Genomic DNA, 288,358 nt, shown 5'->3' on the forward strand with positions numbered 1-288,358 from the left:
TAATACAGTTCTCTGTAGCATATGTTATTAATGCATGTATTTGTATATTAGGGAACAATACTCATTATAAAGCAGTTGTGATAGTTTGAGAAAATACATTCACTTGGTCACTTGCCTTGACCTGAACCTAGGAAAGAGTGTGGTCTTGAAGCCTTCCAAACTGAGATAATTTGCCCAATAATTTTTCACCCTTGTTGGCTATCAGCTGAGAAAAGAGGCTCAGCAAAGGAGGCTGTCTGTGGAGAATCCTTTCAGACATCCCAAAACTAACAACTCAGATTGCTGCCTTGTTTAATTGTGCATTCTAGAAGCATCCAAGCATTTGAGTGTACTTGCAGTCAGGTGTCCTTGCTCTTACAGAAGTGGTTATTGTGGCCTGATGCACACCATAGCTTGGAGGAGACTTCTTTCAGTTCCTGTAACCCACTGGGCAAAGTGGCGACAGCAAACAGGAAGAGACAGCACTACAGAGTGTTGTAATGCTGTGCTGTGCTGTTCCTTTTCCATCCCCTGAAGGAGAATGTTGCTATGACTTAGCACTTTGCTATTTTAAGCATCTTAAAAGTGAAGTAAATTGTTTGGTCATTAAACATACACACACTGCCATGGTGGTGCTTGTGGGTCACAGACCAGATCTACTAGTATATAATTTTATTTCATGTAAAGCTCAGCTTCTTTTTAGGCCATCAGAACAGACTTGTACTTGCTCTGTATGGTTCTAAGATCTATATGAATATTATTTCCTGGTCGTTACCCTGGCTTGGGGTAGGGTGGCAGAGCCTGGCACTGCAGCCTGGAACAGAAGACAGAAGCTGTTCTTGCTGAGCAGTTCCAGGCCTTGGTCAGAAATGTACTTTGCACATTACACTGTCACTGCTTTGCTCAGTTCCAGCATAACAAGCTGCTTTATCATTCTTAAGAGCCTGCCCTGTAGAGAAGCCCCTCAAAGCTCCCATAGCCCCAGTGCTGGCTTCTGCCCTCTGGTGACAACTGCCACCTGTATCCGAGTGCACCCTGCACAAGGGAGGTGGGGACAAACAGCCTAACTCATTTCAGTCCAGTGTTTGGCTGTTGCCAGGTCAGGATGGATGGTATTCCTATAAGGCTTTCAAGAAGCCTTAAAATTCTGATTCTAGCAGCCTTTGATTAGAAGGAAGGTCTTTTTGCTATAGTTCTGCCACATTTTATTCTCCTAAACCAGGAAACATAACAAAACTAAGTAGTACAAAGTAATTTCCAGTGTAGAGCATAGAAAGTTTCTCCCCTACTAGAGTCTAAGCTCTGAAAATAAGAGTTCTCCTTCATCCTCACACAAGCTAGCAGGAGATTGTTACTTGCAAGTAAGTTCTGCACATGTGGCTAGACACTCACTCCAGAAGTGCATATGTTGGAACTTCAGAATGTACTTTTTCAAATATTTAGCTTGTTAAAATTGTTATGGTTGAATTTTAAAGTCCTGCAGTCCAGTCTTACAAGCTTGGTGTGTTGATAGGTTTCAATTCTGAAAAAAGCTTTAAAATGTCTTGAGAGAATTTATAAGTAAAAGTGGCTTAGTCCTTTTCCAACTAAACATGAGTTACTTGCTTTCTTACTTCACTGTCATGCCATGTATCATGGAAAGCTTATGCATATGATACATTATTAGAATTACAGTATTCCATGGCAGTTTGGATGCAGAACTGGATATAACAAAGGATACAATTTAAATGTTTACAGATATCTGCATCCTTGGTATGGGCTTGGTAGCATCACTAATGTAAACAGATGTAGATTTGTAAGGAAGGCTAAAAATCTGCTCTCAGTACTACTGTAACCACACATCCCTGAAATAACAACCAGTTTCATCCCAAACTTGTTTTTTTGAGGTTTGAAATTTTATTTATCATGTTTATTAGGGAAAAGTCTTCATGGTTTTGATATTGAAATAATTAATTTTAACCTTATAGCATTATTAGACTCTTTGGATAACTGTACCTTTGTATGAAGGTACACAGAGTATTAAAAGCAATCCTTTCACAGTGTAACAGCTGTAAAGCCCTTCTGTTCTTAGCAAAACACTGAACTTGGCAGCAGCTTTAAGGCTGGACTCTCAGGAACAAAACTTGGAAGCTACAGTAGTACAAAGCAGTGACCTTTGGGGAGCTTGGCATCCTTGATGCTGCACTGCAATAGATTTACATAACCCCTTCTTTTACAGGCAATATTGCCAAGTGAACAGCAGGCAGACTGATTTCCTTGAGGATGTTTTAAAAGCAACATTACTTTGCTTTATCCACTTATTGCACTAACAATAGCATTTGGGAGCAATTGCTTTTTCCTAAGAAAATCCAAGTGATCAGTCTCAGTGGGGATTGATGTAAGGGAAGTATACATCAGGAACAGCTTGCAGCATCAGGACACAGATCCACCCACAGCTATGACTGACTGCTCCTGTTCTTGCTTCATTTGGTCTCTCTGTCCCTCCTGCCATTCAAAATGTTGAAACAAACCTCTAACTAAGCTTCATTTTTTTTAAAGAAGAAATGAAAAGGAACTCCAGCATGCCCTCCACCTTGTTATCCTTTAAGTTCTTCTTATTGATTTGATCAAGAATACTTTTTAAAATACATTCTGATGTTGAACTTACACAGCTTTACTCACTTTCAGCATTATCTCAGGAGCTCCAGAGATGTGTAAATTACAGTATTATGTTGCAAATATTCCTGTTAGGCAAGGCTGGCATGGCCTATTTTGACCCACTAGGAAAACTGCATTTTCATTACAGTTTTACTGTTGAGAATGGTATGCTCCTGACCTGATGATCATTTTCTTTCTAGAGAGGAGGAGAATGAGGAAAGTCCCTATGCAACTTCTTCGTATCACCAGTAGAAGACAGATGTGATGGCCTGAAAACTTTCCATGAAATCAGTTCTTACAGAACTAAGCAGTCAATAATTCAAAACCCAAGTCTTTTGGACTCATCCTCTTGATGTACTTAAAAGAAGTCATGAATGGGTAATTGCACTGAAATTATGACCTCTTCTGCCTTCCATAGGTTCATGTCCTTATGTTATATCAATAAAAGGTTTAAGCCTTCCAAAACTAGCAATGGCCTTTTTACCCCTCTGTGCAAACTGTAGCATGGTAGCAACTATATATCCCTGAGGTCACCTTTATGCAGGATGTTGATCTTTAGTAAAGATTTTGTAAATACTTGTTAAAGTGAAATTTGTTTTAAGTATTTAAAAATATTAAATAAGTTTGCTTGTAAATGACAAATGATGGAAGTAATAGGAATTTACTTATTCTGCAAACATAGGCAAGTTTACTGTGAAAGTTTTGTCTATTTCAGGGCTGCAGAACTTGCCTGAAAATCTTGTATGTGTCTGTGTGTGGTTATGATGTATTCCTAGAAAGGGAAATTCAGCTTGTGTTGATGAATTAAAGCCTTTTTGATTAAAGAACTGTTTGCATATTGGATTTCTACTCATGAAAGGGATGAGTTACACAGAGTTTTTTTTTGGGAGATATGACATTGGAATATCAGATGTGTGTTCTTGTGTGCAATTAAATTTTGTGTGGTTTTAATTTAATAAAATACCAAAAATACTGGTGTGTGTCTTCATAATGAAGTCAGCTTGGTTCTAGCCTGTTTTTAGGGAAGAATGGTTTGTCTAGTTTCACAAAGGATTAGATTATAATTTCAGGGTAATATCTTTACCTTACCCATATCACTCACCCTGCTAAGTGAGACCTGCAAGAGCTGTCTGCCCTAGTTGTGCAGTTTGTTAAGATGAATAAGAGGCACTTCTTTCACAACCTTCCCTGTTGTGAGAAGATGTGCCAGTACTCTGATCTGCAAGTGGACCCCATCTGCAGCTCAGGGAGACAGAGTGCAACCTGCAATCAGGGTGTTAGCAACTTCTTATTAATATCCTATATTTTTTCACCACAGATTCCATAAAACGTAGAAAAGTTTTGTCATTAAAGGTATGATGGATGCCCACTGAAACAGATGCAGTTTCCCATCATTTAGCTAAACAGTATCACACTAAAATGAAATTTTTTCTTCTAGTATGTTAACATGAAAACAATACGGAAAGGTTCATTAATTTGTTAAAATGAGAAGTAAAAATTCAAAGCTCAGCAGCAATTGGGTTTTACTGCTCTACCTAGGGTTAGGGTTTTGAGAACCACAAAGTACAGAGCTCCAGGCACACTGCAGCTGCAAAAGGCATCCCAAGGGGAACACAAAACTGCCAGAACATGTCCTTTGCAGCTGCAGCGGGCCTGGAGCTGTGGGTTATGTCTGTTTTGGAACCTGGACCCCAGGCATAACCCTAACCCTTGGTGAGAGGTTTCCCTAGAGCTGGCAGGAGCCCAGAACATGGAGGATCATTGAAATCAATGCTTTCTTGTCCTAAATTGCACTTCTACATTGGCAGAGAAATTAACAAGGTCAGAAAAAAAAATCTTGAAGTTGGGAAGATGAAGTTGTGATTTTTCTTGAAGATACGGGTGGATTATTTTTTGGTCTTGTATCTTTCTTAAATTGGGACAGTATATATTCCTTACATGATTGTAACTTCTCGTGCTGTCATTTAATTTCAGTAGAACATTACAAAACCCAAATGAACTACTTTTCCACGGGCTACCCTAACTTCGTGCCCAGGTACATTTTATTATTCCTCAGAAAAATCCTTTTCTACTGAAGGCCTGCTGTATTGATGCCCCCAGTGCTCCAGCACAGCCAGGCTGGGGGTTCTTTTTGAGCAGGTCAGAACAGCTCCCTGACACAGGGGCACTGCAGCTCCTGCTCCCAGCCTGGGCTGCTCAGCCTCTGGGAAGCCACAGTTCAACTGGGCCTTTCCGAGAGCAGGGCTGCAGGACCTGCAGGACACACAGCATTTGCACCTGTTTTCCCCACCTAAAACTGCCATAGCCTCAGAAAGCTGGGCAGTGGACAGAAAAATGCATTCTCTTTGATACACAACAGCAACCTTGTACTGCTTGTGCTTTAACCCCAGCTGGCAGCTCAGCCCCTCAGAGCCACTCACTCCCCTCACAGAGGGACGAGGCAGAGCACCACATGGGTGAAAGGCAGAAAACTCACAAGCTGAGATAAAGCCAGTTTAACAGGGAATGCAAAAGCTGGGCATGAAGGCAAAGGATAGGAATTCATTGAGCACTTCCTAGGGGCAGGCAGGTGTTCAGCCATCCCCCAGAAGGTAGGGCCTCACCCCAAGTCACAGTTATTTGGGAAAACAAACCTTGCTACTCTGAACACCCCTTCCTCCTCCTTCCCCAGAGTTACACACTGAGCATGGCACTGTTGCTATCTTATTGCAAAGGTTTTGTACCTTCTTGGTGATTTCTCATGTACAGCTCCTCACAGCACTGACTCCTCAGCACAGCCCACAAACTCCATCTAACTTCTCAACCAGCCAACCTGCTCTTTCACCACACCCATCCTAATTGGATCCAGCTGTGGCCTATTAAGGGCAGGCCTGTTCCTAATGCTTGATAATTAGCACAGCTGTAACCCCTTAGGGGCAGATTACCTTCACCACTATCTTTATTTTCCTACATTCCACCCATCCACGTGGCACCACATGGTCTGGGACATCCCCTGCTTAGGGTTAGGGCTAGAGATAGGTTTGGGTTCATGTTTAGGGTTAGGGGATAGGGTTTGCCATAAGGGAGTTGTGATCAGCTGTCCTGCCTGGGTCCCCTCACAGCATCTTGTACAACTACAGCCTCCTCAGGGGTGTAGTGAGGAGAAGGAAAGGCCTTTGTGCTGTGCAAGCTCTGCTCAGCAGAAATGAAAACGTCTCTGTGTTATCAACACGTTTGTGTTCCCAGCACAGATCCAAAACATAGCCCTAAATTGGCAACTGTGGAGAAATAAACTCTACCCCAGCCAAAAGCAGCACAATAATGTAGCTTGTAGTAAAGTGTTTAATAAAGTACAGTATCAGAAACAATAGTCTATTAGAAAAGCTCAAAAGGTGAATACCATATATATTGTACTTATTACATTTTCAGTCATAATTTAGAAGTGAAGGATTTCTGAAGGATTCAGCAGAGATAGAAACAACACAGAAATCAATTTTTGTCAGTTTTAAAACAGAGATGTGCAGTTGTTGAAAATCCCTTTCTTTCCAGGAAGAAAGCAAGCACTATGATTTACTAATTATGGCTAAACACACAGCAGTGCATGTCAAGTCCTAATGTGCTCCAAATGTTCCCTGCAAAATAAGGACTGATCTATGATGCAAGTTGAAATTTGCATAACTCGGTTTGATTTTATTTTGAGTAATTCACAGCCCTTTAGGAATGCAGGGTGATTCATCAGGCTGGCTGTGTTTCACTGTCTGGTTCTGAAAGGTGTCATGTACAGATAGATGTTCATTCCATGTACCAGCAATGGAACCAGTATTTGAAGCATTCAAGTAAGAAGTTTAGTGGGCTTGAGCGGGATGGAAAGTGAATTTGGTTTGAGGCACCTTAGCTGTGATTTCTGGTCTATCTGTCAGAGGCTTGCTCTGCTCTCAGCTACTCATCAGGCTGCTCCAGTTATCTCCATGTGTGCCCCCAGGGATGCACAGCAGCAGGGTAAGTACAGAACAACTCCAACAATGTGCATACTCTGAAATACAATCAGGGCATACCCATTGTTGGGTTTTTGTTTTCCTAAGTTATGCCACTGATACTTTGTTCAAACTATAAAATTTGCCAGACTGAGAGGTTAACAAATATCACCACACACCGTTCATAATCACTGGGCACTAGCTGCTGACCTCTGCACATTTAGTACCAGATTTGGGAGAGGATGAACAAGAAACTAACTTCCAATGAAAAATGAAATTATTCTTACACTACTCATCATACTGACAGTAGAGGGAAATTTGAGGTCTTTTTAAAAGTAGTCATCGGACAAGGGCAATTTGTCCTTTTTTGGTTTTTCAAGTGCAGATCCTAGGTCACTGCCACCTCCCTATATGTAGAGGTCTATGGTCAGTTACCATCCTCCTGATTTCTGTCATAAATCCAAATTTGGGAAACAGTTTGCTTTTCCCACGTGATGGTCACATAAGAAAGGAAGTCAGAAGCTGTTGCAGAATGCAACTGAGATCTATAGAGCTATAAAGAAATTTGGATCTTTGGGAACAATAGCAAATAATAATAAACAAATAAGAGGGTTTAGATGAGAACAAATGCACCGATTTAAAATAACATTAATTCTTTTTTCATAATTTTTTTTCTATAGAGTTTCTAAGGGACTATTTGTCAGAGGAAGCTTACATTGATTACATTTTTGAATATGGTTTTTGCCATCAGTGACTGATACTGCAATTCAGAGATTCACGTCAGGATGTGTATGAGCAGGCAGTGATGATGTATTTTGTGGATGCTAGAAAACATTCACTGGCTTATGTTTCATCAGTTTGCAAGGAGTTATGCTGTTACACCTCAGTGCTATCACTTTCACCTAATGCTGATTATCAATAATGCTCAGTTGACAATTTACGTTTTGCAGGGATTCCAGAGTCTACTTCAATTGGCTGAGAAACATTGCTCAAATCTCCTCCTCTTTAATCTCCAGCTGGGAGGAAGGAAATGACCCCAGGAGTGACTTAACACTTACAGAACTTTGTGCTGTGCAGGCAGTGCTCTAAGTCAGTATCTCCATTCACTGGCAGGCAAATTCCAGCCTCTCCATCAGATAACATTTTTTATCATAAGTTACAAAAAAAATCAGAGAAGGGATAACCTCAATTATGAATGAAGAATCTGTAAGTAAAGAGTACAGGGCTTTCCTGGAGTTCCTCTACTCAACCAAGTCTTACATCTTCTGGAACTCTGTTTGAAATTTACCTTTCTAAATGCTTCTTCACCTTTGTCAGTTCTTCAGACATAAAGTTATCCACTCACTTTAAGATAAAAGACCTCATAAACCATTCTTCAAAATTTTGTTAGGTGAGGAAGAAGAATGAGGATGACATTTTTGTTTTTCTTTTTGTTTTTTTGGGAAGTACCAAAATCTTGGCTAATACTAGCATATATGGGCCAAAAAAAAAAAATTCTCCAAGATAATACTGCTCAGCACAGAACAGAGGTCAGTAATCAGACAACAGCCTTGATATTCAGAGACACTGAGATACAATAGATTCTTTAAGTTTTTCTGAAAAGCAGGGCTCCTTTTCCTAAAAAAACATCTCTAGTTGCAAACTTCCCTTTCCATACAAAATGACTTGAATTGCTTTCTTTTTTTTTTTCTTTAGAGAAAGCAATGGCTATTTACACTTGCTATCAGGATATTCATATCAGGAACTCAACTAATTATGCATGCACAATCATCAAATGGTGCAAAGAGAATGTTCACATGCTGAAGAAGAGAATATTCTTCTAATATGGAAGGCAATTGTGATGTCAAGATTTATCAATTAGCTAAGGACACTACAGTCCACATTACAGAATACTACATACAGAAATAAAAAAGGATAAAAAAAAGTGTTAGTATTTAAAACCAAAATAAATGAATATAAAATAATATTAAGAGTAATGAAAACTTTAATAGGTAAATTATTTTCAAATACTTTATTTAGAGAACTATGAACTATTTCCTAATAATGCCCTTTACATAGTTGCATCTATAGAAAGCTTGTTGAGTGAAAGCAAAAAATGTAGCATTAAAAGAAATTTCCATCGAAATGATTGGTTTAGCTACAAAAGTAAACCAAACACAAACAATAAATCAAAGTGAGCATTACAGAAATATTTACCTTATCAAATAGAAATTCAGTGTCAGAATTTGGTGTTTAGGGTTGATTTGTGAATGTAGGAAAATACAGTATGCAGAAAGTGAATGGAGCACTACAGCTCTTCATTTCTGTCTAGAGTTGTCAGTACAGTGTAAACAGAGCATTTCTAATGATATCCTCAAATTAACAGATCATAAGTCATTGAGCCAGGAGTGGGGGAATCTAGACTACATTTCTACAGGTTGGCAGTCACTAAGGGTTTACAGGCTGCCATAGATGCGTTTAATTACATCAGCCTCTTCCTTGTCCAGGATGCCCTTGTCCACATAAGCATCAGCTTGCTGATCAATGAAATCCCTCAGCTTTGAAAGATCATAGTCTGAAAAACAAGAATTCATTTGCACAATGAGTCATTGCCATTATACTGCTTCACCTAAGAAACAATGTCATTGTAAAGTTGATCCAACCAATGCACTTTATCAAACATGAAGAGAATTCTCTCTAAATGCAGCTTGTGAAAACATAAAAAAACCCTAAAATATCTGCACCAAGTCTTTTTACACACCACAGTGCTTTTATTGTCTAAGAGAAATAATCATCTCTCGCTCTTGATTGATTGCTCTCAAATGCTGCAGCAAGAATATTTTCCAGTCCAGGGATTTGATGTTCCAGTCTGCACAGCAAAAGCTGTTGTGCCCTATTATTTTCACAACTGTCATGGAATCAAAAGAAAGTATTAAATAGACTATTTCCAGTTGAAATCCCAGGAAAATTCCCACTTACTACCATTGTAGTGGAAATTCATGAAAGCAACTCCCTGAAAATATATAAAAATAATACAATTATTTACCTTGATACAGAACATAATATTCTGGTTTGAAAACTACTGCAGTGAGCAGCCTTTGTGACAGTGTTAGTGTCAGTTTTTGACAATTTTCCTCTGTCAATCTGCAACAGAGTGCTAAAAAATCCTTTCTCCTTTTCCAATAGATGTGTCCATCTATGCAGCCTGATTCACACCATCACTATTTTCCATGAAAAGAATTCTACTGCAGAGCAATTTTTCAAATAACATGGAAAGGAAGCCTATTGTGTAGTGTTGACTCTGGCAGCACATTCAGCATATTCACATATAAACACAATAAAGTTTCAGTTACATAATTAGCTCGATAAATGTAAAGCTTAATTTGTTAGAATCAGAAGAACATCAATGTTTTAAATGTTCATACTAAGTTAAATGAATTAGTATCTTTCAGAATGAATACATTCTGAATTTTTCAGTATAAATTACTTATTCCACAAAGGCAGCCTTCAGAATACATTAGAACTGATTTTGCAATGTCCAATGTATAACATCACACAGCAGTATGTGGAAGAACCTTTTGTTTCAAACTGTGCATTTTTAAAATAGACAATAATGAATTAGTGGTTTTTAAGGTTTCAAAAATTGACCAAAACAGCATAGAAATAGAAAGATATTAAGAAGTAAATTGATGCTTGGGATCATTTTTATAAAAGCATAAGGCAATTTCAAATGAGTAATACAGAAAATTTATATTCAACATTCCCCACTCCTGCAGAGGTGTCCTCTTCATATCTGAGTTAGCAGGAATTTTGCCATTTGCTGTACTGAGGCAAGGAGTTCTTCTCTGCTCTGTTACTGTCATTACTTATGAGAATGTAACCTGCTTGTGTCTCCATCCTGTATGAGTAATAGGGACAAATAGTACTGAGCAATTTTGTAACTGGGATGAGAGATTTCATTCATCTTGACAGAATGAGGGTCTCCATTGAAAGACACCAAGGAATGGAAATGAATGAAGAACAAATACTAAATTAATTTAATAGCCACATTTTTCAAATTAAAATATCTGTGCTTATTTTACTTCTAGAATACTTTTTCTAACTCTAAGATTATTATGTGGAGATGTGAAGGTTTAATTACTGAACATCCTGTATGGGATTACAACCATTATGATGTTATCCAATTTGGGCTAATTTGTACATCTCACAGCAGTTTAATTTTTTTTTTTCTAGAAATTGATAGCTGCTAATTTCTAATACTTATTTCAAATTTATTGTAATTAGAAAAATCAGCTTTGGATGCTGATTCACTGCAACAGCTGCAGCATTACATGGAGATGTGAAACAGCTCCAGTAAATGAAGTGAGCTCTTATTTGCATATTCAGATCAAGCCATTTGCCGTTGAAATTAATGATAGAATTTACTTCCATTTCTAAATGGCTGCTGTTAGTGTTGTGAAGCTCTGAAGTACCTATGTGTTTGTGGAACAACCCACTCATGCTCATTCCTCTATTGGTTAAATGCTCAGGCCTGCAGTGGTTTCAAGCACCAAGCCAGGTCTGGGAGATTTGAAGGACAGGCCCATGGAGTCTGTAGGTTGTAAACAGGCAAAACAAACTTTGGACACAAAAGGCAATGAGCCCAAAATCCAGGCTTTTGACATGTTTATATTTAAATCATCCCAGCCACTCAAGCTTACCAGCCTCCTTAATAGGCAACTGATACTTCCAAACTGCAGAAATGCAAATCAACATTTCCAGGGTTATTATTCATGGAATGAATAATAGTTACTGAAATTCATACAAAATGAAGAATCCACAAACACTTGCCTGAAGAAACCTAAACCTCTTCAAGGGTATTTGGTGAGTAACCCAATCCATGAGTAGGGCTGAGAAAGCCTGGCCATTTTAATACATGAATTACTTTAAGAATTGCTTTTCTGCCAGCCCCCAGGTGCCAGCTGGAAGTGGAGAAATGATTGATGAGCACAGCAACACCACCTAATCTTGCACTGAAGAAACACTGCAATGCATTCATGGTTAGATAAGCTTACCCTGACTGTACTTCTTTTAACATCATCCATGGGGAACTGAATTAGCATTTTTCAAAAATAAAGAGTATGAAAAGGCACAATAAAGACGATGTATCAAAAGAGTAAGAATACTATTCTAATTTTGTCATAACTTACACTCACTTTAAGGCTTATTTCCATTGCCAGAGGACAATAAAGATATTTTAGTGCAAATGAAAATCCATCTACACAGATATATATATCTTAATGCATTCACAGGCAGATAAAATGCTATTGATCTGCAGTCACAGCCATTTTCAGACAGCAGCAGTGCAGAAGAAAGATTACTACAAAGAGGAGCAAGGGGCTGCTCAGGCAGTATGTGTGATACACAGATATAATCACACATGATGGAGGTCTAATTATATCAATGAGTACATTGCTAAACAGAACCATTAATTAAAATTGGCAGGAAAACTCTTGAGCAAATATGTAGCCCTGCTGCTATTGCTGCCGTTGTGTGGAAGTGATTTAAGAGATGGGAATGGTTTTTTATAGTCTTTCCCATTACAGTTTCTGCACAGAAAAATGAATGTGTTGGGCTGTAGGCATGCACTCATCTCTGAAATGGAATTCATAACACTTCAACTCACAGAGAGGATGGATAGATTACCCAGGGCTAATCTCATCTCAGATCACCCTCTGCTTGGCTGGTGCAAGAAGGATCCTTCTCGCCAGGCGCCAGTCGTAGCCCAGGGATAGATCCCCTGGCTAGGAGCCTTCACTTCCAGAGCGGGCCATGGCAGAACACACAGCCATGGCAGAGAACAGGGATGGGAAGCTGCTTTTATGTAACAACTTGAGGGAAAAGACGGTATGGATAAATAAAGATCTGTAAAAAATAAAGGAGAAATTCTGCTGCTGTTCTGTCCCTGCCGGCAGCTCTCACACTGCCCTGCCTCTGAGGAAGAGGCAAATGGTGGGACAGCTGGTGAGCAAACCCTGTGCAGCTGCTTCAGTCACTGCTCCCTTCCACACAGCTTTGCATGTGAGAGCTACAAGTCATTCGAGTTGATTTGGGCAGTAACCCAATGTCTTACAGTGCTACTGACATAAGTTTGTATCTCAGCTGCTCCTGGTCGTGGAACAAGACTTGTTGTTATTGGTGCAGCATGCTAGCCAGATGCACCGAGCTTCTCCAGACATGTCCAGACATTTCAAATGCATCTATCCCACCTACAAAGTCCTAATTAAACAACATGATGAGCTAAGAAATGAAGCACTAGGCAAAGCTGACACAGCTACTGTGACAGGCAGAGCACCATGACTGTGTGGACAGCACATGACTGACTCCCTGCTGGTCAGTCCCTGTGGGTTTTGTGGCCACTGGCCGTTTGACCCAATTTACATTAATCTACCTTAGTTCACTATTTATGTTCATTGGCTTAACTTTTACATGGCCTGTATTATTTAACTCTAACACCACTAATGATCACTACAGTCTAGACAAGCACAGTTTCATGTTACTATTATTTAGGTACAACACAAGTTATACAACACAACATAAATTACTTGCTTTTTAATGCATATGGTGCCCACCCCAATGTCAAGACCTTTTACTTCATACCTTCTTTGTTACCTTGTTTATTGTGTTTTTTCAGCCATTCTATGTTCTTCCTGATTGCTTCCAAATATGCCTCAGATTTCCCTGGAGGAAAGGATGAGAGAGAAATCAAGCACTTACATCTGTGATTGATGCAGCTTGCTTAACTGGGTGAAGCTGGTCACAGCAAATGCAGATTAAAACTATTCTTAGTTTCTGTTTAAAACCTGAGTCCTGTCAAACTCAGTCAGGGAAAATTCCCAGAGATGGTTAGCAGGTGTTGCCTGTGCAAGATTAGTCATACACAAACCTAGGATCATGGGTTTTTTGATCTTTATACATAATTTTTGGTGGCATCCACACAAACTGCATATGCAGATTAAAAACAACCTGTAGCTTTTTGATCATCATAATTGTTCAGCAAAGAAAAAGCTGTTGAGATAGCAAGGAATGACTTAATTAGGGCTGAGAGCTTTCAGTATCAAAACTCCTCCATACACTAGTACTAGCAGCATACAGCAAGCCTAAAATTGTGATATTTTTGGAAAGACAACTTGAAATACAGTTACTGTATTTACTGAGAAAAAGGATGTATTAAAATTACCATGATAACTCCTGTTATAGCTGAAATTTAAAGTGATGGCTATTTTTGGACCAGAAAGCACACAGGACACAATTAGTACAAGGATTACCTAATAATGCCCCTAAGAAAATATTCCAGCTAATGGATTTTGAATTCTTAGCTTGGCTGGAGCTTTATTGATGTAATGTTCTTACATTAGTCAGGAATAAAAACCTAGTGTGATTAGTGTGTAGAAGGTTACAATTGCCAACTATGCATGTCTGCTCCTGTTAGTAAGTGGATACAGTATTAGATACACCCTCATTGTTGAGGTGGGAGTGCAGTAACTTTACAGTAAGTTAAGCAAGGGCATTGCATGATACGACAAAGAACAAATACTGATCCAGTTTGAATTTCTAAAAAGCTATTGGGCTGAAGATAAAGGAAAATAACCTCAACCAAACTGAAAAGACAAGTCTTCAAGAGACAAGCAAAATGTGTCACTTCCTACCAAAAAGTATTGAGACAACTTTACTGTGAAATCAGACAGCCATCTTCAGCTCTTTTCCTCTTCCGTGGTGAAATAAATAAGCTGCTGAAAAAATGTCACCTTCCCTGAGTGGCTGCACTGCCCACAGAGCTGAACCAGGTGACCGAGGGACTACAATCTACTGCAGTCCTGATTGCTGCAATTCATTACTGAGCAGCCTGAGTGAAAACACTGCATTCCAAAAGGATGAGCATCAGACAGCACTGGTGCAGAAGAAGCAATTTTGTTTAACCAACTGATTACAAAACATAGATACTTATGCTGGACCCTTTGCAATAAGAACTCACTGAAAGGTTTCTGCACCAACAAACATTCTCCTTCAAGAGTTCAGCACAATAAGGAGGCACGATGTCCCCTGCAGATTTGTTTGCAGATAGAGCAGCTGATTTGCACCCAAGAGACTTCAGCCAGTACAGTGTAATTCAGCACCTGTCATGCTGAGGCATGACAAAAATAACTGCACTACTGTGCTACGTTTGCTTAAGGAGACACTAATTTACTGTAACGTTTTCAATGTTACATAAAATAGGTTGATTACTGATAATCTTTAACCTCTGGCAGTGGGAAATGTAAATTGTATCACTGCAGAGCTCTTTGCTGCCTTTGAGTACCAGCTTGCTTTAACACAAACTATAGAAATCAATGGGCCTGCTCAGACATTGAATATTCTGGCCATCCTGAAAAGCCACAGATGCAAAGAACCAAAATTTCTTAGTGCTACTGCATCAAACTGTATTTCATATTGTTCTACAAGAGTCTACGAACTCTGTGAATGTCTACTCAGCTGTAGTGTGTCACACTCAGGATGTAGTGTGTCACACGTTTAAAACTTGGCAGGTAAGTACACTTCTGAATCAAGCTCTTGTGTGCTGACTCCCAGTGACTATAGACTGAAGATATTTATGCTAATACCATGGAAAATCAATACAGAGAGAGGAAAATGCTCCAATCACTTGGAGGAAAAGCAATATTCTGTACCTCTGGATTCTTCACTGTTTCCCGCTGCATTTTGTCCTTCATTTTTTGTAGAATCCTTTGAAACTTCATATTCCTTTTCCATTTTAGCTGCTTCTTCCTTTGTACTGTCTGCTTCTTCACTGCTCTTGTCTAAAGAAATAACAAAAGCAAAAAATTTTGTATCAAATGTCCAAGAGCATTTCTCAATGACATCAATACAATCTTGGCAAGTAAAACATTTTGACTGCTGGCTGAGGAAGAGCCTCATTGGAGCCTGTCTCAAAGTGGTTCCTAAAGGTCATCTCTACTCCAGACCTCTGGAAAGAGGAATGCTTATTTCTGCTCTCACAAACAATAGCTGAATACAGGTGACTGCAGTGCAAAGACACATTTTTTTGTGCAGAGAAAAAAATCTGTGAAATTTGCATTTTCAAAATTCGAAGTCGACACATAATGTTTTTCATTATTATTTTGGTATTAAAAAGCACTGATACAGCTTGCTTTTGTACATGTGTAACATCTAGACTCCAGTGAAGAAAAAGAGGCTGGGCAATTAAGTGAAAATTTCTCTCTTGTTGTGTGCTTACACAACCAAGCTCTGGCTTGAGAGACCATGGCTTTTACAAGCAGTCTGGCTGCCAAAGCAATTAGCATACTTTTAACTGAATAGGTTAAAAAAAAGTGTTATTCCAGAAAAAAAAATTGTAGACTAAGTACCTGCTGTTAGTTTTGTCCTGGTTTTAGTGGAAGGGTTCTCAAGCTTCTTCTTTGTCTGCTCAGCTATCATTGTATCTAAGTTTTCTAGAAATCAAGGCAAAACAAAACCAAAGCCCAGTTATTCTCCAATGGATAAGATGCAGAATCCATATTACATTCTCCCCAACACCAGTGTGAATGGTAAGTAGAAATCTAAAAGAACAGCCTTCATCCTTGCCCCTGAACAATTAATGCAGAGCCAATGCTAACAAACAAATGCACAAACAAATATGGAATATCAATCTTATTAAAAAGATTAACAACTGAATCATGACAATATGAGTACCAAATAGTGCCAACATGCATAAAGTCAGTAAAAGTGTGCATCATATTAAATATTTCAGTCACGTAAGTCACAATATACTGATGACTATCTGTAGCAATTTATTCTGATGAAAGCCATGAAAGGCTTTAATTAACTTCACAAAAAAGACAAGACTGTGAAACATGTGCTTCATCCTGGTGGGAAAACACTATCCCAAACTGCCTATGTGTCTCAATTTTATACAGTTTCATTAGAAAAAAAAGTCTAGTAAAAGGTTTTAAATTATATTTAGATGAAATAAACATGTAAATTGAAGAGATTGAAACAAACCCTTTCTAAAGTTGCTGAAGTCAAGCATTTACCTGAAAACCAACTAGACAGCCGTGGCCATGTATACAGCTCTAGAAGACTAGAAAATGTATTTCCATGCAAATTTCAGGGCTGAATTAATCTAATTTGAAAGTAAAAGCACTTCTTCATTAATATGGATGTTTCAGATATAAACATTGTATGGTTATGTGGGAAAAAAAGTCCTTTTGGTACCACACTTGGTAGATATTCAAAACACAGATCACCTACAACCCGCCATGTTTCCTCAGTCATATTATGGATACACTGTAGAATTTTCCTTCCTTTTATTATCTTTTAAAGGTTCAGTTAAACATGGATTCAAAATTTCATACAAACTATCTTGTTACTGGGTATTTTTGAGAGATTTAGTTTTGAAATTCATCAAAATTCAATTTATATAAACAGCTGAAGTATTCAGTGTGTGATGTGGGAACTGTGGCAGAATAGATCTAATAAAGCTAATAATATTTTAAATCATATTTTCTGTATAAGCCAGTATTTTATCCACGGGCTGGGAGCATTTTTCCCCTTAGAAAGATACTCAGCACTGAAACCTAAGGTGTAGTTTTTTAGTAAGCATATTTCTCTTTGTGGCAGATCACCATAAGCAATTGTGCCTCCCATCTGATGAGAAATCATATAATCCTGTCTGTCTGCATCCTCTATGTTTTGTTATTTACATAAAATTAAAATGTAAGCAGTATTTGTTGGCATCCTACCTGATTGCACCCTCTCAATTCTACATCACAGCATGGTTTTTTTGTGAATATTTTCATTTGGTACATACACCTTTAATGTGATTTCTGACCTTGCCCCATATGCCCTAACCAAAACAGGTCTGGGCTGTGTTACAAGCTGGATCAGACATCCTGGTGAAATAAAAAACAAGCTAGAATTATAGTGGTGATACTGATGCCTCACTAATCACTTGATCCAAAGCTTATTGAAAGGACTGCAAAGATCCCTCTCAGTTCATTTTAAGATTCTATTTTTCATCCTGAATCAGTACCATACTAGTATTTCAACAGGAATATAAGAATTTCTCTGTTGCAAGAGGCAGATTCCACAGTTAAGAGCTTAAAAACCCTTTGTAAATACAAACTAATAGATTATTCTCCTTCACTAATTCACGCAAATGCAAAAATGTCACTGATTTTGGAGCTTAATCCAGCATGTTCTATTAAATTAGGCTTAATTTAAAAAAATAAAAGTATTAAACATTTAAAATATTACACATATATAAGTGCATTGATTCATAAGTGCCTTTCATGTTCTTCCTTTAAAGTGTCTGCATTCAGGCAGTAAGTTCCTATTAGCAGGAAATAAAAAGACTCCACCACAAGATAGCTTAATAACCTGCCAAGACATCTTTAGATTTAAATGTCTGACACTGATATTTCCAGAAGTTTTTGTGCTGTTGACAGATTGCAGTGTTTACAAGTTGTATGTATATCCACATACAGCACATGCTACTGCAGACAATGGGGTTCATACTCCTCCATTATTTATTCACTTCTATAAATTCTGTGAGTCCTTTGATTTGGGTAACAATTTCATGTGAGGTCACTATCACTCCTTTGTGAGTACAGAATTGCTTTCCAGCCCCACAAAGGGCAATAAGGCAATGCTAATGACCTGAGCTTTGCCACTAAAGCCAGACTGAATACCATAATCACTGTGTTCCATTTTCAAAGCTTTGTTTTGTCAGAAAGGATGGAGACAAACTTACAAGACAGGCCTTTCAACACGCACTACATTTGACAAGAGAAGTGGTGAAGTTACCCTGCCAGCTGGGTGGCACATCAACATGGATCTGAGCATTTATAATCAGCTGTATTTCCTGAGTGACAGAGTCCATGTTTGAGGGGCTTGTTTGATGTGCCTAGAGAGAATATCGCCAGATAATCCCAGTTCTTCCTGAGCAGGATTTATTGCTCTTGCTCCGCATCAAACGTAATGCTTTAACAGCTGGTATTGTTTCAAAACATGTTTGTACTTGCCGTGTGTGGCTAGGCCAGGGCTGAGCAGTGTTTGCTCTGAGTTACACTGATGGGTGAATCACCCTCTGCAGCGAGCTGTGCCTGGCCAGCAGCTAAGCAACCGCTGTCCTAGCGCAGGTCTAACAAGGATCGATTACTTTTCCGGTCTCGTCTCCTTAGCAACCTCGTTTGCACGGAGGAAGAGCTTAGAAAGGTACTGACCTTTCCACACAGCTGGCCACTTATTCGAAATGGCACTAATTAAAACAACAGGACAATAACTACTGAGCTAATGGAAGCGACCTACGCTGGTAAATAGGTCAGTGCTCTGGCGGCAGCTTTCCGCGGAGCGGGATAATCCCAGCAGACACCCGGAGCCACAAGATCTGCTTTCTGCCTTGCCTCACTTTCTACCTTGCTCTTTGATCTGGGGTGACTCACTGAAGCATTCGTGCTGCAGGAGGGCTTCTGTTTTGAGTAGGCTTTCTGAGACACTCTAGGCCCAGCTCCTACACACTGATAGATGCTCTTAATTCCACCAGAAAATGCAAATTCCCTGCAGTTTTGAAACGCTGAAGTCTTTCAAGTTGGGCATCTAAAAATCTGAACTGCATAAACCCAGAATGTTTTATCTTTACTCTGGGAGAATGCACTGTGGTAACACCCTCCAAATCCATACGAAAAGATACTACATGGATAACTATTACAAATTAAATTAATATGTTCTTATTAGAGAGGCAGAAACTAACATATCCATCTGAGTATTTAATGGAATTGGTAATGGAAGCCTGGCATGGACCTTTCTCAATAGACAGATTCATGGTGTTTTCCAGACTTGCAAATTTTCCTGCAAAGGACTTTTTCTTCTGCATAATGGTCCTGTACCTGGGAGGCAGTTTCACAATCTATCCTCACCAAATTAACTGAAGCTGAGATTCTATGTCATTAAATTGCCACAGAAAGACCTGCTTTGCTGTTCTGTTTTCATACAGCATAAAAAGACTGTGTTTATTAAAGGAGAAAAGGGATCATCAAGGAACCTAAGATTACTTTTAACACTAGTTAAAAAGTTAGTTTACTTAATGAGTTCATACACTCCAACTGCTTCAGCTGGAAAGCTTTGTGCTGATGACTGCTTGTGTGACAGGCACGCATTTCAGGCATCAAGAAACCACAGTTCTCCTAGGGCTTTTCTGTCTCCTGCAGTAGATGATCCTTAAGAGTTTGCAAGGCCATTTTCCATCTGTGAAAAATCTCTAGATCTCAGCATTTGCTTGGGACTATTCAATGGGAAGAGTATATCTGATTAATTCTTTGGACAAGTGCATGTCCAAGGGCTGTCAGTATCCATTGGATTTTCCCCAACATAGCCAAAAGCAGAGTTTGACCTTTGGGCAGCTTTAGCTGTATCATGCATATGTCACATAAACTACTAAAACTGTGGCAAAAAAGAGAAATTCCTCCATTGTGGAATTACAGATGGGTCTCAGCCAGCAATCTCCTGCTGTTCTCTAACTCCCTGCCTCACATGTCAAGATAGGGAATTTTCTTTCTGAATCTCCCTGTTTGACTGATTTGATGTGATAGAGTGTCTGAAGCCTAATGCTGCCATGAGGAGTGACACGTCAGGTGACAAGGGCCAGGTCATGGCATCACTTGTAAAGAGATTACAGGTGAGGTGGTCAGAGTGATCTGACACTAGGACAGCCATAGTATCACTTGGCAATCAGGTTAAAAGCAACTCCAAAAGTAAAACACAATTAAACAGATGTGCTTTGAGGTAAACATAGCTCTGACCAAGGCTCCTTTATCATCCTTATTAAATTCCTTACCTCACAGGCTATTTCTCAGATTTATCTTTTTAATATTCTACAGGCATTTCTTTTGCATTACTGCAGGTCTCTTAGAGCTGTGTGGTGCAGTCCTGTGCACACATATCATGTGTTTTCACAGCATGCCCTTCACAAGCATGATGGTTTGGGACTGAAGCAGCACAGAGCTGCCTCTCCTGCAGGAGTGGGATGGAGTTTTAAATGTTCAATGACACCTTCTTTACCCCACACCCACATAATCATCTCAAACTTACAGTCTCAGTGCTCAACTGTCAACAGAGTGCCTCTGAATTCAGAAAGTAGGGAGGGGTTTATGGAGCTATTAAATAGCTCCATAAGTGAGAAAAAATAAAAGCTTTGCCCTCCTTGAGGAACACAACCCCCTTGGAGGGTGCAAAACCTAGATCTTCAGGAACCAAGCAATATATTTGTCAAATAAGACACTATGAGAAGATGGAGATTTCCACCAGTTCGGAAAGCACAGAAGAGGCAGTGAAGGGAAATGGAGGAAGAGGCAAAATATTTGAAAGAAATAACTGCAAATTTAAACAGTAGACAGTGATAAGCAAAGGAATGCACTGTAAAGTATTCATTTGGATTCTGGAACACATGATTTGATAGTCATGTAATGTGGTGGGAAAAGCAATTAGTGAGACTAAAACTCCTGGATCTCTCCCAAAACATATCTCAGAAGATTTAGAACCCGTGGATACTGAAAAATACTACGCCCTCACACACAGTGTCACCCTCAGGTGATGCTCAGTTTGTGTAGTGGTCCTGGTTCTTGAGAATTGTGAGGTCACAGACTTTCCACACCATAGCCCCTATTTGTTTTATTATGCAGTGAGTCTGAATAGGGGAAAATAGGAGATAAGATATAAGTAGTGGAGAAAAAAACACATTCATGTATTTATTTAAATGCAGCAAGAGCAGGGGACAGACATGGAGGAGGTTACAGAAAGAACAGCTATAAAGGTGCAGTGAGATCTGCAATCAATATACTTCCTAGATTCCAGTCTTGCCTGGGATCTTTGCACACTCTGTCCCCACATCATCTTATCTTATCTGCATGCAAATTCTTCTTGGGTTTAACTATTTGCATGTACTTTACAGAATCACTGCTGCTCCTCAGTATTCAGCTCACTCTCACCATCTGAGGTGTCTCTGATTTCTACTTTTCAGATATAGTACAGTATACTGACATCTGTGTGACCATCAGATAAAAAATAAATAGCAGAGAAAAGAGCTGTCTAAATTAAATAACTCCCATTGGCAGCTGTATGCATCATTCACATGATAAATACTGGATAAGGAAAATCACCAGAAGGAAAATTAAGGTAGGGGAAAATTTTGTTAAATAATTTGATTTTTATGAAGAAAATTTACAAAGAGACCTTTGAAAAAAAAGATTTTTAAAAAGAAAAAGATGGTATTATGCATGAATGGTTCCCTGCATTAAATATTGTCAGTGCCCTTCACGGCCCAGGTCAAAATGAACAAAAGGTCCACATGACACTGTCCATATTCCACTGGTAGCCTCTGGCTCTGCGTTAGCCACACCTTCCCTCACCCTCTGAAATCACAGTCTGCATCAGGGAGCATCAGCTTATGGTCACAGCGAGGAGAGGAAAGATGATGCCAGTGTGGGCTGTGATCTGCACTTTGCCTCACTCTCTTGGCTCTCGGCCTGTTCTTGGCTAGCTAAACAAATATCAGGATCAGATCTTTGGCCTGCAGCATCTGTGCTGATGAGAACTTCAGGCATTAGGCACATTATTCACACATGTTATGCTCTCCCAAGAAAAGGCCAGATTGTGGCTACTGTGCGCTGGCATACAATGGGGAAATCACAGAGCTTTGCCTTCATCAGAAGTGGAGCTGTGGGAAGTACCAAGAATGAATGTGAAAGGCTCAACAGCTATTTCATATTCCTTAGTGTGGAGAGGCAGGGACATATCAAAAATCAACACAGGAGACTTTCTGCCTCTTCTCCTTCCCCTTTCACACAGCCCCAGTCTGCCTAAAAGACAGGATTATAGTAAAACAACATCCCAACTGTTCACCAAAGGAGTGAGTGTTCGTACTCCTCGGCAATAGCTCCCCAAGAACAATCCATCTCCCACTGCTCCTGTGTCCTGCAGCTTGGTCTGCTCCCCTGCTGTCCATGAAGAACAAATGATGTGAGGGTGGAAAAGGTAAACAGAGACATCTGTTCATGCCCATATACAATCTCCTACTCAGTCACGGGGGACAGTGTGGATTCTGACAGTGAGTCAGAGCCAAAGGCAGAAGGTGGGAGAGTGGCTTTGGTTTGGTCTAGGGAAGAAAGCAGCTGTGACTCAAACACTGCACTCTGATCAGCTGGAATGATTTCTCCATTTCCCTCCTAAATAAAAGGGGGTTTGCTCCTCACCCAGTCTGCTGTGGGCTGTGTGCTCTACACTGTGCATCCAGCAGGCCAAATACTTTACCACAAGGAGGTAAAAAGAGGGATCCCCTTCAAATAGAGCAAAGCTACAGAGTTCTTAATTTTCTTCCCAGTTCTTTGCCCCTTTCTTTTCCCCAGTTGTGAAAGATACACTATGTCTCTATCTCACAGATGTATCTGTGTCACAGAGAAGTATTGATGGCAAATGTTTGTGCTACATGTGCTATTCAATTAATGAGAACTCCACACAAGGCTACAATGTGCACATAACTAATCTTCATTTTTAGGGTAATAGTTTATTGAGTAACACATTTTTCACTTGGTTGGGGTGACAATGAATATATTTGCTACAAATCTACTCTTTTAAGCAGCACACAGCAGGAGAATATAATTAATCTACTGTGTAAAAAGGATTCATATATACACACTGGTGTCTCTTAAGAATTTGTCTATCATCTCTGAAAGCTGTATTTTTTATGGACCCAAGCCTCTAATTGCAAATATTTCCTAGAATGGTTCTAAAAATCACTCATTATTTTGGTCTGATTAGTGGGAGATGATTTACAACAGTATCTGAACAAACTGAAACCATTTGTTCCTGTTTCCAAGCTGACAACAATATTATTAAAATAAATCTATTACAAAACTATAGTTTACATAATTACTATAAATGGAGCTTTTATCAAGATGGTAGTGGACTGATATGCTTTAATTTTAAAACTACTTAGATAGCCTGGCATATACAGGGAAAGTTACTTGTCATACCAAAAATTCTTTGTGTGATGTAGATGAAGTTTTTCTTTAATATTTACCTGGTCTGTGATAGATGGCTTTGGTGGAAAGGCTATCAGAGTGAATCTCCACCATCATGTTACTCAACAGACAGAAGGAAAATGAAGGAAAGTGTGATATAAGTCACAAACTAATGTTTAAACAGTACAAGTATCTGTGCAATGCATGCCTTGTGCTCTGCTGAAATCAAAGTGAGTTTTGCTATTGGCTCAAAGAGTTTTTTTTCTCTTGAAGCACTCAGCACTGGGAAGGATATTGCCCTTTCAGTTGTCTATGGAGTATCAGATATTTATGCATCAGTATCAGTTATTTATGAGATACAAATGGTGTGAATGCCGTGAATTATGAAATATTTCATGCTGAATCAGTCATAACTTATCTGAAAGCCTCTTGCTGCTTTCCACTGGTCACTACGTGGGAGTGTTCCAACACTTCCATTCCTCTCTGTCACTGCACCCTTGCCAACAGCAACATCATTTCAGTAACTGTCCCAAGCCCTTCCCAAAACTCAGCTTGTTCAGGGAGAGCAGCCTGTGCCTCTGGCAGGCTGGGGCAAACAAGAGGAGTTCAGCTGTTTGGGCAGCATTTGCTGGATGCTGCCAACAAACCCAAAGGTGGCTAAATCAATACCACAGTTGGATTTAATTCACAAGACATTGTGCTCCTGAGCTCCTGTGTCATAATTTACTACCTCATGCTTTCTGTACCAAACAATGTTTGTCCATTCTTTTAACTGCAAAAATTATTTTAAAGCGGCTTTAAATATTTAGAGGGCAGATGGTCTTTCTAGAAAGATTTCCAAAAGCCTTTGAACAGGCTAGAAACATATAAAAAATGAGGCTTTCACTCTACAGAAGAATTTGCCCTCTCTAACAGCATTCATAGCTAAGAAAGTGAAGAGTGATAGAAAATTGTGGCATTTTGCCACAGGAGGATAATTATCAAATAAGGTGCACCTCAGCTGAACACACATTTTCTATCAGTTTGTTACAGCTCTCTTTAATGCTTCCAGAGATATACTTTCTGAACACATACTGTAAAAGGTAGGCATTACTTTTTTTCCTGATTCTTATATATGAATATGCTGGTCTGGGCTTTCCGTATTCTGTTACAGATTACATTTAACCTATGGAAGGCTTTTAAATATATATTTCATAATATTGAATATATGTATTAAAAAAATAAACTTATTCTCCTTGTGTTTCCATGTATAGGCATCTGTGTTTTTCTTGCACCACATTGCAGCTAGACCCTTTGTAACTTAAAGCTAAACCAAATAACATCAGTCACTGCTGCAGCAAAATACTTTCCCCTAGAGTAATATACAATGATGATGACATAATGCTGTGGTTTCCAAATCCCAAGCCAGCTGTTACTGGTATATGCATTCAAATTCACTGTCTCTGCACCCCTGTGACAGGCAAAAAAACTGCACCTTGTGACTTGATTCAGTAAATGATTTATTATTTTCAATGTATAATTCAGAGGCTTAGCTTATGCATGGCTTCAGTCACAGAGTGCAGAAAATTAATTTAGGCAGTTTCCTACTGTAATAAAATGGAGAGAGGATGCAATCCATCTGCACAGACCCAGTAGGTATTTTCCACCAAGTAGCACAGAATCTGCTCACTGATTATAGACTGAGGAAACAACAAAAAGCTGCCAATTTTTTACACTGATTCTCCTCTTTGACAGATATTCATACTAATTCCTTTATCTGCTATAAATCATCACAGCTGTGCATCAATCCCCTAATCCAAACAGCACCAAGATACACAGTACCTATCCAGCTATTACAGACTACAGAACTTTTAGTTCAGTAAGAGTGGCAATAAAACTGCTGCCATGCTTAAGGATAGTGCAAGAAGCTCCTGTGGATGCTTTTCCTCATTATTTGAGAGTATTAGCTCAATAAATGAAGGTCAGTTTTAAAGCAGCTTCTCAACAGCAAGTCTAAAAAAAGAATACCACAGAAGCAATCTGAGAATCTATGAGAAAGCTTTTCCACTACAGTAAATTGCTTTGATGGAGCACAAAATCCACCTCTGCCTGAATCACTCATTTTGCAAGGCAGAGTCTGGGTATATCAGTTGGTAGTCTTACTTTAAATCCAGACTAAATCAGACCTCTCAAACTCTTAACCCAATCCTTGCCTTCTGTACTATGTCATCAAGGCAATTTGTTTCCAGGGTCACAGTATCTATTTGCTCAAACAAAAGCCAATGTGAACAACTGCCCTGAATTTCAGCAGGAAAAATGCATTCCTAGTGTAATTTCATTAATTGCATGGTCTCACATCAGGGATGAATTTAGCCAATTAAGGCAATTTTTGGCAAAGTTTGCCAAAAATTGCAATGTTTTGGCAATATCTGATTAAGCCATAGTATCTTCATTTCTAGAATGACACTGAAACCATTGTGCTTAAAATCAACCATTTCTTTATGTGTATCTTTCTTTAGATGTACTGGCAGATAGAGAAATAAAGAGCTGGACTGAAGCATAAGTTGTCAGAATATTCCAAAATTCAAGGAGATTTCTTGGTCACATATATAATGAATTCTTTAGAGAGGAGGTGCAATCATGCACTGAATGGGAGTCATGATTCACTGGATCTTTTGTAGACAAGTAACTGATAATCAATCCATATAGTTACAATTTCATCAATCAAGTTTCTGCAATGTAGAGAGACCATTGACAGTCCTCTCTTTGTGACAGGCTGATTTATGAAGCTGAGAAATTGCCCTGATGCAAACAAAAACTTTTTAATCCAGACCAGAAATACTTCAGAAAAATGAAATAGTTGTGCAGAGTTTGTACAGATGAGCCCTTCTTCTATAGGTCAGCTTGTTTAATTATACAGGCTGCCTACAGTGAATAGAAGAGAGTTTGTCAAAGCCAGGAAAGGTGTGTGAGACACAAACCAGCCCATTCCAAATTCTCTCTTCAGGAAACGGCAACAATTTTACAAAACCTACATAGCCACAGACTCTAAAATGGATCCAGGAAAGAGTGCTTTCCTGAAAAATCTGCTCCTGTGCCAAGATGTAACACTCTTCATAGATGGAAGGAGTTTTACTTGTGGACAAACTTAGCATTAGGCCCCATCTAGTCCAGCTACCCACACTGAGATTAAAGGACTTGAAGTGCTGGATTATTTCTGGGAAATGCAGGTACCTAATCCACTTTAATAGAACAGAGCAAACCCTAATATTCCCCTGACATAAAGTCATTGAAATGACTTGTGCTTCACAGATACGAAAGTGTAATAATACTCTAAATGCATATCTGATATATTAACTTTCCTTCATTAGATGGAAATATTAAAGCAGTATGGAATTGAACATTGCTGTAGGGAATGATCAGTCATTTAAAAGCTTTAGCATTTTCAATGAACAAATCTGAAACAGGTTTCATAAGAACAAGGAAGATGTTGGTAGAGAAAGAACACCATTAATAACAGTTGTACAAAGCATATCTCACCAAGATAGGAAACTCCTTCTTCTGGTGTGATTGTTCCATATTTAACCATCATCTTCACAAAATCAATCAGGGTTTTCATGATAGTTATCAAGGTCTCTTTCTCTTTTGTCTCTGTCTCTGTGTGAGGGGATGAAGCAAAACTAGTCAATCTTCAGACAGCTTGGAAAAACTGTTCTGCAAACTGTGCAAAATTCATACATCAAGAATGACCTACTCATTAAAAGAGAAAACGCTGTGCTGGATTAGAATCAGAATTTACATACATGTTTCTTTTTATACTGTTCCTGCAAAGTACAGCTGAATATACTTTAAAACATATGGGGTAAGTTCTTCTTTATGGCTTGTGGTCTTGAGGGGCTGTGTCATAATACCATTGGCTTGGAAGGCCAGTGGTATTAATTCCATTTACAGCAAAGAACACTAAGCACACAAAGATGGAGTGATCTGAGAGTTCAAACTGATAGTCGGAGGCAGATATAGACAGTTTTCTACAGTATGTAATTTTTCTTTTATTTGTTTGTGAAGTGTTTAGTAGATCAGTCTGGCTCTGTATGAAAGAGATCTTTTTTCCTACAAGATCCACAGGTTCAATGACAAAAACATAAAGTGTCCCAAATGAGACTGTTACTTGGACAAGCCCATGACTTGCATACTGGGACAATGAAGCATTGCGTGGCTGGGAGGATCATGACTTCAGAATAGGATACAAAAAATAATTTTTTTTATACAAATAATCAGGTTTTGCCCACACTCACCTGCTTCTTAGCTTTTCATTTCCCAATGTGTTTATGTGCTGAATGATATTACTGCTATTTTTGCAGTGTGAAACTACCCCATCACAGTCACACAAGCCTTCCCCATCGCCCAGGCTGCCACTGAAGGACCCAACAGAGCCAGGGGCACTGTCAGTCAGGGACAGTCAGAAACATACTCCCAGCCTTGGCAGAGAGCCAGCCACTCTGGAGAGCTGCTGAACAGGCTTTTTCTTGCTGCCTGCAATTTAACACACAGCTGTAGGATGCAACTGAATCTTCTCCTCCAGCTTGATACAACCTGACAGGTGAACACATAAAGCAGGAGATGTGCAGCCAGTGGACCTGGTTCTGTTTGCTTCAAAACCTGTTAAACCCAACATGCCTGCCTGCATTGTGAGTAGAAAAAGTAGAAGAACTAGCATGCAGAATTGCCAGGGGAAAATATTAAAAATAACAGGAAGAAGAATTTAAAGTTTGTTGATTGGACTTGAGCAAAATACGCCCTCAGGTTTTTCATTTTAGCTCTCCACTCAGGTGCCCATGGGAACAATTTGAAGCAATCATTAATGCTCTTGCAGGACAAGGGATCTACAAAATACCACTCCCCCATCCTCCGAAAGTTAGAGAGTGTGTGTGGCTGCAGAGAGTGGGTGTGTGTAGAGGGTGATGACACAGGGCAGTGGCAAGGAGCCACAATCTTGCCTGCAATAACTGGAAGGCAGTGATGTCCAGCACCGGAATAGGACGAGACGTGCAGGGCTTTCACTGCAATAAACAGCAAACCTGTGGTTTGTGGAAAGGCTGGGAGGCTCACACTCATTTACTGGTACCATCATTGTGAGGATTCTGCTGTGGCTTGCTTGTATATCTTGGCTTAGAAGACATGGATGTTACTGGAAAGATCTCTGGGGAAAACTATTTGCCAGCTTTTCATCATGTCCTTACAGGAATTAAAAGAATTCAGGACTCCTGAATCACACAACACCAGATGGGAAGGGCTGTCTAGGTCACACTCTTTGCAGTTCTGAGTGTTGTTCCTGCCAGTGTTTTGCCACCAAAATCACTAATCAAGTTAGTTTCTGCTGTATATCTTACAGAACATTTTCAAAGCACAGGGTCTCTTGCAACTAGGAAAGCTATGGGGAAGAGACAAGAGGAGGAGAAAACAGAATCTTAATTTTTCAAGCTTTTTCCTAATATTTCTGTAACCACATGACATGCTCACCTGAGTTAAGACTTTTTAATAATGCATAAAAATTTGGAAAATATTGGAGGTCTTCGAAATTATCTTCAGAAGGCAGCTCATTTCTTCTTTCCAACATATTAGATGATGACCACGTGTTATCCAGTGTATCATCAGCTTCTTCATTCATGGAACTATCCTGATCAGATTTGCTTGGTGTCTCCACATAAGACATAATTAAAAAAAATCTTTAAGCATATTACTTTTGATGATAGAGTTAAGAGAGCAAAAATTTCTATCACAACCTCATGCCAACATTGTCCTAATTGCAAGGTGAGGACTATAGTATTTTCTCACTTATGTCAATTGACATCTGGCTTAAATTTTAAAGTAACTCATGATTCTTTTTTCTAACAGACAGAATTTCTTTAAGAACACCTCTTGCTTCCAGATTAAACTAACTATTCTCTAAAGAGTGCAGTACTAGTACCATTTGGCAAGCAAGACAAAATTATTAGCTAAGAAATTACCATTCTTTCCTGTTGCTTTTCTTTTGTATCACTATCTGCTCTGCTGACAGGGTAATCAAAATCTTCAGACTCCTTCTCACGATCCTTTGCTTCATTTGCAATTAGCTGTTGTAAAACCTCTGCCACTTCATCTTCCAGGGTATAGGCCTGACTCTCTGTGATCTGTTAAAATATTTGTGCAGAGTACTTGTAAGATACTGTGCTTTTTCTAGATCAAACATCAATATGAAACCTGATATCAATATGAAAATAGGTTGCTGTATGCTTGCTTCAAAGCTGAGCACAGAAAAAGGAGGTGTAATACCTGTGTGTACATATAGGCATGTAAACGTGTACATTTATAACACTCCTATACATATATACATAGAAATATATATCTAATCTGTGTGTACACATTCCCATTCACACATACAGCCTTCAAACCAAACCTCTTTAGGACTTAACACAGTGGAGTGCAGCTTGAAAGATGGAGCTGCAAGTGTGGCACCTCCCTACATGTGTGTCCATGTATGTGTATATAGAAATACATATGCTCTGCAACACATGTATGGACAGTTGAATAATTATAACAGAATTCAGTAATACAGAATGGGAAAAAAAGCAAATGGCTTTCTATGATATTATAAAAATATTTTCTCTTTGCTTCATAACAGCTGTCACTTGAACAAGAACTCTCCCATGCAGCTCCCTCTGTAATCAGTGGGGTGCAATACTCAGCTGCAAAATCTAGTGCTTGAAAGATAAGGTGAGTATTCTAAAATACAAAGATCACAGATGGCAATGGCTAAAGCCACTGAGACATTCAGAGGTCAGACAAATCCACCCTTCCTGAAATTCAGTAATGTAAAATATCCTCAACTAGCCAGCATCATGTGTTTGCTGATGACACTAATCAGCATTAGGTGGATAGGAATGAGCTCAGACCTTTCCCCCTTAAGTATAGAAAAGAAATTAATAATAGAAAAGCACTCAGTGAAAATCAGAAGACAAATTAAAGGAAAAATGAGGGCAGAGATGGGAGGAGTACAATCAGCGAATGTTTTCAACATCAGAAACATTCTGCAGTTTGGCCTATTTTGTTACAAAGACATCACAGTGTTATTGCAAAGCTTAACCAGCAAGCCCAAATAGCTCTAGAAATGTGTTTAGACCCTGAGTCCCACTCACTTCAAACAAAGTATGCGTCTGAATTGTTTTTAGAAAGAGCATTAATCCAATAAAAAAAACAGTTAAATGATGATTACCAAGATACTTACTAGCCCTAGATTTAGAAGTTTTGAAACAATCTTGTCAAACACTCCTCTGTCATTTTCCTCATAAATTCTTGCAGCAATTTTTTGAACGATGTCTTCAGCAGTTAAAGGAGTGCCATCTAATTGATGGAGGCCATCTGGATCGTCTGAAAGGATTACAGTTTTACTGTGTGCTGACCGTCCCAACTCATGTAGCTTAAGCTCAGAAAAAAATATCTGCCCACATCTTTTTCTCTTCAGAACAAAACTGAATTTTTAGATACATTATATACTTTGATACACATCATATACTTTGATACACACTTTGTAAGCCATTAAATCAGTCACAGGGAAAAGTTCTTTGTGTCAGTTTTCCACATCTGAAAAATATCTTTTGGAGTGGCTCTTCTGAAAGAGCACAGATAAGCTTTAGGAGCTTACTTTCCTCTTTATAGAAAATATTGGTAGAATTTCCATATCCACTTATTTGTGTCTTCCTGGTAACTACTTTCATTGTATGGCCATTTAGATCAAAACAGTTCATGGCAATGGCACATAATCTTGTTTGAATTTAAGCAAATTAACTTTTAATTACATAATTGTTACCAATGGCAAATAATATCATCATGACAATGGGAGAGGGAATACAACGAGTGAGCTTTGGTCTGTGATCAGTATACTTTGATATAATTAAAAATATCCTGAGCTAAATGCTGCTTACAATTCTCAGAAGACTCACTTAAACTACAAGTCAATTAACTACTCCTGTAGCAAAAGCAAGTATTCTTTGGCCTTTGGTAATTTCTTTTAGGTTTGTGATTATGGGAATTATCTAAAACTGCACATAATATTTGGAATAAATATATGTGATTTAGCTGCATATAGAAGTGCTTCTTCCTCACAAACCAGAATAAATATATTTTCATCCAAAAATATGTCCCATTTTCCTTCCATCAAATCTAAATTCCTAAAAGGCATTACGAATTACACAATTAGACTTTCCTCCATGGAAGTCTGTTAAAATCAAGAGCAATTCTTTTGTACTGTGTTTCAATAACCTAACTGTAATAGAACAAGCTTCCACAACTGGAAATTAAAACTGCACTCCAGTAACAAATAGAGCTCATGTTTAGCGGTGAATGCAACATGCACTGTGCAAAAGTCACAGAAAGATTATGGAATACCTTGGAATTTATAATCCAGCCCACTTTTGGTGGAGTCATAGTCATCCACAAGCCTGCGGTTCTTGGTGGAGTCTGCATCATCAAGGGCCACTTGCTGTTCGTACAAAGAGCTTCTAATCGACTCCCTCTCCTTCTCGTTCCTTTCTCTTTCTGCTACTGATTTGAGCAGGTTCAGGTCATCAACAAAGGAATAATTCCTGAACTCTGGCTTGTTTTCTGGAAAATATGTCAATATCAACATAACATAAAATCTTATACCTCTTTGAATGCCATTATGGATATGGTTATAAAACCAGGAAAGATATTTTACCTGTGGGAGTTATTTTCCTATTCTTGTCTGCCTCAGCTTCAGCAATCTAATATACAAAAATAAAGCAGACAAAACAGCAAACAGGTAGAAGGAATAAAATGAGTGCTCTCTTAATTCATCACTGTTAGCAGAGGGTTTAATGCCTGATTTCCACTCTTAGTAAGAAGTTTGCCTGAATAAGTAGAACAGGAATAAGCACTGGACACTTTCATCAGTACCACCCATCCTCTGATCAGAACCAGACATTACAAGAAGCTGCATTTTAAGATAAATGCAAGTTACATTTCCCTTGTTCATTCCAAGCTCATGCCATATTCCCATAGGACGTCAATAGAAAGGCACGGCATATCTGTGAGCTGCTGGAGCTAACACCCTGCTTTTAGAATGCTGGACAGTGAGAGTCTATATGCCAGTTCTTAAAAATTATTGAAACCCTATTTTGTACCTAACCCCATCAATAATCACTTTACTGACAAGTCTATTTTTTACTCATTCATTCATGAATATAGCTATTCACGAGATTCATGGATCCAGTACCTGAAAGGCTAAAAATATTTATAGGAATTCCACAAAAAAAAAAAAAAAAAAGTAAATATATTTTATTTCACTCACCTGTTCTTCCAAAGGTCTTTCTACACTTAATTGTCTGTTGTGTATAGCTTTATCTAGAATAAACACACACACACACATATATACTCAGTTATATGCTACATGCAACTACAAAGAGACAGGACATTTTTCCTTAATTTGTAGTTTTCTCCAATACAATATGGTGACCTAAATAGGATGCCAACTGCTTCCTTTATTTTTTTTCTTAAAAAAAAAATAAAAAAAATAATTAAAAAAAAAATCAGTGTTCCTAGAAAAATGGGACCACATTAAAAAAAGTCAAACCTTAAAACAAAGAATGACTGGGGCAGAGGGAGAGGTTCTGCAGAAGACAGAAATACAGATATAGACTCAGCAACCTCCTTCTGATCAGAAAACTCACGAATTGGGGAAAAAAGTGCCGGAGGAGATTGACTAAAATAGCAATAATCGGATTGGCACAACCAAGAGATTAAATATCTCTTCCATCCAGAATACGGTGGGAGACTGGGAGAAGCAAAGACCTGTGCAGACACTGATGTAGAACGGACAAAAACATTGCTTGGAAAAGATGGAAAAAATTCAGAGCTTTCCCCTCTACCAGCACCTATCCCTTCACTTTAATATTAGACTGCAGCTTCAGCGGTCGCTGTCTTGCACCAGGAATATTGCCGCCTTAGGATCCCATTGCTTTTAGCCAAGTGGAAGGAAAGTTTTTACCACCCTCCACCCCGCAGAACTTTCCCCACCCGCGGCAGAGGGCGAGAAGGCTCCGGGGCGGGCTCTTACCTGTGCCCGCGGGTTTGGGGAAGCCGTGCCCGCGGCTCGCCAGCAGCGCCAGCACCTGCAGCGCGACCCAGAGCCCGAGGAACATGGTGCGGCCGCGCAGCACCGCGGCAGCCGCCGCCCGCCTCGCACCGCCGCCCGCGGAGCCGCCCGGCCCGGCGGGCGCTGTCCGGCCCGCGGTGCTGAAGCTCGGGGAAGCCGCTGCCCGGGGCTCGGCCCCTCGTCCCCGCGCCCGCTGAAATGGTCGAGCCCGGCCCCGCCGGCGGCCCCGGGCACGGGGAGGAGCGGGGGGCGGGCCGGGCCCCGGGCATGCGCGGGCCCCTCGCTCCGGGGCAGCGCCGGGGCCCGGCGGCGGCGGCTCCGGGACGGGCCTGGCGGCACACACGGGCCCTGACGGCACACACCGGCCCTAATGGCACACACCGGCCCTAATGGCACTCACCGGCCCCGGCGGCTCCGGAATGGGCCGCGGCGGCACCCACCGGCCCCGGCGGCACACACGGGCCCTGACGGCACCCACCGGCCCCGGGAGCCGCGCTCACACCCCGGCTGCGTGAGGGAAATGTCGGTCCCGCACAGGGCCTTGTGAATCACCGCCTGCCATCTGCTCAGACCCTCTCCACGGGGCTGAATTGCGCAGCAAAGACGCGGCCGGCAGTGACTCTTCTTACGACAAAGGGGAGGACGTGGAAAGTTTAATTATAGCTCATACCGCTCTTTAAAATTTGGGATTTAAAAAAGAAGTAGCACAAATGATAATAAGCATGTAAGCTATTTCTGAACGTTCTCAGTATTAAAATTCAGCCTTTGTAGACGCAGAACACCATCAAATCCCTAGGGATCGGAGGAAGACATTTTCACCAGTTCGCGGCAGAACAAAGGATTGCAGCGGTAGCTCTTTTCAGAGCTACAGAAGCTGCTTCCAAAATAAATCACTGTGTTCTTTCTTCAGAAAAGAGCTCATCATTCTGTAGTCACAAATGCACACACTCAGGGAGACGAGAATTCTTAAACATTAGAAATGTCAGTTATTGCTGACTGCTAGAAATGGCTAAAAACTCTTATTTGAAGAGATGAAAAGACCAGTGCTTTCACAAGTGAAAAGCAGGAACACAGCCAAACCGATCGTTCCTTTATCAGTGAATATATACACAGTACTATAGCATAAACTGTGAAGAGCACACAAAAAAAAGGTAAGAGAATGATAATTAACCACCAGCACTAAAAATAATTACATTTTTTTTCCCTTAGCAGCCATTGTATACTATAGTCAAGCCTTTGACTATAGTATTGACTATTGACTATTTTTTTTTCCTTAGCAGCCATTGTATACTATAGTCAAGCCTTTGCATGTAATTTAGATAAAATGATGCTCTAGTTTACATCAGATTCACTTCTATAAATCAGTCTTCCACATCCAGAGCGATGATAATAAATTCCAGAAATGTACTGATAGCCCCAAAATTCTCAGCCTTATTACCAGGCTTGGTAATTCTTGGAGCTGAGCTACAGTTAGGAATTATAGATATTTTGGATAAAAATCTTTTAAGCATAGTTGCATGTACTTATTTACACATTGCTTGGTGACCTACAAGGAAAACTATAACAATAAACAGATCCTTCCCTCGTTTTAGAGGCACAGAGGACAAGCAGCTTCCACAAGGAAGCACAGAGTAACCTCCTCCCCTGCCATCTTCAGCAGATGTGTATGTACAGCAGGAACCTCAAAAGTACAGAATAGTGCTGACAAAGAAAAATGAAAAGATCAATTCTTACTTCAATGTGGCTTTATATTCCATCCCAGTCTGGTATTAATTCAACAGTTCATTGCCTGTGTAATGTTCTCAGTGTAATAAAAATGTGGACTTTTCTCTCCAGATACCCTTCCTGATGTTTACTTCCATTCCACTTAAACATTTCTCACAACGCATTGTAAATGTGCATCCATTGCTAAGACTCTACACATTTCTCATTCAGTCAAAAGTACTGAACAATACAAAAGCAGTGAACATTTTAAACTTGCTGAAAGGAAGGTGTCTGTCAAGCAGTGAGACCAGAAAAGGAGTTCTAATTAGAGACAACAGCATGAAGAAGGTGCAGGTCAAAACCGTGCCTGTTGATGTGGTATATCTACATATGGCTTTTTGGGTATAAGATACATTTAATTGTGTTCAAGTGTGTTTATTTTACAGGATATCCTTCTGTTTATGTGATAAATGTGTCTATTTCTGTGAAATCTTTTCTATATTGTTTCCCAGATCCATACGGTTTATTTCCTTAGTGCTAAATGTCTCCTGTTTTGGCAACAGAGATGCCAACATTCTAACACGGAATGATGAGAAGGACAGGGCAGGCGCTGGGGCTGATGGTGGGGAGAGAAGAGCGTTCAAAACCTGCCATCACTAAAGCTTCAGACACAAATCCTTTCCCTGTTCACGGGACTGCCAGCCACGTGCTGCAGCTGTGAGCACAGAGCACACTGGCACTGCCCCCTCTGCTTTGGCACACCGGTCCCCCTGCTCCTTGGTGGTGCCCTGGTGAGCCTGTGTGACATGTGACAGACAATACATAATCTCTGCTAATTATGTAGGTTTAATCCTCACAGAAAAATGACTGGGTAAGGGTGCTGTATTTGTTTCTCATTGCACCTGTTTCATCTGGCATCATTTACCATCTACCACTACACGCTCCTCTGCCCAGTGCAGAGACAACATGCTGAGGAGCACAAGCTCTTCTATTTTGGGTTCTATTTTGGCTCATACACAATCAACCCATTTTCTATTCTGGAACTCTTTATTTCCAGCGATGTGAAATGAGCCAGAAAGAATACCACTTGCCTGTCAGATGCCAAGGAGAACTCAGAGGAATGACAATTAGAATGTTTCTTGATGTGGTGAGAGCAGCTGATATGAAGCGTAGAGAAGTAACTGAAATGCAGTGTTACTTCTGCAGTTGTTTTATAAACACACTTCAAAGTTTTTCCTCTAGCTGGTGAAAAAAGAAGGCAGATGAAAGCAGGAAAAAGGCACAACAAGCCACCTTGCCAAGTTTATGCCTAGATGGTAGACATTCCTTACTTCTGTAGATTTGCTTTCTTTATTTTATCTCATATAATGCAAATGATATACTAAATAACACAGTGCTTAAAGGGAAAAAAGTGTTGGAAGAGTTACTGGTGATCTTTATGCAAGGCATCAGGTGTATTGTTGTGGTGCAGGATTCATTTGGTTTCTTCCGTTTCCCCCTAAAGTTATAATGGTTCGGTCCTAGGGTTCCCCCCCCCACCTCCCCTGGCTACCCCTCCTTTTGAGAGTATCAGTTTTTTGTCTCCACCCCTGTTCCCCTGGTTACCCTCTGTCAATCCCTCCCTGAGTTCCTGTCCATCAGCCACTGTCCCCTTCCCTATTTCCAGAAAGTTCTCCCCTCCTCGGTGGGTGACTGGATCAGGAACAAGGGTCCCTCCCTGTCACATTCCCTATTGGCGAGCCGGCATGTTTGTCACGAGTTTGTTCCGTCCCAAGTTCTCTCTCATTGGTTGAAATGTTCTATGTTCCGTCCCTTTATAATCGGCTGTACCCCTGCCTCGTGGTCCCGACTCGGCTGGCGTTCCCTGGAGACATTAAAGCACTCTGGACTTTGCCCTGATTCGGGTCCCTCTTTTCTCCTTCGCCTTCTTGCTGATCACTGCTGCCTCCTGCTGAGGCGCTGCCCGGACGCCCCCGGCGCATCTGGGCAGTGCCCCCCGGCTGTCAGTTGCTGTGCCACAGCTCGGCCGGTGCAGCCTCCTCCCCCGCCCGGGGGAGTAGAGAAAAAACCTCGGACAGCAACTCGGCAGTTTTGGCGCCCAACGTGGGGCACTGGACAGCCCCGGACCCCGCGGCAGGAGGTTAGTGGCCAGCAGGCAGGTTTTGCCCTTCCTGCATGGTTCATCGGTTGCTCCGTGGACGTCAAGACTACCCTGTCTGTGAGCAGACCTCGTTGTAGAGGCGTGGCTCCGGACCGGGACGGGATCGACAGCTTCTGCACCCCGGAGTCGGTCCCCGGCGAAGTCCCTTCCCTTGGAGTTTTATCCCAGTCGGCGCTGGTCAGAGGGTGAGTACCCCCAGCTCCCCATCTTCGGGTGGTCCCCCTCGCCTAACCCCCCCCCGGTTTCGTCTGGTCGGGTCAGTGGTTTCGTCCCAGACCCGGTGGGGTTAGGGCTGGTGGCTGAGGGTTTTTTTTCTGTTCCTGTTATATTTATTTTTACTCCAAGGGGTGGGTTTTCTGTGTCGGCATGGGTGCTAAACTGTCGACACAGCAGAAAAGAGTTTATCTCCAAGTTATAACTATCCTTGCTGGGAGAAATATTAAGTTAATTAAGAGGGAGTTAAAGCAGTTGATAATGTGGTTGTTTACTCAGTTTCCTCAGATTACCCCTGAAATGGTTCATAGGATAGATTTTTGGAATTCAGTTGGAACAAAATTATCTCAATTGGATTCTGAGGGGGAATCAAAGAGTAAAAAATTAGTTTATTGGAGCTTCCAAATTATTACAGCTTTAAAAGAACAAGGGAAACTGAGGAAACAACTATCCCCTGGTTCATGTTCACCCTGTCCCCAAGTCCTAGATCCTTGTTCCACCTCCTCTGTACCTCAGAATAAGGGAATCCTGAGGGAAACAGCTCACACAGGCACAGTGCCGGGTTCTTGCCATCCCCCGGGTTTTCCTCAGGGTCCTCCAACCCCCCACCTCCGAAGTCCTGGCCAGACTTCGGGGGATTCTTCCCCGAACCCTGTTTCCCCCACCCCGAAGTCCCCGGTTGTCAAACCCAAAGCTGAGTTCTTAGTTCCAGAGGGTGACTACTCTCAGACTCTGTCTCAAAATGGCTCCCATGGAGCTCAAGATGGAGGTGGCCACATGGCTTTTCCCTCCAAAACCCTGTCTTCTTCCCACAATCCTTTTCTTTTTCCCTCCAAGCCTGTTGTCCCCTCCCCTCCCCTACAAAACCCTGCCCACCCCTGTTTCGCTCCACCCTTTGTTCCTCCACCCTCTTCCACGCCCTTTCCTCCTCCCCCTCTCCTAGCCCTGCCCCCAAGTTACCACCCACAGGCGGAGCATGTCCCAGCTCTCGACTCCGCCCAGGCTCCCAGCCCCACCCAGGTTCCCACGCAATGCCCCTCCCTCCCCTGTTCTGGTTCCCACGCCCCACCTCCTGGTTCCCACAACCCGGTTCCCGGGGGGGGGGCAGGGTTGGAGAACCGGAACACAGGGCTTGCACCAGTGATCACTGCAGCCCCTGTCACATACCAGCAGGAGGGACAGGGACCGGTCAAAGCGCAGTGGACCCCATTCCCCCACTCCACCATCAAAGAGCTGTGCAAGGCTCAAAAGGAGTTCTCCCGGGAGAGTGAATATTTCCGGGGACTCCTTCGAGCCTCTTTATTAGAAACTAATGTTGTTCCTGCTGATTTGCGGACACTTTTTTCATGTCTCCTCAACCCCACTGAATTCGGGGTATGGGAAGAGGCATGGAAAAAGGGAATAAGGGACATCCTCCCAGACTTATGGGCAGATACCCAAACAAGCACAATCCGTGGTGGTGAAGCGGTGTGTACCGAGCACCTTATCGGTACCGGAAATTGGGCCGACGGGGCGATCCAAGCAAGGGATATCCCCCGTGCTGTGCTCCGGGAAAGCGCCAAGGTAGCGGAGCGGGCTTTCCTATCATTGAAGACTGCAGTACCATCTCTTACATTTTCTAAAATAATCCAGGGCAGTGAGGAGCCTTTTATAATCTTTGTCGAGCGTCTCCGCAGGGCTATAGAACAGCAAGTCCACAGCGAGAGCGCTCGACCGAGCGTCCTGCTCGAGATGGCTGCCACCAATGCAAACACCGCCTGCAAGGCAGCCATCCTCAGCCTGCCCTTGGACCCGCCTCCCACCATCCAGGCAATGCTAGAGGTTTGCCAGACGAAGGTTCCGGTCATCACTCGGCAGGACACTGACACCAAGCCATCGCCCCGCCGGGTGTCCTTCGCCGAACCAAGGAACTTCTTTGAAGCAATGCCCGCACAGCCACAACGGACTCCTACCCTGCCAAGGCCGCCGCCGCGTGGACAGTGCCACCTCTGTGGCAACACTGAACACTGGATGCCGGACTGCCCACTCCGAACTGAGTTTTATGAGTTCAGGAGGAAGCAGACGGCATCCCAGGAGGGTTTTAAGAAAGATCAAAAAAACTAAGGCAGAAGCGCAGCCCCTCCCTGCGCGATGACAAAAATGGGGCGGGTGACTCAACATCTAAGAAAGGGAATTTGGGGAGGGGATCCCAATTTACCCACCCAACTCTTCAACACAATTTACCGGACTTGACTTCTTGCAAAACACCGATTCTTACATCTCTAACCACCTCCTCTTTGGTTTCGCCCTACAGGTTGCAGTTAGTCGAGTCAGTTAAGATCATGGACTCCCAGTGCCATCTTGCTATGGTCGCACCTCAGGCACCAGGTACCTGCAACCGGATCAAGAGTGAGTGCGTTGTCATTGGCGACACTAAGTGCACACCACCGGAAATCACCATCATTCCGGGTTTATTACCACATGCCATTGATTCATTTGCAGTGGGATTTTTTTGCATACGCCCACCGGTTACATTGCAAAAGGGTCAAATTATAGCCCAGGCCATCCCTGTGGAGTTATTTGAATCATTAAAAAACACAATACCACCTTCAACACATGCTACAACACCAACATTGCGCGTAAACTGGACTCATGCAATTGGAAAGGGGAAACCCCGACTAACGTGTAGTGTGAGCAGGGATGGTCAATTGACCAGAATCAGTGGCATGCTCGACACAGGGGCGGATGTGACGATCATTCCTAGTGAGGAATGGCCGCCACATTGGGAGTTGCAACGCGCGGCTGAACGCGTTCAAGGTGTAGGGGGCATACAATTGGCTAAGCAGTCTAAGAGTGTGGTACAAATTACGGGGCCAAATGGGCAATTGGCTTCTATTCGCCCATTTGTAATGGACTATGCAGAACCCCTGTGGGGGAGAGATGTTTTAGCCCAATGGGGAGCCACAATTGACCTGCCAACGGCTCCTCAGGTTTTTCAGTAGCGGCCACTGAAGAGCGCCCTACCCAAAAATTAACCTGGAAATCAAATTCTCCGATATGGGTAGAGCAGTGGCCGCTCAACAAACAAAAGTTAAAGGCGCTCACGGAGCTCGTACAGGAGCAGCTGGACAAAGGCAACATCGTGGAGTCCAATTCACCATGGAACTCCCCTGTCTTTGTTATTAAAAAACCAAACAAGGACAAATGGCGGCTCCTGCACGACCTTCGCCAAATTAATAATGTTATTGAAGATATGGGCGCTCTCCAACCAGGGATGCCGTCCCCAACCATGCTCCCTCAAAATTGGAAGTTGGCTGTATTGGATATAAAGGACTGTTTCTTTCAAATTCCTCTACACCCTGACGATGCCCCACGCTTTGCCTTCTCGGTTCCCACCATCAACCGAGAAGCCCCAAGGAAGAGGTATCATTGGAAAGTCCTACCACAAGGAATGAAGGCGAGTCCTGTGATCTGCCAGTGGTACGTCTCTTCCTTGCTGTCCCCTGTTCGAGAGGCAGCAAAAGATGCCATCATTCTACATTACATGGATGACATCCTGGTGTGTGCACCTGATGACAGCACACTTACCCACTCGCTTTTCCTGACAATCAATGCATTGACTTCTGCAGGGTTCGAGCTCCAGGAAGAAAAAATTCAAAGGATGCCACCCTGGAAGTATCTTGGCCTGGAGATCACCAAGCGGACCATTGTTCCGCAGAAATTGGCCTTTAACACCAAAATTGAAACCTTGGCTGATGTTCACCAGCTGTGTGGGTCTTTGAATTGGGTAAGACCTTGGCTGGGTATTCCTACGGAAGACCTAGCCCCCCTTTTCAATCTTTTGAAAGGGGGAGAGGAGCTTAGTTCTCCCAGGACCCTTACCCAGGAGGCCGCCACAGCCTTGGAAAAGGTACAAAACATCTTATCGCAGAGACAGGCACATCGGTACAACCCAGACTTGCCGTTCAATTTTATCATACTGGGAAAGCTGCCACACCCGCATGGGTTGATTTTTCAGTGGGAGTCATCCACCAAAACATCTAAGGACCAGGGTTCGAGGGACCCTCTCTTGATTATAGAGTGGGTTTTCCTCAGCCATCATAGGTCCAAGAGGATGACGAGGCCACAAGAGTTGGTAGCTGAGTTGATCCGGAAGGCTCGCCTCCGGATCCGCGAGTTAGCCGGTGTTGACTTTGCATGCATTCATGTTCCAATTAATTTGAACTCGGGCCAGTTAACCAAGGCCATGCTGGAACATCTACTCCTGGAAAATGAAGCTCTCCAATTTGCTCTAGACTCGTTCACTGGGCAAATTTCGATTCACAAACCGGCCCACAAATTGTTTAATTCAGGGATGAATTTCAAACTGTCGTTAAAGACAGTTCAGAGTCGGAAGCCTTTGAAAGCTCTGACAATTTTCACAGACGCGTCCGGAGCATCCCACAAGTCTGTGGTGACTTGGCGGGATCTTCAAACTCGGCGGTGGAAGACAGACATTGAAAAGGTTGAGGGTTCACCTCAAATTGCCGAGTTGGCCGCAGTGGTCAGAGTCTTTGAAAGGTTCTCTCAGCCTTTTAATCTAGTAACTGACTCTGCATATGTCGCCGGTGTCGTTTCCAGAGCGGAGAGTGCAATTCTTCAGGAGGTTTCCAACATGGACCTGTTCAGTTTGCTCTCGAGACTGATAGATCTGGTCTCCCACCGAGAGCAACCCTTCTATGTTATGCATGTGAGGTCACACACCGACCTACCGGGGTTCATCGCGGAGGGCAACCGGCGTGCCGATGCCCTAGCCGCCCCAGTTGAGATGGCCCCACTCCCAGACGCCTTTCAACAGGCGAAACTCAGCCACCAACGATTCCATCAAAATGCTCCTGGCCTGGTCCGTCAATTCCACCTGACGAGGGACCAGGCGAGAGCAATTGTGGCCACATGCCCACAGTGCCAGGCGTTCCAACTGCCCGTAGTGGCTACCGGGGCCAACCCGCGGGGACTCAAAAGTTGCGAGATCTGGCAGACGGATGTTACACACATCCCAGAATTCGGCAAGTTCCAGTGCGTACACGTCTCTGTGGACACCTTTTCTGGGGCCATCTATGCCTCTGCCCACACAGGGGAGAAGACAACAGATGTTAAAAAGCATCTGTTACATGCCTTCTCTGTGCTGGGCATCCCCAAGGAGATAAAAACTGATAACGGGCCAGGATATAAATCCAGGGAATTCCGGAGCTTCCTGCAGGAGTGGGGGGTAAGCCACAAAACCGGCATCCCTTACTCTCCCACAGGACAGGCGATGGTTGAGCGGGCCCACCAGAGCATCAAGCGTACATTAGAACATCAAAAAGGTGCTATGAAGGTGGAGTCCCCTCAGATCCGGCTGGCCAGGGCCTTATTCACCATTAACTTCCTTAACTGTAGTTTTGACTGCCTGAACCCGCCCATCGCAAGACACTTTAATACCTATCAGGACATGCACCTGAGGGCGAAACCCCCTGTGCTGGTGAAAGACCCTGAAACCTGGAAGGTGGAGGGCCCCTTTGACCTGGTTACGTGGGGTCGTGGATACGCCTGCGTGTCCACCCCCACAGGGTTGAGGTGGGTCCCTTCCAAGTGGGTGAAGCCCTACCTTCCAGGAAGAGCCCGTAACATCGGCTCTGCAGCACAGGTGGAGGAGGCAGCTTGGAGACGACGAAGAAAAGAAGTCTGTAGGTCCGGTACCCCCCAGGCTGAACCGCCACCAGCTGAACCCTCTGTATTAACCTATTTCCTTCGTTTGTTTCAGTTGGACCCTTCTTCATCATGATTTCGCTCCTGTTGATGATCCACCCAGCCGACCCCTGGATCGTTCCCCAACCAAAGGCGAATGTCTGGCGAACCTTGGCTCAAGCGATGGGGCAAGACCACCTTTGCCTATCAACAGCTTCTGCAGCAGACCCCCTCTCGACTTGTCTTGTGGGAATTCCATTTGGGTTGGATGATTTTCCCCCTCCCTTACTCCCCCACCTAAAGCACCTGTTTCCGGAGTTCGACCCTGTTGGTTCCATCAATCCCAGTTACTGGTGGGAAAAAATCATGAAACTTCTTAATTATACCACTGATGAGCCCACGGAATTCGAGCTGCTCGGCTCCGCACGCGCCTCCCTCTGCCTCCATTTCCTCCCTCACCAAGGCGCGATCCCAGACCGGGTGGTACACTTTAAGAATGAGAGATATCAAACAAAGAACTGGTGCAATTTCACCACCACCGTTTATGTTCCCAATACCTTTTATTTGAAACCTGCACTCCTCCCTAAAGGCGCGTTCCTAATCTGCGGTAACCGAGCGTGGGCTGTAATTCCCCCTCGCCTGTCCGGAGGGCCCTGCACTTTTGGGCGGTTGACGCTGCTTACCCCCAACTATACTCAAATTCTCAATTGGAAAAGGAAAAATGTCACACAGGATTTGGCCAGAGTTAAGAGAGACACCCACAAAATTGACCCAGAATGTGACACCGAAATTGTTCATTGGTCTAGACCCAGAAATATTGCGGTTTCGGTATTTTTGCCGTGGGTGGCCGCAGCTAAAGCACTAGGGGAATTGGGCAACCTCGAGTGCTGGGTGGTGAAGCAAGCGAATTTGACCTCAACTGCCCTAGCGGACCTCCTGGCTGACGAGGAAACAACGAGGAAAGCAACCCTCCAAAATAGGGCGGCAATCGATTTCCTTTTGTTACTCCACAACCATCACTGTGAGGAGTTCGAGGGGCTCTGCTGCATGAACCTGTCGTCACGAGCCGAGGACGCCAGACACACCATCCGCCAGATGTCCGAGGACGTCGACAACATCCGACAACAGACCTCGGACTGGTTGGGGAACTGGCTATCCAAAATGGGAGTGACAGGCTGGGTGGGCTCCATCATTCGTACCATTTTAGTTATTATCTTCGTTTTGCTCTGTTTAATTTTTGGTTTCTGCATAATCTATAAGTTACTGACCAGAATTTTGTTTACCTCAACCCCCCAAATCAACCATGTTGAGGCTCCTGCTGACCCTGCTCCCATCCCTGAAGAACCTTCCTGTGAAAAGACGCATTAGGAGCAAGCGCCTCAATCCTCCCTATGGTTTTCCGTTACTACGCCAGTTTAAGTAACTGGCGTAGTAGTAGTTTTTTTTTACTACTGGCGTAGTAAAATTTCAGTTTTATTTTTATTTTAAACAAAGAAGAGGGAGATGTTGTGGTGCAGGATTCATTTGGTTTCTTCCGTTTCCCCCTAAAGTTATAATGGTTCGGTCCTAGGGTTCCCCCCCCCACCTCCCCTGGCTACCCCTCCTTTTGAGAGTATCAGTTTTTTGTCTCCACCCCTGTTCCCCTGGTTACCCTCTGTCAATCCCTCCCTGAGTTCCTGTCCATCAGCCACTGTCCCCTTCCCTATTTCCAGAAAGTTCTCCCCTCCTCGGTGGGTGACTGGATCAGGAACAAGGGTCCCTCCCTGTCACATTCCCTATTGGCGAGCCGGCATGTTTGTCACGAGTTTGTTCCGTCCCAAGTTCTCTCTCATTGGTTGAAATGTTCTATGTTCCGTCCCTTTATAATCGGCTGTACCCCTGCCTCGTGGTCCCGACTCGGCTGGCGTTCCCTGGAGACATTAAAGCACTCTGGACTTTGCCCTGATTCGGGTCCCTCTTTTCTCCTTCGCCTTCTTGCTGATCACTGCTGCCTCCTGCTGAGGCGCTGCCCGGACGCCCCCGGCGCATCTGGGCAGTGCCCCCCGGCTGTCAGTTGCTGTGCCACAGCTCGGCTGGTGCAGCCTCCTCCCCCGCCCGGGGGAGTAGAGAAAAAACCTCGGACAGCAACTCGGCAGTGTATCTATAATAATCTGACTGTAAGTCATGTATTTTGCACATGTGTGTGCACTATGAATAGTCCTCTTGATTTCAATGCAATCATCAACAATTAACCCTGCACATGCCTGAGGGTTTGTGCCCTATGAATCATTTTAAACACAGCATTTATTTATACACCACCTAAGGCAAAGAGAAGGATTTAAACCCTAGAACCATGAAAAATAAAATAAAAAACCCTCAAAGCTAGTGCCTTTTGAGCATTTATCCAAGTTCCATCAACTTTACCAGCAGCTTTTCCTATGCTTATTAAATGTACATTTTTGGTCTGCAAAGCTTACGAGTTTTTCATGCTTCTACAATGTAATGTGATATTTTTACATGAGCAGTTCTTAACTGAAATATTCTTAATAAACTCATTTTGTAAAGTGAACTTTAAAAACTACCAGTCCATATCTTTCATCTTCGCTTCACCGAAATGCCCATTTCAATACTTTTAAAAATACTGATCTCAGTTTGTTCCTGTTGGGCTTTTCTCTTTTTTTTCTGATAATAAATCAATTTATAGCTTTGGAATTCAGCATGATTTTCTGTCCAGATGTATGTAGGAGACAGAGGGAATTCCTTTTCATTGGAAACACATAGCTTGGAAGGGATTATTTCAGTTTCTTCTCCACCTTTTCTAGAAAAAAAAAAAACCCAAAACTACCTTTGAACTGAATTACATGCTCCTTAGTGAAAATCTTCCCGAGAGGACAAAATGCTGCCAGGGTTGTGGGAGACACCTCAGATCAGCCCTCTGGAAGCCTCTCAGCCATGACTGACCTCCTGATGTTCCCACCCGCTCTTTAAGAATAATATTTTTCATAATTGGGAGGTTTAGATTGGACATTTGGAAAAAATTCTTCACAGAAAGGGTGATTACTGGATTACTGAATGTCCAGGGAGGTGGTGAAGTCACCGTTCATGGAAGGGTTTAAGGAAAATTAGATGTAGCATGTAGCATTAGATGCCACGGCCGAGTTGGCATGGTGGTGTTTGGCGGACTCAGTGGTCTCTGAGGTCTGAACTGGACCGATTCCGTGGTAAGCTGAGGTCTGAACCGGACCGATTCTGTGATAATTCCACTCTGCCCATTGGAACGCGGCTGCCATGCCTGCTCCGTGGCCCTGGCACCAGGAGCCCGCGGGCAGACCGGCGCTGGGGCCGCCCTCCTCCCGCGGCCGGGCCCGGGCCGCGCTCCCTCAGGGCAGCGCCGCTGCCGAGGCTCCGCGCCCGCCGCACCGCAGCGACCGCCGCGTTCCGAACGCGGGGCTCCAGCTCCACCTCCCGGCGGGGCCCGGGGAGCGGCTCCGCCTCGCCCGGCTCCACCGCCCCTCCCGGCCGGCACCGCCCGCCGCCCGCCCCGGAAGGGGCCGCCCGGGCCCGGCTCTTCCGGGGCGGTGGGTCCGGCATGAGCGACGTGGTGGAGCGGACGCTGAGCGCCCTGCCCGGGCTGCTGGGGCAGCACGACCCCGGCGCCGGCCCGGGCGGTGCCGGCGGCCCCGGCAGGGTATCGGCCTCCTCGCGGCTCGGCAGCCTCATCCGGAGCATCACGGCGCTCACCTCCAAGCACGTACGGGCTGCGGGGCCGGGCTCCTCTCCCTTCCCGCCGCGGGGCTGGGCTGGGGGCCCCGGGCGCGGCCTCTCCCCTCGGCCACCATAAAGCCCCGATAACCTCGCCGTGTTTGTGGGCGGCCGCGTTCTGCTGCTCCGGGGCACGGGCTGGGCGAGCACGGCCGCCGTGCTGGGGGCGAGCGGCCCCGGAGAGCGGTGCACGCTGCCCTGGGGAGAGTGGGGCAGCCTGAGCCACCGTGCCTCCAGCGGTTCTTGCACGTTCTGAAATCTGTGCGAGTTAAAACCAGTTTAATTTTTCTAGGAAGAAGAAAAGTTAATCCAGCAGGAACTCACCAGTTTGAAAGCAACAGTTTCAGCCCCCACCACAACACTTGTAAGTTCTGTTAGTGGCTGCAGGCTGTGGGACAGCAGCACTGAAGGTGAAGGACAGAGTGTTCTCACTCTTTATGGCAGGTGGATGTGCAGGTTATCTGCATTATAGGTATTTAATCATCAGCATTAAAAAGTACCAATACATATGGTTTTGCAGCATGGTTAAAACAGTGAGAACACTGTGATTCTGATGGATGTGAATAAACTGCAAGAATATGACCCTACTGTCATTCTGTAGTTTCTGAAGTAATGCAGACAGCAAAGCTGGGTGATGAGCTGCTTCCATCAAATAACGCTCTTTGCAGGCTGACATTGTTCTTACAATTAGTTTGTGCTTTTTAAGAAGCTGTGCTTTGTTGTGTGCACTACTGTCATATCTGAGTTTCAGGAGATGATGTATTCTGGTTTGAATTAATTAATACATATGTCAGTCCCATGAGTGAAGATTTTTGAAGGGAAAAATGAAATTTTATCTTGCATGTAGTGAGAAACCATCCTAAGTCAGGGTAGTAATTGGTAAAAAATAATTTGTGTTACAGTGTGATCATCGTAATGCTTCAGATAATTAATATATTTTAAGTTGTCATAGTTAATCTACTGTTGATCACATTCATACTAATCAAAATAAGAACTTTTTTTTAGGGGTAGAATAGGGGGAGTTCTGCCTTTTTAGCAGAAATTTAACACTGCAGAAGAAGTTCATGGCAAAGAAAAAATTATGAATACTAAGATTTTAGAGCATGCATGAATTCGCATATTTCTATGAGATAAAGTTCTCTGTTTCAGTACAGCAGGGAAGAAGAGCATAAAACATGTTGGACTTAAAATTTTCAATAAGTTGTTTCTGCTGTTTCAGAGACTGATGAAAGAATGCATGGTGAGACTCATCTATTGTGAAATGCTGGGCTACGAGTCTTCCTTTGGATACATCCACGCAATCAAACTAGCCCAGCAAGGGAATCTTCTGGAGAAGAGAGTTGGTATGTGCATGAAGCTGTAGCCTTTATTATGTTCTCAAATCCCAGTTTTAAAGTTTTTTTTAGGATTTATAATTCATGTCAAATACAAGTTACTTAAAATGTTCCTCTGTTTTCTTGGTCTTGTTTTGTGGTCTGTTACTTTTTGAAATTATCTAAATCCTCACCTTGTGAGGTGCTCTGTGTGAGCTTGCAGCACAGAAGGCAGGGAAATGAATTTATTTTGAATCATCAGTTCTTTCATTGTTTTGAATTGCGACACCAGTAAACAAATAATTTAAGAGAATGTTTGTTAAACACATCAAGCAGAAAATGAATTTCTGTCAGGATCTGGCTTCTTTTCCAAGTACTAGTGCAAGATGGTTCTATCAGACAAATATTTTCTGTTTTGGTGTTTGTAGGATTTTTTTTTTTAATTTTAGAAAGAATTGTAGGGAATGAGGCAAATAGGGAGGCCCTTTCAGCATTGAGCCAGAAGTTCCCAAAGAAATCTTGAAGGCTGGTTCAGGTTTCTTTGAAATTTCATGGGATTGATTTCCTTCCCTGCCAGCATGGCTATAAACATGTTTCCAATAGGTGTAGTTTGAAGTTTCTGTCAGCCTGTGTCATCCAGAGAATTTCCTTGCAGTTGTTGATTCAGCTGCCTAGTGAAGACATTTCTTCTTTGCAGAGAAAATGGTTTAACTCCAAGGAATACCATGTCTGCATGCACAGAAAGAAGGCAATGTCTTGTGGAATATGCTTGTTTGATAGCCTTTGTTTGAATTTCATCTGGATCATCCACTCAAGTATTGGTGTTTCTGAGAGAACCCATTAAAAGTGATGAATTAAGGTTGCCTTTCCTTGAGTAATGAAAGTCACAGTGTATGAAATGAAAGTGTACAGGTGCTCTGGTAGGGATTATGAAATTTTGTCTTCACCAATTTTGTGACTTGTGTAAGTGTTGAGAGCCGCTGTGTCTTGTTATTAATCAGATTGATTAGGGCTCTTTTTGAGAGAAAAGTTTGGTGAAGCAGCACTTTTTTGGTTTTGTTTTTCATGTAGATTGCTTAAAGTTTGCTGGACACAATGTGCCCTTAAGCTTTGATCTGATAAAAGGATGATATCACGAGAGTGTGTGTGTGTGTTTTGGTTTCTTTTTTTGTTGTTTTGCAATGATATGTGATACATGAGTGTAATCATGTCAGTTCTTGGTCAGTATATCAGGGTTTGTATTGAGGAATTGTCAGGTGAGCAGGTCAAGATGAGTGACTCCTTTACCCAGTGTGAACCTCGAGTCAGGAGAGTGAGCTCTCCCTTTGTGTATGTGCTGAGCTGATCGTGGCCATGATCATAAGCAGGTGGATCAATGTGACAGCCAGTACAGTTATTTATTTTCAAGGTGTTAATTTTGATCCCCAAGCCCTATATGAACCAAGAATTCTCTAAAATCTCTCTCTGAAGTACAGTTCTTGCTATAGTTGTAGCACAGTCTCCTACCCCCCACTTAGTCCCTTAGTTTAAAAGCAGAAATGGGCCTTGGAAAAAAAAAAAAAAAGTTGCTGGAAGGTTTATTTTTCTGCATTCTGGAATGGTTTCCTCGTTGTCAGAAAATAACATAGGAGTTCTTGGCACAGGATGGTGGATTTACTTTTGTATATTCCAAGTTGAATATATAATTCCTTTGAAGAGTAATTTTATTATTTAGGAAAAAAAAATAACACCTATAAGGAAGTGTACTCGTGTGGTGTAGTCAAAAAGTAATAAACTTTTCCCTGTGCAGAGAAGATGTTAGTTTTCCAGGAAGTGATTTATAATAGAATGGTGCTTTTGACTGTTCTTTAGCTGTAAAAGTATTGTAATGTCTCTTATTTCTCACAATTTTTGGATTCTTAGGTGTTATTTGTTGAACTTTGCTGCAACTTAAATGTAACTGATTTGCCTGAAAAAAGTGTCTTGATATTTGAAACAGGAGCAACTGTTATCCAGCAGTGTTTTTTTGTAACACAAAGTGTTAACTCAAACAGTTTTTTTGTAACTGTTTGAATTAACACTTTGTGTTACAGTCTTAAAGTTTCTGTCATAATGTTGCATATTGCTTGAAAATAGTAACAAAGTCTGCTTTCTTTCATAGGTTACTTGGCAGTTTCTCTATTTCTACATGAAAATCATGAACTGCTGCTTCTACTTGTGAACACAGTTGTGAAGGTATAGTTCTTTTGTGAAAAAAAAAAAAAAAAAAGAAGAAAGGAAATTTTACAGGCACAGGGGAAGCTGTTTCCATGTGCCAGGAGATGAGCCAGTGGGGAAGAACACCTGATTGAACAGAGAGCTTTGGCTGCAGCTTGGTGGGGGGCTGTGGGGTGAAAAACTTGGACCAATTCTTCCCATTTTGTCACACAACTAATTACATTGATTATCAAAGACAGTCTGAAATGGCTTTGCCTGCCTTTTTAATTTGATCTTGATGTTCTTGCTCTTGAAGCTATATTTTAAAATACTTTCAGAGGAGATATGCCATAAACTTTACTTCATAAATGTACCAGTTATATACATTCTCAACTCCAGGAGGAGCCATGCATGCATATTGCAATCTTAGCTCTGGCTTTTAGCTGTTGGCAAGTATCTGTTGCCTTCTCTGAGCTCATCTGATGACTTTGACAGAAAATAGAAATACATTTTGGAGTACCACTGAAAATCTATTACTGATGTCTCTTACATGCAGCAATTATGACTTTTTATAACTCTTTCTATGCAATGTTTACTTTTTTTACTGCAGTATGCATAAGTCCCAGAAATTACAGATTGAAAGTGATGGTTGTTTTGTTCCTGTGATTGAAAACTTTATCATAATATTTAAAAATATGGCTTGAAATTCACAAAGAATTAAACCAAAAAAAGGACTGAAACTTATCTGGGAGAGATGGACCAAGCAAATTATATCAGCTAGAAATCTCACACATTTAATTTGTTTTGAAAAGTAATTGTAGTCTTCATAAGTTCAACCATTTGTTTTTTTTTTTAGTTTAAGGTTACAGTGAGCCATACCTACTATATTTGTTTGTATGTAGGACAGACTGAGATTGTTAGTTTTGTAGAATGTTACTTGTAATTTCCATTTGCTTCTTAGGAAGTAGGTAATATTTTAGTATACAGATAGGTAATTGGCAGTATTACTGAGCTTGCTCATTTTTAAAAATTCTTTTGGCTAAATCAAAAGCAGTAGAGAGAGTACTATTGAATTCTGTGGGAAGTGACTAATCTCCCTGATCCAGATAGGGACTCGACATATTTTTGCAGTCATTTCAGTAAACAAAAATTGATTGTAGCTCTATGTGTTAATGTTGCACATGTTTAAAATAAGAACGTAGTTCTGTAAGACGAGTGTGAGGAGCTGTCTGTTCCCTCTTCCTGTGCAGAAGAGCCTGATGAGCTCAGTGAGAGCAGGATGCTGGCTGGGGGTGGGCTCTCTAGGGGGGTAGGTCCACCCTGCTTGTGAAAGATTTGGGGGATGTCTGTGCAGAATTTAAAAGTGTAAGGAAAACTTTACTGTGTTTTATGTAACAGGACTTGCAGAGCACTAATCTGGTAGAGGTGTGCATGGCATTAACTGTTGTCAGCCAGATCTTTCCACGGGAGATGATTCCAGCTGTTCTGCCCCTAATAGAGGACAAGCTTCAGCATTCTAAGTAGGTATTCATTACAGAATTTCAGATGGCCTTGTACAGCTGAATAACTTAATTTTGTAGGTAGTTTTTGTATAAACTGGTGTTCTCTCAGTTGTTCTTTTCTAGTCATCACCTTTAGAAATGAATCCTCTTCTTGTGTTATTTCTTGGATTCTTGTCTCACTTATTTACAGCTTGAGTACTGAATAGATAGCAAATTTTTTCATAGTCAATGTGGATAGGTAAATGTAATTGAATTTATTTGCTGGAGTCCTTTTAATCAATATGTGTTTGTTGAGTAAGTGGGGAAAAAGATCCACATCCTTGAACTTCACTGATACTTTTTTCACAAACCTCTAGAGAAATGATAAAGGTGTATCTGTGGATACCCTTGTTTTGTTTGAGTTGTAGTTTACTATATTCCGTAAAGAGGGGAAAATGCTGTAATTATTGATTCAAAAGGGAATTGCAGAATGAATTAATTCAGTAATTAACTTCTAGACATGTATTTTTTGCAGCTGTATATATGACCACAGCAGATGAGTCATGTCCTCATTGTTTATTTTGTAGACATTGTTTTAAATCATCAATCTGACATCTGTCCCTACTAGGCTTTAAAGCTGGCTTTGTCACTTCCTTGCTTAGGTGGTACTTGCAAAGTCATTTGTTACCAAAATGTAAAACACAGGTTCTCATCTCTACAAATCATGATCTGGGGTCTGGCAAGTTTTTTTGTAAAGTCAGGAACTTAGAGTACCCTTGCTTTAAGTGTAAATCTCATTTCAGGGAAATTATCCGAAGAAAAGCTGTTCAAGCTTTATACAAATTCTATCTCATTGCTCCTAATCAAGTTCAGCACATCCATGATAAGTTCCGGAAGGCTTTATGTGACAGGGATGCTGGAGTCATGGCTGCTTCTTTGCATATTTATCTGCAAATGATTAAGGTAGGCAAAGAATTGGAAGCACAACCAAACTTGGGAGATATTTTTATGTTGTTTTTTTTTTTTATTTTGAATACACAGTGTGCTCTACAAAGGTTTTGCAGAAAAAAACTCACTTTTAGTAGTTAGAAAAGTTAATTTATGTAGTCGTGTTGCGTTTGTTTCTGCCAGTCCTCCATTTAGCTGGGCAGATCCACTTCTTCAGGGTCTGAATGCTCAGCATTGCTGGGTCCTTAGCTAGTGGGTCCAAGTCCTACAGTGGGTTAAAGGGAAATTTCCTTGTAAATGTGTTACACCTGCTCCTTTGCAAATGTGTGAGAAAAGAGCATAGGCTTAAAGGGAAGAGCATATGGGTGCTGAGGGTTGAGAGCAGAAGTCTGCTTTAAAGAAATGATGCCATCAGTGTAGGTATTTTGATCTTACTCAAGTTGTGGATTATTTTTAATTTTGAGTTGTTGTATTGAAATATTTGAGTTGAATTTAATTTTCATTATGTAGGAAAACTCATCTGGATACAAGGACTTGACTGGGAGTTTTGTAACCATCCTGAAGCAGGTGGTGGGAGGAAAGCTCTCTGCTGACTTCAACTATCACAGTGTGCCAGCACCATGGTTACAAATTCAGCTTTTAAGAATTTTGGGGCTGTTGGGAAAAGATGATCCAAGGTAACCAGATTTTTCTCTGTAATTAATAATTTGAAGTACAGTAACAGCCTGCACCTCAGAGACTGTAAGAGGCTTTCAGTGTCAAAATTGTTGCGCATTTGTTTTTAACAAGACAGTGAACAGATTAATTTCTGCAAAAGTAATTTCTTAGCTTCTGGATTGTCTAAATAATTGATTGTTGTACAATGTGATTAAAATGTAATTTTACTGGGACTTCTATTACAATGTTACCACTAACACTGAAGATCTGGAGTAAAGCTATTTTAAGAGTGATAACATTTTGTGAGGACCTAATTGTCAGTGATTCTTTTTCTATTGACCTGTTTATTTATGCAAGCAGCAAGGGAAGTGTTTTTAATCTTATAATATGGTAGATGTTTCTTTTGAAACCTTCAAGCATCCTGTTAAATGCCATTTAGGATCACGTTATAGAGCTCTTCTGTGTTATAGTAAATTTGTGGATATGAATAATGTGTTACAGGTTTCAATAATAGCTCTGAACTGTTTGGGAAAAAATAAGACTACATGCTTATTAGTGGTGCAATTAATTGTAAATATTTTCTTAAATAGGACAAGTGAATTGATGTATGATGTTCTAGATGAATCTTTAAGAAGAGCAGAGATTAATCATAATATTACATATGGTGGGTAAGGTTATTTTATGTAATTATCAATATTTGAAAAGATAGAAAATGAGTAGTTGATTATGCTAAAATACTTACACAGTACTTTTGAAAATCTAATTATAGTCTTAACATTACTTGTATTCTCAAGTGTCCAACTAGTAAATAGTAGCACAAGTGATGCATTCCTGTACAGCATCAATTTTTCATCATTGAATTAAAACACATCTATATACAGGGAATTCCGTTTGGCTCAAAAGCCTTTATCCTGTGTTTGCATTGACCCTGCCCTTAAATACACAAAGTCAGCTGCTTCATGAAAGCTTTTATTGGACATTGCTTAAGTTGAAAAAAGCAATAAAAGAAAATCCTGCTGATACATCTCTGTGTGGTAGAAATACTTTGATTTCTCCTCACTGCCCTTAGAAAGGCAATGGTGTGGAAGGGCAGGGTCAGTTCTTTGCAGCTCCTCTGAGCGCAGTTAATAAACATCCCCAGGTCTGAATACCTCCCCAAAATCCCAGTTCTGATGCTCTAGAACCCTACTTTAAAAGCTGTTTCACTACTAAAAAACCTACCACCCCAATTTTTTTATTGTTAAATACAGCCCTGCAGATGTGCCAAAGTCCCTGTGCTAATGGAATGGAAAGAAAGTTGAGACTTTCTTAAAACAACGTGAGGGGTGAAACAAAAAAGGAACGTGGCTCAAAGCTGTAGATGTCTAAGCTACATCATACATATGTTGTAAAGCACTGTGTAAGCCTCACTTCCATAAAAAGGGGAGCTTTGGGGGAAGAATTCTCTTTTAGTAAATAGTAAACGAGGAAGCATCTGTCACATGTTTAGAGTATTCAGCTGATTGTTTCTGTTCTTTTAGGCAAGAACGTACAAGTTATTGGGAGGTGTGTTGACTTTTAGTACAGACTATTTGCACTTGCCAAGAGTTGGACATTAAATTTGTTTTGAGCACTTAAAGGGACAAAATGGGCAGTTCATTATGATTTGTACGAGGACACAATTTACATATGTAGTTTTTGTTACCTATGGCAAGCATTTTATAAAACTGTAGTTGATAATCCCAGACAAAAGAAAAATGTAATTCTGAGTGATTGCTCTTTCTTATAAAAAGTCATTGGTTATGGCATGTTTCTAACAGGCAGTTTTGTTGTGTGCTAGTCTTTCTGACATTTGTGCTAGTCTTTCTGTAATGGCTAAGGAAGAGAGGGGGTTGTCTATTGGACAGTTCAGTTAGTCACTGAATTACAAGAACAACATCATTATTTTAAGCCCTAATTAACTTGGGAGACTAACTTGGTCTGAATCTTTACCCAAATTGTTGCCATAAAAGAGTAATTACTTTTTGTGTACTGTTCAGTTTACTTCTAGATTTTTCTCAAACAACTGTACAAAGCTGCTGGGTTTTTTTCTGGTTTTGTTTCTGTTTTGATTTTTCATTGGTTGTTTTTTTTTTCAAGAATGTTCTTAGGTTGATTTTGGCTGTTAGTAGTAGCTAAGAAATGGTATGAGTTACCAAAAATAATTTGTCTCAAATCCTTTATAGTTGCTTGTTGGCTTTCTGAAGACTGTCCCAGTCCAGTGCCTTGAGCAGCTGTAGGAGACTTCAAGGTTGGAAGAACTTTAAGGACAGAAAGTTGTATGCAGGGGCTAATTAAAACATGTATGTACTAAAGGAGATAGACTTTTACCTGCTTTCCTTATGTCAGATGGTGCTGTCTGGTTAGATTCAGTGGGAGTGGGATAGCACTGCCAGTCCTTGAGGAGCACTGAGCTTGTTTGTTTGTTAAAAATTTTGGATTATAGAAATATTCAATACACATTAATTGTGTCTTCTCCTCCTGCAGCCATCTTGTTTGAATGTGTCCAAACAATTTATACCATTCATCCCAAATCAGAATTACTTGAAAAGGCTGCCAAGTGCATTGGAAAATTTGTTTTGTCACCCAAAATTAATTTGAAATACTTAGGTAAGGATATTTGATTTCATTATGCTGTCATTAATTTAGCCATAGTGGTAGCATTGCCTTACATCACTTGCAATCTCCTACATTCCAGGTTTAAAGGCTCTGACCTATGTTATCCAGCAGGATCCAAACCTGGCACTTCAGCACCAGATGACAATAATTGAATGTCTAGACCATCCAGATCCCATTATTAAAAGGGAGGTCAGTGAATTTCTAAATGTCAAGAATTAAAGTAATTGTTAAGGTGGAAGATAAGTTTTGTAAAATGAGTAGTGTACAAATGTTCTGTTTCCATAATTGTGGGAGAGTAGTTACAAACACCGTTAATGTGACGAGCTGTGTAGAGAAGCAGTGTATTTAATTTAAGAATAGTTGCTCAATTTGGTGTACTAAAGCTGCTGTTTGTCTGCTTCGTTTTTTGAGTGATCAGAACCAATTTTTTTTTTGTGCTTTCTCTTTCAGACTTTAGAGCTCCTCTACAGGATTACAAATGGGCAGAATGTAATTGTCATAGTCCAGAAGATGCTTGACTACTTAAAAGAAAGTCAAGAAGAATATGCTATCATCAGCTTAGCTGGCAAAATAGCAGAACTAGCTGAGAAATATCCTTTTATTTTTGTGAACTAGCTGAGAAATATCCTTTTATTTTTCTGAAACTTTGAAGTCAGAGCTCAGGCACCTGTAGCATTGATACCTATCAAAGCATCTTTCATGATCTTGTGAAGTAGAAAGTGTTAGAGCTGTGCTTCCCATCCTTTCAAATGCAAAGGAAATATGCAAAAGAAAGCACACACAAAACACATACAGTGTTTCTTGGGTTTCACTGAGAGAAACTAATTGCACACAAATTTTGGCTTTGGAGTTTAGCATTAAAACCTTGTTTTTTAAATTCAAACTTTGAAGCCTTATACCACTGCATAGAGAGAGATGTCTCAGTGCTACTTGAAGTGCTGTTCTGTAGTTGTGGGACTGATCTTCCCTGATAGAACTCTTCACTGGTGTATGGATTTTCAGAGCAGCACACTTTGATAAAAACAAAGAAAAGATTTTTTATAAATGCCATAAAAGATGAAAGTAATTATTAGGGATTTGGTTTATGATGGGCATTACTGTTAGACCTGCCACTGCCTGATTTCTGTGTGTGTTTTTGTCTGATATCTGAGTTGTAAACTTTTGATAACAGAGAGCTGCCTTATCATCCTGTTTGTGCAGTGCTGGGCATGGAGCACTGTACTAAAAAAGGTCTGTTTTCTTTCAGAATGCAAAAACAAATGCAATAACTCTGAAATTTCTGTGCTGTTGAAAATTTCCAATCATTAACTGTATTTTCCAGACTTGTCTGAGAGAAGGTAAAAGCCAACTTTCAAAGTTAGCAAAGGTTGATCAAAAGTTAAGTCTATTAAAAAAACAGTGAGGATTTACAAAAAAATGTTTTTGTAAAGTTGATAAATCAACAGCAAAGCACTGCTGAAAAGAACTGTTTTATCATTGATCAAGTGATGCTGGGTAAACAAAGATTATGTGGAAGCCTAACAGAGGACAAGTGTGAGCTTAAAATAGAGTAGGACAAATGTGAACATATTGTTCCTAATGTGTGAGTCCTGCATAAACTCAACTTTTTCAACAGAGTAACTTCAGACTTTACTAACTGATCACCAGTTTTCATGATGTTTACAGGAAACACTTCCTAAAAGATACAGGAATATTTCCTCGAGTTAGCTGGAGCTGGTATTTGCCCATCAGATGTCCAACTTCCTGGGGAGATCATGATGGGCATTCCTCTGGAAATATATTAAAAAAGAAAGAAACAGTTATGCCTTAGCATTTCATTCCTTAACACCTGGCCACATATGCCCCTAACAATGAGTGGTTCATCCAGACAATGAATGCTGTGTTCTCAGTTGGAGGTGATGTTGTGCATTCTGATATCCCAAACAACTTCCTGAGGCTGTTGGCTGAAGGTAACTCCCCACATGCTCTGAAGAATTAGGCATGTTCCTTAATAATCTGGGCTTGTTTTCTTTTCTTAAAATATACTTTGAAATATTTGGTAGGATGTTATTTGTGTTTCACAGAAACTGTGCTGTTTTCCATCTAGGATTTGATGATGAAAAAGAAGATCATCAGCTACGGATGTATGCAGTACAGTCTTATTTGGCATTACTTGAGGAGGAAGATAAATTGTATCCCCAGAAATTCCTACAAGTTATGAGTTGGGTAAGTTAGACACAAGGTCAGAGTTCCATACACAGATTTGAGGAAGCTGTCGCAGGTGATAATGTTTTTAATAAATATTTATTAAATGTTAATTTTCAGTCACTTCCTACTTAAAGTCAAGCTAACATGCTGAAATCTATTTTAGGGACCCCTTTGGTGACTAAGGACTATTAACTTGTGGTTTGTGGAAAAGCTGATTTGCTCCCTTTTAGGCAGGTGGCTGTTGGAATGGCTTAGCAGCCACCTGAATCTCACTGCGTACTGAGAGTCTTTCTGTCTTCATCCAAATTAGCCAGATGTTGTTGTGAAATGTTCTTGTTGGAGTCTGTTAAGGTGAACACAAAGGTCACTTCAACCCTTTGACATATAAAACACAACATGGTAAAGAAATAACTTGGAATATATTTAAATAATAGTTTCTTGAATGTGAGGTGGATTTATTGTGTGTTGTTATTTTAATGCCATATTCCAATTTCAAAACTGAGAGCACCGCTCTAAATGTATTTTGTCTGTTCTTTGTGAATAGGTGTTGGGAGAATATTTCAGTCTTGTTACAGATGTTGATCCAGAAGTTATTTTGACAAAGCTGCACAGCCTGCTGAAGAAGACTTTTGTTACTTCTGAAACTAAAGCATGGATAATGGCTGCAGTCACCAAGATAGCATCACACACTTCCTGCTCAAAAACAGTGGATGAAGTAATCCAAGAACTCAGCAGCTCTCTGGATACATGCCTGAGACAATATGCCTTTGAGTTGAAGCATCTGTGTGAAGACAAAGAACTGATGAAAAGTTTGCTTCCATTTGATGCTAGTTGCAGTGACCTGGTGGTAAGACACATTCCACATTCTTTTTCATGAACCTTTTTGTAGTCCAGGGAGAGGAATATTTTGGTGAAAAGGTGTTTCCAAAATGAAATGTATTTGCAGTTCTCACTGTGTGGAAGTCTGCTTCAAGGGGGTTTTCAGAATCACTTTTTCAGGCATATGGGATGAATCATAGTGTTCTGTACTGAAAGATAAAGAACCATGGTGTTTGGGTTAAGTAAGCTGGAGTAGCTTCTAGAAAAATTATCAATTTTAGTTGTCTTTTGTTTTTTCAAAGATAAGGTAGGCCTGCTTTAGTGATACAGTACTGCTTATGAATTCAAAGGGTTTACCTCCTATTTAAAAACTACTGATTTTGACCATGAAATTTCTACAGTAAATGATGGAAAAGATTCTATCTATATAGCATCTTAACTGGCAGATATGGGAGATGTGACATGAAGATCTTGGTTTGCTGATAAGACACCATATTCTTCTGGTAACATCTGGCTTACATAGAGCAAATATTTTCAGTGCCTTTTCATTCCTTTAAATTCTGTGTAGGTAGATGCTTCCTTATCTTTTCTGGATGGGTTTGTGGCTGAGGGACTTGGTCGTGGTGCAGCACCATATAAGCCTCATCACCAGAGACAAGAGGAGAAACTTTCTCAGGAAAAAGGTGACAGTTCACTGCATTTATTTAATACTGGTAAATTACCTGAGAAGTATTAACAATTAAAGTGACAGTTAATTTATCTTCTTAAAATAATAGTATCTCAACGCAGCTCTTGTCTGTAGACAAGAGCTAAGTTCAACTTAGATTTTAGTTCCCCCTTTGTCTAGCTGATGTATATAGATTGTTGTTCTGTAGGTCAGAAAGTCTTACTGTAATCCTTGCTGATCATGGGGATTTGAAATTTATGGGGGTTATTAAAGTGAAAGTCTGAGAAGTTCAGCAGTACAGGGATATATATTTTCAGAAAATAGATTTAATTCCTAATTTTTTATGCCTTCTTGTAATTTTAAAATTGTCTGTCTTGCAGCTCTGAATTTTGAACCTTATGGATTGTCCTTTGCTTCAAGTGTGTCCTCATCTGGTGTCACTGGCAGACAGTCCCCCACTGGTTTATCTTTTGGCTCTGATATATCTGGGAATAGTGCTGAGACGGGGCACAAAGAGTGAGTTAATTTGTGTTTGAAGTGAAGTACATATAAGCTTCTGTTCTTGTCATTATCATGGGTCTTTGTTACTTCATTGCATGGAACTAGAAAGAGTGCTGTTGAACTTGGAAGCCTCTATCAAATAAGAAAATCAGGTGGGGGCATCTGTGTAATAAGCAGGAAAACAGCTGATGTGGTCAGACTCTTCTGCCACTTCCTTCACCGACTGCATGTGAGGTCATAGTTAATGCAGTAAAATGGGGGCAGGATTGCCTGATGATTACATTGCTTACTATTTTTTCTTTTTCTAAAGATAAAAGTGAGGTTAAGGTTTTCAGTGTAAGATGCTCCTTTTATTTTTAGTGCACTACACATTAATTCCATATCCATACTTTCATACAAATTAATAATTTCTTTTATACTCTGCTAAACTGGTATGCAGGAAACCTTTCTAGAGTCTTTCTATTTTATTGCTCACTCTTGTCTATCAAAGCATCAAAGTAGTGAATGGTGTTTGAGTGTTGGCATGTTTTTATGAACCCATTCATGTGGCTGATCCTGCTTTGTTTTGTTTGCCTTGTTAGGACAAATACTCTGAAACTTGAGGGAGTACGCAAGCTGTGGGGAAAAGAAGGTTACCTTCCAAAGAAAGAAAACAAAATAGGGAAAGGAGACGAGCCACCAGCAGTGCCTTGTGGCAGCTTATTAGCAGGGCAGGTGGGGGAGCCTCCTGCCTTGCAGCCTGATCAAGGGGCCAGCCTGTCTGAGGAAGACAAGGAGAAGCAGCAGTTAGCATCAACTTTGTTCATTGGGCTGGGATCAAGTGCTGGTGTCAGCCTGGTAAGTGATTCTTTTGAGACTTACAGTTTATACTTTATATGTGGTCTTACTGAAAATTACAGATACTGTATGCAAATGGAGATCAAATTAGTGATAAGTCAACCTCACCCTGCCCAAGTCATTGAAAACTGTTGAGAATGGCTTTTGCAGTGTGATACTTTGTTGAAACCTGAAATAGCTTGATGAAGCAGCCTCTGAGGCAGATCTGATTTGGTAACTGGAACTTGCTTCTGTTTACATGTTGTGCTCCAAGTTTTAGTGTTAGTTTTCCTGAGCAGCTGTTCCTTGCCCCAACCTTGCAGAGCTGTCACCATTCATTTGGATCTAAGGCTAGAATTTGACACCCTGTGTCAAGACCATTTTTAATTGATGTATGGTAGTATGTGGAACATAAAAAAATTCACTATTATTAATATTTTAAGCCTGACATCATATTAGCCAGCTCAAATCTTGGCACTTAGCCCTGGTTAACCAGATACTACCTTTGCTTAGTCTCTAATAAGAGCTTTTAGTTAAGAGAATCTTGAGTCATTCTTGCATTATAGGCTAATTTAGTACTCTGTCAGAGATAGAGCAAACCCCTGGATCCATTAAAATGTTTGGAATCTGCTTCTATTTGTCATCTGTTTTGATTCCTTGGTCCTTCCTCACCTCCTCACTGCATGGTATTGACAGTAACACAGCAGGTTCCTAGGAACTTTTCCACCCATTTTTCTTTCCTCTCTCCTTTTCAGATGGGCAAAGCAGACACAGCTACTCAGAAGTTCAAAAGGAAATCAAAGATAAGTGAAACTCAACATTTGAATGAGGAGGCATCAGACTTCCAAAACAGTGCTGCTTCAGATTTTGGTCCCTTACTTGATACAGTACCTATTAATGTGGAAGACTCTGAGGGAAGTACGCACACAAGGTTAAGGAAAGTCTCCCCTTGTTCTTCAGACACTGTAGAAGACAATTTAGCATTTGAAACACCTCAGTCCCTCAGAAAATCTGTGCTGGATGACAGAATTTCAGCTAACAGGCTGTCACAGTCATCTTTGTTTGCTGATGGCAATATTGAAATTTTTCAGCCTTCTTCAAGTGCTCAAAGTAAAAGTGCCAGTGAAACACCATTGGTCCCTTCCTTACCAGAAGAACTTAAAGAGCTTCCTCACTCTGAAGTAGTGAGACTTTGTCAGAGTGATGCCTTAGCTCTGCATTTATGTAAGGTGTGGACAGATGACTCTCTGTTGCTCATTGTTTTTGTTTCAAATAAAACCACTTCTGCACTTCATGCTGTGAACTTAGTGTTTGAAGAAACAGAACACTTTGAGGTAAGAAACTTTGTTTCCATTGTGTTTTAAATTAACTTGGAACTTCTTGCATTTTGCTTGCATTTAACTGTGCAGTATTTGGTTTGATGTGCTAGCCATGCCTTTTTCCAAAGTATTTCCTTAAAACCTGTGGTGCACCTGTTACACATAACTTTAAAAGGAGGTGAAAGAAATCTTACTATAAACTTACTGTTACTGGCTATAAAATTTAGCCTCTCACTGCTTTAATTCACCTTGATTTTTGTTTGCCCCTGTGTAATGAATATGTGTGATTTTTCCATTCTGAATGCAAAGACTGAACCAAATTCAAACCTCACTGGTCCTGCTTGGAGTGGTATGACTTGAGTTCACCTCACTGTGTAGCTTTCTTTTGTCTGGGTATGGCTATTGTGCTTGTGCTTTCATTTGTATTTACCTGATAGGCAAACAGGTAAATTTCCTGTTTTCCTGCTTTCCTGACGCCAATTTTGTGTAAGCTTCTTTCCATTTTCTTTTCAAAGACATCAGTCATGGTTCACTCTCATGTATTTAGTTGAGAGTGCAGAAGAGTTGATCAGTTTATTTTCTTACATTGGCTACATTAGGGATTTAAAAATGATTGGTAAAGGCATGTTATAGTCATAAATAAAACTTCATTTAAATATTTGGAAAGATACTTAGGAATTGCCAATTGATTGTTCTATCCACAGATTTTGCTTAAAAGAAGCACAGAAATATTAAACAACTCAGCAAGTGATAACCGAATAAAAATAATCAAGTGGATTGTTTCTTTTAGAACTGACTTAATCAAGGAACTGCTAATTGGTTATGGAGTCCCTTTCCATTTCTGATGGGAATCAAACTTGTTTTGGCATTGATAGAGAGTGAGCATCTCCTGTCTAAATTTTTCTTGTAATTCACTTAAATTCTCACCCAGACCACCACCATGGATAGAATTTCTGTTACCAGGTTGTTTGGAGAGCCAGGGACTGCTGAGTAATCTAGAAACCCTCCTTTTTATTAGGGATGCTTTCTCAACTTCTTGCATTTAGTGTATAGCTTGATGTGATGCTACTTGCTTGTATATTAGTTTGTGTTAGGACTGAGCTGCAGAATTCGGGTTCTTGGTGCAGTTCTTTGGAGCTGGGAGAAGCCAATAGTCAGAGATCAGTTTCACTGGTGCTGTGTATCTCATGGAATGTTTGTAGGTGTTAGTGATTGATTTGTCCTTCATGAGGGCTGAGATACGGTAGCTCTGTTCACTTGTCAAATACTCCACAAAAAGTCAACAGAAATAAGAGGCACTTACAAGTTTTATAGCTGTATCTGGATCACTTGCACAACTTGACAGCAAAACTTACATTCTTTATTCTTTTTATGACATTATATAGATTTTGGAGAGTGCCACCTCCCAGTTTCCTGTAATTGAAGCTCAAAGTGTGGAACATTGCCAGAAATGTGTGAGGATGAACAAAGTCTGTACACAGGCAATTCTTCCTGGCTCTGTTAGTTACCAGTCAGAGATGGAAACTCACCTTGAATTTTCAGTAACTTTATCATTGATGGACTTCATCAGGTAAATAAAATAAGCTGCAGTTTTTAAAAACACTTTTATACAGCTCAGTGTTAGACAAGGGTAGGATAATTTGAGTATTGACTATGAAAATATAAGGCTTCACCTAGAGCAGCTAATTCAGATCTGAGATGGCTGGTAAAGATAATAATAAAGGGTTATTTTACACTTGCAAAAAAGGGTAAAGTTCCAGCAAGAAGTACAATTGCAGGGAGAATATTGACTGTAACTGTTTTTGAGGAGGCTAACAGAGCAGAGAACAGAAGGACATGGTGCTTTAAAATATGGCATAATGTAAACATGTCAAGAGGAAACAAGTGGTTTGAGTGCAGAAACCAGAACACTGTGAAAAGGTTGACAACTTTTGCAGAGGAAGAAGAAAGCTCATTCTTTTCATTTTTGAACACTGCATTTATTTTAGGAGTAGGAAAAAACAAGTGTTCTTTGTCCAACAGGATTTATTTTGAAATGAAAATTGAAAATTAATTTCTTTAAATTTAGAAATCTAAAGGAAGGCCTAGAAACATTTTTAAATGTTGAGCTGAAAAGAGGAGGGGTTTGATCAGGCTAATACATATTTACTTATTGTGTGCTCTATTGTCCAGCTGCTTCCATATGCAGGTTTTTTTTTGAGACCAAAGATATTCAGATTTATAAATATTGTTTGGCTAAGAAATGTGGTGAACTTCCTTTTAGGCCAATGGAAATGACTACAGAAGACTTTGGGAAGCTGTGGTTGTCTCTTTCCAATGATGTGAAACAGAATATAAAAATGTCATCTTGCCAGGATTCCCTTTCAGCAGCCCTGAACACACTGCAACAGAAGCTGAAACTGCACAGAGTTGATGTTATAGGTAAGTGAAAGTGTACTGTGGGGCTGCTCACAGGATAATTTGTGACAGGAAAACAAGTGCATGGAAGAGAATATTTTACAGGTTAAGGGAGGGGATGTTTGGGAGCATGGTAAACAAGGGACTGGTGTCCCATGGAAGTTGTTTGCCTCACTCAGGGGTCTGTGGGAAGGTGCTGTAAAGGTACAAGTGTTCAGCAAACAGTGGATTTTACAAAAGAGAAAACTTACACTGTGAAGAGTTTTGGGTAGGGCACAAAGGGAATGAAGCTGTATGACAAATAGGAAGCTGGGATTTGGGCATGACTTGTGGTGATGTATTCCATGAGTTAGAGGTAAGAGTAGGGGAAGACAGCAGACATGGAGTGTGATAGATGCACTTTCTCTCAAGTCTGCTATAGCAGTTGTTGTTTGCTGGTTGTTACTTCATTTTTGCTGTGGTCTCCCAGGTAATGAGGGAATCCTGGCCTGCCAGCTGCTTCCATCTGTGCCCTGCCTGCTGCACTGCCGTACTCACTCAGGGATGCTGGCCCTGTGGTTCAGATCCCCTTGTGCTGCTCTTCCAGATGGTTTGCTCTATCAGTGTCAGAAGGTGATGGAGGAATCCTGAGAACAATAGTGCCTGCCTTAATCTATTTGGCGTGTGAAAGCAAGTCTAAGATTTATGCAGTTGCACGGATAATTACCAAAGCTAAACTATGATACTGCTTCTTCAAGTATTAAAAGTTTTCTTCCAGCTGGCAATGTCCAAGTGGACTTGTGGGGGAAAAATGGTGACCTAAAACACCCCTGCAAAAACGTGCTCAGGACTGTACAGTACATTAAAGTATTGTTACCTGTGTAAGTGAAATGTATATTAATTTTGTTGTAAATGACTGAAAGTATTTATTTTTATTACACAGCTTTTATAGATGCCAACACTTATTCTTCATGGCAACTATTAAATATGATTTTGAAGAAAACATATTTCCATTATGAGGTCAGACTTGATCAGTTATTTAATTTTATTTTGATAATTTTTCTAAAGCTATTTTTAAGCACTGCTGGCAACAAGACCCATATTGGTGGTTATATAAAACAACTTATGTAGCAACAAATGCATGGTTTTAAAACAGTTAAAAGATTCTAGGGAGCAAAATACTTCCCATGATCTTTGGTATTTACTATGGAATGATAACATCTAAATAGGTTTTTGATAGGAGTCAGGCATGCAAAAATTGTTTCAAAGCACCTCCTGGGGATTAGCCAAAGCCCTTCAGGTTAGTTCCTGTCTGCAGTTCTTCCTGCCCCAGATTTCAGTCTCATTCCCTTTCTGTGGGGAATGTGACAGTCACTGAGTCTTTGTGCATGTCTAAGATGAAGTTCCATGTGGATCAGCTCTGAGATGCTGAGCTGGGAGCACTGGCTGTGGACATGTTGACTCCTGGATTGTTGGGTAGTGAACATGTTCATTGCTTTCCAGTCCACCCTGTAAATTTAATCTGGCCAAAATCCCTGTGCATGAAAATTCACAAGGGGAAAACTTCCATTTATTTTTACTTCTAATTATTTATAGCCTTGGTATGACTCATCAAAGGTCTGACTTGCAGAGATGTGGCTGTGTTGTGTGTGCATGCCTGGGAACTGCAGCAAGGCATGAGGGATTAAATCAGAGCAGCAAATGTGGAAAATGTGTCTGAGCACATTGTCTCCTCTTCCTGAAGTAACCTCACAATCTTGAAAATCCAGCAATCTTAATTTATTTAGATGCTACATGAAAAATAGTACTGGTTGGTATTATTTATAGCTGGTCATGCTTTCTATTGAAGCATTCAAGATTGTACCCACAGTTCAGACATGGTACAAAGGGATTCTGTGGAGGAGTTCTCTACTTTGTGTGTTTAATAGTAACAAGGAACCTCTGACATGTCAGCATTACTGATTCTCACCTGATAAGCACTGGTTGTAAAGGCAAATAAAGTATTCTTTTACTTTGATGTTTTGGTAAACGTTCATGAAATTGATGTAAGAATGTTAATGTGCTGATAGCAATTTTTCTTTTAAGTCAAGCCACTTGTGTTATCACAAGTATAATCATCCAAGCAAAGTTCCTTTTTTATTGTTGTTTCAGTACCCTCTTACTGAGGAATTTAAAGTGCACTGAACCTGTAAATATATTTAATGTTCGGCATACTTAAATGTTTACTTGGCACTTCAAGACAGTTTATATAAATGAAAACTGATTTATAGTGGAATAATTTCCAGCAGATTATTTCCCTGCTGGTAAATCAGACTTGTGTTATGCAATTGGACTTCTGTAATTATAGGAACTCTGATACAAATATCTGTTTGTGGCCTATGCATTTAAACCATTTCAGCAAGGAGATGTTCAATGTCCTGGTGTTTAAAGAACAACAATGCCTTCTGTTGTTAATGTAATGTTCTCTGTAACCTTTCTCACTGTATGAGTAGTGTATGTTAAGGTGTCAGTATTCTGATTCTGATTGCTTTTGGTATCATCACTTAAAGGAGTTTGCAGGGAATTGTACCTGTGTCAGTCATTACTTTTGGATTGCCCAGCAAATACTGTTCTGAATCTATCACCATATTTGCATTTCTTGCAGTTTAATAAAATTCAGTTTTATTAAAAAAAAAGTTTGCTTGTTAAATGTTCTTTTCCATCACATGTAGCAGTGTTTCTGTATATTAAGAACTAGTTTCTATTTTAATTGTTTCTTTTTGCATCTGAACAGTGAAACATCACAGAAGTCTTGAATCCATTAATAATTTAAATGTCGTGTTTCTTAGTTGGAGATATCAAAGCAGTGAAGGCCTACACTTTTTAAGCAGCATTGTGTGCCAGCTCACATTATCCAAGCCTGATTTTGTTTTTAGGCATCACAGGAGATTTCAGTGTCTCTTGTTGTTCACAGCTGACATGAATAGCAGATTTTTAAGTTCAGTGCAAGCATGAGGCATTGCTGTGGAGTTGGGAGCTTGGGCAGTGGCATTGGCTGAGTTGAAGGTGGTTGCAGCCCTGAGCTGAGCCACGAGGCTGTTTGGTGTAACAAAGCTGCTGCTGTGCACCAGGAGGCCTGGCTGAGCTGGGGAGCTGCCCTGGAGAACCTCCAGGATTAACATCTCAGCATTTCAGTGCTGGCAATCCTTCTGATCTTCTGTCTCAGAAACAGAGCTGCAGAGGTAACTCTACAAAGGAATGTTATTCCATCTAGCTCTGTATTGAAAAGTCTGTCCTGGGTATCCTCATCTTCCATAGTGTTAAAATTACTTTTCTTTGTGACTTGGTCAATCTTGAAGGATGAACCTGTTTCCCAGGGAGGGAGATAAGGTGCAGAGAAGCAGGCTGGAAGGAAGAGAGCACATAAGCAGTTTGCATGAAGGAGTTGGCTCCTTCAATCAATCAGAAGCCAGTCTGTACTGACCATGCTGAACTGGTTAACGGGGACTGGACCAAACCCACAGGTACCAGGAGGCCTCCCTGTTCTACTGCTGTGTGCCCTGAGAGTTCTGGACATCTGGGAGTCAGCAGGAAAGTGATTGTATTGGATCCATATTTCAACTGTTTTGTCAGCTTCTACCTCCTTACCCCAAGTGTTTTCATGTATTTTTACTGAAACAAACACTTTGGTAGGTAAACTAGGGAAAGTGCAACAGTTTGAGGCAGGATGTTTTCTTAGATACAGACTAAATCTGTTGGATTCTATTACTTTCTGCTAAGTATTCCCAAATCCTCCTCATTCTGTAAGGCCCCAAAAGAGTAAATTTGTGTATTGGATGTCAGGATCTTGAGGTTTTCCTGTACTTGCAAGTAGCTCATAAATGACACTTATGGTTTCTAAGTATTGGAAAAGTGTTTATGTCTTGTAGAGTCCCACCAGTAGCTTTCCAGCATAAAAAGCTGTATTATCTTTTTCTGTGTGGGTAAGACTGTGTGTGGTCTTTTCCTGGCATTGATTTATGTAAAAACAAAAATAGACCTGCTTAAGTCATCCAGTTAAAACTTGCTTTTTGCATTTCTGTTGCTGTGGTGAAACTTAATTGTGCTTTACTGCTTGGTTCTCTCCAGGGCCAGCTATTTATGTCCCTATATCTGAGAATATTTCTCTAGAACATATCAGATCACATGCTCAGTATGATGTGCACCTCTGTGGCACAGGCACCATTTCATTAACATGTCAGAAGTGGTCACTCCTGTGAGAGTTTCTTAAACAATAACATTCTTGTATTTATTATATAAAGCTGGCAGTGATGAAGCAAAGAATATTGTGTCCTGCCATGATATAATTCATAAAATTAACCTGACAGAAATGTTTTACCAGCAGGAAGGCTCAAAGCACCACTTAAAGAGATTGCTTTAAACTTTGATTTTAAGGTAGTTGTCAAGTTTTCTCTTTGTGCCAGTACTTCACTGCTCTCAGTATAATTGCCATGTGAGCTGTTTGCAAATCCTGAGCTCTTTCAGCCAAAACAGTTTGCCTTTTTTGGGAATAAGGACAGGAGAATAAACGTTTCTTGTTAAAACGTTCTGGTAAGTTCCAGCATCTCCATCTTTAGGACAGGGCTGTGAAATGTGTCAGGCACGTGTCTTCCATCTACCTGAAATCACATCAAGCTAAACTGGGCTGAATATGTAATGGGAAACTTGCAAGAAGGTCCTTGCAAGAGTGAGATTTTGGCTTGTGGTACCTGCTCTTTGCTGCTGACATGTGCTTGGGATACAATAGAGGTGGTAGGATAAATAAATCAAAAGGAAACAAAAAGGGCAGTAATCACACATTTTTAATCCACAAATGTGATAATACATAATATATTTAAGGTGACCTGAACATTGCCCGTATTTTAGCAATGTTTTTACATACCAAGCTACAAGTACAAAAGTAAACAATGAATATACAGGATATGCAAGTATGAGAAATACTTGAAAACATATCTTTCCTTAAGGCTACTCAGATTATTTTTAAATAAAACAACAGATGTTCAACTGGTGTGTTTAAAATACCAGAATCTGAATATTGATACTTGAAACACACAAAAAGTCACAAATACAGGATATCCCTTTCCTTTAGACATCTTGAATGTTGAATAATCTTTTTCTGGCCTTAAAAGAAGAACTTAAATTTGTTTGCCACAAATGAAACACACAAAATCTGACATGTGCACTGGGACAGGAGCATTGGATACAAGAAATACAGTTCAAAAGCATCAGTTGACAAGTACATGCCTGGAAGAAATGCAAGTAAGGATGCATGTAAATATGGCTCTGCAATGGCTGAACTTGCAACCCCAAATGTTGCTGTTTCATTTCTGTGTTGCAAAGGAGTTGTCCATCTTCATTGCCACTAAATCTACTTTTAATGGTCAAAGGAAATACGGGGGGGAAATTTACACCTTTAAAAACTGTTCTGCCAATGTCTTTCATTTTTACTGTGCTTCAAATGAGTTCTGCTGGGAGCAGGTAAAAATCCATCTAGGACAACCCAAGTATATGACCTGGGTGTGTGTATTCTCAACTGTATAAAGGTATGACAGTAAAAACTGTTGTTGCAAGAGATAAAATATAGTTATTCTGGGGTGAGGAAAGGCAGAAGGATAATAAGAATTTTGAACAGTTTTCTCTTAATACCACAGTATTCAAGAATTTATTTAAATGAGAGACTTTTTTTTTTTCTAAAGTAATGAGTGTTCAACCTGTAAGCTTCCCTTAGAGAGGAATGGCTTTCAAATATATTTTCTTGTCTTTGTGAACTTTCAGATATGTGCATCTCTCTATTATAGTATAGAAGATATATTGGAAGGTATTACCCCCAGATGATGGCACTGTCTGCTCTCTGTGTCTGCTGAAAGGAGAGGGCTCCTGATACTGCAGTGTCAGGAGATAGGGATGAGTCTGGAGGATCAGATGGAGAGGACAAGGAGAGGAGAGATTTCTGAACATGTGTTTTTCACTCTGGATCAGTCTCCACCTAGCCAGGTTCTGCAAGTGGCAGCCAGAGCATCCGCTCTGCTCCACACTCCCTGTGTCCAACCACGACTGCACAAAACCCACTCTTTCTTGGCAAAATGTTTTCAGTTTGAAGACATCGCTATATCTTGTTTCAAAAAACCACAGAAAATTCACTGAAAACATTCTGAAAACTCACTCGAGAAACTCACCAGAGTCACTAAGGCTGTTCTGTTTTGACAGCTGTGGATATGCTACACTTGGAGGCACTGCACGAATAGTGGATGGGGTTCCTTTGTACCCCACCTCTGATTTACTGTAGGCACAAATGTCATGGGTACATTAAACCAAGAGTATTATCTAGGCTGAATATTTTGAGGATCAGGGATGTAAATGTTGGTGTCTCAGGTGTGCTGCTCCTCCCAAGGGAAATTTCAAAATCTTCACAAAGAGTATTTTGTTCTGTCAGGCAGAACAGTAAGAGCAGCACAACCTTCAGTCTGAACTCACCTGCTGTTACCCAATAGACAAGCCCTGAGAGCAGGAGAGCTGCTGTACTACTTTATCTGCCTTTGAGTTTGAACCACTGAGCTGCCTGTCAAATTAAAATCTCCTCTCTGTTGTTAGCAGGTATAAAACTAAACTGATGAAACTGTTGCTTCACAGAATGGTTATTTCAATTTTCTCCTGCTTGTATGATTTGTTACTCTCTTATTAGGTTTATATACCATGTAAAATCAGAGATATTTTCTCACATTGATTCCTGATCCTTTTGAAAGGAGTGAACTTAATCCATTACAGCCCTACTTTCTGTCAAAGCCTTTTCAGTTAGCATGGAAATAATAAAAATATATGCACCAAGGGCCTTGGGGGTAAATTCCATGTATTGCTCTTGCCTTCATCTGTCTATTTTTACATAGCCATGCATCTGAGTTTACTTTCTGTTCACATGTTCAGCCTTGAACACAAAGCTAGCGAGATCATGGTGAATAGCAATCTGTGTCTGAACAATAGATACCAGCAGCCTTGTTCACTCTGCTCCTTGAGAAAGACTGAATTATCTGAACAGAGCATTAAAATCAATAGCTTTCTGATTTAAGGTTTCCACTTCATCACGAGCCTGGTGAGCACCTTCTGGGCCCTGCAGGGGGTTGTAGTAAGACTGATGGGAAGGAAGCTTGCTTGCCTACCATGGCTTAGGAAGGGTGGCCAGTTCTAGAGAGAAGTTTTTGGTTGTTTTCTTGCCTTCGAGCGCAGTTTCAGAGAACCTTCTCGTCGAGCAGTTTGTTGATGCCGTTGCAGATCTTTTTGAGGTAGGGCCGGCAGTCCCCGTCCAGGCTGTAGAGGGCAGACAGAAACTCCACGTCCGCAAAGTGGTTGAAGACGTGGTTGATGCGCCCGTGGGAGCGCGCCGTCAGGTGCCGCCCTACGAGTTCGTGCACGAGCTCTTTGCACTCGTTCAGCAGTTCTGCCAGCACGTTCCTGTCAAAGGTGTACTCCACCTCGTAGAAGCTGACGATTGTCATGGCAGTTTGGTTCAGCTTCTTCCTGAACTTGTCTACGATCTCCAGCTCTTCCTGGTTGAACTGGTTGTTTCGATAGAGGATGCCGATTTTTATGGCCACTTTGATCAGGTCTTTCATGATTTTATGGGCTTCCTTTTTGTTTCTGGTGTGCTCCTTTGTTACTTTGTACAGCTCGTCGAAGATTTCGCTGCTTGTGTCATCGATTAGCATGTTAGCCATGGTTTTGGTTGCCATTTTACTCAGGATCTTTTTCTGGGCTTGCAGTGCAAGATTCTTGGAGCTGAAATAATCGGGACCTGGTTTGGGAAAGAAAAAAAAGGGGAAATGTTAATTTTATTTGGTGAATTATTTTTGCAATCAGTTAAGAAAAGCAGTACCTCCATGCTTAACTGAGACCTTGCCACGTGTCACTGACCAGAACAGTCACCACTGCAGGAACACTCCCAGCACACTCTTGCCAGGTATCCTTGGGGTTCCACACACCCGTGTTTCAGGTCTTGCAGCCACTTTATTTTGCTTGCAAATAAAGAACAGAATATTCTGGCAGGGGATATATATGCTGATTCTGTGATAGTAATTTAATTTTGTAGTTCAGTATGAAAGCTTTCTTGGCAGAGAAATCTGCTGAGATGTTGTGGTTGAAATAATACATGAAGTATCAGAGACAAGAAAAAAGATATAGTGACAAGCAGTATATGAACCTTCAGAGTTACACTCTGGTCATTGGGAGGCACTGTTGTTCCGTGGTAAGGCTAAGCAGATTCACAAGAATGCATCTATTTTGCCTTAATCTGTAGTATCAATGCCTTACCCTTTTGTTATCAATTTGCAAAATTATAGAATACGACTTTTATAAAATGTTGGTGCCTCAGGGTATCCAGCTCCTGACAGATAAAAATATCTGAGCTATTTACTCTATATTTAGCAAACAAATTTTGTATTTTTTGTCTTTTACTCCTATCTGCACATTTCACTCAGCAGAGCACCCAAACACATGGCTACTGCTGGGCTTTATCTCATGAACTTCTGTGATTCTTCAAGATTAATTTGACCTTCCTCTGTTCTTCACATTAATGTTGGCTTCTAACTGATCCTCTGTGGACAAAACAAAGGAAATATGGATATGAAATAACTGTCCAGGTTGATACTGGGGCAGCAAAGCCTCTGCTGGATCAAAGGCACTTTGCCACTGCAGCCAGGTGGTGAAGAGGGTGTGTGTCTGGGGGGGACAGCCAGTGAGCTCTGAGGGATGGCACAGTGGCCTCTTTGTTCCCAGACACCTTCCTTGCCTTTCCCTGACATCTCCCTCAGCCTGTGCTCCTGCAGAGGAGGTGCCTCGTGTCCCTGCCAGCTGGGGACCTCGCTCTGCTCACCAGGACACCAGAGCCTTGGCTGCTCCCAGGGGATGGAGGTAACCACGTCCTTCACCAGCTGCTGGGAAATCAAACCACTAAGAGATGAAAAATGACAATACAAATCAAATCTTCAAGTACTTATTCAATTGTGGGGCCTGAGTGAGTCTTTAAGCTGATGAGGTGAGGTCCAAGGCCCTTTCCAGCCTTCAGCACACGAGTGTTGTCACTTCCCTGTGCTCCTTACACCCTCACGCCAGGAAAAAGGGGTGCTGGCTGCCAGTGCTCTCTTGGAGTAACACTGAATTTAAAGTCCTCTTTTTAATTCTGATTTTCAAGTTGGCTGGAATATTAAAGTTGTCATCTTTGTGTGCCACAGCTGTACCGCTGAGCAATGTTAAAGAGTAACATTTAATTTCAACTGAACCACCACCTGGAAAAAATAATTCAATGTGCTTAAAAGAATTGCCTGTCATTTGGAGAGAAAATTGTGGGGCTGAGCTGCTGTCTGGAGGAAATAGGAAAAACTGTGATTTAATCTAGAAATGATAAAACCAGGATGAAAGCATTCTTTCACTTAGCAGTACGTGGGCATATAAATAGTATCCGTGATGAGTAATTATGTGCATTTGACACACTGAAATGGGAGATTGTTAGTGTCTGTTTCTGTAGTGAGTGCTTGCTATTAATCAACTGGAGACTGTTGATCAGCACCTGGTTTGATCAAAAACTGCAAATAATTGCAGTGGATTTTTAGGATATTAATTTTACTGAAGTTCACGACACTTCAGCCTCATGTCGCTTTGCCCAGGTGAGAGCCCAGCTGAGTCCTTTGTGCCTGGCCCTGCTGCAGGGACAGCTCTGCAGAGCTGCTGCAGCTCTGTGCTGGAAGCAAAGCCAGCAGCTGGGTGAGTGAAACATCCCATCCCACACCAGCAGAGCCACCAGCACCTTAAATACAGACACATGCAGCTTCCCTCCCTCCTGTGTGATCTCTGAGACAAAGCTGGATTTTAAATTAGCACATAAAAGCTTGCAATGAACTTTTCAGAAGGGGAGTGTCTGGCACAGAAAATAAAGTGTGATGTATGTTTGTGCGCCCCAAGTTCTGTCTCTTATCCACAAAACTGGGCAGTGTGACCTTCAAGCATGGGTCTCTTTCCCGGGACACCCCTGGGTCTGGTAGCTCAGACAATGATACCAGAGCTCCCAGTGAAAGGTGCAGGCTGTGAAAAGCACAGCACAGCTGGAAACCATCAGGCCAAGTTTAACTCAAGGCTGGAATGCTTTTCCACAGTGAGTCCCAAGTGTGGGATCTACTACTTAATAGCACGAGACTGAGCTCCTCTTCATCTTTCTAAAAGTAAAATAAAGAAATGTATTATTGCACTGCTGCTGTGGCTCCCTCCCCACTTTGTGCTCCTGCCTCTCCATCCCATCCTCCCATGGCATCTGCAGCCCCCAGGCACGCCAGCCCTCAGAAACCAGGCAGACCCAAATCCCCTGGGCACGCTCCTTCCCCTGGCTCCCTCCATGGCCCGTGCTGCTCTCTGTGCTGCAGGAGCTGGCAGTGGCTTTCACCACCGGGGCTGCCATGGGCTTTATCCCACTCAGCCCTGCCAGGCAGAAGAGGTTCCAGAGGGCACAGGCAGAGCCTGCTGGGGCACAGATTGTTGTGCACGGTGGTGTCTGTTGAATACAGAAGCTGCCAGGGTCCCTGCAGCAGGTCAGGAGCTGCTGCCAAGCTCCGGAGGAGGTGAAGGGCAGCACCCACCTGCCGCAGAGCTGCGTGCCAGGGCCCTGGCATGGGCACTCTGCAGAGCCCTGGCATGGCCTGCAGTGCCCAGCTCCTGCTGCAGCCAGCCCGTGTGTTGTGTGTGGGATGAAGGGGAGAAGGCAGCCAGCAGCCCACTTGTGATCCAGACAGCGGCGTGGGGGCTGCTCACAGAGGGCTGGGCTCGGCTTTGCTTTGGTTCTGGGTGTGCGCAGCTTTGCAGCAGCATCTGCTGGAGAGGGAGAGAAGCTGTTTGGATTGATTGTTTGGATTCCTGCCTCCAGAATCACACTGTGCTCAGACACCCAGGTGACGCCTTGCCTTTCAAAGATCACAAGTGGTTAGCCACATGATTACATTCAGGCTTTCGTGGGGACAGCATGTTTACCGTGGCAGCCTTTTCTTACTGCAGCACATTGCTCACTACACAAAATACATCTTCACCTCCTACATACAGCAATTCTATTTTCTGCTTTCTTTCATACAGCAAAACAAATCAGCAACGACATTATAGATGCTATTAGCTTTCAGGAACATTTCACCAAGGCTAAAAATGAAAAACCACCCTCCAAGCATACTGCTTTGTTGGGTAGTGATTAGCTTCCATTATAGAAAATCTGACATCTTAGTTTTTACTAAAGAAAGGGCCAGTTCTGCTTCAGATCTGCTCTCACCTTCTCTCTGTCATCTAGAGAGCTGTGTATGATAAAAGCTGTTTAAAAAGCTCCTTGTGGTGGGATTGATCCTGCAGCAATCTCCCATCCTTCAGGAAGTGCAGCTCTCCAGCCCTGTTTCCCCTGCTGTGGTGCCCATGGAGGGGTGCCCAGCTGTGGGCAGGAGGATGGGGAGAGGGTTACCAGGACACCACTCCCCACCAGTGACCACCCAGCTCCTGGCATGCAGTGCTGAACACGACAAAGATGTCTCACATCCACCAAACTTAATAACATGATTGCTTAATAACAGAGTTGCTTAATAACAGAAGTGCAGAAAAAGTTTGGCAACTCCAGAGAGCGGATGTAAGAGTTTTATATTTTAGGAGATTTTGAGACTAACATGCAAGAACATCTGTAATATTCTCCAAACATTTTGATTGCAGATGGCTGTACCAAGTACAAAATGGTCAGAACTAAATGCTCAGCAATACTATTTTTATGTAAATCTGCATTCAGCTGCTCTGTACAAAACACATGGCAAATCCACTCAACCAGAAGATGCTCCCACTATGGTGAGGAGGGAGAATGGTCAACATTTGCTGGGAGCAATTATGAGGATATGGAAACCAGCCTCCTGAACAATGAATCCATTTCCCCCAGAGTCAGCCACTTAGTCAAAGCCATGACACCATTTTGCAGCCAGGATATTTTCTCCCCTGGCTAATGGCTGAAAGCTGAGTTGAAGGAACTCTGGAGGGAACGTGGCTTCACCACAGAAATGGAGAGAAGAGGGTTTCTGTGGAGCTTGTCCAGTGTATTTTTGATTGTATCAAAATTTCACCTGACACTGGGAGCTGTTACCCCAGTGCCTGCTGCAGCTCGTCCTGGTAATCACTGACCTCAGCCATTGGCTTCACCTGCTCCAAGTGAGACACATGTGGAGATTTGCCTGATTTTCCACTGCACTGGGTGTGACCCCAGCTCAAAGCAGTCAGGGTGGTTGTGCTTTCCAGCCAAGGAGTGCACGTGGTGGAGCTACTGAGCAGGCTTGAGAGCATCCTGGAGAGGTGAGTTGAGCTGTTTTAAATTAAAGGTCTGAGCTAAAAGAAGAGGCTGCAGGTCTGAAGAGGGTTCCTGCAGCTTGGCAGGAATGGGAGGTGATGGGAACCAGAAAGGTTCCCTGCATCTGTGCTCCAGCTGTACTGGAAGTGTGCAAAGGGCTGAATCTGAACTGAACAAGATAGAAATGTGTAAGAAAGTAAAGATGATGAAGAGGCTGAAATATTTTTAATACTCCTGAATCTTCACTTTTAAAATGCAACTTCTGCAGCAAAAGACAGGCTTCAAGGAGTCAGCAGTGCTGCTGGAAACGTGGGCATCCCTCCAGCTGCTAGCATTTGCTCAGGCTTGGGGGAGATGGACAAGCCAAGGGCCAGGCACACTGTCAGAGTCTGTACAGTGTGAGGTGGCTGGGTTGTGAAAGCTGCAGAAATGTGCTGTTTTGGTGACTTGTGTGACCCAGTTTGAATGCATCTGTGTACTTTAACTTAGTGATATACCTGCCCCTGAGCCTGGAGAGTCTGGGAATGGCAAGGAGGCAGCTGGATTGTAAAACTCTTGCAGTGGATATCTGAATGGTTAATCCAGTGCTGCTGCTGGTGTTGATAATTTACTGTTTCTTTATAACCAAAATATTTTCCTGTATGGGCTCCTTTTCTTGACATAAATACAAAAATATCTAGTTTCTTAATTTCCACCATTCAGGCAGAATGTTAAGAGGAAATGAGCTGCAAATGTGTGTGTTTTATTTATCCATCAAGTCTTACCTGCATGTTATAGGATTGATTAGAAATGTGAACAGCAGGACTTGGGATTTCAATGTAGCTCTAAAAGCAGGAAGGAAAAAAAGTCCACTGAAGCCACTTGTAGTGAAGTGTTTTAGTCCTGAGCAGCCCAGGCACGAGCTCTGAGTGTGTGTATTACTCTTGGACAGCCACAGCATCACTGCAGAAGAAACATTCAGTGTTTCCAGTAACTTTAAGCCAAGAAATCCAATAGAGCAGATGGAATACATCAGCTTTCAGGGAGGGCCAGTTTAAACACGTGTAAGCACCAGGGGCCCAGTGCTCAAACTTTAACACTTCTAAATTGTTACTGTGAGCATAAAAGGGTTGCTCATATCCGCAGTGGAACAGGAGATTACAGACTGATAATTATATGATCCTGGGAGAATGTACCAGTACCCAAACGTCTGAAAGCAGAACTTGGACATGATGGAAAGGGCAGCAGCAGCCCTGTACAGAGGAAATATGACTGAATGGAAAAAAAGACCATTTTTCCTTTCAGTGCTTTAGATGAGCAGTAACTACGCCACAAAAACAGCCCAGTCTGGGAACCTGGGCACTGGAGATTCCAGTGGACAGTCTTATTTCTGCTGCTGGTTTGTATCTGGCATTTACTTTTCTAGTACTCTCTTGCTACATATTGGAGCTGCCTTTCAATGCCTGGAGGAGGTGGTGGAAGGCTGGGGGGCCCCTTCTGTAAAGAGAAGAGAAGTGAGAGTGAGTGGACAGGCTGTTGTCCTGTGGGTAATGCCTCCAGGAGCCTGTCCAGGGGAGAAGAGCTCAGCTGCAGCTTCCACCAGCTCTGATGGAGTTGCCAAAAAAGGGTCTGGCTGAGTTTTGCTCCTGCTGCCCCTGGTAGCTGGCTGGGAACTGAGCTGCACTGCTTGCTGCTCTCCTGGGTCTGGAAGCAGTAGCTGGCAAGTGGTGTGTGGTGACAGCACTGTCCCAGACCTGAGCCAGGCTCACGGGATGGAAACCCTCCCAGGCACTCCCTGGAATATATGGCACAGCTGGCAGCAGGCTGGGATTGTGTATGGCTGCTGTTTGACATTACAAATGAGACATTGTGCTTGGTCATATCCTGCAAACTCACATCCAGCCTTGGGAGAGGAAACCACTCCCTGCCAGAGGGGCTGTGAGGATCATCTCTGCCCCTGTGTCCCACAAAGGGCTGGACCAGGCAGCAGCTGCTTTGGTCAGGGCCCAGCCCTGCTCCATCTGGGCACAGGAAAGCAGCAGACACCTCTCTGAAAGTGGCCATTACTAAAGCTTTTCATTTTATTAATCTGATAATGTAAATCAGAACCAAAGCCTAAACCAGGCTCAGGGAATGGTGTCTTTGTAGGGTGACTTTCAAGAGTACATTTTCACAGGAGGAAGCTCTGCCAAGGCAGCAAACACACCTGGTTAGGTCCTGGCAGCTGGCAGTGACTGATGCAGAGTTCACAGAGCAGCCTGAGGTACCCCCAAGGTGTGAGCAAGGCTTTGCTCTCAAGTGAACTGCTCAGGAGTTAAAGTCTGTCTGCCAGGAGTGATAGTAAAATACCAGGCTGTTTGGGTTTCTGAGCTTTGCTATACAACTAAAAGAGGTTTGGATAAACTGACCACTGTATTTTATAAACAGATTTAAAGTCTTTTGATGTCAGTTTATGTTCATGTCAAAATACAGTGCAAAGAGTGAGCAGCCCTGTCCCAGAAAAAGCTTGTTTAGCTCTGCCTGACACTGCCAGACAAAAAGGTTCCCCACTGACAGCAGAGTTTTGACAAGAGGAGATTGGTTACCACCCCTTGCAACAACCTATGGATCTTGCTCTTCTTTTGAGACAGGTGTTTATGACTATATTAATGTTGGTTTTTTAAAATTCTAGTTTTACTCTAAAAGACTTCTTTTGACCAAACACTACAGCCAGATCTTATTTAAGCATGGGTAGCTCACCAACCCTAGCAGTCCATGCCTTGGTGGCCCTCGGGGACATCTTTAATTGGTCAGGAGTTTTTGGCCTTCAAACTGTCTGTGAAGTGTTTTTTCCCCAATACAGGCTCTCCAGAAAATCTTGGGCAGGAACTATTGGAGAATTTAACTTCAGTCTCTGAAACATTTTGTGTTTCATGTCCTTTGCCTTTCCCACGATTACCACATTTATTACACTGTCCTTTCTAGAAGACACAGCAGGGAAAAAAAGAAGCTATCATGGGGGCTGTGTGGCAAAAATACCCAATTAGTTAAATAATTATTATCTCTATAGGAAAATTATGCTTGTTTTAATGTCTGGCCATGTAATTTTCACAACAGGATTGTAATGAGTTCTTTGATATGTGCTAAGGGGCTGTTTATTGCTTAGAAGGGACAGAGGCTCTTGGGGAATATCAGGCATATAGTGAATGATAAACAATTATCTTGTTAAGGAATGAAGGTTTGTAGGCTTCTTTGAAAGGATTCAGCCATCATGTTCTTCCACACTAAGGTAACAATTATCCAGGAAAGAAAGGATTTTCTTGTTTGTCACAGAGACTTAAAAGCCACGTGAAACCTTTGAAGATCTTGCAGCTGTCCTGTTTTATCCAGATGCAATTGTGGTAGCAGCTTCTCTCTGTCAACGATCTGTAGAACCTGCTTGCAGTGGTTCCAGACTGGCAGATTTGTTCTGAACAAGAACTTGAAAAGCTGTTTGAACATTGTGACACTTGCACAGGTCTTGGGGGCTTTCGGTCCAGTTTCATGAACGACTGGAATCCTTGATGAGGGTGTGTGTGGTTTTCATGTATTCCTTTATCCTCTCCTCTGGCAGGGTGAGGGAGAGAGGAAGGCTGTGGAGGCATCTGTGCTTTTGTGGGCTTGGTGCTTGGCAGTTAGCACAGGCACCACTCCTGGTTAAGGGGAGGGTCAGATTCCCCGGGCTGCTGCAGCTCAAATGCTTTCTATTCCTTCCAAAGGAGTCTCTTTAGCATGCAGGAGCTGGTTGTTCCCAGTAGGAACAAAATAATATGCTGTTAGTAAAGCAAGGCCCATCAATATCAGCCCTAAATATTAAACAAGGCCTCTGTGCAATCTGGGTGCTTTAAATAGTTAAAGTGCAGCTATGAAACAAGCCACTGGGTACTGCTTCACCAACTGCTATTTTTTTCCCCACCCATTTCTCATCCTCTCAGGAAGAAAATGTTGAGGGTTTATTTTTGTGCCTTCAAATTGCTTGCTGTTGCACTAAACTGCTCTTTCTCCGGAGATAAAACATCCTTGCCTTTTACACAGAATAATTCTATTTTTGACTCTAATATATTAAGAATGGCATGAAAAATAACCATGTCTATGCTCTAGGGATGTACAAAATTCCACGAGAAAGCAGGCAATTGGGACCCCCAGGGTAGCTGGTCTGAAGATGCTGTGAAACTGAGATGCCATTTCTCTGTACCTTAACTGAAAGAACGTGGGAAGTATTTCTGCTAAACCAGGTCAAGGTGAACCAACTCCAAAGAACCCAGGCCAGGATGCAGCTGCAGCAGGTGTCCAGCTGCTGCTGACCAAGAGGCTGTGTGAGCTGAGCCACGTCCAGAGGGGGAGGATGGGGCAGCAGCTCCATCCCTGCAGGGCCACCCCGGACACGGATGCTCCAGGCTGTGGGACAAGGCAGGCTGCACAACTGCAATCCACTCTGCTTGTGTGGCTCTTCTCTTGGGTTTTAAAAACAGGCAAAAGCCCTGACAGCAGCACTGTGTCTGCTCTGCTTGCAGTGCTTCAAGCAGTGGCCCAGTGGGAGCTGGCTGGGCTGGGTCACACCTGAGAGGGTCTGTGGAAATGGGAAGAGGCCAGGGGAGTGCAGGGGAAAGACAGGCTGCTGAAGCTTGATAGGAGTTAATGGCATCTGTGCATCTGGCAAAAGAGGGAGGTACTTTTTTATGGACACTGTGTGCTAATGTTTTCCTGATTTGGTATTTGGTTGCTTGACCACTTGGTTTTGAATTAAGAAGGTGATGGATGGAAGGGGAATAAACCAATGCCAGATATCAGGTGCAGCTGGAAAAACATACTGTTGGTCCCTAAAAAAAAAGGCCAGAGGAGCTGTTAATTTCCACATTTAATTCCAACCATGCTTCCAAACTCTGTTTATACCAGAGAACAAAGCCAAACAAGGGGAGGGTGAAGAGGACAATAATGGCAAGAAATGTCTGACAGCATTTCACTTTCCTAAGTCAGGAGCAGACACTGTAGACTGATCACAACATGTTTAAAACTATTAAGGAAAGAAGGTTTCCTTAACCTTTGCATAGGCTATTTATTGTCTAATTTTCATTCACTGCATATGTGTTTTGGGGGAGTTGATTAAAAAAAAATATTTTGAAGCTGCTGATTAGTGCTCACAGCTCTGGAAGATGAGGGCTCCCATTTGGAGCTGCTGTTTGACAGTGCACAGAGAGGCACAGCTGTGGCTGTCTTACAGCTGGGAGGGTAGCACTGTGATGTGAGTGTCACTAAGGAAAAAAAAGACATCAAACCTGCTCCAACATGAGAGCCTGGTATGGGCATAAGGTAGCTTCAAGTGAGGCTTATTCTATGATGGACTGATGTTCCTTAACTGATGAAACAAAAAAGAACCTAAAAAAACCCAAACCCCAACCCTCTCCTCAATATAAAAAACTCAACCCTTAACCAAACAGAAAATCCCACTCAAAACCCCAACCCAGAACTACTCCTAGAAGAGGCTCTGCAGATGTGTGTGTCTATTACAAAAGCAAGAGTTTTCTGAACCCTCCCCTCAGTGATATTGTCTGTGTCACAGAATCATTGCTTACAAGGTATGTGGGTGCACTTGTCTCTGTATTTATAACAGTTTTCACTCCCTCCATGAATGCAGAGGCCTGGAGTTGTAAAGGCATCTAATTTATCACTGACTGCAGTCCAAAATTTTAGCTCCTATTCTGAGAATGTGCAGGAGGTAAAAAAGGACTTAAACAGATTTGGAAGAGTTGATGCAACTTGTGAAGTCCTTTGGGGTAAAGAAGACGCTCTGGATTAATTCCTGGCTCCCACTGCAAGGACTGTCCTCAAGCCTTGCAGAGCATCCCCTGCTCCCTGTGCCCCAGTGTCCACTGCAGGGTGGGACAGCAGCATTTCTGAGCCAGGTGTTGAACTGTTGCACTTTCAGCAGGTTTCAGGTGCAGACCTGAGCTCCAACGTGGCAGTGAGGCTTTCTCTGCTGCCTGAAGCAGTTTTGCTCCATCCAGCCCCAATTAATTGTTGATTGTGCTGCAGCTTTATGAGCCCAGCACAATACCAGATGGGAATGTTGCTTATGCAAGTTCATGAAAGACCTAAGGGTACCCTTCCTTTCTGAGCAAGAGCTGCTGATAATATCAGTTTCTGAATGATGCCTGCTCTGGTTTCTTTTAACTCATTTGAAGTTTTTGGGCTTTCTTTAACAATTTCCTCACAGACTTCTAACAGACAATCTCACTGTGGCCCTGCTGAAACAAACCCTGCTTGCTGTTTGGTTACAACCACCAGGATTGATATTGCAGAATCCACCTACAGCGAGTTAGTTCAGTGGTATAGTTATAAATGAACTAGTGGTGTTAAAAGTTTAAGAGAAAATTTATTCTTAAATATCATCAGCTTCTCCTTGCTGACAAGCAAATGAGTAAATTCCTTTTCCTTGTAGTTTAGGCATTTCCCCCCTCCAACAGAGAGAAGATTAAGCCTTTGCTATACTGAAACAGCTGCCCACAAATGAGCACTGGAGCTCTGCACACCTTTACAAGAAAATCTGACCTCAACATGTCAATATCCTCAGTGCAGGGTGAAACCAATGCCTTGTTTTCTGTCTGAAGGTTCTAGAAAAGTACTTGTTAAGAGCAAAGCTGAAACTGAAAGGACAGAAGATGTGACTACTTAGAAGAAGAATTTGCTGTTTAGTGTTGTTCCCCAAAGAGGGCAACAAAACCAGAAGTCTCCATTTACATATTATTTTGAACAATGCTTTACTGTTTGCCTGGTTATTCAAAGGAAAAGGAAAGACATTTTTATGGTTGCAGAACTTTAGGCTGTGTAGAATTCTTGAGTAACTTTATTTTCCCTTTTTTGTTTCTTCTTCCCCCTGTCCCTAGAGGATTAGTTGCTGGGGAGATGGCCAACCCAGATTCTAAGTGGAAAACTCCTGAACAAAGGAAAAATTAATGCTGGTCAATGCAGCTGGGATTCATCACACTCTCCATCTCTTACAAGTTTTTGTGCATCTGATTGGGGATTTATTGGTAGGAACACGTTGCCTTATGCCTCAGATGTGATCTATAACCTTGTTTTCCTTAAAAATGAAGTCTGATTTGGACTTTAATATATCCTTTGTGTGATCTGCTCTGCACTGCTTGTCTACAGTGGCAGGTCAAGATGCACAAAACACTAGGAATGAATAAGTGATGAATTCCATCCCTGTGGAAAAAAGGACACAGGTTAATATATCTATCTATTCCACTTGAACCAGACCACCTGCTGGATTCTCCACACTTGTCCTTGGCAATCCTGCCACAAGGAATGACCACTGTGAAAAACTTAGTCTAGCCTAATGAAAGCTGAGCCTTACACTACAAGCAAAAGATAATTTCCTTTGGAAGGACAGAAAACCTGGAAAGGTAGAACTGCAGGTCAATTCTGTTCCTCCTTGGATCAAAATCTGAATATTATCTGCCAAAACTTATCATGTCTTATTGTCTTACACCAATGAAAGAAAAAATTCTGTGTTTATACCAGGAAAAAAAAAAAAAGAGGAGAAACCTGACAACTGGTGATGGTTTCCTTGTTATGGGTTTAAAGTAAACTGCTAAGCATGGTATCAGTATCTTCACAGTGAGGTAAGTGACCCACGCAGCATAAACAACACCTGACAGTCAGAGCTCCTGCAGAGGATAAACACTAATGAAGATAATCTGGTTTTGTGCTTTTACCTTGTTCATGCATGCCAGGAGGGAAATACTGGTAACAGGGATGCTTTTGCTGTCATCAGTCTCTAATAACACTGTAACAGCAGTGGCTGTAACCACCCATGGTGCTGAAGTTCACTCGGAGTACAATTCTTTATTTCAGGAAAGCAGAAATGGGGAAGATGCTGGAAAAGTGCTGAAATGGTCAAGACAGTTCTTAGAAGGTCTGTTTCATTATTGTGAGGCATGTGAGTGACAGCAATGTGTTGTGTGGGGGTTTATATATATATGTGTGTGTGTGTATATATATCTGTATGTATGCACATGTATTATCCTCATTACATAACACTGCAGCTCCAAGGAGTCAGGACTGAATTTGCATAGGAAAAAGCCAAAACCCACTGCCTTTGCATTACCTAGAGAAAAGCCCGACAGGACAAGCCTCAACAACAAACACAGACAATGTGCCATCCCTGATGGTTCCAGTTCTGTGAAATCTCTGAGCACACAGGCACTGGGCTGGTTTGTGGTGATGCCCACACGTGCACAGAGAGCACCCAGCAGCGATGCAGAGTGGAGCCTCTGAGCGCAGCAGTGACACTGGAGAGGCTCCACAAGAGCTGACCCTGGCCCAGGCTGGTGCTCAGAGAAAGCCCTGCAGCTCAGCCCACTCGCTGCTATCAGCTGGCTGCTCCAGCAGAGCTGCTGCTGAGGGAACAGCAGAGCCCCACGGCCCTGAGGAGCGCTGGGCTCACAAGCAGCAGCTCATGCCACCCCAACAACTGACCCTTCTGAAGGGACTCTGGTCAATGCAGCCCCTTCTTGATCTTGAGCATGGATTTTTAGTGTCTGTGGTACCTGCTGAAGAAGCAGAGGCACTGGCCTCTTACTTCTCCTTCTGGAGCCATTTTAAGCATAGGCAGCTTCTTGAGGCTGACCAAGAAAGCTTCCAAAGGTGAGTTTAGATCCACGTTATCTTTCCTGGGATTGACAAGGTATTCAAAGACTGAACACCAGCAGCAACCTGAGGGAAAATACTGCTTACTTTCCTCTTGCTCTTTGTAGGACTTGGTAAATCCTTCTTTCCTAGAGAATTAATCTTGCCTTTCTTAGTCCTGCTGAGGACACAGGGCTCAGTGCTCTTTCTGCCTGAAGAACTGTGACAAAATCCAAATTCTTGCTCTGCTCTCATCAGTCCTGTAGGAACAAATCAGATTTTGCCCGATCCTATGTTTCCCATTCAACTTCTTATACAACAAAGGAAAGTGTTAATTCCTTTCATGAAGGGGGGTTTGAGCAGTTCTGGCACGTCCTGCTGCAGATGGGCAATCCCCAGAGAGGACTTTGTCAGGCAGGGATGGGCCAGATTGCTTGGAGCCCAGTTCTCATAACTGGCCCAGCTCCCTTTAGTGAGGGGTCTAGCAACCCCCATCACACACTTGGCCAGAGAAATAAGATTCCCATGCTCCTGCTTTTGTAGGGTTTGGATTTTCCTGCAACAAGGTCTATCTGTAGTTCCTGCTGGTGCTTCAGCCGTTGCCATAGCATAACCCAGGGACATTCACATGGAAGTACACAAGAAATGAGCAGAAAGCAGAGCCTTTGATCAAATGAGACATTTCTATGCTTTTAAATGGAGATAGGAGCCTTATAAAGGAATGACTGGATATGTGTAATTCATTACTATTATTTCATAACCACAATAATCTTGAGATTCCTATGGGTTTGCACCAAAAAGCCTAGAGAGTGATAATCCAGTGTTTGAGCTCTGAATACAGGTATTGCTCACAGGGAATAAACTCCTGGCAGGAACACTTCAATAAACTCTATCATCAAGCTGAATGATACTTTAAAATAATTGTTTAACTTTTACTAACAGCCATTATTACTTTAATGAAGTTTCCCAGGATGCTTTAAACCAAGAGAGAATGTTTGCAGTCCTGTGCATAGAGACACCACACATTACATATTCAACAGGAAAGGTCTGGCAGAGGAGCCCTTTTGTTTATTCTTATTTCCTTTTAACCAATGCTAAACTGAGCTCCTAGTCTCATGCTGTTAAGCCCCACACTTCAGTATAGCTGAAGCTTCCCTTGGCAAATAACTGAGCAGCAATTTAACCCAGTGAGCCTCACCTTAGTGAGCTGGATTTGCTGCCAAAGAGAGCTGGCCTGCTTTTCTTTTTTAGGTTTTTTTTTCCCCCCCTTTCCCCCACCCAAGTCTATTCAAATAGTTTCTTTTGCAGCAATCTGTTCTCTTCCTCTGGGCCTGATGCTGTTGCTGAGGTCCCCTTGGCATGGAGCTCTTCAGCTTCTGCTCATCTGCATTTCTTCAGCCCCTGCCAGCCTTGGTCCCTCCCTCCCCACTGGTCTCTCAGGGCTTGTTCCAGGAGCAGCTGTCTGTCCTTCCTCCATGCCTAAAGCCAGAAGGTGCTTTGCCACGTGCCACTTTTCAGTATTTTCTCCCCAAATACTCCCATGCTTACAGAGAAAGCACACGCAGCAGCTTTAGCTTTTTGGCTGCGTAACAACCAATGCAAAACACGTCTGCGATAAAATTGCATTTTCTCATGGTAAATGGGCTCCCCAGTGAACCTCTCAGACTCCCCACTGTCTGAGCTCTCATTAAGTCCAGCCCAGTGGTGGTAGGGTAATGTTGCTTCAGTGGACATTTATTTGACTTTAATATACACCAAATTGCTTGTGGAAAGCTTTTGTCAAAAAGTAAAACTCCAGATCCCAGAACTCTGTCTCTTATCTAGTGAGAGATTGCCTATAAATCCAAGTAGCATGTTGGAGATTGCAAAATCTCTGACAAATGGAGAGTGGGGTAAAAATAAGAAAGTCAGCTGTCATTGTGTGTGTTCTGGTCCCATGTTCATGCTCGTGGCTGGCTGATGCAATTTCTTCTTGGAACTCACACAAAGGATCCATCCCAAGACAGCAGCTGAAGAAGGATTTGTATCCAGTGACTTTTGGTTCAGTGAGACCATTAATGCTCTGAACACAAGTCTATAAATGTGATGATATGCCACGGTTTATTCAGGGCAGCTCTGAGTTTCTTAATCAAGATGGTTATAATAATGATACTGCTTTGGAAACTGGTCAAATGGAACCTGATAAATCTCCTTAACAATCTGATGGGTATGGTTTGTAAAATTCTAGAGATGCTTGACAACTGCACAGCAGTCTGCATTGTCCCAGAATAAAACTTGGTCCAACACTATAAAAAGAATGTAGCATATTTCAATATTCTAAAAGTGTACACTTGGATGTCTTAGTTTGGCCATTCCTGTAATGGCCTCTTCTAATACAATTTAATTGCTTTCTTATTTTACATTTACCCATACAAGTTCTTTATTTTACAATCAATGAAACTATATGCATTTGGAGGCAGCTTTTTTCCTTCATTTTCTTTTCAAAGAGAAATTTACAAAAATTTAAATATATGGCCAAGATGTTGTAGTAAGAAAAAGTTATCTGCTCAGATAAGCTATAGAAAACCAAATGTTTAAAGAAAATACTTGCCTTTTTTATTCACAAAGGTGAAGAAAATACTGTCTTGTGGAGGAATATTTGCTGTATGGGGATTTGCCTCTGAAATAGCTGGGGATCTCAAAGGTTGCATATGAACAAGATTTAGGACTCCATTCTACTTCCCTTTGCATAGATAAGAATTATTTTGCTATATTGAGAGTTTCATGAAAGAAAGTCTTTGCTGATGTAAGTGATAATGGCCTAAAGTGGCCAAATAAAATGATGATGTCACATATGATGACACAGAGCTTTCTTTTTCCATGATGTACTTAGGTTTGACTCAACCACTTCTCATCCAAAACTGACTTAATCTCCAGCAGGTCCTCCTTCCTAATTCCTTTAGAGGGAACTCACTCTTTAAAGGGGACATATCCCAATCAACCATTATATATTTTTGGGTGCACTTCACCATCTTTCTCAGAATGCATTTTGGTACAAGGTATTTGGTGTTATTGTTCTGATTTCCCACAGCTACCAGAGCATAACCCTGCATTGCACAGTGGCTCCAGTCTGAATTAATGTCTTGAATTTAAAAAGTATGTGTCTCATACTAAGGCTGTCACCCTCCTCACTGGGGACTGAATCAGCAAATAAGACAAGGACTATTTTCTGGTTTCTTTTAGTCATGTTTATTTTTCACTCAGACAATTTCTCAGAGAACAAGCTGAAATCTTACTGTGTCTGCTCTTTCCTCATTTTTTTCCCTCACCACAAAATAATAGAAATCATCTGGAATATTGGGATATAAATTATTTATGTCAACGGCTACATTTAGGAGTGACTTTTAATGGTATTATCTTTGCTTCAGAAGTGAAGAGACCACAGGCACAGGTCAGTAAAGCAGTAAAGGAAAAAACAGCTTCAGAGACAGGAATGGAGAAATGTGTGCAGTGGATGCTTTAAAGCCCCTGGAGTTTTGGAGTGTAATAGGCTTATTCCACCAAACTGTAATGATTTGTAAGGTCTCTGAAACTCTTAATTCTGTGTCATTTCTTGGCTGTCATTTTTATCACATAGGCTAATTACTGTATTTTGGTTAAATATGGGCAACTATAATCACCCTCTTTTCTTCCAGTCCTGCTTGTGCAATCTTTCTTTGTCAAGCAAGGAAAATGGACTTTCATCTTCAAAGGTTTGCATGGGACCTTTAAAAGACTCCATGCAAAAAGTTTCCTCTGATTCCTTGCAGAGTTTGCAGGGTCACATTGCAGCACTCCCATGAATGAGCTCCAGAGAGTGAAGCTGCTGGGGCTGCTTTCCCTAATTGAGATGTGCAGAAATGAACTGAACACTGAGTGTAAGTGGAACAAAGGTCCTGTGTGGACTTTCTTGAGGCAAGTGTAGCGCGGACCTTTTTGTGTAAGTGGATCTTTTGAGGTCCTATGACAGGCTGTGAGGGCTTGGTCACACCAGCAAAGCCACCCCCACGCAAAAATATAAAACCCTTATCCCCTGAACAGCTGCCAGAAGGAGCCTTTTCTCCTCAGCCAGTCCTGAGTGAGGCACTGAAGTGGGAAGGAGTGAATGAAAAGACGTTTCGTCCCCCACTGCCAGAGAGCAGCCCTGAGAACAGAGCTTTTCAGCTGTACCCTGATTGGAATGGCTGCAGGCTCAGGGGACTCCCTGTTGCCAGCCTTGGCACCTTGCTGATTTTCAGCACTATTTGTTACTTTTTTTAAACCCAAAGCCAGTTGAAACTAATGAAAACACGCTTCCTTAACAGCCAGGGATTTCGCAGCCAAGCGCTGCTTAAACTTTGTAATGTAAATAGCTTTGTCATTTTATAGGGTATGTTCCGAGTTAAATGAGCAGACCTTACTGGGAAATTGAATTAAAAAATATTGATTTCCCCCCTTCCTCATATCTTTCCAAATATGTCCTTAATTTTTGCCTATTCTAAGGTGACCCTGTTCATGCAATCTAATGTTTAATAGCTATATTGAATAATATCCCAGAGATGAGTCACAGCATGGCTGAAATTTGCACTGAAGTCATAAAAAAACATAACCCCTGAATCAAAAATTATTTGTGGTCTTTCCTATATCCTCTGTCCCTAGGTACAGAATCAGCCTCTGAAAAGGTTTGCTTTTCTTCAAAATAAGCTAAATGCTCTGGTGTACACCAGCACAGTTCCACCTGTGCTGGCACACTGGTCCAGTTCTACACCCAGAGAGGGAGCACTCCCCTCATCAGGTTTATTTTTATTAGGTTGACTGAAGAACAATACTCACTCTGCACCTAATGAGACTTAAGACTGGACAAATATTACAGCTTTATCTACTTATGCAGTTGAGAACAGGGAAAATCACAAGTTCCAAACTGTCTCTGGCATTCATATAAGCTGGAATTCTTAAGCTATTTTGACAGAAAATGTTGGATGGCTGAAATGTTGTTGGAAGTGCATGTATTTTTTCTGAAATCCCTAGTGATTTTCTGTCAATCTCCCAGGTTTTCAGCTCTTTCTTCTTGAGTCTGCCATTTGTGTTAGCCTTGCTGCACCGATTTGGGCTGAAAAAGTGAATTGTTCCCCCATGCAGCTCAGCTCAGCCCTCCTCTTCAGACTAAGAGAGCTGACACTGACCTTGGTAATGTAGACTTGGTGTCTTTTTGTAAAAAAATCCCAAACAAAACCATAAAAAATACCCAGAAAAAAATTAAATGCATAGATATGTTACACAAATATATTTTTTTTTCAGGAAATTTTTCATTCTCAGTGACAATGCAGCACCATTAGATTTTGCAGTGCAAAGACTGCCTTTTAATCAAATCTGATCTTGCATACACTTATGTAGATCTCCCTAATGGTAATTTCATCTCTGTGACACCATAGGACTGGCAATACTAATTGTTTCAGCATGTTATTATTGTTTCAGTTGTTATTGTTACCTGCTGTCCAAAGCCTTTGTCATTTCATACAACAGCGAATGCATTTATTGTGATATCCTATTTCTAAAATATACAACAGAAAAATTATTGTTATCATAAAATGTTCTAAATGTATGAAGCATAAAGGGAACAACCCTATTTCTCATACACATTGAAGGGTTAAGTCACATACTTTGGGAGCACTGTCGCTTATTAAAAAATTATTTACGAGTTGAATTGTATCACTCCTAAATATATAAAGAGTTGGGATGGCTTCCAGCAATTACTGAAGAAGCCAGCCAAGTGATGCTTTCCAATTAAATCAGGCTGAATTGTTTGTTTTTTTCTTTTTTAACTTCTCAGTATCCTGTGTTCTTGCCTCTGTTTTTTCATGACTCAGACAATGCATTAACCTCGTGCAAGTGAAGTCTCACACGTCTCCTCTTTGCTCTCCTTTCATGTGCAGGAGGTGTCTCTGTAGGTACCCCCTACAGGAAAGGTGTCTTTCTTGTCCATGTAAGTGCTGCTGCTGGTGCTTCAGTCCTTGCTTTTATTTAGAAGCAGTTATTATACAAAGCTTCAAAGCTTTTAACTTCAGATAGCTTATTTATATTTGTAATGTTCAATCTTTGATAATGGCTGTGTTAAAAAACCTGAGTAAAGAGTGCAGCACTGACTTCCACAGCTGTGCCTGTGCAGTTCAGCTTATAGAAAGAGACAGATGAAAGTCCATGATGTCTAATTTATTGGAGAGGAAATAAAGAACAAATTAATTAAAAAGAAAAATGCTGGACCAAAAAAAAAATCACTAAGCCCTAAAGCATTCCCTTTCCTCCTTGTATTGGATGAAGCTCAGATGTTTACAGGGATGTCATGCACCACTACCCTTGTGTGGTATCACACTGGTACCAGGTCTTGATAGAGAAAAAATTCCACAATTCTCCACTGGTTTATTTCCTGGGTGAAGCACATTATAGATGTTACATCTTTATGTCTAGGCTGAGTCCTAGACTGTAGACCTGGAGGACATATCCAGACCACAGCAGCCTATGAACTCTCTCCAAGATGTCTGAGAAAAAGGTAATTATGAAAACCTAGTCAAGTCTTTATAAACCTAAATTTACTGTAAGCACTGTGAACTCAAAAAAGTTACGTAATCTGCAAAATTAAATAGAACACTGAAAACACTGCAGCAGACTATTGAGTGCTTATTCCTTGGGGTGCTTATTCCTTCCCAGAGCTGGCTACAGCCATCGTTGCTGCAGAGCTCACTTTGTTCTGTGCTGAAGAAATATGTCAGCTCCAGAGCACATAGGGCCTGCCTTTATTGCTGGGATTGGAAGTTTGCCACTCAAAGATTTAATCAGAATTTTTATTTTTCTCACCGCTCTGGAGCAGATAACAAACTCATTTGGGTATCAGGCGTATTTATTTAGCTCTGTTACAGGTTCACCTACTCACCCATGATGGTTTACAAGATTGAAGTAGAGGTTTCTCCTCGATTAGTGCTGGAAAATGAAACCAGCTTGTGCAACTTGGAAAAATGATTTAAAATGATGGAAATTATTCTTGTACGAGGAAGACAGAAATAGCCCAACACAAGTGCATTCTGCAGTTGCCAGTTGAAACAGCAGCCTATTTTGTGCTGTGCCTTTTACTGATTCATTTCTAGGGTTGTTCTCTAAAAAGAATCTACAGTTAGTGGGACTGAACTGCTGCTTTCTGTCAAGTGGAAACTGAGTGGCTGTTCCATAGCCTTTTTCCAAAAGCTTCCTTTGAAAGCTGAAACGCTGGAGCACAGAGATCTGCCAGAGCCTGCCACTGGGAATGCAGGAATGCGGTCCCTGCCCGGGGTCTGCAGGTCCTGCCAGCTCCTCCCTTTCTGCTGGGACAGCTCAGGTGCTGCAGCAGTGGCTATTGCTGCCCATGCCATGCTCAGGAGTTCCAGCCAGAGGATTTGGGAAGCCAAATCCGTTTGTCACATGTCTGCATCTCCACCAGCTTTTCCAAGAGCATCCCAGGAACAACATGCATCAGTCCTGCAGGCAGAGCAGGGCTTGACACACACTCTCCTTCCCACAGAGTGGAACTGCCCTGCCATGCAGCCCACTGTCCATCCCTTAAGGGACTGGCACTACAGACCTGTCTACTGTTTTCAATAAAGATTTCTTGGGGTTGGTTTCAGGACCCCAGGTTGGTTTCTGGGCACAGAAGTAGCGCCTATATTGATGCTGCAGCCATCTCTGTGTGGGAGACACTCAAAGGCAGCTCTTGCTGAGAATGTTTTCTGCTGACAGAATTCAGGTAGTGCGTGATGTGCCCTGGGCAGGGTTCCTGACCACGTGCAGAATATCCCTGCTTTTCTTTCACACTGCACAGCCAGAACACCAGGGGCTCCAGGGCAGTGCAGTGCTGAGGAGCAAGGCAGAAGAGAGGTGGTCTGTGAGGCATCAGCCAAAGAGCACTCACAGCACTGAGGATGAGTTTGTCTTACCAAAGCTGAGCTACTCCAACTCATGGTTAGCTTTACTCACAGACTAGTCCTATCAAAAAATGCAAACCCACTCTGCTAGGCCCAGGTAGAGCTGTCAGTCCCTCAAGTAACAACCCTTACAATCAAATGATGCATTACTTTTGGGAATTGGTAACAAAACTCCCCATCCCATTGAGTTATATGCCTCACCACATTTTTACAATTTAAAGAGTAACAAAATACTAAAATACTTATGTGCTTCAAACACCGTGGCTTCAACAGATTTCTGTGGAATGTCCACTGTGCTTCTGAAAACTGTATTCTCACAAGCCAGCAAGCTTCTGTGAATCTCTTACAAGCCATGATCCACCATGGATGGTATTTCCCTGCTAGAAATGAAGATTTTCTTAATACTGTGTTATCTGAGGGCAATAGGATACATAAAGGATCCCTGAAGAGTCCCCCAGATTGTTGAAGTCCCTAGCAATAGACATTCTTTAGGTCCTCATTGAAGTGCATCTTATGGGTATCTTTTTTATCCATGTGAATGTCACAGTCTGAGCTGGGATCAACAGGTGAAAGAGTGGGAGAAAGGGAAGTTTTATCCCACTTCCACCCCCAGTTCTGCTCAGTTCACTGATTTCATTGTGTGTTCCTGGCTGCACAGTGTATCCTCCTCTCCTGGGTCAGGCTGCATCCACCCCTGCTTTAACCTCCTTCTGCCCCTGTGACAACGGCTGGTTGTTCAGCTCATGTCCAAAATAGCACTGGGCTGCTCCAAAAATTGCCACAGCTTCTCCTCTGGGGCACAGCCAATGTGGGCTCACTCAAACTATTTATTTACAATACATCTTAAAAGCAATCTGACATCCCAATCAGTAGCAAAATGAAATAAACATTGATTTGTTACAAGATGTATGAATCTTTCTACCATCGGGGAGAGGAAGGAAAACAGAAGCTTTAAAAACAATCAGAGTAACAACTTTTGAATCCTACTCTGGAAATAGCAACACACACAAAAATAGACATATTTTTAACCTATAAAGATCTAAAACATATTTTCTATATTTTTGTAATTTGAAGGCTCTCAAAGCATAATGAACACAAATATCTTTTTGTTTGCAGTGTATATACTGCTTAATAAACCAGCATACAAAGCATTTTGGGTCTTAAAAATAACTACTAAAATGAAGGCTGTCTAACAGAGCATAGATTGAGATGGTTATTAATGCTAACACCTAGATAGTCTGTCAGAGTCTCTGCTCAGTAAGAACTGAGAAGTTCATTGCACTTGTCTTAGAAATGTCTCTCCATAACATCCATATTTGAAAAGAAATGGGAGAAGACACTGAAGCAAAATATTGTTTTCCTCTCCAAGCAGAACAAGAAAATTGCATATTATCTAAAATTGTACAAAAAAAAAGCTTTCACAGCAATCAGTTTCTGAGGTATTTAAAATTCTCTTACTTGACTTAGTTAAAAAACTATCTCACTGCTATCTCAAATTTGCTAGAAAGAGAATGACAGATCTGCCCTGAACTTCAAGTGTAAGGCACTTGTTCATTGTTCTTTCCTAATGAAATACCGAATTTTCACTCCTGTTTGGAAATCAAATGACAAGATTGTTTGACTACAACAAAGGCACTAATTAGAAAATTCCCTGGCAAATGACACAGCCAAGACTGATTTCTGTTGAAGACTATGATGTTTACCCTTGTTTGGGTAAATAAGATATACAGAAGGCAAGGATAATCAGTTATTTTGTGTATCCTAAACCTTTCCAGTCCCAAATAATTTCCACATAAAATTATACCTTCAAATCTCCTAAAAAAGCCCAGTAGCATCTTTTACTTCCCACCTTCTCCCAAGCTGTAACCTTTTCCTCCTGTATATGTTATCCATGTCAGAAAACAAATTCCTTTTGTTTTAATTTATCCAATCACATCATCTTTGTTTGTACCCATCAGATTTGACACTCAAGCTGAGAATTTTCATTAAGGCCTGCAAAAGGACAGATTTTGGGACACAGCTAATCATGATTCCTTTATCCTTCCCATGTGTTACAAACCACTCCAGGAAATGTAAACTTTCCAAAGCTTTTTAGCATTTGAACATTTTGATTGAGAACGAATCTTCAGCCTGTCAGTTGTGTTGGTTTGTGCTTTTAAACATGAACGGTGTCTCTTTCTGCTCATGGCAGGGATCCCACTTCACACATCAGCTAATTAACCACAATTTAGACTGAAGTACCAATGATTACTCTGCTGTTTCTTAGCAACCATGAAAGACATGGTAAAGGATGTGAGACAGAGACCCAAATAACATCATTTCCAGATTGAGAACTTCCACCTAGACTAACCTACGAGTGGGACAGTAAATGAAGTTTAAATTTCTATTCCCCTACTTCAGTGCTATGTCCCTTTTAGGCTCTTGACTGTGTGCTTTTCCCAGTCCATGATGACAGGTAAGCATTTAACTTCCCCAGAGCTGATGACACCTGCTAGCTACTCCAAAAAAAACACCAACCAAACAAAAAAAAACTTGTAAGGCTTAATTAGAAAAATATTTCCTGCATTATTCCCATGTGATGACTTATGTCTAGCACCAATTCCTCACTTGATGAGAGTTCTACCAAACTAAAGCTGCAAGGTCAGGCCTTGCTTCAGTGTTACACAACAAACAAAAATCTATTTTATTAGTAGCAAATTGGTAGCAGGTAATTATGTTTTTCCTCTTAATCCTAATAAGGTATTTTGAGCATTTAAATTGCCTTACTCTGATCTGAAGATACTTATTTTATGTATTAACCAACTTTATACTGCAAGACAATTCTGTCAATGCTTTTCAAAACTATTGACAGAATTAAAAAAAGTGACCACTGAAAGTCCAATTAAAAATCAAATCCCTTTAATATTTGATGAATCCTTTTATGACTCACCACGTAGTTCTATTCTGTGATTGCTACTTCCATATGATGATGTCAATAGTGCAGACTTAATTTTTATTCTGGAAGAAATGGAAGATTGGTTTCTGTGACCCTATTTATATTCTGCTTTTGAACACAGGAATGACTGAAGTAGAAAACCAAAAACGCAGACTTTGAAGTACCAAACTAGGACAAAAATGGATGGCTCATAATCAGCTGAGGCAGGTAGCCACATTTTGGGTGGTGTGTCCGAGGCACACGGGAGGTGCAGCCATGGGAGACACACGTGGTGACACTGCCTGGGAAGGCTGCACGGCAGGGATGAGCTCTGTGCCAGCACTGGGGGTCCCCTGGGTCACCTGAGGGCACAACCCCTGCAGGATGCAGGACTTCAGTGCCTGCACCACCCCTGTGCCAGGGCTGCAGCCTGGGATGGCAAACCCTCCTGGCACCCAGGGCAGAACAGGGGTGCAATGGGGACACCTGCCAGCCCCTGTGCAGGGGCACCCTCCTGGGAGAGAGCCCTGGCCCCAGCACGGTGCTGCTGTCCCCCCTGGCCCCAGGTGCTCCCCATCAGCAGAGCCAGGGCTGCACTGACCAGCGGCACCTGGGGAAACGTGGGAGGGCAGGGCAGGGGGGTTATCCCTGCAGGGAAGCCTGGGAAAGCCTGCAGAATCCTGCAGGTGGCTGTGGAAGGCTGGAACGTGGGACACAAGACTTGTAAGGTGAGTGTGCAGCTCCTGGTTTTCCTGCTTGGGGCTGTTTGTTGTGAGAAGTTGCTTTGCTGGTATCACAATGTGCTTGGTTGTTTGGGGTTTTGCTGCTGTGAGGCGTGGTGTGCTGGGCTGGAAGGAGCCCTGTCCCACCTGGGGCCTGCAGGCAAAACCTCTGTGAGAGATGGTGGCTTGGTCACAGTGCCCCAGGTCTGTGTAGGGTAGAGGTTTGTGGTCCTTTTGCTGCTCTGGCAGCAGGCACAGGTGAACCTGGGGCTGTCTGCATGGTTGCTGTAGTTCTGTTTCATTATGTCATGGAACTGAGAATGGATCCAGCTACTTGTATAAGGTTTTTATTGTTTTTGCTGAAAGAAGCTGAATGTACAAACCTGACATTACAGTTCTTTACTCATACATTCATAGTGGTGCCTGGCAGGGCATTTGGCAAAGTTTTGCAAGAATCAAGGAGTCAATTCCCCTGGCACTGTGTGGTGACACCTCCACCAGCCAGTCTGACTATGGGTTTAAAGGACACCTCTTCATTTCCTGACTTTTAAAATAAAGCTAGTTTGGCAATGATTTTTGCCTGTTTAGGTTGTGTGGTTTTCTTTTTTGTTGTGTTTGGTTTTGGCTTTTTAAATTTTTTTTTTGTTGGTTGGTTTGTTGTTTTTTTTTAAAGCAGAGATATTAATTAGTAGTCTGAAACAAAGAGAGGAAACTATTGGATTAATCAGTTTAAGTAAGTACATTCTCCATGCTCAAGAGGAGTTCACAGAAAGGGTATTTTCTTGTAGTGCAAGTTTACATGGTCCTTGGGAATATTGTTTATTATCATTTTAACTGCTTTCTATTGAGGTATTTTATTTCATCTAGAAGAGCAATGAATGTGTATCTCCTTTAATATTCAAATGAATATCATCAAGGCTTGATAAGTTTATTTCTGGCAGCAGCATAGCTGAACATGATGCCAATCACTTTGTTATAGTAGTCCTGTTTGTGCATTGCACTTCAGTACTTTTGCTCTGAGTGCTTTTCTTGTACAGCTCAGAGAGACTTTGCAGCTCTCTCCCTGAGAGGAAAAATGACTTTCCCCCTTGTCTTCCCTCTAGGCAATAAAACTAGAAAACCTTTTTTTTTCCTCCCCCTCTTTCAGTCTGTTTACATTTTTCCAGGGGAAAGTTAGAGCACTATGAAATAAGGACTAAGGCTAACTATAACTCATAGGTTCTAACATTCCTTTTTATTTCTGGTTAAAAATCAGATTCCCAAGACAGATGGTCTGTTTAGTCTATCTTAGGTCACTTCAGGAACAGGTCTACTATAGTAAGATTGTTTTTTCCTGCTATATATAGCTGTGTTATAACAAGATTAAAATAAAAACCCCAGATGTTTAATGTATAAAATTACATTGTCCAGTTTGACAGAACGTGTGTCTGCTCCTCAGCACCTACACTTGGTATTCATTTGTCTCCTGGCCCCACTGCACTGTTGAGCTGTAAATCAATGAATAATCAGTTTGCAGGCTGTGAGTAGATGGTGTATTTTTAAATAAAATCCCCCTTCCTTTATTTCCAGCTGTAACTTATACCCACAAATTGCTTCTAGTAGGCATTAGTCAAGTTGTATCTACAACTACCTATGGGTGATATATTTTGCTATTAATTAAGAGGGGGAAGTTTGCCATGAGGTGTCAATAGTGGCTGTGGGGTATGGAAGTACAAATATTATTGACAGACCACCAGGTACAATCTGCTGATGGTTTGGGCTGGCTCTTTTTCTGCTCTCAAAGCCAGCTGGCACAGGGGGTGGCTGCACCTGGCTCCTGCAGGAACATTGGCTTCCAGACAGTGAGGCCAGTCCAGGCTACAGGGCAGTGCCTGCTGTAGCAATTAGGGGTCAGCAGTACCCCAGGTGAGGCTGGGAGGAATCAATCTGAGATGAGAATGGATTGTGAAAGTGATCTGATAACAAGGGGTGCACTTGATCTCATGGCTCAATGCCATCGATGGTTTTTTGGCTTGCTGTGGATTGGAGGATAAGGATATTCGAGTATGTTTTTTAATTTATTTTTTTCAGCTGTCTTTATGAGCCTCTGCAACTGAACTGTCAGCATTTACACCTTGGAAAGCAATGTTTGTGTTAAAAATCACCTGCAATGTCATTAGGTAACTGATCACTGAATGAGGTGCAGGTGGCAGGGGCTGTTTGGCTGATGTTAGGATGGAGCAATCTACACAGCTATTAAGTGAAGGAATTACACCCTCCAGAACAATTGGAGGCTTTATCTAAAAGACTGTCAGTGTTAAAACGAGATAGAGTTAAGGACTGAGTTTTGGCAAAGGTTATTCTGTGTGCTCACATGGAAAGTGAGTCAGGTTTGGTGTAAAAAATGGTTGTTTACATCACTGAGCTACAGCTCTGAACTGCTGTGTATTGTTTCAGCGCCATAGAAACCTGGGGTTGAAGGGAAAAAATCTTATATATCAATCATCTAATCCATTTCTTTTTCTGATAAGGCTAACTGGCTAGAAGAGATAGTTGTCTGAGATGTTCCTTCTCAGTGGTTGTAACCCTGATTTTCCTAAAGTCAGGCTGGATCTCCCTGGCTGCAAGCTTGCTGAGTGCCTCTTGTCCCTCCAGCAGCCACTGATCCCTCTGTGCAATAACAGGGCTCAGCATTCTTCCCGTATGTGTGACTGTGGAAAATGTTGTCTTGCCATGACTTCATTTCTAGGTTAAATAAACTGATCTTGAGAAGTCAGAGAATGAAAATAACACTATCCACTACAGCTGCTTACTAGGAAGTCTTTAACCTGTGTTTCTACAAGCAAGGTGACTCTTGGAGCTCTGTTAATGAAAAGCTGTTTTTTGGCTGGAGCTGCCTTTGGAGTTTGTTGTATTTCATCTGGCTTTGTAGAATTTGGGGGTTGGAGCCAGGTGACCAGACCTTGTGACCTTTGAACAGGACTTAGTGTTTCTTGCACTCAGGCACTGCCTGAGATGAAGCAGCGTAGGGCAGATGGTTTTAAAGCACAAATTCACACCCTAGGAAGCCAGCTTCCTGCAGGGAAGGCTTAACAGACAGGACTGGAAAATGTCCATATTCCTTGGCCTGCACACAAGGGAGCTTGGCAGCAAGCACCTCTTGAGATGATTTTGTGGGTGGGTTATATATGTGAAGTCCACACAAACACCTTTGTGCAAGTAATAAAACTTGGGCTGCAGAGAAGGGAGTGGCTCTGTGTGAGGTGGGAACACTTTTCCCTGTGGCTTCCAGCAGGTTTCTCATGGATGATGGAGTGTTACACCATGGTGTGTGTACAGAGGCCATTCCTGTGTCCAACACTTGATCTTTTTTTTGTGCTTGATCCCACCTTGCAAAGACTTGGATCAAAGAATATACCAGCAGTCATCAGCAGGTTAATGCTGCCAAACCCTTTCTGGTAAATTCTCTCTGGGTGAATGGCTTTCCTCATTTCAGAAAGAACATATTAAAGGGAAAAGCAAAGTAACACAGGATAACTTCAAATTGAGAGGTCTGTTTTGATTCCAAACATATTTTCACTGCCAGAAAGCAAAACAGTTGGAATCAGAAACAAATGGAAAAATGGAGGAGAAAAATGTGTGCTCCCTTTAGCTCAACTGATAAAAATATGAATTTTCTACTTTTGCTTGTAACATTCCTTCGTCTTATGATATGCAGTAGCACTGTTTATTGAAAAATATAATTTCAGTCATCTGATTAATGTGACAAAAAGTCAAGTCTGGTTAAGATAAAGTAGTGTACAAACTGCAGTCTTTTTTATGAACAACTTCTGAAAGTCCCTATTGAATGCATATGTATCTTTCACATTTAAGATGATGTGTGAACTGCAGAAGTGCAGATTTTTTTCTCTGGTAGGGAAGGAAGCCCTCTGATAATGTACCTATAAAAGTACCATGGGGGACCATGCTCTGCATTAATATTAGTATTCACATGCTTTTCATAAAACATCTCAGGGTTCTCACTGCAAAAGTGTAATGACAGACATTCCTCATCTAAAAATAGTGAAGGTAAAAATAGAGAAAGAAGACCAGGAATGGGAGGAGAAATAGACACAACTGAAAAACTTGCTTAAGGCTGTCATTAGGATCCTGCTGACAGCCCAGTACTTTATCCACCAGATTTTGAAAAGTTATCATATGGGAGGTTGCACAGAGAAATTAGCCCAGTATCTTTGCAGTGTCCTTAAATTTCCAGTTTCATTTGCTTTGAAATTCAGGAAGGTGTTATTTAACAGAAACCTAAAGCTGCAAGGTGTATTTTGGAAGATATACCGATTACAGGTGCCTTTTACAATGTACTAAATTGGTTTAATGTGAATACAGTGTTACTGGTGCACAAACCTAACTGGGATGTCACGCAAAGAATTCCTGCCACTGCAGGTTTGTTTGGTTTTTTTGTGTATGTGTTTGGGGTTTTTTATGAAGGAAAAACTTATTTGGATATTTTCTTTCCATCTTTTTCCAAATGAGCATGTGAAAACATGGCAAAGCTTCTTAAATGCTGCCATTCTCTGTTACTCTGCATGTCTGTCTCTGAGTACTCTGTTAGAACAGCTCTGAATTACATAAACCCCAAATCAGCAACCCATCTGTTGAAATCTGACACATCCATGCACATCCTGCACTTCCTAAACCCTTTCAGTGCAGCCATCTAACATTTCTTCTGTGATGTCTGCTCTGTCTAAATAACTGCTACTGCAGAATCAGCCTTTCAATGGCTCAGGCAGCACTGTCCCAGGATTAATTATTTTGCTATAGACAAGCTTCTTGTTCCCCTCTATCATCATGAAAGCTGTGTGTCTGTGAGCCCAAGTGGAAGTGACTTTAAATACCAATTTTGTGTGTTTGTGATCTTATTAACTCCTTTGTGGTGTGTCTGCTAAAAAGACAGAAGGCAAAAAATCAAGTGAGAGCATCTGGACCAGCTCCTTCCACAATCCAGGTCTGGCACCCTCAAGGGCTGAGCAGGAGCTGCACAAGGTGTGCATGCAGGGTTTCTCCCTCAGCAGCAGCACTGTGACTCCCATGGGATGCAGTTTCCTGGCCATGGTGCTGCTTAGGGCAGAGACTCCTCTGTCCCCACTGGCTCTGCAGTTCTGGTGGCACAATCAAACCCTGTAGCATTCTTTCTTCCCCAGAGCTGTTATTCCACACTATACATCTCAAGAGTTGTGGAGGCTATGCCTTCTCTGGCTTATTCAGGTTGTGACATTTATTAAAAATATTTAAAACTCAGTGTTACCTACTGATGTGTGTGCAGCTCCCATTGGTGGTAACAGAGAATGATGATTAGTAGAGTGAAAAACGTGAACCAGCAGGATAAATGACTTCCACTCTGCACAACACTGTTCTCTTTACTAGGTGTTTCTGATGTTCTCTATGTTCCTGTGCAGGAAATTGCTTTTTTATTGTTTGTCTTTCTGCCTCCCTGGGGATGGTGTTAACAAACCTCCTGAAGGCTGTGACTTGAAAGTCTTCAGAGTTCCTTCTATATATAGCATTTCCTTACTTAGGGAAAATCTTTGTTGTCCACTTTACATATGTATAAAAAAGCTTAGTTATATTCAGTCACATGCTGTTTGTACAAAAAATGTTTTCAACTCAAAAGGTGCTAGACCAAGGCAAGTTTCAAGCCAAATGAATTCAAGTAGATAGCTGTAAAACTTCTTCAGCAACAAAATTACTGTGAGCTTTATGATCTCATGTGTATTTTTATCACTTTATCATAGTAAAGAAACCACATTGCGTTAAAAGCAAGCTAAGTACTTATTTAAAGATTTGTTTTCAATCCCTTTAATGGCATATGAGCAGAGTTTGTATTTTAGTCAACAATGAAGTGACTAAGCATAGGCCTTAACTGTCCCTAAAATAATGCCCATTAAGAAGTGTAACTGCTGCCTTAATGCCTGCAAAAGAGAGGAAAGAAGGGAAGTATTCCAGAACTGGTTGTTTAACATAAGGATGTGCATGCTATCTGAATGCCATCAGATGAGGCTACGAGGAAAAAGGAATTATAAATATAGAAAAGCTTCTTCAGTGACAAGTATATAATTATTTTTTAAACAACCTCTTGCAGTCTGCATGGGTTATTTGGTATGTCTAGTCATGCTTTATTTCGGTGCTCAGCCAGAGGTATCTCACGTGCCCACTTCTGCTTGTCATTGACTGCAGTAACTTCAAGGAAATTAAATTCTGTTCTACCAAAATATGGAAAACACTGAATAATCTCTCCCCCACCATCACCCTAAATTCTCTTCCTACCTGTCACTTGTCTCTTATTTAATACTACTGGGCTGTTGCTAAGGCAGCGCTTCCCTCGCCAGGCTCTGGAAGGTAAATACACAGAGCTCCAAAAGCAGGAACAACCGTGACCCGCCCTGCAGACACGGAAGGGCAAAGGCACACACAGCCCTGGGCAATCCAACAGAGATTCTGGCTGCAGAATGGTGTGGTGGGAGATGTCCTGCTGCCCTGTGCCAGGCCAAGGGAGAAGGGCAGAGCTGTGCCCTCCCTGTCTGCTGGGCAGGACTGTGTCCCCTCTCTGTCACTCACAGGGAGCTGCTGACCAAGGACATGTGAGGTGGCTTGGACAGAGCCAGCAATCCAGAGAGAGATGCTGTGGTGGAAAATGGGGACCCTGTTTCTGGGAATCTTGTTTCTCTTTCCTGTCATTGTTTTTGGAAAAATCCCTTCACCAGGATTTTTCTCCTGGGAACCTGAGAAGCCTCAGAGAAAAAGGAAAACAATATTCTCTCATTTGTTTCCCCTGTGTTTGGCTACTTTGGAATGTGGTTTGGAGATTGTTAACCAACAGGTGATTGTTTCATTGGGTTCTGCTGTGAATTGTTTTTACTTATTGGCCAATTATGGCCAAGCTGTGTGGGACTCTGGAGAGAGTCACAAGTTTTTCATTGGTATTTTTTAGTCTCCTGTCTGTATCCTTTCTGTATTCTTTAGTATAGCTTAGTATAGTATTCTTTAACATAATATAAATAATAATAAATTAACCTTCTAAGAACATGGAGTCAGATTCATAATTTCCTTCCTTTGTCTGGGAACCTCACAAATATGAGACTTCTCCAGGGATGGAAGATGAAACCTGAGTGTCAGGGTGGCTGCTGATCCTCCAAAGGGCAGAATGGGCCCAATTTTAGTTCAATTCAGCTCAGGCCAGGCAGTAGCAGAGTGGAAGGGTGGATGTGGGCACTGTTCTGGTGAGTCTGTACCTACTTGGCAATTCCTGAGCTTCAGCCCTTTCCCTGAAGCCTCCCTCGGTGCGTTTCTGTGCTCTCATCCTTGTCTTATTGGCAGAAGAAAATCAAAATAGACAGTTTTGTCCCAAGTGAAGACAAGTTTACTTTACAGAAGCGTATTTTGCCTTCACTGCCTTTTCACAGCTGTTTAAAGCTTCTGACTGCTTTCTAGAGGCAATTTCTATGAATTCTCTTCTAATATTTTTTTAATGAAAGCATATTGTCACTTTTTAATAAATACATATTTGTAACCTCATGTGAGGGAGATCTGCATGTGATCTGTGTGTGATTCAACACAACTCTGTGATTCAACACAACTCTGCAAAATGGCAAGGCTCTGGTTTCCTCTATTCCTTGTAGTTAAGCTCTATCACTAGAAAACAGTGTCCTCCTCTGACCTCGTTTGGTCAGTGACAGTCACAGACTGCTGTGTCTGCTGACAGATGCAATTCTGCCCTGGACCTGCTATTCAAGCCCAATGACTTGAGCTTATAGGGGTGAGGATATACTGTTTCTTCAAGGAGTTGTTTGTTCAGGAATGCATTCTGGAAGTAGCTGGGAAGCCCTTGTTATCTGTGAAGATGCTATCTCACTTTCTGGCAAATATTGCATCTACCTGTTTCTGTATTTCAAAATCAAATTAACTTTCCTGATCCCACTTGGAAGCCCACTGTCTGTATTTTTTGTTTGCCAGAAGAGGCATGTTAGCTCCTGTTTCTAGCACCTTTAATTACAATGCCAAGTCAATATCTTACTGCCATCAATTTCCCCTCTCTTGAAATATAACCTCACAGCATCTACTCCCTTTTTTTAGCAGTAGAAATCATAAACCCAAGAGCATTTGAGAAGGAAAATAAATCAGATCAGTACTGGAAGAATTGAGGCCTGAGGAGGACAGCATACTGGTTGAGGCACAGAGAAGAGAGCTCAGTTAAGTGCTAGGAGGATGTGGGTATCTGGAGAATGAACACAAATTGTTAGTGTAAGATATGAGGGTGGATAGGAAAAGGGAGAATTTAAAAGTATTCTAGAGGTTAGAAGATGGAGAATATAGCCAAAATCTGTGTGCTTGCCTTCCTGCAAGGGTCTCAGCCTCTTTGGTGGCAGGGGCAGCCAAAGCAAGGGTGCAAGGAGACTTCAGACCTTCCTTGCTCTCTCCATGTGCCTTTTCTCAAAGCAGGAGGAGCTTCTGCCTGTCCTCCCTCACTGCTCCTGATGGAGTGGAAACATCCATTATACCAGCACAACTATGGGGCAGCATGACACTGAAAGTGGCTGCTTTCAACTAGGCTTTCAGACACCTAGCACAGAGTAAAATCAACAAGTTCAAGAGAAAATCGTGCAGAAGTCAAGGACAGCAACTAGTTAAGAGCCCTAGCTCACAGTTTGGCTTCAGAACTACAGGAGGTATCCAGGTTTGGAGGATAAACAGATGCCAGCTGATTAACTACTAAGTATTGGGACTGCTTTAAGCCCTCCAGCATCTGATTTAATCCAAACTATGAAGTTAAATCATGGAATTGTGGAAAACATTGGTATTCATCTGTCCTTGAGACAATTTGTTCTTGGCTTTCCATCAGTTCTGTATGATTTCTGTAAGGGGAAGTGCTCTACAGAGAAATGCCAGTGGTGACTGTTTTGGATGAGTGTACAGGTCTGGGGGTTTTGGGTGGTTGTTTTCGTTTCTTGTTGTTGCATTTGCATTTGGCTGTGGGTTTTTGATTTGGGGGAGAGGAATGGACAGGACTGCAGGCAGGAGTAAACACTCTTGGGGCTATATCTGCCCCAAGGATGCAAAGTGTTATATCCTTCTTATGCAGGATAATCTGACCTTTAAGAACTGGTGTAGAAATAGACTCCTAAAAACCAATGCAGGTAAGAGAGAAGCCAGAGAAACCTCAGCTGAGGTCAGGCTAGATTCACACACCAGGAGCTACCTTCTGATACAGGTGAGGTTTTAATCACTGATCAGAAACTTACTCTTAGTGATATAGACTCTGGTGGATTTAAAGAGCACTGGTTAGTCCAAGGGGGTAAGAAGGGGACACACTGGCACTGTACAAAGTTTGTGCAATTGTTTTTTATGTATACTTAGGCTTGAACTTTTTGATCCCATTCTTAAACCTGTAATTCCAGGCAATGTTTTTCCTCACCAATTCTTTATCACTTTCTAATTAATCCAGTAGCTGTGCATCACAATGACTGTACTGATTACTTTTGTATCTACTAGTAAACATTCTTCCTAACAGTGGAGATGATTAATAATGTATAAAAATAGTGAGGCACCAACTATAACTGGCTTTGAAGTGAACATGAAGGTCATTCTTGATGCCTTTAGCTGACTTCCTTCTCACTTCTGGGAGTTAGAGGGAAATGCACAAAAACACAAAGCTAAAATTAAATGCAAGTAAACTAAAGCTACACATATGCACCTGGCATAACACTATATGGCACAGAGCTTTTGTTGAACAAATAATCTAAAAGATGGTTATCTTAGTAAAAAAAAAAAAAAATACCCCTGGCTTTGAAAAGTCTAAGAAACGTGTATTTGTTTTGATCTGCATCTGTCAGTGATTTGACCATGTAAACTATAGACTCTAAAAGTAAATGGAAAACTATTCCAAAAGGAAAAAGTAACACAATAATAGTATTAATACATTTCTTCAAAGAGAAAAAATTTAGTTTTTCCTGCAACACAAACTGCTTGGATAAACAAAGTCAATGCCAGGAATGAGATGGTGTTAAGTGAGGTATTAGGCTAACTTTTACTATTAGTGTTTCAGAAGATTGCCTTTCACGTTAAACTAGCACTAGTAAGATGACCTAGGAGACTATATCTCCATGGTGAAGTGTTTGTTTCATAGATGGCAATCTTCCTGCCCTATTTTGTGTTGTATCAACAGATGTCAGGCAAAATCTACACCTGCACAGAGGTTCTGGTCAGTCTGTTCCTCTGCAGAAAGGCTGAGCAGAGCCAACTGCTCCAACCTGACATAAACCAGCATCTGTACCAAGGAGGGATTAGTGACCACTGAAAAGACATCAAAGTGACTCTTGCTCTTTCTCAGCCTATTTTGTTAAAGATTTCTGCCTTAAAGAACAGAAAAACTCACTGGCTACCAGCCCATGTCTGAGCTCAGCTTGGCTTCTCAAGATGATGTCTGAGGCTTGGCTATGAAGCTGTAGCTATTGCAGCAAGTCCCAGCCTCCCATGAATCTCCTCCAGCTGCACTTGTCAGCCCATGAAATGACCTCCCATAATGTAACTGGCTAAGAGATTTCTGCAGGCAAACAGCAAATAACACACTTTTAATTGGGCAGGGCTCCAAACCCAGGTCTCAGCCCAGGGAAGCTGCCCTGAGCAGGGTCCCTGGACAGCCCTGAGCAGGCATTAGAGGCCAGAGCAAGAGTGAAGAACCTCTGCACCCTGCTCTGACCACAGGGTCTCAGTCTGTAAGTACACCAGCACAGAACCTTTTGTCCATGCATTGTGCTGCCATCTGGATACAGGCTGAATTCTTTCCCACACTCCAAATGTTGTTTAATTCATACTGGCCACTGTTATCCTCTGTCTCATGCCAGGACATTTAGTGGGAGGCTATCTAGCATGGGCTGAAACGGTGCCAGGAAGAGTATTAATAGATAAACAGTTTAGAGGATTGTGTACCACTGCTTGGGCTCACAGCCAGGTCCTGCTTAGTTTACCAGATAAAACAGCGAGGTCCCAGAAAGTTACAGGGTTCTCCTGCCTTCCTGGGAGGGCCTGTCACTCTAAGGCTGCTGTTGGGGATAGAATGAAAGTACCAAAGGTTTCTCACACAGGCCAGGTCTTCAGGAAAACTCTCTCATCTGTCTGGCACACTGTTGTCCTTTTCACCTGGGATTTATAGCTTGATTGCTCTGTTACCAGCTAAATAAGGTGACATACTCTTCCCACCATGACTTTTTAGTCTTTGCTGTAGAGGAGATGAAAGGCTAAGAGATTTATTTCTTCAAAGGGGAAGTGTGAGTTTTTTGAGGCAGTGTGCTCGTTGCTTTGTACAGGTCACTCCTTACTGCCAAAATATCACTTTAAATAGAACTCAGTCTCATCCCAGACCTTTGGCAAGGCAGACAGGAATGGCCAATAATTGCTGTGTGGCAGCAATTGCTTAATTTTCCTACTGATGAGTTTAATATGCCATCGTAAATTCCTTGTCCATATCCACATATTAGAAAGAGTGGAGGCCTCCTGCTCAGTGACTGCTAGCAGCATCACAGTTTCAGGTGGGGGAACAGCTTGGTCATGATCTTGCAGAGCAGGTGAGCTTGGGCTTCCATCCAGTGCTTCATGAAGCTCATATTTCCACTTGATTTTAAGAACGGAACCCTAAACAAACTGACTTGTTCAAGTGAATTATTGTTTGTCCAAGGTGTCTAGTCCAGTTGATAAAAGTGGAATTATTTATGGTCTTTACTATCCTTACAGTGTGGTTAGAATTTTTTCCCTTTAAAGTTTTTACTCTCTTTTTTTTCCTGCTGGACAAGACTCTCTAACTGGCAGCTGCTGTGCTAATGAGGGGTCTGTATGCAAATCAGCAGCCCAGGTGATTCCTGGAGGGAACACTAAAAGAAAAAATTCACCCAGCCAGGCTCTTGGCTCACATCCTGGCCCTGGCTGCTGCTGCCTGCTCATCCCAAAGCATCTCTTGCCCACTCTCTTGGCAGAGACCTGGGCTTGCCTCAGTTTGCAGTGTGATCCAGAAAGCCCTGAAACAGCCTGGTGCACGGGTCCCATGGCATGTTAGCTCATGTCTGTTGTCTGTCCATCTTTTTTAATTAGCTCTGTTTTCCTTTGTTGTCCAGCAGAAAGCAAAGGGAGAGCCTTTATTAGATAGTTGCTAGAAAGAGCTTCATAAAAATTCTTTGCTTTTTAAATATTTTTCTAGTTTTCATACCTAGAACATGTTATCTACTATTTCTTCTGGCTTGTCTGAAGTCTAATAAATATTATTGTTTATCTGATTTGGAACATTCTATGTAGAATCAAAACAAGGCTTTGGTAAACCAAACCCTTCCTCCTTCACACAAGTATTCCCTGGGGCAAAGGCTCTATTTTTCAAATGTGTGTGTGAAACTGCAAAAGGTTGAACAATGCCTACTTGCATTACACATAAGCATGTTACCGATGCCTCAAATAATAAATCTTAAATGTCTTCATTACCCTTTCTGATTAATTTTGTACTTACAAGAATATATTAACTCTTGAATGGCATTAACTCTGTAAAACAGTGATTAAGATATGTAACAGGCTTCAAAGATTAACATCACAGAACTACAGACAGTTCACATAACATGATAAATAATTTGCAGAAAAAATTACTTGCTAAGCATTGCAAATCAAATAACAGTACAGCTTTAGAAAAATTATTCATGACTGTAGAGGTCATTTTACCCCAGGAAATAATGTTTAAATTCATTGGGTTTTTTACCAAGTATATATTTATTGTCCAGGGAAAAGCTCAGATTATTTATCAAATAATTTTAAATGCATTACCATTTTTTGTGCTAAGATCTTGACTCTGTTGAAGATGTACTGAAGTCACAATCAGGCTCCCACTGCCCTTATGGATACAAGCCTGGTGATAAAGGTCACCTTCATTTCGTTATCCTTGCCATTATACAAAGCTGTATACAAGGCTTCACGCTGTCAACCCTTAAAAAAACCCCCAAAATCCCAAACCCCTGCCACCAATTTAGAGCTCTACTTGCAGCACAAGCTGCTCTTTCCTAGGCCAAATATCTTTTGACTTCCATGAAGGAAACCCAGAGAAGGGACCAGCAAGTTTGTCCTGCACAGTATGTTAAAACTTAATGAGGATTATCTGTATTGTTTTATACAGGCAATTTAGCCTCTCGTTATCTTATGTTACTACTGTAACATAACAACTCCATTAAAACAAATATGAAGAACCATGCTGTGCCATAGTGGCTTGCATAAAGGCTTAAATCAGTACACATAAAAGCTACTTGGCCAAATTCCTGCCTGTTTCAGCCAGGGAACCTAGGACAAGGCACACCAAATGAAGGTCTCACACCTTTGTTCTCCTAAATGCAGAATTTCCAAACCCACTGCAAAATCATTTCTGTTGGTGATGACCTGAATTTCTGTGAAATGTTACTCTGAAAGATGACATGGAGAATCATTCTTTCATGTGGCAGGATGACTGTGAAAGAACTGAGGGAAAGGAGACCATTACTCTATTGAAAAGGGCTTTTTTGAAACCCAACCTCTCAATAGGTGGACATTAAAAAGTGAGAACAATGTTCTATTTTAAGATTACCTGTTCAGTTCTTAAAAGCTCTTCTGTAGGACAAGAAAAAGAATGACTAGTCACCTCTGCAGTAAAACTAGAACTTTCATTAGCTAGCAAGCATGTAACTTTTCTTCTTTTGCACCACAATACATGACTTTTTCAGAATCATGAAGACCTTTTTAATGTTCTTAATAGGAGTCTGTCTCATGAGTAACCATTTTTGAAAACCAAAGCTTTTTGACCCTATAGACACCTTGAGTGCAGAGCAGTAATAGATGGGCGTGGGAGACTTGTGGGAGCCAAGGCTGTAGAGCTGAATGTTGTTAGAGGTGTGGTGGTTTTTGCTGTTTGTTTGCTTTAAAGTACAGCTGACATCTTGCACTGCTCATATACAAGGAGCTTTTTGTTTGCACCAAAGGAATATGAAGATGCTATTGTGACAACGTGTTTGGAATAAATATAGAAAAATACTCCTGCCTCCTTGAGACTCAAGTTTTAAGAGGGCTGTTAAGGCAAATGAGGCTGCTGGGATCTTGGAGCAAGATTCCAGCTGGTTCTTGGAAGCCACGTGTGTGTGGCAGATGGTGGGGGTGCACCAGGCAGCGTCCTGCACACCCGTGTGAGCCCAGGAACGGCAAGGGTGCCACTCACTGGGACAGAACAAAGGGCTGGGAGAGCACTGCACCAGCAGTGCAACCCCTGAAATCCCTGTGCTTTCAACATCTGTGTTGCATCAGCGTGGTGGAGCCCTGGAGACGAAGCAAAGTGCATCCCACGGGGCTCAGACAATCGGGCAGCCTCAGCAGTCCGGCAGGCAGGCTGAACCGTGCCAGCTGAAACCCGGGAGCTCTGAGGGCTGGCAAGGAGGAGAGCAAGCGAAACACCGGGGCTGCTGTCAGTTTCAGTGCAAATTTCTAGCTGTACTGAAGTCAGTTTCCGAAATCAAACCACCAGCAGGACTTCACCCCAGATTTTCCCCCGAGACACCGTGCTTGCCCTCTGAGCTGTGGGCTGGGCACCTCCCGGGCAAGGTGGTGGCTGAGCCCCACGCTGCAGCCCCTCAGCTGCTGTGCCTGCAGCAGTGACTGACAGCCTGCCTCAACACCCACGGACACAGAGGCACTGTGCATATGGCAGGGAACAGAAAATACCAAAGGGAATCTAGCAAAAATATCGATTTTTCAGAAGATGATGGGGGATACAAAGAGAAATTCTTTAGCGCAGGGAATAAAAATTGCAGCTGGGTAAGACAAAACATCCAAGTTTTCTCTGTATTCCAATTTTATTCTACTGCATAGGCATCTGCCATGTATGGCCAAAATGCCAGATTTTTCTTCTCTTAAATAGAACAAGGAAGGAACAGAAAAGAGGAAAGGAGACTGATGAACATCAGCTCTTGGCAGCTAGCAAGTGATGACATGAAAACCACTTATGGTAATCTCTGAGCATAGTTACTTTAAATTTATTTAAAAGAAATTCCTATTCAGAACAGGAGTAAATTGTTGGCAGGAGCTCTATTATATTAATCTGTCTATAAATGTAATGTTTGTAACTTGCTCTTCATGCCTGGCTTGGAAGATTTGTTTGGATGAAAAATTATAGCTGTTGGTGGTCTTTGCAAGTAAGCTCAGCCTAACAGAGCTCTGTGAATATAAGGAGCTCTGTGACCTGTTGCTGGTCTTCTTTAATTCTCTAGATCTCAAGTAAGAAAATACAAAGCAAGGTATCAGGAGTAAATACCCCTAGAATTCAAAACTGAATTAGATTTAAGATTATGCTCTGAAATGTTCTGCTGGGAGACTACAAAACACATTTATCTCATGACTTTCTACTGTTGTTTATGACTGCTGTATTAATAGGATAAGTGAACTATTTCACAAAATATGCTTTTCTGCCTATGTAGTTAAAATATTGGTGTTCAAATCCTTCTTTTTGGGAATGCAGGAGGGTGTTAGCTGGGATGAAGTACATGTCCAAACTGGACTGGTTATGGTGAAAAGATTTTTCTCAAAGATCTAGTAACCTAACACGGCAACTTTCCATTCGGATTTATTATGATCACTGGGACTATTTGAGGCATCATTCCAATTGCACTTGCATCTGATGCCAGTTAAATGGCTTCAGAGAAGGATGTCTATGACTTTCACTGTGGGAAGCTGGAGGTCAAACAGGTTCCTTCTGCACCTGGTGTCAGTGACAGCCCAGCATCTGTCAGGTGCCAGCCGTGTGTGTGACACCCCTGCAGCCCAGTCCCATCTGTGTGTGACACCCCTGCAGCCCTGTCCTGTCTGTGTGTCTGTGTGACACCCCTGCAGCCCAGCCCCGTCTGTGTGTGTGACACTCCTGTAGCCCTGTCCCCTCTGTGTGTGTGTGTGACACCCCTGCAGCCCTGTCCTGTCTGTGTGTGTGTGTGACACCCCTGCAGCCCAGTCCTGTGTGTGTGTGACACCCCTGCTGCCCGCTCTGCTGCGGGCAGGGTGACAAGGGTCCCAAGGGTGGGGCACCCAGAGGTGTGCCCGTCTCTGGGCCTCGCGCTGTGCTGGCAGAGCGAACCCACCTCTGTGTGTTTCGCACAAGTTTGCTGTCCCCGTTTTCACCGTGTGTGCAGGACAGCCTTTGACTAGGGCACATCAGCCACCGTTCGTTTCGCGTGAGACACGAGATCGTGGAGGTTTGGAAAGGGCAGGAGAGGTTTTTCATTTTTTTCCCTTCTGTCTCATCCAAGAACTATGTGGGTTGCAGCAAGCAGACAGCATGGTTCCTGTGACAAGTTAAGACTTGAAAACAAAAGCCCGGCAGCCCGGGGGCTCGTCTCCCGTTCTGTACGGGCTCCAGGCGCGGCGCTCCCGGAGCGACCGCGGAACAGCCGCGACCAAACCCCCGAAAACTTCGCAGCCTCTGGCTGTAAAGCACCACGGCGGCAGCGCTGCTCTTCAACCCGCTGTCACAGCCCAGCGGCGCCGCAGCCCCGAGCCCGCGGGTCCCGTCCCCGAGAGCCGCGGCGGCCGGGGCGGTGCGGGGCTCTGCCGGGGCCGCGGCAGCGGGGAGGCAGCGCTGCGCTGTGCCCGGAGCCGCCGCACCGCGCGGGGTCCCGGCAGCGGGGACGGGAAGGGACCCGGAGCCAGAGCCCGCCCGCCCGCAGCCGGCGCTTACCTGCGGGCGAGACCAGCTCGCCTTCGCTGAGCTCCGCGGAGTCCGAGTCCATGCTGGCGGCGCGCGGGGCCGGCGCTGGCAGGAGGAGAGCCCGGCGCTGCCCGCTGCCGCCTCCGCCGCTCGCAGCCGCGCCGGGTGCGCGCCCGCCTGCGGCGCCCCGCCGAGCGCCATTGGCTGAGAGCGGCGCCCCGCCGAACGCCATTGGCTGAGAGCGGCGCCCCGCCGAGCGCCATTGGCTGAGAGCGGCGCCCCGCCGAGCGCCATTGGCTGCGGGCGGAGGGGGCGGGGCCGGGGCGGCTCCTGGCCGCTCCGCACACGAGTTGCGCTGCGCGGCCGCGGGCGGCTCCCGGGGCAGCGGGTACCGGAGTGACGGTCCTGTGCGCTGCCGTCGCCTCTCCCGTCTGGGTTTTCCGTCAGTCTTCTTGTGGCTATCCCCCCCCCGAGCTGCAGGCGCCTTGTCTCTTTTCGCTGGTTGTGTCTCCTTAATGATAGGTGTCCTCAAAAATTAGAAGAGAGGAAGCCTATGGGGAAGTGACAGTTCTTGTTGGGTATTAGCGCCCAGAAGAATAATGAAGGTCTGAATTCTGTTGCTTCCTGATTATATGTTGTTCTGAGGGAGACATGGCCATTTACCAGATATTGCACTGTCATTAGATTGTTTCAAAGTTAAAAATTGTATCAGTTAGATTCTGCAGGCTTTGCTTCTGTCATACAAGCTACTATAGTCATGAGCCACCCCTTAATTCAGAGAGTTGAGGTCACTTGTTCAGCTCTAAGGTTAGTCAGATCTTACCCTTTGCTTTTATTAATTTCTAGTTTTTTCTTGCTGTTGTAGACCATATGTGACTTGAATTCAAGCACAAAAAATCTCAGGAAAGTAGTAGCAAAAAGTACTTTTCTAACTGGGAACCAAACACCATCCTAAAACAGGCCTTAGAGATCTAATGGATCCATGGATATGTCACATCCTAAAAGCTGTCTGGGGCCTCCAATGCTCACCTGCAGCATGCTGCAAGCTCCAGCCAGAGGTTTATGCCTGTAGCTGTAGACCACACCTTTAGTCTGGAATTCTCTCCCCAAAACCACACACCCTTGTTGCTGGAAAAAGCCATGTCTGGATCCTGCTTTCCGGCTGCGTGTAGAAAATTATCTATTGCATCAGATCAAGCTTGACACTCTTGACAAGTGTGAAGACTTTTTCTTAACATAGAGCATGAGATTAAAAAAAAAGTATTTCTTTTCACTTGAAGGGCTCTGTCAAATTCTTTCCAGGGATGGCTTATCTTGTGCAATGCTGTAATACTAAAAATGAAGCCAGTTTGGTTTATGTTCTAAGGTTGTTTCCCTGCCTTCAAACCAGGTTGAGCCTGAAGAGACAAAAGACCTCAAACTTTCTGACCCTGGAATGCACACATTGCTGTGGTCAGTTTAGACACAAAAACCTTCAACCTCTGGAGTGAAAAGTTAGTTCTCAAGTAATTTGGGACTTGCTGTCATAACCTGAGCCCATACTGTTAAGACACTTATGGGTTTTATTCCATAAAAACAAATTCTGACTTTTGTTTGTAGATGTTTTCATTACATTTGAAATGACGTTCCAAATACTGCTGAATATAATATCATAAATTAGTATCACGTAAGGAGAAACATCTATACCAAAGTGATTCTAGGATTCTGTTGTGAAAAGCCAATGCAAAATTTGACTGCAGAATATGTGGGGAATCTACAATATTGTTGATATAAACAACGTAGCAACAGAAACAACGTAGCAACAGAAAAGTCCCGATATTATATTACAGAAATAATCCCAGATGCCACACCAAGCATAGAATCTGAGAGTTGAAAGGATTTTAGTCTCTCTCTCTCTCTCTTTCTCATTCTTTTTGTTATTGTTGTTCTTGTTTTCATTGATGATTGTCAAAAGCAACCTAAATCCCCTCCCCAATAAGAGCACTGCTTAGTAGAAAGAGCGAATTTGTATTTCAGTGCAATTAATTAATTCTGTGGACTATCTTCAATTGCTAGAAAATAATGATAATTTCTAACCTGGACAAATTCTGACTATTTAAAGGCAACGGCTGCAATCAGATAAGCAGAGGAACATGATGGTTTTTTGAAGGGACGTGTCCAGCAGAACGCTTCCAGCTCTGTCAGTGGCAAAGGGGGCTGTCTCTGCAGTGAACTTTGGGTCATGGATGGGGCTGATACACTGCAGCTGTGGATGCCTTTCCAAGGTGTGTTCCAGGCACTGGCCTTACCCTATTTTCTGTGTGGGATTTTTTCTTTTCTGAGTGTATAGCCTTTGCTACAATTGGGATTGAATGTTAAGGTCATGAATGGTCCTGCTTCTCTGCTACTGATCATAGTTCAGTTAGCAGAAGGAAAAGTTATTTTTTATGGTCCTCCAAAAGATGGAAGTCTTAGCATGGAATACTTGAAAGAAAGATCCAAGCCCCACTTATTTTAATTCCTGTCAGTTCTTTATCCTTGTATAACCACACTAATAAATATAATGATGGAAATGGTATAACTCAATCAATATTGGATTGCGTCATTCTTGCCGTATATACATTGGGTATTCTCATTACTCTGCTGTAATTACTTGCCACTTAACAGTAAATTCTGCCTCAAGATTACTTTCCCTTTTTATTACTGCTAACTGTAAAGCAGTTAGAAAAGTTTTCAGCTGTAACAGAATGAGCATATTGTTTCATTTCAAAGCATATGGTTAGAATTCAGGGTTTCTTTCCCTCTCAATGTTCTCTGCCCAGCACAGTCCTGCACTTGGTTTAACATGTGACCTGGAAAATTCCATATGCTTAGAGCTCTGAACTTCATAGTTTCCACTCTTTACAATACTGGTGAAGAGAAAAGCACAAAAAGTTTATTAACAGCAAATATGCACATATCTAGATGCCTGTTAAATGAAACTCCACATGGAGAAAGCTGGCATTTCATGATTTATTTTTTGCATTTGGTACAAATAGTGCAGTTACATATTCATTGTTATAAACTGAATCTCTGTGACTGTAGCTCTGCAACCACTTTCTTTATCCCTTCCTAAAGACTGGGATGTTTAGAATCTGGAATGTTTTTTCTCAAGGGCCAGTTAATATATTTGTCTATAAATCTCTGCCAGTAGGATATAGCAGGGGAGGCAGTAACATTGGAGCTGCCCCGTGTAATCCCAGTTATATGATGCTACATCTCTGTGTGGCTCCTCCATTCACATTTCAGCTGCATCTGGTCTTGATCTTCATTCCATATGGAACTTAGCTGAAACTCTCCTCTGCCCACTCATTGTGTGAGTGCTGGAGATGTGCCTATGACAGCTTTTAGGACTCGTGCCTTTGCAGCGTTCTATTGGCAGATCACACTTGCAAGTTCACACAAAAACAATTTCATTGTATTTTAAATGCTTAGGTAGCCCAGCTACCATTCCATCCATGTCTTATATTTATCTTTAGAGGCCTGCTATGAAATCAAGATAGTAGTATTTTTTTTTAGAGGTAAATTAGGTACTGAGAAGCTGTGTTTTAAAGTCAAATGTAGAGTACAGATTTTCACCTGAATCCCATGAGCTGTACCTGAGCTGTCCAGTTATCCATTTCTGCTGAATAAAAGGCTGGTAAGCTGCCTCTGGTTTGCTACTCAAGCTTTCCTCCTTAAAACCTATGACAGAAAACAGTCTCTCTTTTCTTTCCATTGTTACATCTAACAGAACCCCCTCTACCATCTTTGTGTTTGACTTGTCTCCTTTACACTGTCCAGGCAGGTGTGTAGGATTGTATCTTCCTCTCAGTTCTAAATGTAAAAACGTAAGGTTATATTTTTTCCTTGCAAAGTATTTATTTATTTAAATTCATCTACCCTAGGATGTACTGTTTCTAAACATGTTGCCTGATATTTTGTTACTCTATTTACTTTATTATCTTTTATACTTGTTAAGGAACCTTTCAAGTCTGACCATTTATGAGACTCTCTGGCAGTGACACTCTAGCCTAACAATGCCAAGCACCATTGCTACTGAATGTATTAAACAGAGCAGCATCTCTCACAGGCTGACAAACCCTTGAAATGTGCTATAGCAGGTTTTAGACTTTTTTCCCAATTTCTTTCTGGTGTATCTGTATATATTTCATGAATAAAACTACCCCGCACCATTATTGCCAGAACATGATAATTGGTGTCGGTAGATTCTCTGTCAACAGTTTTGTCATGTTGGCAACTTAGACTCGTGCTGGTGTTTGGAAGCCAATCAGCATGCACTGCAGATACACATCTTGTGTGCACTGCTAGGAGAGTTTCATTGCAATCATGCATCTATTGTGATCTGCAGACAGTCTGATTTGATTTAGAGTTCAAATGATGAACAAGATGTCAGTGTTGCTTTAATTCTTTCTCATGGGCCAGGAGGCATTCAAAGACTGAGATTTTTTGTAACACATGATGTAGGCAGTGCTTGTACATCCTGTGTTGAGAGGATAAATATGGAAGAGTTCAGTATTTTCTGTTCCCTCCCTTTTTAAGGAACTGTAAGAGATGGGGAGCATCAGTTCTGGATACTTACCATAGCATGGACATATTTTTAGCCATTGGTCTTGCTGAATTATGTGCTGCCTCTGGTGCTGACTTCCTAAAGCAGAGCTGAGGAAGCAGTCACAGGCTGAGACTGCAGCCTGGTACTGCTGTGAGCCTGTGCTGTGATGTTTGGAATGCCAGATTTAAAGACTGAGGCTGAGTTTCAGTCCTATCATCTCAAGGCCTTGTAAGCTGCTCTCGGGAGATTTTAATTCCAAGTGAAATAAAGTGAAAAAGCACAGCAGTTACTTGTGCTATTTCCTCTTAGCTTGTAGAAACAAGACTCCTGTGGGAACTGAACAGCAGAAATGTTCATGTACACTTTTGGCCATGAGGATGTTGTTACTTTTCTGTTCAGTTTTAGTAGGATTTTGCCTGTAGAGTATTAAACTCTGAATTGGATTGCCTGGGCAGTTCATTGTTTTCTACTAATTTAGTGGTATTGGGTTTTATTTTCTTACAGATACTTGACCATTCCTTTGTGTGAGATGGTAGTTTATCCTGTGCTTAGAAAGATATAACTCTTTTAAGTTATAGATGCAATTACCTGGATATTGGCAAGCTCTTGAATTCATAACCTGGTTTTCTAAGTGATTAAAGAAAGGAACGCTAATTTCCAAATTGAAAAACCACCTATTAATTCTGTTGGTGGGAAATGTATTTTGAGGAATTTCTACATGAACATTTTATTGTTTAAATAATACCTCTCTTTTTTATGAGGAGGAATTTAGGTATTATAAGTAACAATCAAGGCTTTAAAATAATTTTTCTTGCTATTTTAAATTTCATTATAGATAGGATACTAATAATAGTAAAGGCTAAAACTGATTAGCTGAAATAAATATTTGCTTTCTCTGGGGGTGGGGAAATAAATTTTAAAGCATTTTTCTCAAGGATATCACTGTGAAATCTAGGCTAAATCGGGGGATTTTCTTCTGTTTTATTCCTATTCTGATGCTGTCTAGGGAAAGCTGGGGGACAGCTGCCAGTCTAAACCTTTTTCCTTTTTGCTGTTTTCTTTGGGAATGATTTTTAATTCTTGTGGTGGTCACATTCCTTAGTTTTCAAGTGTTATTGAGTTATGCCCTTCAGTACAAGGGTTGATTACCCCATGGCTACACTCAAGCCTTTGACCTTGCCTAATATGCAAATTAAACGCAGTTAAGCCAGCAGTGCCTTTTACTGAGCTGTGTTTCAGGATGCTTTGAGGCAGTTTTATGCTTCTAGCCTGGAAGATGGGTCATCCTTGTTTTCATCCCTGATTTCAAATTGTGTGTAGGAGGATTCCACAACTTCACCATACTCTGGGAAAGCAGAGAAAATTTTGTTGCTAGGAAACCATGGAGGACCTATACTGTACTGTCTTTCCAGAGTGTTTATAGCTAGCATCAGTTACTTAATTAACTTCTCTAATCCTGTTCTTTATGCTAGCATCCACTTTTTATAGCCATGCTGTTTGTTATGTGCTTCTGTATCCTAGAAAATGCATTCTTGCTGTGGTTATTTCTGTATAGCTTTATTTAACACACAACACCCAACTTCCCTGCATTTCAAATTAGATTTTGTTTGGAAAGCTGTTATTTATTCACATAATAATGATGCCTATGCATCCTGATTTATTAGAACAGGTAGGTCACACTTTCCCACAAAAGATAAATGCTGAAATCTTCAGAGCTGCACATTTTGTGTAGAACTTCAATAAATTGGATATTATCAGGACAAGTGTTAGAGCATTCAGTGTTTTGCAGCTGACTGGGTCTGGATGCTTCTTTGCATTTGATGCTGTGACCCTGACTGTACAGCCATGAGTGGCACCTGCACACTGGCAAGATGACAAATCCATGAGGTGGATTTCAGACCAGGAGTGCTCCAGCTGTGACTGAAAGGGTGATGCAGCACCTGGGACTGGTCTTGGGGTAGAGTTTCTGCTAAGAAGTGTAGGACCCTTTGAGCTAAAGGGAGCCATGATCTCTGAGAGGCAATCAGAGAGGCAGGAATCAATATTTTGTGGAGCAAGTCACTAACATCCACAAATGGATCAGAATGCTCAAATGGCAGAATGTTGATATGCTCATTTGTGGTTTCTGCAGAGCTTGATGTGATTTTTGGAACAGCATGGAAACATCATCTTCATCTGACTGTGTGGGCATTACTTCATGACCATCTCTAATAGCATGGCAAAAAGCACTCTGCTGCCCACCTATCTATAAATAACTAAATATCATCAACCCAGGAATAAAATTGTATTTTATGGGTAGTCTTGGGAACATGCAACATAGGCAATTAGATTACATGCAGTCCTACAACAGTTCCACTAAAATGAATGAAATTACTTAGAAACTTGCTGTCCAGGCCACTTTCAGGTGAATTATTTCTCTTGCCCACATGGAGGACCTCAGAGTAACCATAAATACAATATATGAAGAATTTGAATTCAGCTTTGACAAAGCAAATCTGTCTTTAGATAAGATCTAGGGACTTTATTGTTTCTAACAAGATTTTTGGATTGTAGATCTTGGGTCCTTTTTTGCAGCTAAGACAAAAGACTTAAGACATTCTTTTAATATTATTGGGATCAGTACTGTGGGATGTGTCAGCCTAATAATATCTACTCAACAACTTTATGTGAATTCTACCTATTTCCAGTATAGGATCACAGAATCATTAAGGTTGGAAAAGGCCTCCAAGACTGAGTCCAACCTTTGGTCAAACACCACCTTAAAATTAAGCCTCAGCACTGAAGTGCCACATCAAGCTGTTTCCCTGCTGCAACAGCTGTTTGTATGAGGGGTCATGGTTACTGTTTATACTCCTTCAGGAAAAAAATATACTAATCTGAAGGAAGGAAAAAAAACCCTTGAATTTCTGACTTTCATTGCTGCTCCATGTCAAGGACCTAGACTAGAGAGTGGGAGTTTGGGACAGAGCTGCTGTGGGCAGAATTCACATTGTGATGTTTGAAGTCTCAGATTGTTTTCACTGCATGATGGACTCCCTTTGCTCTTCCAGTGCTTTATTTGTCAAAGATGTGCAGAGGAAAGTAGCTTGAAAAAAACAAGATAATGCAATGCATAATGCAGCAGTGCTGTGTTTAACCAGTGGAATGTGTGTGGCTGCCAATGAGGCTGTAAAGGTACCTGGGATCAAGGATAATCCAGGCTGGAAGGCACTTCAGAGCATTAAGCAGACAAACTTCAGAGGATACAGCACCAGTCTGCAGGGCATCTTCCCTCTTGGTTTATTATGCTCCTGTAAAAGACATGTAAAAATTAAAGAATTAAACCAAAAACTGTAGGTAGGAGAGAATCAGATCCATTATCTGAAAGCACTTTAGAGCAAAGATGATAACCCAGCCATTCCTGTAACAACTGTTTCTACCAAGGCTTTTGTCATATTAAAACTGCAATGTCTGGGTATTTGAAAAGAATGCCAAGTAAAGATTGAGTCATCAGCATTTCCCATTTTCAGAAAAACAGGTGGAAGTGGAGGCTCAGCATCTCCCAGGAAGCACTGAGCACCACGAGGGACTGGAGAGTGCCAGGGAAACTGGGTGTTGGTGTGAAGGGTGCTGGAGTGGGATGATCAGATGAGCAGCACGTGGTGCAAAACCTGAGGAGCAGACAGCACTAGGTGTTTTGGAATGTGAGATTCCAAACCCTCTCTGTGCAGGGCTGAGAGGTCCGGTTCCTTCCCGAGAGGCAAAGTGGAGGAACAGATTTGTGATGGTGTCCATGGGTGGGTTGTGTAACACCACTCAGCTCCCATCCAGAGTTCCAGGGAGCAGCTGAGTCACTGCAGAGACTCATTGTGAGAGCACAACCCCAGGGCAGAGCAGTGGCTGCAGCAGGTGTTATAGGAAAAGAGTCTGAAGAAGCACAGAAAATCATCCCAAAGTCAGTGAACTGGAATGCTGCAGGGGATCATCAGCAAGCAAGCATGCTCCTTTCTGAGATTAAAGAAAGTTTCCCACCATTTTGAGGGACAATGAACCCTGATTGAGCCCAATAAATGGCAATAAATCACACCCAGAGAACACCAGTCTGACTAAATGAGATCACATAACCCTAAAGAGAGCATTCAGAGCCTCGTTAGAGCCATGAAGTTATAAGTCTACTGAGAATTTAGAGAGAAGGATCTATAGTAGTAGCTGATATCATTCTAGAGGTAAAAAATATTTTATCAGGGGTAAGACTGACCTGGCTACTCATGGTTTTACTGAAGGACAGCATTCTTTGTTTTAATGAGTTCTAGGGAATTGAGAGGTCTGATAAGCAAAGTTTAGCACTGAAGGAGGCAAGGATCCTGTGCTGTTGCTGTCATCACAGAGCATCATACAATAGGAATGAGGACTGAGGTAAATATCCACAGCTGGGGTACAATTGCAGCTAAATTTTGTTATGAAGTACTGGAACTGTTAGGAGAGGAGATCCTTAGTTAACTGGTTATGTAACTTGTAAAAATGTTTAAGTTATGCACAGGTTTAAGAGGTAGAAATGAATATAAATAGTACAAGGATATCAACAGTTATCACTGCAAAGCATCCAGGATCACACTGACCACTAGCCAAACCTGCTTTGAGATAGCTGCCTCAATTTCAGAAATGGGCTTTTATTGTTTAAAGTGAGATGCTGTTGATATTGAAAAATGCCATATGAAAAGGCAGTCTTACACAGCACTGGACAAAGTGTATGTGGGTTGGATAGAAGCAGTCCATTTTTTTGTATCCCTCTAATGTGCTATGAGAAAATGAATCCTGAAATACCTTGTATTATGACTCATCTGATATTAAGATGTGTCAGTGTTCATAAACAATGCTGTTCATCTTCTGTGTGTGTGCATGTGTAAGAGGTGTAGGTGGAAGCTGAAGTTTTAGTTGTGATGATTCAGCCTTTATACACTGTTTCTCTTATTTCTGATTTATGAAAAAAATATCTTCTTTCCTGTGCACTGAGATGGGTGAGGTTCAAGGGCTCAGTGAGGAATGTAATATGTTCATTTCCTGGAACAATCCTGAGAGTTTTATGTCTCACATATTTGACTATTGAAAATTCCATCTTCTGTCCCAGACAGCAATCTGGATTTTTGTTCCTCATTTCTTCACTCGCTTTCTTTGTGATCCCCTTGAGTTAATGGAGAAATTGCACCTACCCTCCTCTCTGTTGGATTCTATATGTTACTGCTAAAGTGGTTTTGTGGGTAAAGATTTTTAAGAGAAATATGCCTTTTATGATTTTCATATTCTCATTTTGTTATATTGCCAGACTATTTGATAAGCAGTGATCAATTAGAATACAACGAAGAATGTTTATGAAAAAATTAGGGAAAGTTTTGGTGATTTAGGTCTTGGTTGGTAAATAGATGAAAGAGGCTGTTCAACTTTCCACCGTGCTGGGGTTTTTCTGATTTATTTTCAAATGAGAACTTGTATCATTATAAGTATTATGTTCTGTAATTTGCATAATCCATCAGGTGATAAAATCTCCATGAATAAAGTGTGAAAAGGTGACTTGTTTTCCGGTGGGGCTGAGTCCAGGCAGGGGGATGTGCCGGGGAGCCGCGGACGCTCGGTGCCGCCGGCAGGTGGAGGGCTGTTCCAGCTGTTCCAGCTGTTCCAGCTGTTCCAGCTGTTCCAGCTGTTCCATCTGCTCCGGCTGTTCCAGCTGTTCCATCTGCTCCGGCTGCTCCAGCTGCTCCCAGCGCTCCTCACCTGCCAGGCACGCTCCGGCTGCAGGAGAGCTCTTGCTCTTTAGATGCCTCGTATTTCTTACAAAGCAAGAGCCCGTGCTTCAGAAGATGGACCCTGATATAATTATTTAGGCTATCTTCTCTTCACATCTATGATTTGCTCAATTTGTGACTTTTAAACCTTTGGGGATGGTGATGGCATGTAGAAATCAGGTGATCAGTACATAAATACACGTATGTGGGAGAGGGGTGGAGGGGTTGCATGCATTTCTTTTTAGCATCATGAAAACTCAAAGGCCCATAATAGAAACAGGCCTGCCAGTCTCAGTATGTTGCAATGATGTGTTAATGATAGGTTATGAGGCTGCAGGAGCATTGGAAGTCCACAAATACACATGGGAGTTGCAGTTCTCCTATGGTTGTTGAGTGCAGATGTTCGGGGACTTCTCAAAAACCTTGTTGCATCTGGTCAAATGGATGCAATATTATTGATGCAGTAATCCCTTAGTCTCAGGTTGAACCTGCCCTAAACTTTCTCTCATACCTTTATTTGTTACCTGCTTACTCCTTGGGTGGTAAATTGTTTTTTCAATACAAAACCTGATGGAAGCTGTGGCAGCCAAGGGAGTCCCAAGAGCAGAAAGGAAGGAGGGAGTTGTGCCAGGGGATGTTGGTATGGTATCACATATTCTCTGCCAAGTTCTGCTTTGTTCTGATCCCCTGCACTTCGGGGAATAGGGGCGCAGTAACAGAAGCAAGCTGTTTGTGATCCCCCCCAAGTTTTCCCTTGTCTGTTCCACAATGGGTTTGCTGGACCATCTCCCTCTGTTTCTTTTTAGCTGGTCAGCCAGCACAGCAGGACTTTTCCCCGGCTGCCTGCCATCTGCCTGTGGACTCTCTTCTCCTTTTGTTTCCCCTTGGAAGCTCACTCCTGCGAGGCACTGAGAGTCTGCCATGCAATCCTAAGCAGTCCTGTTTCCTGCTGATGTTTAGGAAAAATCATTGCTGGCCATCGGTGGAGAGAGTTTAGCATCTCAAGAGAAGGGATAGTGACTTGTAAAGCCTGCAAGGGCAGCTCTGCTTGAGCCATGTCTCTCACAGCCTTGTAATGATGTCCTAATGAATATTTATCATTATTTGTGATACCCTATTTTCAGCAGTTGTGTATTCTAGTAACAGCTGACAAAATGTTCGTTTTGGTTTGTAATGAAATTTTCTCTGTTTTAGCTGCTTATTATGGTGGGGATGTCACTCCCCTACCATTGTGTCTGCCATTATAACCCAGCTGGATTATTGGCAGGCTAGCAGGGTTAAAGGCATATCTATCTGAGAAGTTTCTTGTCAGGATGAGGGTCTCTGAGTGGAAATGTTAACTCTTTGCACTGTGCATATATCTTGTAGCAGTGGGGTTTTTTTTATTTTTGTTTTTAGCATAAAAAAAAGACTTCCAAAACTTCCCAAACTTTTAAGTGGCAGCCAGTAAAATCAAGCTCTTTCAGTAAGAAGCAACACAGAAATGTCCACTGCTAAAGTAAAATAATGGAGTTAGACTCTTATCATTTTGTCAGTTGAAGTTGTTAATATTGTAAGTATTACAGTAAGGAATGCTTGCTGGGTGTGTGCCACAAGAAAGCACACAGTGTGTGCTGTTTGGCAAAGTGTAGTTAGGTAGTGATTTATTTTGAGCAATAACCAAGCCCTTGGCTCTTGTGTCAGGCGTTGTACATCCTTTCCTGTATCCTTATATTTAGGCCAACACAGAAATCCAGAGAGTGATTCTTGTAACATGCACAAGGCGCATGGATGGGGTTTTTGTGCATGTATTCTTTCTTTCACTGCAAATGCAAGCTGACACAGAAGCTCTGTATCTGAGTAATCCAAAGAAGGATGGTTTGGAAGCCAGGACCTTTTTTTTTTTCCTGCCCATGTCCATTAAGCACAGTCCAAGTGATGCATTAATAGTAAACCCTGAACCTATTTAGAGTGGCACACAGCCTTGGGTTTCAGCTACCATGCAATTATTCCAGATCTCACCAGTGAAAATTATTTATAATTTTACAATTATGTTTAGGAATCTGGTCCAAATCTTCCAAGTGTTTTTTGATTGTTTTCCCAGATTTAAGTCTTAGAACAACCCATGTTGGTCTGGAAACCTCTTCATACTGTTCTTTTTCCAGCTATGCAATCTACATGGAAATGCTCAGTAGGCTGAAGACAAACTTTTGCCAACAGAGAGAACAGCTTTAAATAAACAGTATTTTGGGATTTCTGTTTCCCTTTTCTCAAATAATTCTGCAGTCTTGAGGATGCTCAGTTTAGGCAAATGACATTTTGATAAAAAGTGACTTTATTAAAAATTGACATCCAGTCCTAACCTAATTCTGTATGATGGATTAAACATTTTTTTTTATCCTTTTTATCATAAGGTTGTCTTTACACTGTTAATTTTGAAGATTCAGACAAATTTGAGCTTAGTCTTACTTATATAAATTGAAGTTCATTTACATTGGAGTGGAAAAGGAATCTGGATGATTGATTCTCCCTTTGGGAAATCTCCCACTAAAAATTGATAACAAATGGGTCTGATTCTGCTGTAGAAAAGTGTACTGCAGTTGGGTTTTCACTCTTAAGAAGAAACTGGAGTGATTTGGATCTTCACTGTTCCCAAATTCTGGACTTAGCAGTAGGAAATGTCTCCTCTTTGTACGGTATGGCACAGACCATTGTGCAATAAGTTTGTCATGCAGTACATATCACACCACATCTGGTTTCTCCTTACATCCTCAGCTTGAAAATGGAGGTTCAGCTGTTACCATAATGAGAGAGCTGTGCTGGCATTTTAATTTTTAAAAAGCACATTCTAGAATTCTCAAGTTAAAGCAGGAACATCCTTTCAAAATTGTTGTCCGAGTTCTCGTAACAGAGCGTAGAAAGTGTTAAAAATATAACACAGCACACAAGAACAGATGTCCCATGGCAGAGTTGAAATAAAATTGGAAGAAATTAACACCCAGTTTGATAATGCACAGCAATGGAAACTTTGTTCTGCATATGGGGGCTCAGCTTGGATGCTTGCAACCCCTCCCCTTCATTACTGAACAAAGAGGAAAACAGGAACACAATAAAAATAGAAACTGATAAAGAAAGCTCAGTCAGTGCATTAATTTTTATCCTGTAGCAGAATTTCATTTGCTGATCCATTTTCTTTACATAAATACCAATGAACTGACCTTTAATCTCTGAAGCTTAACCCTTAATTGCATAGATTCTGTCTCTAAAAGGCATGAAACTTTATCCCAGTTCCAGAACACTGTTACTTTGATCTTTTCCTGAACCATCATGTCATGAAATTTTTTCCTATATAAGGCTGTTTGAATTCAGCAAACTTGGAAATTGAAGGTATTTAGATACACGATTTCAGGTTTGACTTGTCAAATTTAAAGTGGAGATAAAAAAATACTGTGAATAAAGTTCACAGTGTCCAGTTTCTGAAAAATTGTATGTGAATGTTACATGTGGTAAACCTGTACATTTACAGGTTTTGTCTTCCTCACAGTTCAGAAATCTGTATACATATTTAATAGCCAAATCTCATCTTCCTTATTCAGTCTTGAACTCCTGGGTCAGCAATGTTTCAGGACAATACTTGAGAGAGGATGCCACATTCAGCCTTTTTTATGTGGACTAATAGAAGCTGTCTTTAATTTGATAAAATAACCTTTCCCAATTGCTGTGGTGATGCAGTGTGTCTGAGTGCCTGATGACATTGAGATCTGCACAATATGTCCCATATAATTCCTAAGAACTGGAATGTCTGAGCAGCAAAAGGAAAAACTTGGATAAGGGGAGAGAGAGAACCCTCCACAAGATTTGCTGGTGCTGCTGAAAGCCAGGCATTGTCTGCCTGACCTGAACAAAGCTAAATAATACATCATGTCTGTTGTATTTGCAAGGATTCCCGACAAAGGAAGGAATGATGAATCTGACTCCATGCTCTCAGAAGGCTAATTTATTATTTTATGATCTATATTATATTAAATAATACTATACTATATTATAAGAAAGAATACAGAAAGGAGACTTACAGAATGCTAAAGAGATAATAATGAAAACTCGTGACTCTCTCCGGAGTCCCAACACAGCTTGGCACTGATTGGCCAAAAAGTGAAAGCAATTCACAGCAAACCCAATGAAACAACCAGCTGTGGGTAAACAATCTCCAAACACATTCCAAAGCAGCAAAACACAGGAGAAGCAAATGAGATGATAATATTGTTTTCCTTTTTCTCTGAGGCTTCTCAGCTTCCCAGGAGAAAAGTCCCGGGCAAAAGGATTTTTCAGAAAATGCGAATGCTACGCATGTCCCAGCTAGAGATCTCTGATTTCTGTGTGTCCATGTGTTAAATAGGCAGAGGTCCTGGTTTCTGAGATTGGAGGTGGGGAAGACAGAACCTCACACTTTGATGTAAAAGGCAAGGACGCTCCTATAAGACTTCTTCATAGCAAAAAATGTAAACGACTGCTTGGTTCTGTCACAGGGGACAGCTGAAGAAACAATCTCGTTTGAAATGAAGACATTTCTGCTTTGTTTTGTACCATTGACAGGCATGGTGAAGGTGTTGAAATTTTAGAATAAAACAATACTCTTTCCAAAGCATGTTATTAAATCTTTATTGAGATTGGGCTGGCTTGTGAGGAGCACCTTTCTTATTTGCACATCTCTAGACATCAAGTCACAATTTTGAAGTTAGAAAAATGGTGATGAATAAACCATTAATTATGATTAAGTATTTGAATTAAGGATTTGGGGTTTGCAAGAGTAAGGCCTCCTTTGGTTCAGGTACAGTTACAGTTTTTTCAGTATCTTCTTTCAAGGCTGAAACAAGCAGAACTAGAGGAAATGGGTAGAGTTGCATTTGACTTGTATTCTAGGCATAAAAATATCAAAAAGGCACTCCACTGGTGTGAAGGAGAGGTCTGTGGAATGATGTCCTTCTCTATCATGGATATGGGGAGAAAATATTGCAGCAGAGTTGACTGGGAACAAATGTCCTTCTTGTTACAAAAGTGTAAATGTAGCATATCCGTAATAAAGGTACTGACAAAATCTCTTTTGGTTAAAATGGGAACAGGATAAAGTCTGTTTAGGCTTTTGTATTGCCTTTTACTTCTTTAAGAATTAGATACAGCCAAGATGTCTTAGATAATCTGCCTTACGTGAGGCAAAAATATTGCATCTTTTAATACGTGTTCTCAGACTTTTTAATTTCTTTACTGGTGTTTTTACGCAAAATTGAATGGGATTTTTTAAAATGTTTTTGTTGAGTGTTCTGACCAGTGATGGGGTTTTGCCAATGGAGAAACTTCAAGTGTTCAGCTTTTTATATGCATGCATGTACTTGATATAATCACCCCCACAACAATCAGTCCTTTGACATTCTTTAATAACAGCCTGACAGGATAGTTGTGATGGACAGCTCTGTTGCTTATCAGTTGTTTATCTTGTACACAAGCACCAGTCTAATAAAAGATAATTATTTCTGTGAGTCATTGCTCTAGACCCAAAAAAGATATGCCCTCTTGGCAAAAACATATTGCTATTAATGCATGACACCTGGAAAATAATTTAAGCCAGTTTGCAATGAATGTTTCATTCTTGCGTTGTTTGTCTTCAAAAGATATTTAGTTCTAAAGAGATATTGGAGGCATCTTATTCCCTAAATAATTAAAAAAGTCTTGGTGTAGCTTCTTTTGTACATTTAATTTTGAAAGCACAATAGATTTGACTTTACAGTCAAGATTTATTAACTGGTATTTTTACTCCTGTGAGATAATTAAAGTGAAAATTGTTTGACAAGTGTCTTGTCTAAACATGACTCTTGATGTGTATGTTCCATCTACATGGTGCTCTGTCACGTTCTAAGGGATAATATCAGAGTTCAAGTGCTCATCCAGTTTGTTCTCAATAGAAGCAATTGCTCTTGCTCGAGAAGTTGTGTGGTTTAGATGCAGTGATCCCATTTCAGTCTTTGTGGTTTGTGGTTTACAAAGGCATTTCTCTCCCTGGTACACCATTCCCCAAGGGCTGGGAGGAAGACAAAAAGGTTCTGTTTGGTGAGTAGGAATAGAGCTCTGTGCAACCAGGATTAGGAAAGTCCAATTTATTTCTTGAGCTTACTTTTGTTTAAAGAGCTGTGAACACAAAATTTGTGTCTTTTTAAGAAAGCTCCATCACATCTAATAAATTAGGTATGTGTGTTTTTTTCCTCAGATAGAGTGGTTTTATATTGCTGCATGGTTTAGTAAACCGGTGCATATGGGACTGAATATAGTTAAAAATTTTTCTTCTCTTCCTCTTTTTATTACATTAAGTGCAAAAACTTTTGCTATGAGAGCGCACAAAAAGAATGTACCATTGCATAATCCTTACTTTTAAGTAAATGAGATTAGCAATGTACAGGTTATTCTTTGATTTCTGCATGTAGCTGGTGAAACAATCCTTGTTCCTCCCTTTCCATACTAGGTTACACACAAAAGAGGTGGTGCATAAACCATCTTCTAATAACCCAGCAGAATCATCATTAGCAAGGGGAGGGCAATTATTTATCTTCATTAAACTTCTCAGTGCTTCTGTTAAAGTAATCAGACTATAGGCTTTACAGTCTTGCATAGTTAAGACATATCCATTTCTGCATATTCTGTAACACCAAAACCCCAAATTATACTGAAGGGTTAGCAAATACTTGTGGTCAAATTGTAATTTTAGAAATGGCTCTCAAGAGGTGTTAATTAAATCTTTAGTTTTCCTAGATATGTGTTTTAACTTTGATACCGAAATTAATACAGATGTCTGGCTACTACAAGAATCTGTAGTACATTCAGGTTACATTCAATTTGTTATTGAATGTAACCTGAATTAAATCTCCAAGAGTTGAAAAGGTTTTTTTCTATCCACTGGAAATGGATTTGAAGACAATTCAGATATAAATGTTTTTTTTCTCCAAGGCAATTCAGAATCTGAACACGTTTTGCATGCACAAAGCCAGATTGTGGCACAAAGCCAGATTGTGGCACAAAGTGCAAGCTTAATATTTCAGAGTTAAAATACTATAAAAAATAACAGTTGCAAAGCTCTGCGGATGAGGTAAGCTATACAGAATCTCAGAGGTCAGGCTGAAGGAGCACAGTCTAGGATTTATGTTGTACATGGGTAGTGCTGTTTATTGCTAATCAATTAGAAGAATATGGAGTCTTTGATATTAATTTTAAAATGTGTTTAATTTTTCCTTGCTTTCAGGAGAAATCATAAAACTTACACTTCTAAATCCCACTGGCTTTTCATGACATTTCATTAGACTTGCTCAGAATACTGAGATGAACCCCTGTAACCACACATTGTAAGTTCTCTAAAGGCTTGGTTAATAAATGTCCCACTTCAGTTTATTTTTTAACTTTTTGGACTGGGGACCAATATGTGAATATTCACTGCATTTGTACAGGCTCCACTCCAGTAATATTCATTAAGGGTTTTTAGTGTGATCCAAGTTCACTCAGTGGTATTTTGTTTGAAAGACTGGTGTCCCTGAAACACACTTCTAAGCCATCAGCTTCTTCAGAAGCCAAACATTGAAGTGGTGCTCTGGATTGGTTTAATCTCCTACTGCTCTAATCATGTTCTGCTCCTGCTCTCTGTTCTCTGGAGAACTCCTTGAATTCTCACAGGAGATTTGGGAATTTCATAATTTAATTACAAAAATCAATGTGGAAACCGATACATGTTAGCAGGCTTAAACAGAAAATTTTGTAAGTATTTTGAAATTCAAGTAGGTCCATTATTGAATCTGCTCAAAAAATTATGACCCAAAACTTGACAAATATAAAGGACATGGCAAAACTGAGTTTTTAGTAGTTTATAAATTTGGACACTATTCCTGCATGTCAATACTGCACACTGCATCATTGCCCCTATTTCAGGAAATATGCTGTGGTTTTGGTTGGTAGAGTGGTGAGTTTGGGTTTTTTTTCCCAAGTACACGTACTTGGATTCTCCTTTTGGCAGAATTAGCAAATTTCTGAGCCTTGGCCATCTGAGGCTGGAGTTGTCCCACGGGGCTTTTTGAGCAGTGTCCAACGAGCCCAGGAGGGTAAATGCCCACTAGGGAGAACAACTTTTTTGTGTCATCTGCAAAAACTTCCTTGTCCTGTGAATCACAAACCTCACCAGCTTGTGTCAGTGTTTTGTACTAGAGTGCTGCTTGAAAACCTTTAACCCTCTAGGGTGCAGTTCTTCAAATCAATTTACTCTTTCTGGAGTCGTGTCACGGTTTCCTTGGCATTTCCAGAACCAATGAGTGATAAGAGACTAACTTAAGAGAATTTCAACAGACTTCTCTATTTGCCAGGTGACATGCTGCTATTGTGACAAAGAGCTGTAGTGAGTAGCAGGAACTGAAAATGGGGAGCTTTTCTTGATATCCTTGTCATTCCTTGATATAATTTTGAGTAGCTGTTGAAAAAACAGCCAAAGTTTGAGGTTCTTGTATGTGTTATTTCAAATGGGATATTTGCCTGCAACAAAGGGAGACACACAATAATTTACTGCTAACCCAGTTAATAATGAGGAAGCAATAATAAATTACAACTGGCATGTTTTAACAAGATGCATAGATCCTTCTTGAAGTGTTCTTGCATCTTGATTATGTAATAAAATTACACATATGTATTATTAAGGTCAGTCCTGTTCCTTCCAAGGTGGGGTGTCCCAACAATGGATTGTGTCCCAGCTCTGACAAGATGTTCTTCCTGATGGTGATGCCATCATCTTCACCTGTAGGTTCTCTGGAGCCACATTTACAGTAGGAGTGGCTCACCTTCCCATCTCCCTTTAGTCTGAAACTTTCTGCTGTCCCTGAGCTTTACTGGAGGTTGGAGCCAAAGTACTGTCAGGGACAGTTCCTGCTCTACAGCCTTTGGTTAAACTGTTAATGGCATGGTTTGTGTGGGCAGATGTTTACTGTGTATGTAATCTTGTTAACTCACACCATCCTCATAGATGCAGACACAAATATATCCTGACATCTAAGCAAAGACATTTAAAATGGATTATTGTCCCCATGCCTTGGGGTTTTGACCAAACCTCGTCTGAGTGAAGGGGCCCATGAGTAATTAGATCCAGAGCCACACAGTTATATTGGTTTATTTACTGTAACCTTTCCTTGAGGCAGGAGTTTATGAAATCAAATTCATTGCAAAGATTTAATTGATACTCATAAAATGCTTTGAGTTCATTAGGTGAAGTGATACAATGGGTTGATAACACTTCTGTAGAATGAATTTATCTTCTTTTCATTGTTGTTAACATTAGGAGGAAGACCATGCATGCAGTTTCATTTGTATTTATACATCTGAGCTGGTGATATTCCATTTGAAAACATTTCAAACAGAAAAAGATCCATTTGCAGCTGTCTTAGAATTCATTCAGTAGCTGGACTGAGTTCTTTTGCAAAATTTAATTATGTGCTTTCTGAAATGGCAGTAAGTGGCAATTTTCTTAATGCAATTAGCACCATACTTAATATTATAATAATACTGATTTATACTCTTCTCATGTCTCTCTTGATCTATTGTTTAACACTGAAAAATATCTTCCAATATTTGTTGGAATTAAAAAGGATGAATGTAAACACAAATGTGCATATAGGTGTTAGAAGGTGCAGTCTCTGAATATAGTTATTTTGATCTATAATTGCTTGCCAAGAATATTTCAATGATTGTTAAATGGAGAATGAAATTCAACTCCATCTACATATCATTACAAGGTAAGGGTAAGTTTATAAGGTATTGAGTGAAATGCTAATCAGCCCTTCTGAAATTAAAGAGGAATTAAATGATTGAAATCCAGTGGGAGGTATTTCAGCTCTAATCAGGTTGTTTAATAGAGTTGTGCACATTGTGCCAAATATGCCCTGTTTTGAATCTGACTTGATTTTTGACCAGCAATTAATTAAAGAATAAAGAGTTATTTATGAAGACCTGCTCAGTTCTTGGGCTGATAAGTTGGTACCTTCTGTAGAAGTGTGGTGAGGCTCCATGAGGTGTTGGGCCCTGCATTACTCATAAAAATCTGACTTCAAGGACCAGAATGTTTCCTTAGTGATTGCTGTTCTGCTATGGAATAATGCCATAGAGGCACTATATTAAATTAAGCCAGCAACAGAGAAAATATTGTATTAAGATATCATAGTGAGAGTATGTGTTGGTATCAGTACATCAAATTAATTGTTGAATCATACTTAAAATACCAGCAAAGGCCTACAGTTTCTCAGAAATCATTTTGAGCCCTACCAAGTTAGGTTCTGCTGATCTTGATGCCAAATGATACATAAAGATTCAACTTGACTGGGAGAATTATTTTAGCAAAAGGTGATACTGGAAAATGTTCTGTGCCAGTGCTAATTGGAATAAGAAATAAATGTAATATTAAATAAATTCTGTCTCTGGGCTGATTTTCTCTCTGTCTCCACACTTTGAATGACTCCAGAATGACTCCATGTCTTCCTCAAGCAGTGTTTAATAACTGAGTGAGCCCAGGAGTCTCGTGGTCCATCAGCAGGGACTTGGCCAGAGCTGAGCTGTGCTTGTGGCAGGAGAAATTCGCCATCTGCTGGGCCCTGCTGGAGCTCCTGCAGAGCTCCTGGGCAGTGCTGGTACCTGAGCAAGGCTACCTGCACGGAGAGGTGAGAGAAACACCTGCGGGGTGGAGCATCTCCTCAGGTTATGGAGTTTGTGTTTGTGTAACATCTCAGGTTATGGAGTTTGTGTTCGTGTAACATCTCAGGTTATGGGGTTTGTGTTTGTGTAACATCTCCTCAGGTTATGTCAGTTTATGTTTGTGTAACATCTCCTCAGGTTATGGGGTTTGTGTTTGTGTAACATCTCCTCAGGTTATGGAGTTTGTGTTCGTGTAACATCTGAGGTTATGGGGTTTGTGTTCGTGTAACATCTCAGGTTATGGAGTTTGTGTTCGTGTAACATCTCAGGTTATGGAGTTTGTGTTCGTGTAACATCTCCTCAGGTTATGGGGTTTGTGTTCGTGTAACATCTCAGGTTATGGAGTTTGTGTTCGTGTAACATCTCCTCAGGTTATGGGGTTTGTGTTCGTGTAACATCACCTCAGGTTATGGAGTTTGTTCGTGTAACATCACCTCAGGTTATGGAGTTTGTGTTCGTGTAACATCTCAGGTTATGGAGTTTGTGTAACATCCCCTCAGGTTATGGGGTTTGTGTTCGTGTAACATCACCTCAGGTTATGGAGTTTGTTCGTGTAACATCACCTCAGGTCATGGCAGCACTGGGGCTTTATGAGTGACTGTGGCTCCTTTTTAATGCACTGATGGGGCTTTTATGAGCGACTGGCTGCGGTTCCTTTTGAATGCACTGCTGTACCTGAGGGCAATGAGTGCCACAGCAGAATAGGTGTGTGGAATCCACTGCTTGCCTACACTGTGGAATTAAGGATCTGCATTTGAAAAAGGCACAATTATCACAGCGTGCAAACCCAGCACTTTCATAAATCAATATAGTAAATTTTAAGGCTTACAGTAACAGTAGGTAGTACTCAATACAACATCACCTAACAGTCTAACCTCCTAAGTCCTGTTTAAAATTTTATGTCGGGAGCAAATTCCAATTTACAAATTTAAATTACAAATAATTTATTTGGCTTAAATTCTGAACTATTTTCCTCTATCAAATGGCACTGCATTCCTTTCTACTGGAAATTGTCAAGTGGAATTTTCTTTTGAGGTTAGAATTGAATTTAATAGGATATTAACTGAGGCTATAACATTGGATTGTATTGGAGAATACAGAAAGTGAACAATCTATAAAATGAAAATTGTTTATTAATGTTTACAGATTACTAATAAGGCTTGTAAAATTCTAGAATAAATATTTTCTTCAAGAGCGTCTCAGGCCACTGTCTGAAAAATCTATTTGCAGCTATGTTAAAGAGTTTTTAAATTTTTTTTAATTTTGCTTTTTAGCGTGCCATTTACTACCTTCCACTTCCCTGTCACTCAGCCAGATGTTTATCATTCTGAAAGCTTTTAATTTGACAGTGAAATAAATTAGAAATGGGATACAAATTGAATTTGTTGTGCTGTCTTTTTATGAGTAGAAAATGAGATCATATTTTTTACTTTCAACTGTATAGTCACTTTAATTATTTTTTGTTTCATTTTTTAATTACTTTAGATACTCTTCTCAGTGATAGCTGAGTTCTTTATTTGTGAGATTAAGCCAATTTTTTGGTTATATTCAAAATATCTGTTATCTTAAGAACCACCAAACCTACCTTTTCCTTCTTTTAAAGCTTTGATAAAGTGCATTCCTAGGAAAGTAGTCTTGTATCAATGTAAATTATTTTAATTATGCTTTGTTACTATCATGAAAAATATCTTAGCAATACAATATAGTCTCTAAAATCAATGGGAATTTTGATTTTAGAACATTGTAGATTTCACCCTTGTATCTAATACATTGATCTGTTCATGCATGCAGACACACTCATACATTTCAATACAATCTTGTGATTCTCAGATTGGGAAAACATGATGAAACATGACTTTAAACTCTTTTGCATACAACTTTTATTTGACGCTTATTTTATTTGCTGACAACATCCACATCCATGTGCTGTGAGCAGCCCATAACCACAGTTGAGTTTGCTGTGTGTGATGCATTGAACATTAATGGAGCGGTCACCTGACGACTGTGGGCTTGATGTGGTTTAAAAAGCCACTGGAATTTGTGCAGTCCCTGGTGGTGAAACACTGCTTAAAACCAGAGCTCTGTTCTGTGCAGTCAGAGGTTGAATCTGGTCACACCCCACGGCAAGTTCTGGCACTCTGCTTCCCCTGCTGCAGCTCTCAAGCCTGTGTGAGATTGTGGGATGGGGACATGGACCTGGCAGTGCAAATATTCATGCAAACAGACCACTGAGGAACAGCCAAAATAAAGTCAGGGAGAACAGGACTCGGATGAGCTGAGAGCTCAGATTAATTACAGCTCTGCTGTCCAAATGTGGACCAAACTGAATACTGTAGAAACCAGAGGACCAGAAATGCTATGTTCAAAACATACCAGAAAGAATGTGCTTCACACACAATGGGAAAATAACTCTGTTGTCTTGCTAACAAAAAGTAAAAAATGATACTGCTTTATTTTGTCCGTAGAATAATTATGGTAGTCATTTTTCTGAAGTTCCAGCCTACAAATTCAACAATATAGAATACATTCAAGAAATCAGAGCAGCATGCATTTTTCATCTATTTGATTTCATAAAATTACTTCAACATTTAAATGATAATTTATTTATTTCAAGCCTGTGAAAAATTTTACTTGGATGAGGCCTTTAATTATTAAGTGGGAAAATCAGACAGTAAATTATCACTACAAAATTGGTTTTGTGTGTGAAATAAGCAAAGATATGTATCCTGTGTATAAAATAGTAGCTTATTCCCAAGAAAAAAAGCCTTCAGTGGATTTATTTTCAGAGTTCTTATGCAAATAAGAAATACATGTCCACTGAAGTACCCTGATATGATAAAGAAAGAGTAAAAAGGTTTTGAACATGGTTGTGTTTGTTCATATTCCAACTGCTTTATCAATTTCCTAGTTTAAAGGGTACAAAGAATGTAGAAACAGAGGTCACATTAGATATTCCACAGATTCATACCACTGTGACACTTCATGACCTAAAAAATAGAAATCCTAGATAACATAGAACCTTTTAATTTGGAAAAGACCGTTGAGTCTTACCATTAAATGCTGTTTCTTTGTCTTCAACTGCCCAGTTTTTTCTGTAGGTACAGGTGGTACAGGATTGCACTTAATTGTTGTAATTTTTGGTATAATGCAAAGGTTATGGAGAAAGTTTCAAAAGTAACCTAGCTGCAATAAGTTCTTCAATAAGGGCTTTCAAGTTTGATTTTTTTAAATTACTGTAGAAAATTTATATGTTGTTTTGAGAATTATCCTAAATATGCAGCTCCTCTTTGTCACCATTCCCAGTCTAATTCATTACCTTTGTGTGGGGCACATGATTATTTGTTGGGTCTCTGCAATTTTTCTGTGATACTTGATAGATCTTTCCCTGCTGGACTTGTGCCTGCGATCACTGGTCTGAGGCAATAGATTAATTAATAAATTTTAATTATATGTTCAAAGTAAAGACACAATTTTTCTTTTCTTTTTTTTTTTTTCCTTGCCTTCTATTGTAGTTTAAATTACTTGGAAGGAAAAGGTTAATATAAAGCTTGTTGTACATTGGTTGTTTGTCTTCATCAAGGCACTTTATCTGGAAAATCCCTTTCTTTGTGTTACACAGTATGAAAACTCAAGCTTAATGAAAATGGAAAGTCTCTCTCAAGGAATGTTGTCATTTAGCCAGGAAGATCTTTTTCTTCTTGACCAAGCTGGCAACTCCTCATTGAGCTAGTAGAGATATCAATGTCCAGACTGTAGAAATTTCAAGAATGGTCAATTCTGAACAGAAAGGTTGAGTAGTTGTGCCTATTTCTTGTTAAGAATTAAGTATAAACCCTAGCCTGGTTTATAGTTAAAATAAAAACCTGTGTATGCAAAACACCTTGAAAAACATTTCCAAGAAATCTGCTTGTTAGTTCAGAATTTCTCTCCTTTGTCACTACCAAACTCTGGGCACTTGCCCAGTGAAATTTGCCTCTTGTGAGAGTGTTTATCTTTATAAGCACAGAACCTCTCTACATCAGTGGGCATGGAGCAAGATGCTGGAGAGCAGGACACAGCCCAGAGCTCTTACAGAAGCAGCACCAGGAGTTATTTGGATCATTAGGGAGGGACACTGTCTCCTGCTGTGGTGTGAGAACAGGGGCAACAACTCCACATCTTACTCTCTGAAGTAGAATGGAGCAACTAAAACAGGTTAAAAAAAGGATTTGGCACACCTTAGGCAGCTAAGGGGGAATTTGACTTCCTTCACTCAAGCTGATGGGAGGTGGGAAATTTCTAGAGTCAGTCAGGAGAGGAGGTGGGGCTGAAAGTCACCCCACTCACATAATGCTGGTGGTAATGTCTGGAGTTCATTACCTCATTCTCACCTGGCCTTTATGAAGATGTTTACAGATCCCATCCAGCAGCAGAGTGGGCTTTAAAAACATAAAACAGTTATCTCAACTATCAGTATTACCTAGTACTCTGCAAATTACTGCTAGTGGTAAAATCTCTGTGACACTGTAAATCTTTGGTATCTGTTCCACAGGACAGCAAAACATGGTAAAGAAAAATGTTTGAATGTCTTCTTGTTCAAACATTTCTTTACAACTTAGATGTCTTAAATACATTAAATTGTTTCTTAGTCTTGAAATGAACTAATATTATTAATTCAGCTGTTTTGAAAAGAGAAAATGAGAGCTTTTGCTGTGGTCAGATATTGCTAGGTCCAGCTTCAGGGACGTGGGGGAAAAGGGAATTAAACACACATCAGGTATGTTCGTTTGTTGACCCTCAAACCTCTGAACTGGCAGTGTTTGAAAGGGAAGGCATAACTTTGTCTGAACTCTACGCTTTTAAAAAATAATCAGGAATTGTATAGCATGGCTTCATCTACAACACAAATATTCTGTACTTTCAGTCTGTCCAATTGTGGCCTGTGGTTCTGAACACAGGCAGAACACGGTGTCACCTGAAGTCATTTAGGGGCAACAAAATGTTTTACTTTCTGTATTTAACTAGGAATGGTGGGTATTTCTTAGTGGTCGAGAAAATGCTGTAACTTTAGTGCTGATCCATTCCATCACCCTGATTCTGGTTTGCATTTCTTCTGGGTGTAAAAACCATCTCCAGCAGAGGCTGCCTTTCTATGGGGTGCATGGATAAGTCATTGTTTTTCTGGATGTTGTTCAGGCCTCTTCCTTTCATTGTCTGCACTCTGCAGCGCCTCAGAAGAGTCACTAGGATTGCCTTCATCATGACCATGGCAATGAACTTCCCCACACAGCTCCGGGGGCCGAATCCAAAGGGCTGGAAATAGCGGGAAGGAACCTGCGGGGAATAAAAGGAATAAACTCAGAGACAGGTTTTCCTCCATAGGAGCAGTGTAAATAGTGATGGAAATTGGTAATAGATATATTCTGAACAACTTGTGGATGTAATCTTTTAGGAGCAATTCCTCATTTCATGCTGGAAATCCCACCCAAGTCAGGCCCAGCTACGGGCACTGACAGGTATGGACCAGCCCTTGGAAATTCAGAGGTAGCAGGGATTGTAGAGTTAAATAATTGAATTCTGTTCATGTGTTTGTTTGTCCTGGGAACTGCAGGGATTTCACCACAAGCTGTGAAATGGAGTGAAGCCTCTGCTCTTCAAATGCATTAGATTTCATTAAAAAGTTCTTCAGAAAATGTTCATTATAAAGCTTATAAATATCTGAAACACAGGCTCATGCCTTGTCTAAATCACTAAGCCTTACACCTACTCCATTTGTAATTATAAAGCTAATGTTTCTGAGAACTAATTTGTCATAAAATAAAATGTTAAAATTTTGGATATTTAATAGAGAGATAACACATAAAATTATTGTCTTCTGTCCTGTCAGCTGAAATACAAAGTGCAGGACTCCCAGGACTACTGAAGAATCAACAGCTAGTTTCTGCTACTTTTATTGCCATTGAGTAGATCAGTTAAAAAGAAAGTCTGGTTATAAAGAAATTATTTTTCTTCATCTGTGTAACTTCTTTTTAAACAAGTCAGGCATTAACCATGTTCTGATTTCCTATTTAACAAGAATAGAGTAGAAAACATTTATTTATATCAAATCATCTGGAAAAAAGTGTACTGCTTTTTCTTATTTTCAGACTTGACAGAAGTGTTCTGTTTAATTTTTTTTTAAATAAACTGAGCTGTGCTTTTGGAAAAATTATAGATAAACACAAGTGTTTATAACACAGAGAAAGTACAGCAGCTGGCAGAACAGCACAATGGCAAATGCACAGCCTGTGAAAATGGAAAAATGTTTAGATTCTAACAATGGCATCTTATCATAAATAATGCTGTGGATTGCTATTCACTTAGAGAACTGGAGGAAAATTGTGCCTGCCAGAATAATTATGTGGCAAACAGAATGCATCAAGTCAGATAGAAAATGTGTGGTTAAATATTTGGTCAAGGGGAAATATTTTTAGTAGCAAAATGTCCTCATAAATTAAGGAAGATATCCAGTTTTGATAGAAATACTTGGAATGTAAATAATGGGTGGCAAAATGGAGTCTATTCACAGAGAATTGTAATTTTGATAAACTTCATCTCTTACTCTCTTCTTGAATTTTCTACAAAAACTTTTTTTTGAGCTGTTGTTTTTAATGCTGTGTGCAGGATTTGCTCAGGGTAATCCAACAGCAGTTGAGAAATATTAACTAGGTGGATTAATTCTTGTTTTTTGTGTGTGTCATATTTGATACTCTTAGTTTTTTTGGTAAGAAATAGGTAAACCTTAAAGTTTTTTTCAGGCTTGAACACTCGTCTCTCTCTCTGTTGTTTTTTTTTTTTCCCCTTAGCTGTTGCTTCAGATGTTTTTACTTGTGAATAAAATTTTTGGTTTATTAAAGTAGTTATTTAAAATCCATTTTTGGTTTATTAAAGTAGTCTGTTTCTGTCTTTAAAACTGAAGTTGCTGCTGACAGTGTTCATGTGTGCAGCTGCATCAGTGCAGTTTTAATCTCTCCAGGTTATTATTGCTGAACAAATACACTTTCACAAAGCCAATTGTTTCATCAGTAATCAGCAGAGCAGAGGTCTGAGTAAATAATCTGAAGGATGATTTGAACAGTAGGGGATTACAAGAAGAAAAAATATTCACATATTGCTTTTGATTATAGTTCTCCTGGTAGTTAGAACATAACTTCATTTGAAATTCAGTGCAGAACAAGAACTTAATTACTCAACATCTGCAGTATTAAGTTAGTTAAAAATTTCATTATGGTCTATAAAATATTGTTAATTTAAAAAGAAAAAAAAAAGAATAACACGGGCACTAGATCCCCAGATTCTGAGAAGCTTCTACACTGCTTCAGCTCTCCAGAGAATCCTCAGGCAGCCTCAGCTCTGTGTGGGCTGCTGGCATGGCTCTAGCCCCTAAAGCCTCTTTGTTTTGTCCAGTGTCAGGGGATATAATGGCAACCATGTGTGTCTGACAAATTTAATCAGAGATTTTTAATCAAAACTATTATGTCTGAAAAAACTGTTTTCTATATTATAATTATTTTTTATTTAAGAGGCAGCTTGACAGGGAAATATCTCAGCTCTAATAATAATAACAACTGTAATCAGCAGGTTGTGTAGCTAACTAGGCACTTAGAATAAGTGAAAACAGTCTTATGGTCACAAAGTTCTTGAGCAAAGTAAGAGGAAGAGACATTAGCAATAAAAAAGATCCAAATTTCTGTAAGAAACAAGGCAGAAAACTTACATTTTTCTCAAAATTTTCAAGAGAAAACTCGTTTGGCTTTGGGAAGAATTCGAGTTTGTGCATCCGCCCGATATTGAGGATGATGTTTGTGCCCTTTTTCACGGGGTAGCCGTCAATGACATCGTCCTGTAACGCTTTCCTCATGATCAAGTCCACCACGGGCTGGTACCTCATGCTCTCATAAATAAAGTTCTCCACAGTTTTTAAGTTTGGCATGTCATCACTTTGGATGTCTCTGTCGCCTTGTGGAATAAAGCAGATGGTGAAGAGATTAGCTGGTTAGGAATTTAATAGCTTCATTGTACAAATATCAGAACATTTTGGGAAGATTCTCAGGTTCTGAAGTTGTAGGAAGGGTGAACAGCTTCTAAGGAGTTTTTTGTAGCCTTACTTATTGAGGAAATCTGGTATATTGCTCATTAACATAAACCCTAGTTTGTTAATTAACAATCTTCTCATCTTTTTCTTTTCACTCTGAGTCTTTGTTCTAGTCAGCAACAAAACTCTGGGGGTCTTTCCCTGGCTTTTGCACAAGAGACCAACAAGGCACAGCAAATAAATCTTCCAGGAGCTGACAGCAAACAGAACCTGGGGATAGTCTGGAGCTAATTCTGTGGGGACCTTAAATTTTCACCCTTAAATGGGTGTCCATCCCATCCCTGACAACTCCAGGTAGGATGGGCAGGTTCCAGCAGCAGGGTCAGTGCTGGGATGTGCAGCAGGCTGCCTGCAGCTGGGGCAGGCTTGCAGGCAAAAGGCACTTTGTGCTGGGCACTCCTTAAGGAATAGCCAACATTCTTACCTTACAGGGTAAGGCTTCAGAAAGAAGCAGGGAAAGTGAGTGAGTGAGTATTCTCATGAGGACAGTACAATAAGGATTATTAAAAGTACCTTAGAAAAAGAGTAAAAGACTTGTGATACATTTTCCGGTGTTTAACAGACCAGAAGTAAGACTTAAATAAGAGTGGATGAAATTAGTTTCTATATTGGTTCAGTGTCAGGCTTTGAATGAAGGCTAGAGAAGGGGAAGAATACAGATTTGGAATATCTTGATTGTGTTTTGAATAGTTAGTAATTAGTACTTAGAGGAGGCCAATTTGAGATCAAAATGGATGACAGCAGAATATAATTTTAATTTTGTCTAGTCTTTTCCTTCTAGAGTGATCATGAAACTTCTCTAAGTTTTGTATTTTAGCACAGAGAAATACTGGTGATTAGAATTATTTGAAACAAGTGCCCCCTTTTGCTATTTCAGGGTAACAGGAAAATAATTTCAGTGAAACTTGAGGTGAATGCTGATTTTACACTGTGGTTGCTGAGGTGAGAATATAGCACATTATTTCTAATAGGTTATAAATTCTGATGATTCCAATTTTATTTTATTTTACAAATTTCTCACATTTTTTCATTTGCTCTTTAATATAATCTTTCACATACAATAGAATTTCATATGTTTTATAGCAAACATTTCTGTTAGGAGAAAATGCTTAAAATTTTCAGGTTTAAATAAATTAAATTGGATCACTGCTGATGCACAGTTATATTCCCATATCAGTGACTTTGCAGCTCCTGCTTACCCACAACTGCTTCAATTTCTCTCATCATCTCCTCTTCCACTGTGGGGTGCTCTGCAATCAGGATTAGCATAAAGAAGAGAGTCACAGACAGAGTGTCAGGAGCAGCAATCATCATCTCCAGCACACACTGGTTCACATTCTCAGCAGTCAGATCCCCTCTGTTCTGAAAAGAAAAAAAGAAAAAAAGGAAATTTTGGAGAAAATATTGATTGCTGACCTCTGATGCCAACAAAGGTCCTATAGACTGCACAATTTCTGGGCAGTCTATCTTACACTAAATAGCATTTCTTTTTTGTCTTTCAGAGAATGGCAGCAAACCCATGTTCTGATGGGTGTGTGGTGCCTTGCAGAAAAACAGAAATGTGTATTCTTAGCTCAGGTTCTTTTCAGTTTATTGCATTTCCTCACTGAGTTTCTGAGCTGTCAGAGATTATACAAGACAGGAGTTACATAGCATTTGAAACCTTTGCAAACAAAAGGCAATACATGAAATATTACACAGGGGTTAGGGAAAGACTGAAGAACACTCAGGGATAGATGCAAGAGTTTTAGGGGTGTGTTTAAGCCATGAAATAAATGTGACAAGCACCTGATCCTGAAATGCAAGTATTCCTGTTTGAGTCTCTCTCAGGGACTCCACAGCACCCACTCAGCATCCCTTTATGATGCTGTGACTTTTGGAGAGGCATATAAAGATTAAATTACAAAGCCTGTGTTCAGGAGAATGTAAGAAAAACCAAATCTAGCCACATTTTGAGTAAATTCCCAATACCTGTGCAAAAATCAACTGGGATGCAAAATCCATGTGTTCATCCAACTTTTCCACAGTGGAAAGCTTTTGTCGTTTCTGTTCTATTAAGATTTCCATTGCTCCTTTAAGATCCTTGCTGAAAACAGATGAAATGCAACATATTGATAAATATCTCACCAGGGTATGATTAGAAATACAGAGATATACCAAGGAAAACATCTAAGGATGGCAGAAATTAAATATTCCTAAAAATGTTATAAGGTTCTCTGCACAAGTAGTAATTCTTAGGCAAGGTGTATTTTGTTATTATTCTCAAGTAATTGCTTGTCACTCTGGAATGAAATCTTAATATATTTTTATAGAATAGACTGAAAAGGAGAGAAAGGTGTCTATATACACTATTAAAGAATAAAGATGTATTTTAAAGATGTATTACCATTTCTGAAGAATTTTTTGTTTCCTTGTATTTTGTACTGTATTTTATCAGTAGATAAAATGAATTTAGAGAACATAAGTGATGATTTTCAGAAAAATGTAGACAAGTGTTAGAAAATTTGTATCTTGGAGAAGAGTTGACTTAAACTTTTCATATTTAAATAGTAATACTGTGTCAACAGTCTGTATTTCAGTGGTGGAAAAAGTAAAGTTCAAAAGTTGTTATAAACTTTGGGGGAGTTTTCAATTAGTTATAGATTCAAAGGCAATTCTTTAAAAAAAGTATTCTGAAAAGGTTTTGAATGAAATCTTGAGGCTTTTCAAATGTGGGTATGTTACTGTTGAGATAGATGATTTGTGTTTCCAGGGTAAATGTATTTAGAACTTCAAACCCCATAAAGATCTCAGTATTTATAAACATTTTATGTATAAGAAATAGTAAGAGATCCTTTTTGCAAAGTTTATCAGAAAAATATTACAAGTCTTCATATTCTGTGGTGGTTCTTTGCATTGCCTTAAATCCAGAAATCTTTACATTTTTTTACTTTGCAACAAAAATTTATTAACAAGTTCCTTTCTTATGGGACTGCTTTTGAAATATCAATATTTGCTTGCAGGGGCTTTCTGGTAATAACTGGGCCATAATATTTTATTATCAGCATTATAGGATAAAGGAGTAATCAGTGCTATAATAAAATGAGCAAGCAAATATTAGAGAAGGTGAATCTTGTGTCTAGTGCTCAAGAGCTCTCAATTTGGGTGAACCCGATCTTCTCCTTAAAGCCCTTATGTTATGTAGCACTACCAAAGTAATTTATTACATATCCTTCCTCAGAGGAGCAATTCCACTCATTAGATGGAAAACAAATCCAAAATGAAAAAAGTGAACTGCCAGTTCTTTTTAAAGCCAGCTCTCTTTTGGCAGAAGGCAGAAAACAAGATCACAAAACTGGAAGAGGCATTTTGTGCTTTTGCAAAGAGGAAAAGACAACATTCTTTTCCAAAATAAGGAACAAACAACAAGGTGTTTGTTCCTTATTTTGGAAAAAAGCCCCTCAACCTTGAAATAGATTATCACACTAAGCACCAGGTTTTAACTCATTTATGGGTGGTTGACTCAAGAATTCGTGTTGAGAGATCCAATGACCAGGGACTGCCCAAGGGTTAACCCCACGGGGGCTGTGCCCTGAAGACAGATGGGTTTCCCCTGTTTGGGTGAGCTGTAACCTGCTCTGATTGTCCTCAACTGGACAGCAAAGATCAGTCATCCGTGCCATGGCTTTTCCTTGTCTGAACCAAAGTTTAGTTTCACATTTTTAGGGTGCATGAGCTGATATTTTGGTGAATAAATTGGGACTGGATAGACAAAGCTTTAAACTGGTCCCAGAATTCAGCTACTTGTGCCACCAGTGACAAACCTGGTTCTGTCTTGGCTCTGCAGACAGGGGACCTCAGCAGACACACTGCAAGTGTCACAATTTAGTGTCTAAAAGGCAGAGGAAAACATCAAGGGAAATGCTCCTTCATAAAAAGACAGAAAGAATCTTATGCAAATGCTCTGTAGAATGGTTGATACTCACACTGCGTCTTTGTACTTCTTGCACAGCCAAGAAAACTTAAAAAATATGTCAGGCTTTAATAAAAGTGCTTGCCAGGCATCAAAGTAGTTTTGAATCTTAAGCACAATGGCATTTTCTGAAAAGAAACGTTGAAAAAAAGTCATTAGTCAAGTAAGATAATTTTTAAGTGAATTTTTCAGAGAAATCATTTAATTTGGCGGAAAGATTTCAGATTCTTGCATGGATAGAATTTAATATTGGAATTGTACCAAACTGGTGCATGAAAATGGTTTTAAATGGTCCAATTCATTAAGGTGGGTGACAAGCTAATGCATACTTTTGGTCCTATAAAACTCTTTTGTAACTAACATGATACTAAATTAATTTCAATTAATTATATGGTGATATGAGGGTCTGTTCTTGCTCTGTTATTTTGAGACAAAACTACTGAGCGGTGTCAATGAATTTTCCTTGGATATGCATTTCAGAGCCATCCTAAGGCCCAAAAGTGCAGCTGTCAGTACCATCCAGAGGCACCCCGAGGAAGAGCTTGTTGGAGGTGTCGAGCATGATCCTCCTCATGAGGTTGAGCACGTTGATGTTGCCCAGCTCGGTGGTGACCTCCTGCAGCCTGTCCAGGTGCTCGGTGGTGGACTCCACGCAGATCGCGATCATCCGCACCAGCCCGGGGCCAGACAGAGCTGGGGTGTTCGTGCAAAATGACAAAAGGTTTGTTAGTTCTTGCACCTTCCTTATAATGCCTCGAGTGCTCATAGAAGTGTTGATAAAATGGCAAGTATTGTTATATCAGTGACTGGTGTAAAACCACTCTGGAGCTTCCCTGGTTTATCGTTCTTTGGAAGCAAAATACAGGGATGGGTTTCAGACAAGATGGCATTTCAGGGAGGGTTGGCTGTGTGTGCCACAGCGAGTCAGGGTGTCAGGGCACCCTGGGTTACCTTTGGTGAAAAAGGGTCGAATTTCTTTCCAGTGTGCTGGGTTGTTGTTAAATATGATCCCATTCTCGTACATGCCAATGCACTGCAATCCCAGCTTGCTCCCAAACCGAGACACGTAGTGCCAGTGCTTCATTACATGGAACACACTTGAGGATCTGGGGAAGGAAGGAGGAAAAAGGCCCAAATAAAAGACGTGTTTCACAGACTAAATACAGCATTTGTATTCTGACATTTTACAGTTGCTCCCAAGTGCTGACTCGCATTCTTAATTTAGCAGCAAGTACAATGCTTAGCATGAAATGTTGTTCCTTTTACATAATTAGAAATCTTTTACATAATTAAAAATCTGATCAATGCTTTCAGAATTTATATTAAAGCAATAAGGTATTCTGTTCAGGTTTAAACTAGTTTTCAATTAAAATGCAAATGGTTAATGAAGGATTTTAAACTGAATAATGCGTATACACAGAAATGTGTAGATATCTATGACACACTTAGGCAGTGCCCAGTGTCAGGTATTTCAGAGGATAAGGTAAAATATTTGATGTGTACTAAATTACAGTTTTACTTTTCTGTAGTCAATGCTATGTATTCTTTCGTAGCTCTTTGGTCACTCTCAGACACATACTGAAAGCATAAAAATACATGCATCACTTAAATATGCATCATCATAGTATGGTGGTATGTGTGGGATAAATAATAAATATTCTTAAAGAGACATGTAAAGGAAATCCATGATATATATAATTATATTGACAATCAGCAATATTAACTTGGTGGTGCTGGTAGACAGCATTCTTGCTTTAAGATATAATTTCCTTTAGAGGGAGCCAGCATTTCAGAAATGTGGATGTGATGAAACAGTGATCAAAGAGAATCCAACCAAAAGAAAGAAAATCAGAACAAAGATTTGAAATGAAATAATATGCTTCTGTCTTTACTGTGTAGTATAGTTTATGGGCCAAACCCCAGACTACTAACATGGGTTTAGTTCATTTTTTCAGTCAGGTAATGTAAACGTGGCTTTTGCTATTGACTGCAAACATCCTTGGTTTCATAGTTTTGCATGACCTGGAGGTAAAGTTAATATTAAGTTTTTTCCCATGTCAGGGTGTACCGTCTGTATTTCCCTGAACATGAAAAGATGGTGTTGAATTCTGACAGCTGTGCCCACAAAGGAGAAGGTGCAGCAGGCTCATTTGTCTTCCTCCCATCCTACGTTTCTATGTGTTTCTATGCAGGAGACACATCACAATGTTTCAAGGAAGGGTTTTGTCAAGCAACCATACATAAACAGGTTTTCTTTATGAAACTATTTAATGAAGTCCTCCAAAAGACACCAGCTGTTGTAACCAAGACTGCAAGTCTTTCTCTCTGTGCATTAGCACCTCAGCACCTTAGATTTGGTGCTAAAAGTTCAGAATGACATTGGTGAAAAAAGATGACAATGATTTTCTTTTGCAGAAGCCAGGTTATGTTTAGTTTTGCAGTGAATTTAGGATCCACTGAAAATATTATTCTATGTTCTTGTAAAAAAAGTTAAATACTAATTTTCTAGTTATAGCCAGTGATTTAAAGCAAAAATGTCTGAAAATACCCAATGTATTTACTGTAAATCTAGCATTGTTTAGCAGCACTCCTGGTTTGTTTCTGATGAATTGGTAACACAGAAAGGGAAAGACAGCAATAAGAGTTGGTGGTATTTTCAAAGCATTCAGAGAATTATCAGAACACTTTACTGCTTTAGTTGGTATTTGTAACAGTGGGATAGGAAAGCAAACAGTTTTCTTGTCATGATTACTTCTTTCTGCAGAGGTTTAAATAGAGATGAAGCTAACTTGCACCACGTGGCAAATTCTGTGATTATTCTCTATGCTGCACTGTGTTTCAAAAGCTTTTACTTAATGAAAAAATTAATTGATAGACATTGTTACTTAAAAAGTTCTGATTCTTTATCCGTTACATGTTGTAAACCTTTTACTACTTTTTTTTTTTTCTCTTTTCTTTTTCATGGCATGACTTGTAATAATCCAGTTTAAGGAGAAAGCAATCATCCACTGGAGCTAATAAAATGATAGGCTGAAGTTTGCATTATGTTTAATACTGTGCATAATTGAAACCTAAGTATAATCCCATTAATTGGAGTGGAATTACTCCTAATACAATAATGCTGTATTTGCTTAGTTAAATGGCTGAATTGGAGCCATAACACTCAAGCATTTACTTCCACTTTAAGGAGAAATTTAAAAACACAGAAAATGAAAATTTTACTTAATCCCACATTGCAGTAAGCCTTGATCCCTAAACTGAATGTTATCTTAATAATAAATGGATAGCAAAATAAATGGTAAATTATTTCTAGGATTGAGCCACAGTATTTTATTGTCCACAAAAAAAAATATTAGCAGAATTCACTAAAACTTAAGTAGCAGAGTCTTTAAAGAGACACAAGGTTAAAAAAGGGTCTGTGAATAGCAGAAAGTAATAGCCTTTTGTTAGGACAATTTTTGAAAATAATAACTTCAATTCTGCTTTAGAATGAAATAGCAAAAAGGTTGTAAAGATATAAAGCTTTTCAAGTTATTAAGTACAGAAAACAAGGATTTACTTGCTAATGATAAAGGTTTCTTCACCGCTGATCCAAACTCTGACAAACTCTCCGTATGTCTTATTGTAGTAGTTGCAGGCATTCCCCACTCCCATCCAGAGAAATCTGCCATGTGAAATGAGGGGACCAATTCCCATGCAGTATCCTGGCCCTAGGAAACAGGGAAGAGATGTTTGCTCTCAGCAGTGCTCACAGGCAAGAAAACCCCTCTGAGCATCTCCCTTTGGGGAGGAGGTGTTGAAGGTGGCAGTCACAGGCTGTGCAGGGCAGGTCACACCAGCAGTCCTGCTCTGGAGCTGTCTCAAGCTGCAGCAGTGCTGGTGAAGTCTCACAGGCTGAGGAAGCCTGTCGTGCTTTCGGTGGTACCTACAGCAAATGGCTTTCATTGCTGCTTTGTACAGCTGCCAGCTGCTCCTGCTTTTGGAGGGACAACGGCTCCATCCTGGAAAGAAATTCTCTTTTGGGCAAGGGTCTCTTCCCAGGATTTCTTCCAGGAGTCACTGTACTGGTTTAGGGTTATTCCTGCCCAACACCTGTGAGAGGCCATGCACTGCTCTCCTCCATGCAGCAGGGTGTTGCATCTGGTGGAAAATAAGCTGAGCTATCAATGTCTGAACAAGCCCCCAAAATGTTCCAGAAGGGACAGGGAATTCAATGTTGTTCTGATCTGGAGGGTTTTCAGTGCTAAAGATAGAGAAAGACTGATAACCTACCAAAATTTGAACAGCTTCTTAGATAACTGTTTAGAGTAAAGGCAATTTAGAGTGACTTAAACGTTAAAACATGTGAAAAGCAGTTTAAAATGCACATGAAAAGGAGAACATTGAGTTGTAAAATAGCATTATAGCTTTCTAGCATACACAAAATAAAGCTGAAAAACAAATGTCGTATGTCCAAGCCACGATTATTAAGGAAGTTCTGAACTTAGAATAAGATTGATTTCCTTTATCAGGAGTTTTTAAGAAACTGTATTACTTAAATTGATTTGTAATAAATTTTGTCGTCATACCATGATTATTCAGCATTATTTTGTCACTTAAATTTGAGAAACAAACAAAAATTGCTCTGAAAACTTTGATGTGGCCCAATAGCTAAAGTTAATGTACCTGGTATTGACGAGGTCTCTTCATGATTCCATATCAGAAAGAGAAAGCACATGAGGATGAGGATGGGCACGGTGGCCACGGGCATCGTGTCCGGTACCAGGCTGGAGATGTTGTAGTGCATTGGGTTCAGGGTTTCCAGGACCATCTTGTCAAAGAGGTTCTGCTTTGCTTCAGAAAGAGAGAGAGAAGAGGAGAGAGGCAGAGGCTGTCAAAGCTCAGAGGTGTTCAGCTTTGCTTGGTACCTCTCACCCCCTCTGTAGTTCCTACAAATGAGCAAACCAGCTCTGGACGTGGCTTTATAAAGAGTGGCTGCCTGGAGTGCCTGCTGGGACAAACCTCATCACAAGTCAAAAGAGACATGAAGCAGACACATTTTTTTGCTTGGGAATAACAAAGGTTTTCTGACCTTGATGTTGAGGCATAGTTTTGGATATTTTGGCTGACAGACCTTTTATCTCTGATATCGACTTTGCTGGCCAGCACTGAGGTTTACTCCTTGCAGATCTCTAACCAAAACACAAGAAATTAAACTTTTAGCACATGTGGAAGCATTGAATGAGTTCACTTGCCAGCTTTTGTCTGTCTTACTTAGCTGTTCCCTTCCTGCATGCCTGTAGTGCCAGAGTTCCTGCATTTCCAAAATAACTATGGTAATTTTCAATGATACAGATAAAGTACCCCAGAACCACAGTTTCTTCTCTGAGACATGTATTATAGCTTTTTTTTACTGCCAACCTTTGAATGTAACATAGTGTAATATAATGTAATGCATTTCTTTATGGTTAAATACTTTGAAAAATATAATACATGCCATAACTAACAGGGTCATAGATTGTCTGTTGCCATATTTTTACTCAGGCTGTAACTAGCACTCAGCATAGGAAAGAAAACCCAAAGACAGCCAACAGGTCTCTTATGCATAAAGAAAATAGAAGGATTAATTCAAAGTTTTTTGCATGTTTTTGAATTAAATAGCAAAATAAATAGTTGTAGCTGGGAAGGAATATGTGAGAGAAGGAATGTGAGTGAGAACTCATTTAACCACAGAAAGGTACTGCTAGAACCTGCACAATATTTTATTAATAAAACATCTTAATTCTACTCTGGCAATAACTAAGAAGAGATTTGTTTTGTTTCTTCCTGCAACAATATTTCAAATTTGAAGGATATATTTACTTAGCTGGAAGCTTTTAGATACAGTTTACTTTGAGCAGGTGCTTTCTTGTTTGTCTTGTGCTTTGGTCTCACATTGCAGAGAAAAGGAGAGCTTGCTTTGTAGTGACCCTCAGTGCTGTAATGATGTTAAACTAAGCCAAGAATGGGATAGATAGTGAGAATCCTGGTGTGTATGGTCCAAGGAGGAAACGTATGGAGTGCAGGAAGGAATATGGGCAAAGAGTAAGAAGTGGTTTAAAACCTTGCAGGTGCCTGCAATGCTCTGTTTTGGATGTTTTGTGTGCCAGACTCCTGGGGTTTTGTGATCCAAAATGACCAATGTGCCAGCTGACCTTTTGGAAACATCCCTGCTATTGCAGCAGGGAGCAGCCCAGCCCTCCTGAGAGTGTCCAGGGACAGGTCCCATCCTGGGCATCCCTCGAGCTGTTCCCTTGTGTGTTGTGAGAAAAAGTTTTGTATTCACAAGCATTTTTATCATGTAATGGTAATTATTAGTTTAAATTTCCTTGAGTGTTATTCGTTGCCACAACAAAAGCAAGCTTGTGTATATGTAAAGATTTTATCAGTTTCTGTCCCTTTCACTAATATGAATTTACAGCATTATAGAGGGAAAAAAACCACACTTGGGGTGTATAGTTCCATTTTATGTTGTTGTCTCTCTGAACCTGCATAAACTTCGTGTTTGTACTCCATTGCCACAGATAGGCTCTGAAGTACATTGTGTTTTCTGGATTTTTTCATTTCCAAGACATTCTGGTGTGTGCACAGTAATTTCATTACCTCATATTCCCTGTGAAGACAAGTCTGGAGCTGGTTATGCATTTGGGGGCTGTGAAATAAACCAATTTCATACCTCCCAATGTGCATGTATGAATATTATATCTGCAGGGTGAGCCCTGGTGGAGTTGAAGGCCCTGATATGTTTGCACAGTGTACTTTGCAAGTATGAGTCTCTCCCTTTTGTTTTCTAAAAATGAACCCTGAGTTTTGGTCTTGTTCAGCTCTTAAATACCCACAGCTAAAGCTTATCATTGTTTTGACAGTGGAATGCAGGCAGGTCTCTATTTTTTCAAAATATGCAGATAGCAATGGACTGGTTTTTAAATTCTTGATTGCCCCAGCTTCATGATTTTATAGTTTTTAGTAAAAGAATTTTTTTCTTTTTCTGTGTCCAACACCTTGCTGTTACATTTGTAATTTTAACATCCTGGATTGTGCTGTCATGTAGATAAAAGTACTAAAAGCAAAGTATTACGTTTGAATATTTTATACACTCTTGACCTGATCTAAAGCAGTCTTTAGTCAAAGTGGCTTCTCAAGACCTTAAACAGTTGACATTTCCTCTACTGAGGAGTTCTTTGCTTCATTTCAATGAGTATGATTGAAGCAGATTTTCAGGGCTTGCATTTTTAACCTCTTTTTTTTTTCATTGCAAAAGCCAGCTGGGCCACGAAAAATTCACCTTAAAAATATTTCCACTCAACTGCTTATCCTACTTTTTATGCATTGCATCTTTCAAGAGCTGCCCATGAGTGAAGTCTCTGCTCATAAAAACTGAAACCATTTGGATAGTAAATAGTCACTGAGCAGACTGAAAAGGTTAGAAATAGAGCTGAGTTAGAGTGCCCACTGTGCATGAAGGAAGCTTTCTCTAGTCCTGCTCATTTTGGCTTGTCTGCTGCAAGTAATTTTTCCTTTCCTTGCAGCTGTTTGAAGTGTCTCAGATCAAGGGAGTTTGTTGGTTTGGACTGTTATTTATGGGGCAAAACTTGTAAAATCCCACTTTCCAGTGGGGGAAAGGAAACTTATTATAGGAAAGGGCTTTTGGGACAGAATAGATGGGTGTGCACAGGCTGCCTGGCCTGGCAGCAATTACAGATCTCAGCACCTGGGAAAGCAGCTGCCAGCAGAGGGCCTTTTAGATTACTGATTCTTGAGTCTTGGATACAAAGCACTAAGAGAATGTTCTAGGTTCTGTCATTTTTTTTGCTAAAGCTAATGTGAGGAATGATGTCGAGGTCCACAGCAAAGAGAAAAGATCATACATCTAAAGGATGGCTGTAGTGACACCTCTTATTCTGGTTAGAGCTCTGTGCTTAATAACTCTGTCAGTAAAAGAGCAAATTCATAAAATCATATTGTAGAAATGAAGCTGAAAATCTCTCTTAATTTTTAGAAGGAGTTCATAAAAATGCCTGATAACTCTTGAAGAGCCATTCTTGTGTCCTGGAGCTGCTTCCTTTGGAGTGGTTCATCTGTCAGGAGAGAAAAAATCTGCTACTTGTTATAAATTCCCAAGGATTAGTAGCCTCTATTAGCATTTGAAGCAACTTATCTAAGTTTAAACAGTTTGGAAAAATAAACAGACTTTTTTTCCCACAAACCCTATTTTGTTTTACAAATCTGCTCCCATTGTACCATAATTTTTGCCAATGTTGATATAGACTGAAGGAATACAAGGAATACAGTACCTCTGAAAAATAAAATAGTAGGTTTTAATTGATTTGAAGTGGGTATTTATCACCAGGTGTAGAGCATATGTCACATCCTTGATAGAGTGATTGTCTTGTTTCCCTGAAAGGCTGTGGGGTTGGGGTTTAAAGCTGAGAACAAATCAGGAGATTTTTAAACTTGAGAGTGCTCACCATTCCTTGTGAGAGGTAAATTACCCTGTGAGCATCAGGCTGCACATTTATTTAGGGTCACCCTGCATTCTGTGGTCTCTTCTAATTCTTTAATTCTCTCAGGATGCAATGTGGATGTCACTGAGAGTTTTCCATCACAATTTATTGGTTATCTCATATTGCACTCCTCTTGTGACATTTTTTAATTTTGATCCACCATATTTTTTTCTCAATGACTTTTAATTTGCTTTATTACTTAATAATTTTGATCACTACATAACTTCTCACTGTGTTTTAGTCGCCTGATCCTTTGTATCTCTCAGACATCTCCCATCACAGATGGGTTTGCAGTTCCAACATGCAGAGCTGACATTTTAAAGCTAGGTGTTTTCATTACTCTGCTTCTACAGCACTCTGCCTTCTTTAGGACTATTTTCTACTTTTAACTCAATCCTCTGCACCTCAAAAGAAACATAAATATAGTAAAATGTCAAAATGAGGGAATAATCCCCTTTTTCAGTCATTTCTAGAGTTGGAGTCAGTGGGCTGGAATTTGTGTAGCTGTAGAGATCTATCCCATCTAATTACTATGGAAATGTATTCCAGCAGTGTTGAGTGATTATTACAGCCTGGTAGATTAGTCCTGTACCACTTGATTACTCTGAAATCTAATCTAAGGAGCACTTACAACTTCATCTGTTGTTTAGGTTAGAGGAGGAGGAGGAGGAGAGAAGGAAGAGATGACAGCTTTCAGCAGAAGCTTGGGAGTGGGAATTCAGCAATGACCATCCTGGCAATCTAAAGGGGCCCTTGACAAGTAAATGAGGAGGCAGGAGCCTGAAGTTATGTCAGAGGGCATGGGAAAGAGAAATGCAGAACGCAGCCATGATTTTGCGGTGTTGAGAAAATATCTGTACTATGAGATAAGAAAGATTGTTACATTTGATGCCTCTGCTATTGTTTTGGATTTCATTTTTTAGTTTTGTTGAGTGTTCTTATGACAGTGTTGCCTGGTTTCACAGCTGGACAGGATCAATCCCTAGAGTCTGCTTCTCTGAGATTTTAAGTTCTGTCAGCTGCCTTTGATAGCACTTGTAAAATGCTGCTGCACTGGTACAGTGCTGCTGGTGGCCACAACTTTATCCACAAAACTCAATTTCTTGTTCACCCTTTCTACTTGAGGTCTACAGTGAGTTCCAATGTGCAGAGAAGTTTGGAATTGCAAACTTATGATTACTGTTGTAAATGTTGACATTCCTACTGTCTGGAGTCAGTTTGGTCAACAGAGTTTTGTTAGCATCACCCAGTACTGGCATGTGACTGGAAATTAACTGGTCACTAAACCCTTTTCCAGGGAAACAGATACATTGGAAATTTCTTCTCTACAAATGTAGGACTCAATTTGAATATTAATGTTTGTTTGGATTACTGTAGTAAGAGCAGTGCCTCTTTTTTATGCCTTTATATGGTGGTTGAGGTGGAATTTGGAAAAATAACTCGCCAATTTTAGCACTTTTCACCAAAGGTCTTGTTGTTTCTTATGAGCCACCACAATGTGCATGAAAAGTATCACCCACATGAGAAGGTGCCAGGGTTTCATCTGAAACCAACCATCTCCTGGAGCAGAGCAGTGTGCCAGGACTTGCAGCCATCAAACCCAGCTGGGGGATTGTGCCAACTTCTGCAGGAGGGGCAGGACTGTCATTTCCTTCCTGTCAACCCCAAAGTTTCATCACAGCACCACAAGCTCTAATTAACTCAAAGCTAATCAGAAAATGAGTTGTGGATGGCAACTGAAATCTCTCTGAAGTGCTTTTTATCAGGCTCCTTGTGGCTGTGGCAAAGCAGTTCTGTATGAGGAGGGGTTTCTGTAGATAGCTGCTGTAGGTTTCTGTCACTACAGGGGAGGTGTTTTGTTTCTAATTTTTCAAATAAAAACCAGCTCTCCCTACCATAGTCATGTTTCTGCTGTTGTGCTTTTACTGCTGGCAAATACCTTGATCAATTTAAGGAAAAAGTTAGTTGACACAGAAGGGATGACTCTAAGAAATATTAATTAAATTTTTGACTTTTTCCTCTGGCTGTAAGTATCATGTATTCTATCAAAGTATGTAAATTAATCCTGAAGGAAAGTTTATCTGTGTGCTTGAAAACAAAATACTGAGAAAGAATGCATGACAATTCTCAAACCATTCTTTTTGCAAATGACTTTATTGATCAGATATCATTATGAACTGAGATACAGCAGCTAGAAGAAAGACAGCACTTTTCCACAGCAAGCAGCAATTGAGATATATCAAGCTTTGATTTAATAGAAAATTCCCAGGGTCAGTTAAAGACTTGTTCTACCTGCTTTTTATCCTCACTTTTTTTAATCTCCTATTTTTAACCTCACAATCCATTTTTCTGTGCTGTGACAATGATGCTTAGAAATGTCAGTTTGTCCAAAATTCACAACTTCCCAATTAATTCTAGATTGCCATGCAGCAGCTGGCAGTGTCTGTCCCATGCTGTGTATTCCACCATAACTTTGTCATGGTACACGTGAAAAAAATCCACTTGAGAGAGTCAAAAGTATTAAATCAGACACCACAGAAACACTGAAAAGGTTTGGTTTTTTTAATCTATGGAGTCAGCATCCATAACAAACTGAAATGATTTAATATTTTTGATGTAATATAAACAGCTTGAAAGGTTGCATGAAGTGAATACACTTTCTTAGGATAACTATTCTGCAAGAACACTGTGCTGTTTTTTAAAAAAGAAACTTTGTAGAATACTTGACAAATATATAGCATATTACTGTTGTTTTACCACCAAGAATTTGGCCAAAGACCTGCATATTTTCTACTAAAAACCCCTCTGTTTAGATAGTGACAGCATATAATTTACACAAAGGTAATTACAGTAGCAGATCAAAGCAGCTCCAGAAGGCATACTTCCTACTCAAAACAAAAATAAATCCCATTTATTTAACATCCTACCCATACTGTCTGAATAAAAATGCTAGAATATGAATTGAAAATTTACCTGAGTCTTCTTGCTACTTGTGGATTTTTGCAGGTGGAGAGTGCTATCCTGGCTCCTGATGTGCTCCTCTTCCAGCTCTGGATAGGTTGTCTGGTGATCACTCCCTGTAGCATCTTTTATGCAGGTGCTTCTTGTTGCTAAGAGATCAGTTGCTTGGAGATGGAAGTTTGTTTATTTTAATAGATCAGGGGCTGTTGCTTTGAAAAGAAAATTTTGTAATTTTACCTCTACAGCTCGGTGTATCTGCTGCAAAACAGCCAATGGCAGAGATACACATGCCTAGTGCTGATGAGAATTGTGCCTGGAGAGTCAAACAGAGAAGTAAATAAAGTTTATAGTTTCTGTTTAGTGGCTCTGAACAAGAAAGCAGATTTGTCATTTAACTGGAGATACAACTAGCAGAAATTATGTGAACTCTTTGCCATGTGTGTCTAAAGGTATTTTCAATTCCCAACAGCGAGGAAGTCCCAACATTTTATTCTAAAATAGGAATGTATGGAGTTGTCAGTGACATAGTGTAGGACACAATCCTTCAGTGACATTGCAGAGGACTGACTGCTGTCCTGTGTACTTTGGTATGTGCTGTTTGCTTTCTGCTCCCAGCTGGTTTGATAACTCCCAGAGTGATTGTACAAACCAAGGCTAGTTTCTCTGCTTTGGGGTTCTTCTTTTTTGCTGTGGCTTAGGGCAACTCAGGCACACTGCCAATTGTTTTGAAGAACTGCATCATGTGATTACAGGAAACATTAATGTCCAAAGATCTATAGGAAAAGGTGCTGATGATATTGATAGAGGAGACTAACACAGAAGAATGAATAAGATCTTGTGCCTGTTACTGGTTTGAAGGAAGAGAAGTCCAAATTGTCTCAATGTCTGCAATGGGAAATCCTTAGCTGGCTCAGCTGCCTGTTCTGGAAGTTTACACCATGAGTCCAAACAGGCTGTTTTGGGAAATAGTTCAAAATTTTCTTTTTTTCTTAATACTCTCTATTTGGGAAAATTCAATGACTCAGTTCTGTTTCCAGCAAGGCTGTGTTATATCCTGTGGCAGTAAGACAATGTGCATCCCTGTCTTCCACTGTCAGGCCACAAAAGTAAAAGATTCTCATAAAATGTTTTCATTCTCCTTCTTTTGAAGAAAGACAATTACTTTTGAATTCACTCAAAGCTTTAGCATTAGCATTTCTTCAATAAGAAAACTAATCTAATGGGGAAAGGGGTCTTACATTTAAGGAATTGTGATCTCACTTGGAACAGGAGTGTTTAAGGGTTATGTACAATAGTTCCAGTGATGCAATCTTTTTAACTCAGGGAAGGATGAAAGAGACCCAGAACTTTTTTGAATGCAAAATCTCTTTTGAGAAGCCTTTCTTAAAGTAAATAAATAAATAATGCAGACAGTTTGGGGAGAATAAAGGCTGAATTCATGCACAAAATTCTTGTGGCATTACTGCAACCCTGAGGAAGAGACTCAGATTAGACAACCAGAAACAAGCATGATTTCAATCAGACAACTGAGCTGTTCTTTTTCCATGTGTACACACCCTTCCATGTCTATTTATTATGCAGAACTTGTTTGCAGTACAAGCAAAAGTGGGCAGAACTTCAGTTCTGTTGTTCAGAGCTGGACACAATAATGGTTAACAACCTGTGGCATAGTGTCTGATGTTCTGAAAGTGTTAAAATGACTTTGTTTTATTTCAAAGATACACGATAGCTGGTTGTAACTTTTGGGCCTTCCTGGAAGTTTAGAGAAAAGTCATGCATTAGAATTTTTTTTTGTACACTGGGGATATTTACATTCTGGAGGAGCTGAGTTTTGGGGCTGGTTTTGGTCCATTGCATGATGTATTTCTTATAGATTGTTAATGTGGGCAAGCTAATATAAGTGATCAGTTCTGAAGCAGATGGATAATTGTTTCAGAGACACCAAATTAAGAAAGTCTTGTACAAGAAGCTATCATAGAAAGTTTCCAGCTCTCCCCCATGACTTGGAACTGGCTGATGGCATTTGGTGTGGTTGTGGTTTCAGCTGCTGAGAAGAGGAGCAGCTTGTGTTGAATTTTCTGTGCTGGTTTTCTGGTTGTGCTTTTCCTTTGTGTTCCCCCGTTGTTTTTTCAGAAGCCAGACTTGGTCCTTGTTGCCACTGCAAACATATCATTGCTTTTGGATTCTATTTTGTATTCTGTGGAGGAAGGAGGCAAAGGGAAGTTCTGACACTCCCAATGTGGTTGAAGCCACTCCTCACTGATGGTGTTTTGTTTTATTGGTGATGGGTCAGGCTTTAGCATCAGAGACTAACTTGGCTATTGGTGAAGGAGCTCTCAAAGGCAATACTTTCATTACTGATAAATTGAAATTAAAATAAATATTAGCTTTATTTGGAAGCACCTAAATAATTAGATATTCTTAATTATACATGCAAAAAATAAACTACTTAAGTACTTATTTTCAAGAGCTCATCAGAATGATGAGATTAGTAAAATAAGTTAATATAAGGAATGTGAAGCAAATTCAGTCTTTTTCTTTGTCAGCAAATGTTGTTTGAGGTTTAGAGAGACCAAGAATTGCCAGTTTCTCACACAAAAACTTTTTTATTCCTTGCTCCATGATAATTTATTTAACCAAAAATACATGTCTAAAAATGAGAAAAATCTGTTAAAGTTTTTGTTGGAGCTCCTTCTTCTGAGAGTGCTACGTATCTATTTACTGGTACAAGGAATTTGTGTATGAATTCAGGGATGGGAAGCTGATTAAGATGGTCATGAAGTAGTCTCAAAATGGGTAAAACAGCATGAAAGTGATTGTTTATATTTAAACTAGGTTTTGTCAAGACTGACTTCTGTGGGATACAACTTTAAATCAAATAGTATTTCCATATACCAGACAAAATGTATCTTTCTCTCATGCCAAAGAATTCCTGGAACTTTGCATAATGCAACCAGAATGATTGGACTTGTTGTTCACTACAAAGGTCTATATTGAATACTACAAATTCTTCAGAGCTTGAGTAGGCACTCACTGAATTAACAAAGTGGGGGTTTATACCATAAAACAAAAATAAAACAGTTTTGTTTTTTTTTTTTTTTTTTTTGTTTTGTTTTGTTCTAAATCTTTCACAATAGTCTGTTGAGGTAAAATGATGCAAAATGCTCTTCATAGCTGAGCAGAAGGGTATGTAACCTTCTAGGGACCCTGTGGCTCCTATGATAACATGATAAGGGTTGGGTTTTAGTAATAAGAGCTTGAATCTCCCCTAGTAACTAGGCAGAAAGAAAATTGCTTACATTAAATCAGTGGCAGTGAAATGACTGGTGTAAGAACCAGTATTATGAAACTGGTAAGATGGCATCAGATCTGAATTCTTTCTATGTCCTGGTGGTTTCAATGCAGTCTCAAAGGTGTGAGGGAAGTGCTTGCTTTGTAGGGATGCACAGCCACTGGTGGATCTGTCCCTGCTGCGCCCCGTGCTGTGTGAGCAAACAAGGAAAGAGGGGCAGAGACATCTGTGCGAGCAGAGCTGTCAGCACAAGGTCATGCTGGAGATCCATGGAGGTTGCTGCTCCTTCCTGGGTTTTGGGCAGAATCAGATGCCAGGTGGGGAGTTTAAACATGGGGCAGTGTGTACACTTTCCTCTCTGTGCCTTTCCTTCCCTGTATGAAAGTAAAGCAACCTAAAGTGGCACTCAGACATCCCTGTGTTTGCAATAATGGCTGCCTGCCTTTCCTAGGCACTCAAAGAAAGACACTGTTGTAATTTAACCAGCCATTTTATTCCTTCTTTTACATTTAACTTCTCATATGTCCTATTTTCCTGTTGCCCATAACAAGTCAATTATCAAGTACTGAGAGAGCTGAGACTACTGCAAGTGCCTGTCTCCAAATACTTCCAGCACTACTTCCCAATTTAGGTGTGCATCAGCCAGGGGAACAGGTGATGTTCAGCCGGTCAGGTTCTCTCACTGGGGAGCAAAATTGTCCAACAAACTCACACTGTGTGTATAAAAACGTATCAATTCTTTAAAATTTTGTCAGTGAACTGCCTTCAGGTTTTGAGTCTGCTTCAGTCCACTGTTGTTAAAGAACTAGCAAAGCACAAAATGCTGCAGAATGCTTGCAGGCAATCAGCTTTTAGCCATTGCCTTCATTTCCAGCCACGCTTCCAGTGCTGCCTTGGGGGGTGCCTGGGTGCTGCTTTTGAACAGCTCCTTCATTTGGCAGCATCCCCTCCACCCTGAAACCTGTTCATATCCCCTCCATGGCTGCTTCTGGTCATTGCCATAAATGCACCCTTCCCAAGATCAGTGTGCACATAGGCAGGTGTATTTTGAGTACATAGGCAGGTGCATTTGGAGGGATTTAGTAACACACTATTGGAAATGACTCATTTCACATTTTGTTGTGAATTTTTCTGTGCAGTGTCTTGTAAGGAGCTGTCTTGTTTGCCCTTTCTAACATTATATTCAGTACAGAGATGAACATTTTTGGCCTCCCCAGCAGAATTTTTTCATGCAAACTGGAGTTTGGCTTCCCTAGATAATGCTATTTTAAAATAAGATCACTGATGTACTCTCATATCAATGTAGTTTGTTGAACCCATTTACACTGCCCACATTTTTTCTTTCATGCCCAGCTTCAGAGGTCTATGCTGCTTGCATTTCTAACACCAGGCAGATTTGGCAATTCTATTTCACAAACCTTCACAATTCTCTTTCTTGCTTATTGTCCAAACCCCCAAACTTTAAAGTGTGTTGGGAAGTGTGAGTGCTCAACATCTAGAGTGTCATGGTCATCAAAGTTTCAAAAAAGAACATTAGCTCTTATTCTGGAAGGGAAGAAAAGCTTTGGGAGAAACTCATTATATTGTCAGGTACAAAATAATCTGTAAGAGCCTCTTGAAATCTTTCTGCCTATACTGCCTGGAGACAGGTACAAGTCTTCAGACACCACCTTTGGGTACTTGGGGTTTGGTGTTTATGTTTTTGGTGGGTTTCTTTTTGATTGTAAATGTTGTTGATGTAAGGAGCTTTATAAAAGGTGTTCCATGTGGCCTTGAAACTCAGAAAGATATTTTCAGTGATTTCTTTGATCTGGAACAAATGCAGGCAAAATGGTCAGTTTTCAGTGTGACTGAATGCAGCTCCTTAATTTGTGTACATGAGATTTAATTTTCTTAAAAACAGATCTCATGTGATGTTTGTGGGCTCTGGGCTTTGTTACAGCCATTGTTCCCCTGAATAATCCATATGTGAGGAGGTGCACAGGAGCCAGGGGGCTGGCTCAGCTGGTTTTTGGGGGTCATTTTCACAACAAATCTGTAAGAAAGAATCTCCCAGTCTGAGGTAAGGAACCTCAAACCCTGAGGGGTGTCCCTGCTCAAGGGGAGAGTCACCTGGAGTGCAGTCCAGGGGAGATTTACAGGAAGTTTGAGTGGGACTCATCCGAAGCCCTGTCATTAGCAGAGGGTCTGTCTGTCCCCAGGAGCCACCTGGGGAAGCTGGAGGGGAGATCTCTGCCCTGCAGCCCAGCAGGGAGGGCAGAGGCAGCTCACTCAGGCTGCCACGTGTGTGGAGTGTTTGGCTCAGTCACATGGGGGACTCCTGTGCTCTGCTGCTCTCTGTCCCCCTCCTCCTCTGGGGTGTCCTGGAGGGGGTTCTGGCCCAGCTGTGGGTCAGGCCTTTGCCTCTCTTGGGGCCAAACTCCTCATTTTCTTAAGCAGTCAAGTGCATCTCTCACTTTCCCCCCAGAAATCACTCTTCTCATTTAGTCCATATCAGATTGATAGAATAGCAGTAAAAACTCCAAATGAAAGCCAAAGTGGAAAGAGTTAACAGCATGGATATTTTTCTCCTATTAATCTGCCTACATGAGTTCAAATCTTGAGACTACTGTAGACCACACTTGTTAATTCAAGAAGCACTACCTGTTTTGAAGGAGGGGACAGCATGTTCTTGTCACAGGCAGAGGCAGCAGTAATGGTGTATTACAGGAACAGGTCATGGATGCACTGTCTAAAACTAACTCTCTATTTATTAAGTGCCTGAGCATCTACACTTTCAGCTTGTTAGCTGGTCAACTTGTTTTCATTTTATTCCTTTTCCTGGACTGGCATTTCAGCTGGTGAGAAAAAGAAAGAGGTGTGTGATGATTTTTGTCCTTGATGTGCAAGAACTGGTGAGGACTGTCTTAGATTTTCTGTCTTTGTCCGTGGGCATAAGAATAATTTGAGAGCAACACTTTGGAGAGTGGAGAAAGGTGCTTTGAGAGACAATCTGTTCTCTTGTCATGGAAAAATGTGCAAGATGTTCAGAGCAGTTCAGGATGAGTCTTCAGATTGTTACAGGATTCTTTGTCAGTTAAATACTCTTTTTTTTCTCCTTGTTTTTTAAGTTCTGCTGTCACAGGGATGTCTTTGCAAGTCTCATGCAGTGTTCTTTAATGTGATGTCTGCAATAAAGATGATATAAACTTGTAAACTTGCAAAATACTTCCCCTGTCTTTTCCCCCCACTTGCCATCTACTGGTGCCACATTTAGAAAATGCTCCAGTGTCCACTTACTTTTTCTAAGCAAATTTCTGTTATTTGGCAGTTACAGTGGGAACCTGAATCCACTGCTCTTTCGTTGTATCACATCAAATTATTTTTAATGGTCATTTCGGTATATTGTGGGATGATTCAGGCAACATTTTTTTAACAAGTCCATGGAAAGTTCAAAACAAACATGCTAAACTTTTGCTGAAATGGAAATATAGCCAAACCTCCCAGCCAGTCAAAGCAGCCCTGCTAAGCATGCTTGGAGAACAGGAGCATCTGCAGTGCTGAAGGCATTTTCTCAGTAGAATTAAAGCACTGAATGCAATACTAAAGTCTGTCTTGCAAAGAAGGTACGTGGCCATCAGGTTAAAATTCTGTTAACTACTTGTAGCTGTTCTGAATCTTCTAATCTGCTTCTTCAAGTGCTGTTAGTGATATCAATTTCTCTGTTAAGACAGCTTTGGCTGCACAGTCTCTGAAGTGAAGAGGCTCCAGAGAAGCCTCTCTTCACCAGCTCTGCACAATGCAGAGTGTATTGCTTGGCACAGCAGGTTTGCAAAAACATTTTCTGTGCACTGGGCTTGTAGTTTATACAAAAGGGTTTTTCAGTGTTTTAGCACTATATAATTTTGCCTGTATATCAGACCAAGTTATGAAGTATTTTGGGGCTCATCAGATTCTCATGAGGTGTTGTGTTTTTTTGATTTATGCTGTTTTGTTAAATACAAGTAACAAATGTTTTGAAATGGTCTATAGAGGAAAAACATTCCATAGCTATTAATGAATCCAACTTCAAGCTGTGTAGAATCTCAAGTTGAAAATGCTCCTATAAGATAATTCCCTCTGTGTTGAAAAATATTCTTTTAACCTCCTATATTATTATGGCTCCACCTTGTAAAACAGTGTGACAATTGTACCCATCTGCAGAGGAAGCTGTGGGCAAAACCAAAAGAGTTACCTGTGGCTGTGTAGCAAAACAGCCAAAATTCCTCTTTGGTTGTGAGCCCAGAATTCATGACCCAGAATGTCTGGCAAATGCTGTGATCTGTAAAAAAAATTATCTTTAAAGCTGTATGTAAGTATGCTTAGTCCAGGTAATTTCTGATAAGTTGTGGAATGTAAACAAAGCTGAATGTATCATAACCTGCACAGGTAAGGATTATCTGTAATTAAGTTTGTCAGCCAGCCATACAGTGAAATGTTAACTTGTCCATTTTAAAATTGCTCACAGTTACTGGTGTGTGCACACAAGTAAAACAAAATGTATTTTCTAAAAACCTACTTGTAACAAGATAAACTCAAGCTGAAGAAGCAGTACTGAAATTTATTCACTTGAAGACACCTATTTGCTGAAGATTATGTCTAAGACAGCAGCATAAAAGAAATGGTGCAAAATCCTCTTCAGTGTTTGGTGGAATCCAGTCAATTTTAATATTTGAAATGTTCAGAATTATTAGTGATTCTGAATTAAGCCTTTGTAAATAGTCTCAAACCAGCAGTGCACAAGGCAGTACTCCACAGTATCAGCTAAGCTAACTCTGAAGGAAATACCTTGGCAGCAGAATGGTTGTGTTACTTCAGTCTCTGCCTGTGGTAATTCCCTCTGTTTCCCAGTAAATGTTCTCAGATGGAAGTTTCTCTGCTGTGCTTGGGTGACTGAAACCACTGGCTGATGAATGTAATCAAGAGGAAATCTCCTGGTCTGTATTTTCTTAATGGCTTAGATTGTATTTCTAGGCTCAGGAGAGTCCAGGTCCAGTAGATCCTCCATAAAACTAAATAAATGATTGATCCAAGGCTTGAGTGATAAGCAGTAAAAATCAGGTTGGAGCATTCTAGATTACACCTATTCTTTTTTTTATGAACAACCAAGCCCGTCATTGTGGCTTTGCTTCACATAAATATTTATGCATTAAATAATCCTCACCACTGCTTGCCAGACTCCGTGCATACCTGTAGTAAATCCCAATCTAATTCTGTAACACATAAATGACAATCTTTCATACAAAGGAACATGGATTCTAAGGTTAGTATCTAAATACACAAAGTAGGTGGCTTTGTGTAAGTCTCTTAGCTATGCAAGGACACTTATCAGCATCCAAATTACAGCAAAAGTAGAATATTAAAAAAATAATTCTAGGATTAGCCCACAATCAGTCTGCTACTGAATGTGGTGAATCACTCTAGAAGGATCAGTTTTTTGTTTGATGGTTTGGGTTTTTTCCCCTTAATGGCTGGAGGAATGCTGCAGTTCTTCCTCACTGCTGCACTTCCCCTACCTAGTAGCTCAAGCACTGATTTCCAGCTTTCCCACCTGCAGAAATGTATTACCATGTTTAATTGCATTGGTATTAAACCTATCCTAAATTGGTTACAAGCTGTACATACAGATCACAAATGCACTGCAAACAGAAAATGCTGTGCTCATCTTTGTCATTATTACATCCGACCTGCTCCTGACAGGAGGACCCCTGCACTCACAGAAAGTGGGCTGGGAATGCAGTGCTGTAGCATCCAGTCATTCATGTTCAAAAACCTGATAAAATGACTCTTTTCTCAAAAGTCTTTCTGACTTGAGCTACTTGTTTAGAAAATTACTGATTTTTTTTTTTTTAGTTATGAGTTGTGGTATTTCTAGTCCTTTTGTGGTATAGGACTATAAGCTTTCACTGTGGAGACAAGAAACACAGATTCAGACAGTGCAGTCTGAGAGGCTTCTTCCCAGACATGGAATGTGCCAAATTGCTGGCTGACGTGGGCTGCAGCTCCAGTGCCTGCAAGGGAACTGAGTATTCTGCCAGAGTGCCCCCTCCATCCTGGATTCCCAGAACAATCTGAATGTTGTGTCACAGCCATGTGCCATTTCGAGATCTGCACAGACTTGCACATTTTCTGCTCTGCAAATCAAGGCATAATCATTTCTGAAAATTGTGCTTCTAGATAATTTATATTTAGAAAACCGTATTTAAAGCCCAATCTAATAAGAAAAATGTATATTTTATCTCCTGTTTCTTGCCTTGGTTCTCTTTTCTGTTATGTCTTGAGATTATGGAGTCACTTGGAGTAGAGAGAGTCTTTTAGGAAATTTGTCTGAATAAGGTTTGTTTTAGTACCAGACTTTCCCTGGGTAGTAATGGTTTTATGAATATGATTAATTTTCCTTAACTGTTGACATTTAGGTCTAGACCTGTCTTCTGGCCCTGCTTTGTCAATGGTAGAGGAAAAGCAGTCATTTCTAGGAGTGACTCTCAGGTCTGTGTCAGCTCACTGAGTTCCCAAATCTGTCTGTAAGAAGCACTGAGGTGTCAGGTATAGGCTCATTAAAGCTTCCTCTTTAGTTAATCCAGTGTATATGATTTTTTTCCTGACTTTGGGTGAATAGATAGTTGGCAATTATTTGGTTACTGATGGAAACTTTAACTCTTCTAACTGAAGAAGATCCAATTCTAGATTATTGCTAGATTTTAAAGGTGAAAATGGCAGATTGATTTAAATTGCTTTAATATAGCTGTTTTTTTATGTCACTTTAATGCATGGTTTTACTGTTTAATTGTCTTTGTTACCTCTCTGTGTCTTTCAAATTGCAATGGGTTTTCCTATCAGGACCTCAAGGAATATGTCCCATGGTTTTGATATGAGTTGGCATATAGTGCCTATAAAAATCTACCTAACACAGAGCAGTTTTCTTGTGAGTGTTCTGAGATTGACACTGCTGTTCTCCATTTATAAATTATCCCAGTGCAGTTGGTCCATTTATTTTTCAGCTATGTTTGTGGCTATGGCTGTGTTCAGTTTTCTGAAAGTCAAAGATACCAGTAGTATATTCATTATTTGACATTTCTTCTGTATGACATATTAAACAGTGTTATTATAGTGTTATTTCTTTCACTTGGCTTTATAAATAGTCTTCAAATGTGTATTTATGGTGTGTATAGTTATATATCAAATTAATGTGTTAAAAGTGCTCAAATAGGCAAAATTGTATTTAATCCTCTGTGAATCACAGTGGTAAATATGAATGACAAAAAAGTTGAGGGGGAAAAAAGCTGGAATACTGCTTGTATTCAATGCTTCCTGACTGAAAATTGCCAAGAGCTCCAGAAAGTGGATTGTAACAAAAAGCAGGGACCATTTTCAAGGATAGGTATCTGGATTTTTGCAGTTCTTCTCATTGTTTTCAGATTTCAATGGTGGTACAAAATGTGATAGATCTTTTAAGTCACTTCCTATTTGTCATGTGTTTTGATCAGTTGCTTTTACTCCCATAATTTACATAATTTAGATTATGAATGGGTTGTAGCCATGGTGTCTGAATTGTTCTCTTTCTTTGCTCCTTAAGTCATCTTTGTCTATGGTGCAGCTTTGATTTTTTTCTAATGTGTGTTGGAGGAATTCTGAGCAGTTTTCTGGGAAAATAGTCTTCAGCTGCCAGTGCCCTGATGAAACATGTCGAAGGCATCTTCCTCCAATTTATTGAATGTGCATTCAAAGACAATGAGACATTCTGCTGATGCCACTGAATAGTACTCTCTGTGCTGCAGCCCTTGCAGATATTTATGGGTTTTATTTTGAACTTCAAACACCAACTTGACCTACCTATTAACACTTTTCACTGAGTCCTAATTTTTTATAATAAGGCCAGATATTCCAAAGTAACAGCCGGCGTATTCTTTCCTCTGCACAGATTTGCTTATTCTTGCAGGTCTGTACTAAGTAGGAATTTCCTGAAATCAGAAGTAATTTTTAAGGTATTTGTGGCCGATTCCTCGAGGAGCTTTATACATTTGTGCCATTGAAAAGCAGAATACAAGATTTAAGGTGTTGGGGTACTATGCCATCTTTTCCACACCTCGTCTGATAAAAATCATGAGAATTATAGTATTTTCTTTGTATTTTTATCTTCTTCCAGTAATTTTTTTCCTTGAAAAGCAAGCCTATATCCAATATGCCATAATCTGTGTGGAATGTATGTGCAGAAATGGAGTAGGAGGCATTCTGGTGCATGTGCCTGATAGAAGCCTGAATTAATTCTGTGGGGTGAGGTTGATCACACAACTTAGTGTGGTCTGAATCACTAAATCTGCTATTGTGGCTGACCTACGACTGCTGCAAAGACATTTCAAACCTACGTGTTCCAGTTTTTCTGAACATGAATATGCCAGGACCTAATATGAATTTCAAAATCAAGCTTCTTTTGCCTGTAGTCAGAAGCCTTTTAATATTTCAGAGCTAATTCTTTGCTGTAGAAACAATGTTGGTTTCAGTGCATGTGATTTGGATGGAGCAATCTGCTGAGCTGCTGGTGCATGCCATGGTTTGAGCAGTGGGAGCAGGGCTGAGGAGCAAGGGCATTTACAGCTCTGCCTGGGGCTCCCTTCCTGAGCACATCCATGCTGAACCTATGGCTGCAGCACTTACCACTGGCAGCTGAGGCCACGAAAAGCACAAGAAATTTACTGAAAAGCCTTAACTGTTCATCAGTTTGACAGTCCAAATAATGATCTTCCCCTTCTACTTTGTAGGTTTGGAATATAGTAGCTTTGGAATGGTAAAATGAATATATCAAACATCTGGTGTATTTATCGAGAAGAAGGGAGATCCCATAAATTCTGTCACTTATCATGGAAAGGTATAAATGCTTTAAAAGGCCATTTTTTCACTTTAACTAGTTCAGGAAGACAGATTATCTTCTTTCTGATAGCATTCATAAAGACTGTAATCTGTCTGATCTTGTCATGGCTTGATCAGAGGCAGTTTGGTTAACTGTCTCATAAGAGCATTGTCCTCAGCAACTTGGTTCTTCTTCCAGCATTATCTACCCAAGTGAAAAAAATGTTCCAATCTCCAATGTGCTTTATCACTGGGGCAGCTGCCAAAATAGATGAGATTTTAGTAATAACAACTTCTACAAAGTAAAACATCAGTGGGAGCATTAGTTAAGTGTGACACCATCTGAATACATTAGCTTGAGGATAATCAAGGAATATTTTTTATTATACACATAGTGAGTAATTTAGATACAAAAATACCTCTTGTGGGAAAGCTGTGTTTTATTTCCTGGAAATTCATTTCAGCTCTTCAAAGCTGGAATTCTGAAAAGAACAAACATGGTGTTGCCTCTGCAGTTTGCATATTGGTATCTTCTTTCTGGTTCCAGCATTACCTGGACAGTTCCTGTGACCTTTGTGTGCCCTGTTATGATGCAGAGTCATACTAGGACGTGCTTTGGAGACACAGGCTTTGAAATGCCAGGAAATAATTGAAGTGCTGCTTGCTGGCATTCTGCCTGAGAAAATGATGGATCTAGGGGATAACACTTTTCTCACTTGGGTTTAAATTGCTACTGAGCAATTTTTCTGGGTTTTTGGTAAGAAAATAGCAGTAAAGTTTCTAGAATTTACCAACAGCATTCACAAGCCTCCTTTCTGCTTTGCTGATCCCCACTGGGAGCATTGGTTTTTGTCACTGTGAAGGAACGGAGGCACTGGGCATGAGGTGCATTGCAGCTGGTAACAAATGCTGAATGGATGAACCAAAATCTCAGCTGTGTTACACAGGGACAAGAGATCCAGAAGGAGACACAGGGTTATCAGGCAGTAGCACAGGATAACATGGAGACATTTGAATGAACTGCTGTTCATACGGGCTGGGGGAACACTCAGTAGAAAGCAGGGACAGGAATGTCCCCAGCCCAGTCAGCTGCTCCTGCCACTGCAGCAGCTAAAAGGACTTTCAGTGCAGTCTTGGGAACCCCTTTGCCACAAAATTGTGCTGTCAACCAATTCCTGACTTTCAAAAACTGGGCAGTTTCTCACCAGAGGTGTAACTGTGTGTCCTAGGGAGCCAAGGGCAGGTCTGCACACACTGCCATAAACCTCTGGTGTGTGTCGGGGCCTGGGGAAGAACTCTGCCACTCTGGCATCCCAGCAGGTTCCAGCCTGCAGCCTTGGGCAGGGTGTCTGTGGTGATCCAATGGCCATTTTAAAAATGAACAATGTTCAGTTGCCTTTTGATTGTAATGGAGAGAAAACCTTGCAAAATTAGGCAGATGGGAAAGCAGGAGTGCTAAGAGTGCTGTGTTGCTTCTGTTGTTCTCCAAATTGTAGCTCATAATTATTATGCTCTATTTTTTTTACTCAATCATTGCACTTAGAAATGGACAATAAAAATGAAGAATTGCTGTTTGTTGTGCTGTATGGTCTCTGGGGTGCAGTTCTACTTGTTCTTGGACAGAAAGTTTTAGTTTGCTGGTGTGATAGATTCTTACTCATTTTGTTATGTCTATGAATTATAAACAAGCCTGCTTAAGATAAGTCTTCTGGGGATTTCTATGCAAGGTCTTATTTCTTTCTCTTTTTTCTTTCCAAGAGTAATACTATAAGCTAAACTCAAATATGCACTTCTATGCTAAGCTGGGACATCAACTGCAGAGTTTCCTGGTTTTGGCTGGGATAAAATTATTTGTATTCCTGGCAGCTGGTGCAGTGCTGCATTTTGGAGTTCTGGGAATAATTCTGACTCCACCGTGACACCTTGGCTGGTGCTGAGCAGTGCTCACCTGCACTCAGGGGCTGTCAGAGTCTCAGGCTCTGGCAGTGAGCAGGTGCACAAGGAGCTGAGAGGGAGCACAGCCAGGAGAGCTGACCCCAGCTGGCCAGGGGATTTTCCACACCCAGGAATGTCCTGCTCGGTGTAGATGTATTGGGAAGCAATTATTCTTGTAACCCTCACTGACATCAGAAAGTCAGTCCACGTATATTGAGGACTTTGTGATACCTTCAGAATTGTTTGCCAAAGCCCAAAGCCTCAAATGATTTTTCAGCGTTTGTTTGCTCATTTGGTTTTGTAATTATTTCTTAGACTATCTTAGAGTAGGTTTAGACTAGATATAAGGAAGAAATATATTGCAGTAAGTGTGGTGAAACACTGACATGGGCTGTCCAGGGAGGTGATAAGTGCTCCATCCCTGGAAATCCCTGGCCATCAAGGCCAGGTTGGATGGGGCCCCCAGGAACAAGATCTGTTTGAAAGTGTGCCTGCTCGCTGCAGTGGAGCTGGGTTAGGTGACTTTTAAAGGTGCTTTTCAGCCCAAACTATTGTTTGTGTCTGTGCTGATAAACCTTATGCCTTTGGGTGTATGGTGATTTTCTTCTGTCTCATCTGCCATCACTGGATGAGATGGAATGATTTTTCTCTCTTTTTTTTATCGTGTTTGACCTATACCTGTCATGCAGTCTCGTAAGAGAAGAGTCTCCAGTGCAGCCCCTGAGGACACCAGTGCTTTTTGCAGTAATTTTTTATTTCAGAGAGATGAGAAATTTAATATGATGGAGTTGTTTTCCTATCTCTGCTTCTCTACTGTGCTTAGGCAGCTGTAGCAGTACTGAGTGTATTAAGTTCAGATTTGGTTTGACCCAGTTCATCTGTCAATGTACCGTGGGATTAGCATGAATTACAGGTCAATGGCCCAGTTAGAATGGAGACAAAATGTGTGTGATCAGTTGCAGCAGAGAATTGTCACTGTGACAAAGGATCAAAGGAAACTTGGCATTCAAAGGCTGGGGGTTTCTTGAGGTCGATTTGAAGTGGTATCAATGTAAGAAAGTGCATGGCTTTGATTTGAAATGTCAGCTTTAAAAATAACTTTTTTGAAAAGTGTTTTGAGTTCAAGAGCTTCCACATCCTTCATGAAGCCTTGGTATTCAGTCAGATTCTGCTATATGCTATAATTCATTTTCTTATCTTGGCTATGAATTAGCTGATAACAAAGCTGATAACCTGCTCTATTACAGGTATCCCATGTCTCAGAAGGTTTAGCAGGAGTGATTTGGGAAAGGTCTGTGCTTGAACATCTAAAGCAACAGGTCAGTATTTGTAAGTGAATGACACATGGCATTTGTTAAGAGAGCGCAGTGATGGTGTGAACTGCAGGACCCGTGTCACGGATCCGTGTGATGACAGGACCTGTCTAACGGGGGGATTTTTATGCAGTCTCATTGCTCGACACCTGGAAAAAGCCGTGCACACTGTCAGTCGTTCGAAAGCACGTTTGTGTCACATGCTGTCCCAGGCGCATCCCTGTCTGGAAGTGACCGGGAGCAGCTCCCCCGTCCCGCCCGGCTCAGCGGGGACAGCGGGAGGGGTCGGCTCAGGGAGGGGTCGGCTCAGGGCCCCGCTGCCCTGCCCTGCCCTGCCCTGCCCTGCCCTGGCCGGGCACTCCCCCGGCCGGGGCTCTCGATAAAAGCGGAGCGGCGCGGGCGCGGCGCGGCGATGGAGGCGGCGGGCGGGCGGGCGCTGCTGGCCGCCGTGGCGCTGCTGTCGGCGCTCAGCGCCGCGGGCACGCTGTTCCTGCTGGCGCAGTGGCGGGAGCTGGGCGCGGCGCTGCGGGAGCTGGAGGCGGCGGGGAACGGCTCCGCGCGGGGGCCGCCGCCCGCGCCCGCCGCCCGCGCCCGGCGCAGCCGCCGCGGGGAGCGCGCCCGCGGGCACGTGCGCGCCGACAGCGACGAGATGCTGATGATGCTCACCTACTCCATGGTGCCGGTACGGCCCCGCCGGGCGCTGCGCTCGGGCCGGGGGGCGGGAGAGCCGGGCTTGTGCCCCGGCAGCCCCCGGGGACACTCGCGTTGTTGCCGCGGCCGCTCTGCGAATGCTGGGCTGCGCTCGCATCCCTCCAGCTTCACAAACGAGGCTCGCACAAAGGGAGGGAAGCTGGGGGTTTAGTGAAACTCCAATTTCGTTCGTTCCAGTTTCCAGCGTTTCTGGTTTTTAAAACTAACACCACTAACAGAACTCTCGTGTGTTTTGTGCTGTTCAGCACGAGGCACTGGACATCGCCTGACATCTCTTTGAAAGTGATAATGCCCTTCCAGTAAGTGCTAAATATGAGGTGGTATTTGGTGGATCAGGAGAACTGTATGTCCTTTCTCTGGCGGAACAGCACAGTTTTTTGCACATCACTGAAAAGATGATCTTGCTCAGTAGGAACTAATGTCATGTAGTTGAAAAATTTTGAGTAGATTGAAAAGCTTTTGAGTTTTGCGTCAGAAGAAATGCAAGAAAAATATTACTGTTGAGAGAACTTTAGTGGAAACTGTCCCAGTAAGGATTGCAGGTCTATGTGTGCAAAAGCGTAACTCAGGCTCTAACTCGTGTATTAATGTTGCTGGTTTAAAAATTATTTACAGAAAATACCTCTTCAGTCATGTTCTGATGGCATTTTTGTTAATAAACTATTGCAATGCTCATTTTACAGTGATAACATCTCCATTAATATTAGAACTAATGAAAGTGTCAAGCACAGGTGTTCAAAGCATGGAGTCTTGATAATTTTACATTGTTTTGGTTTTATAATAATGGTTTGTTTTCTTAGCTAGGCCCTTTAAGTTGTTGTTCTTTGAGTTTATAATTTGCAGTACAAGACTTCCACAAAAAGTAAAAATGTGCAAAATCATGTGGTTTTGTACTCAAATCTGGCTTTTAAATAACTCCTTTTAGGAAGGCAACCCTGAATTTGGCAGCTGCAGCTTGTTTTGCTCTATCTCATATGAATTGCTTTTTTGAGTACAAAACATCCACAAATATAATTACTGGGGAAAGGATTCTGATCCTGATAGGGTTGAAGACAGTCAATGCCATTTACTGCTAGGTGCTCAGACTGGGATCATTAGTTGCAGGTGAGTGTCTGGATAATTTTGACAGTGGCCATTAAATGTGCTACTCTGCTGTCAATAGGTACCACGATTACAGATTACATTAATTTTATTGCCCTCTCCAAATAGCACTGAGCACATTTTGTATATTTGAACAGCATGTGGCCAGACTGTGCACTTGTGCCTCTAAATGTCCACTGTGGCTACTGCTGTTTGTGATGTGCATCATTTAAATCTGTGTATCCTGCAGGGAGCTGCTTGGCAGGGTTTGATGACTCTTTGTTCTTACTCCCATCAAACATTTTTCATTCTGGCCACTGCACAGAGTGTAACTGTGTGCAGAATCATTTGCTCAAGAGGAAAAGAGTCCTTAGAAAAATATTCAAGCACCCCCTCCTCCCACTCCTGCATTTCTGTATTTTGAATCTAACTCCCACTAGTGCAATTTGAAGACTTGGCTGCTTTTTTAGTGTGAGACAAAGTTCCTCAGAGTTGCTGGGATGACCCCTGTGACACTGGTGGTCCCGGTTGGTCCTGAGCAGGTTCTCTGTGGCAGGGGAGGCGCTTCTGCAGGGCCACTGCAGGATCAGTGTCCCACTGCTCTGCACAGCCCCTCGTCAGGACACAGCTGTTGGCCCCACTGTTCATGAACTTTTGAAATAACCACAGGCAGCAAAAATCATGTTAGCTCTAATAACATGTGCATATTTTATGTTCAGGGCCTCTTATTTATGTATACTTATATATATTTATTCTGCAAGTCAGTAAAAACAGGAAACTGGCAAATCTGCTGCTGCAGAAAGGCTAATGGGAGGGTAACAGGCCAAGATTCAAAGTGTGATTTAAGACAGTGCAAGAGATGGTGGCTACCAATTACCTGAGTAATATTGCATAGTTTAGGGGTTTATTTTATTTTTATTTTTATTTTTCCACCATTTCTCCACTAGAAAACTAAGCTTTTAGCATTTAAATAAGATATTTTTATCTGTAGCTTTCCTTAGTGATGATGCTGGTTGAGAATGGACTGTTCATCTTTCATAGCTAAGCTGGAGGTTCTGTCAAAGGCTATTTGCACTTCCTGAGTGCCATGTTTCCTAATTGTCATCTGAGTTGCAGTGACTGGTAAAAGTAGTGCTGCTGAGATAATTGGAGGGCCCCAAAGCAAGCTGTAATCACTTCAACAACCTCAACAGAACTATTTAAATTGAAATGCAGTTAGAATTAGAGTGCACATGGACAATATGTATTTTACAAATTACAGGGTAGGAGCCAAGTGGTTTTGAGGAGTGTGAGGGGAAAGAAAACAAGCATATTCTGATATTCAAAATCAGTTAGCAGTTCTCAGCTAATTTAAACAGAGTCTAACACTTTAAATGTACTGTTCCAGTACAGTCTGGAGTCAGTACATTCTCAGCATGTATCAGACAGAACAGGAACTCATTGTCAAATATGGTTTGGTTTTGCAGCAAAATGATACTTTCCATTAAACTAATTGTGCTCTATTTGAGTCTGCTGGATTTGGCAATTGAAACTAATGATGCATTAATTATAAAATTAATGATTGACAGTGGCAAATAACCTTGCTAGGATTAAACTTCAGTCTGTCTTTCAGATTGCCTTGCACTTGTTCCTTCTGTCTTTTGGGACTAGTGCATTCCATTAATTTATATTAATTGTAGATAGAGTAATTGCACAAAGATCAACAAATGTGCAGCTCTGGGTAAATGGTTCATAAATTATCACACATTGCACAGCTCTGAAACAGTGATCCTTTATTTTCTGGCTATAAACATTAGACTTTCCCATAGAGAGCTGAGGGACTTCCAGAGTTCATGGTTTCGTTTTGATGAGTCCCAAAATGTTTTAGTGTTGACTCTCATTATGCAGGACATGTAATGTGAATGTTTGCTCAGCCAAGAACTGTGTATTTTGTAAAGATGACTCCTCTATTGATAAATTTTAGTCTACTCTAGATTAAAAGCATCTTTATGAACATGTTTTCCAGCTTGATTTAATAAAGACTTGTCTTTTTGCTACGATTATTTTGAATGGATGAAGGTCCATTTCAAATTTGCACATCTTGGTTATTCAAAGATAAAAAATTGCTTACCTGGAACACAGGTCATCTTTCTCCTTGGGAATGCTTCATTAGAATAGTTTCCATCACTTAATACAAATATAAAATAAAATTTAATGTAGTTTTTATTAGCTGATAATTGGATTTTAATACCTTCTATTGAGAGAGCCCATGCATGGACAACCACATGTGTTCCAGTAATGTGTGAAATTTAATGGCTAAGTGATGTATGGAGTGGCATGCCCAATATTTTATTCATATTTTCAGTAAGGATTAAATGGAGGTCTATTGAACAGAGTCCTATGAGAGAAACACTGCCCAAAGAGATGGATGGTGTCACTGTGTTACAGTATTCTCACCAGCTTATTCTAATAAGCACAGAGGGCCAGTTGTATCCTTAAGTTTGGAATTATTTCTGTAGGTGAAGTGAACATAAATACTTTTATGAAATACATTGTTTTTAACTTTAATTTCTTTGCAATATCAGGTCCGAGTGATGGTGGATTTGTGTAACAGCACAAAAGGGATATGTTTAACAGGTATGTTTGTTGCCTTAAGCATTATGTTACTTCCAGGAACCCAGAAATAGTGTTTTCAAAGAACCTGAGATCAATACCAGTGTAAAAAACCTGCTATGTATCAGAATTTTAAAATAGATTAATATGTACCACTTTGGGACTTATCTGTACCCTCTGAATATAAATGCTGGAATTTAGGGAGCTCAATTGATGCTACTTGGAGCCATTTCTCTTTGAGGCAATTTTCATAAGACTTGGGTGTTTCAAACACCAGTTGAGGTTTAGTCATAATATTTTTGCATCTGTCACACTTCAGGCCCAACACAGGAGGAACATGCAGGGGGTAGAAACTTGCTCCCATTGCTACAACTGCAGTGCAGCAGTGGCACTTAGTGAAGTCCCATGTCCCCAGTGAGGACCTGGAGCTGCTGATGGCTGAGTCACGAGCAGGGGTGGGAAGTTTTGTGGGGTTTGGTGAAGAGTGCACCCAATTTAATACCTACGGTCCAGCTTTGAGGTCTGTCACAGGATGAGTTGTGCTCCTTTTGGAAATGAGAAGATTAGAAAGAAGCCAGATTTATGACTTAAAGAAAATGCTTCACTTGCTGTCTGAATTCACTTGAATTTTCAATAAGGTCCATTTGACTCAATTGAATAAACATAAATGAGAACTACCATTGTACACACAGATGTTAAATAATATTTCTGAGGCTGTACATCAGTTCTGATTGCAACAGTGGCTGAACCACAGACAATGTAAGTTTTGGTTTTTTGGGCTCCAAACTTGCAAATTCATGTTCTTTGGTGCCTTTTGTAGCTTTTTCTCTCTTAACACCATTACATGAGTAGCTTTCTCTGCTGTAGACCTCAATGACATTCATGGCTTTTCAAGCACCTTTCTTGTGTACCTTAGACTTGTACAAGGAGCCTCAGCTTTAGGGATGAGGAAGTAATTCAATACACTAATGGATGTAACATAGTGTGAAAGAAATAGACATTTACTGGAAAACTGGCAGAAATACATTAACTGACATTACTGCCTGTAGTGATTAAAAGGGATGATCCCTACAATGGTATTACAAAATGCTTTACTCATAATGCTTTGTAATTAATGCTGAAAATTGTCATCTTTAGGGAAATTTAGTAATTACTGTTATTTTCTGTTGTAAAAAGTTTGGTTGAAAAAAGACAGTACTTTGGCTGGATAAAAACGCTCACAGAGTTAATTTGGTTCTTTAATTGCAGCTATCACCTTTGTATTGTCCAAGTGGTTTTCCATTTTTAAAATTTTTTAATGTGTATTGGGAATCACAGATGAGGAATCACAGACATTTCTCTGGTTAATCTTTCTTTACTTTTGCCTGCTATGCTTGCTTCTCCTTAAGGGCCTACATCTAAACTGTAAGAGACTGAGAGGGATTTTTCTGTATTACAAGTTGCTGAATGACTGAAGCAAGTCCAGTTGCTAAATGTATCAACCAGTTTCTGTGGGAAGCTTGATCCAGACTGGATAACTATCACATGTGAAAAGTCTGACTGTTGATATTAATTACAAGACTTTTTTTTCCTATTTAAATATTGTCAGTCCTGAATTGCAATGAAATATCTGTAAAACACAGGGAAGTCTGGCATGTATTTTTAATGTGTATTTCCAATAGGATTTTTAATTGTGACACTCATCAGTATTGTAAAGGCAACATTCTTCCACTGGAAGAGGACATTTACATAAAGGAAATATGACTGTGAGGTGTCTTGCACCCATGGCACCAAAGCCCCTGACAGTAAGGTTGCATTGCAGAGGTTGTTGCCAAACCTTTATCAATTGAAATTTGAAAAAAAGCAAAACGTGTTTATGTAAAGGTGTCACTCTTTTGGCAAGCCTGAGTTACAGCTAATGCTCAGCTATTTATTTATAATACAAAGCAGTTAAACAGATAGATGCTCATTTTGAAATTGGAAGGATATTCTTACCCTTTTACTGTTGTGAGCTAGTGCTAATCAGTTCAGTTTGGAATTGCTTTGTTTTCTTGCTAGGTTAAACTCACCCTTTCGTCTTTCTTGTGTTTTTTTTTTTTTTTTTTTTTTTTTTTTTTTTTCTCTTGTTATAGGCCCCCCAGGACCCCCAGGTAAGACACTTGGACAATTGCAGTAACACTTGGGGGTAATTGAAACAGTTGCTAGTACAAAATATTGAAACACAGAAATGTATCTTTCACAAAATTGTCTTCCTTTGCTAATTAGACAAAGGGAGGCCATTATAATGCTTGTATCTAAGTCAGTTCATGCCCCTTCTGAGAGACAGGAGGTTTTAGACATTTTAATTTTCTAGTGGAGGGAGTAGAACATTTGATCAAAACCAAGTTAATATATTTAAGTAGCATCTAGGTGAAGATATGAATTTATATATTAACCTCCCAAGGAAATAGATATTATAAGTTAACACTAAAACAAATTTTTTACAAAAGTATTGGTTACTGATTACACCCTCCCACCTCTGCCATAATTTTTCTCCCTCCTTACTGAATTCTGTCTCAGCTCTCACTCAGGTGGTTGCAAGGCTGTGTTATGAATGGTTACTTGTTTTCTTTCTGTGCTGCTTAACCTGTGGGTCTGCTGGGAGTAATTCTCTGTATCAGAAAAGTACCAGTTATGTTTTGCTGGGGTTTAAATATATATATATAAACATGCTGCATGTAAATATAGTAGATTTCAGGCTAACTTGTATTCACCAGTGAAAATTCAGTTATGCTGTTTGGTTTGATCAGGGCCTCCTGGGCTGCCTGGCTACAATGGATCAGACGGAATCCCAGGAACTCCAGGACAAAAGGGAGAGCCAGGAGTAAATGGAAAAAGAGGAAAAATAGGTACAGCTTCCCTTCATATTAGATTGCAATGCTGCTTTGAAATGCAAAAAAAATTACAGCTATCCAGTTAAATACAGGTGAAAAAAATAACTAGAATGAATATGGTTTGTAGTAAAAATATTTATTAATTGGTGCTTAATACTGGAGCAGTGCTGTTGATACTGAAATGGTTTTTACTTCTAGGTTTGCCAGGACCAAAAGGTGATCAAGGACAGAAAGGAGAACCGGGAGAAATGGGTTTACCTGGCAAGGATGGTATCCCAGGAGGAAAAGGTACAAGAGGATCCAAGAGAAAAAAGGGGGATGCAAACAATGATGTGGTATTAGAAGGTATGGAAAAGTGCTCTTGGGAGTTCTCTTGCAACAGTGTGCTTGACAGAAAAAGATGTGCTCCACTTCTGAAGCATGAATGTGATCTGCAAGGGCAGGACCAACCTGTACAAACAGGATTTATATACACAGGGAAGTCTGAGTATTGCTATGCACAGGAGATTGCTCTCTTTGCAAGGCAAGTCTTCACAAAAAGCTTTCTGCTTGGCCTTTAGGTTGAAGTGTATGTGAATTTCACCCTTTCCGGAATGCTTTCATACATTTGATTTCCTCCTGCTCCTTATTTCATGTGGTTTTGTTTTTCAGTTTCAGTGTAGTTTTATTTTTCTATTAGAAAATGAGGGGCAGATTTCCATTCAGGAGCACGTGAAGCAGCCAAATATAAACTGTGTGAAATTACAGCAGTGTAGCATCTGAAATTGTAACTCTCTAATGGGCCTGTAATCCAGACAGATAAAATGCATTAATATCCTACTCCTTGTGAAGCTCTGTCTGGTTCATTTCAGAGAGTTTATTGCACCATATTCTGTACTCTGGAACCTCTTAAGAAAGAGAGAGGCTGTTCTGTGGATGTCCTGTGGACATGTACAGTTCTCTGCAGGTTTCCTGCTGCCTGGGGAAGGGCTGTGTCCTGACACTGCATTTTGTTCACAGGTGCAAAAGGTGAGCCTGGACCACCTGGGCCCCCTGGACCTCCTGGACCCCCAGGGCCTCCACATAAACGTAAAGGTAAAGCCAAAGTGGAGCTTGAGGAGAACATCTACAGCAGCAAATGCACAGGTTAGTGTTCTCAAGGGTTCTTTTCCATTAAACCAAGATTAAACCATTGCTTCAAGGCTCAAAACAGTAAGCATGAGTTTAGTTTTGCTGGCACCACTAAAGCTGCATAAGCTTAAATCTGAACATGTGCTCAGGTGCTTTGCTGAAATACAGTTTGTGTAAGGCAGCAGGCTACCTTAATTGTGTTTTGGTAATGCTCAGGCAAAGCATTTACAAATGGTGTTTTCTATTAGGTGGGATAAATTTGGAAAGTAAGAGAAATGCAGCTGAAATAGTTGGCTTTTATATAATGAATATTTAATTTTAGATGCAAATATAAACCCCTGATTCTGGACATTGAAGTGTCAGAGCCCAGAGAGCCTCCTTACAATGGACAAGAGAGAGCTAGAGCAGAAATCTCATCCTATTTGAAATTCAGAAATGCATGAACTGTTGTATGAGATAATTGGGCCATTTGCTCAGGTGGCCTCTTTTCCAGTGTTGAAACAAACTGAAATGCTTTGGAGGATAAGCTCTCTGGTGGATTTCTGATTGATTTTAAATTGCAGCAGGAAAATGGGAGTTACACTCAAATAACTCTGCAAAGATGAGATCTTCCTCAATAAGCTTCTACGTTTTATGACTCAGCAAACCATGAGATCTTATTACCAAAATTCAATGAATAATCCAGATTTTATAATTAAATATTCATTACTCTTTCAAGGAAAGAAAATATATATGCTGAATTATAACTGTAATTTACTTATTGCATAAGAATACAATCTTGGCTTTTTCAAAGAAAATTTTGAATCTGGTAAAACTTAATTTCTTCAAGAGAAGAGAATAATTAGTTGGACCTGTAGGTATATTTTTTCTCCCTGGTACTTTAGTGAATTCTGGAAGAGACAAAACTCTCTCCCACCTTCTTCCAACAGACCAAATGAATAGTTTTAATGACTTTTAAACTCCATTAACTCTCAACCAGAATATTTTATGATAGGAAGCAGCAGGATATTTATCTTGGTTTTTGATGGGAAGAAAGTAGTGAAAATTTCCCATAAGAATCCTGATTGAAAACTCTCTTTAATTTTTGATGCTTTCTAATCCATGCAGCTGGAAGTATGGCAAATATTCTCAAAGGCAAATAGTGCACTCAGCTCTGCTACAAACACTGACCTGGCCCTTGGCTATCCTATAGTTTTAGATAAACTGCTGTACAGGGAGCTGCTCCTTCAGTCAGCTGCATCTATTAGACTCAGCCCAAGAAAAATCAACATGTGCATTGCAATTTATAATTTCTGCTGAGTGATTTTGTTTTTTGAAATATTCTGGAAGTATTTTGGGATCAGAAGCTGGAAGGGGATCTCGAGGGATTGGTAAATTCTAGCTGTAGGCATTCAGCTTACCGTGGCTGGGTGGACTGTTTGTGCCTTACTTGTGATCACTTGCAAACTTTCAATGTCATCTCACCAAATGCCCTAGATAATGGATGGGAGAAATACATGTTGTTCTTGCTCCATCTTGGAGTAGTTTTCTTCTGCGTGAACAAAAGGAGGATATGACCTAAAGGAGGAATAACAATGCAGTATTATCTGTCCTTTCTTTCTTGAATGTCATGGTACCCTTTCAGCATTACTTTATATTTTTTTCCTATTTTTAACTATCGTTGTCACTTAAACTTCATCACAGACCTGTAAATCCTAGAAATATATTAGAAGGAAACAATGAAAATGGAAGTCTAAAAAATGTGCAGCCTGTGTGTCAAGCAGTGTGAAATGCTGGAGAGTTAAGAATGGAATTAGAAAACAATGCTACTACGCTTTTTGTCTTATGACAAAATCAGCCATTTTCCAGCTACCTCAGCTGTCTGAAGTTAGCTCATGAAAAGGGAAACTCTCTTTTCCTAAATGGCAACTCAGAAATTCACAGCTAAGGAACTAAATCTATTGATTTAATTAGTTACTCCTCAAAGCTGACTGTCAGCCTCAACACTTCATTTCTTTGGCAGAAGTGAGAGCAAGTCTTATCTCATTTTTGACCCCACCAACCTAAGCATTTTTTTCCAGATGAAGCAAAATCCCAGTTATCATTTCTTTATTTTAGAGGAGTCACTGATTTGTCCATCTATCATGTCAAATAGGGTAAAACATGTCACTTTTCTCTTTCTCCCTCCACCCTAGATGAGGTATGTGATGTACCAAATGATGACACCCTCGCTGGAAAGGCTGAAGACAGAACCCTAGGTCCTTCAAAAAAAGCTGGTAACCTGCTACAAAGCGTGACTCGAGTGCTACTTTCTGTCTCAGTGTCACAGATCATGGACATGTGCTTTTTTCCCACCAGAATGTGTCATAACGTCCGTAGGAAGTCCTATTCGCTTTGTCAGTGTACAGCAAACGTTTGGAACTTGGATGAGGGAACCTGCAAACATAAGTGATGAAAGGATTTGGCTCACCATGCATTTTTCAGGTATTTTTAGTAGTAGTCACTGACCAAAAGTCTCTTGTTATCCTGACATTGCTTCCTTAATCCTTTCAACCTAAACTTGTAAGAATGATGAGTTTTTGCCCACATCTTTTTCAGAGTATTTTCCATATTACCTGTTTAATACTTGACTATACATATGGTTGTCGGCATTTGTAGTATCTTTAGACATTTTCAGAGTCAACATCAGACTTTAAAAATAGCTTGATATTTGGTTTTTTTTTTTACTAAATCCAAGTTTAAATGTCTATTGTTTGTGGCTTTTTATTATTTTCTTTCAAGAGTTTCTGTTTCCTGTGGCTTTACTTCCCTAAATTGTAGCTCAGAGTTTTGCCTTTTCATTTAGCTAGGCATGAAAATGAGTCAACTGCTGCACAAGCTACATTTAGAGCAGGAACATGTCCAGGACCTAAGTGGGAAAAGGAAATATTTCTGCATACACATCAACTGTGTTCAGAATGAGGACCCATTAGGTCCGTGGGAAGCAGCCTCTTGATAATTTTTTCTATAGATTACTTTTGTGTGTCTCTGAATTCTTTTTTCACATTCCAGCAAGTTGAATCACTATTGAAAACACAAATACAATTGTTTGTCTGATAGTTGATTGAGATGGACTTTCAGTAGAGACTGAACTTTAGTATAGAGATCTCAAAATTAGATTAACAAAATGATAGTCCTTTTTATCAACATGTTTTCCTTTTGTTTAGGAAACTATATAAAAGAGTATGAAAATTCCAATGCCTTGCTGAATAACAGCTACAGGATCATTAACATCACAGGATTTTTCTATGGATGTGGTCATGCAGTACAAAACAATCATCTCTACTATCATGAGGGAGGAACCAATTCCATTCGGAAGTAAGTCAAAGATGGCTGGCCTAAGACAAGTGACATTGTGAAAGGAGGAGCAATGGGTTGGAGTGCCAGAGCTGAACCTCAGAAAAGCAGACAATTCTCCTTGTAGCATATTGTATTTCTTTTTGGTTCTACCTAAATAGGAAGAATGGAGGAATGGTTCAGAGCTCTTCCCAGAAGAGAACAACTCCTTCTTTCCAATCTGTAACAAGAATACGGGCCACCAGCCTTCTACTTTGTGTGTGGAGATGTTGAGGGAAGAGGAAAATTGGGAGAATAGCTGAGGACCCCTACTCTGCTGTGGCAATTCTTTAGGCATTGTTCAGCCCTGTGTTTCAGGGGCTCACCTCTGTAGTTACCACGTCATAGAGCAATACGTCCCTAGGATGAACAAGATGCCATGTGCAGGGACGACAAGAAGTTCTCCTTTTGGCTATCCTGAGATCCAACCAGGTAGATCCAGGTTCTATTGAACATTACATTGCTGTGGGTGCTCTTCAACTTGGATTCTTTGCCGTGTTTATAATCACAAGAGAGAAATGAGGACTGACTAAGGAATTTGGGTACCAGAAGAAAGGATTACATTTAGAAGAATAAGCTGTGCACCTACCTGCATCTGAGTCAGAAGTGGTTCAGCTGCAGTGTGGGAGGTGTAGGTGGGTGGTTTTGTGACCCTGGCCTACTCATGAAACTTGGCTTTGCAGATCCCTTGCTCTGCTCTGCTCTGGCTGGCAGCAGCAGGAATGCTGCTGGTACAGAGGGTGCACTGAGGCACCTGCTGAGGACAGGGCGACCTGGAGAATTGCACATTCCACCGGGGAGGAGTGGCTTGTGTTTGATTTCCTCATAATAAGAAATTTCTACTACTTTCCTGATATATCTCCCCTAACTAGAACTGAGAATCACATCTCTTATTTAACGTTCTACTGAGGACAGAGACAAACAATACAAATCAACCCCAGAATCTCACCTTGTGGGAAGAGCCAAAGACAGTCCAAGGGCAAGTGAAAGATTGCTTGTGCTTTCAACTTCTTACATGACTCTGATGTCTGAGCCAAGAACATTTACTATACTTTGATGTCTGCTCCCAAGCAGGTGTGAGTGCTGCCTTCTTATATTCATGTGCATGCCAAGGAATGTGAGCAAGCTGCAAGGATTCTATAATATTTATTCTGCCAAGCACAAGCTCACTTTTTGGCAGCCTCCTTTGAACATGTTTTGGCTTTTTCTCTGGTAGTCTGTAAAAGACCATCTAAGCAATACACAGTGATAGGGCAGAGATTCCTCACCTTTGCTTGCATACTGTTAATTGGGAAATGCCTTCATGTACAGATGAACACAAACTATTTGTGGAATTTTCAAATCCTCTCAAGGAGCTGCTGAGAAATGGCCTTTCTGTTCTGTTCTTCACTCTGAGATTATTTACCTTCAGCACAGACAGACTGAGGCACTATGGATTCTGTGACACTGAAGTCCTTGAATTTGGGCTCCATAGAAGCTTCTGGGAGTAGTTGTACTGTTTTAATGGAAAATATAGGTGAGGATCTGATTATTACATTTTGCAAATGCTGAAAAAACATTCAAAAAGAGTTTCTTGTCATATTTAAAAGCAGGTAAACGTAGGTTTGTCTGAACCTTGGTGTTTTTTCTTATGATAGTCAGACCCCCAACACTGTGATAATTTCATTCTTTTTACTTTGTTTCATAACATGATTTACTATCTCTGTTATATTTGATTGACTTTGTTGATATTAGTGATAGAAAAGTGTTTGTAGCTTGAGTTCTGGTGGTTGATGAAACTATTACACTATATCTTGTCATTTACCCCAAGATGTCAGAATATTAAAGAACTTCAGAACCATTTGGAATTCCAGGCTGGACTGTCCCTGACTGGAGAAGCCCAAGAGAAGCAGGGAATTAAACCTCACATTTTTGCTCCCTTCCAGATTTTCATGTATAAATAACAGGAAAAGATATGGTGTCATGTGCTGCAGAACTTGTGTATTTCTAATGAATCTTGAGGTGCTTTCTGTCTTGTTGGCTTTTTATAGAAAAGAATCCTGAAAAAAATCTGCATTTCTGACCAACTAGCACTGTTAAGGTCTGTCCTTTTAGCCCTTGCATGAGGTTATTTATAGATGTGAAGCGATTAACAGGGTTGACACATGTATTTCTCCAATCTCCTCCAGCCTTTAACTGGGTTTTGTTTTTTGTTTATTGCACATACATGCTGCTGGAATATGGAGTTGCTGCAGATGTGAGTTTTACAAAACCTGAGGGGAATGATCTAAGTTGGGTATTCCTAACTTTTCTTACCATGATTTTTCCAATATATGCTATCAATGCTGCTTAAACAGAAAAATTATTCTCCCAGTATTTTATGTTCCTGGATCTGAACTGTTCCTGTGATTAAGCCTGTCTTTTCAGAACAAATACTTGCAAGTGTCGCAGATTCCTTTATTGAGTAGTATTTTTCCTTCCTCTATTTGAAGCATGGAGCTATACAGTGAGAGAGAAGTCAGCCACTGAAACGTGCTTCTTTGCAGAGGGCATTATTTAAAAAGATAAAGCCATGCTCTCCCTGCCTTTGCTGAAGCCCTGTGTTATTGGGTGATTAAATGCTGACAGCAGATGTGTCTCAGGAGGAGCTGATTACCCTCCTAAACCAGTAAAGGAACATGATTTAGCTGCTCACTGCTCCAGCCTCATATTATCAACCTATTAAGGAATCTCAAGGAATAAAAACAATTTTATACATCAGAGATGGAATTATTCAGGCTGTCCCATTGAGGCCAGCATAAGGTCACAATTTTGGCTCTGCAAAAGTAGGATTTTAATTCTTTTGATGTCGACTTGAGTAAACCACTGCATTATCTGGACTGTTTTCATCAGAGGAACTCCAAGACTAGGTGAAGCTGCCCAGAATTCCTGCTGCTTTGCTCAATCACATTTTCTTCCTTTAGCTCCCACGTAGTCCATAAGCAAACTTCTGTACAGATTCCATTTCCCAATTTTGGGCCTTCACCTGGCATTCAATTCTTTTTCATACCCATTCCTTTTAGTTGCTTCTTTCATCTTGGTGATAATAAAGCTCATAGACTAAATAAAGTGAAACCTACCAAAAGCAAATCCATGCTCTTGTGCACCTTTCAGATTGGTTATGACTTTGTAATTTTCTCCTGGTGTTTTGGAAGGTTCTTGGAGAACTTAATGTTAAAAGACATCAGAATGCTCATTGAACAAGAATTTTGAACACCACCTCTATCAGTGATTCCCTACCCTGTGTGTGTGTGATGAGCTCTGATCACCCATACTGAATCCTTGCTGTATCTCATTTCAGATTTGGGCTTGACAAAGACTCGCTGCACACCCTGCACATCAAAAAAGCCTTACACCAGGGCCGGAACTACCTCTTCTCTAACTCCAAGACATATTTCAACATAGCAGTGGATGAGAAGGGTCTTTGGATTATATATGCCTCAAGCACTGATGAAAATATAATGGTAGCAAACGTTGATGAAGAAAGGTTCTCAGTCAATTGGCACATCAATACCACCTATCCTAAGTCCAAGGCTGGTAATGCATTCATAGCATGTGGCATTCTGTATGTTACTGACACTAAGGACATGACAGTAAGTTTTGCTTTTGATTTACTGAAAGGGAAGCAGATTGATGCAAGGTTTAAGTTACGGTCTTCACAGTCTGTTCTTGCTATGCTTTCGTACAGTCTGAGAGACAAGAATTTGTACACGTGGGAGAATGGAAGCTTAATGGTATACCCAGTCCATTTTGGCAGATGAATATATTTTCACATGCCACCTTTGACTAAAGGATCTATTTAAAGCTCTGTGATATACACATGGGGGGGGTCTCTTCACTTGTATAATTTTCTGATTGCTGATGGTGGTTTGTGAGTGTGCATGAAAGGGAGATCTGGTGCCTTTGTATAAACACACTTCAATTACATAGGCCATCCTCATATTTTAAAAAAATTATTGTTCACTGTTGCAGATGGCATACTGCATACACATAGTTTTGTTTTTCCCATTACCCAGCTGATAATTGTGTATAATGTACATTGGTTATTCCTTGGTCATGTGCTCAGAAGAGACTATTTGTAACTTTTATTTACAATCATCTTCACTGCAATTATTTTCTAGTCAGTGATGATGGTCTAATATAAACATCTAAGTAATGAACTCTTGTGTACAAATACCTTTGTCACTTTCATTTAATTTCCATTGATTCTGTGTGATCATTTTTTCTGGACAAAGGTTTAAAGCTGTTAAAATAATGGTAATGAAAATACTTGTTTAAATAGGAAAAAAAGCAGAAAGCTTAAAATTTGACAAGTCAAATCAAGTGTTAATAATCAAAAGCAAAATCCAGCTAAAGAAAAATGGGAATAATGACATTAAATACTGAATAGACATGAATTGTGTTTCTTTAAAATTAAAGACATAACCTTTATGATTAAAATTTCATTTTTAACAAAATTTGAGTTTCTTGTGTTGCTGCAGACTCTTCCTTGGCTCTCACTGCCATGCAAACTATACCAGCATAACTTGCTTATATTTGACAAGGTATATTACTAAAATAAAATGTCCCTACGTTCATCCACACAAATGAAATCATAAAATGAAGGTTATACTTTTTTGCTGCTATTTTTAGAATCATCATACTGCTTAGTGACTTAATCTGTTGTTAACCATAATTCTGAGACTGCCAATTCACATTCAAATTTTTGAGTTAAAGGTGAGAAATAATAGGAACTTTTTAATTTTAATTTTGTTCTGGTATTTTAGATTTCTAAATTTAATGGTGGAACAAAAAGCTTTCCTGTTGTTTTATGTATCTAGATTCAAAATCATGTTCTTGGAGAACATGAATTTCTGAGCTGCCTGTGCATATTGCTAAAGTTCATGGAGTGCACTCAAATACTTACAAGCCAAGTGTTATTTAAATCCTGAACTGCACCGAGCTGTTTAATACCTGTGTGATCCAGGCCCTATTGAAGGGATTACTGAATTTGGGAATGTCTGTGCTTGCAGAACCTTGTTTAGCAAATGTGCTGGAGGAATCCCTCTGCTGCAGCTAAGCTCCAGTGTGTGGCACAGGGATGGCTGGGCTCTTCTCAGGATACTTGCTGTTATCACTAAGGCCTTGCACACTAAGGAGAGAGATGCAGAAGGGAACAAAAATCATAATTAATACTTTGAACTAGTTTATACATCAGAACTCACAGACTAAAAATTCTATTTATACCTGTGTGACACTTCACACCCCAGAGCTGCAGTTCTGTGCGCTGCTTGTGACTTTCATGGGGGGCGTGAAGGTTTTGGTTGGCAGTTTTTTCATGTTTGTTTGATTGTGGTGTTTTTTTCAAAAATGGAATTGTGGTACTAATACCACAATACAGCTAAAATACCCCTGAAGTCAGCTATACACTCAGGCAAACACAGTTTAAGTCAGATGTGATATTTTCTAGATAATGTACCTATCTCAAAGCATGGTAAACTTCTGCATAACATTGTTGAAACAATTTGGATTAATGTCTTGGAGAAGGAATAGCAAGGAAATTCTACCTCTTTTCTCTTCTTCTTGCAGCTGTGGAACTTAATTCTGTTAACCTTGCACTTGTCAAGAACAGCTGAAAACAAAATGTAAACAGCTAATCTTTTTTATTTCAGTACAGTCTGAGGTCAAGTTAAAGCTAACTCAGGAAGTATCCAGTCAATGTACTGGAGATTTAGATAAATCTGTTTAAATATAAGAAAGAGTTCTAGAATGGGCTGTTTCATGAAATAAAAGTAATTTATTTAACTTACAAAGGGAAAACTAAACAGTGACATTTACCCTTCCTTCTTTTCATACTTGTCCTACTTCACAAGCTGAAATTTAAAATCACCTTTGGAGAAAGGTGCTTTTTATTCTAGTATATCTTACAATACAGCACAGACATCAAAATTTCATTGGAGGAATAAGACAGTTTGTTAACATTTAAATACACAGACATCCATTCCAGTCCTTGAAGAACATGTTTTTTGTTTACAACAGAAAAATACATCTGACAACAGTAGCTAGTTATATTACAAGCAAACAATATTGAACTCTGCATAGTTTATACAATATACTCTGGTAATAATTTAATTACCAGTTTTATCCACTATTTACTAGCTGGCCACATAAAGCCTGACATTCATCTGAAATGTGGCATTATATGTTCCATTGGTATTCTCTTAACAGCTTCATTTAATGAAGTATTTTCTGGACAAATGATTTTCAAAACTCAAAGCTGACTAGAATGCTGGATGTCTTCACTACAAACATTTAGTGCTTACAATACATTCCTAAAGTAAAGGCAGGTGTCCAATAGAAAACATAGCTCAGAAAGAAAGGAAAATACTGTGCAAATTAAACCCCATCGCATTTAAAAATGTATTGATGTGCAAGTTACAGTATCAACTGTGCAATAATACTAACTGGGAAAAAAATCTCAGCATAAAATGATACATCTCTCACAGTACGTCCTTGATTGCACATGTTCCACGGCGTTTGCATCACTTCCTGCAGAAATCAAATACACTGAGTACCCTTAATTAAAACTAAACTATTTTACAATGAGAAGTTGTATACATGCTTCATTTAGCGGGAAAAACTGGAATAAAAGTAATCAGAATCACGTCAGAAATGCTTACTGACTTGTAGAGCCACAGTGCTTGTGAAGTGACTGACAACTGTCAGGATCTTAACAACACTCACAAAATGCAGCTTGTGGGTTACTGAGCAATAACCCCCCCATAACCAACAATACTGGGTTGAATTCCTTGCTTTTACAATCCAGTACATGCATTTCCTCCCCAGTGATCCTTATGGGCATATTCAAAATATACCTGTTGTAAAAGTGTTGGTTTTCTCCCCATAATACTTAATGCTGCAGTAACTGATTTGAAAGGAAACACAATGTTTTCTTTCCACAGTGCATACCACTGTTTTTAGCTACTCATAGGGACATTACAGAAACCAGGATTAGCTCACAGAACGCTACAGAATGTCAAAAATGCCTGAAGGTACATTGAAAGCATTGGGAAGAACCCTCATTTTCAGTGTGCCATCTGCTCCACAGGAGAAGATACGATTGCCTTGCACAGTCTCAATCTGGGTGACACCAGCACCAATATTTCTGAAAAGGGATTGCTTAGCATGTTCATTTTTAAACGAATGAATTAAATTGTAGCCAGTCAGTCTCCACACCTGTATCAAAAGAATGACAAAAGGAGATTGGTATTAAAGGATTTGTATTTTTCCCCCTAATGTTTCAGATTCCTGGCTGTTCTAAACTCTATTGAGAAAGATAAAAGGATATTTTTTTTTTGTTGCCTCATTGCAACAATTACTACAAGTCCAAGAGTCTTGAGAGGCTGCTGATGCAGTGTAAGGCTGCCTTAATGTGGGCTAGCTGGGTATTGGGCAGGGTGAAGCTTCCCTATGTTACCTGATCAGAGTCCCTCTCCCAGCTGCCCCGCAAGAAAGCTGCAGAAATGAAAAGGTTTTTTAATTCAAGATGACTACTGTCAGCTTTTCAGCACCTGGAAATGCTTTTCTGCTAAGGAAAGCTGCAGAGAGTAAGCTGCACAATTAATAAGTGTGCAGAGTGGTAGGAAACACAGCTGCCTGTTGTGTCCTAAGTAGCAGGAGCCTCAGCAAGGCCAGGCCATGAAAGCCCCTGCAAAGAAGTCATCCAGAAAAGGGAAGAAATTGTATTCACCCTCCCTTTACCATATTGTATTTCCTTCCCTCAGTATTCAGAAAAAATGGCCCTTAAAACAGGGACTGTATTTCTTTGGTGGGTTTTTTTTTTTTGTGTGTGTTTGTTTGTTTTGTTCATTTGTTTTCATGTTGGTGTTTGTTTCTTGCTACTCTGACCTCTCAGTAGCTGTCTGGGGCTACAGCATCAGGATAAAAAAATAGAACTTGGTGATACAGAAAGTTTACACAATGTTGAAGTTGCTGAGCGCCCCCTGTGTTACAAAGAACTGTCCAGCAGGAAAGCCAGAATATTTTTAAGTGAGAGAAAAACAAAGGTAAGATTTCAGAACTGTGCACTTTGCTTTATCCACTTAAAATCAGTCTCACAACCTTAAAAAGACTATTCTTTAGAGGAGAAAAAAACCTACTTGCTTTAGAAGCCTAGCAGTACATTTCAGTTTACAGAATAAATATAAAGCAAGCAGGCTATACTTGTATCAGTAATAGAAGTGTAGGTTTGGGGGTTTGAGGATTGTTTTTGTTTTGTTACTGCATTTATCTGGCTATTTACATAAGACAACACACTTCTCCAGCCAAACACCCTCCTCCAGAAGCCAGCTCCTCCATGCCTTACCTTCATGTTGCCTTCAGCTGAGCCTGTAACAAAATAGTCCTCGGAAGGATCCAGTGCAAGGGCCTTAACAGCTGACTCGTGTGCTTGGAAGGTGAACAGGATTTGCCTCTGTCTGATGTCAAAGATGCAGATATATCCCTTCCTACCTCCAGAAATGAGCAGTTGATGCTTGGGCGCATACTGAAGTACTGTGGCACCGTGGTCGTGACAAGTGAAGGCTGAAGAACAAGGATGTCAGAATAGATTTGAAACTGTAAGTTATCAATCTTAAAATGCCTTTCTTCTATAAATTGCTACCTGAATATTTTCTATCTTTGCAGACACATTCCTTCATATGGGTAATGTCTTATCAGCTGACAGCTTAGTGCTTTCATAAGAAATACCTAGATCTAATGCACAAGAAAGCATGATATGCAGTCTAAGTTACTTTAGAATACAGGGTCATACCTGAATTTAAAATTTGAGAAAATATAAAATTCATTATATGAAGTTCAGATAAATTCCTGATTTAGAAAAAGTATAGCTGATCTTGAGCAACCTGGTCTAGTGAAAGGTGTCCCTGCCCATGGCAAGGGGAGTGGAAAGAGATGATTTTTAAAGTCCCTTCCAACCCAAACAATTCTGTGATGTTCTTCCTTCATACTTTTCCATATAGAGCAGATTAACATCATGGTAGAGAACATGCAGAACCAGGTTCATGTATTCGTGTGCAAAACAAACTTAGATCTGTTCCCCAGTATAAGGTTTTCCCCTTGTCCCAATTGCACACACAAGCTGTATTTCCTTAGTCAGTAAGAAGCAGAGGTTTAATTTTCACCATAGTACTTACCATGTATAAGACTGTTACTAGATGAAACCAAGGTGTCCCAGAGGCACACATTTCTGAGGGAGAAAAAAACCAAAATCATTATGGCCTCTTTCCAAGTGACTCATGGGGTGACACGACTTCAAAAGTGCTCACATTTTATGTCAGTCTAGAAGGCAGAAGTGAACATTCTGCAGACATTGGAGAGCATTTGCAAAGAACTAAGAGTTTTAATCATTTTCTTTGCTCTTTTATGCTTTTTAGTAGAACCATACCTTCTACTCTTTAAATGTGCACTTATCAAAGGTTGTTTCAAATAATTCTAGAAGTTATTCTTTTCAGAGAAAAAGAATTATCTTGCTTTGCTGAACAGATTTTTACCCCCAGCAACAGCATCATGTCAAAGTAGTTGCATTGGGAATACAACCTGAAAAAACTGGTTAATTATTGACCACTCCTCACACAAACAAAACTTGGAAACAAGCAACTGAAGAAATGATATTCAAAGAAATTATCTGGCAAGTTCAAGCAGTAACAAAACTTAGAACAGTGAGCCTTAAAATGTCAGCCATACATTAATGCCCAAGAGCTTAGCAAGTTAAGGGAGATGAAAAAGCAGTTTTGAAATTCTTCATTGTTTCTTTAAACACACCTGTTATCATTGGATTGTCCCGATGTAGCAACTAGACTTGAGGAGGTTATAAATGCAAAGTCACTTGTGGTTTTACTGTGGCACTGCCAACTCTATTAAAAACAAAACAAACAGAAAAGTGCAATCTTACCAGTTGTTATTTGCATCAGAAGTAACTACTGTCAGTCTGATGTCAGTGATAGCAAAACACAAAGAGTCTTTGAAACAAAGCTTAAAAACTGACAGTTTGAAACTGAGAATGGATCAATGGACTAAAATCCAGTATAAAATGAAAAATACTACAATAAGTGACAAAGAACAAATCTGCAGTACAGTGTACGACAACAGCCTGAGTTTTAAATTAACCATGGTCTTCATGTTAAGAAGCAGTGAAATGTATTGAAGAGTGTATTTTTAATAAGTTTTGGGGTTATAGTCATTAGTTGTGGCTCTGATTATTAATTTGAACACAGGAAATGTTGAAGGAGTATTTGTAATTACACTGTAGCTTATGGTTATAGTGCAATTGATTTTGCAAAGATCATTGAAACTCTGCAGTTGTTTTGATGAAGTGTGCCAGTTAAAAAGCAGCAAAATCAAATATGTCTCATTAAAGTTGTATGCTCTGGGCCTGTCTCAAGTTTCAAAGACTTTGCTTTTCTCTACAATAATAATAAAAACAGTAAAAAAATTCTGTTTACTTACCAGGTAGGGCTTAGGATTTGAGGTGGTTTGGTTTACTTGCCAAATACTTAGAAAACCTTCACCATCAGCAACACCACACTGTAAGGAATAAACTGCATTTATTAGCATGGCATGGTGGTTACTGGATGCTTCATGTTAGTAAACTGCTGACTTCAGGGAAAAAGCCACCTGAACTACCAAACCTTCCCCTGAAAATTGAATATCAATAACAATGACCGTCAAGACAAAAAAAACCAAAACTAGTTTAGAAGCCAAGTGAGTTCAGTGCTGATTGTTTAATGATTATTTAATGATTGATGCTCTCCTGCATACTCACTTCTGTTCTGGAAATGCAGAAAGCATGGAAGCTTATCTTCCAAATCCTAATGTTAGATGCTAAAGCTAACAAAGGCATCATTACTCCATGACTCTGCTTGAAAATGCTAAAAAAGTAAGATACATGATAGCATGCCATAAAAGCATGATAAGAACAATTGTGGAAAGATTGTAGTCATGAATGGTAAGATAAGTGAGCTAGCTATATTTGTTAACCAAAATGAATAACATTTGATATTGTATATTCTATGCAGCATGTTCTGTGTTTTACAAAATAATTTTAGAAATATTTAGAAATACTTTTCATATTTTCTCTTTTCAGTTGGAGTTCACAAATCCTGCCCACATGACCTTCATGTGAAGCACAGCAACACCAAGTACTTCTTAATTTCTAACTTAAGATTGATTCCCACATAATGGTAAGTTTGCAATATCTCAGAGCACAATCAAAATACATTTTTATAATAAGTTTTAGGCTAAGTTTAAATGACATTGTATCCACCTGAAAATATATATGCTGAGAGATACTTTATATTTCTAGCTATTTCACCTTTGCTGTTTTATAGCTATGTACAGTCATGCCCAAACACCTTTAATTCACTTTTTATAGCTTTTAACTATAATGAAGTGAAATATTTTGCCAGTAAAAATACAGACAAGACCTGTTAAAATAATAGAAGAGGCAACATGAAAAACTGAAAAGGTGGGTATTCCTCCCAATTTCTTTCTCTATTCTTCTTTCTGGATTTCATATCCCTCACAGAGTCACTTCTGGCCAAAGCATGTCTTTTCATACTCTTTCTGCTCTCCACTCTAGTGGAATACACTCACAGTCTTCAACTTATGGCCTGAATTATCCCTGTCTTCCACGTTCTTCTAGGTATTGCATTCTATGAAAACTTTATTTTGGCCAGAATGTAGGGAGGCACTTCTTGAAGACCTGTGCCTGTAATGATTGACAGCTGGACTTGATGATCTTGGGGGTCTTTTCCAGCCCTAATGATTCTATTATTGATAAAAGTGTACATCTATAAAATAAGGAATCTCCGTAGTTTCTAAAAAATATTTAATTTTAGAAGGTCACCACATGGTGTGGAAATGTGGCAAATAGGATATGGGATAGCAGTGTGGAGCTGAGAGAAGAGAAAGCAGGTCAGGGTTCATTACAAAGCTCCCACATGCAGCCAAGATGCACAACACAATATAATTGTTCTAGGGCATCCTAAGTGTTCTGCATGGCAGCAGTAAAACTGCTTTAGAGGTCACAGCACAACCAAACGTTTCCTTGTGAATAAAAACTCCAGCCCCCCCCCAAACCCTAGATGTTGTACTTACCTTATTTCCCTGGGCATTGAAATACATCCTTGTCACCCTGGCATTCCCAGCCTGCTGGAAGCACACCAGCTGCTGTGGCCTTGTCCACTCAAACATTCGGACACTTCCATCTTGTGCTCCTGTAAGATCTAAGATTAAAAGATGATCATTAACAGTACAGTATTTTGTAAAAATTATAAATTCCATACTAATGATTCACTTACAATACTGATGGACTGGATGTGAAGCCATTCTCTTGACGTTATTCAGATTTCTTTTAATCAGCTTTATATGAAACAAAGAAAAATGAAAATAATTTTGAAAAATACAAACACACTATTCAATTTTGTTTATACTATTACATGGTAAGTGTCCCCTAGTTAAAAAATCCCAAAATCTATTAAGCTAACATTATTTGAATGGTCCTACATCAAAATTCCCATAAGAAAGAAAACTGTTGGTGGTTTTTCATGAACAGGATGGGATTGCTGGGGTACATTCCTTGAGCTTTATTGCAGGACCAGTCTCATTACACAGTTGAGACAAATGGCAGATGGCAACAGCTCATGTCTTGCCAGCAGCCGCCAAAGATTTCTTTGTTACAGAGCATTTTAAAAACTTTCTAGCCAGTAGCAGACAATTGTTCTAGCCTATGTCTAAAAGCACACGTACACCTGCTTCACACAATGCTTGCTTGTATGCTTTCTATTAGCAACACACAATACTTCATTATTAAGCTTAAAACTTTCTACTATAACAATGCATAAGCATATTTTTCTGCAGTCTTAAGGTCTATCTTGGCCAAGCCTAAAACTCAAATTATTGTTTCATGTCCTTGCTTGCTGTACTATTGTAACTTTTCTACTTTCAGCCTTTGCAGCTGCAGCCAGCTCTAATTTCATTCTCTTTCTGTTTCTAAGGCCTGCTTTCCCAGCTTTCTGAAAGTCTTCTTACCTTTACTATTTCCCACAATAAACCACCCAGACTGACCCATTATTTTCTATATCACAATAATTCTGTGCCACAGTATATGAGAAAATGTTTAGTTTGGCCTTCTTTTTGGCCAGGTCTTGGTTGCTGTTGGCCTTTCATGTCAATACTGGATTGACATATGATGACTAATGCACACTAGGTCTCTCTAGTAAGTAACAGATGATGAACACCAGCTCTCCTGAGCTGCACACACAGAAGTACTCACCACACCAGCTCCAGTGCTGGTTTGCCCAGTGCCTAGCCAGGGCATGGATGGAGATGGCTGGATCTGACTCACTCCAAATGATGGTGCACTTGAAGGAGCCAGTGTTGTGGTAGAACCACGGAAGTCAACGTCATCAGAACTGTAAAAGAACAGTTCTGCTTTAAACAAACACTTCTTTGCTCCTAATAATCTTTAATATTTGTCAAGAGCCTAATGGCAGTGGGTAGAGGAAGTGACAATAATGAGGCTATAAATTGATAATTCCTGCACTTACGCAATACAAATTCTTTCCATGAGCCCCAAATCTATCCACGTTTAATCTCAAGAGAGGATCCCAGTATAAGAATATAAACTTCCCTGAGAAGAATATTGTTGGGCTGTCCCTGACCTGTGTGTGCAGTGTGCAGGGAGCTGGTGCAGAGGAGTGCTCGCTGCAGGTGATGCACTGACAGCTCTCAGCACAGGAATGGAGGGGACAGAACAGCCAGCATCAGCTACCACAGCTGCCCTCCACACTGCACTGATGCAAGGGAACTGCAGGGTGTCCAAGGCAGCACTTCCTTCATTATCTTATGCACCACATGGGATTTCACTTCACTGCACACTGCACACATTCTTAAAGACAGTAATTATTCTCTTGCTTTCCCTCACTTGCAAAGCAATCTGAAACCTACCGAAGAAGAGTAATTAATGTTTTTTGTATGCTCCATTTGTGCTTACACAGGTAATACAGACACAGCCTCACAGAATATCAATACTCTTATTAATATAACCACAAAGAAACAATCCTACCTTTTAGACTCTCTGTCATATTCTTCCCCAATCCATATAAACGACTGAGCAGCCAGTAGAGCTGAAATATCAAGTTCTTGAACATCATGTGTAGATGCCAAAACAATTTCATTGCTGTTTGCCTATGCAGCACAAACACAAAATTTATACTAACTATAATTAAGATATTTTATTACATTTCTTGTAGTATTTGAGGCTTACCTTGTTAACTGCAAATGCCATTATCATATCTGATTCTTTGTGAATGATTTTTGCTTTTCCTCCAGGGTATCCAAGATCTGCTTCAACCTACAAAACATTTATAAAAAGCTTCAATTAGTGTGAAAATCCATTTTTTAGTGATACATTCAGAGTGCAAAAATCTATACAAAATTCATGCAAGAAAAGTTCAGTGGCCTTAGCATTGTTTCAGTAGCTACACTTTAGACTTCTCATACTCTTTGGTGTTCTAGTAGCCAAAAGTGATATTTGAGTGTAAGAAACACAAAGTTGTGTGTGCAACACTATTTACAAGGTGTTCACTCATCCCAATTATCAGGACATCTGAAGTTAGTTCATGGATTAAAAGCCTGTCACACAGACTACACAGAACACACAGCTTCTGTTAGTCACATTAGAAAAGAAAAGCCAGTTCCACAGAACTTTTAAGAATGTGCTAGAGGTTTGGGAGAAGGGATACTACCTTGTTTTTGTGATCTTCTGCTACGCAGTTTTGTTTGACCTGCTCCACACGATCTTCTACAGACTACATAACATCACACAGTCACAAACACAAAACACATGCACAAACAAATATAAAAAAAGAATGAAACATTCCAAACTAGATTTTAAAGGCCACTCTGTCAGTAAATGATGACAAATGTATTTTTAACTTTTTATAAAAGGCACAGAAACTAAGACAGGAAGCTAAACAAACTCACTTAAAATGTAATGCCTCCTAGATGAACACAAAATGTATGATATAGTAAATAAATGGAGGAATAATACACACACAAACTCCATACTTACAGGAATTCTAAAAGATACCAAATAATATACTTATTTCCCATGATAATTATGTGCTTGCTTAAATTTTCAGTCAGAACATAGCAGTTGCAACTGGTACAATTTGTAAAGCCCCATATTATATATTGCTATATAATATTACCTTTATATGTATATATTACTCATGCATATATACATATACACAAATGAATAGCACATTTAAATTTCTTTTTCAGTATGACACACCAAAAAAAGAAAGAATTTTCAAATTTCTTTGCTTGTTACTGTTATTGCAAATGTTCTGTTTATTAGGATAGTATTCAAATACATAAAGGTGAAATATGACTTGTTTAAAAATATTTGGTTCAGTTGCTATCCCAATCAACAACATGGCAGTCATGTTGATTTTGAAAAAAAATCCAAACATTGTTAAATGAGAGAAACTGAAATGTCAGTGAAAAATGGGAAGAAAAACTAAATACTGAGGAGACTACAAAACAGTTATAATTGAGCTTTTTTTTAAAAAAAAGTTACATCCTTTGTTTACCTCACTCTGCTTTCTTTTCTTTGTGAATATATATCTTATGAAAGTCTCCTGAAGAAGTTCTTGCTTCACAAGAAAATGCCAGAGCCTTTTTGCTGGAAGAGCTGAGTAATCCTTTGATCTGCATAAAACAGAAGAAAGAAAGAAACACAGAGTATCCGGAGTTAGAAGGGACCCACAAGGATCATTGAAGTCTAACTCAAATCTGAGAATTCGACCATGTGCCTGAGAGTGTTGATCAAATACTTCTGGAACTTCGTTGGTGGTGCTGTGCCCACCTCCCCAGGGAGCCTGTTCCAGTGCCCAGCCATCTCCTGGGTGAAGAAGCTTTTTCTCATTACACACCTAAGCCTCCACTGACATAGCTTCAGGCCATTCATTCCCTCATGTCCTGTCACCGTCACCAGGGAGCAGAGATCAGTGCCTGCTCCTCCTCTTCCCCTCACAAGGAGGCTGTACCTGCAGCGAGGTCTGCCCTCAGTCTCCTCCAGGCTGAACAGACCCAGTGCCCTCAGCTGCTCCTCACACGGCTTCACCTCCAGACCCTTCACCACCTTCACTGCCCTCCTTTGAATGCTCCCAAATTGTTTTATATCTTTATTGTGGCACCCAAAACTGCCCCAGCCCTCGAGGTGAGGCTGCCCCGGTGCAGAGCAGAGTAGGACAAGCCTCTCCCTTTCCTGGCTGGCTGTCCTGTTCCTGATGCCCCCAGGACACACTTGGCCCTCCTGGCTTGCCAGGGCACTGCTGACTCATTTTGCACTGTTGACTCAGTTGTAGTTTAATATATTGAGAAAAGCAAGCTATTTCTGAATTGAAAACACAGTTCACTATCTGCATTTACAGACACCTCCAGGCATGACACTGTCTAAACACAAGAGGATTAGCCTTAAAAGGACCTTAGTACAACTGTCTTTCTCCTCCCCCAGACATCTGCATGTATTATATAACTCTGCTGCTGCTGGGATAGAGTGAGAGACAACTGCTACTGAAGGAATAGTCAAACAGGTTGAATAGGGTGTTTCCAGCAGCAGCCACTGCCCTTGATTCCTACAACCTCTGCTCTTTCCTCATTTTCCTCTCTTGTTGCAGTTGTGAGAAGTGCAGCAGAGGAAGTAAAGGCAGCCGCATAAGAATGAACAAAGGGATGTGGGAAAATGGTTTCTGTAAAACACCGGCTACTAGACTTAAGAGCTAGACAATCTTTGTTTGGCTGTTTAACATGAGGAGGAAATGCTCTTTAGAATTTTTGTGATCAAAGAATGTGGTTTTGCTAGCAAAAAAATACTTACTTGAATGGTGTGTTCTCAGGTTCAATCATGGCTTTATTGCGGAGAATAGCTGGTCCTGCCCCTACACCCAGGTCACTGGGGTAAGTATTGATGTAGTTTGGAGGTGGACCTTCAAACTGGTCCATTCTATCTTGAAGAATCTGTTCCCAGTGTTCTAAATTTTTTATTACAGCAATGCCCAATGGAGATGTTACAGGCAGATCTAAACAGAAATATTAATGAAGTAAGGCTCAGAGAAAAAAAAATATTAAGCTACAGTGAATATAAAATCCCCATAACAACATAACCATCAAAAAAAATCTTGAAAGGAAATGTACATGTTGGCAATTGTAATAAATAATATATTTAATTATTTTAATTTTAAAGTTAAAATTAGAACATGAAGTCCAATAGAAAGCCATATATGCAGAAAAATAAAATGTAAAGCAGGATTTAGCATACCAGTGAATTCCAGACCAGCAATGGGAAAGAAGTTCTTAATGTTGTGCAGAACTAATTTTACCATTGTCAGATGTAGAAGAGCCCAGCTGTATAAAAAGAATAGATTTAGTCACGTTAAAAAACCATTAAGAGTTATCTACAGAGTTTTTTTCATCTTCAAGCAAATACACAGGTTAGAAAAACACTGTAGGAAGGTTGTATTTAACCTGCACCTCACTGATAAACTCCATGCTTGAATCAGCAGTCTAAACCATTATTCTAAAGCTGGCATTGTGCTACATTATTTTGAGCCTTAAAACTGAAAATGGGTGTTTCTCAGTTCTTTTCCCCTCCCCAAAAAACTGCAAACCACACAACTTTAACTTCCTAATCCCTTTTTTCTGGCAAGTAAATGGGGAACTGTTGTTGTGATGAGAATTTGTAATTTCTGTAATCCCACTGCCACAGGCAAGTCTGCCCACAGTACTAAAATTGTTTCAATTATGTTGGATGGTGCAGAAGATCCATAAGTTTTTTGTATTTGGAAGCAAAGGTAAGCATTTAACAAAATTATTCTAAAATAGTGACAATTTCTGCTGACCTGTAAGAATTGGCATCAGTGTGTTCCTGGATCTGCACATCAGAGAGGAAAGCATCATCCTCTTCCTCATCACTGTGAATGCTTTCATCAGAATCATAGATAACACCACTGTCTGATAAAGGGAGAAAGGGCTGCAATGCAAAGCAAAAGTCTGGATAAAAACAATATTCTCATCTCTTCTCTGACTTCATTTATGAGTCTCATAGAATTTAAGTGACAGCAATTTAACCTCTAAGTCAATATCCCTAGAAATACAAATAATTAGCAAGGGGGGGTAAGTGTTAATCACCATTACTGACAAGAGGCATGTTTTGAAAGTGAAGTAATAGACTTGTAAGCTCTTTTTCCTTTATCATCAGGATAATATTCTGCATCTCACTACTAAGAGTGCTCAAAATTTTCACTTTATTTTTGTCCTTTAAAACTTGATGGCATTTTCAATTACCTTTGCCATAAAATAGTCCCACATGCTGAGTTCTGGAGGAATAAACTTTTCTTTGTAAGAGGGTCTTTCTGCAGGTACAGGTGGTGGCACATTGCTGTCTTTTACTGGTCTTCCTGGCACCAGCATTCTCATGTTGAACCGACGGCGGTGTTTATCCATTTCTTCTGATGGAAGAGGAGGTGCTAAATTCAGGTAATTAAAAAAAGCTGATATTAGTATTGCATCTTTAAAATGTCTGTATTTTATAACTGAAGCAACTAACACCACTGTTATTAGTACTAATTTCTACTGATTTAGAATCAAAGCCAGCCTAAATAAAGTAAGTGCAATCAAAAAAAGTTTCATTATGATAAATTCAATAACTGTGGCATTTAGACATTGGATATATTTTGAAAAATACATTTTAGATTTAGATACTAGATTAAGTTCTTAAGAGATGTAGCTTTTTAAAAAGTCTTTTAGCTAAAAATTTCTCAAGAAAGAAATAAGGAAACTCAGAAACTTTGTTGAGAAATAATGGAATATGTAAAATATCACTAAACATTATCCTGCACAATTAGCAGTTACTCAAATATAAACCAAGGAATTCTTAGGGTAGCAAAGAAAATACCTGAATAGAAAGACAGGCTTTTTGACAATTGAAGTCTACTTGCAAGGATTATGATTTAAAATGCCTCAACAGTAACCAAAATATTAATGTGGAATTTGTTTTTCAAAGTGCTATTGGCCTGCCAACATTGAATATTACACTTACTTTATTACAAGGGAGCTAGGTATTTAAAAGCTATTGTTTGTCCAAAAAAGCCACTACCAACACTCATCTACACTGCAAGTCTTTACAAACCTTCATTACCATCCTCTGCAACATCAGAAGCTGTAGCAGCTTGAAGGTTAAAGGAAAACAGAATACATCTCAAATGAACACAACTTATAGAAGTTATTAATGCTATTACCTTATGAAAATAGTTGCCCTAAATGAGTTTAACTTATTCCATGAATGACAGATACCTGTTGTATATACTTGTAATGGTGCAATGCCTCATTACTGTTTGGTTTTATATTCTGGAGAGAGAATGTCTCATTTTTGCATAAGTTTCAAGCCTATTGGTGATTTAAAAGTCTGTGTGATCTGATTTTCAGTATTGCTGAAGTTTATCACAAATGGTTGTATCTGTCTTTGTCTTCAGAGTCTGAATTCAATCTCTACCTTTGCTTTTGCTCATGCAGCATATTAACACTTGCTCATCTTTGTAAAAATCCTGGGTTTAGTTGGAGCTTACATACGCATGAGCTGTTTTTCTGCCAGATGGAAGTTGGTATTTCTTCTCTGTGGTCTTGTGCTAGGTGAAATTCTACCTTGCAATATAAACTGATTTCAGAAATATTGTTTCCTACTTACTGCAGTCATTAAATAACAACACTCATTTCCCATAAAAAACCCATAGGTATTAACACTGATTTATATCACCTGGGTTTTTTTTCCCTAAAAATAATGGCTGGAAGTCCTGAAAAATATTATAAATAAGCATTTAATATTACTATAATAACTATACAGTTTTATGGCAAATACAAAATGTGTTGTATACCATTACAAAGGACAACTGTGAGGCTATTATTTGTTTCAGCTTTTTAGTGAATGTGTTTTCTTGCCGGTAGTTTCTTAAATTCTGTTCTTTAAAAGGAAGGAAGGTTCTCCTACCAGAAGAGGCATAAAATGCACATCATTAATGTGACCTGCAGGGAGCAGTGTACCTGGGATGTTCTCGGACTGCCGGCGGGGTTTCACGAGCAGCTTGACGCCCCCTCCAAAGACAGCAGCCCACATGCGGCTGTTGAGCGGGTGCGCCGCCAGCCGGAACAGCTCGTTACACGAGTTGGTGGCCAGGGCGTGGATCAGCAGACTCAGGTACACGGCTACCACAGCTTCACACAGCAGGATGTTCAGCTTTGGTTGGTCTTCATCCTGAGCTGAACTTAAGAGGTTGATAAGTGAACTCACACCTGCAAAGAGGAAACATTATGGGATTAAATGAGTAGGAGGACAAATGGACAAAAAGGAAATGTTTTACCTTTACACTTTATGGTAAACGCTAGTAGCCACATGGTGCTTTTATTCAGATGAAACATACTGTTAACAGTTTCCTTAAAATCAAAAATATCAAAATTATAAAAAGCCTTCTTAGGTCTGGGACTTTTGCAATGCACTTCTCTGCAAATACTATGGGCAGCTCAGCGTGCCTATGAAATTCCTGCACCATTTCCATAGTTTATGCTTGTACATCAGAATTAGATGCTTTGACAGCTATACCAAGTACAGCACACATGTAGGACAGTACTGTGGAGACAAAAGAGATAGCATTGCTAAGGGGTTAGGCAGACTGGAGGAAAACGTTTTGGGGTGACAAATTGTCATTAAGTTTATCCTAAAGATCATCATCTCTTCTTCAAGCAAGATGTTTGCCACATACGAAGTTTATTTTTATTTGTTTTGATACATGAAGAAGTGAAAGGCTGTTACTATTTTGAGAATTAAGTTAGAAACATCTGTCATTGATTATCCACTATTTAATCTCTCATACAGGACAGTGAAATAATTCTAGCACATGGAGCTGGCCCAGTGGAGCTAAAAGTAGCCTTATTTTAGTCTCACCAGGCCACTGAGCAGGAGATGAGTTTGGAGTTGCGTGCTCTTCGATGCTTTCTGTCCTCAGTCTGCGTCGATCACTCAAAAGCAGTCCTTGATAGACCATCCCAGTAAACTGATTTGCTTCTGTTTGACTGCTGCACACAAATAAATATTTTTCTGATGAGAAAGTGAGTATCCCAAATGAGAGTGACATCATATTTTCCTACTGTTTACTGAAAAACCCTGAATGGTTGGTGTTATTTTATCTGTGTAAAATTGAATGGGCATATCAAAGTTAGCAATGTTTAATATGTGAAAGTATCTTTACCCATTAACAAACATTTAATCCCTTTTTAATTCACATGCAGGAAGAATTTCCATTTAGGATGCACAAAGTATACTGCAAATGTAGGACTATATGAAAACTTCCCTCTTTACCTGTAGCTGTGGCTGTCACATAGTGCTTGATAAATGGATGCAGAAAGAGAAGCTGCTAAAGAGTGAAGTGTGTACACCTAAAAGAAAGAGAACCAATGAGCTATATGTTTTATATAAAAGGTGAGTAAAATACATTTCTTTCTAAAGGGTATTGGAAATGTGTTCTGCAGGACTGTCCTAGTTTTAAAGCAAGTGCAAGAAATAGTAACTGAATGTTACTTTAAGTTTACAGTACAGTGCTTAGAAAATCACAACTATTTGTTCAAGATAATTTGATGGCAGTCAACACCTTCTAATATTATGTCAAGATAATTATCTTGATTCTAATACAGAGCAGCCACAGTAAATGAGCATACTGAAGTAGTGATTAAGCACATCCTGTTATGACAATGAATTTGATGGAATGGTTCCTGGAAGCTGTACTATATAACACTTCAGTTCAATGTAGCAATACCTACTCAATATACATAAAATACAAAAAATGTGTGTAGTCATAATATAATAGTTTTATCCAAAATCTCTTTCCTTACCTCAGTTATGTGCTTATAAATTCCATTAGTCTCCAGGAGTAACAAAATAACTGGTTCTGCCTCACAAGGCAACAAAAACAGTCCAGTTCTTAAAAAGAGGAAATGCAAGGATTTCTTGGAAAGTTCAATGAAATCCCCAGTGTGAAGAAAATGGTACTATCCAACTGTTAAAAAAGTAAAATTTTCCTAAACTCACCCTGTGCTCATTCCTGTCTTTTCCTGCTATCTTTCCATTTCATCAAACATTAGGCCTTAGATTAAAGCTATGAATTACCTTGACATCTTCAATATTAGGATGTGGTGGTGATTTCATCTGCACAATAGTGTAAAGTATATCATGGATGTGGTTGTTTAAGTACAGCACAGGATTAGCTATCACAGTTTTTGTGGACGCTATGCTTGCAGAAAGCAGTGGAAGTGTTGTGGGTAGTGGAAGCGGAGACTGGAGTTGCTTTACAGTAGTTTCCTGTTTTAAAAGAAAAGACTGTATTAAAAATCATTGCTTTGAAAAAAAAACCCACAGAGATAATTTTACATCTTAAATATATTTCCCAGATTATTTATCCTCTTCCACTGCTGTCTACTCAGTACACACAAGATTTTACTGTCAAAAGCAAGTTATTATTTACTATAATTACAAGGTTCAGGCCTGATAGCCATGTTTGCTGGAGCACATTTTAATTTCATGCAGGAAGAGTATTTTCGTGTAGTTCATTAGGAAGCGTGAAGATTGTCTGTTAAGAAACACTAACTAAAAATGTACTTGCAGTAGCAAAAGTTGGTACAATAGTCAATGGTCTGAGGGTCTGAGTTTAGGAACAAAGCCAAATTTTTACTCATCTGAGTTTTTCAAGGGGAAACAAACAGAACTTTAAAAAATTCTTTAATGTACATTCTAAGCCAAGTACCACCAAAACAGCTGTCTGCTGCTCCTATTTGAAATAGGAAAACTCTAGGACTAGAGCATGTGAAAAGACTTGCCCAGTATCAGATTATTTGCTGTAGCTCAATGTAGTAGTTAACATTTGCTGTAAAATATCCCTTTTTGTATGAAATGTAGAAAATGCCATAACTGAGTAAAGTGAGTAGTACCCTGTCTGACTTTATATTATTTGTTGAGCCTTGAAGCTAACAGCCCATTCTTTGTAGCTCCTTTGCATGATCTGTAGAGGTCTAGGAATGACATTGTTTTATTTCAGTAACTGTGAATTTAATTTAGTATATAGGTACCTAGAAATTGTGACCAAAATTATGTCACAGTAACATAGACAACGCTGCAGCTACAATATGAAACAGCAACATTTATATTCCATAATCATAAGTAGCCTGATCCTCACTGTCACATAGCAGATTCTTCAAAACCAAATAATCCATATTGGGAAATGCAGCACACTTAAATAGCAAGTTCTTTCTCCAAGAACATTAAAATTATCATGACCATTAGACTAACAGAACATTACCAGAAACTATCTAGGCACAAACTCATGCATTTGACATAACTGACAGTCTAGAACTGTTCACATTCATCAGCAGAAATTAATTTTGAATTGCTTTACCTGCTGTGACTCCTGCAGCAAGAACTTCAGCTCCATCCTTACAGATGCTAAACCTCCACCTTGTGCCCCATGAAGACTACAATAACTGAGGAAAACCCTGAGAAGAGCTTGGTTCTTCTGCAGCCACCACTTCCTTCTCTCAGCATGTTCTCGCTTGGCCTGTAACCTGCGTCTTTCGATCTGGTGCCGTTCGTACGAGCCAATGTCTGGCTTATCCATAATATCTTCTGGGTCAAGCAGATCCCCATTTACTTTGGTATATGTTTTACAGTAGTCTTTGTCCCCTGTGTCATGGTTGCATATTTCATGCATAGCAGCAATCTCTTTTTCCAGCCAGTTGTACAGTTGAAATCTGAGCTTTCCTCCATCCACTTCATAACCTGTAGCCAAAGTCCTCAGTTCAGTCATAAGGATTTTCAAACAGGCCCTGAATTTCAATTGCTCAGCAATAACATCAACCTCAGTGTCTCCTGCCTCAGAAACCTCCCCATGTGGTGTTTGAGCCATGCTGGTGTCTGAGGTCTTCTCATCTTCACTCTTAGAATCAGACTTTTTCATCATTATCCCAACATCCTTGTCTTCTTCATCTGATCCATTTTTGTCTTCACCCCAATCAAGAGTAAGTGGCTCATCATCAAATTTTACTGCTGGTTGACTCCAGTCAAATTGTGCTGAAGATTCAGCAGTGCTCCCCAAAGCAAAGGAAGTTGAAATGGGTTTTGACCAGTCTATATCACCACTTCCAGCACCATCCTGTAGGGCTTTGGAATCTGAAACGTCAGTCTGGATTGAAGGACTGGATGAATCTTTTTCTCCAGCTACAGCAGACTTTTTTCTTATTTTTGGAATTTTGGAAAGGACTTCAAGAGCTAGTACAGGGCAGCCCACTTTAAAGTGAGCATTTGCAGTAGTGAAGAATAATTTTCTTTCTATAAGATTAATTTTATCAACAAAGCTTTTCTCAGTTTTTAGACCTAAGGTGGCGAGAGTTCCTTCTGGGGAGCTGAAGTATCTTCGGATGAGCAAAGGGTGGGTCCGAAGATAGTTGTAGAAACTGAACACCACAGGATTGCAGGATTTGACGATAACTGAGGAATTAAACAGATATGACATCCACTGAAAATGCCTTTTAGATAGTATTATTCTGTTTTGCAGTTATTTGCTGCATTAGAGATTCATCAAAACACATAAACAAAGACAATTTTGGGTCTAGTAATCAAAACAAAACAAAATAATTACTTATTCTCCACAAAAAGAATAAAGGTATGAGCTGAATGAGTAGAAAGATACAAATTCTGTCATTTGCCTCGCAGTTATATTGCACGCAGCTAAGATGATCATCCAGGTAGAGATTTCCCCAAGGAAATTCCTATAGGGAACATGAAACCTATGTAGCCATCTGTCACTTAACATTAATCTTGAATAGATGGGATACGAAATCCTGCTACAATACTGCTAATTCCTAGAAGTAAGAGTAAGAATTTAAGTCCACTGGAAAAAAGACCAACGAGCATTCATTACTAAAGAAGAATTGTATAGAAGTGCCAAACAAAGACAGCTCTCCTGAGCTTAGCTGACAGCAGGAACTAAGTTTGGTGTTAGAGGGTTGAAGACCCTCTCTTCTTTTCTTAATAAGTTTTCCCTATCAGATTAATATTTTTCCCCTTACCTGGGTTTTCATCATCATCTTTGGGCGTTTGTTCCAATAATGTATCCAGTGCTCGTGTGTAATCTTTCATTATCCAGTATGCAATGCTTCTCAGAAATGGATCAGAATGCAACTTAGTACAGCTGAATCCGGTTCCATCCTTCTGGCAACCCAAAATCTTTTCATAGAGAATGGAGGTGTATGTGACAGAGGTTTCAAACTCTGATTCATACAAACGAGCAATGACCATGGCCAACTGGATGTCTTCCATTTTCTCAAGGCACACCTATGATAAGGAGTGGGGAAAAGGTTGTTTTATAAGGGGAGTTCTATAAAATAAAGTGAATAGCAATATATGTTTACAGAACAGATATTTTTTTCCTCCTCTTATCTGTTCTTTGAAGTATAAATTAATCTTCAGGTCAAAAATACGTTAAGTGATAAATATCCAAGTAACATTTTCTGCTGTTTGGAAAAAGGTGTACTTTTCTCTATTTTAGGGATTTAATATGCGTAGAAATACATAGCATTAAAAAAATAATATGGCAGAAGATAAGGATGTCTATTTTTATTCCATCTAGTAGAATAATTGCACCCTCCAACTTTCATGTTATTATGTCACTGGTAAGATATTTTTCACACCATCTCGTGTAGAATTACATCTCTGAGGAAATACATTCTCAAGTGAAGACAAACATACTGAAAATAAATAGGCAGATATTCTGAAGGTTCTCTAAATCCTACCCTCTCCTGAGAGATACTGCTTAGCTTTTCCTTCTCACAGCTCCCACCTCCCTTGTGCCAAGCAGCATCATAGCTCCACTAAAAAGGGATTCCAGAACTGCTTCACAAGAGAACTTTTGACTTTTTTTTTACTTAATATTGTACCAAGAGGTCATGCAGAATGGCTCGAGGCTGAACAGAGTGTTACAACTTAACTGTGCTGTTCAAACAAAGTTTTGCCAGAAGAGTCACAGTTCCAAGTACTCACAAGAGTACTTCCACTGAGGAATGGTATCTGAACAATTATTCTGGACTTCAAATCAGCTTCCCAGTTGCTTTTCACAGTACTGTGGAGGTAAATGGTATGTCTGCAGGGCAAAAGGGGGTCCTGTGTGGACATACCATCCCATTTGTGCTGCCACAAATTGTGAAAACTTCAGAGGACAGCTTGTAAGGATGCAGTAACATAGATCAAATTAAAAACTGAAACTTAATTTCTCAAAAGCAGATACCTCTATAGCATCTTTTAGTGAACCTGCTAGCAAGAAAAATGCAGCTGACTGCTCAAAACGTTGTTTTCCCAACAAAGCAAAAGCATTTTTTAAAGCAGCTTTACGCCATCGGTCTTCATTGAAGTTGTGGCTGAAAAAGGCAGTCATCTTTTCATCATGCTGGGACCTGTATAAAGAAATGCAATGTATAGAGCTATTTATTATATACCTCAGCATACTATCACTTGAACAACATTACTTGAAATTAACTCTACTCTTGAATGAATTCTGCTTTGTATTCCTGGTTCAATTAAGATTTAATCAAACTTCAAGTCAGCAGAACTCACCTAAACAGACCCCACACCACTGCTTTTTTCTTCATAGCAAGGTAAAAAAGTGCAGCATCTAAGGCATCATTGTTCCTCTGGAACGAAGCTTTTGCAACCTGTAGTGAACAAAGCCTACTATTATTGATGAACATGTAAAAGCTGCTTTTAGCTAAATAACCTGTGTTCTTTGTCACAGAGGATTGCCAGGTAGACTGTGTTATTTCTACAAAGCAGCAAAGTAATTTCTGTGATGTTTGATTCCTATGTAACAGAGCTCTACACTGCAAATGCTTTTAAGAGTCAGAAATACAGCACTACTGCAGACAGCAACTCCTCTCAAGCACAGTGGGACATTAGCAATGTGCAAATAAAAATATTTTCTTTTAAATTGTTACAGTAACTCATACTATTAGGTGAAATTTCTCTGGCAATCCATTACTTAAAAATACTTAAGCTAATAACAGTATTTCTTGAATGAACACTGGGTTTTGTATAGGACTCTCATGTAATTGGATTTGGAGTACTAGGATAATTGTTTTGCTCCTGGATTCTTTGAATGAACTGTAATATTTAAAAATGTATTTTTACATTAGATGTCTTGGAAATTCAGTATAGTAGACACATCTAACAGCATGGAGCTAGAATCTGTAGCCAGTAAAAGGTACCTTCTCAATGCACCTTCGGAGAGTGTTGATATTCCTGACCCACCAACCAATGCCCATAGCTCTCAGCTCAGACCACTGTGGGTCTCCCTTCTGGATAGCAGGAATCATATTGATCAACTCCTCCTCCGCCTCAGAATGGAAAGCCCATGCAAAATGGCAAGTTGACAGGCCTAAACAATAACATAAACCAATACAATTCAGAAGACTAAGAGTTGCTAATAAGCAAATGGAATATTTCAGGGATGCAAAGTGGGGTCTCCAACCCAAGGGCTGGGTACATCTGAGAGACACTGATTCCCCCAAAAGGAAGTAGAGCTGTTAAATGAACAGCTGAAGTATCTTTTTGCTTGCTAGGGATGTCCTCCCCTCTGTACTTCTTTCATAATTTTCCAGTACCCTCTTCATAACTATACAAGAATTATATGTTGAAGGACCAAAGGAAAAATATACTGTTATAATGGAAGCAGACCCATTTTGGGCCAGAAACCCTTCTCTCTGCTCTTTAGGTGGTAACTTCTTTGCTTGTATTGTGAAATAACTTGTGTTATTTCACAACATTTACTCAGATTAAGCAAAAAAACCCAACCTGTTGTGATGAAAATAATAGAATATTCTTTAGGATAAACCCATGCTCATGTAAGGAAATTTCTTAATTCTTCTAGCAGAAACAATGAATTATATATACAATCTGTGTTGGGCAATTTATTCATGCCTCAAACTGGATAGGCCAGAATATTCTACTCTAAAGCTGTAATTTTTTTGCTATTTACAGTCTATGTAGGGAAGTCTACACCAAGCCTTTGCAAGATAATGGCCTTAAGGACATAGAAATTAATATGCAGCTAATAGAAATATGACATTATAAATCAAAGGTAAGCAGAGCTGTGAGGGTTACCTTGGTGGAGCAGCTGGACACGGTACAGGGGAGGCAGGGATGTCAGCAGGCAGGTGTGCAGGCGCATGGCCAGCAGGTACCGGAGGCCACATTCATCTAAGGTATCTCTTCCTGTGCCACAGAAAACACTTTTAAACATGCAGCTGAAACATACAGTAGGCAGAGATACAAGCTATCATAACAGTGTGTGAGAAATGTATGTTTCTAAGGCTGCTGACAACCTGAACTACAAGATATTTATTATGTATGAACTTCAAGTTCTTACTTACATCTGTTTTTCTTTCCTGCTGTATCTAACCTGAATAAGTGATGCTAGCTTTCATCTTTTTTATCCCAAAATACCCAAGGACTAAGTTTACCTTTGCTGAGAAGAATAAGAATGTCAATTCAATAACATGTCAGTTACTAACCTGAGTAATTCTTATCTCTGTTCTCATCTAGTTCAGTGCTTGTCGTGGCCACAGTGTCTGCCAAAGCTACAAGGAACATCTGCTCCAGTCGAGTGAGGCCTGGCAAACTTGAGTGCATCAGGTGGCTTGAAAGGACACTGGCATGCTCTCGGCCAAAGTAAGTTGGCCCATACTGTGACAGATTAATCACTTTGGATTTACTCTCCCTCTTTTCAGGCTCAAAATCTATAAAGTCTTCCGTTGTAACAGGTTGAATCTGGAACAGATCCGAGTACTGATCCTCTGCTTTTCTCTTTGCATGGTCTTCAGAGCCCTGAGGTATTTTAGAAGTTTCTTCGGCAACATAGGTGGCATCCTGATCAGCAGCAAGCAGTGCATACAGCGGCAGTGGGGGAATTGAGTCTATCTCTGTGTAGTCTCGGGTGCCATCCTTCCCAGCAGTAATGGTATCCTTGGCAGTACTGCCACTCACACTGATGGTGCGAGAAAGATGGCGTTTAGGACCAGTCCCTTCTCCAGCCTCTGTGTCTTTGACTATTGCAACTTCTCCTGCAATGCATTTAACTAAATGCGACAGAATGGCTTTGGCTCGGCGAACTTTACCCAGGTCCATCAGTTCTAATAACTGGGTGGGATGATACTGGGGTAGAGTAGGTGAAAGAACATGAGCAGCTTCAAAGAGGCCCCCATCCTGAATTACAGTTGGAGTGCCAAAAACATCATCCACAACACCTGCCCCATCAATTACACTCGTCTTCTTCACTACTGCGCTTGTTTTGAGGGGATCTTGTGTTGTTGAGTCTTCAGAAGGAAAAACATCGCTTTCTCCATTACCAAACTTGACTGCGTGTTTCCACTGGGCATAAACGTGCATTTCACAGTCCATTCCCACCACCAGTATTCCATCTCTCACCCAGGACAGGGACACAGGCAGGGAAGGAGTGCCATCCACAGATGAAACCAAATCAATGGACCTCAGCAACACCCACTTTGACTTCACACCTTGTTTTATGCTCCCTCCTAGTGGCAGGGTGATGACAGCTACTCCCTCTTTGCTGCTGGTTTGATCTGTTACAATCCCTGAAAGCCTTCCATACATGAAGATGTTGGCACCCACTCCAACTGTCAGTATATGTGAACCATCTTCTTTTGAAACCCAGTCCAAATGCACCAAATGCTTGATACTGGGCACCAGGTATTTGTCTTTATTCAAGAAAGCATCTGATTTACTGTAAACAAATAAATTACTATCCACGCTGACCCTTGAGTCAAGTACACTTCCAACCTTAACTAAATCATCCAGATGAATTGTCTGTTCCAAAACCCACTCTGATCCTCCAGTAGACTCACATTCAAGTATACAAACATGCATGGAAAATTCTTTGGAAACAAACCCATTATGCTGTATGGGTTGTTTGTATGCTACTGCAAGACGTCCTGTGTAAGAACAGCTAACAGCAACCGGCCTTCCTACTATGCTCACTGTACTGCTGTTGTCTTCCCCTTCATCGTTCATTAAAGGCCATTTTCTCCAGTGGTATGTCTCCTTCTCCTCAGTTTTGCTGCTCAGGTCAGTCTCCACAGTGCATCTCCAGAACCGCACTCTGTTGTCCGAACAGGACGTTACTATCAAATAAGGTGCGAGGCAGACAGGGTATATTGATGAGGAACTCAAGTGACCTGAAGTCAGAACAAACATATTTACATTTAGTAATAGACAGTAAAATGCCTTTATGATTAAGGCAGACATAACACTGTCTACTTACTGCTAGAGAACTTTACAACCTGGTGTTATTTTTTTAATTTGGATTTGGAAAAGGGCAAATAATATCAGAGGCAGTAACAGTCTTGCAGCTTGAACATTACCTATCATCTGTGTTTCTGGTCATTATTGAAAGAAAACAAACTGGAACTGAACTAGTTCAGAGAAAGGCTCTTAGAACAATGAGAGGAATACAAAGACAAACAGAAGAAGGTTAAAGTGCATCAGGTAAAAACCCACTATACATCAAACACAGGAATGATGGCAAATGAGCAATTGGGTATAAATTGTTCATTAACAGATTAAGAATAAAAGTTACACTTACAACTATTAGAACAGTAAGTTTCAGGAACAGTGTTCCTGTGGGGACTTGATACATGTACCATGGGCATGATGATTTGAAAGCACTTTTTCAGTCCTTTGTGTTTTCTGTATTAGTAAATCAGAATCTTATAGGCTGGGGAGATACAATTCTATGAACTACACTACAGTGGACCAACTGTATAGAAAAAACTGTTGAAGTTACCTGCTGAAGGAGTTGCTCTTACTACTTCCACACCAACAGGAAGATCCAGGGGTTGGCTATACACAAGTCTGGAGCTCAGAATGAGTTTACTAGCAGTCTGAAGGTTAGCAATTGATGAAGATCGTGGTATGGGACTTGTGCCAGGTGATACATCTGGAGAAGAATCCACAGTCTTCTGCTCAGGTACACTAAGCTTATTATCTGCTGAAGATGCTTCAGTAGGTTTTGCTTTATAAAAAAATGCCAGCAGTGTTAAAAAATTGTTTGTAAGAACAAAGCATGAATGTCAGATAATCAAATTTATTTGTTTCTACAAGTGCTCAAGTTTCACACAAAATAATTATACGACGTGTGCATGCTGTGTCAGTTTTATTGCATGCTGTGACTATTCATTTAAATCATCCATAACATTCTGAAATACTGATAGTTTGAAATAAAGAAGCAACTGCTTAAATACATTACTCATCCCATCAACACATTTTAATATTGTTAGTAGTATAAAGTGCAATCAATATTTGTAAGAAACTTTACTGCTTCTATTACATTGATATATTATTCTGAAGATTCTTGATTTTTAGGCTTCTGCTGGGCAAAGGTGATATAATTTGTTTTATAATAAACCACCAAAGTTTGTTTTATCTTAAGTAATATGATAGAAATGTCTAAGAAAATTACAGTCACACACTCACCTAAACAGGCTTGCACAGATTTGAGATGAAGATGCCACATTTGAAGAACAGAACAGCCACTACTATCTTTTTCAATTACTACCAGATAGAACTTCTCTGAGAAAGGTGGTGGACGATACCCTGTAATTTACATATAGTATATATAATATATAAACATATATATTGATATAGGGTCATGAAATTTATATTTAACCTCAATAATTTTTCCGTAGCAAAAGATTCTCTAAAAACTACTCACAATAAAAACCCCATTTTCATCTTTGAAATAAATGGTTAGATTATAAAACAAAATATTGAAACAGTATCATTGGTAGCATGCTTTAATTGACATTTTGATTAGTCATGATGACAGAAGAATTACAAAATAGTTATTGACTTACAGACAAACTGAGTATTAATGGCAAATCTAATTTATTAGATATTTGCCTTTCCATTCAGTTTGAACTATTTTGCTAGATTATAAAGACTCTTCTACCTGTCTTCCTTTTTCTTTTGAAGTTTGAAGTCTCCTACCAAACCTTCCGGTGACTTTCCATTGTGTTAACTTGAAATCCAGATCTATTGACATAATCACCTGCAACTACCTATTGATGCAGAAAATGTGCTTCGTTCTGTTCACATTTTATATACACCATAAATACTTTGAAAAAAGTACTTTGTCATATAAGCTGTTTCACTCGAAGCAATTAGAAAGTCTTTGTTTAACACCATTTAGCAACAATTCATGAGCAATGCATAACAGCCATTTCACTAAATTTTACAAATCATCATTTAAAAGTAAATTACCACATGCCAGCCAGATTTCTTGTATTTCTGAAAAGCATTTTTGGTACCATTTAAATTCATATTAGTAACAGTTTATGCTATACCTTGTGATGGCTGGAAAAATATTTCAGTTTCCTTCCCTTCTGCATCCTCCTTATGTGGTTTGTATCCCAAAATGAAGTCTTCTTGGAAGACATGAAGCAATTGTGTGTTTGAGCCACACTGAAACATTGAGCAATTGTTATGCTTCCAGAACAGTACAGCAAAATTTAGTATTAATGCAATTAATTATTTCCCCTGTGCAATCTAGCTACCAACAAGGAAGACTTTCTTTTATAAAGTTTAAAATTATCATCAGAAAACCCAAATATTTTCCTTTCATATTATGAACAGCATGTTCTAGAACTCATCATTTGTATATTGAAATAATTTCACCGAGGTCTGCCAGAACAGACAAATTCTGTAATAACACTTCTGCTGCAGTTATTGACAGATGAATTAGTATCTGATTCATTTTTATTTCTTTGGTGTTGAATAAATAACAGTGGCAAAAAGTCTCAGACTTTTATCCCACTTCAGTGGGAGGACATGTCTGCAGCAAATTGCTTGGGAAACCTGTAAAAGGGAACAAATTGCATATTTTCCTTCTCTCAGGTATCTTAACATCTATCTTTTCTGACAACAACATATTTCTTTACAGTAACTTTACCTCGCTACAGAAAAGGCTGCTCATGGTGAAATCCTTCCCTGCTGGTAAGGAAAAATACATCCCCAAAATACAGTGTGGGCAAAGTTATGCTGCAAAACACCTTTTTTTCCAGAGAAACAAGATGGTATTCCCTGTACACATTTATAAAAATTATAGGAAAATGTTTCGTAAATCTGAACTTAAATTTGAAGACTATATGCTATTGATACATAAAAGACACAGAAATCTATTGACAATAGAGAAATACTTATTTATAAATGACAAAACTCCAAAGTTTTCTAATTAAAATTGGTAAAACTCACTGTTTTTACAAGCTGCTAACAGAAAACAGCACTGGAGCATATATCATATGTATCATCAAAATAACTGAGTAAGAAGAAGGCTGAGTTATCCTGCCTGCTCATTGATTAATAAGTATAGCTTTGCTAATTTATAAATTTATTTTACAATTCCATCACAAAATCTTGAAGTCATACCTGACTATCATTCTTAAATTTGGATAGTTAGATCTAGTTTTTAGGTTTGAGCTTGTAGAAGTTGTTTTTGTTTGTTTGGGTTTGAGGGGATTGCAATTATTTTCTTTAAATTATGATACCATGAAAACCATTCTTTAGTAAAGTTTTGTTTTCTACAATAATTATGCTTAGAAAATATAGCTTTACTCTAAAAATGAACTTTGAGCTCTTAGCAGGTAACAAAAAGTTGGCTTAGTAAAATGCTCAAGGCATCTCAATATTCACAAAAATTCAAGGCAGTCATTGTCATAGAGAAATGTAGTCTCTTTTCAACAGATTAGGCTAATTAACAAACAAATTTATTAAACACCCTTATGTGATACCCCTAAAGAGTCGACCATTTATTTACTTTGTTAGTTATTGCATCGAGCTCAATGATACATCCTGGTCGAGCAGTAGATTGTTGGCTCACAATATTAAACACCTCCCCAATAAGTTTCTGAAAGAGAGAAAAATGAGTAGAATTAGTATATTTTTCCTTTGGACAGAAGAAAATTGCAGTTGCTTATGAGAAACTGATACTTCAATTTTTTCTTGTTGGCACAAACCATAACAGAGTTCTTGCAGTTGTCACTTTGACACTCATGAATAATGTAGCATGTGCACTGTTGTGAGTCAGTAGCTCTTCATGGGGATAAAACACCAGTTTTTATGGAAGCTAAATATTGCTAATTTAAAGATTTATCCTTGCATAACACCACATAATGTGTCGGTGCAATGAGAAACAATATACCCTTTCACTTCTTTTCAAGCTTCAGGTTTTGTCACAACATGTAGAAAAACCTTCAGTACAGCTTATATATAAGCTGAAAGCTCTATTGATTTTTGCAGGAATGTTCCTAGTCACTGCTCCTAGAACAGATTCTTCAGACTGATCTGAATACTGACAGGCCCTGTCTTGCAAGATGGTTGATGAAATAACAGAAGAATGGAAAAAAATAAAGATGTGTTTCTTTATACAATAACAGTACAAGGTCAGGCTTTACTTTTCCTAAAGTCGCAGAAATGAAAGATAAAAAGAATGAAAGAATTAGTTATTGGAAAAAAAGAAAGCTAATATGACCCTAGCTGATATCCTTATATCCCACCATCTCTGCCCTTCTTTATATAGAGATGTAGCTCAGGTGGATAGACCTCAGCCTTGCTTTTCTGTTTTCATCTTCCCTCTTGCTCTTGACTCCCCTTTTCTGAGAGGACAAACTAAGAAATCCTATTTTTCTTTTTCCCATCTGCCACAGGTTGGGGAAACTTGTATGGTAATTTTTGATTTAGTGCAGACACTTTTAGTGTAATAGTAATAACTGCATTTTTTCAACTAATGCTTAAAGACAGCTGCAACACATGCAACTATGCAAGATGTAATGCGTAAGATCTATACATGGAATGGCACAAAGATCACACAGAATTAAAGGAAGACAAACCACTGGAAGGGAGAAAAGGTGAGTTACATTAGTTGTATTTTAACAGTTTCAAACTAAACCATTGCTATGTAGAACTTACAGATGATTCAGGGTCAGATAATTCATCCAGAAGCTTTCGTGCATCTACAACAGCTTGATAGAGCCTCAGGTTTTTGCCATCTGATGCAACAAAGCAAGCACTAGCAGAGTTGCAATAGGTACCTAACAGAAGACAAAAAAAAATCATGAAGAAAAAAATGGCAGTCAATGGTATCAGGCAGTCTATTAAAATCTTCAGTATGTGAACATGCTTCAAACATAATTTTCATCAAGCATTGAAACAAAAAACCTAAGAAAATGTGTGCATTAACACAACATAATTTGAACTTAGAAATAATTCCCTTTCTGTTCATGAATGTACCCAGAACTCCTGAAAAAGGTTCAACAATCTAAGCTGAACTCAGGTATATTTACAAACACTATTCACACAAGCCCCAGTCTGTAGCACACCTAAGGGAATGCTGCCATCCTTTACTCTGGTGGTGTTTGATTCACTGGCACCTCCAGGCATTGCTTGGAAGAGCCAACTCCAGATTCCCAAGGTTGTAACAGACAATTCAGGGTAGGAGTCTAAGGGGAAACTATTCAGCCATAGCTTTCTTCTTTGTTTATTGACCCAAGGCTCTTTACATAAAATTAACCTCTATGAATATTCCCTTCTGCCCTGCAGTTGAAAGTGCAGATATAACAGGGAAGGGAGAAATAGAGCTGTCTACAGTTCTGAATACAATATGAAACATTGTAAGAGTGTCTTTTTTTTGCTTCTCAATAGTATATACAACAGGCTTAACACTCTAATATACATTTTCCTCTAAACTACAAGAATGCAGCTTATTATTTGTGTTTAGAACACTTTGTGGGATACAGACTGCTCAGAATGTTACTATGTAAGCAGAGAAAATGAATTTATTTTAAATCAAATATATTATGTATTTATAACTCTGCATTAGTATAAGATTTAATGTTACACCCACAGTACAAATGTCTTTAAGTACTGTATATAAAGATGACAACTACTACAACAGCATCTTTGTGATAATTAGACAATAAATATCTGTGTGGCTGGATGGAGTACCATTTGTAGAAGTAATTTTCTTAATTGCAATGGAAAGCCCTAAAATTAAAAACACAAAAACTGAAGAATTGGCCAAGGGCATCACACATCAGATGTTGTACAGTCTGACCTCTGAAAAGGTGTTCTTTGCAGTTCTGTAAAATTAATGTATTTATTTATAAATATCCTGTGTTCCAACCAGGCTTTTGTAAGCTTCTGGTGGTCTGAAGAACTTTAGTACTGTTTCAGGACCTCCGAAGCAGTTTTTAGCCAGCATGTTAAAGGAATCACATAATGCCAATTTTGGCTGGAAATCTTTCCCTATAGTTCTGATGTTCAGGTGGTCCAAATACTAGCTCTGTTCAAGCCACTGCCCCTGCAGCTGCACGTGGCCAGCACCCTAAACCATCAGCACACTTGTATTTGCAAACTACATCAATGCAGAGAGCACTCCAGGAAGCTGCCTGAAGCACTGGGGAAAGGCAGCATCTTGTTCTCTGTGGGAGCAAGGAGTGCTTACTCACACAAAGCAGTTCCTGAGTGTCAGCTGATCCACAGGGACTGCAGAAACACTCAGACCACTGCAAGTGATTTGCAGTAGCTTAGCCAAAAAACAAGTAGAAATGCTTAATTTGTATAATAAAATGAAATTTTGGAAAAGTTAATACAAATACACTCCAAATAAAACAGTAATTTATTTTAACAAATTAATTCTACAAGTCACAGTGTTAACTCTGTATAGAAACATGCCAGGTATACTCACCAAGGCAATAGCTGGGAATTAGTGTTGGAAGCCAGGCTACGTTAGAGAAAGCAGAGGTGTGAAGAGAGTTAATTCGAGCCAGCTCAGACACTCCTCCAGTGTAGGATAAAGGTCCTATGGGGTCTACTCGCCACAGAATCAGCTCACTGTAGATTGCATTTGGGTCATGGAATGTACGGGTTGCTGCGTTTTTAAGTTGCTGCTTAGAAGAACCTCTCTTATGTTTAACAGGATCCATCATCCTGTTTATCCTGTCGGAGTCCCAGGAGGTGTCTGACTCAGGAGTTAACAGAGCGTTGTGATGAGAAGATGTCAGCAGCAATGGTAAAACGGAATGGCAGGCCAGATCATTGAGGTGAAAGCGGTGTCCACAGTACCTGAACTTGTGGGATACAGTTAGCACAGTAGTGAAAGCTGATTTATCAGCAAAAGTAACTGCCCACTGGTTTAGAGAGCCATCTATATGTTTGGAAATCATCATTACCACAGGAGAAATTATATTCACATTTGCACTGTCCTGGGCAAAGCTTGGTCCTTTGCTTGCTAGAGTATTATTTGGAAAGTCCATTGTTTTCTGCTGTGCAGCACTGCTGCTGTCTTTTACAAAGACAGGACAGGCATACATCATAATATTTTTGCTAAGGGAGCTAGCATCTCCAGATGGAAATGCAACAGGAATCCTAGAAGAAAATGAAACCTAAAAAAAATAAGAAAAAAATTAGAATATATGAATTCAGCTTCAGCCTGAATAAATGCTAGCTATTTTACAGGAAGTACTAATATTCCTACTGATGTTCAGCTCTAAGCAAAGGACAATGTTTGTTAACATCAAAAATTATAAAACCATTTCAAATATACCATACCTGAACTTGGCGAAAGATGCCTGGAGTGTATTCATCCAAATACTTCACATGCCATACCAGGAAGGTACCATCAACAGGATGGATAGTAAAGAGCATGTCTGGATTCTTGTTCCATTCCGTTAGGAGCAAGTCGATTTTCCGGTCCAACAAAACTGTTGGCAGAGGCAGGCGAGGGCCCGCCAGCAGAGATGTTTTGGGGCTTCCCTCTCTTTCTCCATCTTCATGTTCTGAAGAGCCTGTACCAGTCCCTGTCTCTGATTCTCTGTCTATAGACAAATCTGCAACAGAAATGTGCCATTTTAGGCAAAGGTTTCCCTATCAGTTTCCATTCAAAACACAGTATTTTTTAATCTGCTGGTAATACTAGCTGATCAGAACTAACCAGATTACTAACCATGGTCTAACTTCATATGTAAGCCTTTTTCTTTTTCTTCTGTTTCTTCTTCCTCTTCAGCTTCAATATCAAAATCTTGTTCTAGTTGTTGTTCTGAAATTTGTCTTAGATGCTGCATGAATACTTCAATAGAGGATGTAAAATGAAATTCTTTGTTATTCAGCCAGTGGACAACGAAGCCTCCACTGCCTTCATCTATATTAAAAGCAGTTCCAGCCAACACTGAAGGAATATCTGTGGACATTTTGAAAGAAATAAAAAAATCTATGTATTAAACTATATAAAAGTATATAAAGCTATATATTTAAAGCTATATATTAAGCAGTTTTTAAAAATCCATATATATGCACACACATTTCACTTATTTTATAAGTATATCATAACATAATTATACCTATAATATATAGGTATAACATAATTTGTGCCTACAAGTTCCCTCTGTTTAATTAGGCAAAGCTCAGCTTCCTTTATTTTTTCCATGTTGTGTAAATACATTATTGCAGTCTAATAAATGGTTGTATTTCACCTGTATTAGGGTTGATGCTTGCTGCTATGTGGAAGTGACCAAGTGCATTTGCTTGATGGGAAATGTGACGCTGAACTTCGTGAGTGCCCTGCTGATCTGGCAGTACATCTGTGTGGGTAACAAGGACTGAAGACCTCCTTTGTCCTTTTCTCATATTTTTCAAATGATGAATTGTCTGTTGTAGTTATAAAAAATAAATTAATAAATACCAAAAACTCCCTAAGATAAAAAGTTACAATTATATAAAGCCTATAGCTTCTTTCTACCAAAGAAATGAAGGCTAATTTCAAAAGGATTATTTTAAATATATTTTAACCCATATTAGCAACACTTATGTACATCTGATCTACCCAAAAGTAAAGCTCTTCTGTCTTCTAAAAGTTCCTTTAATATCTACTCAACAACTCCACAAAAATACACAGGATTTTGCACAACATTCATGAAAAACATTAAAACAATCTAAAAGCAGTAACTTTAGTGATAGAATTTTATAATCAATTATTTTTGCATGACTGAAAATTTCAGAGAGCATGTAAAGAGCACAACTGATTTAACAGCCTGAAGTGTAATTGGTCCCAAGTTCCCTATTTATTGATGGTCATGATATTTAAGAAGTAAAACCTTCATCTGTAATAGTCTACAAATGAGTGGTGGCGTGGTTTTTTTGTTTTCTTATCTTTCCTTGGTTTTATATTGATAGTGTAGTGTTGAGGATAACAGACCACCATTTTGTCATCTAGCAGCATTGTCTTTATTAAACACACTTGAGTATTTATACGTTTCTTCTGTGTACAAGAGGGATCAACTACACAGGCAGTGGTTAGGAGACTGACCAATCACACAACTAAAGGGCAGAACAGATGTTTCTTGCTCTTTTTATCTCAGACACTCTCACACATCCCACACAGTTAAATGAAACGTTCTCACAGAGGTATTTATGGCTGCAGATGATCTTTGGTATGCACTTTCTCAGGGGAAAAAGGTGCTTGTTAAGCACCAGGAGCAGCTGCTTCTACAGACAGGTTTTCTCTTACTGAAAACTTTATAGACTCGCTAAGAGTGTCACTGAAACAAAATTATCTAATGAAGTAAATAAAATTTTAAAAGAGTTTATTTACTCTTTTCATTGTCTTTATAAATGCAGACTTTCAGACCCAATCAGAATGAAACCATCATTACTATTCCACACTGAACATTGTCTCTTCCATCTCTGTTAGTTAACTATAGAAAAAGTAAACTGAGTTTAAAAAACATGGTGCTTGAATGCAGAGTTGGAGTCTCTGACTTTTTCAGTGTTTAGTAATAGACTTCAAAACCTGATATTGAATAATTCAGGTTATTCTCTTATGCATATAGGGATTACATAATATACATTCTTAGAGCTCTATACCCTTAAATATATAAAGTTTTAAGAATTGTGAAATAAAAATTTCACTAATTAAGTATTTACATGTACCTCTAGTGCATGTTGTATAGTGTCCTTTTGCTTTCCAGACTGAGAGATGGTGCTGCTGATGCTGGAAGTGGTGGTTTCACAGATCTGCTCCCCCAGGAGAGTATCTTCGGGTAGCAGCGTCTCTGCCCACAGCCGGCAGATGCCATCGAGGCATGATGTGAGTAACACATTACAGACCAACCCCCTGATGGCAGAGACAGCACAATTACTGCCTGGGTAACTCAGCTAGCTATATAGACACACCAGAATTTAGGGGAGTGTACAAGAATTTAGTAGTTACTGTTTTATCAAAATTTCTGCTTCACCCCTAACTGAAGGTTAACATGACTATCGTTATTAAATGTGGTGATACAGAAGTTAATGGGAAAGTGTTTATGCTTTGTTTCTTTAAAGTATAAGAAGAGAAGTCTCATGCACTTGATGGCAAAACATTAAGCAGAATGTTAAAAAAAACATCTGATCAAAGGCTTGCTTGCTTTTTGAAAAAAAAGCAGCTTTCAAACCTGGGCATGTACTTGCTGATGTTCCGCCAGGAAAATCCTGTCACTGCTCGGGGATGCGCCAAATAAACAAAGGAAAACTGCACATCCTCTGAGCATTTTTTCTTTTCTTCATTCTCTTGGGGCAGGAGAGACGACTTCCAACCAGTCATAGGATACCAAACCTTCAAGAGGCAGTCATCCTAGGTAAAGCAAAAAGCCAGGGGTTTAGGTAGCTGTAATTAAAATGAAACAAAAAGAAAAACACAAGCAGTAAGCAACTGCTGTTCTGGTGTTGTTCATGAAAACTTGGCTCAGAACTAAAATTCATCTCACTGTTCAACTAACAGTAGGTGCAAGCAAAAAGTGCTTACCTATTGAGACTTGTAAACCAAAAGGAATCATTCAAATGACAGGGTGACATTAAAGAGAATTAATAATTGAAAACTTAGCTTGAATAGTGATTTGACAAAAAGTATTGCAAACTGAAACAGTATTGATAACTGAACCCAGAATCCACTAAATAAAAACCTCCTCTAATTTATCCAGACATGTGCATATTATACCAGTTTAAATGTGTATGTCTTCTATCATAATGATCTCATTACTTTCAACAGAAGTAGAAAAAATTGTTTATGTATATCTGAAAATTCATCTAAGTATACTACATGTAAAAAAAATATATAACACATGCACACATACAAGTCTGTATCATGGTCATTCATTCAGGTATTCAGTAAGAGTACATAAATAAATCCAATTTCACGCTGCTAAAATATATGGAATTACAAAAAATACAGCATTACATGAGATCATAATTTACCTTTGCTAAGACTACAATAGAATGTGTGGTCCAGGACTATTCATATTACTTACTTTTGTCAAACAAATGAAAAATACTGCAAAAACTCAATTATTCTTTTTTGTCCTTACCTTCCCAGCTGTTGCAAAATATTCACCATCAGGAGACCATGACATCAAATGTACTGATGTTGCAGTCCTACAGAACACAAGAGCAAGTTAAGTAAGGCCTATTTATTCTAAAATATTATTCCATAGGTATTCAGTTGATTCAGTGTTACTGTTCATTACTTAATTTTAAGTAAAAATTAGATCAAGTATTTTATAATTGTTTCTTTAAGCATACTTTTTGAATAGCAGGAGCATAAAAGTATTTTTATACTTTACTGAAAAGACAGCTCAAAAAATTGGTTTAAGTACAGCAAGCTTAGGTTAGATTCAACAGGAGTGAGGATTTTTTGTTTGAAATATCTTATATTGTTACATTGTTTGAATTTTAGAGTATTTAAAAGCACATTTTAAAATCCAGGTGAGGTAGCATTGCAATTTGTCTTAAAACAAAAATGATCTCACTTGCACTGCCAGACACATTTCCAGTCATTTAGAACCGGGAGGACTTTATCATCCTTGATCTGACTGCTGGCATCATCATCTTCATCTTCCTCTAGAATGTCATCAGATGGAGGGGCCCACAATTGCAAAAAGTCTGTTGCTGTCAATAACCTGTTACCTGAAAGGGAATGGTACCAAAGCTATGGAACCAGAATGATGAAGGTATGTTGAAAGATTAAGCCTCTCATCATATTTTGTTGTGAATTATCCAGAACAGTTGAAAGCCAAACTTTAGTCCATTTTAAATATAATAGGGTATTCCATCATCTCACCCAGCTGGTTTTATGAAAACATTTTGAATTTATAGTATCTTTTAAGAAAGAATACCAAGGTTATTTTTTAGCTCCTCTTTTTGCATTAAAGGAGAACTTTGAAGCACAGAATTGAATTTACTAATAAATGTTGCAGACGCTTAATAGCTATTTACATCTCAAATAAATACACAGACATTTTATGAAGATTCATGTCTAGCTACATTGTTGACTTCAATTGTGCTAAAATTTTATTTCAATGATTATTAGTGACAATTTAAGTCAGTTAACAACTTAGCACTGTGATTCCCAAACTAAGATCTTACATAAAAGATGCAAACACTTGGCACAGCATCTTAACAAATGTTAACTCACATTTTATGCAACACTGCCTGAGAAGAGGTAATTTAAAATCTGCATATTCAAGCTCTCACTTTATTACAATAAAAATATTTTGTGTTCAAGTCATTCTAACTACAAATGTTGACCAAATACTTCACAAATGATGCATTACCTTGAGGATCCCAGGCCAGGTTGTAAGTCATAGAACTGAGGAAGAATTGCCCAGTTTTCAGCCACTGACACTTCAGCTGCTGTAGTGTAAAAACAGTCAAGGATTAACTCTCACAGCAACAGCAAAAATAAAGATATTGGTATTTCTTTCTATATGAAATTGCTACTAAGCCTACTGCAAAAGTATTAAGCGGTAGTTTTTAGTGCTAAATCTAGTTTTAATATGTTTTTAAATTGTTTTGTGAAATGTAAGTGCATCCCAGGGTGCCCTGCAAACCAGATCTGGACTTGTCCCACATACAAATATTTCTGTAGATTACTTTGAACTACTGTGACCATAGATTTACAGGAACATAAGGGATGGCAGTATAGATACCACAAAGATTGTGAAACCTGCTTGAGAACATCCTCAATGCTCAAGTGCTTGGCCATGGCTGTGCTGTTAAAACAAGTCTGGGTGCACAAAACAAGTCTGTGTTGTATTTCTGTACTGCACCTCTGACAACTTCTTCAAATGAGAAATACCAGCTTGTCATTCTAGTATGAGACTTAAGATGTTGGGAATTTAGGAGAAGTGCAGTCCAAAGTTCATTCAGTGGAAGAGTCTACCCATCCAGTTGCATTATGAATGGTGGAAACTGTTTATCCATTATTCTGTTGTGTACCGACATAATATAATAAAAATAACTGGCAGACAGACTTTTGCCTCTTCTAAGAGCCTAAACAGAATTAAAATTATGAAATACACACTTACACAATTTCTTTTATGAGAATTTATACCAAGTGGTTCAAAAATGCAAACAGCGTTTCCATACGATGCTGCAATCTGGGGAAAGGAAAGGAAAAAAAAAAAGTTGACTCAAAATGCAAGGTTAGGAGGTAATTGGAGTCAGTGCTCCTTAGTATTCCAAAATACCTAAAGAATATCCAGTACCTCTTCTAAGTGCCAAGGGTTTTGAAAAGTGAAATTAGTACAAATGTAATTAACTGTGTTGTGGGTATATTTGCTTAAATCAATTGAGGAAAATGCACTCTTGAAGAAGCCCACCTTTCACATTTTAACTCTAAACAGGGCAGACATCTCGTTCAGTGGCACAAACACAGTCACATTCTTCTAGGGCAACTATTCTTAATGCATAAGAGAAAGCTGATGCCTTCACTGCTTCTGCTCATGTTCTGTGTACTTCACAGCTAACTAATGCATTAATTATTAGTGTCTGTGTCCCTAGATTCCATTTTGTATCACTAAATCACTAAATAATACTACAAGAAGCAGAAAGAAATGCAATTCTATTTTTAACTTTCAAATACATTTTGAGAGGAGATAAATGGTAAATAGAAAAATTTAAGTACATATGTCATCGAACCCCTCAGTTTCTTTCACCCACTTATTTCACAGGAATCTCTAAACACAAAATAGCATTTCTTAGGTATTTATCTGGGCCTGTTCCTAATACTCATATCCTTTAAGTAATTCTAACTATCTTTAAAGTTCCTTTTTCTTCTTTAAAATATTAAAAAAACCCCAGAACTGTTTAAGTCCTTCCCATCCAGGATCTGGTTTCCTGAAAACGGAAATGATGCAAAAGTTTCACGACATTTATTATGAAATCTTATTTCTTCCTTAGCGGGAGGGGGAGAGAAGGTTGCAACAACAGAGTCAGTCCCAAAGTAAAGAACAGACCATGAGTTCAGAGTCTGGAATGCAGAACCACCCAGGGGTTTGTGGTGGTCTTGTAGGGACCATCTCTGAAGCTGGACTCTCTCTCCCACTCTTACTGGGACTGCACTGCTGAAGTTCAAGGACTCTGCCAACTAAATCTGCCCAAATCCTAACTAGGGCTTCCTCAGTACTGGTACCAATTTTTATCCAGCTAATTCTCGTCAACAGTGAAAACTGACAAACAAAATTTGCTCAGTGCACTACTGGAACTCCTAAAAAATTTTATTCTCTCCTCTTTCTAACCCGTCTCTCTAGCATTGTTTAGGGATTTAAAATGAAACCACAAAGCAAATCAAGGGGCCATGCAGTTATGACAGCTCATAGTGTAGCACTTCTAAACACATTAAACATGCTGAAGCCATTCTAAAATATATTTCAAATACATGACTTTGCAGGACACACAGACACATACATATGTGTATATATATGTATAAATAAATGATTTATCCGTTTCTACTTTCATTAGATGGAAGCACACAAAATGGAGCCAGTAACCATCATTTCAGTACCATTCCAGTTCTGATACTGTACTGTAAATAATGCACCTGTTCATATTTTGTGACACCTTTTATTGCAGACCCCAGAAAGAGAATAAACTCTTTGTTCCAACATGTCTCCTCTACCCTCCTCCCTCCCCCAAATTACTAATAAATTGATAGAATAAGACTACCACAAGAGGTGTTACTCAGAAAGTCCCAGATCAATAAACCATGATCTTTGTTGTGAAGATCAGGGTTTACTGATCATGGTTTACTTTCATTCCTTTAATGTATTGTGTTGCTGTTTAATTAACCAATTTATAGTTCTCAAATTTTAAAAATTCTATACAGATTTATTAAGATCCTTACCCTGCCTTGTCGCTGGGAGCACTCCACACAACTGACCTGGATGTTTCCATGTTTAGCACCGGGAATAATCTGCACACATTCAAAGTCATTTGCCAGAATAACAATGTCACAACCAGAGCCATATGCCTGAAATAATTTTCAAAAGAAATACAATTAAATGTTTATTTTAAAAGCCAACTGAACACTTGCTATACAGGACTGAGATTTTTGGAAGCTGTGAATACGCCAGTTAAAGATGAAGTTACATTGTAGCGGGTTTGTTCCTTACTAATTCATGGGCAACAAGTAATAACAAAGTAGCAAGGGAGACCATAACTCTACAGGGCTTTAAATGAAAGCAAACAGAGTAAAAAAAAAAAAACCAAAAAAACAAAAACAAAAACCCCTCGCAAACTCACAGATTTAAATCAAGAACTTGCGTTCTCTGTTTAGTTTTTATTTTGTTTTGTTCTAGGTTTTAGTTGATTTTTTTCTTCCCTCCAATTCTTGTTGCCTCTTAGAGCAAGGCAGTCAAGCCAGGAGCATTTCTTAATGAATTTGCATGTACATTTCTTCAATAGGTGTGTCTGTACCCCCGTCTGCCTTCTTTATTATTTTCTTTTAAATCAAGATTGTTAAGGGATTCTTTTCTATAAGAATGTAATTTCTGGGTTTTTCTGAGTTTTAAGAAATGCACATTACTATAAGACTGCAAAACAACAAAGATTTCTTTTGGATATACTGTTGTGTAATACGCTGTACATTCTAAATAATTTGTTTACATAGTAGCTATAGAACAGTGATAGCCTGCAGCACTTTCTATTGGCAGGATAAATATATACCTGTCTGCCAACCTTTCACCTGTTCTAAAAAGTTTAATCACTCCAGATTATCTGTCCCACTGAGCTCCCACCTTCAGGCACAGAAATCTCTCCCTAGGATCAATCTCCACTAAGCCTTTTACAGTTAGAGCTCAAAGTCTCTTTCCTTAAAGTAAGGAAAGAGATTTCCACTGATTCCAAGAGAGTAGGCAGAAATTTTATAACAGCTGAGTTAAGCAGAGAATGCAAGTCCTCCACAGTGAATTTCAGATGGTACAAAATTAGTTATCACTTTAACTTGTCCACTGGATTTTTCACAATAATTTTTGAAATACTGAGTCAGCCCTTGCCCTGATTGATCTTCTTTGAGATCAATCAGTCTAAAGGCTACTTTATTGTACATGTATAAAAGTTGTATTTGTATTGATTTACCACCAGTGCCCCTCAGTGGCTGCACTAAGATAAGGGTGCAAGACAACCACTGGAATTAGAATGGACAGTTTAGGTCTCATGATTTTCTATGTCTACTTCTAATTCTCCTGGGAAGGAGCAACAAGTGAGAAAGGCTGAAAAAAAGAGCTTAATTTAGTGAAAGTACGTCACTGCATGAAACAGAAAGGAACAGCAATACAAGCAGCAAAGCAGAAACTCAGTCCCCAGAAATGAACACACCATACAACTGCACACACAAAAATGAAAATTGCAGATAAGACAGATTGTCTAAAAGATTTCCAAGGTCATCTCACAAAAATAGAATGACACAGTGTTGTGTGAGACATAATAACCCACACTGCTGTTCTGGGAAGCTCTGAGGAACTGATACTGGAGTGATTCACAATGTAAGCAGGATTGCTAAAAGGTTGTTGGAGCGAGATTATCTGTGTAACAGAATATCCCAGCTCCTTGATGACTAGGCTGTGTGATTATTAGACTCAGTCTGGAAGGGAGTAAGTTATTATTAAAATTGAATAGGATTATTTCCAGAATATAAGAGAATGAAAGATGAGATTCTGAAGTAAGTTTTGGCATTGAACAGAAAGTCCTTTTGTTTCGTTACTTTCCTATTTTTATAGTGGGATTCTTTACAAAACAAGCTTCACCAACAGTGTTGAATACTGGATGAAACAGTATAGGCTCCTTAGTACAAAGGAAGAAGATAAAGACCAGGATGTGAATGCCCAGAAGTAGGCAGGAAAATAAAAGCACATCCTCTTGTTCCAGTAATTTATTCAGAATTCGAATATTCACAAGAAATTGATTCTCCTACTTAAACTTCAAAGGGTGAGCATTAAAACAGAAAATAATTGAGTCATCTTCTTTTCAACAGTCTTCTTCATAACTACCAACAGGAACCTACTAAAAGATGTGACTTAAATTATCTAAATAAAAAGAGGTGCTGATCCACTTAAAAAAGGACTTAAACCTTTCAAATCCCTATTCACTGCTGGTATTCAAAACTTGAGTTGCAAATTCAAACTACATTATACATAACTTATAATTAGTTGCAATTTTATTACCAAGAGACATGTATGTGTGTCTCAAATTATAAAAGGAAAAGACTTATCAACTTCAATTTCCTTGTGCTTAATGTTCATAAAGATGCCCATTTGTATGTGTTTCTACAGCTCATAATGCATGAAACAGAAAATATTTTATACTTGGCTATGTCTGTTTATTCTGTGAAGCAAAAGAATTTAGTGTCTTTCTCTTCAAACATTTTAGTTTTTCATCTCTCCTGTTCCCCTACCTGCACTTATTCCACCAACAAAGCATTAATTTTTCAGCTAATTATTATCTATTTAGCATATTTCTATACAGTTAAGTAAAAAGGTGGTTCTTATTCATGAAGATACAGAGACCTCTTTCCTTTGTGAAATCTTATTACTGTCACTTGTAGCCATCCTACTCTTTGCCTGTGTTTACTGCTGCACCAACAAGTGACTCAGCAACCTGAGTGCCAACAGTGGGGACCCCGTGGTTAGGGGGGCAGAACCCATTCCCAGCAGCAGGACACCAGCCTTCAGCTCTGGGTTAGAGCAAGTGCTGCTGTCTCTTGGTTCTGGGGTCATTTTCTGAGTATAGATATTTGTTCTCAGAATGTGACTTATTCCTTGAAAGTATATGAAATCTTAAAATTATTTTATGAAGTCATTAGAACACATGTTTGGAAAAGGTCCATATAATTTTGTGTATGTGAATGTGAAAGACATTTTCATATTTCATGTTATATGCCTAAATACAAGTTTTTCATTTGATTGTTTGTATGCAGCTGATGTCTTCATCATGTTAGCATGTTTATACTTGAAGAGAACACTTTTCTGTTAAATCCTCTTTTCTTTTGTCCTTAAGCTGGTAATGCAGCAGAAACACCCCACAGTGACAAAGAACAGGGAAGTGTCATAATATTTAACATCAGTAGTTCCTTCTTAAGGATTCAGCTGACAACATCTTCATGAGGTCATTTGTGCCACACAGGTCTCTCCTGCCAGAGAAACAGAGGCCACAATATTGGTGGTAGCAGACTGACAATCTGCCTAGCCTGATAAAAGGAATGGAAAATCAGTAAGGCATACAGACAGGAAAGATGAAAAATACAGCACTGAGATACAGTAATGGATGAGAGCAGCACAGAGCTCTTAAATAAACAGAATTATGAGCAGCGACTGAACCAAACAAGTGCAGTAAGAACCACCCACATGGAGTATCTGCCAACCTCCATTTCTAATGTCACTGATAACTTCAAGGAGAAAATTAAATGGAGTTGCAAAACCGCCAGAATGCAAGGATGACTTGCAGGATCCATAAGCAACTAATAGGCTGTAGTTTGCCAGTGTCTGCTCTATCTGTCAAGATCTGGCATCACTGAAATGAACAATTACAAAACTTTAATTGAATGCAGAAGCACCACACAGAAGTAGGACATTATGTCCTAGTGTAAGAGTTTATGCTATATCCTCAGTTTTCAGATAATATGAAAGCAGCACATGTTTCTGTCTTTTTCAGCTGCTCAGGTTTTCCAGTTTGCTTCTGGAACTAAGAGACAGGGAAACAATTATTCCTTCACATTCTCATCTTCATTTTTCTTTATACAACTACTTTTCTCTGTATAAAAAAAGCCAACAAAGTTATCTTTCTATAACCTGCAACTCTTTACGAATTTGGCATAAGCATAATAAAACACAAGTCCTCAAGCTCCTGTGTGTACTATAAGGGGTGCAGAGGCATATCAAGAAGGAAAATGATGTGGAAGAAACATAATCAGCCCACAGTGATATTAAAAAAAAGAAATTCATAAACATCTAAAATTACGTAAATTAAAACATCTATTGAAACCTGAAAGTCTGTACTGGGCTTAAAGGACTCCTCTAGTAAAACAACACTCATCTTTAAGTTTCTGGCAGAAATTCCTCCACCTTCCACTTAGCAATGAAGACACCTGAATCCTGAACTGTTTCCAAGCTCTCATCAATGGACACAACACTTACACTTCCTCCCCTCCTCCTTCCACGTACTTCTAGAATTACATACACTTAATGCAAACCAGCAAAATAACAGAAAAACAACTCCTAACTTACTACAAGCCCATGGCCTGTAAAACAGGCTTTCCTAAATTGACATTTCAGACAAATTAATGATTAAATACTTTACAACATGCTTAAACATACAGAAATAAAAGACCTTTGTAAGGATTCAGCTATTAAGCATCTCTAATCCAGCTGACATAAAAACAGTGCAGAATATATAGATATATGTAAATAGTAATAAATAACTAAGAGGGATTTGCAAATAACTGTTTTAGGAAGGATGAAGTAGTGAAAATGTAGGAGAACCTGACACAGCAGAGCAAACCTATTCCCAATTGCTGTATCTTGTGCACATCTGTGTGAATGAAGATTTTGCTGGTTTCAGTGAGGTAAAAAAATTTACAGGGGTGTGGGAAACTCATCTGCAACAGCTTCTGGAATTCACCACACGCAGCTCCAAGGCAAGTATCAGTACTGGCAAGAAATACGTTAAGAAGCTTGTTCTTTTCAAAAATGAAAAATAATAAATGAATTTTTTTCTCACTTTTATCAGTAAAGTTCTCAGACACCCCTAAAATCTGACCTTCTGATTTTTCATGAAGAATGTTTATAGTTTTGTGTTTTGTGCAACTAGTGCAGAAGTAAATATTATCTCCTGTTTGTCTGACACTTGAAATTTTTATACTTACAGAATCCAGCCTCTAGGTAAATGACATAGCTATTTTTATCTATTCATTTTTAAACCCAGACTAACCTTAGAAACAGTTACATTCTGTTGTAGCTGCTTAGCCAGCTCTTTCAGAACAAAAGCTAAACAAAATCAGCTGTGGTTTGAAAAATGCATTTTACTACCTTTAAAAGCTTATTAGCTGCCAGTTAGACTGTGAGGCACAAACACCTCTTCTGTCAAGGCAGGGTGTGTGCTGTAAGGCCTTCTGCTTAAAGCCCAACCCTCAACCTTCTGTGAACTCACTTGTGGAACACAGTTAGCAATATTTGCTAAAATGAGAACATGAACTAACAGCAAGCTGAAAAGTGCACAGAATTATTCCAGAACTTCTGTCATTCAGTACTTTGACCCTTTGCTTAAGCAGTGTCTTTTCCAGAGCTCAGACTAAGGAGGCTGAGGAGACTGTCTGGTACAAGCTATTACGGAGCTATTTTGCTTCTAATCACCCTCCCAACAGTTTTTCCTGTGTATCACCCGCTCTACCAGACCCTCCAGCAGGCAGCACACATCTCTGTGCCTCAGCCCTTCCTTGGGAAAGGCTGTGGATGTATGTCAGGATTGCTGCAGGCAGCTGTGGGAGCTGAGGGAGGAAAGGGCCCTGCACATTCCAGAATAAGCACTGACAAAACCTTTGTAGCCAACCTACAGACACCTCTCTCTATTTCTTTGGATCGCTATGATTTTATGGAGCTGCTAATACTTGTTTTAGCAGGCAGAGAAAAAAGCAGTGGAAAATTTATTTTCCCTGTCTTATTCTCAGAATGAAATCTACCACACTAGACTACTTTAACCAAAGCTTTAAAAAAGTTGAGGCAGACTGTGTTATCATCTTACCTCTAGCTACACCGACTTGGAAATTAAAAGCTTACCTTTATCCCCAGCAAGGAGTCACGTAAACAAGCCAAGGACAAACCACAGAAGAAGGGAAGAATGAAGAACCTGAGAATTGCAATGTCCCTAATCAGGTTAGAAGGAAATGTGTTTCTTCTCTCAGAATCCTTAGATTGCTGGACTTAGACATCTGAAGTATATTCATCTTAAGAGGAAGTTTCTTCTACTCCTCCTCAAGAAAAAAGGGAAATAGTTCCAAACCTATTAACTAGTGGGCACATATATATACATACCCAAGCCATTATTCTGCTGTTAAGCAGAGTATTTTTAACAGCAGTGATTCATTTCTGCACACAAAAAGGCTGTATTTTCAAGTGCCTGTGATGAATCAGTTGTAGCAATTTTGAACCATTCTCACGCATTCTCAACGCCCAAACACCAACCAAAACGTGAGTGGGCACAAGTGCACACAAACAGCAGCTCCTGTGCCACAGCCCTGTGGATTCCCACAGACACCCATGGATTCCTACGGATTCCCACAGACACCTATGGATTCCTACGGATTCCCACAGACACCTATGGATTCCCACAGACACCCATGGATTCCTACGGATTCCCACAGACACCTATGGATTCCCACAGACACCTATGGATTCCCAGTGTACTGTGCACATCTCCCCTGTCCTCCTGCCCTCTCCCTGCTCTGCTGGTGCTGTGAGCCAGTGCCTGACAGCTGCTGGGGCTTCAGAGCAGGTCTGCAGAGTCAGGCTCTGTCACCTGAACTGCAAAACCTGCCCCAGGATCTGAGCTGAAGTTCCAAACAGCTCAGTGGTTTGGGGGCACAAAGCTCTCTGTCCATACAGGTGATGTCGACTGACAGAATTTGAGGTTGGGCACTAATGAACTGCCCGCAGTCAATGGTAGATTATGATTCTACCAAGTCAAACAGGTAACCAATTTTATAAGAATGTGGATATAAGACCTCAAATTGTTTTCAGGCAGTTATTAACCATACAGTTTACTCTAGGATCAAGGCCTAAACAAACAGGAAATAATACAATGAATACAGAGAATGAAGAAAAAGCAAAGAAGAAAGTTACATCTATGGAAGTCCAGGAGATACATTTATTAAAACATACTTATCTCTTTAGTTCCTTGTTTACTGTATTATAAAAAAACTGGATACAGCAGCCAGAGAAACAGTGTGGTCTGTTATATGCAATTCCATAATTTAAATCCTACCAGGCAATCCTGCATTGTTTTGGAAGATGCTACTTTTGCTCTTGGAAAATTCTTGCATAAACCACAATATACATTATGATTCATTACTCATATTATCAAAACTATGACAAGAATTAACACAAAGTTGTGTTGCATAATATCATTTGATTGACTTTTCAAATTGTCATAGTAAAAAGAAACACATTAGAATGTGAATATGAGTAAATGACTTCTTATATAAATACCAAAAGTAACAGAGGTCCCTTTAATAGCAGTATGGCTGCATAGCAGCAGAACCAGGAAAATAAAGACAAACATGGCACCTTTTATTTCTTAAGACTCTCCAGCATTCATTACTGAAATAAGACATCTGTGATAATTCACTGCAAGCTTTAAATGTTTCACGAGTCTGCTGACATTCATCTCACACCAGAAAGGATGCTCTGCATCGTTTTGCTTGGAATTGGCTTGTACCTGGGATAATCTTGTTAATATAAAATGCAGTAAGACAAGTGATACCTAAAGAATAAGATACTGGTTAGATGGCAGCAGGAAAACACTGCAGAAGCTGATCACTCGCTAAAATCAGAGCACACCAAGCACACATAACCTAACGGAGCGAAACTGACACTGAAATTGACAATGAACAAAAACAGCCTGTGAAGGAGAAACAGTTTGTTTTATAAACTACGGGGCTCTTGAAATTCACTTAGTGTATCTTTTTATCATCTCTTTCTGTTTCTTTTCCAGTTTGAGAGGAGCATTTGACAAATTTGTGTTTTATCAGCCTCAGTAATGGAAGGCAGACGCTCATCAGTAGCGGGCAGGCTTCGTCAGAACCCCAGTGCAACTGACTGTGCGCTTTGCAGATGAGATATAAACACACACAAATATATTTTAAAAAAAAATGAAGACAGACAGAAGCACCCAGCGCAATCCGAGGACACGCAGCGGGGGTTTCCCCGGTCGATACAGCGGAGGGAGCCCGGCCGGGCTGACGGGCGATGCGCGGCTGCCCCCAGAGCCGCCGGTGCCGCTCCGCCCGCGGCGCCCCCCGCCCGCCCGCCGGGCTCGCCCTCCCTGCGCTCTGCCCGGGCCTACGGCCGCCGTGCCCAGGCCGGCCCCGGCCGCGGCGCCCCTTACCGTGAAGGGGGTGTCCTGCACGCTGCCCACGGAGTACCCGTTGTCGCCGGGGTTCACGGCGCCGGTCAGCACCTGGTGCAGATGCATCGCGGCCCCGGCCCCGCCGCGCCGCCGGGACCCGGATGGCTCCGCGGGCGCGCGCCTCAGGGCCGGCGGGGGGGGGGCGGGAGAGGGGGGCGCGCGCGGCGGCGCACGCGCACGGGCAGCGCCCCGGATCAGGTGAGGCGCGAGCGCGCGCGCGGGCACCGCCCTCTGCGCGCGCGCGCGGGGGGCGGGCCCGGCCGTGCGCGCGCCCGCGGGCGGGGCCGTGGCTGGTTGCGGGGGGGAGGTTGTGAGGGGCGCGCGCGGGGCCGCGCCCGGGCGGGGGGACCGGAGTCGGTGCCGTGAGGAGGGAGGGCCGGCCCCGAGCGGGCATGGACGGGGCTGCGCCGCGGGGGGAGCGGGCCGGGCTCGCCTCTCGGGCGGCAGGGACGGCAGCACGGCTGCGGGGAGCGGCCCGGGACGGCAGCACGGCTGCGGCGCTCGGCCCGGGGCGGCGGGGAGGCGTGTCCCGGGAGCGCGGCGGGCAGGGCGCTCCGGGCCAGCCGTGCCCTCAGCCCCGCAGGTGCGCACGGCCGCCGCTCGGGAGTTACACCTACATACATACATATATACATACATACATATATACATACATGCATATATATATATATATGTATATAGTGCTTCTGAGGATGGATTGGTTGGTTTCCGTTAGGAATCCTCTGGTTCGGTCATATCCCAGAGAGGTTGGGATGCTCGGGAATGCGCCAGCCCCGCAGCGGGGGCAGGACCTGCCCGCAATATTGGTTAAAGTGTTCACTTAAATTTCGTGCACCTCACAGAAAATACTGCCAGGCTTTTGCTGCTGTATTTGTAATAACAGCCAAACACTCTTGAAAGCTAAAGCCTTTAAGTATGCCTGTCCTTCCCTGTCCCAGAGGAGTGGAGAAGACTGGATCCTGGAAATCTTTTGGAAGATTTCCAAATCTAATAAACTGTGACTGGGGTAATAAAAATACTCTGTGTGCTGTGTGTTGTGAGATAAGGAAAACTCTATTTCCAGTCCCAGGTGAATAGAGCGGTGTCTCTGTTGCTAATAATTGAAGCTGCAAAGCTCCCACTCCTTTAAAGTCTACAGCAGAGTCATAGACTTGACTGGAGTCAAGACTGCAAGATTCATCTTACTACTTCTGCTTCTTAAAAGTGTACTTCCCTTAGTACAAAAATGAAATGCCACTCAAAGTGTAGAGGTAAATGAACACAAAGTCAAATTACATTGGAATGAAAAAAGCATTGTCGTGAAAACACTTCAGATTTTGTGTACTTCCATGCTTGTTACAGGCAATCCCTTTGAAAAGGCCACATTGTCTCTAGCTGGCCAATGTCTGAAAAGGGCAGCTGGCTTTTGGATTGGCAGCTGTAGTGAGAATGAACAGCATGATCTAAAGGAAAGGGTTTTCCTGGTTGTGGTGGCATGAAGTCTTCAGAGAAAGCTGAGTACCTTCATGATTGGTTCAGTCTTGCTAGGCACAGACATGATGAAGGAGACTTGGTTTTCAGCTCAGTGTTCTGTCACCACTGTAGCTCTTGTGGCTGAGGAGACGTGGCTACCTCTGTGCACAGGACTTTGAACAAGAGTCAGTCTGCAAGTATCTGCAGATAAGGCCTCCACATTCTTCCTGAAAGCAAATATTGTCACCTGAGTTTTGCTGGCAGACTGTTTTACCCACCTGAAATCATTCTTCCTTATTAGTGACTTAAATGCCTTACATTAAAGTAATTTTTGGTCCACGTGACTGTGATTTCTATACCTGAGACCATGAAACACTCTCTTCCATGTATATATATATTTATATATATACATGCATATATAAAATGTAAAATAATAGTAAAAATATGTAAGGAGCCTTCAATCTTTTAATTCCCTTTAATTATTGACCATCATGCTGCTTTATTCTATTACTTAATTTTTTTAAAACTCTAAATAAAAGTTCCTGCAGTCCTTCTGCCGGAGTCTGTTTGCCCAGGATTTCCCTGTTTTGACTTTTTGAGAAGAGAAATTCCAACACCTCAGGACAGTGTCAGCTGCATAGAATCAAAAAGTCCGTTTAATTTATGCTAATAAGCTACAGCTGGAGCTGCCTTAGGTGGTATTTTAAGAAGGTGTTAGGCGTGCTGAGAGCATTTTGCTCCTGGCTTGGTCTGGCAGGATGGTTTGGGTGATCTCTCGAGGCTGTCTGCATCAGGTATGAGGGTAACTGTACTGCTTTGTCCTTTTTTTCTCCAGGTACAGATCTAGAGGTATTCCAAGGCTCAGACTTCAGTCTTTTCTGCTGCTTCCAGAGAGAGAAGGAGGCAGAGGGTAGGGATCCAAATTTGGAGAGCAAACTCTGAACTACACAGGTGCTGTGGAGAAATAACTGCTTCCATTTGCTATAGGTAGTAGAATTTTCACTTAGCTGAGGAAAGTAATCAGAAGTAAATATGTTTCTGTATAGAAACCATAATTAGGTAAAAAAAAAATCTAATGCTGCTTTGGTACCTTGAAATTTCAAGAACATCCCCTGTTTCAGCTACTTAGTTGGGCTTGTGCTTCTGAAAGCCTTTACCATTCCACAAGAAAGAGAGCTTCTGACCACTATATTTTTATGATTCTGTGAATATTTTCTTAATGATTCATAATGGTTTTCTCAAATCTTCACTGGGTACACTTAAACAAAGTGTATTTTTCCTTCTGGAATGACTACTTGTTTGTTTTTCTCTAGAGCTCAAATTCGGGTGTTAACCTGGAGAAAATAATGTTCTTAAATCCATAAGTTGTGGCATCTGTTCCCTGCTATTCGTTTTTGAGCTGCAATGTATTCTTTTTCTCTACATTTGCTGTTACTGTTTGAACAAGATTGTGTATAAAATCATCTTAATTTGTAAACTGTTGTTTCTTTCTGTTGTTCGTTCTCTGTGTGTTTCTCTAGAAAGCTTTAAAGGCTTTCATTCACCTAAGAGAGATGGTCACTTCTACTGGACTCCTACAAAGACCTTGCTACAACACAGCTTTTGCTTGTTCTTTTAAAATAATTTCATGGTAACTGCTAGTCTTGCTTCCCTAGTGATCTCAAAATACTGAATGCTTTTGGCAGTGCATAGGTGTCTTAAATATTTCCCTCCCTGAACCCTTCTTGTCTACAATTCCCACAAATCCAATTTTAAAGAAGAAAAAGATAGGATTGAGTTATTGGGCAATTGTTCAGTTGTAACTACTTAGATGCTAAGAAAACAGAGATGGAGTAAATATAAATTACTTTTAATACTGATATGTGCCTTGACATGGAACTTTAATGACAGGATGAAGTGTTAAGTAGTTTTGTTGGCAGAATTTATTCATATGCTCTCTGTTAAATGTGTATCCTATAGAGATATTTAATGAACCTTTTACTGAACAAATGTGGTCAGAATAATTTTCAGTGCATTGGGATCCTAATATGTAGTAGGAGGCACTGTTATTTTAATGTAAATATTTTTCTGCAGGTAGAATAAATAGTGCTCTGCACCCTTTCAGTTCTGATCGTTTGTGTATCCTGCCTTTCAATATGTCTTCCAAAAAACTGGAAAACAGAATCCCTCCAATGAAGTCACAGTTGACCACATGTAATTCATTCAAGTGCATTAGCTCATGCACCATGTGCTTTAGCCTCCACTCTAAAAGATGCCTTAGTAGAATGACAAATTTTATTGTCAATTACACACTAATAGCTTTGCTAATATATAAACAAGCATTCAGACTGAGTCTTCTGATGGCACTAGGTGTATATAAAAGATGTTTGGAGAACTTTCCCTGGCCCTTTCATTGGGGAACAAAAACCACAAAACAAATCCCAGATGCATTCTGAGTCATGCTCTACTCAGGATTTCAGTTCTTCGTTTTGGAGGCAGATGTTTCCGTCCTCAAGGAGGTAGTGAAAGGTGTTGCATGAATTCACAGGGCAAATTCCTATCCAGGAACTGGAGGACCCCAAAAGAAGATTCCAGTTATAAATTTCTAATGACTGTTTTCAAGCACAGCCAGGCCTTCAAGATCAACAGTTTTACAATCATCACAGGAGCAATGCTGCAGTGAAGGCTGAGAAAGGCTTGAATTTAAAACCCCTTCTGAGAAACTTTAGCCAAAATATTTTGAACTCTCATTTGAAAAGCTTTTTATGAGTTTAGGTTTGTGTCGCTTTCTTGGTAGCTCTTGTACTGGCTATTTCTTCAACTTCAAGGTGCCCTTTTATGAATGCATCCTCACTTTATAAATGTTATTAGGAATCTGTAAGGGAGGAATTTTTCTCTTATGCTGTTTTCTTTTAGTTTTCCATATGGTACCATTATTGAATTTTCCTGGCACCTATATAGGCTGGTTTTGAAACAACTTGCTGTGGGCTTTTTCCCTAACTTTTTCTGCAAGTACCTGAATGTGTCCTAATCCAACATTTTCAATACTACCTTGCTTTTGGTAAGACCTTAACTACCTTAAGGCTGTTGTAATATTATCCATTTTTCTGAAGATTGTGGTATGGGTTTTTAAGTAGAAGTAAAACCAACCAAGCTTGTAACATTATAGCTGTCAGTTTTGTTTCCTTTGAACTGCTGATGCAAATAATGTGTGCAATCGTGTGCATTTAGCTGCTGAAAGTCACTGTGAACCTCTTATTATATTCTTCTGTTTGCAATATTAAAATCCAATAAATGCTGTCTTTAAAGGTATGTTTGCATTTAGCGAGGAAGAAGAGTGGAAAAAGTATCCACACTGTTTATTTGTTTTGTTCTCACTGTGTGCCAATTTCTGGAGTTTAGTTTGGTTTTTTGAGGCTCTAATCATTAACTCTTAAGTATTCCTCTCTCTTGCATATACACAAGCTGAACAATTGCTAATTAACTCAATGGCATTCTCTTGTGCTGAGCTCAACAGTGCAGTTTATCTCTATGGGCTGCGGCTTGGGCGATATGAATGTGTTTGCTGTGGGTAATTTGGAGACCGCAAGTATTTTATTTGCTTTATGCATTTCCAGGCAGTCTGTCAGGACAGATATGAATCACTTGAAGTGAAGTGGTTATCAATATTCCATCTCACTAGCATAATTCTGAGGCATCTCCTTAGCTCTGCTTAGTGTGGGAATTTATTTTGAGATGTTGAGGGAGTTTCTTATGGTTAATTGACTTTTAAAAAGCTGGGGATATAAACCCGACCACATAGTTAATAATAACTGAGGATGTATGAAAGTCTGATATTCTCCTTCATATCCTCTGCCTCCCAATCAGAGTAAAAAGTTGAAAATACAAAGTCTTCTGGAAAACAGAAAATTTAAAATATTTTTTAAATTACATACACCCCCCACTTCAATTTGTCTGCTTTGCAGCTGATCTTGGTTTAACACCTGCTCATAATTTGTGTCCATAGAAAAACCTTTGAAAGTTTCTTGCACTAGTACATAAAGAGCATTAATATTTAAGGTATATGCAGTATTCTAAAAATGGCATCTTTGGAGGATATCTCGAGAACAAAGTGCTATCTATGTATTCAGTTGCTAAAATAAATAATGAATCATGTAAGGTTTCTAAGAGGTAGCAGTAAGTTTGACAGGTGATATGCAAAGTTCTATTGACTTTATAGTTTCAAACTGGTAACTAAATTATTTGGGATTTGTATTACTTGTAATAAATAATGAAAAGTAACTATTGACAATGAATATTTTCCGAAGAGGATTATATGTGCAACAACTCGGTTCTTTATACCTTCTCTCCAGGGAATGTGAGAGGTCTGTAGAGTTTTCTAACTGGAGCTTCTCAATGCAGAAACAGTTGAGGATTGCTGGTTCCTGTGTCAATATATTGGTGAGGAACATGTGGATTTTCTCTGGTCTTCAAACTGATCTGCAGGATGCTGCAATACATGTAAAAGAGAAATTTGTTTGACTCCTCATATTATATACTAATGAGAAACTCCAGGGTTATTTTGGGATGTGAACTGTGTGTTCTGATCTTGCAGACAATGCTGAGATTGTAATAAAGATGTATGCTTGTGAAAGAAATCCTCTCCATCCCACAGCTGCACACAGGATATGAGAAATGAATGTAACGCTGGCCATGGTTAATTATGTTCTGCAGCAAATACTATGCAAGTGCACTCTGCTACCCAGTTGTATGCCTTAGGACAAAATAAAGGGTGAAATATGGGCCTAAATAAGCAGATAATTTTGCTAGTGAATTGATTGTTGGGAAGAGTACAAGTTTTCTTAAATCTGTGTATATTTCCTTGAGATTTTGTTGTGCTTTCCTGGTTCATGTCCCACCCTCCCATTGGTTTCCCTTTTCCCCTTTCCGTCTCCCTAAACTCCTGAATTCCCTAACTCAGTTTAAACAAATGTTGAAGTCCCTTGTGTATTGAGGAAATTCTGGGTACAATACAGGGAGAAGCCAGACCCGAGCACTAATTACTCTCAAATGGAAGGTGCTGAGCACCTCTGACAGGTAGCAATGTGTCCATGTGTTGTGAGGGTGTGCACAGGAATAAATGAGTTAAATGGTGGTGATATTTGCCAGCAGCGTGATATGGAAATGCTGCCCACTGCATCACACAGATCTGCTACCATCTGTTCACAGAGATTTTGCTACATTAAGAGAAGCAGAAAATGGTATCATTTTGCTTATGTTAAAACTTGTGGAAAAACTTTCTTTTGTTTTTTCTCTGGATGTTTATTATCTCTGAATTCAGGTCAAGTGTCTTTATTCACAGTACTTTGATATTCTATGGGTATTGCAAATTTAGGTGAAGGAGCTTCAGCTAAATAAATAATCCTTTTATTTTTTTTCAATTCCAGCAAATGCATAATTGCAGTTAAGGCAGCAGGACAAGCAGTTTGTGATGTGGATCGTAGAGTATTTTTTATATCTTATTGGTGAAATAACCACAAGGGATCATTTCAGAATAACCTTGTAGTCATTGTTATGAGACAAGTCTATATTTTCATCTTTAGTGTTAAGCAGATGAAATGGAATAATTACAATTGCTGCCGTGTTTGTTACTGATGGGTGTTTGCCATTTTTCTTGGCCAAATAACCTGTTTAAAACATTTTTATTTTGAGTAGTGTCTGTCCAACCCAAGTAAGTCTGATGTGATCTGTTTATAGAGAGTCTCAGACTTAGTGTCAGACACACTCTGTTGCTGTTTGGGCATGAGCTGTGCTGGGCTACTGAACTGTGCTAAAAGATCTCATGCACAGCATGTGATATCTGTAGGATATATATTCTGATATTCAAATGCTCTCTGATTTTCTCTATCCTAACACTTCTTTGTGCCTCATTAATTTGTTTTGAAGTCATCGGCTTTCTCTTAGCTAAAGGATCTGTCAGTATTTTGCTGGCAATGAGAATAGTTGCTATGTCTGACCTTCAGCGTGTTCTTTCTGGGGATCCATGGAGCAGTAGACACCCAGCATGAACTGCTGTCTGCTCCAACAGTTTTTTACCAGTAGCACCATGGTACAATTTGACTGTCCCTGAAAGCAGTGGATTAGGTGACCCTTGGATTTGGCCTGCTTTGTGTGAAACATTTAAAGTAATGCTCGCAAGCTCAAAAACAGCAAAGTGGTTTCTGTTTGGTTCTGGTACTGGGCCTGGTTCCAGCACAAAGATTAATTATTTCCATTATGTTTTGGTGCTAAATAAACGTATATAATGTTGAGAAGGAGAGTTGGATCAGCTCTGCAAATGATGGGATTGTTTGGTCTTGCCATCCTTAAGAAAGGCAGTAGATATAAATCATCTACTTTGCAGTCTATTTATTATGGTTTGTACAGCTTAATTTGATGCTTGGGTGCTTGGACCTCTAGCACCAGTGTAAATTCTCCATCTGTGCAGTTGTTCTAATGTAAAGAACCCAGAAAATTTACAGACCTGGCTGTTGAGTGGAATCTTTGTTCTGAAGAAAATGGAAATATTTTATTGAGAAATAGACCAGAATACTTATTGAAAAGGAATTCAAAACTTCAAATAAATGTGAAATAATAATAATTTTTATTATTTTGAGTACTACAGGCTGAACTATTTGAAATGTAGTTTTCTCCCACCCCCAAAAGGGGGAAACTTAGGAAACCTGGGAGCTGATGCTGGAAAAGCACCAGGAATACTTTCCACTTCCAACTAAATTTCACTCTAATATTTAAGTTCATGAAAGATGTTTGTGGGTTTATATGTTTTCATTATAGAGCCCAAAGGCCTAAGGGAATTATGGTGTTATATACATTTTTTTCAGTCCTGTTCACCTGGCAATACAATTTGTCATTTTTTTGGTGGTAACAGACATATTTGCAATATATGTATAATTGTCAATGCATTTAAAAAACATATCTGCAATAGGAGTCAATTTTAAAACTCTAGTCTCTTGACTGCTCCAACTCCCAAGGAACAGAGTGGCTGAATGTTGCTGGCTTTTTCTCTTGTTTCCAGCTGAGTGAAACTGAACAGATGGGAGTGGGAGAAAAAATGATGAGCCAGTGCAGACAGTGTGAATAATTTGTTAGGTTTTGGTGGTTTTGATTTTTTTTTTTTTGTTTTTAATTTGCAAAGACCGTGCATTTACTGCAAAATGGCAGCAAAAATATGCAGGTGTGTTTGGAGCATTGTTTTTCCATGCCTCAGAAATTTCTTCAGTTGCTACCTGGATGTAGAGGGGAGGGAAACAGTCTTTGGTACTGTATTTAGCACGGTTGTATCCACAGGGTAGTACAACCACCAGAGTTTCAGAGCTCTGCCAGATGGCGTTAGCTGTGAGTAAGTTCTGTGATTCATTTGGTAAAATATTTGTCATGGCAACTGAGGAGCCTCTGACTCATTGGTCCAGTCAGTGGTAGAAAACACCACTGGCCTCACCAGATGTGAGGCTGGACATAAGAAATGTCTCATGAAGCTTTTCTAACTGGTTACTTTGCTCAATGAGAAGTAATTGAAAGTTCTTTTCACTTATATTTCCGTCTCAGGGTTCAGCAGACTTAGTTTTGATTTAAAATACCTAACATGTCTCCTAAAAAAAAAATTAAAATATTCACTACATTTTTCTTGATCTTGTTATTACAGTAACTGATCAAAGGAGAATATAACTTTTATTAAATCCTCTCCTCCCCATAGTTGAACAAGCAGTAGGAAGATTAGCCGAGGAATGGAATAGCTACTAGAAGAATCAAAACAAAGGGGTGGAGGCTGGAAAAATGCTGGATTCTTTTCCTGTACTAGCTCTTAGGGAACAAGATGTGGACGGTAGTATTCTGACAACCTATGCTAGCCAAAAACCCCACAAACCTGCCTTTTTGTATGCTAAATTCTCAGTTATTCTGTTCTAAAACTTTTATTCTTCAATTTCTAGGTTAGTGTCCCAAAATTTTTCTGTCCCTCCTTGCTAGTCAGTAGTAAATAGTAATCTTGCAAAATAGATCAGAATAATTTCCCAAGGAATGCTTTGGTAGCTTCCTTGAAAAAATGGCTAAGCATCCTCAGAGGCAGCCTCACATAATGTATTATGTTTCAGGAAGGATTTATACTGACAGAATGGATGTCTAGAGAGACACAACAGAAGCCTTTGAGATATTTTATAAGCTTTAAGTTAAAGAAAATATCTAGGGACATAGATGGCTGCAAACACTCTTCCCTCCCATCCATGAAAGTGCAAGAGTACAATAAACCATGGAATATACAGGGGTCTTACAACTTCAATAGTCAGAATCGCTGTTTAGGAATAGGGCTTCCTATGTTGAAAACTTTTTATTCTTAAGAGGGAGACAAGATCTTCAGCTTTCTCTATTAGTACCAGTCAGGCTTTTAGGTCTCTTTTTTTCCAGAAGTCTGTGATTTTTGCTCTTTTGGAATGGGCTGATGCCAGAGAACCTTCAGTTATGAAGCCTTTTTTTCTGATCCCAGAGGATCTTCTTTCATACACTAATGACGAAAAATGTATTTGGAGAGAATCCGTACTGAAGCAATTCTTAGGATTTAAGTGGCTGTGCAGCAGTACCACTTTGTTGTGTTTGATTGACCTCTCTCTGCTTACATCACTTTGGGATCATTCCCCATCTCATAGAAATGCCATTTGAATATATATCTCTTCCTTTGTGACAGAAACATAACAAACATACTTTCATAGCTAATGAAAAATAGAAGTATGGCCAAAATTGCAGGGTAAGTTTGTTAGCTTATCTGTGCTTTGTTTTGACCAGACTGTTTCTGTGTCATCTTGCAAGGTTTCTTGGAGTGAGGACATGTGCTGGATGTTCCAGTGGTGTGGCAGGGGAAGCAGTAACACACAGAAATGGTTGATGTACACATACTTTACATTTGTGTTTCTCTGACCCTATCGTGTTGCATGTCAGCCATCTGCTATTAAAATGAAATCATGGACTAGGAGAGGAATGGGAAAGAAACATTGTCTTCTGTCAGTCAGCATGTAGTTTTCATGTGGATGGGACTTTGGAATGATGTATGGAACAAATGGAGCTGCTGGTGATGACGTAAAAATACACTGATATGTATTGTTGTGAGCCTAACCTTTTTTTATTTTTATTTCTTATCCTTAATGTATTCTAGAATGATTGTGAAAGAGTAAAAAAATGATTCATTTTAAGTAATAATCAATTTTCAAGAATCAGGGAAATGGGTGATGGTCTACTTTTTTCAGACTGAAAATATCAAAGAGAAGAAAAATCAGAATTACTAATGAGAAAAGGAAGTGCTTAAACTGCAATGATAAACCTGATCTTAGTAGTTTTATATTTGAAGTGATGTTTTTACAGCTGATCCTTCCAATATAGAATCTATTAGGAACTATTTAGTATTGTACTTGGAAAACTGAATGTTAAATACAGTTCTACTCTGCCAGAAATTATATCCTTTTTTATAGTGAAAACACTTTAAAAGGGTTGATTTTTTTTGTCCTGTGTGATTTATCATTTGTCAAGTGATTAGAAAGCTGACAACCTGACACTTGAAAAAGCCCTTGCCTAAACCTGATGAAAGGAAATCCTTTTAATTAATTTGCTTTATTCAGGCTAAAATAGAACTTTGCAAGTGGAAAGTTAATTTACTGGCATCAAAAAAAAGAACTAGTTTATAGAACCTCACCTCTAAACCTCACTTACAGATCAACCCCACAGAAATACAAAGCACAATGAATAGTTCTTGTCAGTGCTGGATTTTAGTATCAGTTGATAAAAAATGCTAACAAAGGATCTCTTGATTTTTACCCTAGGAGCACATTGGCTTTGTTGTTCTATTTGACACCAATTAATTAGGTTGTTCTGTTCTCAGAATGACTGCATAGAAACAGTTGCTTTCATGTATTGTTCTGTGGCAGGATTTTGTTGCTTGCTAAATCGAATCCTATTCAGTCAGAGTTGAGGCAGAGACAGTATTGATTCTCAGGAAAACACAGACCTCCTGAGAGTCTGTACTCCCACTTAGTCATCTGCTTAAATTTTATGCTGGTCCTAAATATGTGGGTATTTTATGAAGGCTTGGGGATTGCCAAAGCATGCGGCAGTAATTCCACCAGAAAATACGTGGGAAATTCAATAATATGCTGCGGTTTTTGTAGAGCGTTAGTGACACCCAGTGGTTTTATTTGGTCATGGACTAATCGACATTGAAAGATTTATTCTGAACTTATAAAATCTTATAAAAATTGGAGATCAGAGAACCCATGAAAAAACAGTTTGAGTCTGTGGGTATTTTTCTGGTATATGTGCTGGCTCTACTTCAGGCTGCAAAGTTTAAGTAAGCTTAAATAGTGGGAATGGAGGAGGGAAAGTGCACTTCAAAGTTGTTATGAAATGGTTCTCATTTTATCATGGACTTAATGACAATGGAGAATGTAAAAATTTTGTTCAGTGAGAAATTAAATCCTTTTCCTTCTTTCTTTCTCTTTGCTACCTCCCTTGTTTATCTGACATTATTTTAAAATAGTACACTGTATTAATGTATGATTTATTCTTCTCTTCTGCTATGACTTAGGTAATTCTTTACAGAAAGCTTCTTTACTCTTTTAAGTCTGTTTTCATTCCCCTTTTTAATTTCCCCCCCGACTGATTTGCTAGCACTTGATTAGTTGTTTTGAAAATACATTTTACACCTGAATAATGTTTGCAAGGTGTTTCCAAATTACAGGTCAAAAATTGTCTGTCTTCTGTCAAATCTTGCCTTATTCACAAGCAAAACCTGTTCCTGAAATCAGTCTCACTAAGTTCCTTAGGATTAATTATTTTTATTCAACCTGTATCAGGAGGTCTGAGCATTTGTACAAAACCTTAAAATTACTGTCCTAAATACAGGTGGTCACAAGGACATTCCAGCAGAGGATACAGAAAGGCCAGACAGCAGGACTTTGTACCCCAGTGACACAGAGATGACACATTCTTACTGGTACTCTTCTGGGCTTTGAAAAGTTGAAGGAAGAAAGGTGAAGTGGAAGGTAACCTAAATCATATTGAAATTTAGCTTCTGAGCCTATCTATGCCCAGCTGGGGGATGGTGTAAACTTCAGGCTTTATGAGGGAAATTGAGGTTCAGTTTCTTACTTTTAAATGCAACCTGTATAGTTCTAAATGTCTGCTCATGATGTGTAACATGGTGATATCAGTGTTTCCCAGGCTTTGAGAATAAACACCTTAAAACCTAGAGACAGAATGGAGCCAGGCCAGTGCAGTGTGCACGTGCTTGATTTGGTGGACCTAAGCTGTGCCTTCTTTCTCACTGAGAAAGAAAATAAATCTTTTACTGATGGGGGATAAGGAGTGGCTTTATGGAAGAGAGAGAATGTTTTCATTGATTTTCATCAGGATAAAATGCTCCTATTATGAGGGAAGACTTGCCTAGCAGTATGCTAGTCCCTTTTAAGGAGATGCTGAGGGCAATCTCACAGACCATGGCTGCATTTTTCAGCATGTTTCACAAGAGATGATGTTACAAAGTGGCTGATTTTCAGTCCTGGCGTGGGCAGCAAAATTCACTGACCACAAAGTAGAAGGCCACTCAAATCTCCAAGTTTGTCTGTCAAGCACATAGTGTCTATAGCCCTTACTGTCCATTTCTGTATAATATTGATCAATTTAGAACAAGTAATATTTCCATTCAGACAGGCTACTACTCTGCTTTATGATTGCAGAGGAGAATCCATGAAATTGAAATGAGACCAGTGGGGGATTGATTTTTCTTATATCTGTCTAGCTTTATCAAGACTTGAGCTGAAATATTCAAATATCATGTTTTTTTCAGATTCATACCTTTAAGTACAGAGTATATTTATCATGTCTCCCAGAGAAATGAATAATACCAAGAGCTATTTAATCATGAGCATGGAGATTGCTCTGCAGATTGCAGTGCTCTGACAGTGCCAGTCAACATGGAATAAGAAAAATTATGCTGGGAAACAAGGTGTCAGAGTTGTGGTTACTTACAAAGCAGTAAATATAGCCCATACTTTCCAAACAACACAAATAGAGATAGGAATAGAGAGAAGCAACACCATCTGTTCTTATCAGTTAAATTTAGAAATACAAAATTAAAATTTTAACTTGTAGTTATTTGTGATATCTGATACATCTCACATTGTCAATGCTGGGATCCAGCCTTGTCAGGGAGACTGGAATTAAGAATATTCTGAAAGTGAGTGAGTTATTTAATCCTCTTTCACTTTGAAAGAGCATGCCTTCAGTTAGGCTATGAAAGCTGATGGACAGTCACAGTCTGTCAGCTCCAAATCTCTAAAACCTCTCAACCTTAAATCTATTCTGTGTTTTAGCAGTTCTCAGTATAGCTGCACAATGTGTTTTGTTTTGCTGTCATGTAAAATCAAGCTGGCATCAGCTGCACTTGTGAAGGTGTGCCATGTGTCTGTGTTCCAGCGAGGCAGCATCCGCACAGGTGTGCTGGAGTTTTCTTTCCCACAGACACAGCCTTAGGCTGTCAGCCTGGAGCTTACAAATGTAAAGACTCCTATGCACAACAGGAATTTTGGTGAAAATGATGGTGCTGTGTGGGAGATGGTTTAAAAGCAAGAGATGAGGGAGTGGAAGATCAAGTGCAACAGCATGGCTGTGCACCTCAGCTGGATAAAGCAATGATGCTCTGCAGTGACACTACAGGACTCTGTCACTCAGTGTGACATTTCTCGGGGTTACTAAGACACTCAGTGCTCTGGTTGTGTTCAAATTTCAACTGATTGGCAGATCTTTCAAGGGAGACCTTTCTATGAAATAGAAATGAAATATGTGCCAGATGTTGATCACTTGACATCACCAGAAGAGTGTATGGATGTATGGAGGCCCCCTGGTTTTGTGGCATTAGATGTTTTTGCCTTATCCAAAGGCTGAGTGCAGGTTTGTGCTGAGAGGGATCAGCTGCAAGGCAGAGCTTGGATGGGAGCACAGGTCTCAGTTCAGGCAGCACAGACTTATTGCCATTAATGAAATAGTATGTTTGCTCTGGCTGATTGTGTGTGCAATTTCTAAGTTTAAATTGGATTTTAATGCCTCTAAATAAGAGCCTTTCTCCTCTCAAATCATGACTGATAAGAAAAATTTAAATAAACTGACAAGGGAATTTCTTCTTTTGCATGAAAAACCTTCAGCTGAGGAGATGTATTTAAAATTCTTGGCTAGTTTCAGCTGTTTGGAGGGATGGAATGTGGGTAAGAGACTTTTGGCGACTGAATCCACACTCACAGAAGCCAATGGTAAGAAATACAGGAACATGTGTGTGAAGAGGAACAACTGTGAGGAGGAGCAGACATCTTCAAACTCTGCAGCAACCACTTTCTATTTAAAATAGAAGCACATCTGAGTGATGTAGTCTGAATAACTTCTTATAAGGAGCTTATAGGTTATTTCAAGAATTTTTTAGGCTCTACCAATATTTTAAGTCTTAAATAGTGAGCACTCAGAACATAATTTTTAAGTGTTGTTACTTTTTTCGGAGTCCAATTCAGATATAGGCACCAGCCAGCAGCGATGATGAAGTTGGTGCTGAGGATCCAATCTTCATGCAGTGGTGTCTTCCTGAAAGGAAGTGTTTACATTTCTTGGCACTAGTAGACAGATGAAGAAAATGGCTGAGGCAGTGAGGTGGATTTTTTACTTTGGCCAGATTTCGTTTTTGGATACAGGGAATCTCTGAAAAATTTCAGCCCCATGCTTTAAAAAATCATGTATATAAGAAATGTGGTATGTAAATCAAATGGGTGGAGTTGTTCTCCTGGGTTGGAACAAATGCAACAAAGTCTTTTGAATTTGAATTCTAAACAGCTGCTTGGTCTTGCACAGGACATTTCTATTTGTTATTTCTGCCTTCAGATACACCAGATTCCAGTCCTTATTGTATGAAGAAGAAAAACATGTGCATGGAATGTGAATTGTTACCTTTATTTGAAACTATTTTTTTTCTTATCATTCTGAACCCAGAAGAATAAATCCTACTGTCAAGGGCCAAGTTAGGTAACAATTACAGCATATTAAAGGGAGAAGAATGAAAAGCACACAATTATTGATCAATCTTTAGGCTTACGTATTCATTCAAATATTCATTCATTATTCACAATTAATAGTTGCTCAGTAATGTTCAGTGGGAACAATTCAGGAAAAAATGGTTTAAACTAAGCAAAGTATATCTTCATTACAAATAATAACAGCCTTAATTTCTGATGTATAGAAACTGTTTCACAACATAAGTCACTGCTAGAGATTTCTTAAGTATTTATTTACATTTAATACATATTTCTCAAAGTGAATCAGCATGCTGAGTTACAAAATTACAGCATGATAAGTTACAAAATTATTACTTTTAAAATAAATATTAGTATTTATAAAACACAGCAGTAATTTCAAAATAAATATTCAGTAATGAACTTAAAAATAAAAATCAACCTCAAGATTTAGATGTGAAGTAGTCTTTCAAAAAAAAGAATTCCAAAGCTGTTCATGCATACACAATCTCCTACTGGAGCTAATAATTATGCAATAAGCCCTACTGCTTGTTCTGAATTTCTTCTGTGCACGTTATGAAAAGAAAATAGATGAGATTTAGACAAGTGCATAGTCACAGATTTACCCAGCCTGGGAGTAGGAGCTGAGTGCACGGGTACTTTTATGGGGAAAAATATTTCAAGATTTAAAAATGTAACACATAAACCAAAATGATGGGACTTAGAATTAAGGTAACTTTCATAGATATTCTGCTATTAAGTAACAAAGATTCAGCAAATAATTTGTCTTATTTGTATTGTATTTTAAAGTATTTACTGAAACTCTTGAAAAGTACTTATTGTTAGAACAAAATCCATTAATGTGGCGTATTTTTATGGCCTATTTTTATTTTACAATAATATCAGGAAAAAGCTCAGCAGATTTTTATATATTGGACCTCAATCCAAAGACTATTTAAATAAAAAAGATTGATTAGTCATTTGATAGGACTCTTTTATACTTCAATTTTTGGCATCACCCCAGAATTTTTTGAAAGCTCTAAAAATATTATTTCACAAAAGCTGTAACTGAAATGCACATTTGAATTATTACTTCTTTGAATTGCAGGGCAGCCACTGTAACATTCCCTTGAGAAGAATCATACTTGCAATAGAGTGCTTATATAGGTTTGCTAAATGGATTAAACTTCTAATAACTGATGGCTGTTTTATGTCATCCAAAAAAGAATCCTTGGAAAAAAAAGCGCAAGTTGAAATGACCATCCCTTTTTAATTTGGAAGTTACCTGGCCATGCTTTAAGGGAAACTCTGTACAAAAAGGGTTGTCTACAGGAAATGTTCAGATTACTTGGGTGGACTTCTATTTATGCAATCTGGAAAAGATTGGTTTAAAGGAAAATTGATTTTATTTTTAAAAATGACAAAACTTAGATGCAATATAGGGGAAAAAGCAGACCAATTAAAAAGAAATGAAAATCATCAGTGTAGTTCATTTGAAGAAGTGGCTTATTGGGTTTGGGTTTTTGTTGTGAAAGCTGTTAGGTCACTGTAGCTGACAGACCCTGGGTGGGGACTTAAAGGGAAACGTAGGCAATGCCTAGACCAGTCCTGTTTTCCTGATACTGTTTCAAAGTACCCTTTCTGTTCTTGAGTTTATTCACATTTTGGTCAAAGATGTGTGACAGTTTTGCCAAAGCACAAACACCATTTAATGTGTTTTGATTCCTGTTCTAATACCCTACTTGAGCAAATCTGAGGTAATTTGGAAAAAAGAAGACTGCCCTGAAGAGCAGCTATGGAAACTTCTTTTGGCATTTTAAAGTGGCAGAAAATACTGTATTTTCTTATATTCTTTAAACAAAATCTGTAACATTCTAACCCCCAAACTCCTGCATTTCATAGCTGGGACTTGTTGTGAAACACTTTGCAGAAGTATCCCCTGCTCAGAGGTGTCTGTTTTTAACATTGTGCAGCTGTGTGTGAAACTTGCAGGGTAATTTGTTTCCTATTCCTCTCTGGTTTGGTTTACTTTGCATGTTTCTGTTGATGTTATCTCAGTTTTCAGATCTCCTTCATTAATTTTTAAGTTCCCCTACCTATTGTTTCTGAGTTGAATGAGTCTGTGAATACTTTTTCATTTGGTTTTGTTTCCTGTTTCCAGCCTATCATACATCCTATATTCATCAGTTTGAAACTCATGCTTGAGAGCCACTGCCTGGACTGAGAAAGTACAAATTGCAAAGGTGCCAGTATTCTTGGGTGTTCTCAGGGACTTCTCCAGTATTGCCTGTGTTCTATGTTTGTATGGTGGAGCTTGTTTGCCAGTCTTCAGAACTGCTTAATATGTGTGCCTTGTGAGGATCTTCCACTTGCAAGAGAAAACTAGTGATTCAACAGGTTTAAAATGAAATTTTGTAGTGTTTAATGGCTATTACTAGAATAGAAGCTTTTTCCTTTTAAGGTTTCTGGAGCAGAGATGAGATATTTTACCTGGCTTCAGCTGAACAGGATTTCTCCACTGGATACTGGTTGTCATTCCCCATGGGTCCCTGTAGTGTGCAATAGGAAGCTGTTGGCATGGGCTGGCACACCCAAGCAGTCCATCCTGTCGGGCTGCTTGCTGCCATGACCCTGGTCAGGGGGCAGGCAGGAATGCCAGCCCCAGTGGGCAGCACTGACAAAGCCCTGCAGGATGGGCACGGGCTGAAGAGCACAGCACCTCCTACATGCTGGATGCCTCACAGATGAGCAATATGAGGGCACAAAGATTTGGGCTCCCTGAGTGGGACAGCATGGTCTTATTGATGGCTTTCAGTCTTGTCCCTGGACCAGAGACTTGGGATTGTCGCAAGACTTGTGTTGATCCAGATTGAATTTGTCTGGCTTTTTTTTTTTTTTTTTTTTTTTTTTTTTTTTTTTTTTTTTGGGAACAGCAGATAGTATTGAGATTGGAGAAAAATGAAAATATTTAAAAATGTTAGTCCCATTAGAAGGTGGGCTTTATCTCAGCTGGCTGCATACCAGTGACCTATGGCTGCTAACTGAAGGGTTTAAAGTACTGGAGAGCTGGGATGATAATAATTTTTTTTTCTCTTAGGTTTTTTTGGGGTGTGTGTGGTTTTTTTTCTTCCCAGAGAGACATAACACAGGAGGGTATCTGAACTGGGCCTTGCTAATTGAAAGCAATTCTCAGAATTTCATGGGGGACTACTCTTCCATTTAATAAGATCCTTTTGACTTGCAAGTAGGCTACTCTTTTGTGAAGCTCACTGCAGTTTGTTCTTTTCAGAAAATGGGTTCAATCATGATGCAATTTAGATAACTAAGTTGAAGACTGTCATCCTAAAGTGTGTTATGTAGCTATTAAACAAAATAAGTGCACATTTAAGGAATTGCTTTTTGATGTGATTTTTCCTTCTCTGATTGTTCTTTGGATGAGTTGAGTGAAATTTTGTGATTGTTTTTTGGAAGCATTGGAATGGTTGGAAATCTGGATGCATATCCAACTCAAATTCGTCAATATCTGGATTTTGGCAGCAGACACTTCCAGCAGCACAGATGTGTCTTAAAAAATTATTGTATGCATATGCATTTCCTCCCTTAAGAGGTTTGCTTACACATGCCTACCCAGAACTTCTGTACTTGAGTAAGTTAGGGAAGCCTCTTTGCAGTGTTAAATATTGGCATGAGTTATGCTAGTTGTGAAGTATTTCTACAGAGCAACTAATTCCACCCATCCTTCATTTTAGTGAACAGTTTTCTCCAAATTAGTTTCATCACTTACTGCACTTGTTACTTGCACCAAACATCAGCTGGCAACTAAGCATTAGTTTCAGCATCTATTGAAGCTAAAATTATGAGTTTTTCTACTGTGTGTTTATGTGTGGAAATTCTTAGAAAGTAATTGCACACCAACTTATTTTTTTCACTACTGTGATTAAAAAAGAGCTTATAGAATTTTGCTGAAATGCAGCATTCTTTCCCTTCTTTCTGAAAAAAAATCTGTCTGTAAGGAGACAATTTAACCATGAAATTCAAGCATGGTAATTTTTAAAGTTGTCATCAAGTAAGGGTTTGAGTAGTAACAGTTACAATGCCTTAACTTCAGATTGCAAGTCATTCACAAAAATGAACTACTTACCCAAATAAATAAATTATTGAGGCAATGCAGCATTCATTATAAAACCACTGAGCTGTGTTTATATTAAAGTCTTTACCTCTCCCAGCAGGAGGAGTCAGAGAAGTATGTTATAATAATACTTCATTTTTATATGGTTTTGGATTGTGTAGTAGGATGGATTTTCCAGCAGAGGGAGAAGTATACTGTATTATTGGGAACTGAGCTAGAATTTTGCAGCCTCTAGTTTAATGAAAATTCCTAATACTTTGCTTAGAAGATACTTATTTGTTCTGGCTGCTGTTATTTTGAAATGTCAACATATCTTTCTGCCAAATTCGTTATCAGTAATTTTTATATAATCATAGTTTTGATATTTTTTTTAAAACATAATTGAATAGCTACGTGTCTGTTTTGTGGTTTTTCCACATCCATAATAGTCTGGTGTAATGAGTTGTACTTCTCACTGATTGCAGTGATAGATGCTTCTTAATTCTTAATTAAACTATGTTAAAATATGAATTAAGGGACATATGTGTGATAACGTTGTTTGTCTAGTCGTTATTAGAGTAATCTATGGGTAGCAGCTGTAAAAAACCCAAACCACCAAAACAGAGCTATGTTAGAAGAGTGTCCTATTGGAACAGCATGTTTCAGATGAAGAGCAAGGCACTGGATGTGCCAGACTTGGTGTATATGTTTTGTTAGCACTGCTTCCTTTAGTGGCCTCAGATCTGCTCTTTTCTGTGCTGCTTGCTCTGTGAAGCACTTTAGCCGTGTTCTGTTACTGCTGTTGGTGATTTGTTGGCAGTGTGTGGTTTAAAGGATGTGTTTGAGTCTGTGGAGCAACTGTATGAAGCATTTTAGGTGCTGTTTTATGAGAAAGAGTAGTGTCATCACCAAAGACTTTTCAGCAATAGAACATTCTGTTGCAGAACATGATAAATTTTGATTGCTGCTGTCTCAGCAGTTTCAGCTTTAAGAGACTGCCAGGGAGAGAGGGGCTGATGAAGGCTATTTAAGCTTCAGTCAGGCCACTTTTACTCTCTGTAACAAAATTAACCAATATGGAAATAATTATTCTGCAATAACTACATGTTCTGTCCTTCTTGTGAGCATGGCCATGTTCAGCAGTGAAACTAACGGCACTGGGAATATTACTGGATAACTCGTCCTCGGAGAGCAATTCATGTAACACTGTCAAATTACACAATGTCAGTGCAAGGTATTGAAGAACACATTACAATGACAAATTAGAAGTGCAAGGTCCTTTGAATAATGTAGTTCCTGTGAAGGTGGAACTCATTTCAGAGTAGCTCTTGGGATTCAAAGGCTATTTGGGATTTATGAATATGGCAGATATTTTGCTTTTCGAGTCTGGGGGGGACTGTAGCTCTGTAGTAAGGCTCTTGTTTATGTAAGATGAACTTGCCTGTTCATACAAAATGGCAATATATCCCACTACCTCCCTTCTACAGGGAATTTGCATGTAACAACTGTTTAGGTAATTCCAGGCCTTTGCAGGGATATATCTTGCTTTGGCAGATACTGAGTATAGTAGCACTGAGCAGGTATTGGATCTCTGTTAGAGGGCACTGAAAAATTTACTGAAATCATATTGGGGGCTGGGATTGAGCAAAAGAAGATAGAAGTCTGGATACATGCAAGGATTTAGGAGTCCAGTAATAAATTGTAGTCCTTAGAGTCCTTAGGGAAAAAAAACCCCAAAAAATCCTCATTTGTTTCCCAAGCTCAGTTTCAAACAGTCTGCTTGAAACCCAGACAAAAACCATTTTTGTGAGTAAAAACCATGTTTCTTGGGCATCCTTGGTCATGCTTTAGTTTAGTGTTCTTGATAAAGCAAAACAGTCTGGTGCCTACTTGTAGCTGCCTGCCATCATTTGGGCCCTTTGAGGCTTATTTCAAGATAGATTCTCAGACTAGACCTAACATATCATGCTTCTCGGTGTTTCAGAAATGTTTTCCTGGGTAGAAATTTCCCTAGTGAGTAAACATTTGCTACACACAAACCCCAAACTGGGAAGAAACTATAATGCAACACTTCAACAATAATCTTGATTTTCAGAAGGTCCTACTGAGCACAGCTTGCTATGCTCAAAGTCTCTTTATATTGTCTTGTCATCCATGGATTACTGTTGTAACTGCAGGAAAGCTGCTGTGACACCCTTTGGCAAATGGGAGCAATGGTCAGAGTAAGTGCAGGTATAATTAGAGGCTTTTAATTCTTTGGGCTGCATTTATTTACACTTGAAGTATTTAGGCACTAGATTGAAGATTCTCTTGGCCAGACCATGATCTAAAAAATTAAAGCTAAATGTCCTTGTAAATGTTCATGAGGTGTGGTTGTAGGAAATATTGGTTATTCATCTCAAAGAAACTCTATTTAGATAGAAATTATAGGAAAATCAAACTTGTAATAAGATGAGGAAAAGGTAGGGAAACATAACAGTTTATTTTAATGTAGCACCAGACCAGCAATAGCTGAAGGATATTGGAGGATATGTAGAGTACCAAAATCCCTTTCTCTTTGAATTCTTAGTATTTGCAAACTTATTTCAGAAAAAAACCCCCTATATTATGTAATGAAACAGCTGACTGAATTCTAATGATTCTGATTCTAATCATCACCCTCAGTGTGTTGCCTCCTCATATGATTGATAAAAGAAGTTGTACAGCTTTTTGGGTTCTGTGTACTATATTCCAACAATGACTTGCAGTGTTCACTTGTAGGAAGTGGAGGTTTTTGTTAGTGGACAAGTATAAAACTGAAAGGTTTAAAATTGCTTTAGTCAACAACAGTGTTTTGTTTCATTTAATTAAAGTTTGGAACCTTTTTTAAAATACCAGATGAATTTAAATATTTCACATAATATTTTCATTCTTAGTCCATGTAGAATGTTTTTCCTTCTTTGGCCAAAAATATTTGCTCTATTCATGAGTAGTTTTGATTGACTTAAAGCTGGCTTTACCAGTGATTCTCTTTATGCAATGAGGATTTTTTCTGATTTTACTCAGCCTTCTTATCAAGAGGATAGACTCCTGCTGAGTCAAGCTTGGCCTGAATGCTCTTTGGCAAGGCAGTTCCCTTTAGAACCAGTCTGCACTACTGTACATTTAAAGGGAAAGTAAAACAAAAGGTGAAAAGAGTGAAATAGCAATCATTTGAGGGAAGACAGGAGGAAAGGAAGGAAATAAAGGGGGAATGTACTTTTTAGCATCCTTGGTGCTTCCTTAAATATTTGGCAGGCTTTGCCAGGAAGCAGAAGTGGCCTGAATGCCTTGGTAATACTTGAAGATGGATAGCCTTGCCTCTCTGAAGTCCTCCTCTTTTCTTCTCTGAAGTCCGAGCTTTTATTTAAGCCCAGGAACTCATGCCAGGGCTTGTTGAGCTCATCATTTGATCTCACAATCTCTCTCTTTCCTTACACACAGCTCCACTAAACCTAGAATGAAATCCTGGCTGCACTGCAAACGTTGGGATGCATGGCAGGAAGTTGTGTGTAAAGGTGTGACTGCATTGTCATTCTCTTACCCTAGTGTGCTATGTGAGGGAAAAATACTGAGGTCAGGGTAAGGTTTTGTTGTTCTTTGTAAGGCTTTACGTGCTTTCCTCTGAATTTTCAGTACGTGGTCATTATTGGTATTGAAATTCTTATCATTCAGTTAATTTTCTTAACTGTTACTAATAAATTACTATATCCAGTTTTATAGTTATGGCTGGGAATGTTGCTGCTCTTTCATTTTGTAAATATTTTACTTTTTTTTTTGCTGCTTTCATTTCTTGCACAATATAGAACAATCTGCAGCTATTTCCTCCTAGTCACACTGACTGCCAACCAATTAAACTCTGGCAGTTTTGTTCTAGTCAGCATCTGCATGTGTTTTCATGTTTTGTGTGCTTCATCTGTACATAAAAATCTGCACTGTAGCCTGGTCTAGAATATTTTTTCTGTATTTTGGCTGTTTAATTCATGGAGAGATACAATTTCCAGCTTGATCTGCTGTGAGGTACAGTACCTGGCATTTACATTCTGAAGTCTTGGCTAAAAAGGCATAATGAACATTTAGTTAAATGTCCACCAGTCACATCAAATACTGCTCTAGAGAGGTTACATGCAGCCCTTGCTGTCTCTGTTATCAGGAGACACAAAGACCTCTGACATTGCCAGACTGTCTGACTGCCAGCTGGCAGTGCAAACCCATCACCTCAATTCAAGTGAACTTCAGTGTGCTTTATTAATGCTTTGTGCCTTCCCTGTTCTGTGGGTTTCTGTTATGTAACTGATTTCTCATCCTGCACAAAGGAAATGCACGTTCTATAGTAATTCTGTAAATAATCCCAGGAACAGTTTTCCCCTCTATTAGTCTCTGTTCCTGCTCTCCCAGAGGGGAAGTCAAGGGTAGGGCTGCAGAATGGGGAAATGCGAATGCTTCCTGTGGCCAACGTGGCTGGACAGAAGGGGCTGCCACACCACCACCCAAGGCAGTTGGGAGTGAGAAAAGGTATTTTGTGGACTGTCCTTGGCTAGAACAGATGCTCTCCTGTTCCATCTGGGATAGATGCAGAGCTGGAAGACCTCTTGAAGTCCATGCTCTGCTCTTGCTGAGTGATTCTTGACAGGACCACATGTGAACTGGAAAGGGCTGACACCATGTGCTATACTGACTTCTGAACAATTAAACAGCTGATTTGATGCTTTTGTGTGTACTTGGATCCAATTTCTGTAAGTGTGGCTGTGGTGACTGAAATGTGTATTAATTTATTGGAATTCTCAGTTACAGCTATGTGGCAGCACAGAGCTCCAGGCAGGCTACACACTCTGTAACCAGTTTAACAGCCCATTTTCTTGCCCTGATTCTGCCCTTGCACTGATGCTCTTGGCAGCTGCAGAAACTGCACTCCAGGTATTTCCCAAGCTACCACACGTGCTGGCTGTACAAGGAGCTCTGTGCCAGCCAGGGATTTCCTCTGTACTATAAGGATGCTCAGGGTTGAGAAGGTTGAGCACATTTCTAGCTGCCTTTTGCCATTTTGTACTGAGTACAACTCTTAGAACCAATTGAGTCTTGTACTCATGGGGTCTCATTTTTACATTGTCATGAGCAGAGCAATTTTTCTTAGCTTAAATTCAAACTAGAAACGATTTTTACCGTGAGAGTGATGTAAGTTTTTCAGTGGAATTGTTTGATTGTATTTTTAATGGGATATTTCACTTTTGCATATGGCTGAATAGGTATTAAAAGCTGGGAGGTAGTAAAATATGAATGAAGTAATTTTGACTGCAAGAGCTATGTTAGGGGCAGACTACCAAATTGTATTCCTCAAGAAAAGAATTAACTTTGTGAGAAAATCTAGGTGTGGTCTCAGTGATAAAAATGTTTGCTAGTGCAAAACTTTCTCTATCGGTTACTCTTGCAACATATTTAGTGTGCTGGATTACCTCTGCAAGAGCCTCTTTTTGCAGTTTCTTTGTACAAGCTGTGACTATATTATATACATGGATCAGAAGGAAAGATATTTCAGATATGTTTAAAGGTATGAGAAATTTTAATTTTGGTATTACCCTTACTGACCTAACGCTTGGTTAGTGACCAAATTAGTGCTAATCAGTTTTATAGCTCACTAGTTACCATTTGAAGTTGTCCATACCTTGCATATGACAAAATAAACTAATCTATGTTTGAAATAGCAGCTCTTGGTGTTTAGCTTGAATTGTCTCTGGAGTAATAACTTTTTCCTCTGTACTTGTTGCAAAATGAACTCGTGTAGTTTCCTATTCTTGTGAACGCCCACTCGTTGTTTATCTGAGGGAGAATACCTCTGAATCAAACTGGATTGCTCTTTCTCGTGTTCCTAAGTGAGCATCTAAAGAAGAGAAAAGAAACAAGTGATGACTAAAGGAAAAATGTGTGATAGAGGTGAATAAAGATGAAAAAGTTTGCTTATGACAAATGGACTGCTTCAGTTCATTTCTCACTTGCATCTCAGAAAGCACAGATCTCCTGGGGCCTTGATTTTTTTTTTTTTTCTTGGGCTTATACAGAGCTCACAGATTGGATGCTTAAGTAGTTTAAATCAGCATAGTGAAAATGGGAGACGTGGCTGAGGAGCTGCTCTGGGAGGAATTATTCTGGTTCATGTGTGGCGTAAGATGAAAATGATGTGAGCCTTTATTTAGATAAGATCCTTGAACTAAGGGATGGACAACAGATGAATAATGTTCTTAGGCCTTCAGAGAGATTCAAGTGAAAAAAAGAGCAGAAAAATGGAAATAGAAGCAGACAATGAATGGGGTAGAATCGCTAACCAAGAAACACTTTGGTGGAGGCAATCAATACCTTAAGGTAAATTACAGTTAATGTAAAGGAGCTGGAACTGCAGGAAATACCCGACAGAGCTTGTAGTCTGGTGGTATTGTATCTCTGAAGCAGCTGGACTTTTGCTCATCCCAGAGCCTGTAATGTGACCTGCCTCTGTTGAAAAAAGGTTCCCTGTACAATTATGTATCACAAACCAATTTTCATATAACAAGATCTGCATTTCAAGTGCATCTGAAGGGCTAACTGTGCTGTTTGAATGTATTTAAATGATCCTTCATCTATAATTTATGTACATTGCTTGTGTCAGGTATGTATTGATTACCATTCTATCGGGTGTCAGTTCACTCTCTCCAGAGATGCAGGGAGCAAAGCAGAGAGCTGGTCCTTCCATTGGAGCTCTATTAAGCTGTAATGATTTGCAGTCATCCATACCACAGCAGCTGAGTAAGGTCACAGAACCGGGGACTGGAGCAGGCTGACCTGTGCAGTCTGGAGTTCAGCATCTCTGTGGAAGTGCTTTGCTGTTTCTTTTCATGTATCATGGGCACTCAGACATGGGGGGGTATTTTGTTCCAGAAGTTCAGTTGCTGTACATACCTGTGTTACTTGAAGATTTCAAATGTGGGCAGCTGCTCCTTGGAGAGTTGGAGTCCAGTATATTCCCATATCTGGCTAGGCAGGTTTGTGACCTGGATCATATTTTTTAAAGAATCACAGCATGCACATCCTTTCCACTCCCTTTCCCTGGTTACTCACAAGGTATGAAATCAGCAGTCTTATATTGGGGGTTTTTCCTCCATAAGCAGAAAAGGTTAAATATCTTCAAGATATTTTAAAAAAAATTTTTTTCAAAGTTGCTGTGTCTTTAGTTGTTATTACTGGTCCTTATTATATGCATTAGCACTGAGAGTTTAAATGAAGGGATCGAATGTGCAAAATAATACATAAATACAAAGCAAACCTCAGCTGATTAGCATTAGAGTTTATTATCTGGATAGAGGGAAGGGCTGACATTGTAGGGGCTCTCCCTGAAATGCCACAAACCAGCCTGTTGCCAGCTGCATGTTATCAGTGCTATATAATCCATAGCTGTAGTGGGCAACTGCAGGTACAGATTTCCCTGCATTCTTTTGAGTATCCATCACCTAAGGAACTGATCTTTCTGTGGTCATGTGTGCCAAAACTGAAAAGGCATTATGACCAAAATTCTGGAAGTTCTAGTAGTTTAATGTATCCCACAAGACCTGGGATGCAACACTCTTGGATGGCTTTTTTATACTTTTTTAGCCAAGGTAGATAAATACCTCTGGACTATGTGAAGCAGGTTTCTCTTGCAGTGGGGAGCTGTGCAAGTGATGCATTTTGCAGAGCTTAGCAGGACCTGTTACCCTGATGTTCTCATGCAGGCTGGGACTCTGCTATACACTGTAGAAGTGCTGCTTGGATCAGCTCCCATACAAATGTATCCTTAACTCCCTGTCCTCATTGCTATGAATCCATTAAGAGTTTTTTCAGATTCAGCTTGTCAAGTAAAAAAAGCAGGTCTTGTCAGGCTTCTGGGAGTGCTTTTGTGCTTTTCCGTGGATGAATTTTTAGTATCTGAAGTGCTGAGTCATGCAACTTGGTAGATCAAGTACAATTAGAGTTAATTTTGTTTTGCCTCCAGTCTTGACTGCAATCCTGAAAAGAAAACTTGGATTAAAAGAATTTTTCAGAACCATATCCAAAGGGAACAAATGCCACTGATTAACTTAATAGGTGAATAAGCATCATTGCACTACTGAAATATACCTCTGAAGTGGGTTCTCAGTGCTAGAAATACAAGGGAAGGAGCTTGAAAATGACAGGTATTTTCTCTGTGTGGTTTATTTGTAGACAATGAAGCAGTTGGTAGGTTTTGGGTCTTTTTTTTTTTTGATGGCGTTGTTGGTTTTTTTTGGTAGTTTTTTATTGGGCCTTTTAAAAAAATTCTTTTCTAAAAATACGGAAAGCTTGGATAGTTTTATTTATTTATTATACATTTATTTTTGCTTTATATATTCAAAGTCAGGGGCTGTTATTTAAAATGAAAGAAGCCAGGTGTGGGAAATTGGAGAAAATGCCAATTTTTGTTTGGTGCCATTTTTGATGTTTCTGAGACCCACATCCTTCCTTGCAACATGCCAGTGAGGGCTGGCTGTGTCTTAAAGTTCCTCTTCTGGCTGTTGTGTCTGTGTTTTCAACCAGGCAGCAGAGCTCATGCTCCAGCTTCCCTGGGTCTGTTTGTGAACCGAGACAAGGATGCCACACTCAGGTTTGCCAGTGTCAGCCTGGGCTGTGCATGGGGAACATAAACACTGAGATCACCCTTCTGGTGATAAATGTCATGAAACTTTCACAGAAAAAGAGCTCTGACTTCCTCAGTTTGCTCATTTGGTGGCCTCCTAATTTCTGGGTTTCAGGAGCTTGCAGGCAGCAGGTGCATGTCCCATATGCCCTGATAGTGGGGCTGAACACATTAAGGAAAACAGACTGTTACAGGGTTATGTATTAAGTAAAATCTGGCTACTAAGCTTAAGTTCTTTACTGCATCTAGATGTCCATCTCCTGCAAAGAGTATATTATATGCACTGAGACATATTACCATTTCTTAATTTTCAGTACCTTTTACCTTAACTTAGAGACTACTGAATTATTTCAGAGATCGGTTGTCTCTCCATCAAATACCTGTTGGTTGTGGGTTTTTTTTCTCCCAGATATGACTGTAAATATCTGAATGATATAGAAATTTTGGTTTCTGGTACCCTATAATGAAGTATCACTTCTTGTTACTGTGCTCAACAAACCCTTTATTTCATGCCTGAACAACGCCTGGGACAGCTCACATGAGAAATGTGAACACAGTTCTAACTTGTTCGAGATTTGCCCTTGACTTTTTGTTGTACATCTACAGGCATTTTTCTCTGCTTCAGGGAACTCAAGCAAGTGGCTTTTGGAAAAAAAAAGTTGTTTTTTTTTTCCCTTTCACACTAAGCTTTTGGGATAGTATACCTTGTACTTTTGGAAATCCGGTGAAGAATTTCTTTTTTGCAACATAACTTTTATCTGCAGCCTACCTGAGCAAAGATGTATGTTGATAATTTCTGGTATTTCTGCACCAGTAAACACCCTAGTCAATGTTGCAAACAGTCTTTTATTAAATCCCTCTTTTTATCCCATCAGCTACATTTTAAAAAAATTCTGCTGTCTCAAAACTGCCATCGTTAGTCTCAGCTCAAAAGTTTTAAAGGAGGTTTCAATTAAATGCAGTCAGCTATTATGCAAGTGGGAGGAGAGTAGAAAATTTCTGTTACTTTTGTTTTGCACACAGTCACTTGGAAATTGTTACTTATGTACTTCAACTGTGGTGAAGTAGGATTTACACATGCAGAGCTGTTCATCCTGTCAAAGCTTTTAGTTGAATTTTCATTCTTCCTATCAAAATAATTAAAAACTAGACAAACCTAAAATCCTATCAAGTTGTTTTCCTCCACTTTAGAAACATTGTTATGGAATGGGAATGTGTTCTTTCTGTTGTATATGTGGATTAGAAAGACATTCTGGTGTATATCAATTTACTTTTTCAAGGTATTCTACTGAGTATTGTTGGGACAGGAGCTCTTATACCCTGTTATGTTTTCCATGATTTCCTGACATGTCAGTAGTACAGGTACAGGAGAGGATACACCTGGGATATTGCACTGGGATGCATTATGTCCTTTTGCTGCCATTTCCTGACAAAGAAAAGGACAAGCTATTGTATTTTTAAATTCTTTTTTTTTTTCTGATATCCACATCTTAGCACTCACTGTACAGCAGCATCATGTAATTAAAATAAAGATCTCACATTTGTATTTGTAATGACAAAATCTGATATTTTGACATTTGATGATGAAATAGAAACTGAACTAGAGGCAAAGCTGTCTTCAAAACCTTTATGTTAGCTCATAATATTCAAATGTTTTTTAAAAGTGTTGGGGATCTTTATTTTCCTGAAAAGACTATGATTCATATTAAGATTTTAGTTTGTTTTGGAAGTGGCATTTTTTTCCAGACTTCAGTTTGGAAAATCATTCAGTTCTGTTGTCTGTAGTTGTCGAAGGAAAATCGGCAAATTTTGGTGAACTCTTTGTAGCACTAATCTGTAGATAAAAGGTATTCTGTAGGTCGTTTTAATTACTTGAACCATAATACAACTACAGAATCCTTGAGCTTTACAAAGGTCACACTAGTATTTAGCTCTTTCAGTGGTACTTTAGGAAGACAACAAGTGAAAGGTAGATTAACTTTATGATTTTTTTTAACATGGTTTCCCTTCCTTTTTAATGTGAGATCAATGTTGATGATAGTGGGGTATTACATTTATCTGCTTTAAAAAAAATGCTATTTACATTATTGTAGGTGTTGGGTTTTTTTGAGAAAGTGAGCTTGCTGTAAACTTTAAAACTTATAGTTCACCTTGAACATTTTTTTATTCTTTTAGTATGCATTGTGTACCTGAATAACAAATACACCTGTTTTTAAATCTGGCAGTGTTTTCTATGATGCCCAAACATTTTTCTGCAGAAATGGCCTGGAATTAGAGAGTGAAGGAACCTTTGTGAATCTCTGCAACATAACACATGTACCTTGTTCTGGATAGTGTTAAACTGAGATGTCTCCTTCAGGTGTTGAATGTTGGACCTGTTTGCAGAGCAGATCTTTCCCCTTTTCAGCAACTGTCTGCCTCTTTCTTTGTTTTATGTCATCCTCAGTCAGTATCTTTTATGATAGCAATTTTTCTTACTAATCTGATCATGGTCCTGCATTTCATTTTCAGTGCCCTAAACTCTCAAAACTCTTTCAATTCGTTGCTGTCCTTGGGTTGGTAAATGACAGCAAATATTCCCTGTGTGTCCTTTCCTCAGTGCCAGCAGTGTGTTTCCCCCAGACTGGCTGGGGGAATGTGCCCAGTGGCCCAAGCAGCTGGAACTGGCCGTGCAGAGCCTTGGCTGGGGCTCCTGGGGGAGCAGGACTTGTCCTCCCTTGGTGCTGCTGCAGCCCTGAGGGACACAAAAGCCACTGGGTGCTTGACTGGCAAGGCACATCTTCTCAGTGCCTCCATCAACCTGCCCAATGCTACAGACAAGCTCTGGGCCCTGCCCACATTGAACAAGAGTGGTGTTGGTCCCCCTCTTATAAATAACAATTCTCTTGGTTCAGTTTGCATGTGTTCCTTCTTTTGCTTCAGAACTATGAGATGGGTTGCTGTTGGCAGTTTCATACATGATTCCTGCTCTTCCTGTCTTTTTGTGTTTCCTGATAAAATTTGACTCACAAAAGTGAAATTGTACTTTATTAATGCATGACCTTCAAAAAAAATCCCCATTTCAAGTACACCTAAACAGAAAGTGTTTTCCAGATGCAGTACAGTTGTGCAGATCAGAGTCCACAGCTCTACAGCTGAAACAGCTGCACTTGGTGGCATTGGAGCAGGTGTTTCTGTCATCGCTCAAAGCCACCCACTTGACATCTGATTTCCAGATGCTCTTAAATGGTACCTTGTAACAGGCTATTTTGTGCAGTCCTGCTTGTGTTCTTATCTATTATTCACTGTTTTCAGGACATATATTGGTTTCCTCTTAGAAAAATAAAGTTGGATTTTAAATGAGCTCATATAGCTTTTTAGGAAATTATAGGATGTATATGATGATATTTACATCAGGCTGCAACTTCTGAAGTTTATTTCTGTGGCTACAAATGATTGTACTCATGGGGTGGGCATCTCAGCAGTGCTTATCTGCAAGCCTTTAATTTCATCTCTCTGATTAGCACTGTTTATTTTTTCACCTGGCACCCTGTTACTTTTCAAGCTTTCGCCTGTGTTTGTCCTCTTAGATGTCCCTAATTTCTCTCAATTTTCTTGACATCTACAGCAGGTGTCTTTGGCCTGAATGCTCCTCAACACCTGCTATCTTCTTGCTGATTCCCTTTTAATATGTATTTCAACTGCTACATGTGGGGGTGGGAGAGTAAGGTAATTGTTCTTATGTTATGTGAAAATTTGGTGAGATTTTTTTTTTAATAGACAAGCTAATCTTCTAATGGAAAAATAATGGATTCCTTCCCCACTTCATTTTTGCTGGGTGTTTTTTTTTCTTTCCTGTCTGCATGTGGAAAAAACCCCAACACTTTTCAATTTTATCCTAGTAAATAAATGGGAAATGACCAATGAGAAATAAGATAAGATGCTGAGAAAGGGTCTTGTACTTTCTTCTGCAGGAATGAAATGTCAGTACTACTTTGTTTTGCCTTTTCTTGTTTAAGAGATAAGATGTAAAATATACAGGTTTTTGAAATGCCATTTTCCTTGCATTGCAGCAGGTGAAGAAAGAAAACCAAAGCCTCAAGGTTTTCTATCTGCTTCACCAAAAATAAACAGTACAGTTGTGCAGTATTGGGAAGGTTATACTACCCTGAGATTCTGAATATATGGTTGTTCCTCTGTGAAACAGTAAGACATCAAAAGAAAGTTACTGCAGGTTCTAGACATGGCAGTAATGTTGTGTCAGTGATGGCCTAGGATTTAAGAATTGCTGTGTTCATAGGGACAGATAAAGTCTTTTATGAGATCAGCTAGAATATTCTCTTTTCCAGCCTCTCATGACTGATCTAATAAAAGATAACTTGTTATTACAAGTCTCTAGGCTTAGGCCTTTTTCCAGCTTTTTTTTTCCATCAGCCTCTGTCATTCAACATGTGTCATGAACCCTTTCTCCCAGAGCAGTGATGACTCCCATGAATTTCAGTGAAAATTGTTTATGTCCAACACCTCTGAATCACATAGAAGCCAAGAGCTCATTCTGCTGAGTTTGAGAAGAATTATGACATTCCTCCCTATTGGAAAGCTTCTGTCTCAGCAGAATTTCACACACCACCCCACCCCACCCAATGTGAGACCCTCAAGCTATGAATCTGCTTTTCTCAGAAAGAGAATAGGGACAGTCATTTCCCAGGTAAACTAGATCTGAAGTTAATTGTAATGATAGATTGATACAAATAATTGCATCTATCATCCACTTCAGTTTATTTACTTTCAGAGTTCTGATTTCTGGGTCCTTTGGCTTTGGGGGTTGTTTGGCTTGTTTGAAGCTGGAGTATGGAAAAATGGCTGCAATCACAAAAAATAATTATTTCTTACTTTTTCTTTTTTAGTATTATCATATTAAAAAAAGCTTTTACATTCTAATAATTTGATGTTTTTTGTTTTGTTCAGTGAAGCCTGCAAAAATCCTTTGAATAGTAAATCTATAATTTGTGCTCATTCCCTTGTCTTTCAAAGTTAGCAGACATATGAGATAGTAGTTTCAACAATCAGTGATGAGGGACAATCATTAAAGGTCTGTTCCTAAAGAATAATTTCATGGTATGTAAACTTTTTATTAAAACAAAATCAAAATCAAAAACAAGCAAAAAAAGGAGAAAAGCAAAAGTTTTAGAACAAGCCAAGCTTTTCTCCCCAGACTGAGGTTGGCAAGGGGGAGATGGGCACCTTTTATTTTTATCTGACACAACCAGCTCTGTGCAGACCTTGCTACAGAGTTTTCTGAGCCCTCTGTTTTCTCACAGGGAATATTTTGATTCGCAACAATAAATGTTCTACTAGTATGGTAGTAGAGAGAAATAAAGGGAAAAAGTATGGGAAATATCTGCTTCATAACAGTATTGTAGTTTGAGCAACGTGTCTGCCTGGTATCCATGTGTTAAATAAACAATTTGTCTCCTGAATGTTTACAGAGAAGTAACGTGGCTGATTTATTTTGTGAAGCCACTGTGGTTGCTCTACCTTGTCACCAGAATCCTCGTGGATATGCAATGCTAGGTCAAAAATGAAGAGTGTTTTTTGATGGATCTGGAAGGAAAACATAACAAACAAAAAACCCAAGTGTGTGATTTGCACTCTTGGAAGTTCTAAACTCTGAGAGATGTCATTTAAAAATATTTCCTGTTTTCTCTTACTTAGTCTCAATACGTCAGGCTCAGCTAAACGAAGAACTAAATTAAAACTGTCATTTCAGCTCATAAATAACAGATGTCTCACCCATTTAATTATTTATAGTCTTGAATCTTTTAAAAATGAAAATGGCTATACACATTTTTAATGTAGTTCTTGGTAATTTGCTGCATGAATGATAAGATTCCAGATAATCCCAGCACACAAACATGAAAAATAAAACTTTGACTGACTCACTTATCTTATGTGACTGCTTCTTCAATCCCCTGTGACTTTTTTTAAATTAAAATTTAAGTGAAATCTAATCACAACAAAATGATGTTCATACACTTGCATTAATAATTTATCTGCTAGAGATCACAGTGAAGGTAGCATGGACATTAGAGATTCATTTGCTGCCTGAAAATCAATGCTTTCTCTTTTCCTAAGATTTATCTTTTCATCTCTGTGAACTGTGTTTGGATGGTTCACACGTCTGAAATAACAATGGTAAAAGAAATTAAGACTGTACCAACATTAAAAAACCAATACCCTACCCCCAGGAAAACCACCAAACCCCGCTATCCTGCACTCTGTGGTTGATGGTAAAATTATGTCACTTGCCTTAATGACTTCTTCTCTTTTTATGAACACAGCTAATCTAGTGAAAGATGAACTCAGTGGGTTAACGAGGATCCCCTGGCAGAGCACAGTGTGCTGTGTGTGAGCTGAAAGAGGAAACACATGGGTGTGGATTGATTACAGAAAATGCAACCTGAGTGCTCTGGGGAAGGTGGGATTGCCAAGGACAGGAGAAAGATGTCAATGGGCTGAGGAGAGCTGCTGGGCCTGGCTTATGGATGTAAAAGGCAGCTTAGGTTTTGCATGTGAGTGACTGGAATATCCACATAAACTGATTAAGACTTGGTGCTTAATCAGCTGAACCAATATTGGGGAATAAATGTATAAAAGCATTTCTATGCATGCCAGGTGACAGAGCCAGAAAAATCAATGTTTTGCAAACACCACCCATGCAAACTTGGCTTCCAGCTCACTGTGTTTTGTAAATATTATGTCAACATGATACTGCGTAACAAAGGAAAAATAATATACTGACATCCATTTTCTCAGCTGTAGGGAAATCTAGCTGGCTATTGTAATTGAAGAATGACAAATTAGGATTACAGTTTTCTGTTCTTAGATATGTTTGTGTAAGGATTGACAAAGGTAAGTAAAATAATGATTTAAAAAATCTGATTCAATTTGTGGCAGTGTCCCTTTAATGATGTTTTGCACTAGTGCAGAATTGCATATTGCAGCTTCTTACTAGACACTGCCCTTTGCAGCTTTCTAGAAAATATTTTCCATCATTTTGACATTTCATTTAAAATGAAATATAGAAGATATTAGAAATTCATGTTCATGACAGGTATTATTTGTTTGACTTTGAAATATACAGAGAACACACATTAATGCACAGTGACTGAAGTGTTACAGGGGTGTGTGTCTGCATATTCATGGGACTCTTCTTTACTCCACAAGCAAGTGTTGTGGAATCAGAAGAAGACTGACCTTTTATAGAACTAAAAATATGTGTGTGCAACAATGAATAATTTAAAAAAGGGCCAGCTGAAATGCCCTCCTTCCCTGCGTATGTGTGTATAACCAAGAAAGAATGTTGTTTTTTCTTGCAAAGGTGCACAATTTCACCATGTTTTCTAAGTTCTTCTGTTTACATATTCAGCGTAGAAATTCTTATTCAAACTGGTTTGCCATTTTTGCCAGACAGTTATACCTGCTCTTTTTGGAGTTCCTCATGAGGAATATGAGGGTAGTATACATCTGGGCTGGAAAATGGGTCATTTTACGTTTATACTGCAAGGTAAGCTGAGGGTTACTAAAGTGGAAGTTTCCATTGACTTTTGTACTTTTTAATTATTTGAGAAAGATTATTTGATTAGGAGTCCTTTTAACATGGGTCAAATTCTATTTCTTCTGTAGTAAGGAAGAAACAGAGACCCTTTTCTTATTAAAATGCACTATGTACATATATGATCAGAGCAGGGAGTAAGTTGGTTGAAATTGTTACTAGTGTGAAGGAGTTTTGATTGACAGCCCCTGTTTGTTGACCAGAGGAAGGAAAAGCCTATTTGAATTTGAACTGACACTTGCCTTTCTTTTTGGATTAGCTGCTCTGTGAACAGCTACTCCGCACAGTTTTTGATGACCTGATCTACTCTCACAAATCCAACACATTGCAGGATGGTGAGGGAGACATTTTCATCTTTCCCTTTCTTCATATCAAGCATTTTACAAAGAATATATTGTTACTGAGGAAAGTTATTTTGATTTATACAGCTTTTTCTCAATTTGTCAACCATTTGTATTGAACCTTGAGCTCAGCAGAGTTTCACATTTAACACAGTCATGAAATTTAGTATAGAAATGTAAAGCTTTCATAATGCTGAACTTATGCCCGTGAGTGTTGAACTGTGTGGCATAGCATCTGTGGTCTTTGTAAAACTTAGTCTGGGAAGTTTGTTTATGCAGCTGGAAGAACCACAGGCTTTCCTCCGTTACCTGAGGTTTTACTACTTTTTCCTTCTGAAACTCTTGTCTGTTGAAGGGGAAATTCTAATTGTAACTGATCAGCACTTAAAAAAAAAGTAATCTCTTTTTCCTTAACTATTAACTTTGAACTTTGTTAGTTGCCATAAAAGGTGCAAGACTAATTTATTTGTATTGGGAATTGGCTCAACCTGGTGACACTTGTTCTTCTGTCCTAAAAATGTCTGTTTAACCATAGCAATTGCCATATTATTAATGAAGGCCAGATTTCATTCTAGTCTGTGCATCCCTTTGCCTATGCAGTTATTGCAACTGCACATGAATATTGAAAAACGAACTGAGTCAATTATTAACTGCTTATGTGCAACCCCTGAATTTACATGTGCAATTTTACAGTTTGGCAATACCCTGCTTTTGGTAATGTAGGCAACGTTTGTTGGTGATGTGCTTCATAGGAGAGACTGCATGCATTTATACAGAATAACTCACTAGATCATTACAAGGATGTAAAATGAAACAAGATTAATAAGTAGATATATTTATAACTGGCATATACTTTTTAAAATGTTTGATGGTGAAGGAACAGGACTGTTTCCCAGCCTGACTGTTACCCTCTGGAACTGATGTCTATCCTTGCCTCTGACATATTTGTAGGGTTCCCAAGAACTGCTGAATAAAACAAAGAGTCAGTTGGGAAGGGACAGCATCTGTCTGGTATGCTGGAAGTCAAAGATGATAAACCTATTCTGCAAATTTGTGACAGACACTCATAGACCAAACCACTGGATTAAGTCAATAATCTCTTCTCACTCTGAAGTTTATAAACCTTGTAGGATTGTATTATTTTGTTCAAATTCAAATAGTATATTTTCCAACTTTCCTTTGCTATTTTCTATAACTTCAGTTTCTAGTTGCAATTTTCACAGACCTTACACCCTTGAGAGCCAGTGCTGGATTTTTTCTCAGGCAAAATGGTCTGTGATCAAGAGCGACTGATTATGTACTCTCCCTGCATGCATCAGCATGTTGATTATGTGAAATCTCATGAAGAATTACAGTCAATGCCAATCATTGTCTAGCTGAAGGTCAAATTTTACATTCATCTACTGATGTCATTTTTTTTCATAGTAATCTATAAACCATGTAAGGAAACCCTGAAATGGATGTTCTTAACAAAATGTATTTATGCTTTTGACTTCTGTTTTGGCATGCAAAACCAGAGTTCTGTTCTTGTTCAGCATGCTATTTCTCTAATGTTTATTGATACCCATGAAATGAAACACTAAGAAGAGCCCCAGGGCAAGGAGTGTTTAAGCTGAAGAGTGATGCTCAGCTATTAGGCCTGCATTGGGTACTGCAGAGGGATGTATCCCTGCTCAGTGCAATTCCCATGCATTATTCACATTCGTGTTGGATCTGCTTCTGCTTGAGCATCTGGATTGTGTCACCACTGCAGGTGATGCTTTGAGGGATTAGTGCCATGTTTGTGCCCTAAAAGTCCCAGGAGCACAGCTCACTGGCTCAAAAGAGATTGGCCCAAAAAGTGTATTATTCAAATATTATTCAGTGCTGTGTTTTCTGATTTATTTAGTTTGTGTTTAGCATGTCTAATTAATTGCTACCTAGCAATTGCTTTGCATTGGGCTTCCACATGAAGCAGTCATGGATCCAGCAGATTGAGGCAATCAACAAACACTTTGGTCAATAGAAGGGTGTATTTTTGGAAATAGCCATACCGTGTAGTGGTGCACTGTTAACTCATGAAGTGTTTGTCTAAGTAAGCTTCTAGGAGACTTGGAAAGCTAAAAAAATGCAGGATAATGTGCCCTATGCTCCCAAAAGGAAAAGATCCTGGAGTATTCATTTCATGTCAGTTCCCTGCACTTGAAGTGTCAAAGCTAGAGATTTTGAGAAGGTAGTTAAGCTGTATCATATATGTGATGTCTTCATGTTAATTGCAAATAGGTTATCTTAAGCTAATATTGTTTAATATGGGGCCTATAAATGTAGCATAGAAAGATTTCTCTCTGATACTGTATTTCTGTTAATTTTAAATACAAGGCTGCTCTGTCCCCCCACCCCCATTCCCAGTTATCACCTGCTTAAGGACTAAACTTTCCCTTCCAGTTTCTAATATAATAATATATACCAGTGTTCAGAATACAAAGCAAGTAGTAAATCAATTTTGCACTCTTTCATAATGTTATAGTAACCCCACTGTGTCTACATGGTAGAAATGTAGCGTTTTCCCTGGCAAAGTGGATATGCTTTTATTTTGCTTCCTGTCCTCAACTACTGCTGTGTACAATGGGGAGCTCACTTAAAGGGCTGGCTGGAAACGTTGTCCTAATGAGGTTAGGTAAGGCTTTGTGCTCTGAATCATGGCAGGGATGTACACATTGGAGGAACTGCATTCAGAGCTGACGATCAATTTTGCAGTGGGATATGGCTAATTCAGGAACTCGGAGAGTAGAGGTGAATAAAGATTGCTATGCAACATGTCTCTGTCAGAAATGGAATTTTATTGCAGCTTTTGTCTTCCCTCGATGAGATATGGATAAAAGATCTGACCAGAATTTCTCTAGTAGATCATGGATATATATTTTGTTGTTAGATGCCTTAATGTTGCTATTAAGGAAGAAGCTTGGAGTAGTTGAAATATCCACTTTGAAATCACTCTTAATGGAAGAATTAATATTATTTTTTTTTTACTTTTAGATTATTTTCAGCATGTGCTGGAATTAAATTTTGAAAAAACCCCAACACCCACCAAACCTGAAATCAGTTTGAATTCCAACTGCTGCTCTGATATATTGAAGTTGTAAGTTGGATAGTTTTTCCATCCATGGTAGGTTTTATTCCTCAGGTTTCAGTGTGAGCTCAGTTGATTAGAGCATGGTGCTAATAACATCAAAATGATGGATTCAATCTCTGTAAGAGCCATTCTCTTAAGTGTTGGACTCAATGATCCTTGTGGAACCTCTCCCACTCAGAATTGATTCTGGGATCAGATTTGCAGTCACCAATTCCCTTTGTTAGAAGGGAGAGTAGTGTATTGTGGGAGGTAAAATCCATCTGGAGGTACCATTTCACGATTGCTGTCACATCCTCAGTACCTCTAGTATACCAGTAGTCATGCACTAATAAATATTTTTTCTGTGCTCAGTAGTGGAAAGGAATGGATATTTTACTAAACAGTCAAGATTTCATGAAGAAGAGACATTTTCTTACAAATTATATAAATACCATGTTACTTAAAGGAGAATGTGGTGGAGATATACTGATGTATCTCTTATGAGAGCAAACTCCTCAGAAACGGGTTCTGTTATGTGTCAGCAGCTGTGGCCAGCTTAAACCTATCACTGTTTTCCTGCAATTTTAAAAGTATAACAAGACTTCACCTACACAAAACATTTTTACACTAACAGAGAATTCTCCTGATGTGATTTATGCCAATGTTCTTCTTAGCATTGAACTGATTTTCAGTGGAGAATCTCTTTTCTTGTTAATATGTAATGCTGGTATTGAAAGGAAAGCAGACATAGTATTTCTCATTTATTAAATTGTATGGTCAAATTGATGCCATTCTAAGAGTAATGGCATTTCTCATTTAATTTCTTGCTTTGCATAATTTAGATATAAAAAGTCAGTGTGGTAGAGTGTGGTACCTTAGTGTGGTCTCTTTTGGGACTTCTCTGTCCAGTGTCAGCAGGATAATGGATATGTCTGTTCAGTCCAGAACTGGGAATTCGGGATTATGGATTTCTTTCAATTAAACCATTACCACGATTACATTTTACCTAGCCCCACTATCCTGGCTTAATATGGAATTGAAAAATTAGATTTGAATTCTTAATCTTTGTATGGAGACAGTATTGTTGAAATAATTATTTTCTTAAGTTGGGGAAATATCCCAGGTCACAATTGGAGGAACTCATATCTCTAAGAAGAGCATAACAAAAGTAAGTAGACAGAAAGTTAAAAAATTACTGGATATGTGAAAATATTTCAATTTTAACCTGAATTTTGCATATAATATTCTTGTAGTGGATTTAAACATGATAAAATCGAGTGCCCTATTTGGCCAAAAGAGACAAATATATTTTGCTGCATGAGATCAGGGAATTTTTCTAAATATGATTTTCATTTTTCAATGCATACAATAATGTTTATAGGAAGCTTTCATATTGTTTTTGATATTTGAAAGCATTCTTTAACTTTTGTAAAGAGCCTGCTTGGCTCATGAAGTTGATCTGAGCCAGTCAGGACCTCTGCATCCAGGCCTGGGAAAGCTCTGCAGCAGCAATCTGCAGCCTCACCATGAATTAATCTTTCCTGAGTCTGCACCCTTAGAAAATTTACAGATTTTTCAAGCAGCTCTACACTTAGATCCATGTCTAGCATGTTCACACTCTTTTGTGTCCTGGCACAGGTAATTTTGTTGTTAAGCAATAACCTGTGCAAATCTGCTTCACAATGGGCCAGACTTCACTTTATAAAATCCATTTTGCTTGTGTAAGTTTTCTTTGATCCTTTATGTTTTTAGATTCATATTAAGCAGACCTTTGGTTTCTTGTGGGGTAGTTTTTTATTTTCCCCTTTATTAAAGGGAGTTGTCTCATCAGGGCATATCAATAAAGCACTTTGTATAAGCTTCTGGAAAAAATCCAATTGTGAATATGCAGTGAATAGACTGTTTTCCAGAATTAAGCAAGTCTCAATAAAAGACTAAAAGACTGTTAGGAAAAAAAGATCAAAATATAGAAGGGGGATCAGCCTATGCATAGTACTCCTTTAAGCAACTCAATAAGAGTTGAATTTTTTAGTAAGTTATTTCATCAAAAATTATTTCTTTGTTGGAATTTAAAATTACTGCTTCTGTAGTGTAATTGAGCATGCATATACCTTGTGGCTTTGTAAGTATTCTTGTCAATTTAACTTCAAAGAAAGTGATTATGGCAGATGGCAAATCAAAGGCTCTCAATGCTATTCCACATATACTCACAGAAGATGGGCAAGATGAGAAAAATATCACTAGGTCATACCAAAATTCTATCTAGTCCAGCAGCAGATTCTCACAGAAAAGTATTGGAAGACCCTTTTGAGAAAAGGGTCATTTTATATTCTTACAGCAATCAATAGTTTAAGGACTTCTAAGTCAAAAGTTATATCCGAACTGTCATATCAAATATCCAGTGACAGACCTATCCTTCAGGAGTTTCCCTAAACCTTTTTCAAGACATTTATAGTTTAGCCCTTGCAACACCTGTGGCACAGATGCAATTTTTCACAGTTCAGTTGTATGTTGTGTAAAGAAATATTTCTCTGGGTATGTTCTGTGGTTAATATTTGATACTGCCTAATAACCATAGTCCTGTTCATCCTCCCTGTGCCCATTTCCTTGCCCTGCTCCAGTGTGAGCCAGCCTGGCACTTGGCAGGGAACATGTGCTTTTAGCTGCTCAACCAACAGTGGTGAACAGTTGGGCTTGGCTTTCATCCTTTTCTCTGTCCCATAGATATACCTGTTCTTGCTGGGTTGTGACACTGATCTTCATTGGGATTATTAAGGATCAAGATTGTGAAAACAGTGCCTGTGATTTGCATATTGTTTAATATGCAGATTCTACTGCATTAAAGACACTAAGCTGCATATTTGCACCATAAACACTGTGTGATATTGTCCCCTGGGTCACCTCATCCCCACAGCCCAGCAGATCATTTTGACTGGATGGGTTTTCCCCTTAAGCATTGATTTTTGCAGATATGCAAGTTTTGCCTCCTAAGGTATTATTTCTTTTGAGGTTGCTTTCCCTCACAGAGAAAATTATTTATGGCTGCAATAGCTTTGATTGTTAATGGCATATACTGCATTTATGAAATGGTTTTTTCCCCCTCTCCCAAAACATTTCAGGATAAATTGTTGTAGCTCCAAAACTCCCTGTGCCAGGAAGACTCAGAGAAGGGTCAAGCGTTTCTCAACAGCAGCTTTGTGTGAAGCTGAGGATGAAACAGAGGATAATGTGCTTCTTTCTAGTTCAGCACTTCTGGGCCACCATGCAGATTTAAGCAGCTGCACAAAATCCTCACTCAATCCACTTTGGGTTTGACTCAAATCCTTCTAGAGAATGATTTCACAATTTAGATGATATTTAAAGTCATCCTTGCCTTACCTTATTTCATCACATATTTGGGTTGGTTCAGTCTTTCCACCTCCAGACGGGTTCATTCCAGGAAAATGCTGTCTCCCAAATGAAAGCACCCAGTGCAGTCCAAAATATTGATATTACAATGAGTTGCTATCTCAGTATTTAGCCAGAGGAGGATTATCCATTGAAGTGTAGATTGGTTTTTACTGCTGGCTGCAGCAGGAATGCTTCTGCTCTGCAGACTTTTATTCCTTTCTAGAGTATTAAAAGGAAACTGAAAGTATGAGTCTGTCAAAATAATGCCACACAAGGAATATGTGGTAAATACCTGAGTGGACCTCTGTGCATCTTAATAATTCGAAATTTTCTTTTTTTTTTTTTTCTATTTTTTCATTTCAAATAATATGCCCCTACTTCTAATTAAAAATGTTTCATTTCTAGTACTTGGGGATAATATCTGAGACGTAAACAGCCACTGACTTTTGGTACATATTGTTTAGAATTTCAGTTTCATTGGATTAACCTTTGTGTGTCGTTTGCGGTCTTTTTTTTTGTTGTTGTTTTCTTATCATTGCGTAAATATCTTCATTCAATAAATTCATAATCCTGTCAATTTGAGAGACAGTTAAGGTTAACAAAATCTTTAGAGTTTGGAAAGTTGTGGATAGGAACTCTGTAATACTATTGTGGCAGCATGGAATAAGGAGTGAATTAAGAAATCTGAATTTAAAATAAGCAAATTGCTCAGTATCTGTGCTTTGCTAGTGGGTAATTTGAAACATTACTTATTTATTGCCATAATAATTTATTAATAAAAATGTTATTTATTTATGACATATCCATGCATTTGCTAGGCAACTCATAAAATAAGACTGATATTTACTAAGAAGTGCTTATGTGCTTAGAATGCATAAAATTTCTTATTGATAGATGGTAAAATATAATCTGCAAATCCAGGATTTTGGTGATGAAAGACTGTTATAAAGTATAGGAAAAATGTAAATTTTTTTCTTACTGGTGATGTTCTGTTAATGTAATTTTGACTTTTTGCTTAATCTCGTTTTCTAGTTCTTATTTCTTTGGACATTTTTCCTAATTCAATACTTGATTCTCATCTTTACACTGTGCTTTGTGGGAGAAAGGACAGTCATTTTTGTACCTGAAGCTAGAAATGCCTTTTAAAAATGCTGCATATTTTAATAAAAAAGTGAATTCAAACAATATTATATCCAATACTTCTTAATCTTACCGCTTCAAGCACAAATTTGAGATAAAAAGTTGAAAAGGCGTCAGGTAAGTCTTTTTTTGCTTGGTTGGTTTTGTTTGGTATGGGGTTTTTTGTTGTTTTTGTTTGCTTCAATCTTTTCTGAGGGGGCATTCTGTAATGTTTGTTTTGGGCCAAAGACCAGAAAAGTGAAAATAAATGCCTATGTGATTATCTGTTTGTATTTCACTAAATACAGGGATTTTTTTTTTTTTGTTAAGACAGCTTTGGTCTAGTAAAATGAATGCTGTGAGAATTTACTGAGCTGTACATGTTCACATTTTCAACTAATAAAGAACACTGGGACTGCTAAAATCAGGATTCTTTCCTGTGGCTCAAAAAAAATCTTGTAGCAACAGATCTCTGCCTTGATATTTAGATGATTAATTTTTTATGTTTCAAAAAGCACAGTAAAAATGTTGTTTGTTTTAAACTAAGGTTTATAGTAAGAAGCTAAGTTGTTTTTCAGAAGAATGTTTTAAAGGCACAGTGCAAGTGTAGGTGAGAAGCAGAGGGAAATGGAAGATGGCAGGTCAGAGTACCCTGTAGTTTTCAGTTAGGATGATCATTTACAGGCTCTGGAACCAAACCATATTGTTTCTGCCTTGTTCAAAAATCTTTGATACAAATCTTTGTGTTCCAGATAAATCCTTCAAATCTCATCAGTTTCTGAAGGAATGTTCCATCTGTGCTACTCTTAGATGTTTACTTCAGGATAAGATGAATTGCTAAATTCTATTGACTTCTAACTAGATTTCTATTTATCTTAAAGGGTGTCCAGGGTGAGAAAAAGCTACAACCTGTTCACAGAATGTTAAAGCTGTGCTTAAATTACCTTAGTGGTGATCTGTAAGTCTCAAACTGAGTTTTATTATGTTATAATGTATAAATCCCCAATTCCTTCAGATTGATAAACATTTGAGAATCTGAAAAGTAGCATTTTAAATTCATGTGTGGCCACCTGATGATCTACTGACTGAATCAATCCTGTTGGATGACATGGACAGCTCTTCACATTGGTGAGACCCCTGGGAGGCCTGGGACCTTCAGCTGGGAGTGACCCAGTGCTTGCTCATATCCCACAGCTTGAGCTGCTGTATTATATGTTGCATTTGGTCACATAATAACATGCTCAGCTGCTGGGCACCTCCACTTCAGTCAGTGCGGTTCATAGAAAACTTTGTGACTGGCTCTGCTAGGGGAACAGGAGACATTATTCTGATTTTTGGAAAAGACTAGAGGATGGAGGTTGCTGTATCATATTAAACTGTCCTTGGGTAGATTTTTATTCATGATATGGCATTTGTTTGCACTATTTTTGTCTGCGGTGATGGCCAATAGCTTTTAATATTTTATTCAAATTAAATGGTAAAACTAATTTAAATCCACAGAATCCCTGCTCTTTTTCTTTCATTAAGTTAAATTGATCAAGAACCAGAGAGATACACAGTTAAATGCAATCTTATTCTATGTGCTTTTACAAATAGGTATTTGTTTCCATGACCAAAGTGGTTGCCTGAAGCCCAAGACTATCATAATCTGAAATGAAAGAGTAGTTATCTCCTTCCTTGCTGTGGTGGGAATTCATTAACACTGTTAACAGACTTTGCTGCCTACTCTAAAATTATAAAGTATTTTAAATGCCTTCCTTAACCCATGAATGTATGACACAATCTGATGTTTAAGGCATACTAGTGAAAGAAAATTCTTCTTTAGGTTGTAACTTGTGAACAAGTGACTATAGTAAATTGATGTGTTATATGTTGCATGGCTTTAAATATTGGAGCAGTATGAAATAAGTTGGAACTTGGATGCAGGAGAAGACAGGATAGAAAAAGACTAGAATCGTCCACGTCAGAGAGAGAAGGAATGTGCATTCTGTGTAGCTTTCTTAATATTTGACATAGATTTTGATTGTTTTCTGACATTTTTGCAGTTCTAACCACCTCATATTATTTACAATGTAGCACTTGATAGAGAATTTATTTAAGAAATGAAATTCATTTAATCATTGACTATGCTAATGCCAAAACAAATCCACCTTACAACTATGAATCACAAACCCACTGGGATGTATCAGTCTATCTCTGCCACAGAAGCTCGCAGAAAGATGGCCTGTGCAAAGTGCCTTGAATATTAATGAATCAGGCCCTAAATTTTACAAAGCCAGTGCAGTTGGTAATGAACATTGTCCTTGACTGACGTAGTTCTGTTTGGGCTGGGAAGTCAGTTCTCACCAAATGAGAATCTGACTAACTGAATGTTAGGTTTGTGATCTAACATCTCATCTGCTGCATTAAAAATGTTTACAGTCTTACCTTTCTGGTGCTAGGATCTACCTGTGTATCTTTTCCTGATAGAATTCCAGTCTTTAAATATTTATATGCAGGCTCAAATAATCTCATTTTTTCCTAAAGACATTATGGAATCCTCCCCTGGCAATTTCTGAAACCAGTAGTACTTGTTCTGCTCTTAAATAGCACTGGGGAAGTTAAATAGAAGGAATGGGGTTCCCATGTCTGATGTGCTGGGCTTGGTGTGCTGTGCCAGTGTGGGCCTGGGAAGAATTTCATGGAGAAGAGTGGAAGGAATGCTGTGGGTCTTTAAAGGTATCAAAAAACTGCAGATACAAAAGAATGTAGGAGATTTCTATCCCATCCTCATAAGATGTAAAGTCATTAAATGGCAGCATGATTCAGTGTTCTATGTTTTCTAAGCATGTTTCTCTTTGATGTTGCTTCTGAGAACAGAATTGTTCCTTACTGCCAAAATCACAGAGGTACCTCAGCCGTGGCAGTGCTGCCTGATGAGCTTGACCAAAGCATGCGCGGGGTGAGGGAGCCTGCACCCCTCATTACACACTGAATTTCACACTGCAGAATTGTTTCCTGGTGGTTTTCAATCTTCCTTCCTACTACCAGCATAGGGTCAGAAAGTTGTCTTTAGAGGTGGTAGTTTGTGAGGGGGTTTCATCAAAGCCTTACAAGAATTTTTGTGTATTTAAAACCAGCTATATTAATATTAGTGTATACTTTACTGAAGTTCTTGTAGCCATTCTTTTTTTCCCTTGATTGTTCATTTTTGTCTTAGAATGACAACCCTGTCTGAGATGTAAATTAGATGCAAAAGAAGCAAAGCATAATTTCTGAATTCCTGACTAGCTAGCAGAGTGTGATAATGCAGAGGGTAGAGAAGTTTCAAGGGCCATGACATTGAGAATCTTCTGGGGCATCTGTCAGTACTTCACAGTGTCAGCTGACAAGACTGCAGATCTGAATGTTTTAGCTTTTGGTCCTGGATCTGGACAGGACTGGGTGGTACAGGCTAATAAAATCAGTCAGCTTCTCTATGGTTAAGTCATGGTAGGATTAAAAAATCTTTGGTCTTCCTGCTCTATGTAAGGTTTTCTGTTGCATTTATCCCTGTTCAGTCTGACTACAGAGCAGCCATGTGCTCATGGAGATCACACACTCTGCTCACGGGTGACAAAATTGTCTGATGAGACTGTGTGCTACTAAAATGCAAAATGTAATTAAAACAAATCTGCCCTCACTGAAGCAATACAAAATGCAAAATAAAAGCTGCTAATGAAAGCATTTTATCTTTATAATTGTTCATTCATTATCACAGGCTAAGGCAGCAGAGCCAGGGACAAGGGGCAGGATACAGGAAGACAGGATGATAACAAAAGTATTGAAAACCTTTTTTCCCCCCTCTTCATTTCTGCACAGTAACACCACAAGGCTGGGCCTTGTTTATAGGCAGGAAGTAAGATATTTTGCCATTTGAGCATAAACATGTTCAATTTCCCAGTTATCATAAAATTGCCAACTGTTCTTTCTGGAAATTCTCCGCTTGTTTTTATCTCCAAGACATGCATTTTGAATGTTTCTGTTGGTGGTCATGCTGTGGTAACAAGATGCTTCCACCTCAAGGCACTCAGAGTTACCCACAGTAACAAATACCAGCATAATTACCCTGAAGACAAAAAGACAAAAAGGAGCTTCCTCCTTTTTAGGCCCTGTACAAGGACAGAAAGGTGAACTAAGCACTGCTTATCTCTGCTTTCTCACACAAATGAATGACATCTCTAATGTGAGCAACAAAGGCAATACTAAAATTGTTACAATTAATCAGTCATTCAATCTGTGCTGAAGTAGTGAAAGCAGTTCAGAGGAAAAGGGAGAAAGCAGAATGTGCAGCTGTCAAGAATTGAGAACACAGATTTATTGAATGAACTCAGCTAAGAATCACATGTATTGTAGAAATGTGCTCCACGGCATGAGAGGCAGTATCTAAAGTTTTTCTGATCATCGGTTACCACATAAGGAAAAATCTCACCTTATTGGTCAACCATGGCAAGTTGAGGCTTTCTGAAAATTCAGACTTGTGCTTTTCTATTGCTAGATAAGTAGCTAGTTCTCATTTATGCCTCTGTAAACCTAAAAGAACTCATAGAGTATTTAATTAAACTTTCCCATATCTTCTGTTTAAAGGAGATGATTTGGGTAATGAGGGCTGTAAACCTGTGCAGAGATGCATAATGGTAAATTTCAACTCATCCACTGGTCCTTTGAGATGGCTTTTATCTTTATCTGAGGTCTAAGCTTTTTTTTAA

At 39.8% G+C, this 288,358-nt stretch overlaps 7 protein-coding genes and 4 long non-coding RNA genes across 28 annotated transcripts in view; 6 read left to right on the plus strand and 5 right to left on the minus strand.

The window, feature by feature from the left end:
• LYSMD2 (LysM domain containing 2) overlaps nt 1-3,588 on the plus strand; it is a 9,565-nt gene extending 5,977 nt beyond the window's left edge. Inside the window, exon 3 of the mRNA XM_064388668.1 lies at nt 2,817-3,588. Within this exon, the coding sequence (XP_064244738.1) occupies nt 2,817-2,868 (52 nt within the window). The 3' untranslated portion in view covers nt 2,869-3,588. The remainder of the gene's footprint in view (nt 1-2,816) is intronic.
• Nucleotides 3,589-8,565: 4,977 nt separating this feature from the next.
• On the minus strand, nt 8,566-33,912 carry SCG3 (secretogranin III). 2 transcript variants are annotated; one of them, XM_064389374.1, is made up of 12 exons: nt 33,687-33,912; nt 32,922-32,974; nt 32,310-32,355; nt 32,000-32,215; nt 30,840-30,982; nt 29,584-29,745; nt 29,096-29,273; nt 27,116-27,232; nt 15,950-16,033; nt 15,254-15,382; nt 13,200-13,268; nt 8,566-9,123 (listed from the first exon to the last, which is right to left on the minus strand). In XM_064389374.1, the coding sequence occupies exons 1-12, from the start codon at nt 33,769-33,771 to the stop codon at nt 9,005-9,007; spliced, it is 1,401 nt and encodes a 466-aa protein (XP_064245444.1). In that variant the 5' UTR covers nt 33,772-33,912; the 3' UTR covers nt 8,566-9,004. The 2 variants fall into 2 exon arrangements, with proteins under 2 accessions (XP_064245444.1, XP_064245443.1); XM_064389373.1 differs by having other exon boundaries at nt 13,188-13,268.
• On the plus strand, nt 21,170-24,759 carry LOC135280943 (uncharacterized). Its single transcript, XR_010347741.1, has 3 exons — nt 21,170-21,390; nt 21,598-21,752; nt 24,619-24,759. It is a non-coding gene; the product is annotated as an uncharacterized LOC135280943 (long non-coding RNA).
• Nucleotides 33,913-34,167: 255 nt separating the features above from the next.
• AP4E1 (adaptor related protein complex 4 subunit epsilon 1) lies at nt 34,168-66,730 on the plus strand. Of its 3 annotated transcripts, none has more exons than XM_064389371.1 (21): nt 34,168-34,876; nt 47,522-47,593; nt 48,449-48,572; nt 50,683-50,756; nt 52,116-52,237; nt 53,002-53,161; nt 53,657-53,823; nt 54,394-54,467; nt 56,309-56,431; nt 56,520-56,629; nt 56,891-57,030; nt 58,277-58,389; nt 58,527-58,645; nt 59,172-59,474; nt 60,015-60,129; nt 60,494-60,629; nt 61,196-61,451; nt 62,186-62,764; nt 64,135-64,319; nt 65,013-65,170; nt 65,616-66,730. In XM_064389371.1, the coding sequence occupies exons 3-21, from the start codon at nt 48,455-48,457 to the stop codon at nt 65,774-65,776; spliced, it is 3,213 nt and encodes a 1,070-aa protein (XP_064245441.1). In that variant the 5' UTR covers nt 34,168-34,876; nt 47,522-47,593; nt 48,449-48,454; the 3' UTR covers nt 65,777-66,730. The 3 variants fall into 3 exon arrangements, with proteins under 3 accessions (XP_064245441.1, XP_064245440.1, XP_064245442.1); XM_064389370.1 differs by lacking the exon at nt 34,168-34,876 and adding an exon at nt 47,035-47,218; XM_064389372.1 differs by lacking the exon at nt 34,168-34,876 and adding an exon at nt 47,099-47,218 and having other exon boundaries at nt 47,526-47,593.
• Nucleotides 66,731-69,927: 3,197 nt separating this feature from the next.
• TNFAIP8L3 (TNF alpha induced protein 8 like 3) lies at nt 69,928-114,645 on the minus strand. The gene is made up of 2 exons (XM_064388633.1): nt 114,429-114,645; nt 69,928-72,929 (listed from the first exon to the last, which is right to left on the minus strand). The coding sequence occupies exons 1-2, from the start codon at nt 114,628-114,630 to the stop codon at nt 72,367-72,369; spliced, it is 765 nt and encodes a 254-aa protein (XP_064244703.1). The 5' UTR covers nt 114,631-114,645; the 3' UTR covers nt 69,928-72,366.
• Nucleotides 77,060-88,939, plus strand: LOC135280581 (uncharacterized). The gene is made up of 2 exons (XR_010347464.1): nt 77,060-77,482; nt 85,332-88,939. It is a non-coding gene; the product is annotated as an uncharacterized LOC135280581 (long non-coding RNA).
• GLDN (gliomedin) lies at nt 97,301-190,591 on the plus strand. 9 transcript variants are annotated; one of them, XM_064388623.1, is made up of 11 exons: nt 97,305-97,693; nt 174,352-174,423; nt 178,773-178,824; nt 180,912-180,929; nt 181,569-181,667; nt 181,851-181,997; nt 182,652-182,777; nt 184,937-185,017; nt 185,100-185,225; nt 185,948-186,098; nt 189,436-190,591. In XM_064388623.1, exons 1-11 carry the CDS (start codon nt 97,442-97,444, stop codon nt 189,893-189,895), a joined length of 1,584 nt encoding a protein of 527 aa, XP_064244693.1. In that variant the 5' UTR covers nt 97,305-97,441; the 3' UTR covers nt 189,896-190,591. The 9 variants fall into 9 exon arrangements, with proteins under 9 accessions (XP_064244694.1, XP_064244693.1, XP_064244696.1 ...); XM_064388626.1 differs by having other exon boundaries at nt 181,851-181,940; XM_064388629.1 differs by lacking the exons at nt 97,305-97,693; nt 174,352-174,423 and adding exons at nt 175,082-175,099; nt 175,374-175,427.
• Nucleotides 120,183-122,792, minus strand: LOC135281011 (uncharacterized). Of its 2 annotated transcripts, none has more exons than XR_010347798.1 (3): nt 122,619-122,792; nt 122,147-122,258; nt 120,183-120,313 (listed from the first exon to the last, which is right to left on the minus strand). It is a non-coding gene; the product is annotated as an uncharacterized LOC135281011 (long non-coding RNA). The 2 variants fall into 2 exon arrangements; XR_010347797.1 differs by lacking the exon at nt 120,183-120,313 and adding an exon at nt 122,006-122,053.
• Nucleotides 137,328-159,178, minus strand: LOC135280578 (aromatase). Its single transcript, XM_064388632.1, has 10 exons — nt 159,025-159,178; nt 152,195-152,362; nt 151,089-151,239; nt 148,481-148,635; nt 148,046-148,222; nt 147,543-147,657; nt 145,549-145,663; nt 144,777-144,939; nt 143,200-143,441; nt 137,328-140,777 (listed from the first exon to the last, which is right to left on the minus strand). The coding sequence occupies exons 2-10, from the start codon at nt 152,337-152,339 to the stop codon at nt 140,511-140,513; spliced, it is 1,530 nt and encodes a 509-aa protein (XP_064244702.1). The 5' UTR covers nt 152,340-152,362; nt 159,025-159,178; the 3' UTR covers nt 137,328-140,510.
• Nucleotides 181,770-239,952, minus strand: DMXL2 (Dmx like 2). Of its 6 annotated transcripts, XR_010347461.1 has the most exons (46): nt 239,794-239,952; nt 231,545-231,670; nt 229,728-229,799; nt 228,975-229,053; nt 228,171-228,327; nt 227,730-227,796; nt 226,821-226,999; nt 226,318-226,501; nt 224,862-225,036; nt 224,336-224,569; nt 223,942-224,219; nt 223,079-223,775; nt 221,302-221,423; nt 220,151-220,240; nt 218,682-218,799; nt 217,813-217,932; nt 217,124-217,351; nt 214,836-216,515; nt 214,426-214,536; nt 213,531-213,700; nt 212,884-212,981; nt 212,558-212,723; nt 211,344-211,608; nt 209,675-210,762; nt 208,393-208,584; nt 207,589-207,665; nt 207,175-207,305; nt 206,277-206,525; nt 204,525-204,706; nt 204,080-204,210; nt 203,500-203,585; nt 203,059-203,260; nt 201,770-201,887; nt 200,921-200,983; nt 200,440-200,526; nt 200,239-200,360; nt 199,447-199,585; nt 198,473-198,533; nt 198,270-198,397; nt 196,620-196,697; nt 195,936-196,027; nt 195,308-195,360; nt 194,479-194,696; nt 191,150-191,265; nt 187,385-187,611; nt 181,770-185,177 (listed from the first exon to the last, which is right to left on the minus strand). XR_010347461.1 is itself a non-coding variant. In XM_064388619.1 (44 exons), the coding sequence occupies exons 1-44, from the start codon at nt 239,878-239,880 to the stop codon at nt 193,140-193,142; spliced, it is 9,210 nt and encodes a 3,069-aa protein (XP_064244689.1). In that variant the 5' UTR covers nt 239,881-239,952; the 3' UTR covers nt 191,891-193,139. The 6 variants fall into 6 exon arrangements, 3 of the variants coding, with proteins under 3 accessions (XP_064244689.1, XP_064244692.1, XP_064244691.1); XR_010347460.1 differs by lacking the exons at nt 181,770-185,177; nt 187,385-187,611 and adding an exon at nt 190,149-190,377; XR_010347459.1 differs by lacking the exons at nt 181,770-185,177; nt 187,385-187,611 and adding an exon at nt 190,149-190,377 and having other exon boundaries at nt 191,041-191,265.
• On the plus strand, nt 228,235-239,773 carry LOC135280580 (uncharacterized). The gene is made up of 3 exons (XR_010347463.1): nt 228,235-228,371; nt 237,480-237,563; nt 239,401-239,773. It is a non-coding gene; the product is annotated as an uncharacterized LOC135280580 (long non-coding RNA).
• Nucleotides 239,953-288,358: the final 48,406 nt, after the last annotated feature.

Source organism: Passer domesticus, chromosome 14 (genome assembly GCF_036417665.1).
Source record: "Passer domesticus isolate bPasDom1 chromosome 14, bPasDom1.hap1, whole genome shotgun sequence".
Lineage (NCBI taxonomy): Eukaryota > Metazoa > Chordata > Aves > Passeriformes > Passeridae > Passer > Passer domesticus.

Bases quoted from the DNA above. Each gene is read 5' to 3' on its own strand.
- DMXL2 (XM_064388619.1), bottom strand. From the start codon at position 239,880: ATGCATCTGCACCAGGTGCTGACCGGCGCCGTGAACCCCGGCGACAAC. The intron at 211,609-212,557 runs GTATCTGCTTTT...TCCTTATCATAG, and splicing joins CACTAAAAGATGCTATAGAG to GTGTGCCTTGAGAAAATGGA. The intron at 194,697-195,307 runs GTAAGTACTATG...CTTGTTCTTCAG, and splicing joins TAGTAACAGTCTTATACATG to CCTTCACTTGTCACGACCAC.
- GLDN (XM_064388623.1), top strand. From the start codon at position 97,442: ATGGGGACACCTGCCAGCCCCTGTGCAGGGGCACCCTCCTGGGAGAGA. The intron at 97,694-174,351 runs GTGAGTGTGCAG...GCTCTATTACAG, and splicing joins TGGGACACAAGACTTGTAAG to GTATCCCATGTCTCAGAAGG. The intron at 186,099-189,435 runs GTAAGTCAAAGA...ATCTCATTTCAG, and splicing joins GGAACCAATTCCATTCGGAA to ATTTGGGCTTGACAAAGACT.
- TNFAIP8L3 (XM_064388633.1), bottom strand. From the start codon at position 114,630: ATGGCGTTCGGCGGGGCGCCGCTCTCAGCCAATGGCGCTCGGCGGGGC. The intron at 72,930-114,428 runs GTAAGCGCCGGC...TTCCCAAACCAG, and splicing joins CGAGCTGGTCTCGCCCGCAG to GTCCCGATTATTTCAGCTCC.
- SCG3 (XM_064389373.1), bottom strand. From the start codon at position 33,771: ATGTTCCTCGGGCTCTGGGTCGCGCTGCAGGTGCTGGCGCTGCTGGCG. The intron at 29,746-30,839 runs GTAAGTATCTTG...ATATTTTAACAG, and splicing joins AACTTCTAAATCTAGGGCTA to ATCACAGAGAGTCAGGCCTA. The intron at 27,233-29,095 runs GTGAGCATGTCA...CCCCTCACACAG, and splicing joins ATTAAAAAGTCTTAACTCAG to AGACAGAGACAAAAGAGAAA.
- AP4E1 (XM_064389370.1), top strand. From the start codon at position 47,057: ATGAGCGACGTGGTGGAGCGGACGCTGAGCGCCCTGCCCGGGCTGCTG. The intron at 52,238-53,001 runs GTAGGTATTCAT...ATCTCATTTCAG, and splicing joins GACAAGCTTCAGCATTCTAA to GGAAATTATCCGAAGAAAAG. The intron at 64,320-65,012 runs GTAAATAAAATA...ACTTCCTTTTAG, and splicing joins TCATTGATGGACTTCATCAG to GCCAATGGAAATGACTACAG.
- LOC135280578 (XM_064388632.1), bottom strand. From the start codon at position 152,339: ATGGTCCTGGAAACCCTGAACCCAATGCACTACAACATCTCCAGCCTG. The intron at 148,636-151,088 runs GTAAATCCTTGT...TTCCTTCCCCAG, and splicing joins GAAACCTTTATCATTAGCAA to ATCCTCAAGTGTGTTCCATG. The intron at 145,664-147,542 runs GTGAGTATCAAC...ATCTGTTTTCAG, and splicing joins AAGAAGTACAAAGACGCAGT to CAAGGATCTTAAAGGAGCAA.